Consider the following 268,423-nt stretch of genomic DNA (forward strand, 5'->3'; position numbering starts at 1 on the left):
TTAAGGTGAGGCCTTTGAATGATACTGAAACTTCTGTGATTGTTTCAGCTCTGGTTTAGTGGAGTCTTGGTAGGGAGTTCTTGGGGATGTGGCAAGTTGAGTAGGTCGGGTAGGCAGAGTCTGGGCATTATGAGGGGTTAAGGAGGAGGATCACTGTGGGCAGGGTAGTGATTAGATAGTGGTGCCCCAGGATGGCTGTAGGGTGTCAGTAGGTTGGATAGCTCATGAAGGTGGTGTCTGGAATGCTCTTCCAGGAGCTGGACAGCAAGGGATTCAATTTCACGGATGAGATGAATGTAGGACGGATTACACAATAGCAGTATCTTGCAGAGGGAGTAGAGGTGGTTCTGGAATGCCTGTGCTATGGAGATGTGTTTTTGTAGTACGAGGTTTGTAAGGGACAGAGACTGACATAATCTGAAAAGTTGAAGATCATTGTGGAAGGAAGGATGGGAACCAGAAAAAGAAATTTTTTTGGTAAGGTTGTTTGTGATGATTCTGTGGTTTAAGGAAAAGAATGTGGAACTGGGTTTTGCCAAGGAAAGAGATTCTTTTCTGAGCTGGTGTAGAGAAATGGAGAAGCGATCCATATGGCAGGGGGTGGGTTGAGGAAACAGGAAATGGTGTAGGAAATGAGCATACAAAGGTGTTAGGTGTTTCTGGTGATGTTTTGATAAAAGAAAACATGCAGATATATGCGAAAATAAGCACATATAAATGAAAATACATTACAAAAACGAAAACATATAAAATACTCACAACAAAATATGTAAAAACATACAAAAATGTGGGAAAAAAAGGATGGAATGGATGTGGTTTGAGAATATGTGCGCGTTGGGATAAGGGGAGAGAGAGGGGATTGGATAGGTTGAGGCTCTCAAGTTCATACGGCACAGGTAGATGTGGAAGATGATGCACGAAAATACACAAGGATGAGGGAGGAAATGGGGTGAATAGGAATAATTATAATAATCAGTGATAACAATTTGGGACATGGGAAACTGCACCAGCAATCCACATGGTCATCACAACCATGTGTTGTGTGTGGTTCAGACCATTGATGAAGTGTGGCTCAGATGTCAGAGCAGGTGCAGTTTGGAAAGAGATGAAAAAACACATGAAAGAAGAGAATGGACAGACAATGGTAGAGTAATGCTTTACAGAATAGTAACAAAGGAAAGCATCTCAGGGTTGTTTTATAGAAGAAAAGCTGTTAGACAAAATCAAACAATGGGAGATCCAGATTGGAATATCAACAATTATGAAACAGGTAGACTGCTGCTCACCATGTAGATGACACAGTGAGTTCCAGACAGACTCAACAAGGAGACTAATACACACTGGGATTTCAGCCAAAGCCTTCACACACACACACACTTATACATTCACACTTCACGCACATACAACTGCTATCTTTGACTCAGCTGGCCAGACTGCACCAATAGTGTTGAACAAAAACAATAATCTGGAGCGAACCAGGGAAAGGGGTCAGATAGCACAGTATAGGTTGGGGAGAGGCGGGGGAGGGGGGGGGGGGGGAAGAGCTCTGCCTGGTGGAGCATGTCAGGAGGCTGTCTGGGAGGTTCAGAAAGTGGGAGAGGAGGAGGAGGAGGGGGGGGGGGGGGGGACTGGTGGATGCATTGGGAGGAGAGATGGGCACACAATGAGGGTGAGAAGATGTCAATTGTGAGGAAGTGACAGATAATCAAAGATTGAGGATAGGATAGTTTTGGGAGCGGAAATCGTATTGTAAGGGTAACTTCCATGTGTGCAGTTCAGAAAAGCTGGTGGTGGAGGAGAGGATATAGATGGCATGGGTTGGGAAGTAGCCATTGAAATAAAGTATGTCATGTTCAGCTACATTTTGTCACAGGGTGGTCCACTTTGCTGTTGGCCACAGTTTGTCATTGGCCATTCATCCTTGTGGACAGCTGTCTGGTAGTCATATGAATGTAAAAAAAACTGCGCAATAATTGCAGCAGAGATGGTATATGATAGGTCTGCTTTCACAAGCACCCAGGGTTCTGATGGGATAGGGTAAGCCTGTGACAGGACTGGGACAGTAAGTGGTGGGTGTGTGGATTGGGCAGGTCTTGCAGCTGGGTTTTCCACAGAGTTATGAACCCTGTGGCAAAGGGCTGGGACTGGGAGTGTCACAGGGTTGTACTTTGGTGTTATTGAGGTTGGTGGGTGACGGAACACCACTTTAGCAGAGGTGGGAAGGACCTTGTATAGGCTGTCTCTCATTTCAGGTCATGATGATATACAATCAAAGCCTTAGCAAAAATGTGGTTCAGTTTTTCCAGTCCAGGGTGGTACTGGTTGATGGAGAAAGTGCTCCTTTGTAGCTGGTTGTTGGGGTGGTGGGAGGACTGAGAATGGTTCGCAGCATGAAAAATCTTTTTGCAGGCTAGTTCCGCAGGATAGTGTCTATCTGTGAAGATCTTTGTGAGTCCTTCAGTATACAGGGCAAGGGAGTTCTTGTTACTGCAAATATGCCATCTCCAAGTGACCAGGCTGAATGGAGGGAATTTTTTTGGTGCAAAGAGATGGCAGTTGTCAGAATGCAGCTACTATTGATGGGTTTAGTGTGGACAGAGGTGTGGAAAGAGCCATCAGACAGGAGGATGTCAACGTCCAAGAAGGTAGCATGCTTGGTTGAAGACAACCAGGTGAAGCAGGTGGGAGAAAGAGTGTTCAGGTGGTGAAGAAGGAATGGGGATGGGTGTCTTAGTCTTGAGTCCAGATCATGCAGATATCGTCAATCAACATGAGCCAGACCAGTGGTTTGGGGTTTTGGAAGGCTAGAAAGGTTTCATGTAAATGGCCTATGAAAAGGTTGGTGTAAGAGCCTGGTATGAGGGTATCCATATCTGTGCCATGGACTTTTTTGTATAGAACCCCTTCTAAGGAGAAATAGTTGTGTGTTAGGATAATGTTAATAAGATGTAAGGAATGAGGTAGTGGGTTTGGAGTCTGAAGGACATTGAGAGAGATAGTGTTAAATAGTGGCAAGACAATGGGTATGAGAGATGTTGGTGTATGGGGGGTCGGGGGGGGGGGGGGGGGGGGAGGTCAATAGTGATGAGCAGAGAACCAGTAGGGCAAAGGGGTGGGGATGTTGGGTGGACAGTGAATGAAGGAAGTAGCTGGTATCTATGATGTGGGATGGTAGATGTTGGCTCTGGCTGAAGGGACTGTTGGCAAAGAAGTGTTTCCATTGCAGGGATTGTGAGAAGGAGTGTAGGTCTTTGACGGGTCAGATATTGTTAAATTTGGGAGTAGTGCAGGAGATGATGCCTTTGGACAGAACTGAAACTTCTGTGGGCCTGAGAATTGTGGCAAAAAGATTAACAACATTTTCCATGACTGTTTTGGCTGTGGGTGTAGTGTTTTGTTAATAGGGAGTTTTGGGGGATGTGGCAAGTTTCATGCAGGATGTATTTTGTCACTTGAGTCAGAATTATTGTCCTTCAGTTGTTGAAACCAGTCTGTACACACTGTTTCCAGCACAGCATGTTTTCCATACACTTCCACTAGCAAATGATGACTTTCCATATCAGATTTCTTGAGATGAAAGCAGAAGTGTGACACCTCCCACAAATGCTGTTTTGGGGACCCAAACCTGACATGTTCAAGGCACTAAATAAGTATACTCCTTTCGGTCCATTCGAAAGGTACACACAGATCTGAAAACCTAATGTTTCTATAGTTAAATAGGTCTCATGTCACAGTTTGCTGTACTGCGCTAGTACACCTACTGCCCTCTCTTCATCAACAGTGAGAATTAATTGAAGCTTCTATTATATAAACACCTTCACAAGACAGTATAAACAGTAGTAAAGTGTGTGATGTAAGATAACCTAAGCAGTTACAAGTTCTGACATACCATGAAGTACAATTCTGCGAAAAAAATTAGTACCGTTGGAAATATGACGTTGGTTTTGATCCAATAACTTTGTATCCCACCTAGCAGATAGTAGATGTACTGATATTGAATCAACACTGTCCACTAACAGATAGAATAGTGGCATAGCTACCCGAGTGCCATCTGTTTCTACCCTTCAATAGGAAATGCTCATAGCCAGAAGGCTCAGTGTGGTGGAAGCATGTGAAATGAGCAGGCGGCCATGGCATCGAGATGCAATCGTGCTTCCTACAGCCAGTTGATCAAGTTTGAAAGGGGTCAAATCATGGCCTTCTGAGAGGCAGGATGGTCCTTTTGGAGAACTGCCGTGCAAGTCGTTGCACAGCTGATTCAGCTGTGCAACGATGCTGGTATCAGTGGTAATGTGAACATTCTCATACCCATAGACAGACACCCACTGGGGTCATTCTATTGTAAGAGGAGCTGTGGTGGATCATACATCTACCACAGCACAGATAAGAGGACTTGTGAGTGCAGATGTGTCAACATAAACTGTTGCGGACTGGTTATTAGCAGTGGGACCATGGGCATGCACGCCTCTGCCTATCTTCCACTCGAGTCACAGCATCGACATGCATGATTCGAGTGATGCCATCAGAATATCTGTCACTCAAAGGATGAAATGGCATGCCATGGTGTTCAGTTGTTAGACCCATTCTTTTGCTGCTGTTGCAGTAGGAAGGTGATCAGTTGTTCTGACAAGATAATGCCATCAGAATATCAGTTGGAGGACGAAATGGCATACCATGGTGTTCAGTCATTAGACCCATTCTTTTGCCATTCTTGCTGTAGGAAGGTGATCAGTTGTTCTGACAAGATAATGCTTGCCCACACACTCCTCATGAAACTGAAAATGCTCTGCAAGACGTGCAGCAACTTCCCTGTCCACAATGTCCGGACTTGTCTCCAGTTGAGGACATGTGAGATATGATGGTATGAGAAGTGACTTATGCTACTTGTTGGCCAACCGTTCTGACAAAACTATGTGAACCATTTGAGCAGGCATGGAATAACGTATCCCATGACAGTATACACCATCTGTGCGATCAAATGGACTGGATGCCAGACGCAGCACCTTTATTGCCACTTGTGGAGGCTACACCACATGTTAATATGGGTGTTTCAGCATGGGTCGATACCTGGTAATTCAGAACTGCTTCTGATATTGATCTATAAATGTAATCATTTCATGTGATACATGTGCACTGTTGCAACAATAAATCTTGAGAGAATTGTAAACCTCTAAAAGGGTGTTTTTTTTTTTTTTTTTTAAACCCAGCTGTGTATATTGATACAAGGTATCTTGTATAAACTTAGAGGACTGGGCAAACTATGTCCCATTTAAAAACAATTTCGACACCAGATAGCACTGTATTACATTCACAGAGCTAAAGATGGGTCACCTTGTAAATCTTTGTCACATTGCTATACTGTAAATTTCAAAAGTTGCATTATATGTTACAATTAATAAGCACTTCTGGATACATAACAGACAATTATGAAGGCAAATATGAAACAACTCAAATTCTGTTGTAATATAATACCCATAGGTCCCATCCGCGAAGTATGTGTTACCATGGAAAAAAATAAATAAAATAATTTTTGTATTCATTGCAAAATGTGGCCTGAGTATATTTACTCACTGTAATTGATCTTAGCAAAGTAACTACTCTTTGTTTTACACTCCCATTTCTGACCACTTCCATAGTGATCATCCTGCTGCAGTGTGTATTGAAATAGAGTGGCACAACTGAAACCTTATCCTCCTCGTAGTTGTTGGTTCATGATATATTCCCAGCCGACCTCTGTCACCAGGTTGGCACATGTGCAGTAAGAAAAACCATAATTGCTCTAAATTGTAGCATGTAACATGGCAGTGTGTAACTTAACTATGTCAGTGTGTGAGAAACAGATTCAAATTAGAAGAGTTCATCCAAACACCAAACATAAAGCACCCTTTGCTTCAGCATGACAATGCCGTACCATGCATGAGCATGGGAACATCTTCCATATAGTCTTGAATTGCCCCATCCAATTTTCATCTGTTTACAAAACTTAAAGAACACCTTCGAGGACTTCACTTTGATAGTGGTGAAGTGATGCAAGCAGAGGTGGGATACTGGCTCCATCAACACAGTTAAATGACACAGTGGTTAGCGCACTGGATTCGCATTTGGGAGGATGACAATTCAATCTGCATCTGCCATCCTTATGTAGCGTTTCCATGATTTCTCTAAATAGGTTAAGGCAAATGCTGAGATGGTTCCGTTGAAAGGATGCAGCCGCTTTCTTTCTCCATCTTTCCATAATCCGAGCTTGTTCTCTTTTCACCTTGTTGTCAACAGGATGTTAAACACTAGTCACCTCCTCCTCTTTCTCCTCCTCCTTAAACATTCAACACTGTTGGTATCAAACAAACTGCTCTCTCATTGGGAGAAATGCATTCATCACCAAGGTAACTATGTTGAGAAATAAACATATTGACGTGAAGAATAAAGGTGTGGAATGTTAATAAACACCGGCCGGAGTGGCCGAGCAGTTCTAGGCGCTACAGTCTGGAACCGCGCGACCGCTACGGTCGCAGGTTCGAATCCGGCCTCGGACATGGATGTGTGTGTGCTGTCCGTAGGTTAGTTAGGTTTAAGTAGTTCTAAGTTCTAGGGGACTGATGACCTCAGAAGTTAAGTCCCATAGTGCTCAGAGCCATTTTTTTGTTAATAAACTTCGTTTTATTTACAAATCTTTAAGAGTTTTCACATAAAAAATTCTGCATATTTCATATTTCTTACTTTGGTAAACCCTCGAACTTGCCTTGAAATTAAAAACTTTATTTGTGTTTATATTATCCTCTTACCAGATTAATAAAATGCATTTTAGTTATTCTTTTTGTGAATGTGTGCGTATGCCTGTGCGTGTGCGTGTGCATGTGTGTGTGTGCATGTGCACACAGTGTTGTGCTAAAAGTTTCTAACTGAATTTCTCAGTTCAGTCCCAAAAAAGTATCTACGATAGTTTGTTCACCATTAATTAATTTCTTATGAAAGGAACTTCATAATTTTTGGGTACCTACTTTTTCTTTTTAACAGATTGAACTGAAATATTACATACTTAATTGTGCCCTTTGCAGGACGGTAGATCTAAACTTTCTCATAAATATTCTTTTTTCCAATAATGAAAAGGGAAAACTGTAATAAATGCCTCACTTCAATTCAAAATGTAGGTTAACAAAACTCGAGAAGAAAAACCTGATATGTGGGAACTATTAATGCTTTTGAATAAAAGCCAGACATGGAGTTAACATACATATTTCTTAATGTAAGCTTCTTTGTTGGGCTGGGGATTGAATTGCACAACAAAGTCTCTTTACCCTGTTGGAGGTGCTCCCTTCTTTTTTATAAGCGACTCACTGAAATTAAATTTTTTGATGTCTTATTAGAATTATGATCAGTTAACTATCCCATAAAAGTGGGCAACTTTGTGACACTTTTAGCACTATAACCTTATACAAATATGTACTGTGACATTTAATTTTTACATAAATGGAAATTTGTAGCCTTTATCCTTCTATTTTGATAGAAATAAAATTTTTATGTGCCGAGAGTTATTCAAAATATGCAATATTAATTGTCACAGGGTTAACTCCAAGCGGAGTACAACATTGTAACATGAAGTGTAAGACAGGGAAAGTAGAGTTAAATTCCTCTGGCACACAATTGTAACTTTGTAACAGATCAGCCTAGTTTTGTGAGTTTTGTTTTACCCATGTATGGAAAAACATTTGTTACAATGTTTGCCTATTTTGTGAGGTTTATTTTTCTACTTTTCTTGAAATCCAAATAATTGTAGCTTTTTCTCACTGAAACAAAATAAGAATGAAAGAAAGTGAATGGCAAAATCTTGACGCACTTATTTATAGAAATATTCAGTGGAACCGTATGGAGGGGGGGGGGGGGGGGGACCTCACAATGGGTAACTCAGTATCCTCTAAGCAAGAGAAGTAGTTCAAACTGTGGAGGGGCACTTACTCACAAGTTCAGTGGCATGAGAAAAAACAGTCATGATAAATGTGAAATAAAACTTTGCCTTTTTTACTAAACCATTTTCAAATCTCTAATTTCATTAATGAGACTTGTTTTCTACAAATTCAGTTGTTACACTTTTTTTCTGCACATGTGTGTGCTGTCACAAAGTTACCTCTATGTTATTTGAAAATATCTTTTTTGCATTCCAAAGGCTAGAGAAAGCTTCGTAAAATTCAACTCTTATGCAGAATGATCTTCATGTATAACTTTATATATACGTATAATCATTTTGCAGTAGTTAGTCCACTCTTCAAAGTGATAGGCAGTAGTAGAAAGTTTCAATAAAGCTACAATCATATTTTTCTACTTACCAACAAAATTGAATCATGACTTGCTTGTGTAATGCACATTCTTGCAGCCTCCATTATGAAAGGCTGGACTGTGCAAGAACACATTGCAGGAGAGCTATATATTGAATGCTGACCCAAACTACAGTATTTAATATTTAAGAGCTGGAGAGTGCTGTTGTTACAAAGCAATACATCAGTCACAAAGTTGCCCACTTTTACAGAATTTAATTTTGATAATTTTGGTTCAAATGGCTCTGAGCACTATGGGACTTAACATCTTACGTCATCAGTCCCCTAGAACTTAGAACTACTTAAACCTAACTAACCTAAGGACATCACACACATCCATGCCCGAGCCAGGATTCGAACCTGCAACTGTAGCAGTCCCGCGGTTCCGGACTGCAGCACCTAGAACCGCACGGCCACCGCGGCCAGCTGATAATTTTATTTTTGTGATTTAAGAGAAAGAACTATTGTGGCATGTATACTTCCTTCTATCCTTTTGTGAACTGTTGAACTATGGTGGTAAGTATACTTCCCACTGCCATTTTGTCAGCAGTTATGTATTTCCATCACAAATTAAAAAATAAGAACTGGCATTTTTTATGTGAAAACTGTTCTAACTAGGAACACAAGGAAATACATGGTCATAAAAGTGATAAATTTTATTGGGTCGCATAGTGACATCAATAAAAATACATTGAAAATTGTTTGTACATCTTGAACTCATTTAACAACTGGGGATCCAGAGGCCCGTACATGTCCTTATAAAAATGCAATCCATGTCAGGTGTCACTGGTGTAGAGCCATGCATGCAGAACAGACTTGCTGAAGGCGGTCAGTGACCAGTCTGCCCATGTCGGCCATCTCATTTAGTTGCATGCACATGATTTGAGTGTCAGAACAGTCTACAAATGACTGTAGAGACATCTGTAGCAGTCTCCGGGTCTTGGGGACAGCAACCAAAGGTATGATAAGTTCCCGATCTGCCTGGACCAGTGCATATGGATGAAAGTGGGGGTATGGATTAAAATGGGGGTAACCATTGTTCATGACTGGCAATGGGGGCTGGGAACCATCTGTGCATCAGTCCACTATAAGGAGTACCTGCACAGACATCTACAATCGAGGATTAAAGAGGAGAGCCTCTGTCGATGGAGACCCAGCTTCTGTCCCTACTGGCATGCTCAGTACTGTGGGAGGCACCAGCATAGTCCACAGGAAGCAAAGCAGCCAGTTATGTAGGCACCACCAGGCCAAATGGACCCCAATGAAGAATGAGATATTACTCCCACAGCCTGAAGGGAGCCTGCACCCATCCTGGAATGCAACTGGTTCTGGTGGCATGCCACAAGTCATTCTGTGGTGCAAACCATGAAGACACAATGACTAAATTGACTGTGGACAATGGCTGGAATCCAGTCAGGGTGATGTCCGAAAGCCCTCTCTCAGACTGGCATGCTGGATGTGAACATCAACAAAACTGGCAGGACTCTTGGTCCCAATTGGCATCATTCTGTAAGGGCTTAAAAAATGTTAAGAACCCCATCAACCAGGAAATGCGTGTACTTACACATCTGTGTCTTAAATGTCCACCTTGACATTGCCATTATGTATACAAAGGCCCTTGAAAGTTTGCACCAGAAACTGAGTACCAAAATCTGCCACAAGCTGAGTACTGAAACCTGAAATGAGGGTGCAACACAATCTTTTTGGAGATTATCTTCAACAGGGCTTTGATAGTCACATCTGCTGTTGATGTTGCAGATGGGCTGTGAATGACACAATTGTAACACGCAATAAGGCATCTGGACCATGTATATTCTCAAATTTATGATCTTAACCTTTTTTCAATCTTATCTGAAATGTTTTAAACTCCAACTGTAAAATAGTATATGATGTGCTTACAAAATTAACCACTGTGATTAAAAAAACAAATTTCATAAAATTACTGTACTACAGAAAGATACATTTTTATTTATGTGAATGTATGATATCATAATTGTTCTATTGCGATGTTGAGTAAATTTCATGTTCTGTAAGTTACTTTCGATTTAATGTTCTGTGTTTCAATCTTTGTATGGCTACATTATGACTGAAGTACTTTGGAACAAAGTTAACAGGGCACCAGTGGGTTTTATGTTGTCTGGCAGGAAGTAAGGAAGGAGAAATACAAAGTTTTCCGGAGTTGCGTACAAAGGGAATGTATTTCACTGAGTGAACATTGTAAATTGATGGCAACAAGGCATCTAGGACTATAAAAAATTAAAGTTACGTATGGATCAGTTTTGTCATCTACACTCCTGGAAATAGAAAAAAGAACACATTGACACCGGTGTGTCAGACCCACCATACTTGCTCCGGACACTGCGAGAGGGCTGTACAAGCAACGATCACACGCACGGCACAGCGGACACACCAGGAACCGCGGTGTTGGCCGTCGAATGGCGCTAGCTGCGCAGCATTTGTGCACCGCCGCCGTCAGTGTCAGCCAGTTTGCCGTGGCATACGGAGCTCCATCGCAGTCTTTAACATTGGTAGCATGCCGCGACAGCGTGGACGTGAACCGTATGTGCAGTTGACAGACTTTGAGCGAGGGCGTATAGTGGGCATGCGGGAGGCCGGGTGGACGTACCGCCGAATTGCTCAACACATGGGGCGTGAGGTCTCCACAGTACATCGATGTTGTCGCCAGTGGTCGGCGGAAGGTGCACGTGCCCGTCGACCTGGGACCGGACCGCAGCGACGCACGGATGCACGCCAAGACCATAGGATCCTACGCAGTGCCGTAGGGGACCGCACCACCACTTCCCAGCAAATTAGGGACACTGTTGCTCCTGGGGTATCGGCGAGGACCATTCGCAACCGTCTCCATGAAGCTGGGCTACGGTCCCGCACACCGTTAGGCCGTCTTCCGCTCAGGCCCCAACATCGTGCAGCCCGCCTCCAGTGGTGTCGCGACAGGCGTGAATGGAGGGACGAATGGAGACGTGTCGTCTTCAGCGATGAGAGTCGCTTCTGCCTTGGTGCCAATGACGGTCGTATGCGTGTTTGGCGCCGTGCAGGTGAGCGCCACAATCAGGACTGCATACGACCGAGGCACACAGGGCCAACACCCGGCATCATGGTGTGGGGAGCGATCTCCTACACTGGGCGTACACCACTGGTGATCGTCGAGGGGACACTGAATAGTGCACGGTACATCCAAACCATCATCGAACCCATCGTTCTACCATTCCTAGACCGGCAAGGGAACTTGCTGTTCCAACAGGACAATGCACGTCCGCATGTATCCCGTGCCACCCAACGTGCTCTAGAAGGTGTAAGTCAACTACCGTGGCCAGCAAGATCTCCAGATCTGTCCCCCATTGAGCATGTTTGGGACTGGATGAAGCGTCGTCTCACGCGGTCTGCACGTCCAGCACGAACGCTGGTCCAACTGAGGCGCCAGGTGGAAATGGCATGGCAAGCCGTTCCACAGGACTACATCCAGCATCTCTACGATCGTCTCCATGGGAGAATAGCAGCCTGCATTGCTGCGAAAGGTGGATATACACTGTACTAGTGCCGACATTGTGCATGCTCTGTTGCCGGTGTCTTTGTGCCTGTGGTTCTGTCAGTGTGATCATGTGATGTATCTGACCCCAGGAATGTGTCAATAATGTTTCCCCTCCCTGGGACAATGAATTTACGGTGTTCTTATTTCAATTTCCAGGAGTGTATATTACTCAGTAAACATGTCAACCTGTGAGGTTTACGGACCCACAAGAGAACCTGGCTTCCAGACAGAAGAATTTCAAGCAATGGATTGAAGGAGATCCTTAAAAAAACAAGATGAGTATATTTTCATGAAAACTACCACTAGACCCAGCCAACAATATTTAATTACTCCATGAGCAGTTATTATAATTAACAGTCTTCCAATTGTGCATAACAAAGGAGGTCATTAAAATGGCCAATGAAATTGAGAAATCTGTGAGTGAGTGTGGGTCTGATGGTGTAAGTCATGTAAGCAATTCTAGCATACAAAACAAAGAAGTAGGATTGGTTCCAGGAAGTGAACTCAATTCATTCTTAAAGACATTAAGCTAGAAATTTATTGGGGAAATAAAATCTGTTTCAGTGATGAATTTGAAGAGATAAAATCTGAAACTGGCAAGAATGGTGAGGAGCTGGTGAATAAAATCAGTAGGTCTTCTATGTGTAATAAGATTGATCAGCTGGAAAATGAATTTTCAAAAGTAGAAAATAAGCTTGAAAACTTTGTTAAAAGTGTTAAAGAAGTCAGAAAAGACATTATAAGAGAAAATGGAAGCTGTGCAAAATAATCTTGTTTTGAAAATTCGGGAACAAGAATTAAAATTCACAGCACCAGAAAGACATGCAGAGGCAGAAATCAAATCAATCAAAGTAGGCATTTCTGATTATTAGAAGGGTATCAGCAATTATAAAAGGGAACTAGAAGGGGAAATGAATGTACTGAGGGAAATAAGTGTAGCATCAGTGAATGAAAATGGGATATGGCTATCAGTCAAAACTATTTAGTGGGGAAAATAATGATCATGCAGTTGAATTTTTGGCTGCAAGCAACGGTAACTTTCTGGCAGATGTGGTTAAAATAAAATTTGTTAAGAGACAGCTGGCTGGGGAACTCGAACATGGGCAAACCAAAATGATGACAAATTTTAAGATTTTAAAACCTCTTGAACTTTGTGCTTGAGTAAATACTTAGGTTAGACAAAACAACTAAGATTGCAAAATGATTTTTTGAATGGACCTAGTTAAAAGTGTGGAAACCAAAGCATGAGAGAGTTTTGTGTTAGAGAATTAAATAAATTGAATCACCTTGATAGATCATTAGCTGTGTTTATAGAAATTTCAATACTAAAGAGGAGGTTACCAGAGCATTTGCAATTGGATTTGATTCATTGTGCAACACATTCTGTGGAGGAATTGTTAAATTTTACAGAACACATGTATTAGCCCTTGTGTTGTAGACCTGAGTATATGGAACAGAGGGAGTGTGGAAGGCATCGGGAAAGGGTAAACAGTAATAATTATGCGGAATATGGCAATAACAATGGGTGGAGAGAGGAGAGAAGTGCTCCAAGTAATCAGGATAGAGTTTGGAGAAGCAGGCTACAAGGAGGCAACATAAATTGGGGGGAAAAAGAAACAGTTTTGATCAGAGAAGGAGTGATAGGCAGGGTGTCAGAATAGAAGTGACACTCGCATATTGACAGAATAGGCAGAAAAAACTGTTTGATGCCTCACTTAGGTTTGGCTGAACAGGGCCAGATAAGGAAATGCTAGGATGAAGAATAAAAATAGTGAGAAAAGTAGGGAAATTGGAAATAATCATATGGATACTTTCATAGATAATGAAACCTTTTGGTGAGGATTCAACAATTACAGGAATGGAAATAACAGGAGAAAGTGGAATAAAATTAACATTAACTATGAGCAGTATGATTTTAACATTGACAAAATGGTTAACAGGGAAGAGACGTCGGAGGCAAATGATGATGAGGGTAATATTGGATTGTGTGCAGCAAAGTTTGTTGAATATCAGAAACATATCTTATAGTTTCATTAAGGGTAGAAACAGAAGTGGAAATGGAACCAAGGGGCAGGGTTGACTGTAGCAGTGGATGAGATAAGGTAGAAGGTGAGAGGTAATGGTACTAGCAAATAGTGTGGACAATTTTGTAGAAAGTGAGGAGAGACTTGTTCAATGTGATGTAGAGAGTTATGTGAGTGACGTCTGTAGTAATGTGGCATATGCTGGTGTGTCAATTATTGATAATATTGATGTGTCTGTGACTTCAGGTTATGATGAATATTGTAGCTGTAATGCATTAAATGTGAATATGGAAATTATGGAAATGTTCTATGGTGTAGAGAACATTGGTATAAAAAGTTGTCCTGGGCTCTGGCTCTGAGCACTATGGGACTCAACTGCTGAGGTCAGTTGTCCTGGGGATAAAATTGAAATATACATTTCCTGAAATGGTGAGCATGCAGGTCTGAATAATGCCATTTGTAGTTGGTTACAAAACGAGGAGTTAAGTAGAAAAGAGAATGTTATAAATGCTATTTAGTATCTGTTTGAAGGGGATACTGGTGTAGATTTTGGAGAGAAGCTTAAAAATATATGTATTATGCTGGAAGATAGCAGAAATGAAATACAGGGTGATTTATTAGAGGAATCAGAATTGAACAGAGCTAAGTTGTGGTGATGTGCAGCCAATAGCTGTTATCAATGTCATTGGAATTACAAGTGTGGCATTATTAGATTATGGCTCAAGTTTGTCTGCAATTTATGAATCTTTCTGGCAATAAATCAGATGTTTATAAGTCGGAGGGCTACCAATCACAGAGGTTAAAATTAAGATGGCAACTGGGATGCGTAGTAAGCCCATTAGGAAAGAAGTATCATTGGAATTAAGGCTTTTGATTATTATTTTAGTATAAGTTGCTTTGTGATACAGGGTTTTGCCATGAGTACATTTTTGGACATTTATTACTTGTACAAATGTGATTGCAGAATTTTTGTAGTGAACAGAATGGTAGAATTTTATCCTGGAGGGAAACAGGAAGAAGATAAAAGTTAAAGGAGAGTTGAAAGGGGAAGAGACAATGACTCATTTGCAAAGGATAGATGAGATTAGCAATGAAATGAGAACTGGACAACAAATTTGTGATAGAGTCAATGGAATGGGTTGTTTAAATGAGGAACAGGGGATGCAGCTAAAAGGTTTGTCATGTAAATACAAGCATGTATTCTCTGACAGACCAGTAGAAGTTATGGACTTTAATTATGTTTTGAGGGTAGTCATAAGAGTTCGACCTTACCATATGCAATAGCTGATAGGGAAACAGTGAGGGCCTGAATACAGTTGATGTGGAATTGCGGAATAGCAGAGGTGGGGAGAAGTGAGTATTGCATTCCAGTAGCAGTGGTGAAAAAGAGAGATGGTTCTATAAGAATACTATTGGGTGCAAGAAAGCTAAATAAAATAACAGTTTAAGAAAATGATCACCGAGAGAATATGATTAAGCTGTTGCAGAACTTTTGTAATTTTAACATTGTATCCAAGGTTTTGGCAGGTGCAGTTGGCTGAGGAGAGCAGAAAGTACATGGCTTTCATAATTGAAGGGAGGACTTACACATTTAAAGTTGTGTCATTTGTGTTATCAATATCTGAAGCATTTTTTGTGAGTCTTAAGTCATGTACTTGGTAATGGAACTATGAGGAGGTTGACAGTGTACATAGATGACATTTTGATCACTATTAGCACTTGGAAAGAGCCCAATCAGTTGCTGGAGGATGTATTCAAGGCTGTATATAAAGGGGGAATGTCACTCAACCCTCAATCGGGCGCGCCTATGTATGAAGTACGCCAACCAAAAATAAAATGATTTTGCATGGTTTCATTGTTGTTTCACAACTGCAAACCCATACCTATTCCTTCATTATTGCTTCAGGTAACACAGCAATAAATGGTGTTGTCATATGTCCAAGTGAGCAGCAGTAATATAAAATACAAAGTGAGCTAAGGCGAGAAAAATTTACGATCCATTCAAAAAAATGACTCCCATTACAAACTAGCAACATAATCCCACATTGAGGCAGTTGTCTATGAGATGATTAGTGATCAAATAAACAGCTGACTGGGATCTGATGCAACTGCACTGCTTAATGCTTCAAGTGGGTTGTTACTGTCTCTTTTAACACCTGTCCTTGGCAACAGAGTGTAATAGTGAACATTTATTTCATTATTGTTTAATAAAACAGTATTTTAGCTCATATTATATATGTTTATTTTCTTCTTGTTTAAATAAAGTAAGATTAAACTGTGAATTTGATCATACATGACTTACCTCGGTAACATAAGGAAAGCTATTCTATTCATGTGTACAAAGTGTGCCGCACGTCCACTCACGTTATGAAAAATGGCGCATCCACTCAAGGGTTAAATTGAGTAAATGTGAATTTGTTCAGCGTTATTATTTTGAGGTCATCAGCTGACTCCTGAGGGTATTTTACCGCGTAAAGAGAAATTCAAGGCTATTGCAGACTGCAAAGTGCCAACAAATAGAAAACAACTGAAATAATTTATAGGAAAAACCTGCCATTTCTTGGTTATTCATTTTGCCAACAAAAAGTGAATCATGTTTGTAGGGATGTATTGAAAAATATTATTCACATATATTCCTGAAAACACCTTTGAAATTATGGAACAGTCATACAAAGAAATATGCATAATGTACAAATGTATAAGTACAGTATCCAAACTAAGACACACAATCTTGTTCAGTTTCTATACACTGGACACAGCTGTTTCTTGCGTCTACAACATGATTTTGTAAATGTCTCTATGGCCATGTCTCTTCGTAGCTCTATAGATGGTTGTCGTTTTCACCTAGAGCATGCCATAACCATCATGTGAGATAATCACAGTCGACACAGGATGTTCCAGGTAATGTTTGGACACCATAATCACTGGGAGTCATAGATCTGCAAGTTTATAGGCAAAATTTTGTAGTAATTTGTTTGTTTTGATAGATGGCTTGGCTGGCGATTGGTGCACATGACTGCCAGTATGCTGATGGACTCTGATGAATCGTATGCCTCATACAACTAGTGCACTCCTTTTTGGGCAAATTAATAAGTATAATCATTTGTAATTTTAACAGTGGAGTGTGCTCTTGGTGCTTTTTTGTGAAACTGTAACAGGCAAAATTGACACAGAGTAGAGGTATGTGATGAAATGAGTAGTTTGGCCTATCTGTTGGGTGCTGTATGGTGGTGAGTGATGGAAAGCTGGTTTGTTGTTGTGTATGGCTGGGCTAGCTGAAATGTAAATGGTTGACAGAGATGCAGCTTGAATGAAATGGCTGAGGACTGGCTTGTTTGCAAACAGGGTATGGCACTGGGGAAAAGCCAGGTCTAATGTGCCTGGCGACAAAGGAGGTGAACCCCAAGGTGGCCTGGCAACTGAGTGTGCTACATTAAAAGTACTCTATATTTACTAAAAGAGCCAATTCTGCATACATGTTTCTGGGATCAGTGGAAGTCCTAGAACACAACAGAACTATTATCATATTTATACATCATCTTGTTTAAATGTTTGTTTATTATATTAATATGTAAGACACACCAATGAATTGGCTCTGACCTCAGTTCATGATGAGCGAGCTTGTTGTGTAATATCCATGAAAGTAAACCCTAAAAGAAATTATTTGTAATTTTAATTAAGCTACAATAAAATGGAGAATTCTGCACATGAACAATGTTATTTAGCTTCAGCATGTTAACATTTCTGTTTAAACTATGATACAATAATTTATGTAAATGTGATTTGTTATGTAGATAAGATTTACAAAATATACCTTGAGTCATGTATTGCCACAACTGCAGTTAGAATACAGACATGTTTTTGACTGGCTTCTGTGATTTCCTTTCTGAACAAAAGTTAAGCAATAAATTAAAAGGATAAAGCATATACATCTAGTTATGCAATAAGGCATACATTTAGTTATGCGATAATGTGTAAATACAACAATGTAGGAAAAGACAGATTGCTACTTACTGTAAAGAAGACATGTCAAATTGTAGACAGAAAAAATTAAAGGACATTCACATATAGCTTTCAGCCACAGCCTTTGTCAGTAAAGCGCGCACACACACACACACACACACACACACACACACACACACACACACACACACAGGCACACCTCATGCACACATGACCACCATCTCCAGCATTTCGGGCAGGAATATCCTATCTGGAGTTACCATTGTTTGAAGGTGTAAACACATGTAGACTTAAGAATACATTTATTGAATTTTCATAACAAATACAAAACAGTGGAAAGTGTATTTTTGATAAGGTGGGCCAGGGAAAGTAATAGACTTGACTCCAGTACTTGGTCATGTGACCAAGCTATGGAATAGGCAAGCAGAGGAACCTCATAGATTTTTGTTACAGTTGTTTGTGAAGTGAAGATGGTCCTTTCATCATTGGAAGAGTGTAGGCTTTTGTCAGGAAGACTGGGTGCTCAGTGAGCCACAAGTGATAAACTATATGAGATAGTGGTGGTATGCATTTTATGCAGTTAGAGTTGACCATACTGGGACATTGTTAGAGTTGACCATACTGTGACATTAAAATACATATTGAGCAACAGCACTAATATCATTGTTGGAGTTAATCTGATCTTTAACATTTTTTAATTTAACTTTGAGGACAATGGAAAGAGTTGAAATTGTGTTCGGTGTGCTAAGAACTCAGATTTGTTAGTGTTCAGAACTTTTTGTTTTATGCTCTGCTCACTTTGCTGTGCTCTATAGACTTATTCAGTTAAGCATCTGCTGAAAGTCCATTAATAATGTATAGCCACCTTTTCATACATGTCTATCTTTGATTCTTTGCTTGCAAGTAAATTTACAAGCTTAATTTAGACCAGTGCATTAGGCTATCTCATTATCCTTCGTGGTATTATACCTCATTTTGTTTGTTAGCAATTCTGATTTATGTGTGAAAACATATGTTTAATTCTAAAAATTTCACTAGCTAATATGCTAAGCCAAATCAATGCTTAATTCTTAATTATTTTGGCCAAAAGGCAGCAGTACTCTGTTGACCATTAGATTTAAGTGTGCCATAAATATTGTAGATCATGTGCTTGAACAGTCACTACAGATTGCTACTGATAGGACCACAATGAACACACAGTTGGTTTCCATATCAGAAAGTAGGCTGTGAGCTCAGAGGGTTAACAGAGGAACAAGCATACAGAAGAAACTCCCAAATATGTGAGTGCCTTCATCAGCAGGTGTTCATCAGGGACAAGGGAACCATCACAAGTGCCCCAGTCAAGTGTCATAGGACTGCTCTTGTTCTCTATATACATAATTGATGTGGCGGACAGGGTGAGTATGTAACATGCAATAAGCCATCTGGGCCATGTATATTCTCAAATTTACGACCTTACCCTTTTTTCAGTCTTATTTGAAATTTTTTAAACTTCAACTATACATAGTGTATGTTGAGCTAACACAATTAACCCCTGTGATTAAAAAAGAAATTTCATAAAATTACTGTACCACAAAAAGATATATTTTTTATGTGAATATATGTTATCATAATTTGTTCTATTGTGCGGGTGAATGAATTTCATTTTTTGTAAATTATTTTTGATTTAATGTTCTAAGTTCTATGTTTTGATCTTAGTAAGAATATGTCTTTACTGATGTACTTTGGAACAGTGTTAACTGGGTGTGATTTTGCTTGCATGTTGTATGTGTGGCAGGAAGGAAGGAAGGAAGGAGAAATGTAAAGTTTTCCGGAGTTGCATATAAATGGAATCTATTTCACTGAGTGAACATTGTAAGTTTATGGCAGCAAGGCATCTAGGACTATTAAATACGAAAATTACGTAAGAATCAGTTTTGTTGTCTATGTTATTCTACAAACACATCAACAGAGCTTCTGGACCTACAAGAGAACCTGGCTTCCAGACGAGAAATTCAAGCAACGGATTTAAGGAGATCCTCATGAAACAAGACGAGTATTTTTTCTTTAAAACTGTCACTACACCCGGCCAACAATACTTTAACTCCATGAACAAAGATTACAATTAACAGTCATCCAATGTGCTTAACAAAGGAGGTTGTTAAAAGTAGCAACTTGTGGCTTTTTGCTGATGATGGTGTGGTGCATGGGGTGTCATTGTTGAGAGACTGTAGGAGGATACAAGATGACTTACATAAATTCTCTAGTTTGTTTGATGAATGGCAGCTTGCTCTAACTGTAGAAAAATGTAAGTTATTGCGTATAAGTACGAAAAACAATCCCTAATTTTCAAAATCAGCTTTAGCAGTGTTCTGCTTGATACAGTACATCGGTTAAATATCTGTGTACAACACTGGAAAGTGATACAAAATGGAACAAGCACTTAAGGATGGTAATACATTGTCGCTGGATGAATAAACTACTACTACTACTAATACTAATACTAATAATAATAATAATAATAATAATAAAGAAAGTGTACGGTTGACTTCTGCTTCTTGGGAAAATTTTTGGAAAGTGTGGTTCGTATGTAAAGTTGGCTCCATATGGAACACTAGAGTGATCCATTCTCGAGTAATGCTTGGACTAAAGGAAGACATCACAACATTTCATAGGCAAGCTACCATATATTCACCAGAAGGATCAATCAACACACAGGTATTATGGAGATGCTTCATGAATTCAAATGGGAATCGCTGGAGCAAAGACACTGTTCTTTTGCAAAACACTATTAAGAAAATGTAGAGAACTGGCATTTGAAGTTGTCTGTGGAACGATTCTACTACTGTCAATGCACATTTTGCATAAAGATGACCAAGATAAGAGAAATTATGGCTTGTAAGAGACATATGGACAGTCATTTTTCTCTCTATTTGCAAGTGGAAGGTACCTTTGCAACACATCACATGGTAACTTGCTGGTTATGTATGCAGAGCAGATGTAAATCGGTTCTGAATTATCTAAGTAGACATGTCTCCTATCATCCAAATTGTTTTTGGATTGTAAGTATCACAGCTTTTGTACCCTTATCATTTACATTATGTCAATGAAATTTTGGGTTGTGTGATCTATGATTGCAAGTTTTCTTTGGATATAAGACCAGATCTCAGATTTGGTTCCACAGCTGAACATGTGAGTTAATGTATCAATGAGGCCATGTATGTCATGTGGAAATTATGTCGAATGTTGTATAATTTTTTTTGTTGGTTGCTGTTTTCTTGCTGGGGGTAATGTCCCCCATGGCTTTAACACTGGATGATAGAACATTGGTGTGCAAATTCCTCCAGATAGTATTCCAGTTTATCAAAGTTAGATTTCCTCTAGATGATTTTCCTTGCTTTCCTTCATTGAAAAAATCATAGATATCTGTTTATTTGTTAACAATGAAAACAATCAATATTTGACAGAATAATTTAATTGGATAGCTAAAAAATCTGCTCACCAAGTGGCGGCAGACGACACACATAAAAGAAGTTGTAATTAGGCAAACTTTCATAGCCAGTGGCTCCTTCTTCATGCAGAAGGGGAAGGAAAACAGGTGAGAAAAAAGGATTGGTGAGGTCTAGGAAAAGGGGAAGATTTCGGGAACGTTACTCGGAACCGCGGCTCAGGGAAGACTCACCACACGAGAAGAGAAGGAGAGACTCTTCTGATTATCTATGCATAACATGCAATATTGACCTCAATTTAGTAGGTTCATTTTTACGATTATATGATGTATGTACATTGCTCCCTAGTTTAAGTTATTCCTTAATTTATCTGTAACTTTAATGTAACTTCCTGTACGGTTTGGTATTGTTATGTTATTAAATACTACCACTGTCAATAAGACTTGCACCACCTCCTTTTTGTTATCTATTTCATACTGTCACCATTGTTGTCTGTACGCAGGGGCCTGAAGATGGCATAGTAAATAGCCAAAACTGATAGCTAAATAAAATAACAGTTGGGAAATTAGACAGTTCAAAAGATGTTTGATTTAACATACTGCTGCAAATCAATTACTTCAGAACAGCTCTGAGTCAGACACCCTGTAGCGTTCATTCCACCGACCCCAAACCACCACCATTTGCAACTTCCATAGTGTCAAGCAAGAGCTTACTGGAGGGCAGGGTGGAGATTTGTTGTGTTTTCTTATGAGAGCTCATTCTGTCTCAGTGCCCATGATGGCTGTGTGTTGGTAAGGAGGAGTCCAGTTGAGGGCCTACAATCAACCCATTTGCGTGCTAAGCATACTGGACCTACAGCTGGAGTTATGGTCTGGTGTGAAATTTCGTATGACTGCAGGATTACTCTCATCATTATCCCATGTAACCTGACTGCAAAACTGTACATCGGTCTGGTGAAACGACCCGTTGTGGTGCCATTCAGGACCAGCATTCCAGGGGGTGTTTTCCAAAAGGATAACACAAGCTCACATACTGCTGTTGTAACCCGACATGGTGTACAGTGTGTCGACATGTTTCCTTGATCTGCTCGATCAACAGATCTATCTCCAATCAACCACATATGTGACATCATTGGATGGCAACATCAGCATCATCGGCAACCAGCATTAACCGTCCCTGTATTAACTGACCAAGTACAACAGGCATGGAACTCCATCCCACAAACTGACATCTGGCACCTATACAACACAAGGCATGCATGTTTGCATTCAACATTCTTGAGGTTACACCAGTTATTAATGAACCAGCATTTCACATTTGCAATGGCTTACCTTGTGCTTACATTGACCTGTGATATTGCAATATTACTCACTTAGTTATGTTGCCTAGACAAATGTAATCAATTGCACTACTCTTCATTAATTATTTTTTATTGTTGTGATTTTTTTCTGTCTGTGTATTGATCCTGCAAAGATCAAATTCTGACAGACAGATCTAGGAAAGTTTTGTGTAATAATCAGTACTACTATTGTCGACATACCCTGTTTACTGTTCAAGCTTCTATGGAAAGAAGACAATTTGAGTCAAGGAAATGCGAGGAGCAATGAAAGAATAGCATAGCTACCCGTGTACAGGAGTTGTGAGAATGGGAATAATGTTTACTTTTTTCTCAGTCATTACTGCCAATCCACAGATCCACTCACCTCACACTGATCAGCAGCTATGCTATAAATAAGACACCCATCTTAAATGATCATACTGTCAATGAGATGTTAAACTCTAATCTTGTTTCCTTCCTTAAATAAGACATGAATATAACAAGAACTCAGTGAAGCAGATTATAAATACATTCTTGTTTAAACACACTCATTACATTAGTTATAACTCACATAACACAACAAAATTTCACAGTGCTTCAAAAGAGCTGTTCATGTTGACAGCAATTGAAAGCAGAAGATAGTCAACACAAAATGTTGTGATTTATGTAGTCCTCCTTCTGTAATAGTACCTGCTGCACCATTCATCATTCACATGTGTCTTTGTTTGCTTCTAAAGTGAATCAGTTTTCATCATGTGCTATCACAGTGAAAATGAAGATGTCAAAACTTCATGAAGCAATAAGCCTGCTGTTCTTGAATTTACACTGCAAATAAGTTTTATTACGCTCTTTTGTATTACAAAAACTTTATCTCGGTTTGTGGAATTAACCAAAAATATGATACCATATGATGTAATAGAGAAAATTATTCTTTCATCTTCATTGTCACCCATTCCAAGAAAATGTGGTGTAGTTGTGCAGTTGAAATTTATTGCAACTAAATCTCCCTCAAAATCATGGTCAGATGTTGGTCATCTCCCTTAAAACCATGATCAAATGATGCTCACCGTAGGCGGCACTCCTCCAGGATTTTTCCCATGCCTTGATGTGATCAGTTGCATACAGCAAAATTGACTGCATGAAAGTGTTGAAGCAGATTCCTGTGGCACCTAAGCACATTCACAAAATTGCCATGATCAAGCCCTTTGGGCTCTTTGAGAGTACATTTATGATATTCAGTCCTCAGAATGCAGCCCATACCTGGTTTGCATACTTCAATGGCATCCTGGTGATTCGACATCACCTGGACTCCACCACCACCACCACCACCACCACCACCTGATGATCATATATCAGCATAGTAGAGAAGTGAGTATCATCACTAACCCTTTGAAATGCATATTCAGGGTAACTATAATTTCGTTTCTTAGGCATTTGATCACCCAGAGCAGATCTGTGTCACTCCTGGAGAAGGTGCAGGCAATCATAAATATGCTGGCCCCCACAGGCGCATAAAAACCTATGCTGCCATTTTGTCATGCTAAACTATTTTTGTGAAATGGCTGGATTGATGGAGATGAATACAGAAAATAAATAAATATGCAATGGTGGGGGTGAACTCAGAAAATAAATACATATCCAGTGACATGAAATGATATCAGTGGAAATCATTTAGATATGAACAACATTCATCATCATCATAAGTTGTGCTCATTGATAAGCATTGTGACCCCATGAACCAAGCATTTCCATCCTGGATGGTTGCCTGCTTCTCTTAGTGCTTGCTGAAGAGGTAGACTGGTGATCTTCTCGATCTGATCTATCCATCTGCTCATTGCTGTTCCTCTTGGTCTTGTGCCCTCGACCTTTTGTTGCAAGATTATTTTCTCTAGATTTTCTCCATCTCTTCTTACAATATGGCAAAGAACTGGAGAAATTTTTTGGTGACTCAAGAAGAAAGGCGTCTGGAGATACTGAGTTGTTCAATAATGGATTCATTTGTTCCTCTTTCAGTCAATTTTTATGTGTAGCATCCTATAATGACAAGTGAAAATTTGGTCTGGATCGGGATTTGAAATTTGATTTCCTGCTTATCTCTGACAGTGACAATGAAAGTTTTACTTGGATGTGGAGATATACTCATATAGCCTAATTGTTTAGGTCATTGCTCATAAGATACAGAAAATCTTCATTTGAGTCTGTCTGGCACAAATTTTCAATTGTCACTTTAGATTCATCAAATATTTTAGTGTGTTCTCAAATGAATACAACTTCTTTTAAATGACAGAATTTTATTCATAGCTATTAGATCTATTCAAATGAAAAAATGCTGAAGAGAGAATCTTTTTCATTGCATTTGTATGTCTTTTTAATCTTTTTAATATCCTTTTCACTGAGTCCATCCCGTTGACCAATTACAGCGTCTTCCTCCTGTTAACAAGTAAAAGAGCTTTACATATTTTCAGTTAAATGAAAATAAATACAGTACATAGTATGTGAAAAATGATCATATAAATTTTAATATAATATTTTATAAGTGGTAATAATATTTACTTATGTAAAGCAGTAGTTAAATTTGCTAGTCATTTTTGTCTCATGTTTTTTGTACAGGAAATATGACAACAGTCTTTAGCTTCAGTTGTACAAGAGCAGCTCTAACAAATGATTGTGGTTCAAATGTTTGTAGAGATATCACTGGATCAGGAGTAGGCCTGCTTATCACAAATTTAGAGATTAGTTTCACCATTTTTTAATTAGTAGTGTGAAGATATTGAACAGTTAAATTTTGAGAACTGAACAAGTAGCTTAGGTGATTGAGACTGTGTAGAAGCATTTCTTTTGGGAATATTGTTTTGCACAACTAAAGTATTTCCCAGAAAAGGTTTCTCATTTATTTTGAAATAAGAAAAATAATTCAAAACAAAAGTAGGGGATGTTAATTCAGTTAACAGCTGGGTTTTCTTTCATACAGTCTATTAAATACATAATAATCAGCCAGCAGATATATGAAGGTCCAAAAATTTTTTTGAGATTTGTTACTCAAAGCATAGATAAGTGGTATATGATTAAGCAAAATTATTGAAAAGTTATAATGTTAACAAATCTATGCTATCCAGAAATTTGATCTCAGTTTTGTAATTAATCAATAATTTTGTAATTAATAAAATTTGTTCTGAAATATTAAAATTATTGATTCCAAAGATGCAATACGTGTTTGTAACTAAGATCTTAATTGAAAATTACTGTAATTAAAAGTTCCGGGCGTCTAGAAGTTTCTGGCATGGTTAGCAAAATTACATATACATGAAAACTGTATGATCAGTAGTCATTTCAAAGATTAGGCCATGTGACACATTCAGAACTGCAGTTGTTTCATATGAACCTTTGTAAAAATAAACTTTGTAAAAGACTGCACTCTGTGACATGAAAATTCAAGTGCATTTTGTATGAAATGTTTTTCAGGAAAAATAAAAATAAATAAAAAACACGAAACAGGAGATATTGTGCTTCAATCAAATGTGCAACAGACTCACCCTGTTGGGAGATGATGCCATTAATTGACTCCAGATTGCATGAACAGCTAAGTAAACACATTTAATAATACAAATCCTCCTTCATAATTGAATTTATAAATTAACAAATTAGTATTGTGTTTATAGTACTAGAAGTACACTTCAGTGATTGAGGTAAGTAAAATGAACATTGGAATTGTGTGAGTTCATTACAAACATGTTGCGTGTTTGATATGCAATATTTTAATATCACTGCTTATTTGAGAAGGAAGTTATGTGGAGTAAATTTTGAAGATATGTCTAAAAACCTAAATAAAATGTAAATGTAAATAAAAGGGGGGGGGGGGGGGGGTGGAACGGAAAGAAGAAAGATAAGTATACAAAAAAAGAACTTGTTTGTTTTGACTTTGTTTTACTTGATAAAAACTGTTAAAAAGGGTTCTTAAATGACAATCACAGATGAGAAGTAAAACACATGGATAATGAGGCAGTAGGGGGATCAACGGAGGTGGACCAAACTGTGGTTAATGTAGGAAAAGAAAGGTGAACAGTTGTAAAATTTCAGAGCAGAAAACAGTGAACAGTTACAGAGTATCAGAGCAAAAAACAATTATATACTATCAAAGCTCAAATTCAGTCTGCAGATTAATAGTAAACAGCTCTTTTTTTGAGATATCAGTCTTCTGATTGGTTTAATGGAGCTCACCATGAATTTCTCTCCTGTGCCAACCATTTCATCTCAGAGTAGCAACTGCAACCTACATCCTTAATTATTTGGTGGATGTATTCCAATCTGTCTCTTCCTGTACAGTTTTTATCCTCTACAGCTCCTTCTAGTACCATGGAAGCTATACCTAATGTCTTAGCAGATGACCTATAATCCCATCCTTTCTTCTTGTCAGTGTTTTCCAAATATTCCTTTCCTTTTGTCACTGATTCTAAAGAGATTCTCCTCATTTATTACTTTGACAGTCCACCTAATTTCCAACATTAACCTGTAACACCACATGTAAAATGTTTCAATTCTCTTCCGTTATGAATTTCCCATAGTTCATGTTACAGTACCGTACAATGCTGTGCTTCACACATACATTTTAAGAAATTTCTTCCTGAAATTAAGGCCTATATTTGTTACTAGTATCCTTTTCTTGGCCAGGAATACCCTTTTTGATGGTGCTACTCTGCTTTTTATGTCTTCCTTACTCCATCCATCTTGAGTTATTTTGCTGCCTAGGTAGCAGAATTCTGTAACTTCACCTGCTTTGTGATCCCCTATTTTGACGTTAAATTTCCCGCTGTTCTCATTTCTGCTAGTTCTTATTACTTTTGTCTTTCTTCAGTTAGCTCTCAATCCATATTCTGTAGTCATTAGACTGTTCATTCCACTCAACAAGACTCTGTAATTCTTCTTCATTTTGACTGAGGATAGCAGTGTCATCAGCAAATCTTATCATTGATATCCTTTCACCCTGGACTTCAATCCCACTCTTCAACTTTTTTTTCATTTCCGTCACCGCTTCTTTGATGTATAGATTGAACAGTACGAGGTGAATCACTACATCCCTGTCTTTCTCTCTTTTTTATCCAAGCACTTGGTTCTTGTTCATTCAGTAAACAGTTACAGGTACGTAATGCTTATGTTGAGACTGACCTAAAGGACATGGGTTCCAGAATGTGTGTAACTGAGAGCAAAACAGCTAGTTTATAAGATGAGTTTGTGAAGGAAACAAATAAGAATGAGAAGAACTTTGGTGAACTTTGAAATGTGATCAGATATGAACATGATAAGGTGAGGTAGAATTGTGTAATGTGAAAGTAGCTGTGCATATCAAAATGTGCACATTTACTAATGATACAGAGAGAAAATCCATTTGGACTCAAAATTTAATGATGATTAAAATAATGTGACTAGTGATGTTTACTTGCAAAAATATTATTTCAGTATTAGAAGGTGAATTAGCTAATGTAGAAAAGAATTTAGTACAAATTCATGAATGTATAGTAGCAAGAAACTTATTAACTAACAGTGGTGTTATTTGATTACTTGAAACCTCTATGCTTTACAAAGACAACTTTGTAGCAAACATGACACTGTCTTCAAATCTCATGAAGAAGATTCTTTAAGAGGAAGTGTTGTCTTGGATAAATCAAAATTCAAGTTAAGTGATGAATTTTTTTGAATTTGATGAAGTTTTCTAAGTAAATTTTGGTCTGAGTCAGAACGAGCCAGAATAAACAATGAGTTTCCAAATAGACCAAGCCAAAGATAAGGGCTGGGAGTACAAAGGAATTTTGTAAACATCGGTTAAAATTTTTAATACACTTGAATAAGCTTTCTCTTGAACTTACCAAAGTTGACGCTTAGAAAGAAGATTGCCTGACAGATTTCCATCAAAACTACTATGTGATCCAGAAGATACAAAATATCAGTTTGTAAAATATGTTAACAAACTAGACAGGGTTGTTTAGCTGCCAAAATGTAAACATTACGTTATAAGTCAGATGGAGGCTATCACTAATTTCATAAATGTCATATAATTAGCAGTTTGTGTTCAGCAGTCATTAAGTTGAATATCTTGTACACAATCACTATCTAGCTATCAAAATGTACACTCCATACCTGAATTAAGTAAATAACTGTGTTAATGTGCCAGCAGAGAGCTTTCTGGTAAGCTGTTTATATGTATAACTTACTAATGTCACAGACCATGTCAGTATATAAAATTACAATGTAAAAGTAATAACAGATAAAATAAAATGTTTATGAACAAAAAAAAAGACAAGCTATAAGTTTAAATAAAAGCAATCAACAATATGACACAGGAATCAGCTTAATATTTCAAGGAACTCCTCTACCGAACAGAGGGAGTGGCCCATGAGGAAACTCTTCAGTTTTGATTTGAAAGCACATAGATTAGTGCTAAGATTTTGGAATTCTTGTGGTAACTTTTTGGAAATGGATGCAGCGGCATACCACACATCTTTCTGCACAAGTGTCAAGTAAGTGTAAACCAATTGCAGATTGGATTTCTGTCTAGTATTAACTGAGTGAAAGCTGTTAATTCTTGGGAACAAACTGATATTGTTAACAATAAATGACAGTAAAGAATACATATATTGAGAGGCTAATGTCAGAATCCCCAGACTAATGAACCACTGATCTCTGAGGCACTCTCCATTTGACTGCGCGCCACTCAGACCCCACATCATAGCCATTCTCAGCACTGTGCATAATGACCTTTTGCTGCCTATTGTTAAAGTAAGAGGTGTACCAGTTGTGAGCTACTCCCCATATTCAATAATGGTCCAACTTCTGGAGCAATATTTTGTGATCAACACAATGAAACACCTTAGTTAAATAAAAAAAGACACCTAGTGTTTGAAACCTTTCGTTTAATCCATCCAGTACCTCACAGAGAAAAGAGAATATAGCATTATCAGTTGTTAAACCACTTCTACTACCGAACTGTACATTTAATAGCAAATTATGTGAAATAAAATGATCAATTGTCCGAACATACAAAGCCTTTTCATAACTTTAGCAAATGGCAATGGCATAAAAATAGGTCTAAAATTGGCTACATTATCCCTTTCTCCCTTTTATAAAGTGGCTTTACTACTGATTACTTTAATCATTCAGGAAACTGATCATTCTTGAAGGAAAAAATTTCAAATATGGGTAAAACAGGGCTAACATGTCCAGCACAGTACTTTAACATTCTACTAGGCACTCCACCATATCCATGAGAGTCCGTAGTCTTCAGTGATTTAATTATTGACTCAATCTCCCCCTTTACAGTATCACAAAGGAGTATTTCAGACATCAATCTTGAAAAGGCATTTTCCAATAAAGTTATACAGTTCCCTGTAGGAAGTAAGTTTTTATGTAATTCACCAGCAATGCCCAGAAGGTGATTATTAAATACTGAACATGCATCTGACTTATCAGTAACAGAAATATTTTTACTATGCACTGACTTTATATCATCAACCTTACTTTTTCATGACTGTGCATATGATTTATTTTTATCCTGTCAATTAGCTATTCTGTTTGTGTACCACATACTCTTTTCCTTCCTAATAACATTTTAAAGCACCTTACAATGCTGTTTATAATGGGCTACTGGAGCTCGATTATGGCTACTTCTAACATTTTGATATAATTCCCACTTTCTTCTACATGATATCCTAGTCAGCCACCCAGACTGCATTTTACTACTAGTACCCTGTTTAGAACAATGTAATGGAAAGCAACTTCCAAAGAGCATGAGAAATGTGTTATGGAAAGCATTACATTTGTCATCTACGTTATCAGCACTATAAACATCCTGTCATTCTTGTTCCTTAATGAGGTTTAAAAAAACTCTCTATTGCCATTTTATTAGCTTTTCTACATAGTTTGTGATTATATAAACATTTGTTTGAGTACAAAAAGCTTTTAGTGTTAAAATTTGTGCCTCATGGTCTGAAAGGCGATTCAACCTTTTACTAACAGGATTCCCATCTAGTGATGAAGAATGAATAAAAATATTGTCTATGACTATGCTACTGTTCTCCTGCACCCTTGTTGGAAGAAACACAGTCTGCATCAGATCATATGAATTTAGGAGATCTTCCAACATCCTCTTTCTTGCACAATCGCACACAAAATTAATATTGACGTCACCACATATAACTAATTTATGGTACTTCCTAGAAAGTGAACCAAGAACCCTCTCTAGCTTGAGAAGAAATGCTCTGAAGTCAGAGTTAGGGGACTTATAAACAACAACAAATAGAAGTTCAGCTTCCCTAGTTTCAACTGCCCCTGCTCAACGTTCAAATACCTGTTCAGTGCAGTTGTGTGATACATCTACATAGTCAAATGGGATACTGTTGTTTAGGTACGTGGCCACTCCCCAAAGAACTCCTTGAAAGGAAGCCAGCTAATCAATATCCTTGTAAAGGAAGCTTCTGAATTGTCAAATTATTTAAGTGGTGCTCTGATACACCAATAATGTCAGAGTCAGCATCTGCAAGCAGTTCACTAACTTTATCTCTAATACCTCTTATTTTCTGATGAAATATGCTAATTTCTTCACTACTTGGAAACCTGACCACCTTTGAATGTGATTCCTTTGTTAGAGGGACTTCCTTTAAGCAGGGGTTCCTATCAGCTGACTTCAATTTAAAAAAGGTGCAGCTCTAACACCAAGGAATTTTTCCATGATGATCCCACCACCACCCACTACACTGTCACCTAAGCTTTTCCAGCCTCCCCTTCCCATACTACGGTGCAGGCCATGCTTAATGAAACCCCATCTATTGATAGACTCAACTGGCACCACTGCAATGTGAGCCATGCCTTCCACCATCAGTGCCTTCTCCAGCCCCACGTTAACATACCTAACAGCAGCATTAGGCTGAGGTTGATCATGGTACTGAAACAGTTGCATGAAGTGCATATTAGTGCCACCAGTTTGAGTAGCTATCTTTACCAGGTCACCACGTACATCATACTCCCCATCCCTATCAAGACTCTTATAAAGATATGTTTATTTTTAACACAGCACTTTTTATGAAAAAATTATAAATGTTTTCAGCCTACAGTGACCATCTTTAGGTGCTACAATAGGAAAAATAAAATGCTTACATTAAGATCTTAAAACAATTAAAAATATTTTCACCAGGACTACTTGAGAGATAATTGAAGTACCGTTAAAATAAATATTGATCATACCTGTGGGCAGCATTTGGTGAACACATGGTCATGTGATGTCAAACTAAATGTAATGTTAAAATATAGAGAACTATATAAATAAAACCAAGGGCACTTCTCTTTTTCTACTCTTAGTGCTACATGCATGTGTACTCTGTAAGACAATATTTACTTGTAGAAAACATAAAATACAACAAATATTACAATCATGTTTCAGTCACTTATTCTAAAATATAAAAACAGAATACAGGTCATTAAATCAGGAAAACCATATCTAAAATACAGTAAAGACTTAACTATAAAAGAAAGAGAGGAACAATCCTTATAGGACAAATTTCCAGTGGCCGGTGGCACTGTACCTCTGGCAGCTAGATGTTGTGGCAGCTGTTACCACAGCCACGACTGCAACATAGCAATTGTAGACGGCACAGCCAACAGGCCGACATTTGCCTCTGTGTGCCTCCATGTAGAAGAACCATTAGGCCAAAGCTTGACAATGGTGTGGTGCCCATGGGCACATGCCTCGGAGAGAGAGCAGTGCCAGCTAGTAGCTGATACTCCACAGATGTCTACATCATTCTTCAATGTAATGAGCCACGGTCCACATGGGTCAAACTCAATGCACATTCCCCACCATCGCGTCCACAAACAGGGCAGTTCCCACTTGTTCACTACATTTCTCATGCCTGCGAATTAAACAGTATCCGCAAGACAAGAGAAAATTTGCATGCCTGGCCAGTCACATATCCATTGTACTTCTGCGGCCACAAGACTGCACTGCATGCTCAATCACTGAGGAGTGTGTACCCTCTAGGATCAATGGTCAAGCTGTCCACTGCAGTAATTCGATCACCCTCACAGTCATTTTGAGTGTGAATATTATGAGTTCTTCAGTGTGTATACATTGCTGTTAAACAAATAAGTTGTTGCATTAATTACTGTCACCTGTGTCTACAGCTTGGACTTCATGTGCAGTAAGCCAGCTCACAGTATGACAGTTTTTAAAGCAGCAAGAACCACTCATTGCATGCTTCGCTGGTGACCTTGACATGATCGTTGGTAGAAAAAGACTCATGATGATGGACTTGATCAGTGTTAGTGACCGAGAATCACAACTGGACTAACTTTTGAATGTTTCTGTGCTCAGTAGCCTCACACAGGCAACATTTGGGCCTTGCACATTTATTCCTTTTGTATGTATTTTTCTTGTGTGTGTGTCTTCGTACTTTTTGTGTGTCCTCTTTTGCATGAGAACTTAGTGCAATAAGACAGTGGTAACTATGGATTATCTCCAAAGGCAACTAGAGGAGCAGTTGGCATGTAATTGTTTCCTGGAAAGCAAGGTGCAGGAGGCATGGCCCATGCACACAGACTCCGCCCACCCAGGGCCAACCCATGAAAATTCATGCTCCCAAAACAGTGTCACACTGCCATCCTCCACTGCCGCTGGAGCAGCAACCTGCCCAGATGTGTGGTGGTCAGACTGCTCTCCTTTCAGCCCCCCAACCCATTCATGCGGCTCAGCCAAGTGGAGGCAGTTTTCCTGAATAATAATATGACATGCACTCTCACAAAATTTGAACACATCCTGAGCCATCTGGACCAGAATTACACATCTCAAGTATGGGGCATAGGAAGCACCCCAATGATGTATTCCTCCTACAAGTGGCTTAAGGAATGATACAGTGGATTTCTGCATCCAAGGAGCAGCAAGTACAGCAACTACCACGCCAAGAAGAATGTGGTGACTGGAGGCCTTTGCGGATCTAGCATCACCTGTGGAGCCTCACAGAGTCAGATATGGTTCTGGATTTGCCATTGTGTGCTATCTGAGCATACAGTCTCCCCACTCAGGTGCAAGCAGTCACAGTTGTGCAGACTGACATGCAGCTGGACACCTGAGGGGATATGGTGGGCAGGGTGCACGATATGATGGCAATGGCTACAAGCACGGCATCTGCAGCTGTTAACAAACCCTTACCCCCACCAAACACCTTCGCTCTGTCGCAACACATGCCTCCCACAGCCCTAGCAATGGACACTGATCTGCAGCACCTTATGCAGAATTTGGCCACACAGGTGGCAGTGCACTGTACACAGATTGACAGGTTTGCACCCTCACAGCAAGAGAGCTGCAGGCATCGCAGTGGCAGCAGGCAAAGCGACAGGTGGCACAGCTTACACTACTAGCAAAGCACCAGCAGCGGCAGCTGCTGCTCTCACAGTACCCCACTGATGACAGAGCAGGCTCCAAGTGGCATCTGCTGGTATCATGCCCGCTTCAGAAATGACGTGGCCAAGTGCTATGCCCTTTGCTCCCACCTGAACACCAGCTGCTATCAGACCTAGATGCATCCAACTTCAGTACTATACAAAGAATCTGTGGCTGAATGGGGTGGGGACATGAGGTACCTTGTAGACACTGGGTCTGATTTATCAGTTTTTTGTGGATCCATGCTAAGAGATTGCAGGAAGGCTGAAAAACTGTCTCATGGTGACAAATGATTCTGCCATAAAAATGTATGGCACCCAACATTGGAATGTGGATGTTGCACTGCGCCACACATTCATGTGTAGGTTGACCTTGGCCAATGTAAATGAGCTGATCCTGGGTGCAGATTTCCTTGAACACTACAAGTTGCTGGTGTATATTACAAATGCCCAGTTGATTGACTCTACGACAAGTCTGAAGATAGGAGGGCAGCAACAGCAGGCCACCTTCCATATCATTAAATCTGTGGCATGCCCCAGACCACTCACATATGTTCTGAACAACTTTCCAAAGCTAACTTGCCCAACTGGGGCGCTGCAGGACATCAAGCACTCGACGCTCCACCATATTGTTACCTCCCCTGGTCCTCCCATCTCATGCTGCCCATGTCAACGTTGTACCCGAGAGGCTTGCGAAAGAAAAGGCAGAGTTCAAGGTAATGTTGTGATAAGGTGTCGTCCGACCATTGAGCAGCCCATGGTCTTCCATCTTGCATTTGGTGCCTAAAAAGGACAATTCATGGCACCCATGTGAGGTTACCACGTGCTAAACTCAAGGACAGTGCCAGACAGGTGTGACTATATTAACAAAACTGACTGCGCAAAGACATACATGCAGATCCCCATGTCACCTGAGGGTAGAAAAACAACAATTACCAACCCTTTTGGAATCTTTGAGAGCATTTTTATGACATTTGGCCTTAGGAATGCTGCCCAAACTTGGCAGAATTTCCTGGATAGTGTCTTGTGAGATTTAACAACCTGCTTCACATACCCTTACGACATCCAAGAGTTCTCAAAGAAAGAGGTGCTTCCCTTTTCATCCATTACGTGTCACCTCTTCTAAGCTTGTGGGCAGTGACATAAACATCAAGCAGCCCAAAGTTCAGCACCAACAGCCATCAGAAATATGCACCATAAGTAAACCTTCTTTTTTCTGTTATTGTAAAGACCTTAACTCTGTTTTAAATGTGGTTTTACTGATTTAAGTACCTGTACTCTCATTTTCATATTTTTTTGTAGTTTATGAATAACTGACTGAAATATGATCATAATTTTCTCATATTTTATGGATTGTACAAGTAAATATTGTGTTATAGAGGACACAAGCATATAGCATAAAAAGTACGAAATGGGAAATATGCTTGGTTTTATCTATATAATTCGCAATATTTCAATATTGCATTTAGTTTGACAGCACATGACAGTGTGTTGCCCAAATGCTGACCATAGGTATGATCTACATGTATTTTAATAGTAATTTAGTTAACTCCCAAGTAGACCCGTTGAAAAAATTTTTAATTGTTTTAAGACCTTAACTTAACCATTTTATTTTTCCTTAGTAGTACCTTAAGAGGCTACTGTGGACAGTAATTGTGTCATAAAAACTGTGTCAGAAAAAGTGGCTCTATGAAAAATAACATAAATTACAAGAAGTTATCATATTCTCTTTGAACAGTGTGGCCTTTGTTTCCAAAGATTGACTGTTACATTTTTTATAACATTTTAACCACATTTGTTTTGTAGAATTGTGGAACATGTTCTAGACTTATGCATTGTGTCATCTCTGGAGAAAGAATCTCATCTACAGAAACCAACTTGAATTTCAATGTTTGTCCATGATATCCAGAGTGCTAGAGACAAAGGTACCCAGGTTGATGCCATGTTCCTTGACTTGATGTCATCTACATCAGTTATTGATGTTAGAATAGAACCCTTTTTTATTAATTCTTGATTTGTCTTTTATTTAGTATTTCTATTTGTTTTGTTAATTCACAATTCTAGCCAATGCATAGACTGTTTGACTGCACGATCACAGCTACACATTATTATTTGTAATGAGTTAGCTGCTGGGCATTAAAGCAGACATTTGCAGCTTGGCCTTATGACATTATTGAGTGATTCACTTTAAACAGAGCAGTGCACAGTCCAGTTACCTAATGTGTGATCACATAAGGTAAAGTTACAGTTGGATTGTTTGTATGGAATGTTGCTTAGAGTAAATATTACTCAGCAAAATATCCATCAGGTAAAGTTGCATGTCTGTGCAATCATCTCATTTCATACACTTACATGTTGCTACACTCAGGTATTTGTATGAGTTGGCTGATTCTAACTGGACAGACTGATAACACAGTCATAAGATACCAAATTTTTTTCAGTTTGTGAAGTGCACAGTTTTACATTTCTGAACATTTAAAGCAAGTTGTCATTGTCTGCACCACTTTGAAATGTTATCAAGATCTGGCTGAATATTTATGCAGCTTCTTTCATTATATAAACTCCATCATTTATGCAAATATCTGAGTCTATTATTAAAATTGCCCACAAGGTCATTAACACAAAGCATGAACAGCTAGGATTCCAACACACTTCACTGGGGAACAGGTGGAGTCACTTCTACACTGTTGATGTTTCCCCATCTGAGATAACTTGCTATGTACTCCCTACCAGAAAATCCTCAATCCAGTCAGAAATATAGCTTGATTCTCCATACAATTGTACTTCTGCTACTAAATGCAGATATAGTATTGATTCAAATGCTTTTCAGAAATTGACAAGAACTGCATGTACCTCACTGTCTTGATCAAAAGCTTCCAGTATATCATGTGAGAAAAATGTGAGCTTCTGTTCCACATGATTTACATTTTCAGAATCCATGCTGGTTGGAATGGAGGAGGTCATTCTGTTCAAGATATCGCATAATGTTTGAGGTCAGAATAGGTTCTAAGATTCTACAATATACTGAGGTCTAGGATATTGCATGGTAGGTTTGTGGATCACTTGTGCAATCCTTTTTGCACACAGGTGTGACCTGTGCTTTCTTCCAACTACTGGCTGCTGTTTTTTGATTGAGGAATCTACAATACATGATATTTAAAAGAGAAGCAAACTCAGCCACAAATTCAGTGTGGAATCTGACAGCAGTTTCTCTGGACCCTGGAGATTTTTTTTTTTCAATTTCAATGATTTCCCCTGATTCTCAATGCCAGTGACACTAATATCTGCTTCACTTGTCTTTTTAGTGGTACAAGAATTAAACTGGGGCAATACCTCTGAGTTCCAAAGTATTGACCGATGATTACCGTATGACTGGGGAACTTATGCACTATGGAACTGAGGTTCTCTCTAAGGTTTTCAGTTACACCAAGAGGTGAGTCTAGTGGTTGATAGAAGGATCCAGTTACAATTTTATGCCCTCCCGTGACACAGACACAAGCGATAATCAACATCAGTCTTGCTGTAGCCATGGGTGTGTATGTTTGGGTGTCTGTGTGGTTGTGTATGTGAATGTATATACTTCTACTAGAGAAAAAGAAAGAACTCAAAAGCTAGTATAAATAGTTTTCTAATGCAAGTTTCTATGTCCCACACATCAGTCAGCTATAGGTGAGTCGTTGCCTCTCCTTTATTTTGCATATTATTCTATTCAGGAATTTCCACGGCAGTATACTATTGAAATTGTGAGAGTATACACTGAAAGCAGAGTCAGGAAACATAGTGCTTCCTCTAAGACAAAAATAAATAAATGAAAACACATACATTCAGTTGCAGACAGGCACAATTAAAATACTTACATAAAGCTTTCGGCCACAGCCTTCATCAGCTAAAGAGAAACACACACCATTCATACATACAATCAAGCACAACTCATGTCACATGACCACCTACTCCAGCATCTTGAGCCAGAACTATCACGTGGGATGCAAGCAGCAATCTGGAGAGGGTGGGAAGGGAGAGGGATACTAATGTAAGGATGGGGAGAAAGATGAATGCTGTCTGGTGGAGCATTACTCTTCTCAGTGTCTGTTCTTTCTCTACTTTCCTGTGTTTATTCACTGCCTACCAAACCGCATCTACTTCCAAGTCATATTGTATCAACGATTGTCCACACACAACACAGACTTCATGACTGTGCAGATTGTAGATGCAGCATCTGACCCTCCAGATTCTTTCCTCCAATAGTTATAATTATATTTATTCCTATTGATTCCACCTCCTTCCTCATCCTGGTGTGTTTTATCATTTTATTTTCCACACCTGTCCATGCCACATGAACTTTCCCTCCTGGACCGAAGCAATTGCCCCACCCTCTCTCTTCGCTTATTGCAAAACACATGTACACACACACACACACACACACACACACACACACACACACACACACACCTATACCTCATTGTACCTTTTCTTCTATTTTTTTAACATATTTGTGCAAATTTGTACACAGTTTCGGGTTTGCTTATGTTTACATATTTGTGCATATTTTTACATATCTGTGCATACTTTTGTGTATCTGTACATGTTTCTGTGTATCTCTATGGATATTTTATGCATTTTTATGTGATTTTTTTCCTTATCCAGCTCCTCTCCCAACCATCAACATCTATTTTGCACATTTTTGCATGATTCCTGATTCTGTTCACCATCCTGCCACAATGAACCCCTGCTCCATCTTTCTGCATCAATTCAGAAAAGTATCTCTTTCCCTGGCTAAAACCTAGTCCCACACCCTGTTTTTCAAATGATGCCTAAACCATGGAGTGCCATAGACTCCTTCCTCTGGATCCCTACTCTCCTTTCACAATGACCTACACCTTTTCAGATTCTGCCAATCCCTGGCCCTCACGAACCAGGTACTGAAAAAAACACATCTCCATGGCTGAGGCATCCCAGAATATTCTCTGCTTTCTCTGCAAAATACTACTACTGTGCAATCCCCACTCCAAATGCACCTCACTGAAATCTAATCCCTTGCTCTCCAGCAACTGGAGGGGCATTTCAGACACTACCTCCATAAGTTATCCAACCTGCTGACATCCTTCTGCCGCCTCAGGGCACCACTATCTCCTATTGCACCCACAGTGTTCCTCCTCGTCGACCTCTCATAGTAGCTAAACCCTGCCTAGTTGACCTTTCCAACTTGCCACATGCTTCTAAACTCCCAACCAACTGTCCACCAAATCCAGAGCCAGAACATTCCTGTAAAGTTTCAGTCTATCCAAAGGCTCCACCTTTACCCTTATGCCCAAATTTAATCATGCTGGACTTGTGAAAGACGTATTCCCCTTCTGATCCCTACAATGTAAGCACTTCTTTGCTGTCAATCCCTCCAACGAAAAACCACCCTAATTCAAACATTGAACCATCTCTTCCAGTTCATACCACCATTCAATCATGATCCTTCCTCCCTCCCACCTAACCACCCACTGGTCACCTTCCACAAATTCCTTAACTTCACCTTAGCCTCACCATCCTACTCCAGGTCCCTTCCACAGAATACCAACCTTTCAGTAGAAGAAAGAAGAGCTCTACACAGCCTCAAAACAAATCCCGACCTAATCATCCCTACCTGCAAGCAAAGGTTCCACCACTGCTATTATGAATCGCAGTGACTACCTGGCAGAAGGCCTCCACCAATTGTCTGACTCCTCTAGCTATAAACCCTGTCAGAGTGATCCCATCCCAGAAGTTCAACACAACATCCAATCCCTGCTTAAAGCCATAGGCTCTTCCCAGAACCTCTCTCCTAAATCCATTTCTTCCCTCATCCCTATGACACCCCACACACCCACCTACACACTCCCCAAAATCCACAAACCCAACAGTCTTGGATGCTCCATTGTGGCTGGTTACTGTGCCCCGACTGAAAGAATTTCAGCAATCATTGACCAACACCTCCAATCAACTGCCCGTAATCTAGCCTCCCACATCAAAAACACCAACCACTTCCTACACCAACTCTTCACCATCCCCTCCCCTTTATCTCCTGAATCCCTATTCGACACTGTTGACTCCACTTCCCTATACACCAACATCCCTCATGCCCATGGTCTTACTGTTGTTGAACACCACCTTTCCTGATGTCCTTCAGATTCCAAACCCACTACCTGTTCCTAATACACCTTACTAACTTTATCCTAATTCACAAATACTTTTCCTCTGAAGGGAAGGTATACAAACAAATCCACAGGACAGCCATGGGCACTCACATGGCACCCTCCTATGCCAGTCTGTTTATGGGTCATGAAGAGAAGACCTTCGAGCCTCCTAAAATGCCAAAACTCTAGTCTGATTCAGGTTCACAGATGATATCTTCATGATCTGCACTTGGGACCAAGACAATCTACCTTCATTTCTTCACAACCTCAACACTTGCTCTGCCATCTGCTTCACGTAGTCCTCCTCAACCCAGTGTGCCAACTTCCTAGACGTTGACTCCTTCTCTCTGATGACTCTACCCACACCTCTGTCCACATTAAACCCAACAATCACTAAGAGCACCTGCATTTCAACAGCTGTCATCCCTTTTCTGCATTTCAACAGCTGTCATCCTTTTTTCATCAAAAAATCCCTCACATACAGCATAGCCGCCCATACATGATGTATCTGCAGTTACAAGAATTGCCTTGCTCAGTATGCTGAGGGTCTCATCAAGGCCTTCACAGACAGGCACTATCTGCCAGACCTAGTCAGCAAACAGATCTCTTGTGCCATTTCTCCTCACACCCCCAATACTCCCACTACTGCCAAGAACCAGCCACAAAGGAGTGTCTGCTTCATCACCCTGTACCACCCTGGGCTGTATAATGAATCATCATCCTCTAACATTACCTTTTTTTATATAAAAATAACCGATGCCATGTATACTATCAATTGTTGCATAGGTTAAAATTATCTCAGCTGTTTCACAAAAGGAATTCATATGATTTTGTATACGATGTATTATATTTCAGGCTTAAGTGTACAAAAAAGAAATTAATGTGTTACAATACATATGTACTAACAGTGAAAATTACTGTTCTTTTAAGAATAACTGAAATCACAAAATTTCTGGCATACTTAAAATTCATATTATTAATTGTGCAATCTAATGCTAATTATTAAATTTGTTTCTGGATTTATTTATGAAATAATGATATAATTTAGTAAAGATTCTTCTCCTGTTGAGAAAGTTTGTAAAATCTATTGCTTTGTAAAGTCTTTGGAAATTGTGAGTTCCACAGAATGTAAGTAGTAGTTGACATGCCTCAGATGGACATAGACATTTTAAGTTTGTCACCAACAATGAAATTATTGGTTTCTTTCTTTTTTTTTTTTTTTTTTTTTAATGTGGGAATTATAAAGTTGGTGTGATTTGGAAGAATGGGATAAAATAAAAAGATATTTGTTGCAACAGGCAAATCTTCATCTGTTATTTAGTGCAACAAGAGCCCACAACATTAAATCAAAATTTTCAGCAGCAAGAATGTACTCCTAGACACGACGAAACTTTGAGCCATCAACAACAACAATGAGATAATAAAGATAAGTAAAAAGCTATTCATTTGTATATCTTACACTTCCCAAAAATTTCAAAATTTGTGCAAAGACAGATAATTCTAATAGTGATGTGTGGGAGGGTAAGATTACAAATGGAACATTTGATTCACATCCTTCTACAGGGTTTTGATTACCCATCATCATGCCCTGAAATGAGGAACATCCTAACTCAGACACTTCCCTCCTAAAGTGGTGTTCTGTCACCCACCCAACTTCCCCCCCATCCTAGTCCATCCCTATGCCACTCCCAAGCCCAACCCCTTGCCACAAGGTTCATATCCCTCTGGAAGACCCAGGTGGAAAACCTGCCCAAGCCACCTATGCAGCACTTCTTATTCCAGTCCTGCCACAGGTTTATCCCACCCCCTCAGGAGCTAGGCTGCCTGTGAAACCAGCTACGTCATTTACCAGCCCTGCTGCAATCATTGCACAGCTATTTATAAATTGGTATGACTACCAACCAGCTGCCTACGAGGATGAACGGCCACTGCCAAATTGTGACAAAGAGCACAGTAGACCACCCTGTGGCACAACATGCAGCTGAATAATAACACACTCGATTTCAATGGCTGCTTCCCTACCTGGGTTATCTGGATCCTTCCCTCCACCACCTGCTTTTCTGAACTGCACACATGGGAGTTATCCTTACAATGCATTCTCTGCTTCTGTAATTGTCCTGGCCTTGACCAATGGTAAAATACTGTCCCTACACCCTCCACCCGACAGTTCCCACACTCTCTTTCCTCATTCTCATCTCCCACCCTGTTTATTTGCAGCCCTCTGTCAATGCACCCACAGTCTTTCTCCACTGCTCTCCTTTTCCACTCCTACCTACCTGCCTCACAACCTCGTAATGATGTGCTTGTTGGTATTCTAGTCCCTGCTCATTCCACCAGACAGCATTCGTCTCCCTCCCCGCCCGTACATTACTGTTCCTTTCCCTTCCCCACACCTTTCAGATTGCTGCTTGCATCCCATGTGATAGTGCATTCTGGCCTGAGATGCTGGAGTTGGCAGTCAAGTCTGCATGAGGTGTGCTTGCTTGTGTGTATGAATGGTGTGTGTTTCTCTTTTGCTGGTGAACGCCTTGGCCTAAAGCTTTATGGAAGTCTCTTTTAATTATGCCTGTCTGCAACTGAATGGGTCTTTTTTGTGGTAAGTAGCAATCTGTCTCCTCGTACGTTGTTGACATACCTACCTGGAATCTCCATTGTTTGATTTGAGTAAATAAAAAAAGGACATACCAAGGAGGTATTATCCAAATGTGATGGAAATCGATAGATGTGATGTACATGTACAGACAAATAACAATTGGGCAATTTATTCAAGAGAAAGAGTTTCGCAAACTGAGCAAGTCAATAATCTATTAGTCCATCTCTGGTCCTTATACAAGTCATTATTTGGCGTGGCATTGATTGAGAGAATTATTGAATGTCCTCCTGAGAGATATATAATTTTGTACTATTGGCACATTACATCATCAGAATCCTAAGATGGTTGGAGGTCCCTGCCCATAATGTTCCAAATGTTTCAGTTGGGGAGAGATCCGGTGACCTTGGTGACCCAAGTAGGGTTTGACAAGTATGAAGACAAGCACTTGAAACTCTGGCCATTTGCAGGTGGGCATCATCTTGCTGAAATGTAAGCCCAGAATGGCTTGTCATCTACAGCAACAAAACAGGGCACCCATTGGCACATCATTGTGCTGTTAAGGCGCTGCAGATGGCAACCAGAGGGACTCTTCTGTGAAATGAAATGGACCCTCAACCATTACTCCAGGTTGCTGGGTCATATGGTGGGCGACAGTCAGGTTGGTAACCCACCACTAGCTGGGGCATCTCCAGACATGTATTTGGCCTGGAATCTCATTTTCTGGAGTAGAACAGTCTTCAGTGATGAGTCCAAATTCAAATTGAGCCTCAATGGCCAGAATAGATGTGCCTGGAGATGCTCAAGACAGCAGTGGGACACCAATCTGACTATTGCCTGCCATAAGACTAACAACCAGGAGTTATAGTTTGGGCTGTCATTTCATTTCATAGGAGGACCCCTTTGGTTGTTATCCATGGCATTTTACTGCGCATTGCTGAGTTGACATTATTCTAAGCCTTGTTTTGTTTCTTGGGCTTACATTTCAGCAAGATAATGCCTGCCCACACATGGCACGTGTTTCTGCTGTTTATCTTCAAGTTCACCAAGCCCTGATTGTCCAGTACAGTAGCCAGACCTCTCCATAGTTGAGAATGTTTCGAATGTTATTGGCAGGATCCCCAAATCAGCTTGGGATTTTGACAATCCAACAAGTCAATTGGACATTATTTGGCACCATATCTGTCACAAGGATATCGAACAACTCCAACAATCAGTGTCAAGCTGAATACCTGCTTGCATTGGGGCCAGAAGTAGGTCAACTTGTTATTGATGTGGTCAATTTGTGAAGCTCTTTCTCTTGAATAAATCACCCACTTTTTCTGAAATTGTAATCATTTGTACATCACATCTATCATTCCTTTCCCATTTGGATAATTTCTTCACGGTACATCTTTTTTCTCTTTTGTCTTACAGTGCACGTCTAAAAAAATAAAAGTGGTGAGAAAAACTAGTGAAATTAGAGCTGATATGGATGTTTATCATATGTTGTTCTTGCCACACAGCATTTGCAAATGGAACAGGAAAAGAGGGAAATGATAGTAATACCAAAGGTACTCTCTCCCACACACCCTAAGATGGTTTGTGTTGTATAGATGTAGATGCAGTCACAAATAATATGGAATAGGGGTCACTTATGACCTTAGAAATATGTTTCAGAAGGATTTGTCTCCTTTTATACTAAATCAGACTACATTTTTAGCAAATTAATGTTTCCACTTTTGTAGTTATTCAAATACCAGTGTGTGTGACATTTAAATTAAATTAAATATGATGAATATGTGCAAAGTATTATATGAATGTTAATTTGGTATACTTACTAAAGGTACTATTGTAGGTTCTCCATTTTTTGAAAATGCTTTTTTGCTGTAGTGCATAATGCTTCCATAGTCATAACCAATTCCATAATCTGTTACAAGTGTCTCATTATATTTCCGAAAGTTGCCTTCTTTGCCTGTTGAAATAAGCCAGTGCAGATTTTACATTATAATATGCAATGCATACTGGAATTAACATTAATACTTCATTTTTACTTATGCATTGAAAGTCTTACCCAGTAGTGTAAATATCTGCAATAATAAAAATACTTATTGATATTTTGATTACAATAAGTATTAGTTTAATAACAGTAATATTTTCTGATTACTTATGTTATGTACCAATGTCCCAGGTATGGTAACACATATATGCAGAGACTTTTCAGTCTGGAAGTTCTGTGCTGACAGGACCCCCCCCCCCCCCCCCCCCCCCCCCCCCCTCTCTCTCTCTCTCTCTCTCTCTCTCTCTCTCTCTCCCTCCCTCCCTCCCTCCCTCCCTCCCTCCCTCCCTCCCCCTCCCCCCTCTCTGTGGCATGTGTGTGTGTACTTAAACCAAAAAGCGCAATGTCTCTCTTCTATTGGGGATAGAGAGAAAGAGAAAAAGAGAGAGGGGGGGGGGGGGGGGGGGGGGAGGTGTGAACAATCATGGACATCATGACAATGTATGGTACTTGATTAAACTGAAATTAAAATAATGCTGTCCTTGCAGACATACTGTTAACAATTTTAAAAATGTCTTGTATATTATATTACTCTGAACCCTCTGTATTAAAACACTGTATTCATCAAGCATATTTCCTTTCTTCATAGTCTGAATACTTTTATGGATCTAATCCATTATTACTTACATAGTGTAAATGCCCTTATTATTAATGTCTGTATTTATGATTAATCTGTTGAGCTATTTGAATATTATCTCTGTTGTTTATTACTGTGCTTTTTGCCACCTGAATGGATGAAATTTGGTGTCTGCCTAACATAAGTTTTTCTGTTTTATTTTCTTCATACTCACTTTATTCAGTTGTTTCTAATATTACGTTTTCATTGAACCTTCTACATCTTCATGAAAACATTTCTGAATAGTTTTGTGTAGTTTAGCATATTCTGTCATGATATAATATTTACCTGGCAATTAGATACCCGTCTTCTGTCTCATGTTTATGGATACTAATCTCTGACATTATTGATTAAACAATGGAAAATCGAGGACGGAATAATGACAATGTTATGAAAAGGATAGACTGCTACTGACCATATAGAGGAAGTGATGCGTTGCAGACAGGCACAACAAAAGTACTGCAATCACATGGGCTTTTGGCTAAAAGGCCTTCTTTTAAAGTGGAAAACACACACACATTCACACAAGGGGACAACTCCCAAATTACCACTGTCCCTGGTTGCTGAGGATTGGTTGCATACAGCTACTGTACCTCTTGTGAGAAGCAATCTGTGGGTGGTAGGGGATGGGAGGGGGCTGGGTCAGGGAGAAGGATGGATAGCAGGGCAGGGGTGGTGGAAGATGTAGTGCTGCTTGGGTGGGGATGGAGGGACATGGTGAGAATAGGGCAAGCCCGCCAGGTGCAGTCAGGAGGTTTGAGGAGGGTGGACGGGGGGGGGGGGGGGGGGGGGGTTGAAGGGGAGTCGAAAAGGAAAGAAGTAGAGGAGGGGGAAAAAGACTATTGGGTGTGTTGGTGGAATAGAACGCAGTATAGTGCTGGAGTGGGAACAGGGTAGGAGATAGGTGGGTGATAGGGTAAGGACTAGTGAATGCTGAGACCAGGGGGTTATGGGAACATAGGATATATTGCATGGGGTATTTACACCTGCACAATTCAGAAAACCTTGTACTGGTAGGAAGGATAAAGATGATGCAAGCTGTGAAGCAGTAATTGAATTGAAACATGTTGTGTTGGGCAGCATGTCAGCAACTGAGTAGTCCAGCTGTTTCTTGGCCATTCATGTGGACAGACAACTTACTGGTTGGCATCCCATGTAGGAAGCAGCACAGTGATTGCAGCTTAGCTTGTAAATAAGATGACTGCTTTCAGAGGCAGCCTTGCGTTTGATGCAACAGGTGATGCCTGTGACTGTAGTGGAGTAGGTGGTGGTAGGAGGTTGTATGGGACAGGTCTTGAATTTATATCTTCTGCAGGGATATGAGCCATGAGGCAAGGGATTGGGAGCAATGCTGGAGTAGGGATGGACAAGGATTGTGTAGGTTTGATGAGTGGCAGAAAACTACTGTTGGGAGGGTGAGAAGGATAGTAGGTAGGAATTCTTCTTTTCGGGGCACAACAAGAGGTAGTCAAAACCCTGGCAACGAATATGATTCCATTACCCCAGTCCTGGGTGGTACTGGATCATGATGGGAGTGCTCCTTTGTGGTTGGATGGTGGGAATGTGAGATGTGGTAGCCGACTGGAGAGACAAGGCATGGAATATCTGTTTCCTTACACTGTAGGGAGGGTAATTTCAGACTGTGAAGGTCTCAGTCTCAACATCAAGGATGTGGCTTTCAGGTTGAGGAGGACCAGGTGAGGAAAATGTAGGAGAAGGTGTTGAGCTTATGGAGGTGCATATCAATGAATCTGATCCAGATGAATGGTCTGGGACTCTGGATCATTAGGAAGCATTCCTCTAGATGGCCCATGAATAGAGTGGCATAGGATGGTGGTATGTGGGTGCCCATTGCTGTATCATGAATTTATTTGTAAGTGATGCCTTCAAAGGAGAAGTAATTGGGAGGGAGGATATAGTTAGTCATGGTGACGAGGAATGAGGTTGTAGGTTTGGAGCCAGTTGAGAATTGGGGAAGATAGTGTTCAATAGCACAGCAAGACCAAGGGCATTAGTGATGTTAATGTAGAGGGAGGTGGTATCAACTGTGATGAGCATATGCCACTGTGGTAAAGGAACAGGAGCTGTGGAGAGTCAGTGTAGGAAATAGTTGGTGTCTTCTACATATAGAAGAGCAGGTTACACATAAAAGACTGAAGGTGTTGGTTCATTAGAGCAGAGATTCTCTCAGTGGGGCACAGAGATTCTCTCAGTGGGGGTGCAGTAACTGGCCATAATGGATCACCCCTGTCTTTCACCCATCTATTCAAGCCTCCCTGCAAACAACACCTAGCAGCCCTATCCTGCTCCACCACATCTCAACAGGTTCTCACAGGCACCACTACTTCTTTCCCCACCCCTATCCTGCCATCTCTCCCCTTCCCCACCCCAGCCTCCTTCTTACCTCCACCACCCAAAAACTGTTTCTTCCATCATATGCCATTACTGTATGCAGTCCAGCCTGAGTGGTTAGAGATGGTGATCATGTGCGTGTGAGCTGTGCTTGTGTGAAAATAGTGAAAACATGTTTCTACTTTAAAAGAAAGACTTTTGGCCAAAATCTCAAATACATATCAATGTTTTTGTTGGGCCTGTCTCCTACTCAGTGTCTCCACTATATGGTGAATGACAGTCTATTCTTTTCACAACATTATTATTAGATTTCAGCCAATACTTTTGATTTAATGTTTGTCATATCTGCACATTGACTTACTCATTCCTTTGCTGCAAATGTATTCTTTTTCATGTCTCCATTTTAAGCTTTGACATTTTTTGATTTCTACTGAGCAGTTTCTTTTATTTCATTGCTTTTGCATTTTAGGTACAGTCACTAATCCAATGCACTAATTAATTTTCTTCCTATCTGTAGCCCAGTTTATATAATCTTCCATGTGTCCCTATCTTCTGAAGCTACCTCTCTTTATCTTGATTTGTGACTGATGCATTCAACTACTGACATTTTCTTTATGTATTTGCTTTCTTTTACTTAGCATGTTGACATGCAATTTTTTTAGGATTTCTCTCTCCATTCATACAATAAAAAAAATAAACAAAATAAAAAACCCTCACAGCGTGTTATGCAGAAAACATGAAGCACTTGAAGTATCTCCAAATAAACTGTAATTTCAACTATCCAAGGTAAAGCTTCATATGACTGTGACCCTCATGCAAAGTTATAAGATATTATGGCATGTGCTTCACACTTTAAAATAGAAACTTCATTTTCATGAAAGTTAGAGAAGATATACTGAAGTCAGTGTCTGTGAGCTTACCTTTATTAGAAATCTACAGCTAATTATTGACACCACACCTAATTTTATTTATTGTTGCTATTTACTCACTCTATTTCAAAACTGGCATTTTCATATGTGTAGTTCAACTACTTTGATGTAAAATGCCAGAAATACTTTATTTTTCTTCTATTTTAGAAAATAGTTTCAAATTTCGTTTAAGTTCCCTTGTATATAAGTGGACTTACAACGCACTATTTTCAGAAATAACTATCTAATACTTGAGACTTGTGCAATACACTTGAACCATTTATTCATAAATTATGATTCCTTGACTTTTCCTACATCCATTGTATGTAATGGATAAAAATTGAACAATAAACGATTATGTCAAAAGTCATTATTTGAAAAATTCAACTGTTATCAAATAAATTGTAGCATTAATGTGAGGTAAAATTTGGGTAGAATATTGACCCCCTTTAAATTCTGAAATAATATCTGAAACTGCAAATCTGATCTGTAAAGCCAGACATCTTCACATATCATCATTTATTCCGTCTCCTCTTCTTGCTTTATTTCCCTAAAAGAAATAAATTTTCAGTCTGATAATTCTCCTTCTGTATTATTTCATATTTTTCTCACTGTATAAAGTCACTTATTCCAAATATTCATACGACTTATTGTTAATTAATTTCATTTCATTGATTCACAATGCTTCATTACTGGGGATAGTATTATTACACACTGTTTCACATTTTAAGTCAGAAATTTATTTCACTTTAATGCCTTTAAAAATTTGTAGTTTGGTTGATATCTGTATGAACTATTGATTGGTTTGGAACTGATTAATGGTGTTTTTCAAGTATAAATTGAACAACAGTGAGTAAAACCTGTCTCTCACCTATCACTGATCCAAGTGGGACACAAAGAAATGTGTAACAGCACAAAGATGCTATTAGCTTTTGAACTGAAATTCCTTTTTCTAGTTTATGTACACATTCTCAGAAACAACCATACAGACATCATACACAAACAGTGTCGCTGTGACCTTAGGTGGATGTGTTTTGCTCTCTCTCTCTCTCTCTCTCTCTCTCTCTCTCTCGTGTGTGTGTTTGTGTGTGTGTGTGCGCGCGCGCGCGCTTAAGAAAGAAAGTGATTAGCTTGTAAGGCAGAAATGTTTCTGTTCTATGGTGTTTCCATATGAAAGATTATTTTGTACAGTTACTGAGATACTGTGAGTTCTGTTCGTAGGTTTATTATTTCCATTCTGGAGTATCCATTATTCTGATAGTATTATACATAGAGACAGATTAGATTAGATTAGTACTTGTTCCATAGATCATGAATACGACACTTCGTAATGATGTGGAGCATGTCAGGTTAATAAAAGGTGTCTATACAAGATATTACATTAGACAAATTATTACAAGACACTAATTTTGTGTGTGTGTGTGTGTGTGTGTGTGTGTGTGTGTGTGTGTGTGTGTGTGTGTGTGTGTGTGGAGGTTGGTAAATTACCCACTTACTATATCCAAAAATTCATCTAATGAGTAGAAGGAGTTGCCATTAAGAAATTCTTGTAATTTCCTTTTAAATGCTATATGGCTATCTGTCAGACTTTTGATGCTATTAGGTAAGTGACCAAAGACTTTTGTGGCAGCATAATTTACCCCCTTCTGAGCCAAAGTTAGATTTAACCTTGAGTAGTGAAGATCATCCTTTCTCCTAGTGTTGTAGCCATGTGCACTGCTATTACTTTTGAATTCATTCTAATTGTTAATAACAAATTTCGTAAGTGAATATATATATTTTGAGGCTACAGTGAAGATTTCTAGCTCTTTAAGTAAGTGTCTGCAGGGTGATCTTGGATGAGCTCCAGCAATTATTCTGATTACACTCTTTTGTGCAATGAACACTCTTTTACTCAATGATGAGTTACCCCAGAATATGATGCCATATGAAAGCAGAGAATGAAAATAGGCGTGGTAAGCTAATTTACTCAGATGTATATCGCCAAAATTTACAAGGACCCTAATAGCAAAGTAGCTGAACTCAAACGTTTCAGCAGATCCTCAGTGTGTTTTTTCCAGTTCAACCCCTCATCAATGCATACACCTAGAAATTTTGAATATTCTACCTTAGCTACTGATTTCTGATCGAAGTCTATATTTATTAATGGGGTCATTCCATTTACTGTGTGGAACTGTATATACTGTGTTTTGTCAAAGTTTAATGAGAGCCCATTTGCAGAGAACCACTTAATGATTTTCTGAAAAACATTGTTTACAATTTCATCAGTTAATTCTCGTCTGTCGGGTGTGATAGCTATACTTGTATCATCGGCAAAAAGTACCAGCTTTGCATCTTCGTGAATATAGAATGGCAAGTCATTAATATATATTAAGAACAGCAGAGGACCCAAGACCGAACCTTGCGGCACCTCATTCTTGATTGTTCCCCAGTTTGAGAAATCACCAGTTTTTCGCATATTATGTGAGCTGTTTATTTCAACTTTCTGCACTCTTCCAGTTAGGTATGATTTAAACCATCTGAGCACTGTCCCATTCATACCACAGTACTTGAGCTTATCTAGAAGTATTCCATGATTTACACAATCAAAAGCCTTTGATAAATCACAAAAAATCCCAACGGGTGACTTCTAGTTACTCAGAGCATTTAATATTTCATTAGTGAATGTATATATAGCATTTTCTGTTGAAGAACCCTTCTGGAAACCAAACTGACATTTTATTAAAACTTAAATTTACAAAGGTGTGAAGTTACTCTACAATACATTACTTTTTCAAGAATTTTGGATAAGGCAGTCAGAAGAGAGATTGAGCGGTAGTTGTTGACATCAGATGTATCCCCTTTTTTATACAGTGGTATAACAATGGCATACTTCAGTCTATCTGGGAAAATACCCTGCTTCAGAGAGCTATTACATATGTGGCTAAGAATCCCACTTATTTCTTGGGAACAAGCTTTTATTGTCCTGCTGGAAATGCCATCAATCCCATGTGAGCTTTTATTCTTGAGAGATTTTATTAACATCCTCATTTCAGATGGAGACGTGGGTGGAATTTCAATTGTATCAAATGGTGTGGGTAAGGCCTCTTCCATTAACTGCCTTGCTTCTTCTAATGAACATTTAGATCCTATTTTCTCTACATCATTTCAAAAATTATTATTCAGAATGTTTTCGACTTCCGGCTTGTTGTTTATCGAGTTTCCATTCGCTTTGATGGTGATGCCGTCATCCTGTACTCTTGGTTGTCCTGCCTCCCTTGTAATAATATTCCAAATTGTTTTGATTTTGTTATCAGAGGTATTAATCTCAGACATGATGCACATGCTTCTGGACTTTTTAATAACATTTCTTAATGTAGCACAGTAGTTTTTATAATATTTTGCTGTTTCTGGGTCATTACTCTTTCTTGTTGTTAGATACAGTTCCCTTTTGTGGTTACAAGATATTTTTATTCCTTTAGTAAGCCAAGGTTTTTTGCATAGTTTCTTATAATTAGATCTAACTACTTTCTTGGGGAAACAGTTTTTAAATTCTCTTACCAGTATATCATGAAATAAGTTATATTTTAAATTAGCATCGGGTTCCTTGTACACCTCATCCCAGTCTAACTGCTGAAGATTATCTCTGAAATTTCTAATTGTTGAGTCATTAATTGAATGCACAACTTTGGAGGGTAGCTTTGAATTACTGAATGGAACTATGTCATATACTGTAACTAGCTGAACATCATGATCAGAAAGCCCATTCTCAACAGGACAAGAATTTATGTTTTTAAACCTATCTCGGTCTATAAAAGTGTTATCTATCAATGTGCTGCTGTCCTTTACTACCAGAGTTGGAAAATTAATGACAGATGTCAAATTGAAAGAACCGAGCAAGGCTTCCAGGTCGTTCTTCCTATTACAGTCTTTCAATGAATCAACAATGAAGTCCCCACAAATAATAATTTGCTTTCCCCTATCTAACAGATAGCACAACAAGGCATCCAAGCTTTCCAGGAATAAATGAAAGTTTCCTGAATGGGACCCATATACTGTTACAATTATAAAAGAGCCCTCCTTCAGTTTAAGTTGACAGGCACATGCTTCTATATGTTGCTCTAGACAAAACTTTTTTGTATCTAAGCTTTCTACACTGTGATAACTTTTGACATATGTGGTAACTCCTCCTCCCACCTTATTCTCTCTACTCATTATGTGCAGCTAGTTTATAAACACAGATATTTACCTTTTCCATATCAGACACAATGTGATACTCAGACAGGCATAGTATATCTATTACATTATTAGATTCAATGTCATCTAAACAAACCAGGAGCTCATCTACTTTATTCTTCAATCCCAGAATATTTTGGTAAAAAATGGTAACATTATTTTTTACTTTACTTTTCTGAGAATCTACTTTTTTCTTTAATCCACCAATATTTTGGTTAAATATGGTAACATTATTATTTACTTTCCTGTTGTGAGAATTTTGTGAGTTTTGGATCTCTTTAGCACCTGCCTGCTTGAACTTCTCATTGGACACTGATATTAGCCTAAAAAAGAGGTACATCCATGAGTACTAATGTCCCCCCTTATGGATTTCACTAACAACCCTGCCAGTTTACCCTTCCCTTTCCTATTGAGATGTAGGCCATTTTGTGAAATCCCCCCTATCAATAGCCTCGACAGGAACCAATCCAATGTCTGACAGAGTGGCCGCCCTACACAACTGATCCAACTCCATATTTACCCTTGTGACAGAGCGGTTCAACTGGGGCTGATCATGCCGCACGAAAGCAGGCACCAGCCCAACATTGGTGTGGGTCATTGCTGAGGCTATTTTCACCAGGTCATACTCAATGTTGTAGCCCTGATCCCAATCAATACTGTTTCCCACTCCACCCACTACCGTCACATGATCCTGCTTTGTGAATCCCTTGCACAAGGAACCTATATCCTCTACCACCTGGCTAAGACCTGCACTTGGCTTGAAAAAGTTTGTGACATTGCCCCCACTGTACAATCTCTGATATTTGCAATGTAATAGGTCAACTACTTTAGAGTATCTGACTATGCTATTCGTGAATTGAGGGATATGGGTCAATAAAAAATACTGATTGTGATTTTTAGCAGTGGTACAAACTTAGTTTTAACAGTAGCTCTTTCCCCCGTGGACATATTGTGCTGTCACTGTATTCTATAGCTTGAACAAGAAAAGCATGTGTCTGGTGATGAGGGCAACATCCTGATCCGGGCAAAATCCTGATCCGTTCTGCTTTGGAAGGAAACTGATAAACAAACTCATATCATGCAAAATGATCTTTAAAAGGTCTTACAAAGATCTTTTACTCTACTCAGCACTTATGAAAAATAGAATACTACATTTGAGAGATGTATGTTACTTGAAGTAATTCCCAAATACATCACTGTCCTCCCAGGCCCACTTCCTGTGGCAGTGAGTACAGTCCAGCAGGATAATTTTGTGAAACATGAGATTACAACTACTCCTTCAGTTCTTATTGTCACTAAGCAATGGTCTTGCTAGCAGAAATTTGACCTGTGTTTTATAATTTTACTGAAATATCTGCAGAAAATTCATTATCTTAATTTCCATATAATGTTTTACCTGGAAACCTGTTTAAAGCAGTTCATACACATGATTTTTAAAATTCATGTGTGAGATAATGTAATGAAGCATTATATTTTATTTTGAATTAGTTTCTTTGTTATACCTTAAATATATGTCCATGAAAAAATTGCTCACCTTCTTTGATATTTTCCCAAAGTATCTTGACATAATCATCACGGTTATGAGCACTCTGTTGGTGGTAGAATCCTAGAGCATGCAAAAACTCATGAATAACAATCCCATGATGTACACATCCAGGAGTCTGTAGATTAAGTACCTGGCCACCATTTTTTCTTCCCACGTATGACCAGCAGCCTGTGTTGTTCCCTTGTACCATGACAAAGTCTTCGTCACCCTTTCTGTATGGTCGAATTGATACACAGGTCTTTTTCTTATAATCTTTGATGGCTTTGTGAATGATTTCAACTTCTTCTTCAGCTGAGTCAAAAAGTTAATTATCTGTTTTCATTCAGTTAATAATTTGTTTAATAATTTAACATACACATGAAAAAAAAGTTTTGCATCACCTCAGTCCCGAGAGTTCCAGAACCAGTACAGAAAATTGGGACAGAGATCCAACATAAACATCATTTCCAACCTTTTTATTGCTCATGAAAACCACACATTGCATGTTGTACCACCATACAGCAAGAACTTCAGAGATGGTGGTCCAGATTGCTGTACACACTGGTCCTCTAATACCCAGTAGCACATCCTCTTGCGTTGATGCATGCCTATATTCATTGTGGCATACTACCAAAAGTTCATCAAGGCACTGTTGGTCCAGATTTTCCCACTCCTCAACAGCAATTCAGCATAGATCTATCAGAACAGTTGGTGGGTCACATCGTCCATAAACAGCCCTTTTCAATCTATCCCAGGCATGTGCGATAGGGTTCATGTCTGGAGAACATGCTGGCCACTCTAGTCGAGCGATGTTGTTATCCTGGAGGAAGTCATTCACAAGATGTGCATTTCATGATGGGGGACACAAATTGTCATCCATAAAGATGAATGCCTCACCAATATGCTGCCGATACGGTAGCACTATCAGTCGGAGGAAGGCATTCACATATCATACAGCCATTACGGTGCCTTCAATGACCACCAGAGGCATACGTCGACCCCACATAATGTCACCCCAAAATATCAGGGAACCTCCACCTTGCTGCACTTGTTGGACAGTATGTCTAAGGCATTCAGCCTGACTTGGTTGCCTCCAAACACGTCTTTGATGATTGTCTGGTTGAAAGCATATGTGACACTCATCAGTGAAGAGAACATGATGCCAATCCTGAGCTGTCCATTCGACATGTTGTTGAGCCTATCTGTACTGTGGTGCAGGGTGTCATGATTGCAAAGAAGGACCTCGTCATGGATGATGGGAGTGAAGTTGCGCGTCAGGTAGCCTATTGCACACAGTTTGAGTCGTAACACGATGTCCAACGGCTCCATGAAAAGCATTAGTCAACTGGTGGTGTTTCTCCGAGCCATAATCCGTAGGTAGCAGTCATCCACTACAGTAGTAGCCCTTGGGCGGCCTGAGCGAGGCATGTCATCGACAGTCCTGTCTCTCTGTATCTCTTGCATGTCCGAACAACATCGCTTTGGTTCACTCCGAAATGGCTGGACACTTCCCTTGTTGAGAGCCCTTCCTGGCACAAAGTAAAATGCAGACATGATTGAACCATGGTATTGACTGTCTAGGCATTGTTAAACTGCAGACAACACAAGCTGTGTACCTCCTTCCTGGTGGAATGCCTGGAACTGATCGGCTGTTGGACCCCCTCCATCTAATAGGTGCTACTCATGCATGGTTGTTTACATCTTTGGGCACGTTTAGCGACATCTCTGAACATTCAAAGGGACTGTGTCTGTGATACAATATCCACAGTCAACGTCTATCTTCAGGAGTTCTGGGAACCGGGGTGATGCAAAACTTTTTTTGATGTGTGTACTAATTCCTAAAAATTCAACTGATGCTTTGTCACAGATACTCCTAGTGTAGCATATTTCTTATTGTCTATGAATTAAATACGATTTATGAAAGTAATATGCCACAAATAATAACTAGAAAAACTTGTATTGCACTGCAATCCAGAAAAAAATATTGAAAGTGCATGCTTCATATACTTTTAGTACAAATTTGTTGTTGGAATACTGTGCATAGAAGACATAAATCTGTTCAGTTGATCTATTTTGCTTAATAATGTGGGTGTCTGTATTTCAAGAACTTTTTTTTTAATTTGCTACCAAACAATATGTGGCTACTGCGTTATGTGTCAAAATTTCTCTCTCTCTCTCTCTCTCTCTCTCTCTCTCTCTCTCTCTCTCTCTCCCTCTCACTAACAAACTTCTCAGTTGAACAAACTTCTCAGTTGCTTGATTTATGTTTAATATAAACAATTTCTCCAAAACATGTTGTTTTATGTTGATGCCTATAAAAATTTAATTGATAATTGATGTGTTTCATACAGAATTGAGAACTGAAAATTAGAATTAAGAATTGAAAATTGCTGTAAAGCCGTGTGGCATGTTGTAGCAGATTATAAAGAAGCTTCTGTTGTTACAGATGTAGACAACCACTTTCTTTGAAAAACAGTAAGTTAATCAAGGAAACACTAAGGTGCCAGTAGGAGATAAACAGTAGCTATTTAATATGATTAACAAAGCAAAACTTTTACTAGTTGACTTTTAATTGACATAAACACAAATAGTATTGCAAGTAAGCAGCACAGTGATAATTTATTGTTAATAGGATCATCAGAAGAAAATTTCACTCAAGAAAATCAAAGCAATTTTGAGGCAAAATTGGCGTCCCCAACCTATCATTTATATGTTTCTAAAGACGAACTACCTGCATTGGTACCAAAAGCAAGGATAATGTGTATGATTTCATATGTGTCTATCAGTAGTACTAATATTTGGCCTCCTGAAGGTAGGTCTGTCCTAATGACCAACATTTCTGCCTCAGAATTGTTTTATACAGTTAACAAATTATGTTTTTTAAGTTTCTTGCCTTTTTTTAAGATTTACCTTTACTCATTCCACATACCTGAAGGTTATTCATCTTGACGAAATTTATGGACAATAATGAATGAATGAATGAAGATTTTGGCACTGAGATGATAACTAATCAAGTACTCCCTGAAACTGAAGAATTCAGAATGCAGGCAAGACGGTTAAGAATTGAGAGAAGTGTAGGAAGGAGAAGAATACCCAGATGATTGGAAATTGTGAAATGCTTGGAAAAGAAGTGGTAGAAAAGACCAAAACAATAAAATACAATAAATAGCACCTCAGGCTGAATAAAATGGAAAAGGAGTAAAAATTAATGAAGGAAATGAGAAGTGACATAGAAAGCAAGCAGAGCAATTGAGGTTGAAAAGAACATGAGCTATGACTGCATTATGACATTCTACATCTGCATCTACATGTATACTCTGCAAACCATTGTGAAGTGTATGGCAAAGGGTACATCCTATTGACAGCAAAGCAGCACTCTTCTGGCACAATATGAGAAATGCTGAAAGCAAGGGAATTGTTGCATTGTACACTGAAAATTATCATCCCAATAAAGCAGTGGCTACACGCACTACAAATTTATTTCACGATAATGCTGTGTTGCATTTTTGCCAAGTGTTGAAGCATCGGCAGAAACAAATGACGATAGATAGCTTCCTAGGAAAAAAGAATTAGTTATGTATCATGAATAATAAAGTACATAATAATGTATAACATAAAACTTTTAGTACTTATCCTGCATGGGGTGCATTATCAAATCTTTCATTAATTTATATGGGATAAATGGTTTCACTTAATGAGTGTCTCGTGTTACAAGTAAGATTCTGGAACAAATTATGCTCGCTATGCAAGGTTCCACATACTCAACAAACCACTGTAAAGTGCATGTCAGAGAATTCTTCCCCTTGTACCATCTAACGGGATTTCTTATTCCATTCACATATGGAATGTGGTAAGAGTGGGTGCTTAAATGCCTCTTCATGCTGTAACTAGTCTAATCTCATTTTCTTAGTTCATATTGGAATTATATGTAGGGGACAGTAGTGTGTTCATAGATTCATAATATCATATAAGTTCTTGGAAATTTGTAAGTGGGCTTTCATGGGCCAGTTGTGTGTATCTACAAGGATCTGCCTGCTCAGGATTTTTAATATTTCCATGACATTCTCCTATGGGTCCAGCAAACTGCCTTACTTTGTATACATTCAGTATCACCTGCTTGTCCTATGTGGTATGGGTCCCACACACTTAACCGGTATTATAGCCTGGGTCACACAATGTTCTGTAAGCAACCTGTTCGTAGACTCATTGGACTTTCCCAATATCCTACCAATGAACTAAAGTCTGCCATCTGCTTTTCATACATGTGATCATTTGACTTCATGTTTCCATAAATTGTTACACACTGGTATCTGTATGACTTGATGGACAGATCTTGGCTGTAATAGTGATAAGGTATGAACTTCTTGTTGTAAGAAACTTCAAAGTAACATTTCAATAACATCTCATAAGTAAGTTGTTTCACATACACTGATTCCAATTCAGATAAGTGATTGTTTTCAAATATTTCTAGGGTATCATCATCTCTATAAAACCATACATTCTATCCAAAATTTTATTCTTAAAAGTATGTCAATGAGTACTTCTTGCAAACTCAGCGCACTTAACATGAGTTGCCATTGACTTACCACTGACTGCTTGCAGGGCCAGTTAATGATACAGTGCTGTGAAACCTCTCAAAAATACAAATTGAATTGTCAGTTTATAAAGCTAAGATCTGCATTACCAATTTTTAAAATAATGAAGTATAACCACTTCAAAGCTATATGAGACAGGTAAAAAGGTATATGGGAGAGGCAAACTACCCTCAGAGTTCAAGAAGAATGTAAGAATTCCAACTCCCAAAAAAGCAGCTGTTGACAGGTGTGAAAATTACTGAACTGTCAATTTAATAACACAAATTCTTTACAGAGGAATAGAAAAACTTGTAGAAGCTGACCTTGGGGAAGAACAGTTTGGATTCTGGAGAAATGTAGAAACACACGAGGCAATACTGACAATACAACTTATCTTAGAACATGTGTTAAGGAAAGGCAAATCTTTGTTTATAGCGTTTGCAGACTTAGAGAAAGCTTTTGACAATGTTGACTGGAATAGCTGATGACATTGCAATTCTGTCAGAGATGTCAAAGAACTTGGAAGAGCAGCTGAATGAAATGGACAGTCTCTTGAAAGGAGTATATAAGATGAACATCTACAAGAGCAAAACAAGGGTAATGGAATGCAGTCGAATTAAATCAGGCAATGCTGAAGGAATTAGATTAGAAAATGAAACACTAAAAGTAATAGATGAATTGTGCTATTTGGGGAGCAAAATAACTGATGATGGCTGAAGTAGAGAGGATGTAAAACATAGACTGCAGACTACTGCAAACACTAGTCTACAGCTGTGGTCTAATGAATTTGTGACTAGTGGTGGTTTAACAAACATGTACACTTACAGATTATGTTGTTTTACGATATTTGAATGTCTGTGCTTGCACTGTGTAACATCATGAGTGTATTTAACAGTATTGACGACGACATACAAATGTGTCAGCTTACATTACATTGACATGACTTAAAGCCATAATATCACTTGATAATGGCCTAATGCCAAAATTGCAACAGTGTAATAAAAACTTATAATAGTCACTGGTGGAAAGATGATGTCCTTCAAAAAATTCTTTATGACTGTGAATCTCAGCTACAAAAAGTTTATTATGATTCAGCCTGTTTATGTGACTTGTTGTATATACCTGTTCTTGTACTTAAATATACATCTGTATTGAAATATAAAGTGGGAGTGTTCAATTTCAGGGTAGTAACCCATCTCATTCCCACATTTATTTTACATACAGTACCTCTATTTCTCATCAACTGCCCCTCACCAATGTTTGCAACTGAGTTCTTCAATTGTCTTTCACTGATACTGTAGTCATAGGATATTAATTTCTTTACATTTTGTAATGTTCACAATTTTACTTGTATGAACGTGCAAGTTGCCTGTCTTTTTACCACTTCGAAATCTTATCAAGATCTGAATATTTCTGAAGTCTTCTCAGACAATACTTCGTGGTAGATAACTGCATCATTTGCAAAAGTCTGGTATTACTACTATTATTATCTACCAGGTCAATCACTAATAATGTGAGCAGCAAGGATCCCAACAAACATCCCTTGAGTATGCCTGAAGCTACTTCTACAACTGTTGATGATCGTCCATCCAGGTTAACATGCTGCATCCTGTCTACCAAGAAATCCTCAGTCCTTTCACAAATTTTGTTTTATACCATACTCCATATGATTGTATTTTCATTAATAAATATTGGCGTAGTTCTGAACCAGATTCTTTTTAGAAGTTGAGAGGTACTTCATCTGTTTGATTTCCTAACTTTCAAATGCCACATGAGAAAAGTGCAAATTCAGTTTCACATGACTGATATTTTGGAAACCATGCTGATTAATATGGATGAGATCATTCTGTTAGAGATATCTCATTATATTTGATCTCAGAATATATTCTATGATTTTACAGCAGTTCAATGTCAACAATATTGGATAGACATTTTGTGGACCACTTCTGCTACCCTTATTGATGCAACCTGTTCTTTCTTTCTACTACTGGATACAGTTTCTTGTTAAAGGGGGCTATGGTATATTATGGTTAAAAGAGCAGCCACAAATTCTGCATAGAATCTGATAAGGACTCCATTGGCTCCTGAGACTTTGCTAAATTTTACAAATTTCCACTGTTTCCTAAGGCCACTGATAATATCTGCATTACTTATATTGACAATGGTGTGGGCCTAGAACTGGGGCAGTATTTGTAGCCACTAAGTCACTGTATACAAGAGGGGAAAGAGAAATACCATCAAACTTCTGGTCAGTTTCACTTTTACAAGCATTCCCAAGAGTTTTACAAAAACTAATATATATCATTAATCATCTGGGTATAAATTATATACTGTTGAAAGGACAGTTTGGGCTTTCTAAAGAGTGTTGATATTGAGAAGGCTACTTACATAAATAGGTTGGACAAGAAGAGCATAGAAGCTTTTGAAATGTGGTGCTACAGAAGAATGCTGAAGATTAGATGGGTAGATCACATAACTAATGAGGAGGTATTGAATAGGATTGGGGAGAAGAGAAGTTTGTGGCACAACTTGACCAGAAGAAGGGATCGGTTGGTAGGACATGTTCTAAGGCATCAAGGGATCACCAATTTAGTATTGGAGGGCAGCGTGGAGGGTAAAAATCGTAGAGGGAGACCAAGAGATGAATACACTAAGCAGATTCAGAAGGATGTAGGTTGCAGTAGGTACTGGGAGATGAAGAAGCTTGCACAGGATAGAGTAGCATGGAGAGCTGCATCAAACCAGTCTCAGGACTGAAGACCACAACAACAACTTACATATTTAGTGAGAGTGCATGAAATTACTATAAGTTATGAGCTACCAGTTATTTCTGTGATCTGAGAAAGGCATCTGACTGTCATTCACAACACCCTTATAAGTAAATTAAAATATTACAAAGTTGCAGGAAATTTTGTGAAATGATTCTCATCAGGAAATAAATGATGTGAATAGGAAAGAGATCTAAGCTATGAATCTTCATCGGAACTGGAATTAATTATGTCTGATGTGCCATGATGTTCTATCTTAGATTCCTTTTCTTGAGTGTATCAATGACCTCTCAACAGTAGCATTAATGAATGATAAGATTGTTTTGTTTGTAGGTGATACAAATATTTTGATAAATAGCTTATCAAATGCAGTTTTAGAAATAGCAATTGATGAAACTTTTATGGACATTAATAAAAGGTTTCAAGCCACTTAACTGTCACTAAACGTTGCAAAAACTTACTATAAACAATTTGAAAGCTGACAGAGGTTTCTAATATGAAGAGAAGCAGATAGAAGAGATTGAAACTGTTACAGTTTTGGATTGATGTATTTGTAAATTCATTTGGGAGAATCTTACAATAGAAATGCTGAGATTGCTGAGCAAATCTTTGTTTGCAATGCAAATATTGACAGACATAACTGATGTAGAAAGAAAAAAGTTGATACGCTTGGCTTACTTTCTTTTCATAATGTCATACTGTATCATATTTCAGGATAGCTCATAAAACAAGGCTAAAGTTTTTTGACCCAAAAGCATGTAATACAAATTATTGAAAGTAATGGATTTAAAAAAAATCTACTCACTGAGCAGCAACAGGAGAATACACATGTAAATGTACTGGAATTTGCAACCTTTCAGAGCTCATGGCTCTGCTTTCTGGTAGAATCATTGAAGGGGAAAGAAGAGGGATGAAGGAAAAAGTCTGGTGAGGTTTAGGAAGTATGGAGAGTTCAGAAAAGCCACCTAGAACCTCATGTAAGGAGCCACCTAGAACCTCATGTAAGGAGAGACTTTCTGGATGGGATGCGAAGGAAAGACTGATTGTTGGAGCCTTGACTGAATGAGATTTGAAAACCTGAGAGCTTAAAGGTGGAAGATAGGGTAGTATGCAAGATCGATTATGGACAAAATATCATGCATGAGTTAACAAGAATGGGAAGCTAAGTGCATTGTATTTGGTAAGGTGGGGGAGGGGGGGGGGAGGGAAAAAGAGACCGGTCAGAAAATAAAAGATATAGAATATTAAAAGGGAGTGTAGAAGTTACTGAGAAGAAATGCTGAGACCATAAAAATTAATGCAAATTCAGACCAGGCAGGTGGTAAGAACCAAGGATGTGTAGTAACACTACTTCCCATCTTCAGAGTTCTGAGAAACTGGTGTGTGAGGGAAGAATCCAGTTGGTAAGTGTGGTGAAACAGGCACCTAGGTGCACTGTTTTGCCAGTTCCAGTGATGGTGTAGTTGGTGGTAGGAGGATGCGTAGTGCAAGTCTCGCAGTGGGGACAGTCACAGGGATAGAAGCCATTTGATGGGGAAAAGGGTGCACAATTGTCTGACAAGGATATTGCAGAGACTGGGAGGGTGACAAAGGGCTATTCTAGGTGTGGTGGGCAAAATATCAGACAGAACAGACCTCATTTAATGGCATGATCTTAGGAAGTCAAAGCGATGTCAAAGTAGCTGGTTAATACATTCTAGACCAGGATAATACTGAGTGACAAGAGGTGTACTCCTAAGTTGTTTTTTGGAGGGATCAGTAGTATCAGAACTGAATGGGGTGGCATGGGAAATCTGCTTTTGAACTAGGCTGGTGGGGTAATTCATCTAATGAAGGCTGATGTGAGACTGGTGGTATATTGATATAAGGAGTCCACATGTGAACAAATACATTTGCTTGAATACCAAGGCTGTATGGAAGGGAACGTTTGACATGGAAAGGATGGCAAATGGCACAATGTAAGTACTGTTGTTTGTTAGTAGGTATCATGTAAACAGACATATGTAGCAGACCCGTGGTGAGGATGAGGTGAGGTCAACATCCTGGTTCCCATGACTGTGCCTATGGCCTCTTTGTATGTCTGCCCTCAAAGGTATAGTTGTTGTTGGTAAGAATGGAGTTACTTAAGGTGAGCAGGATGGACATCATAGGTTTGGAATCAGGTGGATGCTGGTTGAGGAAATATTCAGCAGCAGACAGACCATGCACATAGAGGCTGTTGGTACAGAGCATCAATGGTGACAAGCAAAGTACAAGGTGGGAGTGGAACAGACACAGATTTCAAACAATCTACAAAATGGCTGGTATCTTTAATATAGAAAGGAAGTAATTGTAGTACAGGTTGAAAGTGTTGATCAACTAAGGCAGATATATATCCAGTGGGTGCTCTGAAGCCAGCAACTAAGATCCACAAACCCAACCACCCTGGCTGTCCCACAACAGCTGGCTTTGAAGCACCCACCAAATGAATATCAGCCATACTTGAGCAACACCTGCAACCTACATTACAAAGACATCCCTCCTATATTAAAGACACCAACCATTTCATAGATTGACTTAAGTCTGTGCCCATCCCACTCCCACTGCACACTTTGCTTGTCACTGTTGATGACACCTTCCTGTATACCTACATCACTATGTACATGGTCCATCTGCTACTGAACATTTCCTCAATAAGTGTCCCCCTGATTCCTGACCTATGTCATCTTTCCTGCTCTTTTTAATCAACTTTATACTTACCAACATCTACTTTATCTTTGAAGGCCAGACATACAAACAGATCAGGGGCACAGCCATGGGAACCAGGATGGCTCCTTCCTATGCCAACCTCTTCATAGGTCACCTGGAGGGGACTTTCCTGGGATCCACAAGCCTTGTTTTGTTTAGATACATAGATGACACTTTTGCCACATGGATTCATGGTGAGTCTGACCTGTTAAAATTCTTGTAATCTCTAAATACATTCTTCCAATTAAATGTAATTTGTCCCATTATGAATCCTGTGCCACTTTCCTTGATGTTGACCTCATCCTCAGTGAGGATCATCTATATACTCCTGTTAACACAAAAGCTACTAACAAACAATAGTGTTTACTTGTTAACAGGTGCCATGCTTTCCATGTCAAATGTTCCCTCCCATACACCCTTGGCACATAAGGCAAATGTATTTGTTCATATGTGGACTCTTTACTGGTATACACCATCAGTCTCATCTCAGCCTTCGCTGGATGTAACTACCCCACTATGTAGTTCAGATTTCCTGGGCCATCACATCCAATCCTGGTACTGCAGATTTTTCCCCCCAAAAAATAAAAAATAAATAAAAAAATAAACTAAACCAGCCTGGGTCTACACCTCTTGTCAGTATTATCCTGTTCTTGAATGTATTAGGCAGCTATTTTGACAAGGCTATGGCTTCCTAAAATCATGCTATGAAATAAGGTCCATTCTGTCTGACATTTTACCCACCTAATACAGAATAGCTTTTTATTGGCCTTCTGATTCAGCTATATTCTTGTCAGACCCTGTGCTGCTACTACAACCATTTCCATACCCATTGGCTCCTACCCCTGTGACTGTCCCCTCTGTAAGATTTGCCCTATGCAACCTTCTACCATCACCAGTACCATCACTGTAACTGGAAAAACTTATACATACTATCAAGGGAGATCCACCTGTGAAACAACACGTCATGTACCAGCTGTTACATAAATATTGTTTGGCATTTTACATTGGCATGACTACCACCAAGCTATCAGTTAGAATGAATGGGCGTAGATAGGGGCTGTATATTTGCAACCCATCATATCCTATTGCAAAGTGTGCTCTGTAACATGATAGTGACAGAGCCTGTTTCACCACATATGCAATTCTGGATTCTTCCTCCACACACCAGTTTCTCAGAAGTCCGCAGTTGGGAAGTGGTTTTACATTTCTTATCACCCACCTGGCTTTAATGTACATTCATTTTTATAGTCTCAGCATTTCATGTCAGTAATTATTCCTTTCTCTACTGCCTATTAGTTTTCTATATCTTTTATTTTCTGACCTGTCAAATTTGCCCCGACCCCCTCTTCTACCACACACAGTGCATCTACATTTACATTCTTATTAACTCCTGCGTGATGTTACTATGAACTAGCCAACACCACATAACACGAATGCTGTGTAATACCTGATTGGTCAGCTTCATTGCAGTAACGCAATTCATTGTAAGTAAACATTGCAAATTGAGAAAATCTTTTCGTTAAAGTAGATTGTAGAAGTACTGAACAAATGTTTTTTTAAAAAATTTCCTCCCCCCTTCCCCTCCCCAATGTCAATAGCAGCGTCAGCTGGATAAGACAGTTATCAAAAATGAGTAAATTTTGTTGCTTGTGTACTATCCCATATCTGAACATAATTCTCTACCCAATATTTTAAACAGCATCAATTAAGATGCATTAATTCTACAGTATATTCCATGCTGTTGTGGCACAAAAACATGGCACACGTTCTGTACCTGTTGCAGAAGATGCCACACAGCTGACATCATCACCAGCATTCTAGCTGCTACCAACATTATGCTTGTTTCACAGTAGCCATCAGGTGTTGGCTGTCCAGTTTGCTGAATCAGCATTGCAGTAACCAGCACTATGTAACACCACTACTAACAACAGCAGAACAACCCATCACAAATGGACTGGTCATATGTACCCAGCCAACCAGAAAATAATTGTTTGGTATCCACTGGGCAGCCACTCATTGACCACCTCTAATATGTCAAGGGCCATGAGACATAGGAGTCCAAGGATTGGTGCCACTTGTGCTGCCCCTACTCACAAACGGTCAAGCTCTGTAGTGTGGCAGCTATAATGCTGTGTGGCCTTGAGCAGTGGCTCTGACAGTGAGGATGCCACTTCCACTACAAGTCGTGCCTGACGCAGAGCTGCATAAGATGCCATCAGCCTAGTATAGTAACCTGGGCCACATCCAGTTGCTGTACTGTTGCTTCCAATTACACTCACTGGCAACATTATGAATATCATGTCCCATTTTGACTACAAGAGTTCAACACAATTGCTGGGATTCAAGCTGAGTTGCTGCAGCCTTCATTTCCAGCATCTCATCTCTGAGATCATGGCAGACGTCAACACAGACAGTTAACCTTTAGTTTGGCTTACTCTCCTCCATATTCCCCTACTGATATGATAATCATGATACCAAAATGGACACTTTTGATCCTACACACTGAGTGAAGGGGAAGCTGTCACCCAATAGCGAAGTCAGTATCTTGTAATGTCTGCTATCAATGATTCTTCAGTTGGCTGGAAAGAGCATCAGCAGGCCATCAAATGGGTTTGGCCACTGATGTCAAGCTGAAGACAAGTTCTGGGTGCTGGGTGGGTGCAAGACACTTTGCATCAAGCTGTGCTAAAGTCTTTACCTCACCTGCCCTGTACTTTCATGACCTGGCTGTTTGCTGGACTTCAATTACATTTGGGAAAGCTGTTGTATATATTACTTGTGAGCTGATTGTTCCTGGTCTATCATCATTATTCTCGTGGTGCATTCTACAACCTGGTCCAGACTGGAATTGTTAACTATCGAGTGATTACAATGTATCTATATTTTCTGTGAAAGAGAATGCTGCACTTTAGCTGGTGTGGCACCCAAGAACACTCTTGATAGCTACAGGAATGTGTTGTTTCTGTGTCCAATTTTATCAGATTTTTGCTTCGTGCTTGAACTCAGAGTTTTATCACTCCCAACAAAAAAAAGGTTACGTTGTCTGTGACACAGTTAATCCATTAACATAATCAATGTGCCACATGTTACAGTAACAGAAAATGAGCATTTTATTGGTACACTGAATACTCCAGGATATATGTTCCACTCTTTTCACAAAATCATTGTACAAGAATTAAGTTATAATGATAGAAATCACAAAATGCAGGCTCGTAACTTGTTATTGACACAAAATCATCAAAATGTTCTGTGTTGAGTGTCGTGGGCAGACAAAGATATCTTTCTCTGGAAATCAAGGCGAATAAGAGGAACTATCACTACAATGAAACACACCTTTGTGCATATACGTGATCTTTTGTTTAGGAAAATGACTGATCAATGTTAATTACTTGGCATTTGTAGAGCCAGTATTGCCCATCTCTGGATGCTGTGTTTGTGTTTTTGTGTTTTTCTTTTGGAACCTATGCTTTCAGAGTCATTGGAAAACATGTATAAACCTGTGAATGAACATTAGTTATCAGCTGATAATTATGCTCCCATGGTGTGGGAAGGTGTTCTCAACCTGTGAATGAACATGAGTTATCAACAAATCATTATGCTTCCATAATGTGGGAAGGTGTACTCATTTTTAACTCCTGTGCAGCCTGGTAGGTGGGTGTGATGTGTATGTCTAGCCACTTAATCCTTCAAACCAAAAGCCACAGGCTTTTTCTTCTGGGCCCATTTAGAATCTCAGTTGTCCTACAATTAAATGTGTTCTGAAAATGTAGATGCAGTTGAAGCACATGTTCGTACTTGATAGATTTATTTTCGAGCATATGGTAGACCACTACTATATTAAGTCAAGGTATATCCTGACTCTATTTCCCTCTCTATTCACTTTATTGACATTTCACAATCATAGCCACATCAATAACCTATTTGATGATTCAGGTGGAGTTATGTGACAGCATGATCTATGACAGTGGTCGTCATGTGGCCAAAACAAGTATTCATGCGACCTGTGGTTCTCAGATGTTTTTTATAATAATATGCATCTAGCAGCTAACAGCTAACTCCGAAACAGTGAACTATAGTTAAGACCTTCTTGAAGGTGTAGTTTTACTGCCCAGTAAAAAATAAAAATACTTACAGAGACAGTAATATTTTAAGAAATGCTTAATTTTAATTGATGTTGGTGTACTGGACCATGAACTAAGTAAAGTTGGCCACTTACCACTGGAGTGTAGGAATAAGTAGTGCAGCCACTGTGGGGTTAGAGGATGTGTGAAAGGGGGAATGTTTTATTGTTTGTCTTCCTATTCTGCCATCTCACAGCAGTGGCAGATACATATTGTGGGTGGGCACCCCCCCCCCCCCCCCCCCCCCCCTCCTCCCCTTGCGGGGCTACCTGCATTGCCACCTGCGCTGCCCACACAAGTCAGCCCCTGTTCATTTGTTTCTGTCGTTAGTCGACTCAACTGAATTGAGTTATCGAGTAGTTTTACTTTCCTATGTAGCACATGCATCCATATCATCATATTTTATATGTTTCTGTCTGGCATATAGATAGCTAACACATATCTATGAGAAAAGTCACAGCCATTCTAGTGATCTCGATACTTTCTTAAACTTTGCATGTGACTTGATTATTTTTTATTACAGTAAAAGTAAGGGTAGCTCAAGATATCTTAAGCGCCCCCTCCTTGAGGTTTTTCTGTATCCGCCACTGTCTCACAGGCATAAATGATGTGAACCAATCATTTGCTATGGCATAAATTTTGACGTGGGAGCAACATGGATTCATTAATGCACACTACAGAGAAGGTTATCTTCAAATGTAGTATGTATTTGTGGCAAGGAACATTAAATTAATTAAGGCTGTTATAATACAACATGATGAGTAGAGGAAAACTGTCAATAGTTAATCATTTAACCATCTGCTGACACAGACAACACAACAATACTTCATCAGGCAGTTGCGGTGTCACAATTATGGTTTTGCTGAGGGTGCCAGCAACCTGAAACTCAGAACAGTTGACATGAAGTGCACTGAATGGCGTTGACTTTTAATGATCAGTACTTGGGGCTGGCAGCCAACTTAACATGCCTTCACTATACCTAATGTATCAGGGGCTTATAACATACTAATTTATGTAGGTTATCGATTAATAACAAGACATATGTACATTGTAGCCCAAGATACTGCCACACAATAACTGTATTAGTTCTTGACCAAAAACTTTGACAACCACTGATCTATGGGAATTTGGATGTGAGAAATAGTAGAGGTGCTGCCTTCCAATAAGTGAATACTTGCCCTCACTAGCCATAGACTGTAGACACTGTAGACTGTGCAGGTTGACTGTATGACCTTTACTCTGTTCTCAGATTATCAAATTGAAATCATTTTTTATATACACAAAACAAATTATTCTAGTTTCAGAAGTGATTACATGTGGTATTCACTGCACAATAATTGTAAAAGTATTTCATTATCTAGGTAGCATAGCAAATGAGAAGTTTAACTTAAAAATTTGAAGAAAGATTGACCTTTCCAAGCAAAGGCTTACTGAATAGTAGCTCCATTCCACCCAGAAAATTATTTTTATTACATGTTTTAGAATTTGATATTGAAACACTAAATTTAATAAACCTGTAAAACAAGCTATGGAAAATCTTGGATTGTACAGTAACAATTTAAAATAGGATAGATTGTTACTCATCACATAGAGGAGGCATTGTGCAGCAGACAGATACACTGAAGAAAGACCATTATCAAACTTAGAAAAGTCAGTTCTGTAATTGTAATACTGGTTTAAAGCTTATGAAAAATGTTAGCCATTTTATTCCAAATCAGAGCTTTCATATTTACTTATATAGCTTAGAAGAGTTGGAAACTTTTTTTTGCTTACAGAAGTCTTCTTCAACTATATAATATGGAAGAACTCCACCGGGCCAGTATTTATCTTCATCCAGAATAATATTTTTTATGTTATTGTCTTCAGCCATCATTATGTCACCTTCAAATAGGCCACTCATCTCCCAGACATTTACTTCATCATTTGGTGACCATGATGAAACTTTTGTTGCTGGAAAGGAGAGCTGATGGTTAATGTCTCATCACATTAATAAAGCATTATTCAGTTTGCTTCAGCAAATACATTCTCAAACTATCTCTTACATGCAATGGGAGACACTCTACAATGTTGACAAAGGTATGAGATCTACAGATTTGAACAATGATAGCATAAACTATGTCTCACCATGAAAGAATGCTTGTTGGAAGAAGTGTTACTGAAGTTCAAAGGGACTTGTGCAGTGTTGTTATGAACATAGTTTATAACAAAAATTTCTAATTTGTTGTAACCAGACTCAAGTAAATCTGAGAGCAGGGTCATGAATGAAGTACAGTGCTTAGGACTGAAAGCACATTTAATATGTATGCTAACATACAGCCAAACAGCAGTAGGACAAATAGGGAATCTAACTTCTCAAATCAGCAACTTAGAATCAGCTACAAAATCCAACAGTGAATATTTAGAAACAAATGTGAAAAATGAAATAACAGCCATCAATGACTGTCTGAAAACAGAAATTTCAGAGTTAAAAAATCAGTTAGCAGAAAGTATGCAAAATGTGAATTCCATATTAGGAGCCAAGAACTAACATATAATTTTTTAGAAAATGAGTTGGTCAAAATAAGTTCAAATCAAACAGTAGAGGGAAAGGTTAACAATTTCAGTTCTAAAACAGTGGGAAAAATAATTTAGTTAGATTCAAAAGTAAATGAAGTACATGACACTGTAACAAATGAAGTAAATTTATTAGAGAAAAAGGTTAATGAAATTCAGGAAAATTTAGTAACAAAAGATCTATTTATGAATAGTGGCACTATTTTATCTAATGTATCTGTGAAGTGCTTTCTTTGTAATAATTTACATCCTGTTGATTTCTCGCAGCATTCTTTGTACTGGATATGTCAGATAACTTAAAGATTGAATTTTTTGAGAAGTTTCTTGAAGGAGAGGTGCTGTCTTGGGCTAGTCAGCCTTTTGAACTGTGGGAAATCTTTAATGATTTTAAGAAAATTTTTTGAATAAGTTTTAATCTGAGCCTGAACAAGGTAGAATCAAGAGTGAATTCTTAAATGGACCCATTTTCAGAGGTATGAATGACAAATGAAGTATTTTTCTGGGAACCAGTTAAAGAAATTAGTACACTTAGAGAAACCCTTTGATGAAATGACTCAAACACATGCATTTAAAAGAAGGTTGCAGAAAAAATACAGTGGGATCTAATTCATGGACCAGTTTCTTAAGTATGTAGACATTAGATAGGGTTAGGCAAAGAAATCTTTCACACAGCTCTGGTGATGAGAATCATCACAATGGGGGTTGTAATTCAGGCTGCAACAGGGAGAATTTTGGAGGAAGGGATAATGGGAACTTTGTGGAATGAAAATCAGGATGACAGGGTAAGAGGATATAATGGTAATGAGAGAATGGTGGCTAGAAAAGAAATAATGATTACAGAAATGGAAAAAGCAATGGGGGACACAAAATGCAAACAGATTGAAGACAGGATAACAGTGGAATCCACCTGGAAAACTCACTATCACCCCAGTGAGAGTCCACAGTTTTTGGGTGAACAGATCAAATTATAATAGGACCTTTAATGTTTACTTTAAATCAAATAAGCAGAATAATTGTGTTAAACAGAGTCAGATCAAACATAGTGAGCATCAGATAAATCACATGAGTTTTGATAAAAAGTTTTGGGATACTGTATGGAACAGTAATCCATTACAAAATAAGTGTGTTGAAAAACAAGTAGAAAATCCAATTTGGGTGTGGAGGCTACAAGCAATTTTTACAACTGTGCTGAAAGTGAGGTACATAATAATTACGAGGAAAGTATGCTTTCTTTTGTTAGATTTGCTGGTTCTATATGATTTATACCTTTTCTTTCAACTAAGTTTGTGAGATATGTTGTTCTGCATGGGGGGATCTTTTGGAAAAGAGGATGACAATGATTTGTTTAATATTGGTACTGTGTCACAGGAAGTTGTAATGATGCAAAGGGGGGGTGGGGGGGGGGGGCAGCACAAGGTGAAAATAATGATGTTGAAGGCGACTTACATGAAGGTGACAATGTTAAAAATATCATTTTAGAGGAGAAAAGAGTTCAGGATTCTGAGGGTGAGTACAGAATATTTATTCAATTCAATTCAATTTTTATTATCACATAACATGCCTTATACAATCGAAGATTGTGACATAGGTGACTTGTCAGTTTTACACTACATATAATAATACTAAAAATAGACAATAAACTAGTAATATATATGGTGTAACATCTTCAAAGAGGTATTTTAATTACAATTATAATGCATTGTTGCCATTCACGAAATCTTCTACACTGTAGTAACATTTATCTTTCAGATATTTTTCCAGGTCTCTTTTGGTACCTTTTACATTTGGGTCGTCCATATCTTTCCATATTTTTTTTACAAATTTCATGCCCATATAGTATGGGTTTTTTTCATATGATTTTAAACGGTGGGTAGGTAACATATAGCTCATTCTATATCTAGTATAATACTGATGCAAGAAAAAGTTGCCCTCAAAAAGATGTGGGTTTCTTTTCGTGAAAGTGAGAGTTTCGTAGATGTATATGCTTGGAATGCTCATTAGATCTAGTTTTACAAATAAAGGTTTACAATGTTGCTTTGGTTTTGCTCCCACCATTGCTCAGATGATTCTTTTTCGTAGTCTAAAAGGTCTAAGTAAATTTGTTTTTTCAGACCCCCAGAAAATTATACTATACCTAATGACTGAAACAAAATATGCATTATATACAGTTTTTCTTGCAGCTAAATTAGTAATACTGTACAAGATATTCATAATATATACAAGGCTATTCAGTCGACCCAGTATGTTGGCCACATGGTGACTCCATAACAGGTTTTTATTGACTAATACGCCAAGGAATTTGACACTGTCTGCAGTCTCTAATTTTTTGTCCATATACCTTATTTCACTTATAGACTGTGCAGATTGTTTTGTGGTGAAATGAACAATTTCTGTTTTTGTAAAATTTAATGTCAAGTTATTGTTTTTGACCCATGCCTCCACTTCCCCAAGGGTTAGTTCAATATTATGAATTAGGTCTACCTCATTTTTACAATAGACTACAGCTGTTGAGTCATCTGCATAGAGGATAGTATCAGACTGCACCTGACATGGCATATCATTAATATAATACAGTAAAAGTAGTGGCCCTAGTATTGAACCTTGTGGAACACCTAATTGAGTGTGTTTCCAGCCAGAGAGAAATTTCTTGCCAACTAAGAGATTTGCCTTAAAAACCATAGCCTGCCAATTTTTGGAGAAGCAGGTCATGATTTACTGTGTCAAAGGCTTTGGACAGGTCACAAAAGATGCCTGACACACGCATTCTATCATCAAGACATCTGCTGACTTTTGTGACTAATTCATTTATTGCATGGATTGTGCTGCAGCCTTTTCTGAAACCATATTGATTGCCTAAGATAATGCTGTTAGATGAATTGTAATTTTCAATCTGATCACATGCAGCTCTTTCAAATATTTTTGAGAAAATTGGTAATAGTGAGATTGGCCTATAGTTGCCCAATTCATCTTGTTTGCCTTTTTTATGTATCGGCCAAACTTCTGCATATTTTAATCAATCTGGGAAACATCCCTCATCAAAAGAGTGGTTGATTATGAAAGAGAGTGGATATGCAATACTGTGATGGACTATTTTTATTATTTCAGTGGGGACCTCATCCCACCCCACAGAGTTTGAATTTTTTAGGGACATTATGATTTTGATGACATCTGAGATGGAAACATGAGAAAACTTAAAACATGGGCAATTGCTGTCTGTCGTATTGGGCTTTGTTTTTGGTGGTGAACAGTCATCAAATGCATTACAGTTTCTGAAAAAGTCATTGAATGATTCACAAATGGCACTGGGTTCTGTAACAGCTCTACCATTTATCACTATTTTAGAAGGGCATTTTCTCTCTGCCTCACTGCCAACTTCGCTTCTTATAACAGACCAAGCAGCTTTTGATTTGTTTTTTGCATTTGAAATGAAGTTATTATTCACAGTACGTTTTGCTAGTTTAACTATTTTGTCAAATGTTTTTTGTATGTGCTTACATACTTAAGAAATTGAGGGCTTCGATTTACTTTTGCCTCCATATGCAGTTTCCTCTTAGTAGCACTAGACACTCTAATTCAGAGCTTATATGGTACCCAGGCGTGCGATATATGCTGATAATTAGTGTGTTATACTCTTTAAGTTCTATACAACAACTTTCAAATGTACCTTCTTCATTCAGATGGCTAAAATTCTGTCTGATATCATAGTCTACTGTAGAATGAACTAGTATGCAAGAGCCTCCATACCCATTGGTCCTGGTAGCCAGTTTATAACCTGTAAGTTTATTCAGGAGACTGATATTTTCAGATTTTAGCCAATGTTCATTAAGGCATATTACTTTCACAGATTGTTTCACACTTTCTAGCAAAATTTCTATATCATAAAGCTTCCTGATCATTCCTTCAGACAGACCTCTGATGTTTAAGTGCATAATGAAATTACTACTGCATATATTATTAGGTAGAGGGTCTTTAAAACTAATTTGACTATAAAGTAATGGAACGTCCACCTGAGTGTTGACTGCTTGTTCTGGATTCATTGTATTGGGCCAAATTCGGAAAGAATTGTCCCCTTTCATCAGTTTCCCTGTGTGTGAGCATTTGGATGATGAGTAGGTACAGTTTTCTTGACAATAATTTCAATCTCTGCTGTATCTTCTGAGGCTGGTTCTGGCACTGTCTCATCTTCTGGACATGATGTTCCTGTTTGAGCTGGTGCTGTGGCTGTGACTGTGTGTGATTTTGAAATTGTTTTCCTGTTTTTCCATTTCCTTGGTCGAAACTGGTTGCATGGCAATTGGTTTTCTTGCAACATCGTCATCTTTTTTTATTAATTTATTGAAATAAATGACATTGAAGCTAAGTGATGATAATGTTTTTATTAGTGAATTCCATGAAAATAAAGAGAGTATTGTAAGTTGTATCTGAAAATCGGTTGTTGGCAAGCCGTGCTGTTCAATGCATAGTCACTGAAGAATGTTGTCGTAGAAATAGAGACATGTTGCGCCCTTTGAAATGTGTCAGTTTTGAACGTGAACAGGAGATTTCTATAATGTTTTTATAGGATCAGTTTGGAAATTATGATGACAGAGAATTATTTTGGAACCAATGAGCAAAGATTAGTAGAGCCTTATACCCAAGCAGGTGGAAGAAAGTGAAAACGTAACTGGGTGAAGAATGTACAGCTAATAGTGTTTTGTTTTGTGTTCAGGCAATGCCTAAAATTCATACCAGTAATGCAGATTCTGCCACTCTTGATAATTTAATGAAAACTGAAAGGGATGGTATTGAAGGATATTTTAAAGATGCTGAAAATGATTTGTTATATGAAGTTTCTAAATGGAGGGAAGATGAAGGAGAATTCGGTTGTCCTAACATTAAAGTCAAAATAGATCAGTGGGAACATGAATGTTTAATAGATACAAGAAGACATATTTGTGGGATTTCAGAGAAATTTGAGGATAAAATCAGGAATGGGAAAGACTTTGTGGAAATGCCAATAATTAGAGTGAAAATAAGAGGAGTTACTGGGAGAAAAATAAATTAGTAAAAAATCAAGAGGAGAATGTTGCAATTGGTGTAGGTAAATACAGCGCTCCTAGTTTTAAGAAGAATTTACAGGAAGAAAATTACAGAAAATAAAAACAGGAATGTAATAAATATTCAAGGTGTAGAAATTTAAGAAAGAATAAAGAACATTCATTGAAAATTAAGGTATGTTTTTTACAGAATTTCTGATTTTTTAAATTATAACTTTTCAGAAAACAAGCAAAACTTTTCTCAGATTTTGAAAATCATACTGCCTTAATTAAAAATTGAAAACCTGTTACTTGTAACCTAAACATATTAATATTTTGAGCTGTTTGCCTATTACATAGTGAACTCCTAAATTGAATACACCGTTTTGAACTAGACTGTGTAATGATTCAAGAATTTCCGTGTAAATTCTAGAACCACTCAGCCTTTTACCATCTTGAGCACACAATATTCTGGATATGAGTGTGGGATGGTAGAATCCTACCTACTGCACATCACATATTTGTGTGTGCAGGTTTAAAATCAGTCGCAGGAAGAAAGGAGAGTGACGGTCGAACGACACCGGCCAGTACCTGTCAGGCAATCCAATGTTTTAGTGAGTGTGTAAGGAAGAACCATGGAGTTTATATACAGCTTTGTGCATTTTACATCATTGACTATTGTTATTAAAATAAGAATAATTGAAAAAGTGCTCTTGTGGACTCTTGACACAACCTTGTTAGAGGCAAAACCAGTCTTATGATTCATGTTAAGAAAGGTCATGGTATCCAAGCCAACTTTCTTTTAACTGTAACTCAACTTGTTTCTAATGTCCGACCGTACGAGAGACTTGCAGGAAGTTACATATTCATGTGGAAAGTGAGATTTTTATTGTGTATGGAGGTCAAATACATAATTAGTTGACGAAAAGTAAAGTTTGTATGTCTACTTATTTCATAAGTAGAAAGAGTCTAAAAATTCCTGTACATACCATTATTTGGTGGAGAAGAAGTGAAGAGGATTTCCAGCAGCTGGATATTCAGTAAAGAAGAGTGGCTGAAAATTCCAAGTAAGTCACCTCGTAAAGAAGTGGAAGGGGGTTTGGGGGAATAAGCTGATATAATCCAGATCCACATTCACACTTTAAGTCATCAGAACATTAGAACATGATGACCAGTGTGAAAGGACCAACAAAAAAGCAATTTTAAGTCAAAAATGAGAGAAGAAGCTGTTACATTTTGCAATAGCAACCAAACATAAAACGACAAGGAAATTACTCTGATAAATTGGAATATGTTCAGGTATCCAATGAAGCAAAATTTAAATGGAAAAACGGAGAAGAAATGAAAAATTCACAATGATGAAAATAGTAAAGAAGATTTCAATATATTTGTCTAAGAAGAAGTACGCATAGAACGCTTCAACCAGGAAAATCCAGCGCGGGGAATATACAACTCTCACATTCATCATGGGGACGCAGATGCAGAAACCAACATACACCCAATGCCACCAACACCAGTTGCTGTTCATGGGTGCTGACATTTCCCCACTTCCACTCACCTGCACAACGCAAATTCTACGTCGGGTGTTCGTGAAACAAAAGTTGATTACTTTAGTACGAAGTGGTACAAGATACCGTTGAGTGAACGTTTATTGTGTAATTACCATATTTAAAGTTAGTTTTAAATGCTTACAAGAGATAAGGCATATAAAAGTATAGAAAATATACAACAGGTTGGGGAAACTCAAGACCCCGCTATGGCCATGAAAATTGGCAAAGAAGTGCCTGACCGGGCAGAGATGATAAATTTAATCAAAGCTGAGAGTCTTAAGTTAAACTCATTAAGTTCTCAATTAAATACCCAGAGTGAAGCTTTAAATGCACAGAGTGCGACTCTAAGTAAAGAACTAGACTTAGTAAATTCTCAATTAAATGCTCAGAGTGAAACTCTAAATATTCAAACGACAAATTTAGGTTTGTTAAATGCCAAAGTCAACTATCAAAGCAAAGAATTTAGTAATCTATGTGAAGGCATGGGTGCTCTGAAGACTGAGTTCGATGCTATAAGTAATAAAGTAAAGAATTTAAAAGTAGATTCAAAGAACAAGATGGCAAATTCTTTGACCACTCATATAAATCGTATGTTTACTAACCTTAGTCAGAAACAGAATGATACTTTTCAAGATTTATCGAAAATGTTAGAACTTGACATTGAGAACAAATGAAATAATGTAGAATCAGAACTTATTGAAAAGTTAGGATCTTTTGAAAATGTGTACAATATTAAATATAATGATGTATGACAGTGAATGAATCCTTTGATAGAGTGTGTAGATAAGCATAATGAAATAGAGCCAATCATTCAATCACAAATTACAGGTGTCAATATACGGGTAGATAATGTAGAAAGGAATTTCAAAGAGAAAATAGCTAACTCCGATATTATAAATGTGATTAGTTTGGAGGAACAATTAGGAGAAATTATAGATCAATAGGTTACTGAGAGAATAACATCCAGGAATGTGTCAACTATTCCTTCTTCGGAACTTAATGATAACCAGGAAGGGTATGGACAACCTGTGGAGAGAAATTAAGCTTATCCAAGACAAAGTAGAAAAAAGGGTAACTTCACCTAATGTTGTGTTCACTGGTGAAGCGGTGAGTGATTTTCAGTCAGGAGCTAATTCAGGGTTATATGGATAGTTCCCTAAATTTAAGTCAGATGGAGATGTACATCCGACCCATTTCTTAAAAAGATCTAACCAAGCTTTGCCAAAAAATTGAGAAGATTCCATGGAGATTGAATTTGCTGTGGGGTACCTTCTAGGGGAACAGTAAATAATGAAAATTTTTCCTCTTGGGAAGACTTTCAAATGAAATTTAAAGAGAAGTACTGGTTTGCCAGTGCTCAAGAAAAGTTAATATCAGATCTGTGGGAACCAAAATATTATAACAATACTTGCTGTCTATAAGGAAATATTTTGATTGGCATTTAACATAAGCAAAAAATAAATAAAAAGGGGGGTGGAGGAAGTACAATGTAAAGGATGTAAAATTGTATAGCCCCCAGGGACGTTAACATTCTGAGTTAATGGGGCGGAGTAACGACTGTAGGATTCCAAGTTGTTTTTGGTGTTTCTTCCAAAATAGTTTTTTTTGCACTGAATTCCTTTAAAATCTTAAACTATTCTGTCATCCATCCCCCAGGGATGTTAACATTCCAAGTTAACGGGTGGAATAACGACCGTCGGATCCAGAGTTGTTTTTGGTGTTTTTTCCAAATAGTTTCCTGCACCGAATTCCTTTAAAATCTAGAACTATTTTGTAATCTCATTGCTTAGAAAACTGGATATGGCTATGAAATAGAGAACAATGTAAGAGAATTACAGAAAAAATGATATCTAGATGAAATAAACTAAATAGAATATTATATTTGTGGAAAATATAATAAGATGTGACTAGCTGAACAACTGTACCATAGTGTATAGATTTTTAATTTTGTATAGAGTATTTTATACCTTTTATGAGATGTGATGTAGATAGGAGGGTTTGTATAAATTTTGAAAGGGGTGGGTATTGTAGCTAAAAGCATGATTTACAAGAACAGTTAAATCATGACTAACACAAAACACACATCACACCTTTCAAACAACGCTCACAAACAAGTGTGCCTGATTTTTCATCATTTGCATTTCCATAGGGTTGGTAGGATTTCCTTTGGGAACATCAAAGGGTGAAAGTGGGACAAGTACGTTCTGTAGGGGATGATTTAACACCAGACCTCCTCTGGCATCTCACACAAGTACCTGAGGGGTAGGGATCCAAGGGAAGGGGGTGGGGGGGGGGGGGGAGGGTTTCCTGTCTTTGGGGCTATCTTCTTTCTCTTCTTCGATCCTAGCATCCATATCTATTCTTTCCTTTCTTACTTCTCATTTGAGGTTCCTGTCTATTTTTTCCCTCTTTACATATTCACAAACTTCTATCGCTGAAGTCCTTCCTTATTTCCATGGTTACTAAAAACCTAAATTTTATCTTTAGATAAGAATGAAATGATAATTAAATCAAGACCCTAAGCTGTCAACAGGCACTGATATACATCAATGGGGACAGTTAAAAATGTATGCCCTGACCAGGTCTCGAACCTGGGATTTCCTGCTTACATGGCAGACGCTCTTATCTATCTGAGCCACCGAAGACACAGAGGATAGTGCGACTGCAGGGATTTATCCCTTGCATGCTCCCCGTGTGACCCACATTCCCAACATATGTTTTTTATGGTTGTAGTTATTTCTTTGTTGCTTTTCAGATTTGTTTAATATGATTTTTGCACACATGTCATTTTACTTTTCCATATACAGGGTGTTTCAGAAGTGATGGTCAATATTCAGGGATATGACAGGAATGATCATTCGAAACAAAGAAGTTAAGTAAATGTGGGCTGTAAAATGCATACCTTAAGAGCTATGAGCAATTCTTGATCTTCAGTACTGTGAAACAAATCTCTTCTACTGCAATATCTTTGCTTTTCATTTGCTTGGAAGTGGTAGTATGGACCAAAACCAGAAAAATGCCCAGTAAACATGTGCTCTACAATGCTTACCTTAAGAGCTATGAACACTTGTTCAGCTCTGCTACTTTGAAACATAACTCTTCTAATGAGCAAGTGCTCATAACTTTTAAGGTATGTGTCTTAGAGCACATGTTTTCTGGACGTGTTTTCTTGTTTGGTCCAACACTTCCCAAAAGATAGAAATCAAAGAGCTTGCAGTAGAAGAGATTTGTTTCACAGTATTGAAGATCAAGGTATGCATTTTAGAGCCCAAGTTTCCTTGAATTTGTAACGAAGCAAGCTGGGAGATTTTTACTTCCCCTCTTGTTTTGCCATCTGCCTCTTTAAATTCGTTTTTTCACTTTTAACTAATTACCATTAACATACTGTGCATGGATATAATCTGCAGTTTCGTAGAAGAGAAAGGTTGGCCCTCAGTTTTAAATAGTATAGCACCAGATCTAGTTTTGTTCTTAGTTTTGTCTATGTCATCAATTTTCTAATTTACTTTGACTGTTCATAGTTAATATTTTTTGTTATATGGTAAAATTAGAAGTAATTGTTACGTAACTTAAATTCTGTGGTTGACTTACAAACAAATATAAATTCTGTACTAATTATAAACATTTGGAAGATGAAACACTGGCATTCTTTAAGTATTTATTTGGCTTTATTCGAAAACATGTTAGCAAACCCAGCCCTAAATTAATTCCAAAGTAATTACCAGGTTTGTCAAATGTATTGTTTGCATAACTATATCTTTTAATTTCATGATTTAAACAAATAATTCGCCCTAACTCTTGTAGTAGAAGAAACTGTTAAAAAGACGGAATTTTTTTATGTATTCAGTTAATTTGATAAGCTAAGTTTTAATTGTAATTTCTGTAAATTAAACCTCAAACAATGTGTAGTTTCAGTGCCAATTAGTGTGATGATATATAAGGGGCCGATTTTTGGTCCTGAGACAGGCAGTCCATGGCCGAGTTTCAGACAAGAAACCTGTGTTGGTTAGAACAACAACAATGCATCAACTTAACTGTGAAATAATTGTTACACTAATAGGCCATGTGTTAAAGCAATGACGGTGTCTGTTCAATTTATTTGAAAGAATGCAAAATGTGTGGTTATGTTTTTACTGCTTGTAGGTGTTCAACAGTAAACTATTGTAGCAGTATGTGGATGTTTGCCTGCCAACTATTAATGAGGCTTATCGAAAGTTAAACAATAGTGCACTGGCCAATAACTGTGTCTTATTGGGGTGTTGTGAACAGTGAAAGTAGGGAACTGTGAAATGCAAATGTACACCTGTTGTCATTTAAAGTAGTCAGTGTTTAAACTTCCACCCCACCCCCAACCCCCACCCCCTAATTTTCAGCCAGTGTAGCAAACGTCGACACCAAGGACAATCAATGAGGATATAAAGCAAGCGAACATCACAAATGGAGCCCTTGTGGGTGAGGAATATTGCATGTGGGCACAATAAACTAGGACTCATGAACTTTGAACAGTGCTGCAACAGCCAATCAACTCTTGGGTTTCATGGCCACAGTATGACAGTAGCTGATCAGCGAACAGGTTCTATGGAAGCAGCTACTGAGTAGAGGAGCAGCCAATCATGCGCAGGTGGAGACAGCTGACCGGGATAAACAAGAGCTGAGAGAATTACAACTTGCAGCAGACGTGCAGACTACAAACTGAGATTACAACTGCAGCAGGGCAGCAGAGCAGCAGGAGATGAGTGAATGAGAATAAGGTAATTTCATAGCAGGAGCTGATTGATATTAAGTGATACATAATGATTGGCCATAAAATAAGACATTGTGATGGGAGACAAGGGACAACAGGAGACTGGTTCTGTAGATGATGGTGGTTATAAATCAGACATGAATGTAACTTTGAATGATGGGCCAAAAGTCTAATTGTAGATAAAATGATTAAAGCATCATCTACATTATGTGGTAATGTGAGTGAAATGGACGAAAACAGTACTGAAGTTGGTGAGATCGTTAAGGTTAAGGAGTAGGAATATAGTAGCAGAAGTCAGCAAGGGCAAAAGTTTATGGCAGACAAAAAAGTGAAAGCGATGTTAAGGCAAATAATGAATAGTCTGAGTGGTATGTGTATGAAAGAAGACATTAGTAGGGTGGAAAATAGTATGAAAGAAGACTTTAGTAAGGTGGAGAAGAAAAGTGATAGCATTAGAACTGACATGGCTAGCTTAAAGGCTGAACTGAAGAAAGAAATTAAAAAGGAGATTCAGGAAATCAGCTCTAATCTTTCAGAATTAAATAACAATGTTTAGGCATAGCTAAAGATTGTGACAAAATGATAAAGAAAGTAGAACATAATAATAATGAGAAATTAATATTAATTAGTAGTAAATGTGAAGAAGAGAGAAAGAAGCTTTGTGATGACTATAGTAGGAGAGTAGAGGCTTCTGAAGAACAGTGTAAACATGAAGTCAAAGTGGCCAGGAAATTTTGTGCTCCAAACAGGGTTAAACTTAGAACCAAATCGTTCAAATTAAAAGTGATTTTGAAACTGAGGTAGAAACCATGCATGCAGTAGTGATAGAGGAAAAACTGGTAAAATAAAATAAAAATGTAGATTCAAAATTGGCTGAAATAGAGAAAAAGATGGAAGAGATACAAAATCTAAAGCATACAGTATGTAGTGTTCCAAACAGCCCTTAATTTATTAGTTGTAAGAAGTTTAATAATTTTGAATCATATGGGAAACTGCATCCATTGGATTTCATTAAGGAATTTAATGATTTGCCTTGAAACATGGAATGACAAAGAGAAAATGTCATGTGTGAGAGGTTTTTTGAAATGGGCAGCTCAGGTAGCTGATAGCTGTACTTCGTGGCAAAGCTTTGAGAAAGCATTTTTAGATGCCTAGTGGTCCAAAGAGAAGCAGCAGAGAATTTTGAGTGAATTTTTGGGAGGAGAGAGATTTGACTCTAGGAAAGGTACTGTGAAAGGTTTCTGTCAGCTTTGGATAAACAAACTCAAATATTTGGACAAAGAGCTTCATAGTGAATCAATAATTATAGGTTTAGAAACTAAATTGCCTCAGAAAGTTGTACCTGCCCCTAGGGGTAATATTAGTGATTTCTTGAATTATGTTGATAAAATGAAGAGGGTGAAGTCTTCAGTGGCAGATCGTAGGACAAACTTTGATAACAATAATCAATCAGAGAGAGAATTTCAGGTAAATACGATGAGCAGGACTAATTACAATAGAAATTCAAGGAATGGTTGGGTGGAGGATAGCCAGAATGGGCACGGAATAATTCTAGTGAGATGTTGAATGATGGTGTGGGTAGCAATATTTGTCCCATAAAAGGAGAAGAGGAACTTACTATAATTTGCATTGAACCAGAAGCAAGACCTACAAGGAAGTAGGGGGTTCAACATTCTGTGTTGGATTCATTATGTGGTGATAATGCTTACCCCAGCTGTCTGTCTCATTTTTCATGTTTCCTGAGGCAGTCAAACTGTTCTCCTATTCTATCTGTAGTTTATAAGTGAATCACAAACATTCTGTCTTTGAATTTTATGTGATTTTGTAAGGCAGGATACTTTAGTATAGGAATATTTTAGAAAATGTTTCTTCCATGTTATCTATTTATATTATGTTGTGTTAGTATATATGGTAGTCAGCTTGAAACAATCCAAACATCTGCAATGGAACTATGGTGTTCCGTGACAGACTATGCCTGTCCTGTTTGGTATAATTTAACTCATACCAAACAGGAGGATGTAGCTCTCAATGAAACCTGCAGAATTATAACAGGTTGCTTGAAATCCCCTCCAGTCGAATGGCTTTCCCACATTGCAGGAATAGCACCACCACCTATTCAAAGAGAGATAGCTGCAAACAAGGAAAGAAAGGCAGTGGAACAGGAAATTACCCATCCTCTGTATGGGCATGAACCACATAGGCAATGACTGAAGTCAAGGAACAGTTTCCTTAGGACATCAAAGGAACTTAGAACCACTGCTGAAAAAGCTAGGTTACAACTATGGAAGGCTACGATGTACCTTCCCCCTGATTGGAAAAGAGTTGTTGAAGCTTTACCTCCAGGCCATGATGGGGAATGGGCGACCTGGAAGTCCCTGAATAGACTGAGATCCGGAGTTAGAAGATCAAATGTTAACTTGGCAAGATACACTGGTCCAAATTATATTTGGTGTGACTGTGGAGAAGAACAGACAGTTCAGCACATGCTTCCTCAACAGTCAACAGAAAATGCATGGGAAGTGGCCAAGTTTTAGTCTAAAGTTATTTAAACACAAATGTGTAAAATGTATGTACATTGTAGTGTTTTGAGAATTTCGGTGTAAATTCTAGAACCACTCGGCCTTCTACCGTCTCGAACACACAATATTTTAGATGTGAGAGAGAGAGAGAGAGAGAGAGATGATAGAATCCTACCTATTGTGTGTCTCATGTTTATGTGTGCAGGTTTGAAGTATGTCATGAGAAGACTGTAAACACAGCGGTCGAATGGCACTGACAAGTACTTGTCGGTTGATCCATGGAAGTCATAGCGAGAGAGCAAGGAAGATCTGTGGAACTTCTAGGTTATTCTGTGTTAATCATATCAGTGACCATTGTTATAAATAACATGAACATTTCAGATTCGGAATTCAGAAAAAACTCTTATCTTGGTCTTGCTGGAGGCAAGACACATGGTTCCAATTTTGTGAGAAGAGGAATGGTTATTAAACCAACTCTCTCGTAAATGTTATTTAAGTGAACACAAGGAAACTTATTGTTTCGAGTCAACTACATTGTTAATTGATTAGTATGTTGACAGTAAACTTTGTATATGTGATCATCAGATTACGGAAATAAGAAAATATTTTTTTTGCCACACACATCATAAAACGTTAGAACGTGGGGACCGGTGTGAAAGGACCAAAGGAAAAAAGGAAATTTGAGATGAAAGCTATTAATTGTTGCCATTGCAACCGAGTATAACAAGACAAAAGAACCATTTCATGGAATTGGATTTTGCTTAAGTATCCAATGGAGAAAATTTGTAAGTGTAAATAAGGGAGAAGAACTGAAACAGCCACAATGAGAAAAACCAGAGAGGAGAACTCGACATATTAGACTAAGAAGAGATACCCCTAGAACAATAAGACTAAGATGATCTGTTGTGGGGAGTATACAGTTCTCACATATCATGGGTACACAGCTGCAGAAACCAACAACCGATGCCACCGGCATCAGTTGCTGTTCACCAGTGCTAATCACACATCCACTCATTGACACAGCCCTGATTCTATGCTGGATGAGCATAAAACAGAACTTTATTGTTTTAATACAACATGGTGAAAACCATTGGATGAACATTTTTAGTGTAGTTATTATACTTAAATTTAATTTTTAGATGCTCACAAGGGCTAAAGCTGATAAAACCATGGAAAATACACAGTTAGTTGGAGAAAATTCAGAACCAGTCATGGCAATGAGAACTGGTAAAGAAGGGCCAGACTGGTCTGAGTTAGTAAATCTAATCAAAACTTTAAATGCTAAGTTAGATGACCAGAGTCAGCAGTCAAATGCTCAGAATGAAACTCTAAGAAAAGAAATAGGTTTGATACATTCTGGTTTAAATGCTCAGAGTGAAGTTCTAAATAACCAGAGTGAAACCTTGAATAGTCAAGCAACAAATCTAGGTTTGTTAAATGCCAAAGTGAACTCACAGAGCAAAGAATTTGGTATTCTCTGCAAAGGCGTGCATGGATACTGAAGACTGAATTTGACACCTTAAATAGTAAAGTAGAGGATTTGAAATTAGACTTTAAGAAATAATTAACCAATTCATTGGATATTCATGTAAATCAACTGTTCACTGACTTTAGTCAGAAACAGAATGATCAATTACAAGATTTAGCAAAAAAGTTGTAATTTGATATTGAGGAAAAATAAAATACTGTAGAATCAGAAATCAATGAAAAGCTAGGATCATTTGAAAATGTATGTAATGTTAAGTTTGATGCAGTAAAGCAGGGATTCAATATTTTAAAAAAGAGCATCGATAAGCATAGCGAATTAATGCCTGTCATCTAGTCGCAAATTACAGGCGTAAGTACGTGAGTTGATAATGTAGAAAGAAGGTTCCAAGAGAAGATAGCAAGCTCTGATTTCATAAATGTAAGTAGTCTGGAGGGCAGGTAGAGGAAATTATAGATTGGAAAGTCACTGAGAGAATAACATCTGGGAATGCATCGCTTATAGCTTCTTTCAAATTTACTGGTACCAGAAAGAGCATAGACGAACTCTGGAGAGAAGTCAGACTTATCCAGGAACAAGTAGAAAAACAAATAACTTCACCTCATGTTGTGTTACCTAGTGAAGTGGTGCTTTTTGCATTGGAGAGACTTTAAAACTAAATTTAACAAGAAGTACTGGTCTGCACTTGCTCAAGTGAAGTTAGTATCAGATCCATGGGATCTGGGTGGAGTCATCTATCCCCGAGGAACGTTAACATTCTGAGTTAACGGGCAAAGGATGACCGTCGGATCCCGAGTTCTTTTCGGTGTTTCTTCCAAAATAGTTTTCCTCCGCCAAATTCCTTTAAAATCTTAAACTATTTTGTCATTTATTCCTACAATCTTAAACTATCCTGTAATCTTAAATCTTAGGAAACTGAATATGACAGTCAAATAAAAAACAATCCTAGAAAATCACAGGTAAGAAGTGATATTTAAATAAAGTGAACTGAATAGAATATTATGTTCATAGAAAATATAATACTATGTGACTAGATGAACAACTAATATATTATAGTGTATAATTTTCTTATTTTTATAGAATATTTTATATCTTTTGTGAGATGTGATATAGGCAAGAGGGTTTATATCAGTTTTGAAAGGGGTGGGTATTGTGGATAACAGCATGATTTACGAGAACACATAAATCATGAATAACATAAAACACACACCACACTTTTCAAACAGCCCTCGCAAACAAGTGTGCCTGATTCTTCATCACTTGCTGTTTCTATAGGGTAGCTAAGATTTCCTTCAAGGTCCTCAAGGGTGAAGGTGGGAATGTCCGTTCTGTAGGAGACGACTTAACACCAAACCTCCTCCAGCGTCTCACTCAAGTACCTGCAAGGTAGGGATCCTGTGGAAGGGGGTTGGGAAGGGTTTCATGTCTTTGGGGCTATCTTCTTTCTCTTCTTCAATCTGAGCAAGCATTTCTATTTATTTCCTTCCTTACTTCTCATCTGAGGCACCTACTTCTATCACAGAGGTTCTTCCTAGTTTTTTATGAATAGTAGGATAGTGAGACTTGAATTATAGATAAACATAGTATATACTAAGGGTATAGAAGTTGAGAAGTACAGTAGGTCTCTAGGGTTAAATGATATATTAAGAAGTGAATGTGAAGTGTACAGTAATTTGTAGCTTTACCAGAAAATACTTAATTATTGTATACATAGAAACGTATACTAGCGTAATGAACTGTAAGGCCTACTCAGAAAGAATATGGGGGGCATACCTGGCATTTACTAAGTATAAAGGGCAGGCGTACCTACATGGAGATAGGATGACCTGTGGCCTAAAAATTGGGCATATTCTATAAAGGGCGTACCTACCAAAATGAAAAGAGGAAGTGCTCTCATAAGGTCAACCCACACGCAAGGTATAGGTACTGATCTTAGGGGAAAGGGACAGTATCGTGACAGAAGTCACGCATTTTATAGGATTAATTTTGGAAAGTATGAATTCTATTCAAAACTAGCATTATTATGTTTCATATAAATAAATGAGTGTCAAAAGAACACTTTCATTTCTCCCAGTGTTCCTCCAAACTACAAGCTACAAACTAGTACAAACAATGAGAACAGAAAATAGAATACTCAAGTATCATGAACACCTGAAGTTTATGATTGGAAATAAAGAAAAAGTCTCACGATTCCTAAATACTAGTCAAGCTTACTAAATTATGAGCAAATGCTCATGTCTAAACAAAGTAGAGTAAGAAAACAGTAGAAAGCCTGTTTAAGAGAGTACAAAGAATCGGAGTTAAAAAAAAATGTGTATAAAAATGTAGAAGAAAATTATATGGTTATGAAATGTAAAATCTTGTCATGTGTGATATTATGTACATAATGATTTTGTATAAAATATCATGTGTTCAATCTGGGGGGGGGGGGGGGGGGGGGGGAGAATGTAGTGTTTCAAGAATTTTGGCATAAATTCTAGAACCACTTGGCCTTCTACCGTATCGAACACACAGTATTTTAGATGTGAGAGTGGGATGATAGAATCCTACCTACTGTGCGTCGCATGTTTGTGTGTGCAGGTTGAAGTTTGTCGTGAGAACACTGTAGACATGGTGGTCGAAAAGCACTGACAAGTACTTGTCGGTCATCAATGGAAGTTGTAGTGAAAGAGCAAGGAAGAACTATGGAACTTGTAGGTTATTCTGTGTTAATCATATCAGTGACCATTGTTATAAATAACATGAACATTTGAGACTCTGAACTGTGAAAAATCTCTTATCTTGGACTTGCTGGAGGCGAGACACATTTTATGATATGTTTGTAGTAGAGACCAAGGTTGTTAAGCCAACTCTTTTCTAAATGGACTTAAATCTGTTTCTAATGTGACACGATATAAGTTACTTACGAGAAGTTAAATGTTTATGTGTGAAGTGTGAATTTTGTTCTTATGAAGCTCAAATATACCATTAGTCACTGGAAAGTGTCTTCGAGTACTAAATTATTTAACAAGTGGTGAGAGAGTCTTTAAGATTCCTGTAACTAGCATCAGTCTTACGGGAAGAAATTTATAGAGAGTCCCAGAAGCCGGCTATCTAGAGAAGAAGATCGGCTGTATACACCAAGTAAGTTGACTCGTATATGAGAAGTTGGAAGGTTTGAAGTCCAGCTCTACGTTGTCTCTGGAGTAGGGATATTTTTTAGAATGCACTCCACTAGCTAACGAGGTAAGAAATGTAAGTAAAATAATGGAGATGACAGACATGATTAATGCAAAAGATAAATGTATACAAAAAAATGAGGAGTAAGTGTGTTTGAGGTTCTAAATTTTGGACTAGGCAACATTGGGCACTGTGTATATTGTGAAATTCGTGTAACTGAAACAGGGAATGAGAGCTAACAGAAAGAGCAATATTATAGAGAGGTACGAGTCATATAATGCTACATCATTGGATCTATATGTTACCGGTATCTGAAAACTTCTATTTGTGTTCTGAGGAATTATGAGCTTAAGTGGTAATACTGGAGATGAAGCAAAGTAATTTTGCTGATTAACTGATAACTGTGGTGCTAGACTGATCTGAATATTCTGACAGGTCAACTATTTGGTAACATTTTATGATTTTGTGAGGATTTAACTTTCTCTTAGATTGAGAGTAGTGCACAGAGTTGAGTAGAGAAGCAGGGCAATGATTTGGTACGACTTCCATCCCCTTAATTTTGATCTTGAGTAGTAATAAGTTATGTGATGATGTCCTCTATACTTTTTTGTAAAGTAATCCATTAGTAAATCTATGCTACTGAATATCTTGAAATTTTGCTGTTTTGCAAATGGGAAAGAGACCCAGATCTTTCCAAGTTCAGCAAGTTTCAGACAGTTATGACTTAGAATAATGTTTGTAGTGTAATGTGTACTTGATTTTAAAACTTTTTCTAGTCACCACCTTTCATACTACAGTCAGTTTTAGTGCTGATTATTGTGAGATTATGAAAACTGTGTAATGTATCTATTTATGAAGTAATGACTATCATTCTTAGTGTAAAACATGTTTTCCTTATATTTAGAAGTAAAGGTGAGTATACTAAAGTAGGACCTTTTGTCTAATTTTTTCATGTACTGTGGTGGAGGAGAACCTCCTTCAAGGGAACTGACAGCATTGCATTTTCCTTTCTAACTGCCACTTGGACCTGTTGAACGTATGGACAACTTGATGAGAAAATGTGTAAAAGCTCATTAAAAGTGTGAAAGCACTGTGAAAAATACTAAACATTGAGCAAGTGAAATTTTCCGTCTGAAAAAGTGAACTGCAATGTGCAGTGTAATTTAACTTTTTGCAACCCATGAAGATTTATTTTTCTTAAGCAAGATAGGATTTGTATAAAATGATACATATCAGAATGTGATCCTTGTTTACCCAAAAAGGACGTCACTTATGATGAAGATGGCTAAGTTTTATTAAAAGTATAACTTGTGGATAATTTGTACCATTGTACAATACACTGTATGTAAATATGTTGTATTGGGATTTTTGTTTGGCCAGTTCATATAAGTAGATATGTACAGTAGCTTTGATAAGATTTTCATATGTAATATTTTTTTTGGTATGTAGATTGTTAAACCCGATGTCTGGGGCCACTTGAAGTCATTGAATTTTTTCACAATCTATCTGGTCAGTCCAGTGAGGAGGTGATGTGATGAAGCAAGGTGGGATATTTTTACTTCCCCTCTTGTTTTGCCATCCGCCTCCCTAAATTCGTTTTTTCACTTTTAACTAATTACCATTAACATACATCAGTATAATCTGCAGTTTCGTAATAGAGAAAGGTTGGCCCTCAGTTTTAAAGAGTATAGCACCAGATCTAGTTTTGTGCTTAGTTTTGTGTATGTCATCAATTTTTTAATTTATTTTGACGGTTCGTAGTTAATATCTTTTGTTATAGGGTAAAATCATAGGGTAAAAACATTTACACATGGTCTCATCAAATTTGTATTCGCAGGTACTTGACAATGGTGATAAATGCCAAAACAGTCTGTCATTAATAAAGACTAATTATTATAAGCAGCTATTCTGGTATACCTGTTTAATAATAATGACAGTTATATGACATATATTATACTGCTGACTGTAAAGAAGAAAAAATAAATCTTTATTGCTCCTGCAGATGGTAGGCAACACTGCTCTATCACCCATGTGTAGTGACTTCTGTGTTGATGTACTGTTAATATCCTTTTCAAGGAGTGGGTAAGACAGAAGAAATTGGGAACCACAAACTGTCTTTGTGGAAAGAAAAAATATGTTAAGTGGTACATGAAAATATTTTAGAAGGCTACTTAACATTTCAGTGCACAGTGTATATATTACTTATCAAGCCATTGAGAAAATAAAGGAAGATACACTATAAATTTCTAGCTGTGTCTCATAGCAAAACTGCTGGAAATTCAGAAGAGATTGCAGTGTAGGAGTTTGTGTTGAATATTGCTTCAAAGTATGCAACACAGGATATTTATTTTAAGTGAGCTTATATGTTTTATACTGTTTTATACATAATAAAACTATATTGCCAACAGTGCTTCAAGATTTCTTTAATTCCTTATAAATAATTCTTGCATCAGATCAGTTTAAATAAAAATTTATATTCCTGTACCAGCCAACCACATAACCTCCAGCCCACAGACTAGATGTGAGTGTGAAATGGTTAAAATCTTTTACATTGAAGAAATGTCAGCAGGCACCATTTGTGCTCAAATGAACTATGATTTGCAGCCAATTTCACAAGGCCCATTCGATAGCTGACACAAGAGCATCTCCCACATCTCAAATGAGATGTTAGGCAAACATACCAAGTGCATGCTGGCTTTCCTTCCTATCCTCTCTACTGTTTCTCTCTGGGACTCCATATTGTTCCTAATGTTCAAGCTCACAATGTCTAACATACCCATTCTCTGTGCTTATCTGAAATTGATAGGAAAGTCACTGACAAACCTGAACCCAAATGAGCTCAGACGTACTGTCAAGACTGAGTAGCATATTGTAGCACTTACTCTATGCTGAATAAGAGTAAACCAGCAGGACTGTGTGCATGTGAAAACTCAGCAACATTGGGACTTCTGGGAGGTTACAGAGGCTGCAGAGGTGCCCAAATGCCTCTGCAGCTTAGGGCAGCAACCTAAAGCCTGTTGGCCACGGCCAAAACAACAATACCTGTGTTTGGACAATGGCAACACCATGTCCCAAGATTCGTTCCCATCCATTTTTACTATTTAAAACTATAAAGTATTGTAGAAAGATGTGATAACAGAGGCTGCCAGAGACTATTTAAAAAACAAGAAATCGATTGCAGCAACAGAGATCAAACTACAGTCTGTTGCACTTAAGGTGTTAAGGTGTCATAGATCTACACTACTTACATTACAATATATGAGTCAAGTTACTTTTTCTTGTCAATCACATCTTATATATCCCATTGGAAACCACCCAGCCATGATGCACATGTAAAAGCTACTCTAAATTAATTCTGGATACAACATCACCGCACTATTTTCAGGAAACACTGTCTTATATGTCTACTTTTGCTTAATTATGACATAGACAAAGTTAGGGAGTCTATGATTTATTCTATCCTCACTTATTTACAGGTATTATCACAACTTTTTCATTAATCTTGGGGCACACCATTATTTGCACAGAAGTAGAAATTTTTGGTAAGGCACATTGCTCCACTGCCTGACTTTTGGAAACACTCAACTTATCCTTGCCACTCCTGCTGCCTTCTTTGCACTTACCGGTACCACATTTATTGGAATGTACACTTGCCTGTTATTATGTGTGAGCTCATGTATATCAATGATATTCTTCTCTTTTCCCTTAATTTCTTCTTCACGCATTTTCCCACCCATCCCCCATATTTTACTACATTTAAGGTTAATAGTTCTGCTTTTCTATATGTCTTCATATTAATCTGTTTACTATTTAAATGCTTGCTATTGTCCTCTGCAGTCCTTTCTGTCTTACTGATTTCGTACATTCAAAAAAATCTTATTCTTTTGCCTTCTAACTTCCCGTTCTATTCTCCTTGTTGATCTAATGTAATAAAATAACTCTGAAGTTTTAGAGATTACTTTTTGTGGTACAAGTTTAGCTTCATATTTGTACAAGCTTAGCTTCATATTTCTATATAATCTGTATACATTCTGAGCCAGAGTGTTAACATCTTTGCTTGCATTCATCCAGCTCACATTTGCATTTTGGTAATCTGTGACTATTATTTCATATTTTCTTTCTGCTTGCACGCAACTATCTCAAGGTCACTTATGCTTTCAACAATGTGCATTATTTTATTACATGTTGCTAAAATTGATCATAGAACCCCCCCCCCCCCCAAAAAAAAAGAATAAAAAATCCCATCTCCCAACCCCATCCCAGTTTAATTTATTTGCTGAAAACTGATCCTCTCTACCAGGTGTAGAAGTTTGAAAATGGAATTTGGTTGCAATAATTTGCAAGTCTGTCGTCTGAAACTGGAAAACAATATTTTATTCAAAATAATCTCTATTGCTATTTATTCTTTTCTTCCATATCTCTAACAAGCTATGAATGCCACACCAAACAAACAATTCTTTTTTTTAAGTGAACTGGTCAACGAGTCATTTTCATTCATTTTCATACAAATTGAAGCATTGTTCAGCAAGAGCGTGTCCCAGGGATGCAAATAGATGATAATCGGACAGAGCCAAGCCTGGAGAATAAGCCACATACCCTAGTATTTCCCAAATGAATGCGACCCGTTTTGCTGTGTGTGATGAGGTGTTATCATGGAGCAATATGACACTGTGTTGCCTTTTTCCGTATTCCAGTCATTTTTTATGTAATGCTTGATTTAAATTGATCATTTTCTGTTGGTAGCTATCAATATTAACAATTTCACCAGATTTTAGTAAGCTCATAATAAATGACACCCTTCTGATCCCACCAAAAACGGAGCATTGTCTTCTTTCCAAAGTGATTTGATCTTCCGGTGGATGTCGATGGTTTGCTTGGATTCACCCATGATTTACGAGGCTTATGATTTTCAAAATATATAAATTTTTCCTTACCTATCACTATTCAATGGAGAAATGACTTTCTTTTGTATCTGGCAAGCAGCATTTCACAAGTGGTCTTTTGATTTGCTTGCTGTCTTTCATTCAGTTCATGCAGGACCCATTTTCCCACTTTCTGCAGCTCACCCCTAGCTTTCAACTGAAGAGAAACAGCTTCCTGCATAACATTTAATTGTTACTTGTGTTCCTGTTGAGTTTGAGTGTCATCTTCATCCAAGAAGGCCTCCAATTCATTGTCTTCGAACTTTTTCAGTGGTTTCCCATGCTCATTGTTTCTCACGTCAATGTCACCGCTTTTGAATTTTTTTAACACTCAAAACACTGTGTTTTCCCAAGAGCATGTTCACCAAAAGCTTTGACAAGCATTCGATGTGATTCTGCAGCAGTTTTCTTCAAATGATAACAGAAAACCAATGCTGTCCACAAATCGTAGTTTGTAGACACAAAATGCGACGTTGACATTCGTTGTGATCCATTACAGGAAACAGATGGCACTGCAGATGCGGTCTCATGAGCCCTACACTGATGGCTAGCACAATCTGTAGGGAAATTCCAGCTTCATACTTCTACACCTGGTGTGTCCAAACTTTTCCTTTCCAATGGTCTCCAAGTAATTTTGGTTCCTCCACAAGTACAGAGTGATTACTATTAAAGCTGAACTTTCAAAACACTGTAGAAATAACACCACTCATCAGAATGATGTCAAATTGCAATGGAATATTATCTGAGAAGGGGGAAATGTATGGCAGAAGAAAAAAAATAGTGTGAAAAGTGACCAGTAGATGGCGCTGTATGTGTCAGAATATGCAAATGAAAACACCTGTCATGCACAAGACCCACTGAAGTTGGTATAAAGATGCTAGGTACATGGCTTTTCCTCCTTTCATGTATGCGATGTTCAACATGGCTGTCTGTATGCAGGATTGCGCTCTGCTTGTAAAGCTGTATTACAAGAATGATTACTGTGCACACATGATTACTGTGATTATTTCACTCTGCAGAAGTTCCAGACACTGAAGGGTTTGAAAAAAGGCATTGGTCTGATGGCTGCCGTGGGTCTGGAGAAAATGATGTGGAAATTCGAAAAGATAAGTTCTTTTGGTGTGCAACCTGGTGGAGGGAGGGTCACAGCAATGCAGGAGGAGTTGAGTGGTGGTGTTCAAATGTGTTGTGCATGGAGAATTGCCTGATCATTGGACATACTCATGAGCACGGTGTGTAAAATCCTACAAAACCATTCTTTGCTATTTGTCCAAAATTACCCATGAGCACAAGTTGCTTCCTTTTGACCTGCCAGCAAGAGAGACCTTTGCTTTAGAGTTTTTTGCTCACATGAAAGTGGATAATGATTCGCCATGAAAGATTTTGTGAACTTCCACGTACAGGATATGTCAATACACAGAATTGTCGAATACGGGCAATGGAAAATCCACACACAAATCAACCAGTACCACTTCATGATGAAAAGATCATTGTGTGTGTGAGTTTTCAGCATCATTTATCATAGGGCCATATTTTTTAGAAGAGACTGGTGCTTCAGGTCCTGTTATCTGTACCATCACTAGTAAGTGCTATGAGTGTGTTTTGCACAACAACCTCATTTCAGCTTTCCGACAGTGTGGATGGGATCATTTTCATGCAAGATGGCGCACCTCTGCACATTGCAAATCCAGTTAAGCAGCTGCTGAAGCACCATTTTGGAAATGCTAGAATTATCAGCCGCCATTTCCCTACAGCTAGGCCATCCTGATCACTTGATCTTAATCCATGTGACTTCTGGCAGTGGAGCTATCTAAAAGACGTTGTGTTCAGTAGTCCGATTGCAAACTTAGCTGCATTGAAGGCATGCATTGTGCAACACATTCTGAACGTGACCCTGGAAACACTTTTGTGGAACATGCTGTTTCTCAATTTCAAGTTTTTACAGGAAACAGTGGACAGCATATTGAACATGTTTTGCACCAGTCCCATGGAAATTAATAATACAATTTGATTTTAATTGATGCTTTTTATGCAGTTTTTGGCCCTGAGACAAATAAAACCCAATGTGACTGATGCTTTTCATGTGGTTTTTGGCCTCAGGACAATTACAAACTGATTTTTCCATCTGATGTGATATGAACTTGCGTGGTGGAAGGGCTTACATAACTAACATTATCACACCTGTACACCCATGCGCATTGAGTAGTGCAATTTGTTTGACATCAAACATACACCTTAGACATTGTTGTATGATTCATTTGTCATTTGTAGTCGACCACCATTAAATTATGATGCTTACAGCGCTATCTATTGCTACATTTTGTAACTAATTATTTTTCTTCTGCTATACATTTTGCTCCTTTTCTGATAATATTCTGTTGCAATTTGACATCATTCTAACCAGTGGTGTTATTTCTATAGTGGTTTGAAAATTTAACATTAATTATAATCACCCTGTATTTCATGCCTATTATTCATGTCAACCACAATCCAACAATGTTAACTATGCCTTCATCATATTTTTCTTTTTGCATTCTGTATATTCTTATTATGTCCACCTCTTTCTCACAAAAATGCTTACATCTAACATCTTAGGTATTACTTTGTCAAAGTCAGACAATGATTGAAAAAAATCTGAAACCTATCATTTCATAAAAGAAACATCTCTTAAAGGTGACAGCTTGCAATTATGTCTGTTAATAACAGGCAAAGAATTGCTACAATAACTATGCAATTAACAGTAGCGCAATGTAGAGGGTGGCCAGAAATAGTCTGAAAAGCTTGTAATGGTGTTGCATTGTAGGCTGTGCTGAGAAATAATTGTTAAGAATTGTGCCATTTCCAATTCAATTAATATTGAAGCCAAGTTAGCCAGTCAAGCCATTGTGAACATAAATTCAAGAAACCCACCAGACACAATTAGTGTCAGTTGCTCTCATACTCTAGATGATAGCACACAAGACTGCTCAACCTTTGGTTTGGGTTTGATCCTTGCTACCATACCAAGTCCAGTTTATGTGTCACTCACTTGTTCAGTTTTAGGAAGCATAATCTACTTTCAATGCACAAGCAAGCTTTTCAGACTGTTTCTGACCACTCAGTATAGTGTAAACAGGAGTCACATAAACATGTCCACATAATCGAGCATTTTATAGTGCTTGCTTCTTGGACAAAATGAGATGCAACAACCCCAGACTGAATCCACTGTATGGATTAATGACATTAGGGTGCTGGCAGTAGCTTTAAAATGCCTTTGGGAGTAACAATCCCATCACAATAATAGCCTATATCTGGATATAGGTGGGTCTCCATGAACATTGTACAACTGTACCAGTCCTGACCAAGCACTGGCTGCATTATATGAGGGCAAGTCAATTATTATCCGCAAAGCAGTTACAAAATTTTATTGTAATCAAATACAAAAGAACATCATTTTTCGACATAGTCTCCTTGCGTTTCAACACATTTGGTCCATTGTTGTACAAGCTTCCTGATGGCCTCATAAAAGAAGGTTCTCAGCTGAGTTGCGAGCCAGGAATGCACCGCTTCTTTCACTGCTTCATCTGAGGCAAATCAACAGTCCCTTAATGCCTGTTTGAGTGGACCAAACAAGTGATAGTCAGAAGAGCCAAGATCGGGACTATATGGAGGATAATCCAGTACTTCAAATTTGAGTTTCTGGAGCATTTCAGCCGTGTGGGCAGCAGTATGCAGACGGGCATTATCGTGCAACAACACAACACCTTTTGACAGCAATCCTCAGTGTTTGCTTCGAATTGCAGGCTTTAACCTGGCAGTAAGCATCTCACCGTAACATACACTGTTTATTGTTGTGCCCCTTTCGCCATAATGTTCTAGTACTGGACCTTGTGTGTCCCGAAACACTGTAAGCATCAGTTTTCCTGTGGACGGTTGGGTCTTGAACTTTTTCTTGCATGGCAAATTTGGATGTTTCCATTCCATACTCTGCCGTTTACTCTCTGGCTCATAATGATGGACCATGTTTCGTCACCAGTAATGATCCTGTCTAAGAAGTTGTCCCCTTCATTACCATAGTGATCCAAATGTTTTTTGCAGATGTCCAAGCATGTTTGTTTATGCAACTGTGCGAGTTGTTTTGGGACCCATCTTGCACAAACTTTATGAAACTTAAGTCTGTTGTGAATGATTTTGTAGGCAGAACCATGACTAATTTGCAGACAATGTGCCACTTCATCAGTAGTTAACTGTCTGTCTAAGAGAATCATTTCACGTGAACGCTCAATGGTCTCTTCATTTGTGGCAGTAAATGGTCATCTGGCTACTTCATCATACGTCACACTTGTGTGACCATTTTGGAATTTTTCAATCCATTTGTAGACACTCTGTTGTGGCAAAAGTCTTCAATGAATTTTGGCCCCTGATATGCCTTCCAACAACAGAAAACAGATCACTGAATGTTGCTCTTCTTTGGTGCAAATAGACAGTGGAGCAGCTATGATTAACAGCACGGTAGTGATAATGAAACTAACCTGGCAGCTTGAAAACTGCAAAGATATAACAACAAATAAACAAAGCATGTGTAGTCAATGTAAAACAACAGTACTACCAAAATAAACAGAAATATAACTAAATAGCAGATAATAATTGACTTACCCTCATGTATTCATTAATCTCATAATTCAGTACTGACATTTTCCGATCTATTAATATGAAGCAGTTTAATTATATTCCATGACTTCTTCAGAAAAGATATGGTGCCCCACTAAGTACGTAAATAATGTTCCAGTTGGTCTGTGAATACGTTGCATATAATTTTGGCTTTAATTGAGTGCCAAATTGCAATCCAAAATTGACTGACCATTGTTTGTGATATTTAACATTATTATTTTGATATTGAGTCTACATCACATCTTGCACAATAAATTACAAATTCATAATACTGTCAAATGGAATCCAGAATCAAGTATGAATCATGAGAACAGGGTTTTCAACAAGAAGTAACACTTCATTCTGAAAGTACGGGTGCAGAGCACGCACAAAAGTGCAGGTGATCATCCTGCCTCACCAAATAGTGTTCCTAATGGATGAAATGATTTGAGTACCATCATAAGTTGCATTAGGAAGTCTTCTTTATTTATTGATGGTGACAGTTTTCACTTTGCTTCCATTCTCAAATCATTGTAGGGAACAGAATTACAGCAGTTGTAATAATAGTAATACCAGACAGCATGGGGACAATAATTCATGTCACAACATGATAGTGTTCCTCTTGGATATTCGTTAGTTACAAGCTACTACAGAAAAAGTATTACACATGGTGGGGTCTCAGTATATGTCAAAAGTAACCTTGAATTGCATTACTCAGTTATAGACCTTAGTAGAATATGCCTTGAAGCTACAAGAGAAGTAGCTGGTGTGGTAATGCACAAACAGAAAACTGTAATTGTCTCAATCTATCGAATCCCAGGCTCTGATGAGATAGTATTTATAGAAAAAATTAATACCTTAATATTGCTGTTGTCAAAATATAAACAGCATAGAATTGTAATTGTAGGTGATATTAACATAGATATAAGGGCAAAGAGAAAAATGTAATTCATATGATTAACACTCTGAAGTCATTAAACTATTACTGTCTCAATGAAAAACCCACTAAACTGAACGCATGCCTTGATAGCATAATTAGTAATGTACAAAGAGACTGCATACAATGTGATGTAATAGAATTAGGAATATCAGATCACACAGGGCTATGGCTTCAAATAGAAAGGTCAGCCTTCAGTTCTACAGAGAGAGAAGTGACATATAGAATTCTAGGCGAATCCAATGTAAACAAAACGATAAACCAGTGAAAAGAAATGGATTGGACTCATGTAATGGATAACAAGAAAACGATTAATAAATGTTTTTCCATTTTCCTGACAGAGATCAAGCATATAGTAGAAATGACATGCCCCTTGGTAACCAAAAGGTACCAGAGTAATATTACTTATAAGCAACAAAATACTAACAAGTGGTACACCCCACAACTTAACAAACTCAGAATACTACTGATGATTATGAAAGACAAATCTCATAACAGTGATAGGGACAAGGAAAATTACACTAAAATGAGAAACCTTTACAGATTAGAAATAAAAAATGCTAATGCTGTGCAAATGATGAATATATTTTAAATTCTAAAAAAAATGTAAAGCTGCCTGGACTGTCATTAAAAGGGAAATTAATAATACCAATAAAGAAAGGAGTATCCCTATTGACTGCAATATTCTCAATGAATATTTTGTAAATAGCGTCACCACCCCGCCCATCAATTCTGCCTCTGATGCAGAAGCATTGCTCACTTGTGCAAAGCAGACAAGAAGTGAGAAGTTCACTTGGACCTGAATCACATTAAATGATATTCATAAGTCAATAAACAAATTAAGTAATTCCAAAACAGAAGACTATTATGGACTCAGTAATCTCATCATTAAATGTATAGCAAAAGAAATTGAAATACCACTTCTCTCACTATCAAACAGAGTACTTGATGAAGGAATATTCCCCGACTGTCTTAAGCTCACAGTTACATTGCCTGTGTATAAAAAAGGTGAAAGAAACCTCCCAAATACCTACAGACCCATTTCAATAGTACCAATCATATCCAAGTTAGTAGAAAATTGTGTGCATAAGCAGATATACAGGTATTCTGAAACCAACAAAATTTTAAATGAACGACAGCTTGGCTTCAGGTCACACCTATCAACTGTAAAAGCAGTAGTAGCTTTGGTGAGCAATGTTTATGAAGGGTATGAAAAAAGGGTATCAATGTCTGGAACACTTATTGACCTAAGTAAAGCATTTGACTCGGTGTCACATGACATACTTATCAAAAAGTTAAAATACTATGGCATTAAAGATGATACACTCCACCTATTCAAATCTTATCTAAGCAATAGGTTACAACTTGTATATGCAAATAAGCAGAGGTCAGAAATACTCCCTATAGAAAGAGGAATACCCTAAGGCTCTGTTCTTGGACCTTTTCTGTTCATTGTCTATGTTAATGATTTCTCGAATTACATACCGTATAAGAACATACTATATGATGATGATATGACATTAATAAGTACAGGAGATAACTTACAGAGTGTACTGGACAAAAATAGAGAAATGATGCAAATGGCTAATTACTGGTGTCAGGCTAACCAGCTGTGCATAAATCAAACAAACACAGGAGAAATAATATTTAATCTCAAAGTAACTAAAAATGAAAACAAAACAGTGGAATTACTTGGACTAATCATAGACCAAAAGCTCTCATGGGAAGGACACACCACTTATCTATGTTGTAAACTAGCACGAGTACTTTTCTTATTGTATAAATTAAGAAACAGTGTGAGCAAGCAATTGCTACTCCACTCATACTATGCTTTTTGCCATTCCCAACTGCAATATGGAATATTGCTTTGGGGTAACTCCCCAGGGGCTGAATGTATTTTCAGATAGCAGAAGAAAGCAATCAGGTGCATGGAAGGGTTAGCATCCAGAGAGTCCTGCAGAAATTATTTTAAATCTCTTGGCATAATGACAGTGCCAAGCATGTACATATATAACTGTTTAATATATCCCAGAACATGAGATGTGATGTGCATGCACACAGTACAAGAAACAGTCACCTGCTGGACTTGCCTTCCAAAAGACTTGCTATATTCCATAATAACTATAAGTACTTAAGCATAAAATTTTTCAATAAGTTAACATGCTCAGCTCGTACAGTACCACTAAATAAATATAAGAAAACATTGCAAACCTGGCTAAAAAACAATGAATTGTATACAACTGAAGAATTCTTAGAAACTAATCATCAAAATATATGTTTTACCTAAGTTGTAAAGAAAATGTTTTGATATTATATAAGCTAGTTATTTACTGTGATTCTTTTCTTATGTGTGTATTTTATTACCGTATAAAACATTGTTTTACATAATGCTGAAGAAAAGGTCTTTAGTTCCTTTTCTCCCCTTTCTGTAACTATTTGAATATCGTACTGAAACTAAAACCCTCTGTAAACTTTGACGAAGCCAACTGTATGAAAAATACTGAAAGGCTAATAAAAATATTCTATTCTATTCTATTCAGATAAGGTTGCATACCATCTTTATAAGTGACTGAATAAGATATGTATGTGTGCTTGAAACAACCATAGCAAATAATCCAAATGATAATACAGATACTATAGTGTACAGTAGACAAGATACAGTGAGCTGTCAAAAGAGAACTAATACCAGAGCCCACTAGTAACTTCCAAGTGCCAGTGCCAGAGAATGCCAGTAGCAGTGTGAGCATAGGACAAAATGTTTATTATTTACTAAACAGTTCTAATACTGCAATATCATCATCACAAATAATGTACTGATAATTTAGACATATTTCAACCCATGTTGGTGGCAACCAACTCAAGCTCACTGAAAACAGTAACAGCATAAAATACAGCACCACGTATAGCGTACTTTGCATGTTCATCTCTGGCATGCTGGAGATATGTAAACAGTGCTCCTGGTAGTATTTATATAGAAAATTATAATATTTGATGTCCCAGGACCTTCCAGAAAACATAAATGTTAACTCATAAATAATTTAAGGAGGTAGAAGTTGAACTTGTTATTCACATACAGCCAGCCAGCAATCAATTATAGCCTGTACACAACAGCATACATTGTATACCATGCAGACATTGCATATCCTAATTGCAAAATAGCAGCCCACTGTTTCAGAGCTCCTAAGGAGTTCACAATGGAAATATGCTGATGTATTGTCCTCCACTTAGCAAATGTTTCTTTTTCTACATGGTGATCAAACTGGCAAGGCAGGCAGTTGTATCTTTGTTGTCAAGAACCTTGGATGTTGTCAAATGGTTGCAAAATATGTCCAGGATGTACAGCTCTACTTCTTAGTGTTGGTCTCCATTGTAGAGATTCGTGCCAATGATTGCACTAACAATGTTATCTCCTCCTGCCTGGTTTGAATAGTCATTGCTATTGTTTCCAGGTATCTGGGTCTTACAGTAGCAGTCATCACAAAGGCTTGTAGCTCCTTTCTTATATTACCATATTAGCAATGTGAGGTGGTGATTGTCTTCCATGACTACCATCAATACGACTCCCAAGAGTCTGTCAATTATCTTTCAGCACACTCTTATACACTGACTCAATATGCTGCACCACTAGATGATGCCCTGAATTGCATTGACGTTCTTAAAAAGCAGCACTTGATAGACATCCTCTGCCACATCCCTTACTAGGTATGAAATGTTTTCAGCTTCCATCATATTCAGGTATGTTATGCGATGTATCCATTGGTATCTTACAACATAGGCCATAGGGGGAACATACTAACTGTATTTAGGTTCTTGCCCTTGAGGGTGACAATTTTTGTGGAGCCTTGTTGGACCCATGGAGATTCAGTGGTCTCTCCATAAAACTATGTCACAGAGGGTCTTAATCTGAATACTAGTTATCAGATGAGGGTTGTCAACAAGAACTAACACTCGAAAGTGAATGCATGTTTATTGAGCATACACAACATTTCAGATGGAGCTGAGCCATCTGCCTCACCAGAAAGTGCTCCTAATTACACACATCTGAAATGTTCTAATAAATTACAATATCGGATAAGTAAGTAATGAAAGACACATTTACATAGTTAAACTATCATATGTTGTCAGAAATTTTGTTAGGTTGCTACTAGTTTTGTTCATATGCTCGTACATAGCCTTCTGGCATGGTAAAAAAAAAAAAAAAAAAAAATGTTATAGCATTTTGCTCTCTAATGAATTACAAATTGTGGCCACCATATTAAGTTCAATAAGTTAGCATCAGTGTTGTTATTACATGCTACTGAAACACTTTTGCTGTCTGGACACACCTCTCTCTCTCTCTCTCTCTCTCTCTCTCTCTCTCTCACACACACACACACACACACACACACACACACACACACACCTTGGTTTACCTGATGATTTGTAAGCATCAGTCTAATAAAAGCTTTATGTCTTTACATACACCAGTATGTTTGAAACAACAGATGACATGTTTCAGTATTATGAGAAGGAAAGTTGCTACTCAACATATACTGGAGATGCTGAGTTGCAGGTGGGCACAACAAAAAAAAAGGAATGATTGCATGGCACTGCTGGCCAGGAGGCCCCAACCGGGCAAGTTCGGCCACCGATTGTGAGGCTTATTGCAGTTGACACCACATTGGGCAACTCGCACATCAGTGATGAAAATGAAATGATGATGAAGACAACACAACACCCAGTCCACAAGCAGAGAAAATCTCCAACCTGGTCGGGAATCGAACCCACGTCTGTCGCTTGGGAGGCCAGCACGTTACCATCCAGCTAAGCAGGTGGACACTACAAAAAGAATCTCACAATTAAAGCTTTCAGTCATTGGCCTTTGTCAACAGTACACACAATGTGTTTAGGTGACATGTCCTCTTTGATCCATGGTCCAGTCTCAACGACCCCAAGCTGCAATTATAATTGAAGATATTGTTGTGTCAACACAGGAACACATAGGAGGCATCTATGGAGAAGCTCCATGTTCAACAATGTGTGCTGAATGGTGTAATCTGAAACAGTTTTACCTACACCAGCACCGCACTCTATAGTTCAATCCGCCATTGATAGCTGCCTGTACTACTTTACAGATTGGACACAACTCCAGTCTCTTCATTCTGTGATGAGATGAGGATATCCACCACCTTGTTGACTACTTGTAGTTGTAGTTCCACTATCCAACCACTTTCCGTACTTGCTCATTACAGTAGCATGCAATAGCTTCACCATTTTGAAGATGCTCATCCGTAGGTACTAGGTCACAACATACTGTCGTATCTCAAAGTTGCTTATATCATTGAAGTTTCCAATGTGTGTCCTTGATTATCACCAGAATGATTCCACGTACATTTCCACTTCACGTACAGACTTTCCTTACCACAACACATTACACTATTCTACCAGGTGGCATTCAGTCTTACAGTGTGTGGTAGTCACAATGTTTTAGCTCACTAGTGACAACATTCCATTGGAACTACTGACGGCCTTGGGAGAGCCGGTCCTGACAAAACTCTACCATCTGGTGAGCAAGATGTATGAAACAGGCGAAATACCCTCAGACTTCAAGAAGAATATAATAATTCCAATCCCAAAGAAAGCAGGTGTTGACAGATGTGAAAATTACCGAACTATCAGTTTAATAAGTCACAGCTGCAAAATACTAACACAAATTCTTTACAGACAAATGGAAAAACTAGTAGAAGCCAACCTCGGGGAAGATCAGTTTGGATTCCGTAGAAACACTGGAACACGTGAGGCAATACTGACCTTACGACTTATCTTAGAAGAAAGATTAAGGAAAGGCAAACCTATGTTTCTAGCATTTGTAGACTTAGAGAAAGCTTTTGACAATGTTGACTGGAATACTCTCTTTCAAATTCTAAAGGTGGCAGGGGTAAAATACACGGAGCGAAAGGCTATTTACAATTTGTACAGAAACCAGATGGCAGTTATAAGAGTCGAGGGACATGAAAGGGAAGCAGTGGTTGGGAAGGGAGTAAGACAGGGTTGTAGCCTCTCCCTGATGTTGTTCAATCTGTATATTGAGCAAGCAGTAAAGGAAATAAAAGAAAAATTCGGAGTAGGTATTAAAATTCATGGAGAAGAAATAAAAACTTTGAGGTTCGCCGATGACATTGTAATTCTATCAGAGACAGCAAAGGACTTGGAAGAGCAGTTGAATGGAATGGACAGTGTCTTGAAATGAGGATATAAGATGAACACCAACAAAAGCAAAACAAGGATAATGGAATGTAGTCGAATTAAGTCGGGTGATGCTGAGGGAATTAGATTAGGAAATGAGACACTTAAAGTAGTAAAGGAGTTTTGCTATTTGGGGAGCAAAATAACTGATGATGGTCAAAGTAGAGAGGATATAAAATGTAGACTGGCAATGGCAAGGAAAGCGTTTCTGAAGAAGAGAAATTTGTTAATATCGAGTATAGATTTAAGTGTTAGGAAGTCATTTCTGAAAGTATTTGTATGGAGTGTAGCCATGTATGGAAGTGAAACATGGACGATAAATAGTTTGGACAAGAAGAGAATAGAGGCTTTCGAAATGTGGTGCTACAGAAGAATGCTGAAGATTAGATGGGTAGATCGCACAACTAATGAGGAAGTATTGAATAGGACTGGGGAGAAGAGAAGTTTGTGGCACAACTTGACCAGAAGAAGGGATCGGTTGCTAGGACATGTTCTGAGGCATCAAGGGATCACCAATTTAGTATTGGAGGGCAGCGTGGAGGGTAAAAATCGTAGAGGGGCAGCACCCTTTTCAGTAGTTACAGGGGCAACAGTCTGGATGATTGACTGACCTGGCCTTGTAACACTAACCAAAACGGCCGTGCTGTGCTGGTACTGCGAACGGCTGAAAGTAAGGGGGAAACTACAGCTGTAATTTTTCCCGAGGGCATGCAGCTTTACTGTATGGTTAAATGATGATGGCATCCTCTTGGATAAAATATTCCGGAGGTAAAATAGTCTCCCATTCGAATCTCCCGGCAGGGACTACTCAGGAGGACGTCGTTATCAGGAGAAAGAAATCTGGCATTCTACAGGTCAGTGTGTGGAATGTCAGATCCCTTAATCGAGCAGGTAGGTTAGAAAATTTAAAAAGGGAAATGGATAGGTTAAAGTTAGATATAGTAGGAATTAGTGAAGTTCGCTGGCAGGAGGAACAAGACTTTTGGTCAGCGAATACAGGGTTATAAATACAAAATCAAATAGGGGTAATGCCGGAGTCAGTTTAATAATGAATAACAAAATCGGAGTGCGGGTAAGCTACTACAAACAGCATAGTGAACGCATTATTGTGGCCAAGATAGACACGAAGCCCACGCCTACTACAGTAGTACAAGTTTATATGCCAACTAGCTCTGCAGATGATGAAGTAATTGAATAAATGTATGATAAAATAAAAGAAATTATTCAGATAGTGAAGGGAGACGAAAATTTAATAGTCATGGGTGACTGGAATTCGGTAGTAGGAAAAGGGAGAGAAGGAAACATAGTAGGTGAATATGGATTGGGGGTAAGAAGTGAAAGAGGAAGCCACCTGGTAGAATTTTGCACAGAGCACAACTTAATCACAGCTAACACTTGGTTCAAGAATCATAAAAGAAGGTTGCATACATGGAAGAAGCCTGGGGATACTGACAGGGTTCAGATAGATTATATAATGGTAAGACAGAGATTTAGGAACCAGGTTTTAAATTGTAAGACATTTACAGGGGCAGATGTGGACTCTGACCACAATCTATTGGTTATGAACTGTAGATTAAAACTGAAGAAACTGCAAAAAGGTGGGAATTTAAGGAGATGGGCCCCGGGTAAACTGACTAAACCAGAGGTTGTACAGAGTTTCACGGAGAGTATAAGGGAAGAATTGACAGGAATGGGGGAAAGAAATACAGTAGAAGTAGAATGGGTAGCTTTGAGAGATGAAGTAGTGAAGGCAGCAGAGGATCAAGTAGATAAAAAGACGAGGGCTGGTAGAAATCCTTGGGTAACAGAAGAAATATTGAATTTAATTGATGAAAGGAGAAAATATAAAAACATAGTAAATGAAGCAGGCAAAAAGTTTCCTGTTTTATATGTCAGAGGAATACAATGTTATGAATCCAATTAGAAGTTGTGAAATACTGTCCTATCCTACCCTTGCAGCATGGAGGTGGGGTACTGTTTGCCATTGGATATTCATGGGCCATTGAGAATGTTATAAATCACAATCGCATACCCATTTCCATTCCTCTGATTATGGTGCCATCTGTTGTGACTTGAAGAAAATGCTTCTGACAATATATGTATATATTTTGCTGGAGAGTCATAATCTGCAATAAAAAATGGGGTTCCCACTGAAGATTTCAAAGTTGTCCCGCACCACTCGTGGACAGGTTGGGCTGGGTTGGGGGAAGGAGGGGTCAAGTGAGGTATTTTTGGATTCCCCTCCCCCCCCCCCCCCCTCATTCAAGACAAACAAATTGGAATTATAACTTGTTTTGATCCAATGTGTAGTTTTTGGGATATTTCAATGTCTTCAGTTAAATTGAACACCCGGTATATAAATAATTCCCTATAGAGTTACCAGGTATGGAGAAAAAATACTATTTGCTCTTGAGAGCACCATAGTGATCACAGGAAAAACTCAACACAGTTAACAGAAAAATCCAATGAAACTTTCAGAGGCACCTGAACTGGTCATTACAGATCACAGTAACTTTAAATATGAAAAAAGACAAACTGTGTAATCTTCTGATTAAATAAAAAACTCAGTGATACTACATTGAATGTAAACAACGATGTACTAGATTATGTAACTGATACTGATTTCTTGTGGATGATTATAGACAGTCAACTGCAATGGGGGGAACATATGAGAATTTTGGAAAAGAGGCTATCTACACCATATTATGCCCTGTGAATCCTTGAAGCAGTATGCAATATTTCATGCCTCATAGTAATCTACTTTGATAAATGCATTCAATCTTCAGTTATGGGATAATGTTTTGGGGAATGAATTCTGGGAATATACAGACTATTTTCAAGACACAGAAAAGAGCTGTCTAAATAGCAATGAATGGTAGTAATTGGGCACAATGTAAAGAATTATTCAAAAAGTTAGAAATTGGGACAGTTCCATAGTTATGTTGAATACGTTTATCACAGCATAATTCATAGAAGAAAAAAATCTTCATCTTTACTTCACAGACTTCACAGTACTTGACCATGGAACTGAATCCAGACACTGCATGCAAACAGAAGACACAAGTCAAAAACTGAAAATAGTATATTATACCATGGAAGGAAAATGTACAATGGGCTGCCACAAGAAGTAAACAATGTAAATGATCCCCACATCTTTAGCAAAAGGCTAAAAAATATTTACCAAATAATAGCTGCTATACTGTAAATGAATACTTAAAATAACTATTGATAGTAACTTAATGTTCATGAATGCCGTACTATATAACAATTTACAATAGGGTTAGAAAAGTAGGACTAAGTATAGGAGCTACAAATACTATAAGGAGCATGTTTATTTTAATGAGAAATATTGTACAAATATTTAAAGACACTCATACAATGCATATTGTTCAACAGGTGAATCAGTCAGTCAATCTGTCGATTACAAATGATTTGTCAAACACCAAGGGGTCTGTGCATGGGTAAAGCTGGTATTAGATGTGGAGCAATATTTAATAGCAAATAAATCAAGATCGATTGTAATTGGGTTTTTGGCTGTCAAAACTGCTGATTTTACTTGGAAGATTGGCATTAAGGTCACAGAGAGTAGGTGCCATTCAAAAAGTCACCCTTTAGATTGTCACCACCTACAATGAAAATATTAAGGAAATAGGTAGAAAAGATGTTTGAACAAGTAGCAATTTGACTATCAAAATCTCCTTATGCTTCTTCAGTGTTCGTAGTTCCTAATCCTAGAGATAAGCACTACCTGATAGTGGATTGCTATTAATTAAATAATAAGGTCAGTGCCATTGCTGGATTTGCTTTTATGCTTCAAATGATATAAGGGAGTGCAGATCTTCACCATCTTAGATCTCAATCAGGCCTATATTCAGATACCCTTGGAGGAAGGTTTGAAGCCCGTTACAGTGTGCATAACAAATTGGAACATATTTGAATTTAATCATTTCCCCTATGAATTAGCTACAGCTGCCACTGTTCTCTTGGTGCTGATGGATGCCATGTTTTCTGGTACAAAGTTTAGGTATGTGTGCCATTATCCTGACAATGTAGAGGGTTGTAGTAACTCGCTTCAGGAGCACATACAGCATCTGCAGGTGGTTTATAGCAATCACAAAAGGCAGTCCCTACGGTTAATCCACAAAATGTTTTGTTTGCTTGTTCCTCTATCAAGTTTCTAGGGCACATATTTGCATGCGAAGAAATTTGTACTGACCCAGACAGAGTGGAAACCAGTAATCATTTTCCACTTCCACAGAACATGGAACAATCTGCCATATTTGCAGGCATGGTCAATTTTTTTTAGGGAGCTCAACAGCTGCTTTGCTGAGAAGGCAGCTCCACTTAAAGTGTTGCAGAGAAAGAGGTGTAAATTTCTTTGGGGGCCTTCACAAGGAGCCTTATTTTTTACTCTGAGGGCACCACTGAAGTCAGCTCTGGTGTTAGCCCTACCAGATTTCAATGTGTCATTCATTCTTCAGATGAATTTGTCTGCTCTGGGTGTAGGAGTCATTTTATTAGAGGAGCAGGAAAGGAGTAAGCAGGTGATTGCTTATGCCTCTAGAGGATTAAGTGAACTAGAAAAAAGGTACTCAGTTTATGGATTGGGAGCCATGGAAATTCTAACTAGCTTGGAAAATTTTTGATACTATCTGGAATTCGAAAGTTCATCCTACAGACCAACAATAAAGCACTCAGTTGTGTATTAGCCAGACCACACTAGAATGTTTGTATTGCCAGGTGGATGACGGGAATTTTAACTTTTAAGTTCAATATAACATAAAGTTTTCAGAACATGTGCTCACATATGGGCTGAGTAATTACGTTTGATTGCACTGACAATAACTGAAAAGAGATGATCAGTTAATAGACGCTCATGCTTCAGCTCTGTCAGTGACTTTGATTCTCATTCAGGTACTTCATGTATTTCAAAACATTAGAGAGTTCAGAGATTAGTATGAACACATTCGCGAAATTAATGAGAGGCTTTGGAAAGTGAAACAATAAAACCCCATGTTTTGAGAGAGAAAGCACTACTTTGTAAGTGACATAGGTGAAGTGAATTTAAGATAATGGTTCCTAAGTTCCTAAGGAATTATTTCTGTTGCTGTTCCAGTATTTTCATGATTCACTTGTGGGGGGGGGGGGGGGGGGGGGCAATTTAAGATTGTATAACACATATGAAAAGATACAGAGTATCTAGTTGTAATGTGTACACAGTCAGTAAAGCATCACAGAATAATAAGATAGGATAGGACTCAAAGCCAGCTGAGAGGGTCTTTCAAATGATGTATGTTGATGTCAGAGGGCTGTCGCCTGAGTCATAGACAGGGAACTTATATATTTTGCTTTGTGTGAAGGCATTCACACATGCGATTTCAGTCTTTCTCAGTGTATTCCACTGATGAATTCTTCTCGAGTTATTAGCCAAGTAGTGGCGTCATCTTGTCGCAATGTTTCAATGAGTTTCGTACGAATATGATGGGTACGAAACTCATTGAAATGTTGTGACAAGACGACGCCACCACTCAGCTGATAAACCGAGAAGAATTCATCAGCATTCAAACATTTTGTCTGGTTATTACCCACCATGATGGTGACTGAATAAGTGGTCATCCAGAATTTTACCACTGGGCTTCTGCAGACTTTAGTGATTGATAGTATGACCCCATTTACTGCCAATAGTTTTAAACAATTTTGCCTTGGGATGGGAATCCAGCATGTAACAACAACTTATTATCCCAAACCATCTCATGCAGAATGCATTAATAGAAATCTTAGATCTGCCCTCATAGCCTATCATTGCAGTGATCAAATGGATGGGACCATTTGCTTCCATGCTTAACTAATGTCATTTACAATGGCATACCATGAAATCCGTCAGCCCACATCCACTAATTTCCTGCTAGGCTACCATACTGAAACTGCATTGTGTAATTTATGGTCCATTGATGACCTCTTGCCTGAAAAGTTAAATGCTCAGTAGGTGGTTACACAATGAAGGTTGGCTGAATGGAATATTAAAGAGGTCCATACAAAGGAAGCCACACAGTACACTGTGGGGTGGTGCCCAAATAATTAATGAATTGCAGTTTTCAAGGTGTTAGTAGAGCCTCTGAAAAGGTGACAAAGAAATTGGTACTCAAATTTAAGGACATGATTTAGATTAAAAGAGTTCTCATCCCACTAAATGTTTTGATAAGGGATCCACAAACGAGCAAAGAAATCAAGGCTCACCTTTCTCAGATTAGGCTTGGTTCTCTGGGATAATTTGGCTCTTTCAAGAGGTTGCCAAATTGAGGTGGGAAGTATGTGCCAAGTGTGGTTCTGTCTTGCCTGGGTTTGTAGGTTGGCACTGCTTCCAGGGGTTTTTCACAGCCTACCATGTGGCTGTCTGGTTGAGTAAAATTTTATCTGCTGGTATGCATGGCAGTAAGAGGAAACAGTGAGTGGAGCAAGCAGGCTTCATGGTGCTGGTCGGAGGCAGAAGGATGGCCACAAGCTGAGAATATGGCTCATTTGTGTGAGGTTGCACATACAGCAAGTAGACTTGAGTCACTGGAACCTTTTATAGTTTGTCTTAGTTCCTTCTATGTCTGTAAACTGGTGTTTGTTAAATCACCATTGCCTGACAGCTGTCTGCAAACACTGTATTGCTAGACTGTCTTTATAACTCATGACATTAAGGTGGCTGCCAATTTATTGTGGTTACTGTGTGTCCCCCCCAAGAACCATGGACCTTGCCGTTGGTGGGGAGGCTTGGGTGCCTCAGCGCTACAGATAGCCGTACCGTAGGTGCAACCATAATGGAGGGATATCTGTTGAGAGGCCAGACAAACATGTGGTTCCCGAAGAGGGGCAGCACCCTTTTCAGTAGTTGCAAGGGCAACAGTCTGGATGATTGACTGACATGGCCTTGTAACACTAACCAAAATGGCCTTGCTGTGCTGCTACTGCGAACGGCTGAAAGCAAGGGGAAGCTACAGCTGTAATTTTTCCTGAGGGCATGCACCTTTACTGTATGGTTAAATGATGATGGCGTCCTCTTGGGTAAAATATTCCGGAGGTAAAATAGTCTCCCATTCGGATCTCCGGGCGGACGTTGTTATCAGGAGAAAGAAAACTGGCGTTCTACGTGTCGGAGTGTTTAATGTCAGATCTCTAAATCGGGCAGGTAGGTTAGAAAATTTAAAAAGGGGAATGGATAGGTTAAAGTTAGATATAGTGGGAATTAGTGAAGTTCGGTGGCAGGAGGAATGAAACTTCTGGTCAGGTGAATACAGGGTTATAAATACAAAATCAAATAGGGGTAATGCAGGAATAGCTTTAAAAATGAATAGGAAAATAGGAATGCGGGTAAGCTACTACAAACAGCATAGTGAACACAATATTGTAACCAAGATAGATATGAAGCCCGTGCCTACCATAGTAGTACAAGTTTCAATGCCAACTAGCTCAGAAGATGACGAAGATATTGATGAAATGTATGATGAAATAAAAGAAATTATTCAGATAGTGAAGGGAGGCGAAAATTTAATAGTCATGGGTGACTGGAATTCGATAGTAGGAAAAGGGAGAGTAGGTGAATATGGATTGGGGGGAAGAAATAAAAGAAGAAGCCGCCTGGTAGAATTTTGCACAGAGCACAACTTAATCATAGCCAACACTTGGTTCAAGAATCATGAAAGAATGTTGTGTACATGGAAGAACCCTGGAGATACTAGAAGATATCAGGTAGATTATATAATGGTAAGACAGAGATTCAGGAATCAGGGTTTAAACTTTAAGACATTTTCAGACATTTCAAATTCTAAAGGTGGCAGGGTTAAAATTCAGGGAGCGAAAGGCTATTTACAATTTGTACAGAAACCAGATGGCAGTTATAAGAGTCGAGGGACATGAAAGGGAAGCAGTGGTTGGGCAGGGAGTAAGACAGGGTTGTAGCCTCTCTCCGATGTTATTCAATCTGTATATTGAGCAAGCAGTAAAGGAAACAAAAGAACAATTCGGAGTAGGTATCAAAATCCATGGAGAAGAAATAAAAACTTTGAGGTTCGCTGTTGACATAGTAGTTCTGTCAGAGACAGCAAAGGACTTGGAAGAGCAGTTGAATGGAATGGACAGTGTCTTGAAAGGAAGATATAAGATGAACATCAACAAAAGCAAAATGAGGATAATGGAATGTAGTCGAATTAAGTCGGGTGATGCTGAGGGAATTAGATTGGCAAATGAGACACTTAAAGTAGTAAAGGAGTTTTGCTATTTGGGGAGCATAATAACTGATGATGGTTGACATAGAGAGGATATAAAATGTAGACCGGCACTGGCAAGAAAAGCATTTGTCAAGAAGAGAAATTTGTTAACATCGAGTATAGATTTAAGTGTCAGGAAGTCGTTTCTGAAAGTATTTGTATGGAGTGTAGCCATGTATGGAAGTGAAACATGGATGATAACTAGTTTGGACAAGAAGAGAATATAATCTTTCTAAATTTGGTGCTACAGAAGAATGCTGAAGATTAGATGGGTAGATCACATCACTAATGAGGAGGTATTGAATAGAATTGGGGAGAAGAGAAGTTTGTGGCACAACTTGACTAGAGGAAGGGCTCGGTTGGTAGGACATGTTCTGAGGCATCAAGGGATCACCAATTTAGTATTGGAGGGCAGTTTGGAGGGTGAAAATCACAGAGGGGGACCAAGAGATGAATACACTAAGCAGATTCAGAAGGATGTAGGCTGCTGTAGGTACTGCGAGATGAAGAAGCTTGCACAGGATAGAGTAGCATGGAGAGCTGCACCAAGCCAGTCTCAGGACTGAAGACCACAACAACAACATCAATAATAATAATAATAATTAAACAATTCACCATAATGAAAAGTATAGATTTAAACAATATAATAAAAAGGATAGATTGCTACTCACTGTAAAGATGACACGTTGAGTTGCAGAGAAGCACAATGAAAAGACTGTTATTTAAGCATATATATAGCAGTCTTTCCATTGTGTCTGCAACTCAACATGTCATCTTTACAATTATAAGCATCTTATCCTTTTCGTAATATTGTTGATAGTCCAACATGGACCTTCCATTTTTTGATAATACTTAAAAAAATATTATAGGACTTTGCTACTGTTGGCTGCATCATTATATAATATTTTCTGAATTTGTTCACTACTAACGTACTGTCATTGCATACATCACATTATACATTGTATATATGATGTAAGTATGACTGGAAAAGGAACCTGTGACCAATGAAAGGCATGTGTACTAAAATTACTGTTCACCTTACAATCAGTGTAGCATAATAAATTTGGGCATTGAACTAAAACTGGTTTTCTTTTCTTTTCTGTAGGCAGAGTGTGCTTTACATTAACCACAAAGTCATATATACAAAGCATCTGTGCCCTGTAATTATAATAAATTGATTTGGTGGCGGAACAATCATCCTCAAGAACAGAACAATAGATGTTATTGGTAACCATAATTGTATTTTCAAATTAGAATCATGGTTTCTACTTTTTCTTTTCTACCTTCAATTTATGTTTTTGTGTCATCTGTAGGAGTCTGGACTGTAAGTTTGGTGCTACTGGCAGCCTTCAAATATGACCAGATTTTCTTTTCATTTCATATAGCCCCTTCAACAACATAACATTCTTCTGTGATAGGCATTGATGGCTTCATGCATTACCCTTTCAATAGCCAAACACCTTTCATTTAACATTTCTCTATCTATAGACTTACGCTTCATTTTGCACATAATGTGCAGTAATAACTGTATCTTCATCAGCTAGATTCAGAAAATGTGTACCATGAGTGACCATTCCCATTATGAAATGCTATAGTAGGTAAATATTTATTTTTTATTTGTCCTGTAGATCATACATTTTGTACAGAAAAGCACATCATGATATAGGACAAGTCAATTTGAAAATTATGTTAAGACGGTGTATGATGAGAGATGATGGTAGTAGTACATAACTCACATAGCAGAATACATACAGGGTGTTTCAAAAATGACCGGTATATTTGAAACGGCAATAAAAACTAAACAAGCAGCGATAGAAATACACCGTTTGTTGCAATATGCTTGGGACAACAGTACATTTTCAGGCAGACAAACTTTCGAAATTACAGTAGTTACAATTTTCAACAACAGATGGCGCTGCAGTCTGGGAAACACTATAGTATGATATTTTCCACATATCCACCATGCGTAGCAATAATATGGGGTAGTCTCTGAATGAAATTACCCGAAACCTTTGACAATGTGTCTGGCGGAATGGCTTCACATGCAGATGAGATGTACTGCTTCAGCTGTTCAATTGTTTCTGGATTCTGGCGGTACACCTGGTCTTTCAAGTGTCCCCACAGAAAGAAGTCACAGGGGTTCATGTCTGGCGAATAGGGAGGCCAATCCACGCCGCCTCCTGTATGTTTCGGATAGCCCAAAGCAATCACACGATCATCGAAATATTCATTCAGGAAATTAAAGACGTCGGCCGTGCGATGTGGCCGGGCACCATCTTGCATAAACCACGAGGTGTTCGCAGTGTCGTCTCAGGCAGTTTGTACCGCCACAAATTCACGAAGAATGTCCAGATAGCGTGATGCAGTAATCGTTTCGGATCTGAAAAATGGGCCAATGATTCCTTTGGAAGAAATGGCGGCCCAGACCAGTACTTTTTGAGGATGCAGGGACGATGGGACTGCAATATGGGGCTTTTCGGTTCCCCATATGCGCCAGTTCTGTTTATTGACGAAGCCGTCCAGGTAAAAATAAGCTTCGTCAGTAAACCAAATGCTGCCCACATGCATATCGCCGTCATCAATCCTGTGCACTATATCGTTAACGAATGTCTCTCGTGCAGCAATGGTAGCGGCGCTGAGGGGTTGCCACGTTTGAATTTTGTATGGATAGAGGTGTAAACTCTGGCGCATTAGACGATACGTGGACGTTGGCGTCATTTGGACCGCAGCTGCAACACGGCGAACGGAAACCCGAGGCCGCTGTTGGATCACCTGCTGCACTAGCTGCACGTTGCCCTCTGTGGTTGCCGTACGCGGTCGCCCTACCTTTCCAGCACGTTCATCCGTCACGTTCCCAGTCCGTTGAAATTTTTCAAACAGATCCTTTATTGTATCGCTTTTCGGTCCTTTGGTTACATTAAACCTCCGTTGTAAACTTCGTCTTGTTGCAACAACACTGTGTTCTAGGCGGTGGGATTCCAACACCAGAAAAATCCTCTGTTCTAAGGAATAAGCCATGTTGTCTACAGCACACTTGCACGTTGTGAACAGCACACGCTTACAGCAGAAAGACGACGTACAGAATGGCGCACCCACAGACTGCGTTGTCTTCTATATCTTTCACATCACTTGCAGCACCATCTGTTGTTGAAAATTGTAACTACTGTAATTTCGAAAGTTTGTCTGCCTGAAAATGTACTGTTGTCCCAAGCATATTGCAACAAACGGTGTATTTCTATCGCTGCTTGTTTAGTTTTTATTGCCGTTTCAAATATACCGGTCATTTTTGAAACACCCTGTATATGGTATATAGACAAAATACAAAAAAGGTGGTGTGTGATGAGAGATGACAATTTACAAAGTGTTTGTCAACTAATGTTTTAGACTTGAACTGCAGTTCCTCTAAATTCTCCCGCCCTGAGTTAAATGTTTCCAACTCCTCTTAGAGATATGGCACTACTTACCCTCTGCCTAATTTACTGGCAAATGCAGCATGTGCACTAATTTTAGTGATCAAATAAGAAAGTTAAATGTTTATATAAGCCGTCTTCAACTAACAATTAACATTCTAATGAGTGATATGAAAAAACTTACATCTGAAAAGTGTGGGCCATCACGAAAATCATGTACACTTTCACATGATAGCTAAACTGTTCCAAATATAAACTGTTCCAAATATGAATATGAAAAAACTAACATCTAAAAAGTGTAAACTGTTATTGCTACAAGAACCGCATATATTTATGGATGATAGTCAAACTCTTTCAAATAAGTGTAGTGCAATTAATACTGTTACAAGTGACAGTGATAAAGATGAAAGTGTGAAGTGTGATTGCAATGAAGTTCGTAAGCAAAGCAGCAGTGGAGCAAATAAAACAACAATGAGACACAGTGACAGCAGCACCAAGAATCAGTCGCTCAGTCACAAAAAAGGTACAATGTTCTTTTACTAACAGCCAACCACAGCAGAAACCTGGTGAGTATTTTACAAGACAATAACAAAGACTTCCAAGCAATGGGAACAGAAAAACTGGGTACAAGTATGAAAAATGTTACTGATGTCGACCTGCGGGAAAAAATGAAACATGAAAATGAATATGTTGTGTGCATAGCTGGTGCCAACAATGTCACAAAAAACAAGGCACAAAATTGCCTGGAAAAGTTCTTAGAAGCCACCAAATCTTGAAACACAATAGTTGCAATGCTACCTCACAGGCATGACGTTGTGGCATCAATAGGTCATATCGACCACGATTACCTCCATCTTTGGACTCCGATTGTTCTGCCAAGCCTCCATGTTAGTTTTGAGTTCCGTATCGCAAGCTGTGTACACACATATGACTTACTGCGAAATATATCTCTATGTGAAATTTAATGGGAATAGTTATTGCATTCAACCAATAATCGTATCCCGTTCCCATAACCTAATACAATTCGTGTGTCAACAAGGAGATACAAAATATGAACATCAAAAACAAACAGATGTGTGCTTCATTTGGAAAATGTAGAATAGTGGATGTAAGCAAAATGGACGAATACCTACATACCAAATTGTAACTATTTCTAAATTTCAAAGGAAAGAAACTTTTATGTGAAAAAATAAGCAAAATTATAGCAGAGAAAAAGGACTTAAACAAAATTATCAATTACAGAGGTGATAGAGATTCTGTTTTTAGAGTGAAGCATAGAAATTTAACCCTTATATACCAATATGTTCAGTATATAATGAATACAACAGAGCACTTGGACATATACCTAAATGAATGAAAACCACATTTCTTCATAGTGTGTCAATTAGGTTGCAAGGAAGTGGAAGCACATGGATACAGGCTAAGAAATTATGAACTCATAAACTTGTATTGTAGAGTAACACATAAAGGCTGAGGTGTAGGCATTTATAGCAGAAATAAGATAGCATGTGGAAAGTCAAGTGAAGAAATGGTACTTAAGGTTGTAGCAATAAATTTAAAACTACGGAACAAAAGCCTGATTGTAGCAGCTCTGCTACATCACCTTGAAATAACAGTGAAGAATTTTTCATCTGGAGGACTTGCTGGAGAAGACATCAGCATATAAAAAAGTGCTGTTCGTTGGAGACATCAACACAGACTCTTTAAATAATAGCAATAATTATTTTTGTTATGTTAATTTACTTCAGTGTTATAACTACTAGCACATAAACACAGAACCTACAAGAATTACTGCAGAAACAGAGCTTGCATTGACCACATTCTCACAAATATAACAAAGGAAAACATAATCATAACCCCTCTAGAAAACAACGTATCTGATCACAGAGCCCTTATTATGGAAATTGATGTAGGAAATGTAGGTATAACTAAAAGTGGTACATTTACGTGTAAAAGAAAATTTAATTATAATACACTTACGAGGGCATTAAGCAATGAAAACTGTGAGCCAGTTTACAATGCAACAAATGCAAATGATAAATAGGAAAATTTCTATTAACTATTCAATAAAATTTAAATGAAACATGTCCTTTAGTAAAACAAGTAAATAAAGCTATTAATCACAAATCTGAGAATTTCCCTGCAGAAATCATTGAAGTGAGAGAGAACATGAAAGACTGTTACATACTCTTTAGAGATACTAAATTACAATATTATTTAACAAAATGCAAACTGCCCAGAAAAAAATACAGAGATTTCTTGACTAACCTTAAAACTCATAAAAATGCCCATCACATAGCAACTCAACCTGTGTTAGTAAAAGAGCCTAGAAAATAATGTATAAAGAAGCGAGAAACAGCAGTCTCATAAACACATCAGCATAACATTAAAAGACAATGACAATGTAACAAATGACACAAAAGAAATGTGTAAGAAATTCATACAGATGTTTAACTCAGTTGGCACAAATGAAACACAAGACTGGGCACCCAATTTAAATGTTACAAAAAGCAGCCAATCTTTTTTCATCCATGGCATTACTGAGAAGGGTCTCCTTGCAATCATTTCAAAACCTCAAACTAAATTGTCTCGTGGTTGGGATGACATTTCACCTATGCTGCTAGAGGAATGCAGAGGAGAATCAGTGAAGCCTCTGACACATCTAATAAATATCTCCCTCTACAATGGAGATTTCCCTGATCTTTTGAGGACCACTGAAATCCTATTGGTTTATAAGAAGGGAATAAAAACAGACATGAAAAACTATAGGCCAATATGATTAACTTCAGAGATTGGTCAATTTTAGAGAAAGTAATATTAAATCAATCTGAGGCATATTTCATAAAACATAATGTATTTAACAATATGCACATTTTTAGAAAAGGAAGATCTACTGTAACAGCAGTAGCAATTTTTATACATGAAATATTAAAGAAACTAGATGAGATAAGACGCCTTTCTGGATATGAGGAAAGCTTTTGATACTGTAAATCATACAATTTTATTGCATAAATTAGAAGCATATGGGATGCAACTACTTATCTCCTATTTGAAAGACAGGAAACAATGTGTCAAGCTAACTTATAAAAGCAATGAACAGTTAGTAAAAACCAAATTAACCCACAGGATACTTCAATATAGTGTGCCCCAAGGAAGTATACTGGGGCCTTTTCTGTTTCTTGTGTATGCAAATGATTTAATCAAACTGCAAAAAAGCAAGGTTGGAGGCTATGCTGGTGACACGTCTTTTGTCAGCTGGGGCATGACATGCAAACTACTACAAACAGTAGTGAAATCAATTATACTTTTCTGTGAAGTTATCTTACTGCAAATAAAACAATGAGAACAATCCATTTTTGACAAAATAATTTAGTTGGGTGAATAAAAAATTGGCAGTCCTCAACAATCAGTCTTTCCTTCTCATCCTGTCCAGTAAGTCTCCCCTGACCCAATTCAATTCAATTCAATTCAATTTTTATTATCACATAACATGCCTTATACAATCAAAGATTGTGACATAGGTGACTTGTCAGTTTTTACACTATATATAACAATACTAAAAATACAATAAACTAATAATATACATGGTGTAACATCTTCAAAGAGGTATTTTAATTACAATTACAATGCATTGTTACCATTCATGAAATCTTCTACACTATAGTAACATTTATCTTTCAGATATTTTTCCAGGTCTCTTTTGGTGCCTTTTACATTTGGGTCATCCATATCTTTCCATATTTTATTTACCAATTTCATGCCCATATAGTATGGGGTTTTTTCATATGATTTTAAACGGTGGGTAGGTAACATGTAGCTCATTCTATGTCTTGTATCATATTGATGCAAGAAGAAGTTGCCCTCAAAAAGTTGTGGGTTTCTTTTCGTGAAAGTGAGAGTTTCATAGATGTATATGCTTGGAATGCTCATTAAATCCAGTTTTACAAATAAAGGTTTGCAGTGTTGCTTTGGTTTTGCTCCCACCATTGCCCGGATGACTCTCTTTTGTAGTCTAAAAGCTCTAAGTAAATTTGTTTTTTCAGACCCCCAGAAAATTATATTATACCTAATGACTGAAACAAAATATGCATTATATACAGTTTTTCTTACAGCTAAATCAGTAATACTATACAAGATATTCATAATATATACAAGGCTATTCAGTCGACCCAGTATGTTGTCCACATGGCGACTCCATAACAGGTTTTTATTGACTAACACGCCAAGGAATTTGACACTCCCTGCAGTCTCTAATTTTTTGTCCATATACCTTATTTCACTTATAGACTGTGCAGATTGTTTTGTGGTAAAATGCACAATTTTTGTTTTTGTAAAGTTTAATGTCAAGTTATTGTTTTTGACCCATGCCTCCACTTCCCCAAGTGTTTGTTCAATATGACGAATTAGGTCTACCTCATTTTTACAACAGACTACAGCTGTTGAGTCATCTGCATAGAGGATAGTATCAGACTGGACCTGACATGGCATATCATTAATATAATATAGAAAAAGCAGTGGCCCTAATATTGAGCCTTGTGGAACACTTAATTGAGTGTTTTTCCAGCCAGAGAGAAATTTCTTGCCGTTGATGTTAATAAGTACTCTTTGTTTTCTGTTTGCCAAGTATGATGACATCCAGCTAAGAGATTTGCCTTGAAAACCATAGCGTGCCAATTTTTGGAGAAGCAGGTCATGATTTACTGTGTCGAAGGCTTTGGACAGGTCACAAAAGATGCCTGACACACACATTCTATCATCAAGACATCTGCTGACTTTTGTGACTAATTCATTTATTGCATGGATTGTGCTGCGGCCTTTTCTGAAACCATATTGATTGCCTAAGATAATGCTGTTAGATGAATTGTGATTTTCAATCTGATCACATGCAGCTCTTTCAAATATTTTTGAGAAAATTGGTAACAGTGAGATTGGCCTATAGTTGCCCAATTCATTTTGTTTGCCTTTTTTGTGTATGGGCCAAACTTCTGCATATTTTAATCGATCTGGGAAACATCCCTCATCAAATGATTGGTTGACTATGAAAGAGAGTGGATATGCAATACTATGACGGACTATTTTTATTATTTCAGTGGGGACCTCATCCCACCCCGCAGATTTTGAATTTTTTAGGAAGATTATGATTTTGATGACATCTGAGATGGAAACATGAGAAAACTTAAAACATGTGCAATTGCTATCTGTCATATTGGGCTTTGTATTTGGTGGTGAACAGTCACCAAATTTGTTACAGTTTATGAAAAAGTCATTGAATGATTCACAAATGGCACTGGGTTCTGTAACAGCTCTACCATTTATCACTATTTTAGAAGGGCATTTTCTCTCTGCCTCACTGCTAACTTCACTTCTTATAACAGACCAAACAGCTTTTGATTTGTTTTTTGCATTTGAAATGAAGTCGTTATTTGCAGTACGTTTTGCTAGTTTAACTATTTTGTCAAATGTTTTTTTGTATGTGCTTACATACTTAAGAAATTGAGGGCTTTGATTTACTTTTGCCTCCATATGCAGTTTCCTCTTAGTAGCACTAGACACTCTAATTCCTTTTGTTACCCAGGATCTACTTTTTTGGGACCTGGTCCTCACTGTTACAAAAGGGAAGCATTCATTGAATATACCCAAGAATTCAGTTAAAAAGTTATTGTAATTGTCACTTGTGGAAGTGTGTTTGCTGACTGTCCACTTGGTTTGGCTTAGTTATTTGCAAAATACTTCCACATTTTCTTGACTGAAATTCCTACATCTTTTTGTTGTGCAGACTGAATTTTGCTTCGGTAGTGATACAAATAGTGCTTTATGGTCTGATACTCCTAAATCTAGAAGAAACTTTTCTTTTACATAATAATTATAACTACTTACAATATTGTCAATACATGTTGCAGAGCTTGCTGTAATTCTTGTATACTGATCGAAATTGAGATTTAGCCCATTTGTGGCTACCAGGTTCTTTAAGTGTGAAGAAAATTTGTCATCAGTCCTTACATCTATGTTGAAGTCAGCACATATAACCAATTTCTTGTACAGTTTCTCACATTTTAATTTATGTAGCAATGTATCAAACTTATCTAAAAATACAGAGCTTATATGGTACCCAGGTGTGCGATATATGCTGATAATTAGTGTGTTATACTCTTTAAGTTCTATACAACAACTTTCAAATGTGCCTTCTTCATTCAGATGGCTAAAATTCTGTCTGATATCATAGTCTACCGTGGAATGAACTAATATGCAAGAGCCTCCATACCCATTGGTCCTACAAAAGCTGGTAGCCAGTTTATAACCTGTAAGTTTATTCAGGAGACTGATATTTTCAGATTTTAGCCAATGTTCATTAAGGCATATTACTTTCACAGATTGTTTCACACTTTCTAGCAAAATTTCTATATCATAAAGCTTCCTGATCATTCCTTCAGACAGACCCATGGTTCTGGGTGACTTTCCTGAAATTTACCCCTTTTCCTAGACCTCTCCAGTCCTTTTCCTTCACCGCTCTTCCTTCCCCTTTAACCATTCTGCATGTAGAAAGAGCCATTGGCTCCAAAAGATTGTTTATTACAACCTTCTTTTATGTGTGTGTTCTGTCACTGCTTACTGCAAATAAGCTACTCATAAATAAAGAGAAGATAGTGACAGTGCAATTTATGCTTAGCTGTAGTCAGAATATAAACTGGTCTCTACCTACACCTCCATTGGCCGTTAGCTACACAAACAAACACGAATTTCTGGGCATAATTGTTGACAAACACCTGTCATGGAAAGAACATGTAGACCATATTTGTAAGAAAATCAGTGCAAATGTCTATCTACTGAAAAGTATCTCAGCCTCCCTGGACCATGATAGCTTGAGACAGATATATTTCGGAGTGATACATCCGATCTTCAGTATGGTATCAAAGTATAGGGTGGGACATCAACTGTCTATACAGACTGGTTCTTCAGACTACAAAAAAAGGTAATAGGAGTGGTAGCCAAGGTAAACAGGAGACTTGTAGAGAAATCTTCAGAAAATATAAAATACTAACCATCTACTCAAGGTATATCCTGCAGGCAATAAGTTAATGGCTGTGAAACAACATCCAGAATATAATTAACAAACAGTAATGTACGGAGGTACGGTACATGGGGATGAAAAAATTTTCACAGAACTGCAAGTAAAAGAGGGCTGCAGACCATAGTATACAAACAATAGGAACCATTTTTTGTAACAGAATTCCATCTGACTTCAGGAGAGCTAATTTAAACACCTCAAAGAATAAACTTAAGCATTAATTAATAGAAAAAAGCTGTTATTCAGTAGAAGATTTCAAGCTGTAATCTCCCGTTGTAAAACATTGTGTATAGCATCGGATTTATTTTTGAAATTGTCTCTGTAAAACAGTGTATACAGCGTAGGTTTGTTTTTGCAACAACAAAATGATAATTTCTAACCTTCTCTATTTGTATCAATGGGTGCACTTACTAAGTTGACTAAGCCTTTGTATATGTGAACTAAAATCTATGACAATGTCCAAAAACTGATTGTTATATGGACAGTAAATAACAAATAAACAAATTTATTGACCATGCACATTTGTCTATCTGTTTGATTGACCTTTGTACTTTGGTAATCACTGTTACTACAACTGATGAACTGTGATGATAATAAATCATCTTCAACAATAAAGCAATATAATAAAATCATATGAAATGACACATGCAGAATCTTTACTGGTACTGGTAATTTATAGTAATAATGTGAAACGTGTATACAAAACAGAATTGTGTAGAAGAAAGATAATTCATTCTCAAAAATATTCCCACAACACTTTAAATCTATTATATCCTATGAAGATGGTTATGGATAAATTTAAAGAAAGCTCACTCATTCATGAGGTTCAAAATAGTGTGTGTCAGATTTATTTAGTTCAGACAACTAGCTGTTATGAATAAACTGTAACTACACTACAAAAAAACAATGTAAAAACAGGAACTCTATCTGTAAGAAAAAAATCAGTCATAATTTCTATGCTCAAAGCATAATAAACTCATAAAATAAAGCAATGACAATGTGAACTATAATCAAACGGAAGTAAAATGAAATGGTAATGCATATGAGGCCCACATATGAAACAGCTCTAGCAGAGATGAAGAAGTGCCAACAAAGTGACTATTTATTATCTCTCACTGTAAATGTCGATGTCACTGCTCTGAGCAGCATGCAACAGTAATGTCTTTGACACCAGTTTCAGTTTGTTATGTACGTCTGACTTGAGTGTGATGTTGTATTGAAACTTCCTGACAGATTAAAACTGTGTGCCGGACCAAGACTCGAACTCGGGACCTTTGCCTTTCGCGGGCAAGTGCTCTACCAACTGAGCTACCCAAGCATGACTCACGCCCGTCCTCACAGCTTTACTTCTGCCAGTACCTCGTCTCCTACCCTCCACTGTAGAGTGAAAATTTCATTCTAGAAACATCCCCCAGGCTGTGGCTAAGCCATGTCTCCACCATATCCTTTCTTTCAGGAGTGCTAGTTCTGCAAGGTTCGCAGGAGAGCTTCTGTAAAGTTTGGAAGGTAGGAGACGAGGTACTGGCAGAAGTAAAGCTGTGAGGATGGGGCGTGAGTCATGCTTGGGTAGCTCAGTTGGTAGAGCATTTGTCCCGATTTCGAGTCTCGGTCCGGGACACAGTTTTAATCTGCCAGGAAGTTTCATATCAGTGCACCCTCCGCTGTAGAGTGAAAATTTCATTCTTGATGTTGTACTGTCTACTCTGTTAGTAATGTATGGAATTGTCTACTCAGTACCAGTGTACATTATTCCATATACACACATACCAGCACTGCTTTCCTACAAAGATGACATATAATATTACCAAATTCAATTAGTTTCCCTTGAATTTGGTAGAATGCATAAGAACAAAAAAAAGCAGATCCATTAAATTACTAAGAAGGACACTTACACCCAAACCAATAAAAATCTGTTTCAAGAATAGAAGCCCAGAAGGATTTTAAAATTTTCTCACATTCCCTCAGTTCAGTTACTCTTCAGTTCATAAAACTATATCTCAGAAAGTAATGAAAGCATGTGGTCATTTGATTATCATAAGCTTCCTTGAGTTGCCTTTGCAGTCAAAGTTGTGTAAAGTAAAATGTTTTAAGTTTCTTTATAACATTATAACATACCGATTTTCTTCATCTCATCTGCATCAGAGAATTGTCCCTTATGAGCAGGTTCTGGTGGTTTAACTCTATTAGCTATCACTGATGTTACTGCCACTGTTAGTAAGAAGATTGTTATTGACGGCATCCTGCTGGAAAGCAAGACAAGTTTTTCATTCTTTTTTGAAGATCTTCAGCGCCAAGTTATCTTGAAATCATTTAGATATATTGATCAAAAGAAAGATTAAGAAATCTAGGAAGAAACAACAGCAGTATGAATTAGGACGGAGTGACACTCGCCACATAGAGGACTTGTTGAACAGCAGACAGGCACATTTAAAAGTAGACTGTAGGATATACTAAGCTATTGGATTAAGTCCTTCATCAGATGTAGACACTCACAAGCCCATTGACTCACACAAATGGCCACTATCATCTTCAGGCCTGAGGCTCTGAATGGCAGAGAGTTACATTTAATAATAATAGTCTGCTGTTAATATTCCTATCTAATGTTGAACATATCTTCTATGTTGTGAGTAGAAATCTGCCCTAGTTTTCACATTACTATTTAATTTCAGATTTTCCACTGTTTGAAAAGAAAGACAGAAATGTTCATACTTCCCCTTTGTGAGATATTCATGGTGATATACATACAGGGTTTCTCAAAACTCGAAAGTAACACTTCAAGATTCGTCATTTACCAAGAAGAAAAATAGCCTAGTAAACATTGGCTCTAAAATGCATACCTTAAGACCTATGAGCACCTCTTCATGTTCAATATTGTGAAACTAATCTCTTCTACTGCATTTATTGGTGACATTGGTTTTACAGGAATTAGGTTTCAGTATAAGGCATGTTTCTGTGCCTAACATTTCACCCCTGTTGCTTGAGACATCCTCAGAGACCATGAAGACATTATTGTACAAAGTATTATGCACAGAAATATGACTTAAGAATGTGGTAGGAGTGTGGAGTATTCTCTGCCATATGTGCCACAGTAGTTTGCAGAGTGTTGATCTAAAAGGCCTGATGTTTGTAAAGCTAATGTGTCAAGTAATGTAGACATTGTAGAATATTAAAAATCTTCATCCATACATTAGACTTCACAAATAAAAGTAAATAAACAATGGTGAACATTCAGAGATGTAGAAGAGATGGATAAATAGTTAACACATGGAAATATTTGTCAATGATTATTATTTTTGGCACTGTTAACTGCAAAATGTTATTATTTTTCTACTCTGTCAGTGTTTAGAATGGCTTTAAATAAACATAATACAACTTGTATGAAAGTCACTACTCTGAATAAAGATGCCATTTACCCAGTTGTAGTAAGTAATCATTGTCCTATCACAACTTATTTAGTATGGTATTTACAAGAGCACAGTGATAACGGTCTCAGGATTACTGCTTTCTACATGCTACAAACATGGGAGCCTTTATACAATGAGCAGTATTACTTGTTATGCCATGTTCAGTACTAATATATAGAAAATTTATAGAAGGAATTGCTACTACATGAACATGTGTGTGTACTAATATATAGAGAATTTATAGAAGGAATTGCTACTACATGAAATGTGTGTGAATTAACATCTCAAAACCTGGCCCTCTATTTACCACTGACAGCTACCCACAATGTTTTGAATGTAAGTAGCTTACAGGTAAGCTTTCAAAAGCATAACCAATGCTCATTTTACTTCATGCCATTATGTATACTTTGTCCTGGCGTCACAAAATTCAGTTTTTTTCTGTAAATTACATGTGACATAAATAATATGCTTTCATATTATCTTTTGATGATATGCCACTATTTGGCACCCAGCAGTGTAGAATGTCATTTTTATTCCTAATACAAATACTTTAGTTTATTTACCAGGAAGTTAATTTTGCTACAAGATCTGATTTGATTTTTTATTGGTCCAGTTTTATCATACAGCACAAATTGTACAGTTGATATTGGACAGGTCAAAGATAATAATACATAGTATTAGCAAAATAGTAGGCAAATTAAAAATAGGTACCTATTACAATTAATTTTGTTATGTATTCAGAAATTCTCTGACAGAATAGAAATAGTGCTTTATTAGAAATGCCATTACTGATTGCAAATAAATACCTGTAAATCTCATCCATGTCACTGAGAACGAAAAAATCAAGGAATCAAATATAAGTTGTGAACAATGAGATGCTTCTTGTCTACTGGGACTTATGGTAATAGAAGCCTCATGATATTTATAGTTTTGCCATTCCGTAAAATTATGCATTTATCTCTTGCCTCCTGCCTGTTGGTAGAATTCTAAATAATGTTTATGCTTTATTTTTGTGTGCTTTGTTCATGATGCATTTATCTAAAAATATGACTTTTCTGCAGGGAGAGAAAGTGAAGATAATGTTATCAATGGGTTCATACTGGAATGCACAAGTAGCAGCAGATACACTGGTGTTACAAATGAGGTTATCAATTTTGTCATGGTTTCAGTTGGTAATGTTCACTGAACTGCTGTGTGAAGAAGTTCCCATAGTGTTTTTTCATCTGTTGTCGTTATCACAGCATGTAATGAAACTTCTCTGATATGTATTTTTATTAACTTTAGTTCTTCATTAATATTTAAAATAATTACAAATGTTAATGTTGGTTTTGCTGAAAAGGAGACGCATTTACAATCTATGTTTTTGATCAACCTATGCCACCTCCTAATTCCATAGTTCTATAATTGGTAATAGTACATCCTTAGAAAGCTTTTTGTCATGTAGTCTTCTATGACACATAAGGTAACTACTCCTTCTTCCTTCCCATCTAACATAAACCAAGATATTGGGAGTCCATAAAAATTAAAAAGAAAATTAAAAACATACCTAATTAACCGCTCCTGCAGTAAGTTATCTGATTATCTAGATTCAAAGGTTGAAAAATTCCTATTTGCTGTATGACAAATAGTAATCTTCATTGTAAAACAACATGTCTAGTAATAGTGTGTTGTAAGCAGGCCTATGTTGTTACAGATGTAGGCAATTTGAATTTGAATTTATTCACCTTCAAACATTTTACATGTTATTGGTGTAGTTACTTACACATCATGCTACGATACATAAAGCGCATAAAAATTTCATGATATCTACATCACTGACACATTGTTACATACAATGTGAAAATTATATATGTCAGAAACTTTTAACCAGTAATTATCACAGTAATCAGAATTTTATGTCACATACATCTGATTCCTCACACTCTTTTATGGAGTAGTATCCTTCCTTCTTAAACCACTCTGCTAGAACATTCATAAATGTATTATAGGGAACATAATGGGCAGCTTTTAGGAATCTATTAAAAAATCTGGGCCTATATGTTTGTGGCTGTTGTGAAACTTAGCCACACTACTGTGGGGTATATATATTGATTGTCCCACCGAGCGAGGTGGCGCAGTGGTTAGCACACTGGACTCGCATTCGGGAGGACGACGGTTCAATCCCGTCTCCAGCCATCCTGATTTAGGTTTTCCGTGATTTCCCTAAATCGTTTCAGGCAAATGCCGGGATGGTTCCTTTCAAAGGGCACGGCCGATTTCCTTCCCCATCCTTCCCTAACCCGAGCTAGCGCTCCATCTCTAATGACCTCGTTGTCGACGGGACGCTAAACAACACTAACCTAACCTAACCTATTGATTGTCCAGTTCTTGTGTTGTGATCATGTACAGACACCTTAAGGTTAAAATTATTTAAATTCTCTTTAACAGCAAGAAGGCAACTGTACATATAGAGACTTGGGACTATCAAAATATTGAACTCTTTGAAATGATTTTTACAGGATTCTCTTGAAGTCAGTGCTACTATACATCTGATAGTCTTTTTGTCCCTTGAATACAGTTTTTGAGCTGGGTTAATTACCCTGTAGAAGAGTTCCACAGGTAAGGTGTGAGTGGAAAAATGAAAATATGCATGTACTAGTAGGGTTTTGCTTACATTATTCCCTAGTTTGTACAACAGAGAAACCAGGTGATAAAGTTTGGAGCACATTTTTTTCTGTATTACTCACCCAGCTGAGATTGTGATCTATGTGAAAACCTAAGAGTTTGATTATTTTTTATGTTCATTAGAGACACTTAAATTGAAAACTATATCTTCAATTTTATTGTTGTTAATTTGTAAATAATTTTCCTGGAACCAATTAGTGCATCGGTTCATTGCCACATTTATATTACGTTGCAGCTCCTCTGCATCATCAACTTCTGACATTATAGTTGTATCATCTGTGTACAGTAATGCCTGACAAGGCAAAAATGAGGGTAAGTCATTTACATATTTAAAAAGAACAGGAATGGAACCAGTACTGGGCCCTGTGGAACACCTTTTGTAACAGGTAGTGACTCTGATCTTTGGCTGTTTATAGTTACCATCTGCTTTTTGTTGTTCACGTATAATGCAGTAAGGTGAAGAGCATGCTCTCCAACTCTGTAGCCTGGAAGGTTTTTTATAAGTATTCTATGGGAGACAGTGTCAAAAACTTTCCTCACATCTAGAAGAGTTGCACAGGTTGTTTTCTTAGTCTCAGGAGATACGTATATTTTTCTGGTGATAGTCTCAACTGCTTTGACAGTGGAAAGATTAGGTCTGAAACCATATTGTGAGAAGCTAAGCAGATTATTTTGCCTGAAGTGCTGGTTCACCCAGTTGTGCATACAATATTCTATAATTTTTGATATGATTGGCATGGGTGAGATTGGATGATAGTTATTAGGAGATGCTTTATCACCTTTCTTATGGACAGATATTACAATAGTAATTTTTAGGCAATCTGGGAAGATTCCTTCACTTAGCATTTGGTTGATGATTTTGGTTAGTAATAGCAGTAGAACTTCTTTCTTTATATTTTTGACTGGATAATTTGAAAGTCCTTAGGAGTCTTCAGCTTTTGAATTGCTAAGTTTTGCAATTGCTTTGCTAACCTGACTGTAGTATACATGTCCAGCAGAATTTGTCAAGATGCTTACTATAGAGAGCTAGAAGCAAAACTGCAACTTTATTTGCATCTTCAGTGAGATTTTTAGTTGAGCCAGAAGTGTTAAAGTGTGCATTTAAGGTGTTTGGTTGAATTGGAATGATGTGTTTATTTTCAGAGCTTATCTCTGTTTCGATAACTTTCCATGCTGCTTTACACTTATTTATTGAACTGAGTATCATTTTCTGTGTATACTTCGTAAGGTGATATATGTTTTTATTTCCATTAACTGTGCATCATGATCAGATAGCCCATTAACAACTGGGTACACATTAATTGTTTCTGCCTGAGCACCGTCTATGAAAATGTTATCGATAAGTGACCTACTACCCTGCTGCACACGAGTTGGAAAATTTAATACAGATACTAGATTGAAACAACCAAGCAAAGCTTCTAGCTCATTTTTCCTATCCGTATCTTTTAAGAAATCTACACTAAAATCACCACAAACCACTAACTGCTTCTTTTTTGTCTGACAGTTAGCTCAATAACGCCTCTAGATTTTTCATGAATAGCTGAAAGTTACCTTGAGGGGATCCGTAGATTGTTACAATTACTATAGAAGTATAGTGCAGTAGCAACTCACAAGCACATGCTTCAAGGATCTGATCTGCACAAAAACTATTTGTTTCAATATTTTTGACTTTGTGTCCAGTTTTTATATGAGTAGCAATTCCTCCTTTTTCCAAGTTGACTCTACATGAATAAGATGCTTATCTGTAATCCCTTAAATTTAACTTCTCCATCCCTGTGGTTACATAGTGTTCAGAGAGACACAAAACATCTATACCTTCAGTATTTACCCCGTTTTGTAGGCATACAAGAAGCTCATATATCTTATTTTTCAATCCTCTAATGTTCTGATGAAACACATGAATTTTATTTCTTTGGATACTGCTACAGATATTATGGCACTGTTCTGTTTTAATCTCTTTAAATACTCTCTGTTTGTAACCTGACTCTAACCTAAATAACATGTCCCTCTGACTCCAGTAATCACAGGTATTTTGTCTTGTGTGCATGTGGCCCCCCCTTACATTTTCTAGAAGAAGATCAACTAATCTATCCTTCCCCCTCCTATTCAGGTGCAAGCCATGACTAGTGTAACATGACATCCCAATTACATCAACAGGCACAGCACAGATATGAGATTTAGTTTCTGCCAACAGTAACCACCCCCCCCCCACCCCCACCCCCCACCCCACCCCCCCACCCACACACACACACACACCCAGCTCTCTGTTAACATGGTTGACAGCCGTATTAACCCAGGGCTGGTCATGGTGCTGCAAAACATCCACAAACCCCACACGAGTGTGAGCTGTTGCTGCTCCTAATACATCCAGGCCACAACTAATACTATAGTTTGAATTGCTAGCCAGGCTGTTTCCCACTCCTCCACTCCTCCTATGATAAGAACATGGTCCTCACCATCAAAAGCTTTGCATAAGGCTCCTAGGTTTTCTGTAACCTGGCTAAGCTTAGCACTAGGTTTCACAATGCTTGTGACCTGGTACTCGACACCTAGCCTATCCTGTAGTAGTTTGAAGAAAACCGAGTACGTGAGATCAGAGAGACATGAAATAGGAACCATCACGATTAATAGTGAAGATCTAACATGTGTGAGTTAGTTTAAGTACCTTGGTTCCACGATCACCATTGACGGCCGACTCACCGAAGAAGTCAACACCAGAACTCAGGCAGCCTGGATGAAGTGGCGAACAACAACCTGCGACCGCAGGATGAAAGATAATTTAAAATCAAAAATCTATCACACTGTCATCTGACCAGTCGCCTTGTATGGTTGTCAGTGCTGGCCAACTACAGTTGATACAGAACACTGCCTAAGTGTAATGGAAACGAAGGTGCTAAGGTGGACATCGGGCCTCACTCACAGCATTAGGAAATAATTTGGTGTTGCACCGATCCAAGACAAGATGCATGAGAGTCATCTTCAATGGTTTTGGCATGTTGTACATGTTGTATTCTCTATTGCCAAGGTGGGTTGCACACTTGAAGTCGTCGGCAGTAGACCATCAGTACGACCTAAGCAACGTTGGGCTGATACAAAAGATATTAAATGCATGAACATCCACCCAGATGCAGCCCGTGATAGAGTGAAATGGAGACAACAGACCCACTTAGTGGACCCCACAGGCACGTGGGACAAACGCTGAAGGAAAAGAAGGAGAAGAATATATCTAATAGGTGCTGAACATGTTTGGTTTTATACCTAATATCTATATCACCAAATATCATAACTCTGCAGTTTTCATATTTAAAGAGCATTATTATCAATTTTTAAGGATTTTCTGTGAATAATTCTGTGTTGTTACTGGGAGAGTGGTACACTGATATAGCTATTTTTCTTGACTTGGTATCCTTATAGCTGAGACTTCAAAAACTACTTCTATTCATAGAAAACTTTCATCTATCACTTCATATTCTAAATTATTTGTTTCTTTGATAAAGACTGAAACACTACCATGCTTAAGATTTGTTCTACAATAACATGTTACTAATTGGTATTGATAAGGTGCACTTAATTCAAGTTCACTATGAATTAACCAGTGTTCATTTACTAGCAAAACATCACAATTTAATTTGTCCAATCAGTATTCCAGATCTTTGAGTTCATTTTTTTAGAGATATGCTAGAAGAATACATTTTTTCATTGTTGCCTGGCTAGGTGGACACACAAAATTCTTGATTATTGTCACCTGACTGCCCCTGGTGAAATGCATCAATTTCTCGGAAAATTAACATTATGTCAAGTACATATTAACCTAACAGTGAGAGGCAAAATGATTTATTAATCAAACTGAGTAACCAGCAGTGCTTTTCAAAGTTCTAGCTAGCTTGTTAATTTACTAACTTACATTTAGCTACATAAGAACAAATTGTTGTTGTTGTTTTGATCTTCAGTCCAGAGACTGGTTTGATGCAGCTCTCCATGCTACTCTATGCTGTGCAAGCTTCTTCATCTCCAAGTAACTACTGCAATCTACCTCCTTCTGAATCTGCGTAGTGTATTCATCTCTTGGTCTCCCTCTAAGACTTTTACCCTCCATGCTACTCTCCAGTCCTAAATTGGAGGTCCCTTGATGCCTCAGAACATGCTCTACCAACTGATCCCTTCTTCTAGTCAAGTTGTGTCACAAATTCCTCCTCTCACCAATTCTGTTCATTAATTATGTGATCTACCCATCTAATCTTCAGCACTCTTCTGTAGCACCACATTTCAAGAGCTTCTATTCTCTTCTTGTCTAAACTATTTATTGTCCATATTTCACTTCCATACATGGTTACACTCCATACAGATACTTTCAGAAAAGACTTCCTGATACTTAAATCTATATTTGATGTTAACAAATTTCTCTTCTTCAGAAATGCTTTTCTTGCCATTACCAGTCTACATTTTATATCCTCTCTACTTCAACCATCATCAGTTATTTTGCTCCCCAAATACCAAAACTCATTTACTACCTTAAGCATCTCATTTCCTAATCTAATCCCCTCAGCATCAAATGATTCTTGTTTTACTTATGTTGATGTTCATCTTATATTCTCCTTTCAAGACACTGTCCATTCTGTTTAACTGCTCTTCCAGGTCCTTTGCTGTTTCTGACAGAAGTACAATGTCATCGCCAAACCTCAAAGTTTTTATTTCTTCTCCATGGATTTTAATTCCTACTCCAATTTTTTCTTTTCTTTCTTTTACTGCTTGATCAATATACTGATTGATTAACATCGGGGATAGGCTACAACCCTGTCTCACTTCTTTCCCAACCACTGAGTTTGTCAATATATGTCAGTACTGATCTTGGCTTAAACTATATTGTGCATGGTGTCAGAGATTCAAGTGTTGAAAGTGTATTTGAAGTAGCTGTCATGCTACCTCACTAAAGCTCAGGACTGATTCTACATACCGTTCTTGTGATAGTGATGCTGAACAATTTATAGAGTGCTTAAAAAAAATCCAGTTTTAAAGCTAAATACAAAAAAATTAATTTTAAAGTCTGATACAAGAAATAAAACATCCACTAATGTTAATTTGCTTAATATGTTAAAATCTCATAATATCTTCTGCATCAGTTACAACTGCACAAGGCATCTTGGTTATTTTATTACAAGTGTATAAGGGTGGTCAGAAACAAACCAAAAAGCTTGTAATGGTGTTGCATGGGAATTTGTGCTGAGAAATAATTGTGAAAAAAATTGATATGTTGCACAATTTTTGAGTTATTTAGCATCAAAGTTACCTAATCAGGTCATTATGTATGCAACTTCAAGCACTTGCATGCACTAAAATGCAGTAATGTCAGACATCTGTTATCTGTGAGCTACCATTTGTTCAAATGCTTGTTATCAATTAAAATATACCTTTTTAGAAAGTGAAAAATTTAAGCTAGGTGAGCAAAAGCTGTGTTTGTTTGGTTTGAGAAAACCAATGAAGAACAAGTTTGATGACACTTTCCCTTGCTGGTTGCTTGAATTTTTACACATAATGACCTGATAGCCCTGAAATGGTACAGTGTATCAAACTTTTTTCTTAACAGTTATTTTCTAGCACAACGTCCCCTGCAACACCCTTACAAGCTTTTCAGACTGTTTCTGACCACCCTGCATAAAAGTGAGCTCAAACTAGGACTATGATGTGTAACATTGACTGTCTGTCAGACAACAAAGCTGTATGGATAAAGCCAACAATTTATCGGATTCTGGATACGGATCATAATATACGTAACAAACAGTTCCCAAGTTTTCCATATACACACATATTTTACCATAAAGACTGATACACATGAACACTGCATGAAGTACAAAGGCAGACTGGATTAAACATGGTGGTTCATCAGAGCAGTTAATATTCCAAAGATTGTAATTTGTGTGGTCGATGTGGCCTATCAATGCCACACAGCCCCCCCCCTCCCCCCTCCCCCCTCCAGTACGGAGTACGGCCTATGAGACTTGAGGGGTGGTCATGTGGGTGTCAGCGTTGGCGTGAGTGGTGTGAGGTGGCAGGCGCACTACCAGAAGCTCCATCTCTGTAGGGTCAGCGTGCGAAGGTGCAGAGGGCGGCCACTGGTCCAACTCATAATCCGAAAACCAGTGGGGGGTGGGGGCGTGTATGATGCGTCAGCTATCTCAGAAGTAGCGGTATGGAAGAGGAGGTGGCGTGTGAGCATGCCTTCCCCAAATGCAGACTGAGCCGTCCAAAGAAATGAAAGCTCAAACATGTGATGGGTCGCACTGTTGCTGGAGGGACATGCTGTGCACTATCTTGACGTTGAGTTCCTCAGTGAGGGTTGGGTCTGTGCTGTCGGTGAGCAGTACAGGCACACGATTATCTAACACCATAATCGAAACGTCGTCGACGCGGTCAGGTGGTACGTTGCAGCGCAAAATGAAGGATGGGGCATCCGCATCTCTAGTACCTGAAATGTCTTCAAAACCTGGGAATGGGGATGATGATGACACGCCTGAGGAACCCACAAACTGCGGTGGTGAATCATTGGATGGAGAAAACCCAACCATAGGTTGAATGGACTCGTTAGCAGCTTTATCAAAAGAACATGTGTTCAGGCAGTCCGACTGGGATGGCAGAGGAGTGTCAGAGTCCACAAAGGCAGGCTTGAGCCCGTGTAGAGAAACGGTTTGCGGGCGATCTTATATCATAAAGTCAAACGTCGTCTCATCCCTCTGGAGTACTTCAAAGGGGCCGAGGTAAGGGGGTTGTAAGTGATGTCTGACAGAGTCGTCCCTGAACATGACCTGTGAGCAAGAGCTGAGTGTGGTCGGCATATAAGTATCAGGTGGGGAATGGCTGACAGGTGGCGCTAGCCATGTGTTTCTAAAGTGTGAACGCATCCATCACATAAAGTCTGGGAAGGTGGGGGAATTCCTGGGATCTTGGAGAAGAATTAGTTCCCCAGGTAAAAGTGGGTTTTTGCCGAAAACAAATTCAGTATTGTCCCGTGTAAATCTGGTTTAAATGTAGAATGTAGGCCCAGCAACGCCCTAAGGAAGTGCCTCGGACCAGAGACAGTCGTGGCACCTGAGTGTAGTGCAGTGCCATCGTTCCACCAACCCATTGCTTTGCAGGTGGTAAGCTGTCCTATGGATATTTTTAATAGTGCAAAGATTACAGAGAAACATAAAAAGTGCAGATTCAAACTGTCAATCCTGGTCGGTTGTGATGATGGATGGACAGCCGAACCTAGTGTTCCAAGAAGAAATGAATCCTTTGGCCACAGTTTCTTCTGTGATGTTGGGTAAGGGGACGACTTCCACCCAACAAGACATTCGGTCTATTGTGGACAGGATATACCTGTGGCCCTCTGACAGAGGCAGGGGACCGATAAGGTTGATATGTACATGACGGAAATGTCCCATAGGGATGTCAAACTTGCCAAGTGGTGAAGGTTTTGACGTCCTATTTTGTTTCATTGTCAGGAAATGCAGCTGAATGCCCATGTTTGACAGTTCCGTTTCACGTCTTTCCACACAAAATGCTCGGTGACGAGGTGAGTGGTGGCTCGGATGCCAGGGTGGGCGAGATTATGCAAGGCATCGTGGGCAGGAGCAAAGGCCACAGAATGCCTGTAGAAGAGTCGCACCACACTTCATCCGAAATGCCAGGGAATTTAGTCTTGGTAAACATGAGCAAAGACTGCGGGTCAGTGAGCAGCACCTGAGTGTCCTCTTCCGAAGCCTGTAGAGCAGCGAGGTCGGATAAATTGATGATACTTGAAGCGGCATTGAGCCGTGAGAAGAAATCAGCGGGGATGTTCTCTGTGCCTTTGATGTGGCGTACATCCGTAGTAAATTGAGAGACCAGGTCGAAGTGGCAGATCCTCTGGCAGGTTGCAGAAAGCATCCGCCAGTGGTTTGTGATCAGTAAGAATGAAGAAAGGACGGCCCTCGATGTCAGTGCAGAAATGTTCGACGGCCTCATACACCACCAGAAGTTCTCTATCAAAAGCAGAATATTTCTTCTGTACCATAGACAGTTTTTTGGAGAAGAAATGAAGTAGCAAAACTATGTCGCCTTGCTCTATTGTAATACTGCCCTGACCGCGATGTCGCTGGTATCTGTATTGATGGACAAATCGGCAGACGGATCAGGGTGGGCGAGTACGACTGCATGAGCTAAAGCTGTTTTAAGAGCCCTGAAAGCCTCTAGCATGGGTTCAGTCCAGTGGACTGGTTTAACGTCCGAAGTTTGTTTGCCGGAGAGTGAGTCCGTCAGTGGGGCCTGCACGGTGGCAGCAGTAGATGACGGTGGTAGTAATTTATGGTGCCTAGGAAACGTTGAGTTCTTTGTACATAGCAGGGGTGGCAATGACATGATAGCCTGCATGCGGGATTTGGGAGGCTGTATTCTGTCTGCGGAGACAGTGTAACCCAGAAATGTCACAGAAGAATGACACAATTGGAATTTTTCTTTTTTGACCTCGACACCATTGGATGCCAAAGTCTGGAGGACCTGGGATAAATGATCTTCGTGGTCTTCAGTCAATTTGCTGAAAATGAGTATGTCATCCAGGTACGTGAAGCAGAACTCAAATCGTCGTAAGATTGAGTCAATGAAACGTTGCCACGTTTGTGCTGCATTCTTTAAAATGAACGGCATGAAGTTGTACTGGAACAAATCAAGCAGTGTGATGATTGCAGTCTTTGGAACATCTTCCAGCACTATGGGAATCTGCTGATAAGCATGTTTGCAGTCAATCGCACAGAAGATTGTGTCGCCCGAAAACATATAAGTGAAATCGTTTATGTTTGGCATGGGGTAATTGTCCATGACAGTGTGAGCATTTAAACATCTGTAATCACCACACATTCGAAAAGAACCGTCATGTTTGGTGACAAGGTGAAATGATGAAGACCAATTGCTGTCCGATGGCTGTAGAATGACTGCCTCCAGAAGTTCGTTAATTTGCTGCCGGGCTGCGCACAACTTAATGGGGTTGAGGCGTCTAACCTTGTGTCTTATAGGAGGGCTGGAAGTGGTAATTACCTTGTCTGTCATTCTGTCAGTGACAGAAGAGACTGAGAACTGCACACGAGGCTGAGTAACGTTCTGATGTGGAGTTTTGGGATGAGTGGGGCGTGATGAGGCGTAGTTGTTAGCGTGAGTGGGAAAAGGCAGCACGAAAGTCACATGCGTATTATGCAAGTGCGGCATGCTCTTGTTTGTAGAGGTCAGCTGCGAGCGCAGCATGGAGTGGAATGGGGCGCGCAGCAACTGTCTTTTGTTAACTTCGCCTTGAGTAAACAGCATGGGCAAGAGAGGCGCTGGCATCGCACGAGGGACAGCGATGGCCGCCGAGTTGCTTTGCTGGCGTGCGGGAGAGGGGGAATGTTTATCAACAAGTCGGGCGGCTGCCTGCACAGTGGGCATGGTCGTGCTGCGCAAGCGACTGTTATTAGAGACACGAGGCATTGCACGTAGTGGGCGCTTGGGCGGTGCGGAGGCCACTGAACACACATTGTCACATGCAATGACTGTTTTTGAACTAACCTGATGAGTGTTCGAACTGATGCTTGGCAATGGAGTTCGATCCGGTTAAGGAACTGCAGACTGCAGTTTCAACAGCAAGGTGCAGTCCGCAGCGAGCTTATTATAATTGTGAGCAATGTGCTGTTTCAGCTCGTCGTTCTCCCAGGAGTGGTGCACTGCTGAGTCGTATTCTGAAAGTAGGTTAGTGACACAGGTCACAATCTTCTCCGCGAGGGTGGAACACTCGTGAACTAAATCACATGTTGCGGCAGAAACGGAACGAGGAGTATGGGTGCCAGAGCAGAGTATCTGAATGTTAGATGGGTGGTGTAACACTGAACACTGGACTACGTTTGGTAAGAGCTTGTAATGGGACAAAAAATCCATACCAAGAATTGGTTCATCAATGTCGGCGATGTAGAAGGTCCACGGAAAACACAGAGAAGGGGATAGGTGCACCATCACTTTCACAGAACCAACAGTTTGTAGCATTGATACGTTGACAGCTTGTAGGAGGAACTTCGTCAGTGAAAACTCAGTAAGAGCCAACGATCGAGGTATGATAGACACATCAGCGCCAGTGTCAATTGGGTAGACAAACTGCGATCAAATATCTGTCATGTATAAACGACCGCTCGGCCGAGGGGACGAGTGGATGAAGTGCAATGTTACGGGATGCCTGTGATGTTCCCCGCAGGATTCGGTGTCACTTAGTTCCTGCGGTCAGCATTTGGGTGTTGACAAGGTAACCTGCACTTCTTGGCCTCAGCCCCAAAAATCTTGTGGTATCAACAGTATGGATGAGCCAGATGTGGCGGTGGCGGTGACTGTGATAGTGGGGGAGGCTTGTCCTCGTTGATCTGTTCTGGGATGTAAACTGGTACATATGGAGTGTGGGCGAGTCTTGAGTGCTCAGAAAGAGGAGAGAGCAAACGAGTACTGCCTAGTGGCGTAGAAGGCGTGGAAGCGGAATGGGCCCTGCCCCTGGCTGCAGACGGCCGGTAAATAGGAGGTGTAGTGTCACACAGTGATGGAGGATGAGATGGGCGTTTCTGGCGTAGGAGCGCATACACCTGATCTGCGATGCGTAGGCAAGAACCGATGGACTTGAAAGAGTGCGGCAGTAGGTGTATCTGTAGGTCGGTAGGTAACTTGGCAGTCCATACCGCCCACAGAGTGACATCTGGCATTGTGTGTTCACTCACGAGTAACCTGAGTCACGCCAAAGTTGTGACGGGGTGCCATCCTCCAGGTGCTCCTTGTACAGAATCTTGATTATCAATTCCTGTGGTGAGCAGGCAAGTCAGTCCAATATCATTTTCTTGGCGAACTCGTACTCCAGTGGTGGTGGAGGCGAAAGTAGATCACAAATTAAATCCAAGTGGTTGTGAAGGTGTATGACCAGACATAGGAACTTCAACCATGAAACTGGATTGTCCTCGTATAGGGGAGGTAGCTTGGGTAGGTGGCCTGGAGGTGGAGACAAAGGTGGCTTCGGCATGTCTTGGAAGGCCTGCGGTCCTGCTGCACAAGAGTTCATGCTGGAATTCGGCATCACTGGAGCGAAAATGTTACTAGCACACACGTTCGGAACAACGGCTGGTTCTAATGTCTCTGAAGATGCCCAAAAACACGACGCGGCAGGCACGGTCAGTACCGTGGGAGCAAACGGGCAAGCGGTGTGTAATGAGGGCCTTTAAACTGGACTGGAAATTGCAGGAATAGCACTGACATTGTCCAACTCGGAAATGACATGAAGGGCCAGCGTGGCAGACACTGACAGTACTGCAGAAGGTGCGAGCGGTTGTATGATCGGAATCAAGGCTCCCTGTGGGTGAGGGTGTGTGTGTGTGTGTGGGGGGGGTTGGCCTGGAGCTTAAAGTGGCAACAACGAGAGTTTTCCATGCAGACTGGCCATGCACCCTTCAGGGTAGGACCATAAAACACTGGTCGCACTGTTGTACTACAACATTGCTGGGTGAAGAGGCTGTGTTGGGTGCACTCGTACCCATGTGGTTGCGATAATGGAACGCCGATGCGTTGGTTTGTTTTGGCAAACTGGATGCATAAAAATGTCTGTTACTGATTTGTGAGGAAAGCGAGGCTGGCGTAGCTTGGTAATAGTTGACTGTGTATGTGTTTTACACAAATGGTGGCACCGCACACAGCACTACTGTAACTGACATCATAGCACGTAGAGGATCAAAGCACGTGTGCGAATTTTGATCCCTTTGAACTTTGTACGAGTGATCGATCGTCACACTATGTAGTAGATTGTCCACTTCACTTTTCACTTGTTGTTGTGTGTAATCTGGCAAAACAAAGCCTGAGTCCATTGTTTGAGGTAACTGCGTAACACTCGGTCATTGTGGAGTTGCTAAAGTAGAGGTTATCCTCGTCAAAGATCGTAGATTATTGTCCGTTATCTGCGAAATAACCAACAGTGGAGGGTTGTGTTGTCCTGGTTGTAAGAGCTGGGCCTCCAAATCTTCATAAAGAATGTTCGATGATGTAGCCATGGCATCGGATGTGAAACTTGTTGATTCTATACGACCAGTGCGGAAGAAATAGAACTTTTTGCCTGGGGTCACCAATATGGGATTCTGGATACGGATCATAATATACATAATAAACAGTTCCCAAGTTTTCTATATTCACATATATTTCACCATAAAGACCGATACACATTGTGGCGTAGAGCGCCATAAATATCGATATTTGTTCTGTGCATAAGTGTGCTATCTTTGAGGAGAGGGCTTTGGGCAGGATGTTGGACGCTAACGGCAGTTAGCCTTCGGACTTGTATCTGTGTAGAAGTTAAGTGTGAATAAATCTGTATCTGAGTGAATTCTTGTTGTTTACCTACAACTATTCAATATTCCCTCACTGGTGACCCCGTTTTTGTGTAATACGCGTCCGAGTTACCGCCCGAAGGTTATTTACGCGCCTACCTCGTCGGGTTTCTCTGCGATCGCGAGAGCCTTTGTTCAGCTCCAGACAATGGCCTCTCAGCTTTCACCGCCACCCGGATTCCAGCAACATCACTCCAGCACTCCTGCCGTCATAGTGGACATGCCGCAAGAATCTTCGGAATCCTTCAGCCAGAACATGCAGTGGAATTCATCGAGTGCTGCCAGTTTCTTCCAACCGCCAACGGCCGTGGACTCTGGCTTTGTTAGCCTGGACCTTCCCACGTGTTCTCCACAGAGTGTTGGTCGGAACATTCCTACTCCTGTATCGAACACACAATTCAATACAGTTCGTGGCGTCGAGCGAGGTTTTGCTACTTTGGAAAATCCAGTAGTAAATTCAAACTCGAATCAGTTCCCGCCACGTGTGTATCCTTCCGCGCCGGCTAGTCAACAGGTGTTCAATGCTCGCCAAACAGCAAATATCACACCGAGTGTGCATCCTAGTGGACGTGTGTGGGATCCTTGTGTTGCTTCTAATCAAGTCAACAATTCTGTGCTGGACAGTAATTACTCCGACATCTGCAACCAGCCCCACCACTCATGGTCGAGTGAATACTGTGTGCAGAACGGTCACTCACCAGCGTACTTAAGCACTTGTGGCTTCTCTCCGAGCTACCACGTCAATGAGAATGCACATTTTGACTACGATCGTCACACCGTTCGAGCGTCCGTCGCTTCTCAGCCGCCCCCCGGCGTCAAGTGAATTTCGCGATTCCCACATTACGGGACGCCAATAATTCGGACTCGCAATCTTCTGTATGCTCTACTTCCGTCTGAAGTAATAGGCGCAGCTCCACAGTGACTGCAGTGCCGAATCTTCCAAACTTACCAGACTTCAAACCCGCTCACCCAGAGTTCTGGTTTAACCTGGATGAGCAAACATTCAATGTCTGTGCTTTGGACAACGACGCGCGCTTCGCCTGCCTCATAAACCATCTTCACGACCGCGTCGATTTAATTTACGATCTGGTCAAAGCACCCCCCCTAGCAGGGAAGTATGCTGCAGCGAAACAGACGATACTGGAGCGCGTCTCTAAAACCAGGAGAGAAAATGTGCGACAGCTCATCTACGAAGAGCGGCTCGGTGACAGGTCTCCGTCCCAGCTGTGGCGGTGCATCCATTTTCTCGTCGATGAGCAAGTTATGCCTGATGACACGCTCGCAGATATCTGGACAAAAAAGCTGCCTTTGCCTGTCCAGACTGCAATCTCTGCATATGAAGATAGGCCAGTAAATGAACGTTTACGCGCCACCGACAGAGCATACTCCGCCAGGCAACGTGAGCTCCGTGCACTGCATTCTGGACGTGACCACACTAGGGATGCTTTCTGACGCCACGCCCTTATCTGGTGCTGCTAATAACAAGTTTGTTAAACTAGCCACCCTGCCTGCACCTTCAACTCCCCGCAACAACAGTGCATCGGCCTCTGTGGAAGACTCTGGGGTACATACTCCATCACCTAGCAACTACCACAGGAGCACAGGCCCACCCAACCTTACTGTTTCTTCCACGCAAGATTCGGGGAGCAAGCTCACATATGCCAGTCACCGTGTTCTTACCCAAACTCCAACCACAGGTAGGCTACGGTGCCACCTCCGGCGATGTAAACAACGGGCACCATCCAATGTTGCATTCAGTTTCGGACAACAACAGTAAGTGTGGTCGAGTCTATGTTCGCGATTTACAATCAGGTGTACGTTTTCTGGTAGTCACTGGTGCAGACATCTCTTTGCTGCTGGTTCGCCTAGCAACAAATAAAGTGCAACCACACAAAACAGTACTTCATGCAGTGAACTTGTCTACCCTACAGTGTTCGGGTTCTACTCCGTATACAGTAAAACTTTCGCCCGAGTGCAAGCTGGAGTGGATGTTTTTAGTGTCAACAATTGAAGAACCTATTCTCGGAATTCATTACCTCAAGCACTATCAGTTGTCACTAGATTTTGCGCAAAATACTGTGTTTTACCCCCCACTAAACAAACATATTCCTTTCACTCCGCCGAGTGACAGTTTGGCTAACACCAAACATGTGTGCTGTGCTAAGAAGTGTTTAAACCAATCCTTGGAGCTGCAATCTTGGACAAACAAGTGGCTAGTGGAGTGCGCCAAGTCTTTGAAGTTGCGGATGGAATGTATGGAAATGCTGCTGCATCTCCGCAACATACACCACGAGTTGGCCTCCACACAATGTCTCACGACACTACAAGCAGACGACTCGTCGGCTACAGACAAGGTCAGTCCATGCCAATCTGGTGTTCCCGTGCCCGCGCCCATTAACGACAATGTTGTGAACTCTGTAAACTGTGTCAGCACCCCCTTTTGTAATGATAGGGTATGCCCGAGTGCTCATGCTCCTCGCATTCCGAATGGACAATTAACTGGCCAAGCTCGTGGCAATGAACTACGGCCATCTGCTGTTTGGCCACGCCCACTCATGCCTTCAGCACGGCACGGCCCACTACCAAGAACCAGTGTACCAACCTCGCCCATGTTAACATGTGTACGGCCTTTACACAGCCTACGAGCGGGTGGCACACCTGTACTTCCGTGCCCTCAGCGCCACAGCTTGGCCCGTCTGCCACTGCCTGCTCCACTTCACGGACGTCTGACTGTCGTGCCACGCCACGTATTGCGGTAGTCACTAATGGCACAGTTCATCAGTTACGTCTAACCGATGGGCTGCCCATATCGCAACGCCCACGCCGCTTCAAGCCGGAATTTATGAAAATTGCAAAAGAACAATTGGACGATCTGTTACAAAAGGGAATATACCGAGCGAGGTGGCGCAGTGGTTAGCACACTGGACTCGCATTCGGGAGGACGACGGTTCAATCCCGTCTCCGGCCATCCTGATTTAGGTTTTCCGTGATTTCCCTAAATCGTTTCAGGCAAATGCCGGGATGGTTCCTTTGAAAGGGCACGGCCGATTTCCTTCCCAATCCTTCCCTACCCCGAGCTTGCGCTCCGTCTCTAATGACCTCGTTGTCGACGGGACGTTAAACACTAACCACCACCTCCACAAAAGGGAATAATTGAACCTTCTTCCAGTTGCTGGGCTAGTCCTATTCTGTTTGACCAAAAGAAAGACGGTACTTGGCGTATGGTCAGAGACTATAGGCGTTTAAATGCCCGCACCATCATTGATAAATACCTGGTCCCACACATTGTGGACTTCAATCATGCGCTCGCAGGTGCAAAGTACATCTCTGTTTTGGACTGTAAGCACGCATTTTATCAGATTCCTATGGCTCCGGAGGATATTGAAAAGACTGCCATAACCACTCCCTTTGGGCTCTTCCAATACAAATTTATGCCGTTTTGGTTGAAAAACGCCCCCCAAACGTGGCAGCGTTTCATCAATCAAACTTTATCCCATCTAGACTTTTGTTTCGTATACATGGACGACATATTGGTTTTTGCTTCTACTTTGGAACAGAGTGAGGAGCGTGTTCAAGTCGTGATAGATATTTTAGCAGCCGCTGGTATTGAACTGAACAATAAAAAGACTCAATTGCACCAGTCACCTGTCACATTCCTAAGTTATGTTGTGTCATCGGACGGTCTGACACCACCACAGGACAAGATCAAGCCTGTTCTCGAGATGCTACGTTCTCAGCCCTATAGGGAATTACACAGGTTCATCGGAACAGTTAATTATTACCGTAAACATTTGTCAGCCGCTTCTGCAGTGCAGGCTCCTCTCACAGATGCTCTCGCTGGCCCACAAACTTCTGGCACCTGCCAGGTACCATGGACATCAGACATGGACAAGGCATTTAATGAACTCAAACAGCTCTTGGCCTCCACTGTCACTATTGCTCACCCACGGGCGGACGCCACAATGTTTATCACTACTGACGCTAGTGACAATGCTATCAGTGCAGTACTGAATCAGACATACAATGATGTTACGACCCCCCTGCAGTTTTTCTCAAAAAAGCTAAATAACGCGCAGAAGAAATACTCAGCATTCGACAGAGAATTACTTGCAGTTTACGAGGCCATAAGACACATCAGAACCGATGTTGAGGGACGAGATTTCTATGTGCTCACTGATCACAAGCCGTTGGTTCCTGCCATAAAAAATCCTGCGGCTGATCCGCCCCCACGACGCTTTCGTCACATCGATTACATCTTGCAATTTACAAATGACATTCGCTACATCCGAGGAGCAGACAATGTGGTCGCTGATTTTCTCTCGTGTGTTGGTGCTGTCACAACCTTAATTGACTTAATGGACCTACCTCGGTTCCAATCGGCAGACCCCGATACCATGCAGTTAATTTCAGACCACAGCTCCTCTCTCCAACCGGTACGCTCTACTTTCCCTGGCATATCTGACTTAGTGTGGTGTGATGAATCGACTGGTACGTTGCGGCCATTCATTCCTAAGCCCCTTCAACGCCAGGTCTTTGACAAACTACACACATTAGCACACCTCGGTGGCAAAGCTTCCACCCGTCTGGTAGCTGAACGGTTTGTCTGGAGAGACATGCACCGTGGCTGTCAGTCTTGGGCAAGGGCATGCATGGTGTGTCAACAGAACAAAGTTTCCAGGCACACTCCTCCACCCCTTGGGTGTTTTGCCCAACCGCCAGGCCGGGTTCACCATGTTCATGTCGACCTCGTAGGCCCTTTGCCCCCCTCCGAGGGTTTCCGTTACTTGTTTACAGCTATTGACAGGATGACTCGGTGGGCTGAGGCTGTGCCTATTCTGAACATTACCTCTGAGACAGTAAGTCGAGCATTCTTAGATTCGTGGATCTCTAGATTTGGCTCACCTGTTTACCTCACCACTGACCAGGGGCAACAATTCGAGTCTTCAGTTTTCTCTGACTTATGTAAAATGTGTGGTATTGTCAAAATTCATACTTCTGCATACCACCCCCAAAGCAATGGGCTTGTCGAGCGATGGCATCGCACCTTAAAGTCTGCCCTGCATTGCCATGACTCACTATGGACAGAGGCACTGCCCTTCGTGCTTCTTGGCCTTTGTGCGACTTTCAAGGAAGACCTCAAGGGTTCCGTAGCAGAGTTTGTGTATGGCCAACCTCTGGTTTTGCCTGGAGAATTAGTCACTCCCACCCCACTTCCATGGCCCTCTGAACTCCCTTCACTTCTCGAGCGGGTGCGCTTGCACTGCAGCAAAATTCAGCCGCCACCTCCGGCTGCTCATACACCTCCGCGCGTGTACGTACCGCGCACGATAGACTCTTGTGAGTACGTGTTTCTCAGAGACGACTCAGTCAAAGCCCCGCTTCAGTCGCCCTACACAGGTCCTTACAAGGTCGTCAAATGCTCTGAGAATAACATGGATCTCCTCATAAAAGACTCTGTAACCACGGTCTCACTCAACCGAGTGAAACCAGCTTTCATTGAGCCTTAGGTGAACCTCCCTGATTCTGCCCCTATTTCTCCCACTCCTGCTTCAAGCGGCCATCCATCTTCCCACACCATGCATTCGGGTATTGATTCTCCACAGCGTGCTTCTCTGCCAACCACTGCTCCTTCTCCGCGTTCATCTAATTCGAGTCGCCAATCTTTTCGGGGCTTCACTCCTCACAGCCCTCGCAGTCGAACTGCCAACCACTCGGATTCTACCATTGTGTTACCATCTTTGTGTGACAGCTCTTTGTCACGCCGTTCAATCCACGCTGGCTCCTCTTTGCCTTCGGTCACGCTCCCTCGTCTGTCAGCTGATCGCCCGAGGTTGTCTCCTGCGCAGTCCAGTGCACCTGCCACCCCCCTCTTAAGAGCAGATGCTTCCCCCTGCCATGGCTTTCCCACACCTCCCTGCCTCCCTACCATTGCTCATACAGGTGCCATCCAAGAATTCACAACACATGTGCACCCTGATGACACACATAAATTATCTGTTGTCGTAGATGGCGATACGGTGTGTGTGGTACTCGCGTGTGACAATATTGAGGGAGGAAGTGCAGAATCTTGTGTGGTGCGCCGCTTTAAATTGAGCAGAAGTTCTGCGTGTGGCAATTTGTGTGCCTTTGTTAGGCCTTCTGGCAAGGTGATTCTCTGCCTGCCGGCTGACGAAGTGCTACACCTCCACTCCAGGACGGGACGTCGTCTTCAGCCGCCGGCGTTGCTTGCTGACTTCACCGTCGACGTACCGGGTTTCACCCCCCGGTCTCCTACCAGTCGACCGCTTCTGCCTGACGCAGAAGAACTATGCGTTACCTTCCTAACTTCTCACCCCCCCCCCCCCCCCCCCATTCACAGGTTCACAGGGACGTACTCCATACTGTGCGGGGGGGGGGGGGGGGGGGTATGTGGTGTAGAGCGCCATAAATATCAATATTTGTTCGGTGTATAAGTGTGCTATCTTTGAGGAGAGGGCTTTGGGCAGGATGTTGGACACTAACGGCAGTTAGCCTTCGGACTTGTATCTGTGTAGAAGCTAAGTGTGAATAAATCTGTATCTGAGTGAATTCTAGTTGTTTACCTACAACTATTCAATATTCCCTCAACATGAACACTGCATGAAGTACAAAGGCAGACTGGATTAAACATGGCAGCTCATCAGAGCAGTTACTATTCCAAAGATTGTAATTTGTGTGGTCAACTTGACCTATCAACACCACAAATTAAAGATCCAGAGGAAGATTATCAACAAATTCCTCCAGCAAATTAGTTAGCACTCAGAAATTTTCTTCAGTGGTTATAAAACACCATAAAACTAAAGTAAGGAGATGTGGGTACAAAAACCTAAATCTGTGGTTCACATCTCATTTCCAGAAGCAATTTTTTAGTTATGATCTGTTATGATAGGGTTAAACTTAGTAATGTAGATACAGAAGCTTATAATAGACTGAAAAGACAATACAGATCAGAAATGAGATCAGCCAAATTTAGGAAAAATGACTACATTAAAAGCTATCATAATAAATGTTGTGCAAAAGCTGGAAATGGTATTAATATTCTTGTGGATGAATTCAATCTCTTTTTTTGTTATTATTGCAAATGCCAGTTCCCCTAATTCTGCAAGCCATGAGTTCAAAACTAACTCTAACTCTGCTTATGCTAATCAGTTTCTGCAAAACTTCGCAAACACAGTGACAATTTGTTCCTAGAAAGAAGCAGAAGTACATCATGTCATTAAACTAATGAAAAAATTGAGCTGCTCCCAGTCTGAAAATATTTATGGCCTGTCAAACTCTGTAATTAAAAATAAAAGGAGTTAATATCACATCCTCTGTGCACATTAATAAGTAGCATCTTTGTCAGCGGTCATTTTCCATGAAAAACAGTGACTGTTCCCCAACACCAAAAAGTGACAAATCCTTTACTAACAATTATTGACAAATGTGCCAAATGTGCACTATCTTGCCAAGGTTGGATTGCTTCCTCAGGTTTTGTTGCTGCCTACCATGGCGTAACTCACTGGCTGAGTAAATGTTTATCAGCTGGCCCACATGGCAGGAGAAAGAGAGCTGTTAGTGGAGTGAGCTTCATGGTGCTGGTCATTTGAAGGCTGAGTGGAGGTGTAGCATTTCGACAGCAGGCAGGCGGAGAATCACCTTGCCAAAAGGCCTAACAAAGGCACGCAAATTGCTACATGCAGCACTTCTGCTCAATTTAAAGCGGCGTACCACACAAGTTTCTGCACTTCCTCCCTCAACATTGTCACATGTGAATACCACACACACCATATCGCCATCTACGACAACAGATAATTTATGTAAGTCATCAAGGTGTACATGTGTTGTGAATTCTTGGGTGGCACCTGTACGAGCAATGGTAGGGAGGCAGGGAGGTGTGGGAAAGCCTTGGCAGGGGGAAGCATCTGCGAAGAGGGGGGTGGAAGGTGCACTGGACTGCGCAGGCGACAACCTCAGGCGATCAGCTGATGGACGAGGGAGCATGACCGAAGGCAACGAGGAGCCAGCGTGGATTGAACGGGATGACAAAGAGCTGTCACACAAAGATGGTAACACAATGGTAGAATCCGAGTGGTTGGCTGTTCGACTGCAAGGGCTGTGAGGAGTGAAACCTTGAAAAGACTGGCCACTCGAATTAGATGAACGTGGAGAAGAAGCAGTGCTCGGCAGAGAAGTACGCTGTGGAGAATCAATACCCGAATGTATGGTATGAGAAGATGGATGGCCGCTTGAAGCAGGAGTGGGAGAAATAGGAGCAGAATCAGGGAGGTTCACTTGAGGCTCAATGAAGCTGGTTTCACTCGGTTGAGTGAGACCGTGGTTACAGAGTCTTTTATGAGGAGATCCATGTCATTCTTGGAGCATTTGATGACCTTTTAAGGACCTGTGTGGGGTGACTGAGGAGGAGGAGGAACTTAGTGTTTAACGTCCTGTCGACAACGAGGTCATTAGAGACGGAGCGCAAGCTCGGGTGAGGGAAGGATGGGGAAGGAAATCGGCCGTGCCCTTTCAAAGGAACCATCCCGGCATTTGCCTGAAGCGATTTAGGGAAATCACAGAAAACCTAAATCAGGATGGCCGGAGACGGGATTGAACCATCGTCCTCCCGAATGCGAGTCCAGTGTGCTAATCACTGCGCCACCACGCTCGGTAGGGCGACTGAAGCGGGGCTTTGATTGAGTCGTCTCTGAGAAATACGTACTCACAAGAGTCTAGCGTGTGCAGTACGTACACGTGCAGAGGTGTATGAGTAGCCGGTGGTGGTGGCTGAATGTTGCTGCAGTGCAAGCGCACTCGCTTGAGAAGTGAAGAGAGTTCAGAGGGCCTTGGAAGTGGGGTGGGAGTGACTAATTCTCCAGGCAAAACCAGAGGTTGGCCAAACACAAACTCTGCTATGGAACCCTTGAGGTCTTCCTTGAAAGTCGCACAAAGGCCAAGAAGCATGAAGGGCAGTTCCTCTGTCCATAGTGAGTCATGGCAGTGCAAGGCAGACTTTAAGGTGCGATGCCATCACTCGATAAGCCCATTGCTTTGTGGGTGGCATGCAGAAGTATGAATTTTGACAATACCACACATTTTACATAAGTCAGAGAAAACTGAAGACTCGAATTGTTGTCCCAGGTTAGTGGTGAGGTAAACAGGTGAGCCAAATCTAGAGATCCATGAATCTAAGAATGCTCGACTTACTGTCTTAGAGGTGATGCTTGGAATAGGCACAGCCTCAGCCCACCGAGTCATCCTGTCAATAGCTGTAAACAAGTAATGGAAACCCTTGTGGTTGGGAGGGGGGGGGGGGGGGGTTGGCAAAAGGCCTACGAGGGCCACATGAACATGGTGAAACCGGCCTGGGGGTTGGGCAAAACAACCAAGGGGTGGGGAAATTTGCCTGGAAACTTTGTTCTATTGACACAACAACGCATGCCCTGACCCAAGACTGACAGTCGCGGCGCATGTCTCTCCAGACAAACCGTTCAGCTACCAGACGGGTGGAAGCTTTGCCACCGAGGTGTGCTAATGTGTGTAATTTGTCAAAGACCTGGCATTGAACGGGCTTAGGAATGAATGGCCACAACATAGCAGTCAATTCATCACACCACACTAAGTCAGATATGCCAGGGAAAGTAGAGCATACTGGTTGGAGAGAGGAGCTGTGGTCCGAAATCAACTGCATGGTATCGGGGTCTGCCGATTGCAACCTGAGAGAAAATCAGCAACCACATTGTCCGCTCCCCGGATGTAGCGAATGTCATTTGTAAATTGCAAGATGTAATTGATGTGATGGAAGTGTCATGGGGGCAGATCAGCCGCAGGATTTTTTATGGCAGGAACCAATGGCTTGTGATCAGTGAGCACATAGAAATCTCGTCTCTCAACATCAGTTCTAAAGTGTCTTATGGCCTCGTAAACTGCAAGTAATTCTGTGTCGAATGCTGAGTATTTCTTCTGTGCGTTGTTTAGCTTTTTTGAGAAAAACTGCAGGGGGGTCGTCTCAGTACTGCGCCGACAGCATTGTCACGAGCATCAGTAGTGATAAACATTGTGGTGTCCGCACGTGGGTGAGCAATAGTGGCAGCGGAGGCCAACAGCTGTTTGAGTTCGTTAAATGCCTTGTCCATATCTGGTGTCCATGGGACCTGGCGGGTGCCAGAAGTTTGTGGGCCAGTGAGAGCATCTGTGAGAGGAGCCTGCACCGCAGAAGCAGCTGGCAAATGTTTACAGTAATAATTAACTGTTCCGATGAACCTGCGTAATTCCCTATAGGTCTGGGGGCATGGCATCTCAAGAACAGGCTTGATCTTGTGCTGCAGTGGTGTCAGACCGTCCGACGACACAACATAACTTAGGAATGACTGGTGCAATTGAGTCTTTTTATTGTTCAATTGAATACCAGCGGCTGCTAAAATATCTGTCACGAGTTGGACACGCTCCTCACTCTGTTCCAAAGTAGAAGCAAAAACCAATATGTCGTCCACGTATACAAAACAAAAGTCTAGATGGGATAAAGTTTGATTGATGATACGCTGCCATGTTTGGGGGGCGTTTTTCAACCCAAACGGCATAAATTTGTATTGAAACAGCCCGAAGGGAGTGGTTATGGCAGTCTTTTCAATATCCTCCGGAGCCATAGGAAACTGATAAAATGCGTGCTTACAGTCCAAAACAGAGAAGTACTTTGCAGCTGCGAGCGCATGATTGAAGTCCACAATGTGTGGGACCAGGTATTTACCAATGATGGTGCGGGCATTTAAACGCCTATAGTCTCCGACCATACGCCAAGTACCGTCTTTCTTTTGGTCGAACAGGATAGGACTAACCCAGCAACTGGAAGAAGGTTCAATTATTCCCATTTGTAATAGATCATCTAATTGTTCTTTTGCAATTTTCATAAATTCTGGCTTCAGGCGGTGTGGGCGTTGCGATATGGGTGGCCCATCGGTTAGGTGTAACCGATGAACTGTGCCATTAGTGACTACTGCAATACGTGGTACGGCACGACAGTCAGACGTCCGTGAGCGGAGCAGGCGGTGGCGGACGGGCAAAGCTGTGGCGCTGAGGGCACGGAAGTACAGGTGTGCCAACCGCTCGTAGGCTGTGTAAAGGCCGCACGCATGTTAACATGGGTGAGGTACAGTGGTTCTTGGTAGCTGGCTGTGCCTCTACGAGCGCTGTAGGCATGAGTGGGCGTGGCCAAACAGCAGATGGCCGTAGTTCATTGCCACAAGCTTGGGAAGTTAATTGTCCATTCGGAACGCAAGGAACATGAGCACTCGGGCATACACTGTCATTACAAGAGGGGGTGCTGACACAGTTTACAGAGTTCACAACATTGTCGTTAATGGGCGCGGGCACAGGAACACCAGATTGGCATGGACTGACCTTGTCTGTAGCCGACAAGTCGTCTGCTTGTAGTGTCGTGAGACATTGTGTGGAGGCCAATTCGTGGTGTATGTTGCGGAGATGCAGCAGCATTTCCATACATTCCATCCGCAACTTCAAAGACTTGGTGCACTCCACTAGCCACTTGTTTGTCCAAGATTGCAGCTCCAAGGATTGGTTTAAACACTTCTTAGCACAGCACACATGTTTGGTGTTAGCCAAACTGTCACTCGGCGGAGTGAAAGGAATATGTTTGTTTAGTGGGGGGTAAAACACAGTATTTTGCGCAAAATCTAGTGACAACTGATAGTGCTTGAGGTAATGAATTCCGAGAATAGGTTCTTCAATTGTTGACACTAAAAACATCCACTCCAGCTTGCACTCGGGCGAAAGTTTTACTGTATACGGAGTAGAACCCGAACACTGTAGGGTAGACAAGTTCACTGCATGAAGTACTGTTTTGTGTGGTTGCACTTTATTTGTTGCTAGGCGAACCGGCAGCAAAGAGATGTCTGCACCAGTGACTACCAGAAAACGTACACCTGATTGTAAATCGCGAACATAGACTCGATCACACTTACTGTTGTTGTCCGAAACTGAATGCAACATTGGATGGTGCCTGTTGTTTACATCGCAGGAGGTGGCACCGCAGCCTACCTGTGGTTGGAGTTTGGGTAAGAACACAATGACTGGCATTTGCGAGCTTGCTCCCCAAATCTTGCGTGGAAGAAACAGTAAGGTTGGGCGGGCCTGTGCTCCTGTGGGTAGTTGCTAGGTGACGGAGTATGTGACCCAGAGTATTCCAGAGGCTGATGCGCTGTCGTTGCAGGGAGTTGAAGGTGCAGGCAGGGCGGCTAGTTTAACAAACTTGTTATTAGCAGCACCAGACAAGGGCATGGTGTCAGAAAGCTTCTTAGTGCGGTCCCATCCAGAATGCAGTGCACGGAGCTCATGTTGCCTGGCGGAGTATGCTCTGTCGGTGGCGCGTAAACGTTCATTTACTGGCCTATCTTCATACGCAGAGATTGCAGACTGGACAGGCAAAGGCAGCTTTTCTGTCCAGATTTCTGTGAGCGTGTCATCAGGCATAACTTGCTCACCAACGAGAAGACAGATGCACCGCCACAGCTGGGACGGAGATCTGTCGCCGAGACGCTCTTCGTAGATGAGCTGTCGCACATTTTCTCTCCTGGATTTTGAGACGCGCTCCAGTATCATCTGCTTCGCCACAGCATACTTCCGTGCTAGGGGGGGTGCTTTGACCAGATCATAAATTAAATCAACGCGGTCATGAAGATGGTTCATGTGGCAGGTGAACCGTACGTCATCATCCAAAGCACAGACATTGAATCTTTGCTCAACCAAGTTACACCAGAACTCCGGGTGAGCGGGTTTGAAGTCTGGTAGTTTCGGCAGATTTGGCACTGCAGTCACTGTGGAGGTGTGCCTATTTCTTTGGACAGAAGTAGAGCATGCAGAAGATAGCGAGTCCGCATTATTGACGTCTCATAATGCGAGTATCGTGAAATTAACTTGACGCCGGGGGGGCGGCTGAGAAGTGACGGATGCTCGAACAGTGTGAGGATTGTAGTCAAAATGTGCATTCTCATTGACGTGGTAGCTCAGAGAGAAGCCACAAGTACTTAAGTACGCCGGTGAATGTCCGCACACTGTATTCACTCGACTGTGAGTGGTGGGGCTGGTTGTAGATGTCCGGCTAATTACTGTCCAGCACAGAATTGTTGACTTGATTAGAAGCAACACAAGGATCCCACACATGTCCCCTAGGATGCACACTCGGTGTGATATTTGCTGTTTGGCAAGCATTGAGCACCTGTTGAGTAGGCGGCACGGAAGGATACACACGTGGCGGGAACTGATTCGAGTTTGAATTTACTACTGGATTTTCCAAAGTAGCAAAACTTCGCTTGAAGCCATGAACTGTATTGAATTGTGCATTTTACACAGGAATAGGAATGTTCCAAACAATACTCTGTGGAGAACATGTGGAAAGGTCTAGGCTAACAAAGCCAGCGTCCGCGACCGTTGGCAGTTGGAAGAAACTGGCGGCACTCGATGAATTCCACTGCATGTTCAAGCTGAAGGATTCCGAAGAGTCTTGTGGCATGTCCACTACGATGGCAGAAGTGCTGAAGAGATGTTGCTGAAATCCGGGTGGCGGTGAGTGCTGAAAGGCCATTGTCTGAAGCTGAACAAAGGCCCTCACGATCACGAAGAAACCTGATGCGGTAGGTGCGTAAATAACATTCGGGCGGTAACTCGGACATGTATTACACAAAAAACGGGGTCACCAGTGAGGGAATAGGATATAGTTGTAGGTAAACAACTAGAATTCTCTCAGATACAGATTTATTAGCACTTCGCTTCTACACAGATACAAGTCTGGAGGCTAACTGCCGTTAGCGGCCAACATCCTCCCAAAGCCCTCTTCTCAAAGATAGCACACTTATACACTGAACAAATATCGATATTTATGGCACTCTACGCCACAGAATGTATGGAAAACACTGACAAGAAAAAGGGACATGGTGACATGACATCTATTAAGACATCACAGAATAACTTACATGGGACAGGAGAAAGCTGTAGAGGATAAAAATTGTAGAGGAAGACAGAGATTGGAATACATCCAACAAATAACTGAGGACATATGTTGAAAATGCCACTCTGAGATGAAGAGGTTGGCACAGGAGAGAAATTTTGTGGTGGGCTACAAACAAACACGAGACAGCAAATGTTGGACAAAAACGTCTGGAAACACAGACTAAAAGCAAAGATGTTCAAATCAGCAATACAAATGAACTACAAAACTTCATGAATGAATACTTGATTGGCACTGCTAAGAAATTAAAGGAAAAATTCCCCAAAAACACATGTTCTACATCTCCAGGAACAGCCACCATGCTCAATGGTGCTCTTTCAAACAACAGAGAAAGAGATGGCACAGGAAGCACACCAATTAAACAGTAGCAAATCCACAGGGTTAAATGAGATTGTTCTTAAAAATGTATAAACAACATAAAATCCCATTAAAAATAATCATTAATGAATCTTTCAGACCTGACTGCCTTCCTATGTACCAGAAATAAGCAAAAGTAGCACCAATACTTAAAAATGGTGATGCAGAAAACATAGAAAACCACAGACCTATTTCTTTGTTACCTTTCATTTCAAAAACGCTAGAAAAATAGACTAATGAAGTACATAAATAAATACAAACCCTCTGCAATGAGCAATTCAGTTTCAGGCCCACAAGAGGTACACAGTCAGCTATTGTGCAGTTTGCTGAAGTTGTACATGAAGCACTAGACAAGGGCGAGAATGCAACAGGCATTTTTTGGATCTATCAAAAACATTTGACACAGATGACCATAGAATTTTATTACACAAATTAGAATTATTAGGGATAAGGGGTATGGCAAAGAATTGGTTTAAGTCATATTTGTAAAACCGGGTGCAAAGACTTGAAATTGTACATGTTTCTAAAATACTAGTAGTAAAACATTTATCAGATCTGAAGTATATTAATGTAGGCACTTCCCAGAAAAGTGTACTGGGCCCAGTCCTCTTTCTTACATACAGGGTGTCCATTTTAACTGTGGACATCGAAATATCTCGAAAACTATACATCAGACCAAAGAAAAGTTATAATTCAAATTTGTTTGTCTTGGAGTGGGACATCCAATGGCTGTGTGTGGGTGGTGAGGACAATTTGAAATCTTCAATGGAAACCACCATTTTCTTATTGCAGATTACGATTCTACAGCAAGATCTACATACATTTTGTCTGAAACATTTTCTTCGTTTTGCCATAGATGGTGTTATAACTGGAGCAATAGGAATGGGTACACAGTCATAATTTACAACATGCTACTCAATGGGCCTTGAATATCAGGGGACCCCACCCTCATACTGTGAGGGTAGGACAGGTCAGTATTTAATAACTTCTAATTGCAAATCCCATTCACAACCTTGTATTCCTCCAATGTATCATACAAGAACTACTCAATGTGCCACCATGGCTATGTAGCGAACTACGATGTACATTACAGGCAGTACACTTTGATGGAGCTCACGGAGTGTGCATACATACAACAGATAGCAGCTCTGAATGTTACAATACTTGTGCAATGTTTATTGCCTGCACACTTACCTATCATTGGAGAACAGATGTGGAAATGGACAATAAATGAAAAAATTGAAATCATACTGATATGCCAAGAATCTAAGACAAATGTTGAGGCTGCTGTTGCCTTTCATGCCAAGCATTTTCCAGAGAAAGCTTACTCTTGTTCATTCTTTTACAAATTTATAAATGCCTTTATGTCTGGTGGCAGCGTTCAGACTGGCAAAAGGAAATGAAGCGTAAGTGCGACAGGAGAAGCTAATTAAACAGTGTACTAATGGCAGTGCACCCCAGTCCACTGATAAGTGCCCAACAATTACACCATGATTCTGGCATGTCCATAGATAGTATTGTCACAATACTGGATAATCGTAAGTATCATCCATACCACGTGTCACTGTGTCAAGAACTTCATGGTGCTGAGTTCCATAACCGAGTAGTGTTTTGTAAATAGGGACATCAACAAATGCAAACGATCCCCATGTTCTTCGCAAACATATTATTTTTTGATGAGTCCATATACACAAACTATGGTAGCATTAACCGGTGTAACATGCATTGCTGGACAGTAGACAACTCCCCTGTAGTTACAGCAAGTTGACCATCAGTGTCCTGGGTCAGTTACCATGTGGTGTCCCATCATGGGAAACGAACTGATTGGTTCACATTTTATCAATAGCACATTGAATGGATGCAAATAACACACGTTTTTCTAACAGGAACTGTCAGTACTATTGCAGGACTTTTCCCTGAATGTTCGACAATGTATGTGGTTTCAGCATGATGATTGCCCAGCACATTACACAATTGAAGCATGGGAGGTATTAGACTGTGTTTACAGTGATCGGGTGATCAGCAGGCCCCATTAATTGACCCACAAGTTCATCAGTTTTGACACAGCCGGATTTCTTTCTGTGGGGATATTTAAAAGACAGGTGTACCAGTAAGTGATAAAAGGACTTGAAGACATGGTTGACTGCATCAGAAATGCCTGTGCTGACATTCCTGTAGATATGCTTCTGTCCTGTGCATGGTCATTTGAAAAGTGGATCACTAATTGCACTGAAGTTGGTGGTACTACATTTGAAGACTTACTCTAATTGGTAAAGTAGAGTAGCATTTGCCTCGAGCCACAGCCACAGTGGTGTATTGGATAGTTTCCTGTTTTATATGTCAGAGGAATACAGTGTTGTGAATCCAATTAGAAGTTGTGAAATACTGTCCTATCTTACCCTTGCAGCATGGAGGTGGGGTACTGCTTGCCATTGGATATTCATGGGCCATTGAGAATCACAATTGCATACCCATTTCCATTCCTCTGATTACGGTGCCATCTGTTGTGACTTGAAGAAAATGCTTCTGACAATATATGTCTAGATTTTGCTGTAGAGTCATAATCTGCAATAAAAAATGGGGTTCCCACTGAAGATTTCAAAGTCGTCCCACACCACTCGTGGACAGGTTGGGCTGGGGTGGGGGAAGGAGGGATCAAGTGAGATATTGTTGGATTGACCCCCCCCCCCCCCCCTCCTCTTTCAAGACAAACAAATTGGAATTATAACTTTTTTTGATCCAATGTGTAGTTTTGGGACATTTCAATGTCTTCAGTTAAAATGAACACCTGGTATATAAATAATTCCCTATAGAGTCACCAGGTATGGAGAAAAAATACTATTTGCTCTTGAGAGCACCATAGTGATCACAGGCAAAAACTCAACACAGTTAACAGAAAATTCCAATGAAACTTTCAGAGGCACCTGGACTGGTCATTACACATCACAGTAACTTTAAATATGAAAAAAGACAAACTGTGTAATCTTCTGACTAAATAAAAACCTCAATGATACTACATTGAATGTAAACAACGATGTACTAGATTATGTAACTGATACTGATCAACTCCTGTTGATTGTAGACAGTCAACTGCAATGGGGAGAACATGTGAGAATTTTGGAAAAGAGGCTATCTTCACCATATTATGCCCTGCGAATCCTTGAAGCATTATGCAATATTTCATGCCTCTTGGTAATCTACTTTGATAAATCCATTCAATCTTCAGTTATGGGATAATGTTTTGGGGAATGAATTCTGGGAATATACAGACTATTTTCAAGACACAGAAAAGAGCTGTCTAAATATCAATGAATGGTAGTAATTGGGCACAATGTAAAGAATTATTCAAAAAGTTAGAAATTCGGACAGTTCCATAGTTATGTTGAATACATTTATCACAGCATACTTGACTTCACATTACTTGACCATGGAACTGAATCCAGACACTGTTTGCATGCAAACAGAAGACACAAGTCAAAAACTGAAAATAGTATATTATACCATGGAAGGAAAATGTACAATGGGCTGCCACAAGAAGTAAACAATGTAAATGATCCCCACATCTTTAGCAAAAGGCTAAAAAATATTTACCAAATAATAGCTGCTATACTGTAAATGAATACTTAAAATAACTATTGATAGTAACTTAATGTTCATGAATGCCGTACTATATAACAATTTACAATAGGGTTAGAAAAGTAGGACTAAGTATAGGAGGTACAAATACTATAAGGAGCATGTTTATTTTAATGAGAAATATTGTACAAACATTTAACGAAACTCATACAATGCATATTGTTCAACAAGTGAATCAGTCAGTCAATCTGTCGATTACAAATGATTTGTCAAACACCAAGGGGTCTGTGTATGGGTAAAGCTGGCATTAGATGTGGAGCAATATTTAATAGCAAATAAATCAAAATTGATTGTAATTGGGTTTTTGGCTGTCATAACTGCTGATTTTACTTGGAAGATTGGCATTAAGGTCACAGAGAGTAGGTGCCCATCAGGAAGTCACCCTATAGATTGTCACCACCTACAATGAAAATATTAAGGAAATAGATAGAAAAGATGATTGAACAAATAGCAATTTGACTATCAAAATCTCCTTATGCTGCTTCAGTGTTCGTAGTTCCTAATCCTAGAGATGAGCACTACCTGATAGTGGATTGCTATTAATTAAATAATGAGGTCAGCGCCATTGTCAGATTTGCTTTTGTGCTTCAAATGATATAAGGGAGAGCAGGTCTTCACCATCTTAGATCTCAATCAGGCCTATATTCATATACCCTTGGAGGAAGGTTTAAAGCCCATTACAGTGTGCATAACAAATTGGAACACATTTGAAATTAATCATGTCCCCTATGAATCAGCTACAGCTGCCACTGTTCTCTTGGTGCTGATGGATGCCATGATTTCTGGTACAAAGTTTAGGTATGTGTGCCATTATCCTGACAATGTAGAGGCAGAGTATCTAGTTGTAATGTGTACACACTCAGTAAAGCAGCACAGAATAATAAGATAGAATAGGCCTCAACGCCAGCTGAGAGGGCCTTTCAAATGATATATGTTGATGTCAGAGGGCTGTTGCGTGAGTCATAGACAGGGAACTTATATATTTTGATTTGTGTGAAAGCATTCACACATGTGATTTCAGTCTTTCTCAGTGTATTCCACTGATGAATTCTTCTCGAGTTATTAGCCAAGTAGTGGCGTCATCTTGTCGCAATGTTTCAATGAGTTTCATACGAATATGATGGGTACGAAACTCATTGAAATGTTGTGACAAGACGACGCCACCACTCAGCTGATAAACCGAGAAGAATTCATCAGCATTCACACATTTTGTCTGATTATTACCCACCATGGTGGTGACTGAATAAGTGGTCATTCAGAATTTTGTTACCACTTGGGTTCTGCAGACTTTAGTGATCGATAGTATGACCCTATTTACTGCCAATAGTTTTAAACAATTTTGCCTTGGGATGGGAATCCAGCATGTAACAACAACTTATTATTCCAAACCATCTCATGCAGAATGCTTTAATAGAAATCTTAGATTTGCCCTCATAGCCTATCATTGCTGTGATCAAATGGATGGGACCATTTGCTTCCATGCTTAACTAATGTCATTTACCATGGCATACCATGAAATCCGTCAGCCCACATCCACTAATTTCCTGCTGGGCTGCCATACTGAAACTGCGTTGTGTAATTTATGGTCCATTGATGACCTCTTGCCTGAAAAGTTAAATGTTCAGTAGGTGGTTACACAATGAAGGTTGGCTGAATGGAATATTAAAGAGGTCCATACAAAGGAAGCCATGCAGTACAATGTGGGGTGGTGGAAAAATAATTAATGAATTGCAGTTTTCAAGGTGTTAGTAGACCCTCTGAAAAGGTGACAAAGAAATTGGTACCCAAATTTAAGGACATGATTTAGATTAAAAGAGTTCTCATCCCACTAAATGTTTTGATAAGGGATCCACAAACCAGCAAAGAAATCAAGGCTCACCTTTCTCAGATTAGGCTTGGTTCTCTGGGATAATCTGGCTCTTTTCAAGAGGTTGACAAATTGAGGTGGGAAGTATGTGCCAAGTGTGGTTCTATCTGGGTTTGTAGGTTGGCACTGCTTCCAGGGGTTTTTCACAGCCTAACATGTGGCTGTCTGGTTGAGTAAAATTTTATCTGCTGGTATGCATGGCAGTAAGAGGAAACAGTGAGTGGAGCAAGCAGGCTCCATGTTGCTGGTCGAAGGCAGAAGGGATGGCCACAAGCTGAGAGTATGGCTCATTTGTGTGAGGTTGCACATACAGCAAGTAGACTTGAGTCACCGGAACCTTTTATAGTTTGTCTTTGTTCCGTCTATGTCTGTAAACTGGTGTTTGTTAAATCACCATTGCCTGACAGCTGTCTGCAAACACTGTATTGCTAGACTGTCTTTATAACTCATGACATTAAGGTGGCTGCCAATTTATTGTGGTTACTGTGTGTCCCTCCCAAGAACCATGGACCTTGCCGTTGGTGGGGAGGCTCGCGTGCCTCAGCAATACAGATAGCCGTACCATAGGTGCAACCACAATGGAGGGGTATCGGTTGAGAGGCCAGACAAACATGTGGTTCCTGAAGAGGGGCAGCACCCTTTTCAGTAGTTGCAGGGGCAACAGTCTGGATGATTGACTGACCTGGCCTTGTAACACTAACCAAAACGGCCTTGCTGTGCTGCTACTGCGAACGGCTGAATGCAAGGGGAAGCTACAGCTGTAATTTTTCCCAAGGGCATGCAGCTTTATTGTATGGTTAAATGATGATGGCGTACTCTAAGGAAAAATATTCTGGAGGTAAAATAGTCCTCCATTTGGATCTCCAGGCAGGGACTACTCAGAGGCCGTCGTTATCATCAGAAAGAAATCTGGCATTCTACAGGTCAGAGTGTGGAATGTCAGATCCCTTAATCGAGAAGGTAGGTTAGAAAATTTAAAAAGGGAAATGGATAGGTTAAAGTTAGATATAGTAGGAATTAGCGAAGTTTGGTGGCAGGAGGAACAAGACTTTTGGTCAGCAAATATAGGGTTATAAATACAAAATCAAATAGGGGTAATGCCGGAGTCGGTTTAATAATGAATAACAAAATAGGAGTGCAGGTAAGCTACTACAAACAGCATAGTGAACGCATTATTGTTGCCAAGAATGCCAACTAGCTCTGCAGATGACGAAGAAATTAAAGAAATGTATGATGAAATAAAAGAAATTATTCAGATAGTGAAGGGAGGCGAAAATTTAATAGTCATGGGTGACTGGAATTCGGTAGTAGGAAAAGGTAGAGAAGGAAACGTAGTAGGTGAATATGGATTGGGGCTACGAAATGAAAGAGGAAGCCGCCTGGTAGAATTTTGCACAGAGCATAACTTAATCATAGCTAACACTTGGTTCAAGAATCATAAAAGAAGGTTGTATACATGGAAGAAGCCTGGAGATACTGACAGGTTTCAGACAGATTATATAATGGTAAGATAGAGATTTAGGAACCAGGTTTTAAATTGTAAGACATTTCCAGGGGCAGATGCGGACTCTGACCACAATCTATTGGTTATGAACTGTAAATTAAAACTGAAGAAACTGCAAAAAGGTGGGAATTTAAGGAGATGGGACCCAGATAAACTGACTAAATCAGAGATTGTACAGAGTTTCAGGGAGACCATAAGGGAACAATTGACAGGAATGGGGGAAAGAAATACAGCAGAAGGAGAATGGGTAGCTTTGAGAGATGAAGTAGTGAAGGCAGCAGAGGATCAAGTAGGTAAATAGATGAGGGCTAGTAGAAATCCTTGGGTAACAGAAGAAATATTGAATTTAATTGATGAAAGGAGAAAATATAAAAACGCAGTAAATGAAGCTCGCAAAAAGGAATACAAACGTCTCAAAAATGAGATCGACAGGAAGTGCAAAATGGCTAAGCAGGGATGGCTAGATGACAAATGTATGGATGTAGAGGCTTATCTCACTTGGGGTAAGATAGATACTACCTACAGGAAAATTAAAGAGGCCTTTGGAGAAAAGAGAGCCACTTGTATGAATATCAAGAGCTCAGACGGAAACCCAGTTCTAAGCAAAGAAGGGAAAGCAGAAAGGTGGAAGGAGCATATAGAGGGTCTATACAAGGGTGACGTATTTGAGGATAATGTTATGGAAATGGAAGAGGATGTAGATGAAGATGAAATGGGAGATACGATACTGCATGAAGAGCTTGACAGAGCACTGAAAGAACTGAGTCGAAACAAGGCCCTGGGAGTAGACAACATTCCATTAGAACTACTGACGGCCTTGGGATAGCCAGTCCTGACAAAACTCTACCATCTGGTGAGCAAGATGTATGTTGTTGCTGTTGTCTTCAGTCCTGAGACTGATTTGATGAAGCTCTCCATGCTACCTTATCCTGTGCAAGCTTCTTCATCTCCCAGTACTTATTGCAACCTACATCCTTCTGAATCTGCTTAGTGTATTCATGTCTTGGTCTCCCTCTAGGATTTTTACCCTCCACACTGCCCTCCAATGCTAAATTTGTGATCATTTTATGCCTCAGAACATGTCCTACCAACCGGTCCCTTCTTCTTGTCAAGTTGTCCCACAAACTTCTCTTCTCCCCAGTTCTATTCAATACCTCCTCATCTGGCATCACCTGCTTTCTTTGCGATTGGAATTGTTGTAGTCTTCTTGAAGTCTGAGGGTATTTTGCCTGTCTCATACATCTTCCTACCCCCATGAACCATGGACCTTGCCATTGGTGGGGAGGCTTGCGTGCCTCAGCGATACAGATGGCCGTACTGTAAGTGCAACCACAACGGAGGGTAATCGGTTGAGAGGCCAGACAAACATGTGGTTCCTGAAGGGGGGCAGCACCCTTTTCAGTAGTTGCAGGGGCAACAGTCTGGATGATTGACTGATCTGGCCTTGCAACACTAACTAAAATGGCCTTGCTGTGCTGGTACCGCAAACGGCTGAAAGCAAGGGGAAACTACAGCTGTAATTTTTCCCGAGGGCATGCAGCTTTACTGTATGGTTAAATGATGATGGCGTCCTCTTGGGTAAATTATTCTGGAGGTAAAATAGTCCCCCATTCGGATCTCTGGGCGGGGACTACTCAGGAGGACGACGTTATCAAGGAGAAAGAAAACTGGCGTTCTACGGATCGGAGTGTGGAATGTCAGATCCCTTAATCGGGCAGGTAGGTTAGAAAATTTAAAAAGGGAAATGGATAGGTAGAAGTTAGATATAGTGGGAATTAGTGAAGTTTGGTGGCAGGAGGAACAAGACTTTTGGTCAGGTGAATACAGGGTTATAAATACAAAATCAAATAGGGGTAATGCAGGAGTAGGTTTAATAATGAATAAAAAAAATTGGAGTGCATGTAAACTACTACCAACAGTGTAGTGAACGCATTATTGTGGCCAAGATAGACACGAAGGCCATGCCTACTACAGTAGTACAAGTTTATATGCCAACTAGCTCTACAGATGATGAAGAGATTGATGAAATGTATGATGAGATAAAAGAAATTATTGAGGTAGTCAAGGGAGAGGAAAATAAACTAACTAAACCAGAGGTTGTACAGAGTTTCAGGGAGACCATAAGGGAACAATTGACAGGAATGGGGGAAAGAAATACTGTAGAAGAAGAATGGGTAGCTCTGAGGGATGAAGTAGTGAAGGCAGCAGAGGATCAAGTAGGTAAAAAGACGAGGGCTAGTAGAAATCCTTGGGTAACAGAAGAAATATTGAATTTAATTGATGAAAGGAGAAAATATAAAAACGCTGTAAATGAAGCTCGCAAAAAGGAATACAAACGTCTCAAAAATGAGATCGACAGGAAGTGCAAAATGGCTAAGCAGGGATGGCTAGATGACAAATGTATAGATGTAGAGGCTTATCTCACTAGGGGTAAGATAAATACTACCTACAGGAAAATTAAAGAGACCTTTGGAGAAAAGAGAGCCACTTGTATGAAAATCAAGAGCTCAGATGGAAACCCAGTTCTAAGGAAAGAAGGGAAAGCAGAAAGGTGGAAGGAGTATATAGAGGGTCTATACAAGGGCGATTTACTTGAGGAAATATTATGGAAATGGAAGAGGATGTAGAAGAAGATGAAATGGGAGATACGATACTGCGTGAAGAGTTTGACAGAGCACTGAAAGAACTGAGTCGAAACAAGGCCCCGGGAGTAGACAACAATCCATTGGAACTACTGACGGCCTTGGGAAAGCCAGTCGTGACAAAACTCTACCATCTGGTGAGCAAGATGTATGAGACAGTTGAAATACCCTCAGACTTCGAGAAGAATATAATAATTCCAATCCCAAAGAAAGCAGGTGTTGGCAGATGTGAAAATTACCGAACTATCAGTTTAATAAGCCACGGCTGCAAAATACTAACGCGTATTCTTTACAGACGAATGGAAAAACTGGTAGAAGCCGACCTCGGCGAAGATCAGTTTGGATTCTGCAGAAATGTTGGAACACGTGAGGCAATACTTACCCTACGACTTATCTTTGAAAATAGATTAAGGAAAGGCAAACCTACATTTCTAGCATTTGTAGACTTAGAGAAAGCTTTTGACAATGCTGACTGGAATACTCTCTTTCAAATTCTGAAGGTGGCAGGGGTAAAATACACGGAGCGAAAGGCTATTTACAATTTGTACAGAAACCAGATGGCAGTTATAAGAGTCGAGGGACATAAAAGGGAAGCAGTGGTTGGGAAGTGAGTGAGACAGGGTTATAGCCTCTCCCTGATGTTATTCAATCTGCATATTGAGCAAGCAGTGAAGGAAACAAAAGAAATATTCGGAGTAGGTATTAAAATCCATGGAGAAGAAATAAAGATTTTCAGGTTCGCCGATGACATTGTAATTCTGTCAGAGACAGCAAAGGACTTGGAAGAGCAGTTGAACGGAATGGATAGTGTCTTGAAAGGAGGATATAAGATGAACATCAACAAAAGCAAAATGAGGATAATGGAATGTAGTCGAATTAAGTCGGGCGATGCTGAGGGAATTAGATTAGGAAATGAGACACTTTAAGTAGTAAAGGAGTTTTGCTATTTGGGGATGAAAATAACTGATGATGGTCGAAGTAGAGAGGATATAAAATGTAGACTGGCAATGGCAAGGAAAACGTTTCTGAAGAAGAGAAATTTGTTAACATCGAGTATAGATGTAAGTGTCAGGAAGTCGTTTCTGAAAGTATTTGTATGGAGCGTAGCCATGTATGGAAGTGAAACATGGACGATAACTAGTTTGGACAAGAAGGGAATAGAAGCTTTCAAAATGTGGTGCTACACAAGAATGCTGAAGATTAGATGGGTAGATCACCTAACTAATGAAGAGGTATTGTATAGGATTGGGGAGAAGAGAATTTTGTGGCACAACTTGACTATAAGAAGGGATCGGTAGGTAGGACATGTTCTGAGGCATCAAGGGATCACCAGTTTAGTATCGGAGGGCAGCGTGTAGGCTAAAAATCGTAGAGGGAGACCAAGAGAGGAATACACTAAGCAGATTCAGAAGCATGTAGGTTGCAGTAGGTACTGGGAGATGAAAAAGCTTGCACAGGATAGAGTAGCATGAAGAGCTGCATCAAACCAGTCTCAGGACTGAAGACCACAACAAGAACACTGTGTGTGTGACACAGATCTTGCACTGATTGTGTTCATTTAGTTGGGCAATCCATTATGTGTGTGTTTCTTGTACATTGTGATAAATGGTGCTGTAAAACTGGTCAAGGGCACTAGCAACAGCATGTGTTACTAATGAAATAACCCAAGCCTATTGTCATTGTGTCTTGTTCCAAGTAATGAACTGTTTCAGTTAGTCTGTGGTATTTCCTCCTATCTTGTTTGTCCAGGGGTGGACTGATGTTTAAGTATCGAAGTACAAGTTAATGGAAGGATGCAGCAGCAGAGGCTCACATACCACACAAGGGAATGTCTTAATGCTGTAGTATTTATGGTAGACATTTTATGATGTTCACTCATACTTTTCTGAAGTTGTTTTGCACCAATTTGTCTTCCTACCATGGTAGTTTTTAATCATGACTTTAAAATAATTTAAATATTAATTATAGTCTTCAGTAAACAACTGATTGTTGCGCTAAATGTGTTCTTGTTTATAGTATCTATGTTAAATACTTGACCATTAAGCTCAGCATATCTCAAAAGTTGCTTCCACTAACTTTTTTGTTTGTGTTTGTGGTTATTTTATTCTTATACTATATTCATTTAAATTTTGTTGTATTGAGCATGTAATTACAAATTCAGTTAACACAACTGTTGTGACAGTGCCACGACATTCAAAAGTGCCGCTACGTTAGTACGCAAACACGGCGATAGAGGCGCTCCGCAGCTCGGCCGAGCGCGGGAGCGCCACCTGGCTATGAACGGCGCCGGCCGCATGTCACGGCACGGCAGTCGAATGACAGATATGGAGTTAGTAACATGTAACCCGCTAGTGTTTCTACTTTTGCACATCCACGCAATTTATTAGTGATTAAAGGTTATAACACTTTTTGGGGACAAGGTCGGATATTTTTTTTCCTGCGTTGTGGAATTGTGTGTTCATGTCGGGGCAGACATGGAACAGCTTATGCAAGCACTTATTGAACAACAAACACAGCTGACGACTGCTATTCAGGCGTTGTCGACGTTGCTTACTCATCGTCTGTCTTCCTCTTCTCCGCCTCCGTTCCCTCCTTATGACGAGGCCGCTGAAGACTGGGAGGATTATGAGAAGCGTTTGCGGCAACACTTCTTGGCTTTCAGCGTTGTCGACGCTCCTATGTGTAAGTCGTTATTTCTCTCTTGGATTTCCCCACGGATCTATCAGCTGCTATCTCAGTTAGCCCCTCCGCGGGAACCTGCCTCTCTGTCCTTCCAAGAAATGTGTGACTTATTGTCTAACTATTACCGAAAAAACACCCATGTCATTGCCGCCCGCGTGGCGTTCTACCGGTGTCGTAAACAGCCCCATCAATCTTACCGGGCTTGGGCGGCGGAACTACACGGTCTGAGTCAGAAATGTCAGTTTGTCACGGACACTCATCATGAGTCTTACGCTGATTCAATGGTTAGGGACGCTATTTTACGGCTTGCTCCTGATAAAGAAGTTCGGCAACGTGCCTTACAATTGCCAAACCCGTCGTTGTCGGAAGTTCTCAGCATCGCTCAATCGTTTGAAGTGTCTCACGCTGCTGGTGCGCAAATAGACGCGTGGTGTGATGTAGGCGCTGTACAAACCACTCTCGACGCGGACAATTTGCCTGTTTCACAGGGAAACGACGATGTGGCGGCAGTGCACTCGCGTCAACAACATCGCGTTGGGCCGCCACGCTCGCAGCGAAAACAGCAACCACAGAAGCAGGTTCGTTCTGCCCTTCCTTCTTGTCCACGTTGTTTCGTACAGCATGACAGAGCCGCGTGTCCAAAACGTTGGGCCACGTGTAATTCATGTAGGAAAAAAGGCCACATTGCTTCTGTGTGTCAGTCCCCTAAAGTTCCTGTCGACGAGGACGAGGCATCGGACATGGATGTTAACTGTGTGCTTTCTCAAACGAATAAGTTGTTTGTTACTGTTCGTGTTCTGGATAAAGACATTCGCATGCAAGTGGACACTGGCTCTGCAGTAACTCTCATTAATTCTCGCACGTATTTGGAGTTGGGCTCCCCTCCCTTGTCTCCAGTTACGCGAAATCTACGAACGTATAATAAGCAGAAAATTCCTATCGTTGGCCAGTTTGATGCTTCCACTGCCTACAAGTCTGTTGTGAGGCCCCTCACGTTTTATGTGCTGGATCATGCGGGCACTGAAAACCTGTTCGGTTATGATGCTTTCCAGTTGTTCGGGTTCTCCATTGATGATGATGTGCACCTCATATCTTATGACATTCAATATCAACTACTAGATGGCTTGTGTTCTGAATTCTCGTCTGTGTTCTCTGCTGGTCTGGGTCGTGCCAAGGATTTTGAAGCCCACATTACTCTTAAAACTACGGCTCGCCCTAAGTTTTTCCGGGCACGCCCTATTCCGATGGCGTTGCGTGCACCTGTCAAAGCTGAGATAGACAGGTTAACAGCTTCGGGGATTCTCCTTCCTGTTACCTCCAGCGAATGGGCATCGCCCATCGTGGTGGTTTCTAAACCAAATGGGAGTCTGCGATTGTGTGGTGATTTTAAAGCCACTGTTAACGCTCAAAGCCTCATTGACACTTATCCTCTTCCCCGTCCTGAGGAGTTATTTACCAAGCTCGCTGGGGGCCAGTTCTTTTCCAAACTTGACTTATCGGAGGCGTACCATCAGTTGCCGTTGGATGCATCTTCCAAGGAATTTCTCGTCATCAACACTCCTTGTGGGTTGTATCAGTACCAGCGGTTACCATTTGGCGTCGCTAGCGCGCCGGCCATTTTTCAGCGGTTTTTGGAACAGCTCACGGCTTCCGTTCCTGGCTGCATCAACTACCTGGATGACATTGTTGTCACGGGGGCCTCCACTGAGGAGCACCTTCGCAATTTGCGTTCCCTGTTTCGGGTTCTGCATTCAGCTGGGTTGAAGTGCAATCTGGACAAGTCACAGTTCTTCCAACCCTCCATTGTGTATCTTGGTTTCCACTTGTCCCGTGAGGGTATACGTCCTCTACGACAGCACGTTGCGGCCATTACCGCTCTACCCCAGCAGTCTACGGTCAAAGAACTTCAGGCGTTTCTAGGCAAGGTTGCCTATTATCACAAATTCATTCCCTCCGCAGCGGCGGTGGCTCATCCTCTGCATCAGCTGTTACGCAAAAACGTTCCTTTCTGTTGGTCCGCCGAGTATGAGAAGGCTTTTGTCCGCCTGAAGGCTCATTTGCAGTCGGCGCCTTGTCTTGCCACATTCCGTCCGGGTCAGCACTTGGTTCTGGCGACTGACGCGTCACAGTATGGCCTAGGGGCTGTTCTCGCCCATCGGTATGAGGATGGGTCGGAACGACCCATCGCCTACGCTTCCAAGACCCTCAACGGTGCCCAACGGCGTTACTCTCAAATAGAAAAGGAGGCGCTCGCTATCATTTATGCTCTAAAAAAGTTCAGCCCCTCAGCGTCGCTTCCGGATAAGGCAGCTCACCGCCTGCAACGTTGGGCCTTATACTTGTCTCGTTTTCACTATGAGATTCACTATCGCCCCACGGCCCAGCACGCCAACGCTGACGCGTTGTTGCGTTTGCCGATGGGCCCCGACCCGGTTTTCGATCGAGATGAACTACTCTGTTTCCACATTGATGAGGAAGAACGTCGTGCGGTCGAGGGTTTTCCACTTACAGGTTTGCAGGTCGCGTCGGCTACTGCGCGGGACCCAGTCCTACGTCAGGTGATCGGTTTTGTTCAGCGGGGTTGGCCGGACAGGACCAAGGGCCGGGCGTCGGATCCCCTTCGCAACTACCATGCCTTGCGCCTTCGTCTGTCTGTTCGTGAGGGTGTTGTTCTTCTGGCCACGGATGGCGCATCCCCACGGGTTGTTGTTCTCAAACTCTTGCATGAGGGCCATTGGGGGATTTCTCAGACTAAGTCCCTGGCCCGCAGGCACGTTTATTGGCCCGGTATTGATTCGGACATCGCCCACATGGTCGCTGTGTGTGATCGGTGTGTTCAACAACTGGCTGCGCCTCGTACTCTGCCCTCTCCGTGGCCTGATCTGGCGCAGCCGTGGGAACGGGTGCACGCTGACTTTGCCGGCCCCTTCCTCGGCACTTATTGGCTACTGTTGATTGACGCCTTCTCGAAGTTTCCGTTTGTTGTTCGATGTCTGTCGCCCACCACTGCAGCGACGACGCTGGCTTTGTCCAAAATCTTTGCGCTAGCAGGTCTTCCATCCACGATTGTCACGGACAATGGCCCTCAGTTCACTTCGCAGGCTTTCCGTGATTTTTGTAATGGACAAGGGATTCATCATGTTACAGCACCTCCATTCCATCCGCAATCAAATGGGGAGGTCGAGCGCCTTGTCCGCACTTTCAAAAGCCAAATGAAAAAATTCCTTAGTGATTTTTCCACAGATGACGCTCTGTTGCAATTTCTGAGTTCTTATCGCTTCACGCCTCTGGGTGATCGCAGCCCTGCTGAACTCTTGCATGGCCGCCAACCGCGCACTCTACTGCACCTGCTTCACCCTGTCAGGCCTTGTACTGTGTCCCCTAGTGCGGGAAAATACCCGGTGGGCGCCGACGTGTGGGCACGGGGGTATGGATCTCGTTCTAAATGGATTCCAGGGGTGGTCCAGGCTCTTTGCGGCCGCCAGCTTTGTGAAATACGTACGGATGACGGCATGGTTGTTCGCCATTACAACCAGATGCGCCCACGAGTGGTGACCACGCCGGTACCACAGCCCCTTCTTTCGTCTCCACCAGCCCGAGAAGCCAGTCCTGTCGCTGCTGCCGATCTTCCGGGCGTGTTGCTGCCGCCGCCGTTGCTACCGCTTCCGAGTACGCCGGAACCAGCCCCAGTCGCTACGCCGCCTTCTCCGGGACCCATCTCGCTGGAGCACACCCCCAGGTCCACGACACCTATGGATGCTGCTCTGGCGTTTTCACCCATCATCTCGTCCAGGAGGCATGTTTCACGCGCAAGCTTCCGTCCTGGACATTTTCGACCATACTCTCGTGTTTCTCCGCGGGATCTTCTCGGGGCCTCCCAAGAGGCCATGGATGTCTCCGCACTGTCCGTGTCTCCAAGGAAGTGAGTGTTTTTTTTTTCAAGGGGGGAAAAGTGTTGTGACAGTGCCACGACATTCAAAAGTGCCGCTACGTTAGTACGCGAACACGGCGATAGAGGCGCTCCGCAGCTCGGGAGCGCCACCTGGCTATGAACGGCGCCGGCCGCATGTCACAGCACGGCAGTCGAATGACAGATACGGAGTTAGTAACATGTAACCCGCTAGTGTTTCTACTTTTGTACATCCATGCAATTTATTAGTGATTAAAGGTTATAACAACAACAGGTTATTATTATCAAGTAAATCTATGTCTCTATAGAGCTCTTTGTTGAAGTTGTTGATAAATCTATAAATATTTTACTGATAACCCAAAGACGAGCAACTGAATCCACCCTTTTATCCTAAAGGACCCATTTATCCTAAAGGCTCTACAACATTTCTCTAATTCCCATATTTTCCAACAAATAATTCAATGTTCCATGGCACAGCAAATAAGCAACTGTTTCTAGAAAGCATACCTAGCAGTTTTCCACCAGAATATCAGAGGCATGTGTAATAACCTGAAGGAACTCACAATCAATGTGGATGACCAAGAAAGCACAGATCATGCCCATGTACTGTGTATCATTGAGCCCCATGTCTGATTTTGTAATACTTTGTAACAGTGTGATGGCATCATCCTTCAGAAAACAGAGGAGAAAAAAATGAGGTGTTGCTGTTTTCATTAAGAACTGTTTGAAATGTAATGCAACTGATATACACAATTTTTGTCTAGAGCAACAACTGGAAGCTTGCACCAGCAGATTGCCTGTAAATAATCCAAACTTATTATTTCTACCAATGTATAGGCCACCTTCATGGAACCTTGGCCTATTTTGAAACAGCTAGACTTGCTCCTGTTGCACCATTTAAATGTAGAAAAGCTGTCATAGTGTCTACATTTACATCTTTATACTCTGCAAACCACCATAAAGTGCATGGCAGAGGCTATGTCCCATTATATGAGTTATTACAGTTTCTTCCCATTCCATTCACCTATGGAGTGTGGGAAGCCTCTGTGCATACTGTAATTATTCTAATCTTATGCTCATGATACCTATAAGATCAATACATAGGGGGTTGTAGTGCATTCCTAGAGTCATCATTTAAAGATGGTTCTTGAAGCTTTGTTGGCAGACTTTCTCTTGAAAGTTTTTGTTCATCTTCAAGAGTCTGTCAGTTCAGTTTCTTCATCTCTTGACACTTGCCCATGGATCATACAAATCTGTGTCCATTTGTGCTACCCTTCTCTGTATACTTTCAATACCCCTGTTAGTTCTAAGCAATCTTCTTTGTAGACTGATTGCACTTGCCCAGTATTCTACCAATAAACCAAAGTCTACTGCCTGCTTTACTCATGAGTGAGTTTATGTGATCATTCCATTTTTATCCCCACAAAGTTCTGCACCCAGATATTTGTATGATTTGGCCAATTCCAACAGTGACTCATTATGCCATAGTCATAGGATACTATATTTTTTGTTATGTGAAGTACACAAGTTTACACTTTTTAATTTTAAAGCAAGTTGCCAGGAGAGCTTCTGTGAAGTTTGTAAGGTAGGAGACGAGGTACTGGCGGAATTAAAGCTGTGAGGATGGGGCGTGAGTTGTGCTTGGGTAGCTCAGTTGGTAGAGCACTTGCCCGAGAAAGGCAAAAGTCCCGAGTTCAAGTCTCGGTCTGGCACACAGTTTTAATCTGCCAGGAAGTTTCATATCAGCGCACACTCTGCCGTAGAGTGAAAATTACATTCTACAAGTTGCCACACTTTGCACTATTTTGAAATCTTTGGATACTTATGTAGCTTCTTTCATGCAGTTCTTCATTATAGATAACTGCATCATCTACAGAAAGCCTGAGATTATTATTAATATTATCTGCAAGATCATTGGTATACAACACGAACAGCAGTGGTCCCAACACATTTCCCCTGGGCACACCTGAAGTTATTTCTATATCTGCTGTTTGACTCTCCAACCAAGACATCTTGCTGCATCCTCCCTACCAAAAAGTCCCTAATCCAGTCACAAATACTCCATATGATCATACTTTTGATAATAAGTGTACATAGGGCACTGAGTCAAACGCTTTCAGGAAATGAAGAAAACTGTATCTAGCTGACTGCCTTGATCCAAAACTTTCACTATGTCATATAAGTAAAGTGCAATTTGGGTTTCACATAATAAAAATTTTAGAATCTATGCTGGTTGGCATGGAGGATGTCATTCTATTCAAGATACCTCATTATGTCTGAGCTCAGAGTATATTCTAAGATTCTAGAATCTCAAGATCAATGTCAACGATATTGGATGGTAGTTTTGTGGATCACTTTTACTACCCTTCTTGTGCATGGGCATGATTTGTGCTTTTTTCCAAGAACTGGGCATGGTTGTTTGCACAAAGGATCTATGATACATTATGATTAGCACATTGGTTAACACAGCTACAAATTCAGTATAGAATCTGATAGAGATTCCATGGTCCCTGGAGCTTTGTTGAATTTTAATGATTTCAGCTGTTTCTCAGTATCATTGACACTAATATTTATTTTGCTCATCTTTTCAGTGGTACAAGGATCAAATGGGGGCAATTCTCCAGTTTTTTTTTTTTGTTTGTTTTATTTATTTATTTTTTAAAGGAAGCATTTGAAAATGATGTTAAGCAATTCAGCTTTTGCTTTGCTACCCTTAATTTCAGTTCCTCTCTCATTAACTAGGGACTAGACACTAACCTTGGTGCCACTAACAGTCTTTACACACAACCAGAATTTCTTTGGGCTTTATGAAAGATCATTTGACAATATTCTGCTATGGTAGTCATTGAAGGCTTCATGCATTACTCTCTTGACAGCCAAACACAATTCATTCAGCCTCTCTCTGTCTGTAGCCTTATACTTTGTTTTACACATACAACACAGTAATTTCTATTTCTTTAGAGTCATTGTATACCATATTGGGTACCTCCCATTATAAACTTTCCTACTGGGTACATAGTGGGTGGTCAATCATTCTTTTAAACTTGAGCCGTAGGCCCTCTACATGCTCCTGCTCTGTGCTGAAAGTTTCAAGTTTATCACTGAGATACAACACTACTGATTTTTTATCTGGTTTACTGAACATATATGTCTTTTTGCTTTAGTTGTCCTTTGCACTTTGGCATTCACTGTTGCCACAAGTGTGTTATGGTCACTGATACCAGTTTCAATGTAGACATCCTCAAAGAGGTCAGGTCTGTGTATTGCCACTAGATCCAATATATTTCCATCATAAGTGGGATTCTGAACTATCTGTTCTAGGTAGTTTTCAGAGTATGCATTTAGTAATGTTTCACAGGATGTCTTATCATGCCCACCATAACAAAACTGTAACTTTCCCAACTGATTTGTTGGATGATTCATATCTCCACCAATGATTACATTATGATTGAGGAATTTATGTACAAGTGAAATGAGATTTTCTGTAAAGTTCTCGATTACATCAGGAGATGAGTCTGATGGTTGAAAGTGGCATCCAATTATCATTTTATGCCCACCCCTGATACTGAGTCTTGCCCAAACAGTCTCATGTGCACCTTCAATTTCTAACTCGGTGGATTTGAGTTTCTTGTCCACTGCAACAAATACACCACATCTATATCCCATTTGCCTATCCTTTCAACACGTACTTAAATTTTCCCCAAAAATCTCACTGCTGTCAATTTCAGGTTTCAACCAGCTTTCTGTATCTAGTATTATGTGAGCTGTACTGCTTTTCAGGAGTGCTTCAAACTCTGGCACTTCGCTGCGAATGCTTTAATAATCTCACCTATGGGAGGCATTTCTTTCAACCTTACACTGATACTTCTGGGTTTGATGTGTAGTGCACACCTAGCCTATTTAGAGGGACCCTACAGTTCTCAGCTCTATGATACCAGTCCGTGAAATTCCAACCTAGCTTGTCATAGAACCTTTGAAGTCTCTGGTTCAATCCTTACATCCAGAACCAAAGGGCCACAAACAGTTCTGGGGACAATGCTGCAGATTGTGAGCTTTGTTGAAACTCCATGCACAGGGCTGGTCTCCTCAACCTTCTCTGCCAGTCACAGGAATGACCCAAGAACGATCTCAGAGCCCAGATGAGAGGCATCATTTGTTCCAACCTGCGCCACAGTCTGCAGCTGGTTGCACCTTGTTCCCTCAATGGCTGCCGGAATAGCCTCTTCAACATGTTGATTGAGGCCTGCAGGCATACACACTGAGTGCACTTGATCCCTAAGGGATACTATAATTCACCATACATCTGAACTGCCAACAATTAACAAACCCTTACGCTTTTGTGTTTGCCTCCTCTTGACACTGGACAAAACAGTTGCCCCAAATCAGATGAAGTGATTCTGACCAACTCAGTTTCAGTTCCAATGAAAGACAGCACCTCAAACGTGTTGGTTTGGGAGTTGGTTAGGGGGACTGGTACAACACCCTGAGTCCTCCATGGTCTCTGTCCACCCTGTACAGCATGCCGCTGTGTCAAAAAAAATTCTGGAAAGCCTACCCAAATAAACCATCACAAAAAGTATTGTAAAATATTAAACAATGCCATAAAACTATCAAAAAGTTCATATTTTACATCTAAAATAGACCAATCTGGTAATAAAAATCAAGACAGTCTGACCAATCTGGTAATAAAAATCAAGACAGTCTGACCAATCTGGTAATAAAAATCAAGACAGTCTGGGACATAATAAGGATTGAGACAAGTGACAACTGTGCCAGTAAAACCAAAGACATGTTCTTAAATGTTAGTAATGAACATTTAAGTGTCCAAGAAATAATTGCAGAAAGCTTCAGTGACCATTTTAAGTGCTGCTGATTGAACAAGCTGCAATGGCTCTTTAGAAAGTCGCCTGGAAATAGCGAAACACCGTTTTCCTAATCCTATAAGTGAAATAACTGGAAAAGGAGTAAAGGAAAAAAGAAGCCATTGCCTCTTTAAAATGCAAAGGTCCATAACAAGTAGATAATATTTCCAGCAAACTGCTCAAGTCAGTTATTGAAAGTTTGGGTCCATATACTCTTATTTCTGTGGGAAATGAGATACTGGCAGTGTGGTAGCAGAATGGTGACACAGCATAGAGATAAGATTTCCACACTATTTAACAGTAAGCACAATATACATAACTCATACAATCACTATGAAAGCACAGAGCATGCTAACTCCCACTGCCCAATGGCGCAACGATCCTCCTTCTACTGAGTCAGATCTGTTATGTCACCACAGAGACAATGTGATTCAGGGAGTGGCCCTACAATGTCAGTGTGTACATGCTGGAACCGCCTTTTTCGAATCAGAAATTTAGCAAAGGGGGGCTGTGCATTGTGGCCAGTTTTTGCCTGCTGGCATGAAGTGAAACTCCTGGTCCACATGGCACAATCCTTTGTAATGTTAGGCCAGACAAACCACTCCATGACGAGATGTACAGCAGGGCACATGCTCGGATGTGCAAGATTGTGGAGAAGGTCAAAAATTGTCCTGCAACATGGCTCTGGGATGACTGGTCAGATCCATTCATTTGAAACATCACACCAAACTTGTTTGGTCACACTGTGTACTGTGTGCTGCTGCAATTTTAGTCTGGTGTCTGGTTTGTTAAATAAGCTGTGGAGATCAGCATTAGTCACTTGTGCATCTGTGATCCTATTGAAGTCCAACTGGGTGGAGGTAGCTGTGATACAGGAAAGATAGTCCACCACAATATAATCAGCACCTTTAATGTATTGCACACCAATAGTGAACTGTGCTATGAAATCAAAATGGCACAATCTCCTGGGTGCAGAATCTGCCAGCAGGTTGCGGAATGCATCTACCAATGGGTGATGGTCTTTAGATATGGTAAGGTTTCCCCCTCAACATCAGCTTGAAAGTGATGAACTGTTTCATATATGGCTAGTAGTTTACAATCAAATGTGGACCATTTTTTCTGACTGTTGATAAGTTTGCATGAGAGAAACCTGAGCAGCTGAGTGATTCCACCGATGGCTTGTAGTAAAACAGCCCCAATTGCATGATTGCTAGCATCAGATAAAATAATTATATGTGTAGTTAGCAATGGGTATACGAGGGTCATGGTGTGTAACAGGTGTTCTTTTATTTTGTCAAAGACCGTCTGCATTTGTGGTGTCCAGTTGAGGGATTGTTTACCAGATGTATTCTTGCTGTGCAGTGCTTGGGTGAGTGGCAGCAAAGTCTCAACTGTGTGTGGCAATTGGTTCCTGTAGAAATTTATGTCTCCCAAAACCCTATGCAGCTCTTGGTACTTGTTGGGATGTGGGAGAAGGCATATCTGTTCAGTTTTCTCAGACATAGGATGCACCCCCTACATATAGATGTGGTGTCCAACAAAGGTCACACAGGATTGCTGAAGTTGGAACTTATCATTTAGCATGACCCCATGAGAGGCCAGCTTATCAAGGATGATACACAGGTTGTTGTCATGGTCTTGCTTGTTTTGCAAAAAGATTATGACATCATATAGGTAGGTGGAACAAAAAGGAAACTGAATAATACTCTATCAATAAATCTTTTCCATGTCTGTGCCCCATTTTTTAGTCTGTATGGGATGTAGAGGAACACAAAGAGACCTGTAAGGATGAGCCAGACAGTAGGGGATTTTACTTCAGTATATTAGCGTTTAAAAGGTAACTTTATTTTTCTTGTTATGGCCAAACATCGGCCGGCAGTGTCAGCTGCCTGTAATTTTTCCATCCCATGGTCCAGCAACAGTCAGCACCACGGTAGGCAATCTCGATCACGCGCCTGCTTTTTGTGCTGTCAAAGTAACACCATCTCTGCAATGCTGGCCAGACCACACTCTGGAAAATTCCATTGCTGCCCCTGCGGGTTTCTCGGTCCTGACCAATCAGGGCGGAGGAAGCCGTGTGGCATGTTGGATGTACCTGGCTGCCTGCCACCAGGGCTCTCTCTCTTGGATGTGCGCCCTGTAGCAGTGAACATCTCCTGCTTTTCCCAGTGCTGCAGCACTGTGGACCTAGTTTTGCAGCCGGCATGCCACTCGAACTTGCCTGAATGGCAGACGCCAACTTTCGTTAGCTTCACGAACTATGTTTCGCCAAACTCTACACTTAGGCTCACCCTCGTCTCCCTAGGCCTGACTATGTGACCCCTTTTTAACATGCTTTCACCAATAAATGGCATTTGTCTAAATATTATCCTGATGATTTAATTACGCCCACCGCCTTCCCATCCTCCCATCTTGTACATACCATATGGGGTGATTATCAATTTTTGATATGTCTTTGGCTGTCATCAGAATTTGCAGGTATGCTGTTTTGCAATCAACGATTTCCCAAGACATGGAAAAAATCATGCAAGTTCAGGATTGGGTAGCTGTCAATGATTGTACAGATGTTGATGTAGCAGTAGTCACATAGGCACCAAGTACCATTCTTCTTAGGAACTAGTTTAATTGGGGAGGCCCAAGCATTGTCTGATGGCCTGATTATTCCAGCTCATAAAAGCTCATCCACTGCACCTTTAGCCACTTTAAGTTTGTGAGGAGCTAGTCGACGGGGGTGGTGATAGACAGGGGGGGGGGGGGGGGGGGAACCTGGTGTGGTTAGAATGTGGAGGACTGTATTGTCCCACACAGCACAGATAGCATGCGGTCTGATGGGGAAATGAGGAACAAGTCTAGGAGACAGGGCACTACATGATTCACCATTGCTATTAACGTCACATACCATTGTCTCAGGAGTGCACACAAGAGGGGGGGGGGGGGGGGGCTGTGATTCTTCACTAATCTGAGAAGCATCCATGGAAGTGATCAGTGTCAAAATGAAGACGGTTGTCGAGATACTGTTGAGCTGCATGTAGTGATGCGGAGGCTTCCGCAATTCGTCTTCGTAGTTGTTCATTGTTGAGGTACATGAGCTCATTATCATGACGGAACGATGAGCACTGAGTTACCTTTAAGCATAGCTGGTTGAAAAGTGCTTCACTTTGTAGCTTCAGTTCAAATGATGCGTCAAGGGGCGGCAGTGCGACCAAGAGCATTACAGTGCCAGCAAGTAGTGTATCGCTGAGCACACCAATGATCCGCTGTTGCTAACCCCATGTTAATAGGAGGATGCGATTAAAATCCAGCAGCAGTTGGTAGTGCTGGAGGACATTGGCTCCCAGGACAAGTGCAACTGTCTCTGCCATTAGGAATGTCCAGGATATTTGCGTACCTGTGCCAAGGCGTGCATGAAATGTGCAGTTCCAGCAACTGTGATTAGTGTCAACAGCCATGCAGTGGCGACAGCAACAGTTTAGCAGGAGCTAGATTAGGTAGTATAGCGCTCACATCAGCCCCAGTATCAACGAGGAAATATGTTTGTAGGTGCCTGTCTTAGACGAATAGTCGGGAACCGTCTGCCCACCATAACACTGCATCAGTGCTGTTTTGTTGTGGTGTGAGCAGTGGCGTCTTGTTAATGAAGAGCAGCCTAGTGGTACCTACATCATATCACCATTCTATTTTGGGTAGGTGCAGGGTTGTCTGCAATGCTGTGTGTCCCATCGAAATCTGGTGTGAAACGAGCACTAGCATTGCTTTGTGTTGGATGTGGAAGCATGCGATGCACTTGGTCAGTGCTGCTTTTGTTTATATATATATTTGGGGCAGTAGATAGTGGAGAAGGGGGGGGCAACAACCTTGGCTGTCACAGTAAGTGATTGTTGTCTACCGGAGCTGTGAAAGGTGCTCAGGATGGTAGAGGCCAGTGGCACAGCCTGGTTTGGGTCAATCCAGCCATCATCAGGTGGTCCACAGCTGGATGGAATGTGAGGGCATCTCGGGTGGGATCATGCAAAATCAGTTTTGGTGCAATCATAACGGGTGTCAACTGCAGCATAGAGCTACTGATTACTGATTAGAATGTGGTGTTGTCATATTGCCTGTATTCTGTCAGCAAGTCGAAGTTTAAACTCCAGCAGTGCCTCCTCATGCACTAGCATCACTGTCTGGATGTTCTCTGGCAGTTTTAGGAGCCAAAGTTTCCATAGTGCATGATCAGGCAGGAGTGTTGGGTGAATTATAACTCGCAGGGGGTGTCAGAGTGCAGACAGACTGCTGTTGTCTAAAGCAGTCTCGTCGATGACGAGGCGTAGCTGCTGCTCAGACATGCATGTTAGTCATTGTAGCAATATTATCTTGACCGTTTTGTATTTGTCAGAAGCCAGAATGTCCAAAAGCACGTCGCTAATAAGGTCCACACTGTCTCTGAGGTTGTTGAGAAGGGTGGTGAACTTCTCATCACCCCCACTGATGCCACTGGCTGACATCACTCACAGGGGGCAAACCAGATCATGGGTGAATTCACATGGAACAATGGTAGTTTTGGAAAGAGGTGGATGGCATGATGGTCACCAGTGGTTGGTAAGGCATCATCCTCAGGTGGGCATGGCGTGGTGCAAAGGCACGGGAGTGTCGTTGTGCGAAATGAGCAGGAAATGTGGCTGGATGCAGGGAGGTGCATGATGGGATGAGTCATGTCACAGTGCGGATGACATCAATGCCACATGGTGATGTGCGAAGAACTTGGATGTGTGTCTGAACAATAGCTGCATGTGTGAGTAAAGTTCTGGGACAACGTGGCAGGTACAGGTTTCTCATGTCAGATGTCTGAGATGGCAGAATATGTATGTGGGTGTGCACATGGTGGAGTCCTGGCGCTGTAAAGAAGGAAGGGGTGAGCCACTTATTATTCAGTGGCATAGTTTGTGTCTCATGGAGTTCATGTGGGTGTGCAGTTATTTGCGATGTGGCTGATAAGGTTTGATGTTACTCAAACCAGCAAGCAGCAGTATCTGACCTCACTGAGTCGAGGCTGTGAAAACTGTGTTCTTGGAGTCAATAGTTGGTTTTGGTGCTGGGTGCAGGTGATACAGATGTGAAGCAATGTACTGGACCGGAAGCAGTGGTGAAGCCCAACTGGAACTGGGATATGAGTGATTTCATAGTCTGTGTCATGGAACTCACATTTAGTCGCAACTCTCAGAACCAGATGTGGAAAATGCACAGGTACTGAAATGTGATGTAAACCTTGATCCCATATTCTGTTGTCAGATGAATGATGAAATAGAATGATGGAGTGATATGGCATGGGCCTTTGTTGTTCAACATTAACGGAACTGTGGGAGGCATCTTTATGGTTCAAGTCAAGAATGTAAGTGTCATGTTGTCCACAATCACTAGCACTGGAACACGTGATGTTTTTTCTGTGCAGAAGTCAAAGGCACTTAGATTAACATTTTTTACAGAGGCGGACGGCCAGTGTTTATTATGATTCTCCGCTGCACTTTTGACTTGGTGTCAAATCTAGAATGTTTATTGTGAAGTCACTTGGTAGGTTCGACACTTGTCATGCCACAGTTCACTGCTTGGCATCGGTGGCAATGTGAGATTGATGCGAAGATGTGGCTGACAATGAAGACAATGTTGCTACATCACTTGGAACTATAATATCTTGCAAGTTTTGGGGGATATATAGTGATTCTGCACACAGGATGTTTGTGGAATTCACGAGCACTTGTTGAGAGATGTTGTCAACATTGCTGAAGAAACAGTGAGCTTGTACCATTTGTAACAGCAGTATTCTCGATGGCATAACCAATGCAACAGATTTTTGACTTAACAGCAAAATTGCAGCAAGACACAGACATTGAGAGTCACCCCTGTGGGAAATGGGATACCAGTGATGTGACAGCAGAATAGTGACACAGTGTAGGGATACAACTTCCACATTATTTATTGATAAGCACAATATGCATAACTCATGTAATCAATATGAGCATTCAGAGTATACTAACTCCCACTGCCTTATGGGGCAGTAATCCTTCTTTTACTGAATGAGAGATGTTACGCTGCCACATTTCCATGAAGCAGATTGTGTTCTGGGTCACAATGAAGCTTTTTAGAGGAAACCTCTCCACAAGAATGCACACATATCAAAAGTCACAAACTGTCTTCTCATATTTCTCCTGACCACATTCTTGCAAGACTTTGAGAAATAACTATAGTTGAGAAATGTGTACCTACACAAAAACTTTGACATCAATAGTGAAAGGTGGTATGGATGTGAAAAAGATATGTTCTCAATGAAGGTGTGTCTTATTCGATGATCTATTTATTGAAATACCTAGCTAACAAAATAAAACCAGTTAGGTTGTTTTGTGCTCTTTTTAAAAATTTAATCTGTGTGAATCAAAATATACTTTTTAATCTTGCTTGCCACTATGCCATCAGAAGGGCAGCAAGAAATTGACTCAAATCCTACATTCAAGACAGGAAGCAGAAGGAAGTTTTGAATTAAATCAGCAAAGTGGTTTGGGGGTAGAGTCCAAATGGGGCACTTTACTCCATGGAATTCTCTATGGATCTATGTTTGGTCCACTGTTGTTTGTCATATATTATGTAAATGACTTCCCATTGTCATAGAAAACATGTTAAGTTCACAGTGTTTACCGGCATTAATAGCATTGTGATAAACAACAAATATTGCATCTATCAAGATGCTGCTGCCAACAAATTACTCTCAGAACTCCTAACCTGGTTCAAAGTAATCTCACTGTCAATAAACCGGAGGAAAACTAATTATAGCTACCAGTTCATCTCTAGTCACAAAATACCATAGGAGATAACTATTGTACATGACAGTCAGCAATTACAAAGAGTATATTGCACCAAATTCTTAAGCCTCTTCAATAAGCAGGGTTAGATGGGAACATCATGTCCCTGTAACTTACCTTATCTGGTTAATCTCTTTGATGGTCTCATAAGTTGTTGTCTTAAATCAATCTCCTACTGTTCTTGGGTTTTATTGAAATCCATAAAAGAACATGAACTTCACCTGCAAAACATAGTTTTCAATTTCTTGATGGTGATTTTAGAACAATTCTGACTTTATAATAGTCATCTTTTTAAATAGTGAAACACCTCAGTATTGAAACCAGATTGGTAACCTACAGTCATCAGCAAGAAGTCTCAACCTCACTGGTGGCAGACTAAATCACAGAGACATGGATATGATGCAATATTGATGATATTCAGCCCAGTTTGCAATCATGTGATTGTTGCCACTTGTTTTGGGACACATTACCCAATTTTCAAGTGCTAACAACAATGAAACCAGATAAAAGAGTCCTCCTTATACCAGCCGACCTATAAGGAATACAGACGTCCTGAGTTATAACCTACTTTAAAAATTTTTTATGCTATTAGTCCTCATGACAACTTAAGAACAACCTTCATATGTGCATTGTCAACTCAAACCATAAAATATGAAACATCACAAGCCAGTGCATTCATAATTCCCAAGGTACATTGAAAATTGAAAGCTGCTGCCATCATTCACCAATGACCATACACTATGTGATCAAAAGTATCTGGACACCTGGCTGAAAGTGACTTACAAGTTCGTGGCACCCTCCATCAGTAATGCTGGAATTCAATATGGTGTAGGCCCACCCTTAGCCTTGATGACAGCTTCCACTCTCGCAGGCATACGTTCAATCAGGTGCTGGGAGGTTTCTTGGGGAATAACAGCCCGTTCTTCACAGAGTGCTGCAATGAGAATAGGTATTGACATCGGTCGGTGAGGCCTGGCATGAAGTCGGTGTTCCAAAACATCCCAAAGGTGTTCTGCAGGATTCAGGTCACAACCCTCTGCAGGCCAGTCCCTCTTTAAATGGTGTACTTTCCTTTCTGGGAAAGAATCTATTATCTCATCAAAATTCATCAATTGTTTTGCTACAAGAAAAAATAAAATGTCACTGTCTAATACTGAAAAAGCTGTTGATACAAATAGTACCCAAGAATGGTGTGGTTTCTCAATCTGATTACGTGTATTTCATCACTGTCTGCTAGATAAAATGAAATAGTCCTGTCTAATATTGCAGCAATTGCAACACATGCCAAATAAACAAGACTGTTTTGGCACAAATATTCATTTTTGCACATGACAGAATATATTTTTCATGAAGTACCAATATCAAATGGCTATTAGACCTAATACAAGCAGAAATCTTTATATTCAGAAATAGTATTACATTTCATTCATATGCTACAGCTTCTCAATCATGAGATCGAAAAGTAGTAATAAGAAATCTTTACATAAATTTGGAATCACCATATTCTTTCACAATTTGTGTACTGTCCCTGTTTCTTCTCCTTCCTTGTTGTAACAAACAATCTTGTCATCACTAATTCTGTCACTATTCCTGCCAGTGTCAAAACTTATTCTCTGGTTAACTTCACTAACCCTGCCACAATCAACAGTTTAGTTATCGCGCATTTATTCTCCAGTTAGGCGTTATTACGTGTTTGTACAACGCATTTTCCTCGCTACTCCCAGAACAGAACATAGGCGGCTGCTATCGGTGACTGTGGCCCTTACTAGTATAGCGGTCTGGCCAAAAATTTTCTGTCAAAATTTCATTTTCTTGGATACACCAAGAAGTTAATACGTAATCTTTTTTACCTGTTCTTCCTGTTAGTCGTTTATTTCCACACTGGTAGTCTGAATCTATGGATTTTGCTGGTAATTATAACAATGTTGATCATTCGCAAACCCAGTCAACCACATAAACAAACAACGACTGGCATTCACCCATTCGGCTTTATTCCACTCAGTTCATATACCCCGTCCCCTTCTGCCTGCAGGAAGTTTATTTCTAAATGCGATGGGGATTCCCCTGGCAGAGAAATGACGTACATTGTGTGAGCTTTCAAAAATCAACTTATGATTCATTCAGAAATAAACTTAAAATATGTTCAAAAACCAACAGGTATGCATTTCAAAATCATATGAGTAATCGATAGATCAACGTGTACTGGATACTAGGCGCTTAGTGAAACAGAATTTGCCCCTCCCCCGGGAAATAGCCGCCTATGGCAGATACCCTGGTTTGCCGCCAGTGAATGTGGCAGCTTGCACACACCAGTAAAATTTTTCCGGGTAGCATATGACTGCTTGCTGCTACTGCTTATACAGCTAACAGAGCTAACAGCCATACTTCTGTAGCCAGAAGTGGGAGAATGTACTACACATGCGTGGCTCAACTGCTCATGTGCATGAGCCCGCTCGCAAATACTCATGTGAATCAAATGTAAACAGTTATGATGTAACGCTCATTGGAGGCAATTTGTTGTTATGAAGCACTGCATAATCCTCCTAATCCTTTGACACATTTTGCTGATGACAAATGCTTGTATGAGCACTGTGTTTAGTTGTGGTATATGGCGCATTTCCTTTGCAACTTAAGTTTTATTTTTTATTTTTTTTTCCTCTCATTCTTGTTATATTGCTGCAGTATTTTTCTGCAGTAGTGGGATACAGTAGTATCCTTTATTAGAGTATTGATTCTTACCAGTGAAAATTACAAAAATTTAACTGAAAACTAAAACAAATAAAATTCCTGGAAGTCTAAAAAATTCCCAGGTTTCTCCAGTTTTTCTCCCGGATGAAAAAATTCCCGGGTTTTTCCCAGATCTACCAGTTGTCCCAGGTTGTATACACCCTGATTTATGACTATCCAGGGCACTGTCAGGGTACAGTTTAATGAATTGTACAACAATATGAGTGGGTTAGTTCTCAGAATGAGAGAGGCAATAGTTAAGACACATGAAAAGAAATTACTAGATTTGGTAACAGAGAAAGGTGATGTTATGAATGGAGCAGATGCATTGATGTGAACAATAAAACATTTTATCCAAGAGTTAAAAACTATACTAGCATAGAATTCTGCAATGAGGAAATAGCTCTTCTACGTAAAGGTTTAAAATACAATGCTCCACCAACAGCAACAACAAAAAACATCCATAAACTAGTAGCAGAAACCAAAACTATTGGTGATAGTTTAAAAATATTGAGGGATCACAGTCTTATTTAGCATAAAAGATAAATAAAATAATTCAAAAGGAATTATCAGTTGGAGGGAGAGCAGAGAATTGAAGGTATTAAAACAGGTAAATTGGAAACTGGAAGAAAATGATATGTTGGTGTTGAATGGGGGGACAGTCATTATTAGAAAAATGATGACTACGTGGATCAAGTAAATAGTTTCTTCATAGAAAATGAAATAGTAGAAGCTAAATATGACTTTACTAGCAGAATTCAAGCAGGGCTTAAGAAAGGTGTAAAAGAAATTCAGTTTTTGCGTACCAAAAAAGAAATAACGGCTTTACAGTAATGAATCCTGAGGCACCATATTTGGATGGTGGGATAAAGACCCATAAAGACAGGGAACCGATACAGCCTACGGTGAATGGGTAAAGAGGACCTGGAGCAACATTAATCAAACAATTAAGGGTGAAATGCTTTGGAAATGGTATATTTATAGTGAAACCTTTTCAGTTAAACGTAGTAAGGAAGTAGCACCATTGATACAATGACAGTGTAAGGTTGGCCTCATTAGATGCATCTAATATGTATACATCTGGGCTAGTGAAGAGAACGTTAGATATTGTGTGAGCATGGTAAAATATCCAATGTGGAAGTTGGTCAATTTATAAGATTATTAAAGTTGGTTTTGTTGTTCAGTTATTTTAAATTTATTTTAAGTTTTATGTGCAGGATAAAGGTTTAGAAATGGGGTGTGCATTAGCAGAGCAGATGGCAGATAGCTTCTTGAATATGTATGATACAGCTTTTTTAAAGACAGATGTTAAGTATGGTTACAAAATACTGATGTGCAGAAGATATGTTAATGATATTTTCATTGTATATCAGGAGTCCAAGGAGAAATACTGTAAATGAGTTGGAGAATGGCTTCAATAAGGACATGGTTCTTACAGTGGAAAATGAGCAACATGGAGTTTTAAATTATCTGGACTTGAGCATTGAGAATAAGAACAACAAGCTCAAGATAGGAATCTTTAGGAAACATACACTCAGAAGGGTGGATACTGATAAGTCCTCATGCCCCCCAAATAAACATTAATTAGCAATTTTAAAAATTGCACTGCTCAAGGCTAATGAGAAAACAAGAATGAGGATATGAAAAACCTTAGAGAAATAGTAGTATAAAACGGATTTTGACACATGTTTGATAGGTTAGTCGGATGTAGCAGTTAGCCATGGCAACCAGCAAAATGACAAAAATCCAGAAAAATATAGAGTCATGCCCTATGGGGACCATTTGAAATAAATTATCCAGATGGTGTAACAAGAAAGGGGCTGGAATTACTTTCAAGGTGGACAACAAATTAGAACTGAGGCTGATGCATAAGATCAACACAGATGAGAACTGGATAAGGAAATCGGGAGTCTATAAAATAAAATGTCAGGATTGTGAGGTGAGATACACTCCTGGAAATTGAAATAAGAACACCGTGAATTCATTGTCCCAGGAAGGGGAAACTTTATTGACACATTCCTGGGGTCAGATACATCACATGCTCACACTGACAGAACCACAGGCACATAGACACAGGCAACAGAGCATGCACAATGTCGGCACTAGTACAGTGTATATCCACCTTTCGCAGCAATGCAGGCTGCTATTCTCCCATGGAGACGATCGTAGAGATGCTGGATGTAGTCCTGTGGAACGGCTTGCCATGCCATTTCCACCTGGCGCCTCAGTTGGACCAGCGTTCGTGCTGGACGTGCAGACCGCGTGAGACGACGCTTCATCCAGTCCCAAACATGCTCAATGGGGGACAGATCCGGAGATCTTGCTGGCCAGGGTAGTTGACTTACACCTTCTAGAGCACGTTGGGTGGCACGGGATACATGCGGACGTGCATTGTCCTGTTGGAACAGCAAGTTCCCTTGCCGGTCTAGGAATGGTAGAACGATGGGTTTGATGACGGTTTGGATGTACCGTGCACTATTCAGTGTCCCCTCGACGATCACCAGTGGTGTACGGCCAGTGTAGGAGATCGCTCCCTACACCATGATGCCGGGTGTTGGCCCTGTGTGCCTCAGTCGTATGCAGTCCTGATTGTGGCGCTCACCTGCACGGCGCCAAACACGCATACGACCATCATTGGCACCAAGGCAGAAGCGACTCTCATCGCTGAAGACGACACGTCTCCATTCGTCCCTCCATTCACGCCTGTCGCGACACCACTGGAGGCGGGCTGCACGATGTTGGGGCGTAGCCCAGCTTCATGGAGACGGTTGCGAATGGTCCTCGCCGATACCCCAGGAGCAACAGTGTCCCTAATTTGCTGGGAAGTGGCGGTGCGGTCCCCTACGGCACTGCGTAGGATCCTACGGTCTTGGCGTGCATCCGTGCCGTCGCTGCGGTCCGGTCCCAGGTCGACGGGCGCGTGCACCTTCCACCGACCACTGGCGACAACATCGATGTACTGTGGAGACCTCACGCCCCACGTGTTGAGCAATTCGGCGGTACGTCCACCCGGCCTCCCGCATGCCCACTATACGCCCTCGCTCAAAGTCCGTCAACTGCACATACGGTTCACGTCCACGCTGTCGCGGCATGCTACCAGTGTTAAAGACTGCGATGGAGCTCCGTATGCCACGGCAAACTGGCTGACACTGACGGCGGCGGTGCACAAACGCTGCGCAGCTAGCGCCATTCGACGGCCAACACCGCGGTTCCTGGTGTGTCCGCTGTGCCATGCGTGTGATCATTGCTTGTACAGCCCTCTCGCAGTGTCCGGAGCAAGTATGGTGGGTCTGACACACCGGTGTCAATGTGTTCTTTTTTCCATTTCCAGGAGTGTATGTGGGGCAGTTAGGATAAAATTTTAAAGTTAGATTTAAAGAGCACAATAATAGAGAAAATGGCTCATCAGTTGTAGCAAAGCATTTAAAGAATCAGCAGTATTTGTTAGGGGATATGACGGAAAGCATGAGAGTGTTGCATGTTGAGGAAAAATGGTGTTTGCTACAAAATTTAGAGGAGGTAAAGATGTATTGTGGCTTGAAAGAGAAGTGCACTGGCTTTTTTAATAAGAGGATGGACGTGTCTAAAAGGCATATCTGCACACACTTTAGGGATACCCTCCTTAGGAAGCAGCCACTTGTATATTTTACCTAGTCACATAGGATTTATGCATGCTATTTCCATTTAGATTGCAGTGTCGAGATAGTTTTAAGTTAGAATGGGCTGGGAACAGACAGGCATTTCTCAAAGATTTTATGACGGACAATAGTATCATTGGTACTGAGCCTTAGGCTATAGGAAATATCATTGTTGGCTGTAAATAAATATCATTGTTGGTAGGTGACTTTCAGTTTGCAACGTATCTTGGGAACTGTGGATTGTTTTAGCTGGTTTTCTTGTTTTTAACACTTGAAAGTGGGATAAAGCTTTCCCAAAACATGTTGTGGCAATAATCATATGATCGACAACTGGGCTGAATATCCTCAATATTGCTTGATTAACAGTTGCATGTTGGTTTCATATCAGTTATCATGGATATTGATGCAGATACTTCTCCTACACAAACACACTAATTTATAATAATCTTCAAGTAATTTGTGATATAGGTAAATTGTATATTGCCTGAGAGGGGAACTGTTGGGGGGGGGGGGGGGGAATTTCATTGGTTGATTGGTTTTTAGGAATTCAGTTGATGTGGGATGCTTCTTGGGAATAGACCACACATTCTGTATGAGGGTATTTTACAAAAATGGTGATTCAGCAACTATAGCACAAAGGACATTTTGCACTGATAATGGATTGCATAAAGTAAATGACACTCCAAGTGTTCTCCTTATCTGGAAATGGACCGAATGTTTGAGGAGACTGGTTCAACACTGGCCAAACTGAAATCTGGGCGAACAAGGTAATCAAGAATAGATGAATCTGTGGACAGTATAAAACAGTCTGTTTGTGACAATCCTAACCTTCCCATTTGTAAGCATGCAAGTTCTTTAAATTCGCATTAATCACCACTGCACCGAATTCTGCAAAAAGGCCTTAAACTGCACCCTCACAAAATCCAGCTGGTGCAAGAATTAAAGCTTCAGTATGCCAAACACAGGATGCAGTTCATAAACGTTGTGACTGAGTCCCCTTCATCTAACAACATCTTGTTTTCTAATGAGGCTCATTTTCACCTGAATGGTAATATCAGTAAGAAAAATTGCTACTGTTGGAGTGCAACAAATCCTAAACAAAAGCATTAGAAAGCCCTTCATTTGCAAAAAGTTATTGCACGGGCTTCGATGTTGGCTCAAAGGATAATTTGCATGTGCTTTTTCGAGGACGAGAGTGGTTATAACCAGAGAACATGGTTTCCATAAGATGGAGCCAAAGAATGCATATCCAATACATCTACACTGCGAGTTCTTCAAATTTTCCCTTGCAAATTGATCTCCAGTAAGGTGACATAAATTGGCCAACATGCAGTCCAGATTTGAGCCACATGCATTTACTTTTTTTTAAATTTTCGATTTCTAATTTTTTATTTACACACATCATAACAAGTTTTGCATCACCTCAGTTCCGAAATTGGAATAGAGATCAACATAAACATCATTTCCACCCTTTTTATTTCTCATGAAACCATACAGCGAGACCTTCAGAGGTGGTAGTCCAGATTTCTGTACACACTGGTACCTGTAATTCCTAGTAGCATGTCCTCTAGCATTGATGCATGCCTATATTCATCATGGCATACTATCCACAAGTTCATCAAGGCACTGTTGGTCCAGATTGTCCTACTCCTCATTGGCAATTCACCGCAGATCCCTCAGAGTGGTTGGTGGGACGCATCGTCCATAAACAGCACTTTTCAATCTATCCCAGGCATGTTCAAAAGGGTTCATGTCTGGAGAACACGCTGACCACTCTAGCCAAGCAAGATGTGCACGATAGGGGCACGAATTGTCATCCATGAAGACGAATGCCTCTACAATATGTTGCCGATATGGTTGCACTATTAGTCAGAGGATGGCATTCATTTATTGTACAGCCATTACACTGCCTTCCATGACCACAAACGGCGCATGTCAGCCCCATGTAACGCCACCCCAAAACAGCAGGGAACCTCCATCTTTGGCTGCACTCACTGGACAGTGTGTCTACAGCATTCAGCATGACAGGGTTGCATCGAAACACGTCTCCGACGATTGCCTGGTTGAAAGCATATGCGATGCTGATTGGTGAAGAGAATGTAATGCCAATCCTGAGCAGTCCATTCGGCATGTTTTTGGGCCCATCTATACCGCGCTTCATGATGTCATGGCTGCAAACATCAACCTCACCATGGACATCAGGAGCGAAGTTGCGCATCATGCAGCCTCTTGTGCACAGTTTGAGTCATAACACGTCCCGTGGCTGCACCAAGAGCATTATTCAACATGGTGGCATTGCTGTCAGGGTTCCTCCATATGTAGCGGTCATCCACTGCAGTAGTAGCCCTTGGATGGCCTGAGCGAGGCATGTCATCGACAGTTCCTGTCTCTCTGTATCTCCTCCAAGTCCGAACAACATCACTTTGGTTCGCTCCGAGATGCCTGGACACTTCCCTTCCTGGCACAAAGTAACAAAGCGGGTGCAATTGAACCACATTATTGACTGTCTAGGCATGGTTGAATTACAGACAACACGGGCCGTGTACCTCCTTCCTGGTGGAATGACTGGAACTGATTGGATGTTGGACCCCCTCCATCTAATAGGCGCTGCTCATGCGTGATTGTTTACATCTTTGGGCGGATTTAGTGACATCTCTGAACCGTCAAAAGGACTGTGTCTGTGATACAGTATCCACAGTCAATGTCTATCTTCAGAAGTTCTGGGAACTGGGGTGATGCAAAACTTTCTTTTGATGTGTGTATTTATTTATTCATTTATTTATTTTTTGTGGGGATATGTCAAATCTATAGTGAAAGTCAATAATCTTCTTCTTGGGAGCAATTGAAAGAAAATATCTGTAATGAAGTGGCAGCCATCCCAGTGTCCACATGCTGGGCTATCATACAAAATTTTCATCAGGTTACCTTCCATTGGGAAAGCTGTTGCACTCAGCGACTGTTATATTGACATGTAAATGAAAGATTTCTGCGATCAGTTGTCCTTTTTAAATTTTATTGGCAGATCTAGATTTCAGCTAGAAGCTAGCCATTCTCAGCCTGACCAACGGAAATTACATGCATTGATCTTAAATAATACTGCATTGAGAATGGCTAGCTTCTAGCTGAAATCTAGATCTGCCAATAAAATTTAAAAAGGATGACTGATCGCTGAAATCTTTAATTTACATTCAAAACTTTGTTTGTCATTTTATAGATACTATTTCTGTTTCTACAAGGATTCACAGAGCCTCCAAAAATGGCTCAAATGAAATTTCCTAGATCAAATAATTTGCACACTATCTATTCTCCAAGTGAAAGTGGGAATTTTTGAAATCAGCAAATCAGGGCTACAAATCTGTGCTACAGAATTTTGAAAATAACCATTGCTTAAGATTTGGACACTCTGGAACACGAGATCTTTGATTACGAATAATTTCTGAAACAGGAAGGTTTGGGAAAAGTAAGATGTTTATAAACTAAGCTGTATCACTTTAGCCAGAAACATCTATTTGCTCACTGAGAGTTTTAACTTCATGTGTTCCTCACCAATCTTAAATTTTGGATAAAGGAGACTTTTCACCAAAAAGCAAAAGCTTTGAGTCATCAACAGGTACACATGAAAGAGAGAGAAATTTCTACTTTCTCAAGAGAAAAAACAAACACAGACAGGAAGCACATTCACACGTACACACATGCACACACACACTTGCACACATGCACACTTGTGCCCCTACATAGTTCCAGCCGGGTATCAGAATTTTCCTACTATATTTAAATTATGGATATTTCATTATAAGAATTGCTTCTGGTCAAACTAACTTCATCATTAGCAATTGCAAAGTTCACAGTGAGTAAGAAAACCTTATGAAATCCTGCATGAGTAAGAAAGTGTCTATTTGTGTAATTATAAGACAGGTATGATTCATAAAATAGATCAAATGACAAAAAAAAGAACATATGCTGGTGTCTGAAGGTTGCTTCATCACAGGTTGTACATTTGTAATGCTTTTGTCTACTTCACAGTCTGCAGCCCCATAGCCTTCTCCCCTCATTCACTAACAACTGTAAAGCATCCTCATTGGCAATATCTTGTGTCTCCAAATTTGCCTCTGTCTCAACTTGACTCATTTTCACAACTCAGAAAAACAAAGAGAAATAATAAAACTAATACATATAGAGTGTACTATCAACATATTTCTTCCATCTAATCATAAGCCACCTGGACTGTCCATACTGTGTTGCTGCATGCCCTAAACGATTACATGTAAAGAAATTTGCTGCCATCAATTGAGCACAAGTGGCACAATGTCCAACCAATTTACACTACTGGCCATTAAAGTTACTCACCAAGAAGAAATGCAGATGATAAACGGGTATTCATTGGACAAATATATTATACTAGAACTGACATGTGATTACATTTTCACTCAATTTGGAAGCATAGATCCTGAGAAATCAGTACCCAGAACAACCACCTCTGGCCGTAATAATGGCTTTGATATGCCTGGGCATTGAGTCAAACAAAGCTTGGATGGCGTGTACAGGTATAGCTGCCCATGCAGCTTCAACACGATACCACACTTCATCAAGGGTAGTGACTGGCGTATTGTGACAAGCCAGTTGCTCAGCCACCATTGACCAGACATTTTCAATTGGTGAGAGATCTGGAGAATGTGCTGCCCAGGGCTGCAGTTGAACATTTTCTGTATCCAGAAAGGCCCATACATGCGGTCGTGCATTAGTCTGCTGAAATGTAGGGTTTTGCAGGGATCAAATGAAGGGTAGGGCCATGGGTCGTAACACATCTGAAATGTAACGTTCACTGTTCAAAGTGCCATCAATGCGAGCAAGAGGTGACCAAGACGTGTAACCAATGACACCCCATACCATCACGCTGGGTGATACGCCAGTATGGTGAAGATGAATACACTCTTCCAATGTGCGTCCACCACAATGTCGCCAAACACAGATGCGACCATCATGATGCTGTAAACAGAATCTGGATTCATCCGAAAAAATGGCGTTTTGCCATTCGTGTAGCGAGGTTCATTGTTGAGTACACCATCGCAGGCGCTCCTGTCTGTGATGCAGCGTCAAGGATAACCACAACCATGGTCTCCAAGCTGATAGCCCATGCTGCTGCAAATCTCGTCGAACTGTTTGTGCAGATGGTTTTGTCTTGCAAACGTCCCCATCTGTTGACTCAGGGATTGAGACGTGGCTGCACGATCTGTTACAGCCATGTGGATAAGATGCCTGTCATCTCGACTGCTAGTGATACGAGGCCGTTGGGATCCAGCACGGCGTTCCGTATTACCCTCCTGAACTCACCGATTCTATATTCTGCTAACAGTAATTGGATCTCGACCAACGAGAAAGCAATGTCGCGATACGATAAACCACAATCGTGATAGGCTACAATCCGACCTTCATCAAAGTCGGAAATGTGATGGTACCCCTTTCTCCTCCTTACGTGAGGTATTACTACAACGTTTCACCAGGCAACGCTTGTCAATTGCTGTTTGTGTATGAGAAATCGGTTGGAAACTTTCCTCATGTCAGCATCTAACCCTGTTGTCATAGGAAGGGATTCACCCTGGTGTGGTGTCAGTGTGACTGTAGCATATGTGCCTTCACATGTTACACATTGAACTATGCATTTTTATGCTTTTACTGTTTTTATGATGTATATCACTCTGAGGAATGCAGTGGTTTTCTTGACATGTAAAAGAAAAATATCAAAGGGAAAATGGAAATAAATAGAATTTGTATAGTTTTCATCTTCAGTTACTGTTAGTTATACAAGGCTATAAAATGTTTGCGATGATAAACTCTATTTTTAGTAAAATTTGAAATACTTCTTTGTTTTGTCAATATTCCCATTCTATTTCCCAATGCCACAAAAAATATAGATATCGTTGATGTCACAAACTTCTGCAGCAACAAACGAGAAAAAAAAACAACATAAGATTGGATTTTAATGTGGAGGGCAAAGGTTCGAAACTGTGATTGGAGCCACTATACTGCCAAATCACTTGGACTAAAGACATATGCATGACATGATCAAAACTTTGTCATTTTCTTGAGAACTACTGATTGTTGGCACTTAAAACAAAATAGGTGTCCTCTATTTTCACCCTCCTTTCACCAAGCCAAGTTTCGATTGTGTCAGAGGGTGGACTATGGCAGGATCATCATGTTAGCCCCACACTTTCCGATAAAATTGCAGAGTGTTAGTTGGGCATTATATGGAGACTTGAAGCGCTGCATTTTTCCAGTTCAGTAGTACGAACTTGGAACTTAGGTGAAATTAATCCGACTGCTACAGAGAGGATGTTGGTATAGAACTGATGACTTGTTTGTCCTTGCTTCACGGGCCAGGGCGAGAGTGGTTAGCATTACATAAACTACACTGATGAGCCAAAGAAACTTGTACATTTGCCTAATATTGTGTAGGGCCCCCATGAGCATGCAGAAGTGCCGCAACATGAGCTGGCATGGACTTAACTAATGTTAGAAGTAGTGCTGGAGGGAACTGACTCCATGAACACGCAGGGCTGTCCAAGAGTACGATGGGATGGAGATCTCTTCTGAACAGCACATTGCAAGGCATCCCAGATATGCTCAATAATGTTCAAGTCTGGGGATTTTGGTGGCCAGCAGAAGTGTTTAAATTCAGAAGTGTGTTCCTGAAGCCACTCTGTAGCAATTCTGGATGTATGGGGTATCACATTGTCCTGCTGGAGTTGCCCAAGTCCGTCGGAATGCACAACGGACATTAATGGATGCAGGTGATCAGACAGGATGCTTATGTATGTGTCATCTGTCAGAATCATATCTAGATGTATCAGGCGTCCCATATCATTCTAACTGCACACACCCCATATCATTACAGAGCATCCACTAGCTTGAACAGTCCCCTGCTGACTTGTAGGGTCCATCGATTCATGATGTTGTCTCCACCTACTCGATACAATTTGAAACGAGACTTGTCCGACCAGGTGACATGTTTCAAGTCATCAACAGTCCAATGTCAGTGTTGATGGGCCCAGGTGAGGCGTAAAACTTTGTGTCATGCAGTCATGAAGGGTACATGAGTGGGCCTTCAGGTCTGAAAGCCCATATCGATGATGTTTTGTTGAACAGTTCACATGCTGACACTTGTTGATGGCCTAGCATTGAAATGTGCAGTAACTTGTGGAACGGTTGCTCTTCTGTCACGTTGAACAACTCTCTTCAGTCGTCATTGGTTCCATTCTTGCAGGATCCTTATCCTGCCGCTGCGATGTCAGAGATTTGATGTTTTACTGGGTTCCTGATATTCACGGTACATTCGTGAAATGGTCGTATGCGAAAATTCCCACTTCATCGCTACCTTGGAGATGCTGCGTCCCATTGCTCATGTGCCGACTATAAAACCACGTTGAAACTCACTTAAATCTTGATAACATGCGAGTGTCGCAACAGTAACCGATCTAACAACTGCGCCAGACACTATTGACTTGTATAGGCATTGCCGACCACAGCGCCGTACTCTGCCTGTTTACTTACCTCTTTATTGGGATACGTGTGCTTATACCAGTTTCTTTGACACTTCAGTGTATTTCGTATCAAGGTGAAGGGAGTTGATGTGGATCCAATTACAAATTTTTCCGATATTGGTGTAACTGCTTCACATAATAAGACAGCATGCTGCGTACATGGAGGTCAGTGATGAAGGTAAAAATACCTCCATGGCTGCATTCCACCAGGACTACGAAGACGTAGTATCAGGCTTCGAAGAAGCTCCATTCGGACCTTGAATTACCAACGTAAGGGTCTTAAATGAGTCAAAAAGATCTTCAGTGACACGTATTTGAATGACATTATAATTAGCGTTGTCCACTGAGTCAGATTCGACTGCATGTTCCATAATATTTACCATAGCAGTAAGTTTTAATAATTACACTTCGGTGGTTTTCATGTCGAGATTGTGATAGCCAAGGCCCTAGAGGCATCCTTAGTGTGAAGCAACCACGAAATAAACGAGGAGCAAAATGCTCCACCTATGAGGTAATACATAGTAATTCCAGTTCACAGTCAGCTAGAGTAAGCACTTCTTGTTAATTTGGATCCTCGCTGTCTTAAGTTGCCTGAAAATTGAAAAGCTCATTTATCAGCCGCTTTTCTCTTTTATTAACAAAGCATCACCGGCAGTTATATTGTAATCGTTACGAGCTAACGATACGTTTCGTCTCTTTGGTTATTATTATTTATTTATTTTTTCATAATTTCCCGCATCTCGAAAGTTTTTTGGTCGACACCCAAATGTCCCGCTTTTCGTGATTCCGCTTGGCTAAAGTATTTAATTCTATCTGATCTTTGAACTGGAATTAACTGTGCACTTATATCTGATAGGAAGCGCCACTAGTAGAACTTGTTTCCAAACTTTATTAATTACTGTTTGGATACTACGTTCCACATGACTTCTAGCACTTAATTTACTCATTAACTCGAAAGGCGTCGTAGAGAACAATACAACAAACAAAGCAATAAGCTACTTTCCTGTGTTAAAAATATGGTTCTGGTTGTTGTTATTCGGAGTGATTATAAGATTTAAAAGTGTGTTACAGGAGTGTTACCCATAGTTACTGGGTTTATATGTACTTTTTATTCAAATAATTTAGCCATTTAGTGATGGAAAACGCATTTACAACTTTTAACTAATAACAGAAAGGAATTTTGTGAATGCTGATAGTGGAAACACTCATTTAGAGTGGCGATATGTACAAGTCGGACCTCCTTTTCCCTGCCCCCTACAACATTATTAAATCTTCTCAATACTTAGGAATTGTGGAACTTTTAGAAATGGGTCCGTATGTTATATCTAGAGTGTCGACTATCATTCATGAAATATGACCCAAAACACAATAAAATTACTCTTGATAAATGTTAGTGCTGATTTCCGATATACAAGTTACTCAACATACACTCCTGGAAATGGAAAAAAGAACACATTGACACCGGTGTGTCAGACCCACCATACTTGCTCCGGACACTGCGAGAGGGCTGTACAAGCAATGATCACACGCACGGCACAGCGGACACACCAGGAACCGCGGTGTTGGCCGTCGAATGGCGCTAGCTGCGCAGCATTTGTGCACCGCCGCCGTCAGTGTCAGCCAGTTTGCCGTGGCATACGGAGCTCCATCGCAGTCTTTAACACTGGAAGCATGCCGCGACAGCATGGACGTGAACCGTATGTGCAGTTGACGGACTTTGAGTGAGGGCGTATAGTGGGCATGCGGGAGGCCGGGTGGACGTACCGCCGAATTGCTCAACACGTGGGGCGTGAGGCCTCCACAGTACATCGATGTTGTCGCCAGTGGTCGGCGGAATGTGCACGTGCCCGTCGACCTGGGACCGGACCGCAGCGATGCACGGATGCACGCCAAGACCGTAGGATCCTATGCAGTGCCGTAGGGGATCGCACCGCCACTTCCCAGCTAATTAGGGACACTGTTGCTCCTGGGGTATCGACGAGGACCATTCGCAACCGTCTCCATGAAGCTGGGCTACGGTCCCGCACACCGTCAGGCCGTCTTCCGATCACGCCCCAACATCGTGCAGCCTGCCTCCAGTGGTGTCGCGACAGACGTGAATGGAGGGACGAATGGAAACGTGTCGTCTTCAGCGATGAGAGTCGTTTCTGCCTTGGTGCCAATGATGGTCGTATGCGTGTTTGGCGGCGTGCAGGTGAGTGCCACAATCAGGACTGCATACGACCGAGGCATGCAGGGCCAATACCCGGCGTCATGGTGTGGGGAGCGATCTCCTACACTGGCCGTACACCACTGGTGATCGTCGAGGGGACACTCAATAGTGCACGGTACATCCAAACCGTCATCGAACCCATCGTTCTACCATTCCTAGACCGGCAAGGGAACTTGCTGTTCCAACAGGACAATGCACGTCCGCATGTATCCCGTGCCACCCAACGTGCTCTAGAAGGTGTAAGTCAACTACCATGGCCAGCAAGATCTCCGGATCTGTCCCCCATTGAGCATGTTTGGGACTGGATGAAGCGTCGTCTCACGCGATCTGCACGTACAGCACGAACGCTGGTCCAACTGAGGCGCCAGGTGGAAATGGCATGGCAAGCCGTTCCACAGGACTACATCCAGCATCTCTACGATCGTCTCCATGGGAGAATAGCAGCCTGCATTGCTGCGAAAGGTGGATATACACTGTACTAGTGCCAACATTGTGCATGCTCTGTTGCCTGTGTCTATGGGCCTGTGGTTCTGTCAGTGTGATTATGTGATGTATCTGACCCCAGGAATGTGTCAATAAAGTTTCCCCTTCCTGGGACAATGAATTCACGGTGTTCTTATTTCAATTTCCAGGAGTGTAGGTACGGCCAGAAGCATGGGCTCTGTGGTACAACAAATTGGGGCATGTAACTACGTATGCGAATAACGCAGATTCGGATCCTAGAAGGACTATAATTTTTAAAAGTTTTACTCGGAATATGAAAATAATGTTAGCAAGAACTCATTGTAACCGTTGTTTCGATGGTAGGCTGTATTGTATATAGCTTCACGTTAACCTTCGTTTCAGAAATGGACAACTGAGGATAAATGCGTCTACTTTGCTCGCAAACAATTACCTTTTTTGGGAAGCATTGCTAGTGTTGAAGATATCACCATACTCCTGGAGTATAACAAAGTGTAGGGCGATGAGGTTTTTTATGCGGGGAGATATAAGGTATGCACAACATGCAGGTAACACAACCCAGCTAGCACTCAAGCTTATTTCAAGGTGGATATTCAGTTTAGGTTCAGTTGAAAATTCAAGATTGAAAAATCAACCTGTTACACAGCTTATTTCAAGGTGGATATTGAGTTTAGGTTCAGTTGAAAATTCAAGACTGAAAAATCAACCTGTTACACAGTTTACATCAAGCTGTAAAAATTTAGCTTGAATTAAAATAATTTTCCCAAGTTTGAAATAAACTGTAATTTCCCTGGAAGGCTGTACAGCAGATGCGCGCGCAGCATAGCTTCCATAGACGTCCATGGGAAGCGCCACAAGCGTTTATAAGCCTTGCAGTTGCACTGACTCTGCTAGGTTTACGGCCATTTTATTTTTGTGACGTGCGTTAATGATTGTTGACTGTTGTGAAGTTTGTTTTATACTGGAAAATAGTTCGGAAAGTGTGTGGCGTCCCCAGCCTTACTGCTACACCGGGTCTGAAGAGGATATATAGTGTATTACAGGTACGCTGGTGCATTTTTTCTCTAGTGGTACGTTAATATTACAAACGTTAAATATTATTACGTAACGTAAAGAAATATCATATTCTTTTACGTAGAAAAATTGAACCTGGATGAAAGTGAAATGGATTACCAGCTAAGAAAACATATTACAAGTTTTTCAGCAAAAAGAGGTAATTTTAAACTAGCTCTCTAGTACGTGGCATCAATAAATTAAAACTTAATGTTATTTTACCTTTATAAAATCTCGCCTTTTTATATATATCGCCCTATTACATTTGTTTACTTGTAAATACTCGCATGTGTCACACCAAGAATAAATAATCGTGAAGTGTGAAAAGTTTCTTTGCTAATACAAATAGTAATGACATGGTGAACGGGAAAAGTGCATCAAGAACCAGTCACTACATAAGTGTCAGTCTTTTTTTATTTACGTAGCTTTGACTGGTCTTCAATTGCTCTTAATTTTGTTGTTCCCTAGGTGAAATAATACTGCAAGGCCTACTGGTACTTCTTACTTTTATTGTTATTTGTAATGTGGCTGAAATCTAATAAAAGACAATATTAAAATATGACAAGAAGAACATTTTTTGTTATTTTACATTTCAGTTCCACTGAACTGGTAATTTCTTAAATTCATTTCGATTTCATCTTTTATTCAGTTTTACTCACTAAAATATAATTGTGGATAGAATAAAATGTCAACATTTTTCTGAACGGTAGTTTCCTTATAAGCTTACAGTATGAGGTGTATATGATTTCAAGTAATTGCTTCTTTATAATTCAGATTAAATGGCCCTGAAACTGTTAGAAATAGTGATGTGTGGCTTCTTCATGAAGTCATCGCAAAATTACCCAAATGTCATCTTTACTTTCAAAATTTCAAACAAAAAGTTATTTCAAATTACTTTAAAAACTCTTTGGAATGAAGTCACCAGAAGCAGCTGCTTACTCAGTGACGTTTATACTAGTTAATGATTCTTACTACATCAGTGAGTTTGAAGTTATTTTGCTAATCTGGGGCATAAATTATATTTAGGTTCGTCAGTTTCAACTTTTTACATTTTTTATGTTTAGGTATGGCTAACATTTTCTTTTACCTGTTACGGGATCATTATATCAGCAGAAGTCAGCGATATTTGATCCCACTCTGGTGTGTGCTGAGGCCGGAGGGGCTTCAGAATAATTAAATTTTAAAATAAAACAATTTGAAACACTTTGAAAATAAAATTTTTTAAACATACATGTCTTGATAATTTTTTTCACACCATTTCCATTCTGACATTTATTTAATTAATTAGGTTCAATAAATTCAGCTTAATAATTATGTAGCTTAAAACAAGCTGTAAATACCAGGCTGTATTCCAGGTGTGTAGATACAGCTGGAGCCAAACTTGATAAGTCAAGCTTGAAATATAGCTTGAATTCTGGCAACTTTGATGTTTGTTTCAAGCTTGAATCCAACTAACAGGCCTGAATATTCCAGCTTTGATCAAGCTTATATACTTGAACTTTACATTTGGAAACAAGTTTGAAACCGGCTTACTGTGCTATCTGGGAAACATAAGGGCTCAGCTGTTTGTGATTGTAAACTAATGTCAGTGTGTGAAGCAGACTTAACTTTGTATTATGTTAGACGATGACACTTGAAAAACTTATACAAGAAGGAACGTAACTGGACAGGACGACAATTAAAAAAAAGTTTCTAATAAAGGAAAAAGTGCGCGGTCACATTGACTAGAAAATATCTTTTTGAGCATGACTTGTGCTGCCTGGGTTACCTCTGTTTTCCTTTATCTGTTGTGTTATAACTAGACCACGGATTTTTAGGTCGTAATAAAGTGTGTTTTAGGCACCTAAAATAGGCTCCTTCAGTAATTCATTTAGGCTATATAAAACTTAAAATAGGCTCTAATAAAAATGATGCATAGAAATACAGTGTTGACAGTATGAACATCTTATTATTCATTAAAACAAGGAGAATGAATATTTACACAGTTACAGAGCACAGCAATCTACAACATTAATGTTGAACATAACTTCAAATATTTTTGAGTTCCTGCAAGATAAAGATCTCCGTACAAAAGATGTGGCAATGGTTTAATTAATACATTCATAGTTTCACATATTCTGACCATAGTTGGCTTCACAATAAATAACCAAAATGTTTTCTAGGTTTTCTAGTGAAAAACTGTCGCGCTTGTCAGTCAGAATCAATTTATACGCTGAAAAAGAAAGTTCTACATCAACAGATGTGGCAGGGGCGTACTTCATTTTCGGCACATGTTGGACAGGAATGCTGCAGTCAGGAGTGCTAGATTTTCCACTAAGTATATCGGCAGCAGCACACAACTCCTTCAGGCCAATGTTCTTCTTCAAAACCGTTTGCATTTTTGCCCATACTTTTTCCCCTACTTCACCTGGCGCTTCATTAATTTTCATTTCGACTTCTTCTAGCAAAGAAATATTGTCGTAGATAGGTCTCCCTAAGCCTTCTAATTGTGAAATTATTCTGGCCATAAATGTGTAGTGGGCCCTAATGTAACATAAGTCCCGTTTTAAAGAAGAATCTTTGAGTAACTCCATTGCTGCAGTTACGGATGCAGCATCCTCTGGTATATTTTCAACCACCGCCTGGACAGCTGAGAGATGCGTACTATAGTATTCTGCTGCTACCAGCCACGTACCCCAGCGGGTGACAACAGGCTCTGGCGGCAATAGGACATCTGGAAGCTGTTCTTTGAACGCCTGTATTCTTGATGGTGTCTTAACAAAAATTTTCTTCGCCATAGATATTACTTTATTTAATTTTGGAAATTGTAGCCTTACTTGCTCTGCTATGCGGTTGATCCCATGCACTACACAACTTATGTGCAGCATCTGTTGGTAGAATACTTTTAATAGTTGAAACGCTGCCATCATATATGCAGCAGCAACAGTGGCGACCAGAAGCACCTTATTCTCATCCACTCTGTTTGGGTATGACACCTTTAAGCCCATTATTCACAAACTGTGCTGTTGTTTGTTGGTTAGTTTTTGCAAGCTGTTTTGAGTAAATCAAATGAGCCCTGGATGGAGCATCTGGATCTAGCTTGCCAATAATCAGGTTTGCAATGTAACGGTGAAGACTGTCAGTAGTTTCATCCACAGAAATCCATATACAATATTCTCCAACATCTTCTCGGATTCTGTACAATGCAGCATTGTAAGCTAAATCCACATAATTGTTACGTAACGTTGACTCTGCAGAAATAGACTGATGGCAGTACTTCTCAAGAAAACCTCTGAAAATAGGGCTTTCTCGTTTCCAAAAGGGGATGTTTGCTGCCGCAAGTGCATGACACAAATCACTGCAGAACTTGTTTTTTTTCGGAGGATTCACCAGATTTATTGGTTAAAAGAGTTTGCTTCAATTTTGACTTTCGTTCAACATTAGCTTTATGTGTGATTCCATCTGCATGCTGAGTTAAGTGAGATTTCTTAACACTCGAAACCTAATACGAAAGAAAAGGGAAGTGCAGTTTAGAATCGCATATAAAGAGTATTTCGTATTACTAAAGGATAGCGATACAAAAGAATCCTAAGTGATAGGAAAATAAGAAATCTAAGAAAAACATCAACTAACCTCCTTGTTGTATGCTTGGCAGAAAATAATTTTCCCATCTGTTGTATAATGCGGAAAATCTTGCAGCCACTGCCTAATATGAGTAGACTTTGAACTAGCTGTTTTCGGCATGGCGTAGTATTGTCACACGGAAACTAGAATTTATTTTGCACTTAGAACGTCACTAACACTTATTAACACGTCGGTCGCTACACAATGTACTGATTTGTTTTCGCTGGGAAAAAGTGAACGATGACCTGTTTTTTTTTTTTTTTCCTTCATTGTACTGCTGTGCATCGGAGTGGTAGGGGAAGTACCGTACTCGTTGCTGAACATATGGCCCCTTCTGGACAAGCGAGTGGAATCTACCGGTGCCTCAGATGGAAACATCTGACTACTGGCAAATTATTTTTCGAACCGGAAAATTCACGTATAATACCTTTCACGAAACAGAGTAGTTTGATAGGATTGCCTGTAGATAGCAGCGAGAAAATGCACGAAGGGCAGTAATTTAGCTATAGAGGGCGTCTACGGTTAACATTGTGATTTTTTTAATCCGTGCTCAGCTTAAGGCCTATGAAACCGTTTCTTTGCGAAAATACACAGCTGGCCAGAATCCTACAAACGAATTATTTTCAAACATAACTTTTAGTACTTCCACGTTCGATTCTAATGTGTAACTCAAATCTTTGACCGGCTCCCATCGCTCACCGAAGTTAAGCACTGTCGCGCTCGGCGCGTACTTGGATGGATAACCATTCAATTGTGCCGAGTGCTGTTGGTAGTAAGGCAAGCAAAGGAATTGTAAACAGTCTCTAACGACCTTCGCCTTCGACGAGACGTAAAGCCCTAAGTTTACTTCCTTTTTCTAATCTTTGAAAACACAAGAACTCTATGTCAGATTAACGAAATAGGTACTTTTTAGGATTTTGATGCTGAACTAGGAAAAATTTGGCCTCAACGCCGAAATACGCAATTTTAGGTTCAATAGAACTAACGGTATTCAGTTTAGTTAGTCATGAAACGCGTAAGTACCAACTTATATGCAAATTGGAGCTTAGGAAAAAAAAATAGGATCTATTTTTTACATATGAATAATAATGCACCTATAAAGAGTATTTGGTATTAACAGGGATAGCGATATAAAAATTAAAAAAAGACCGAAGTGTTAGGCAAATAAGAAGCATGAGCGCATATCAAATAGTGACCTTGCTGCACGCTGGGCAGAAAATATTTTTTTTCATCTGTCGTATAGTGTGGAAAAACTTGGAGCCACTGTTTTATATGATGAAATAGGAACTTTTTAGGATATTAAAGCCGAAATAGGCAAAAATAGGCACTAACGCCGAAATAGGCTTTTTTGGGTCCTATAGAATTAACGCTATTAAGTGTAAATAGTCATAAAACGCATTAGTACAATTTTTTATGCAAATAGGAAGTCAGGAACAAAATAGGTTTTTACCTAAAATCCGCGGTCTATTTATAACTATTGTCATGCCCTTTTAAACTCTTTGACTTGCTTATGCAATTGGAGCAGTCTACCCCTTTTTCGCATTGCACTTATTTACATGTTTCTCTCATGTTAAGGACGGACTTATGACCCAGTAGTTTCGTCCCGTTAAACACATAATCACCATCTTCAATATGACGTGTGTGAATAGCTATTGCAAATGTAAGAGCATGTAAACGCGAAGGTAAACATAGTAATACTCTGTTTATAACTGGTGTGCAGAAGTTTGTAATTGTGATTTGGTTTTCATGTGAAAGTACTATCGATTTATTTTATAAATACTAAGGTAAAATATTGTTTCATGCTTGATTCGAACTTGGGATGCCACCTTTTCACATTCAACAGTCCACCGCTCTGCCAACCGAGCTACCAACTGTGTACAAAGAAGAGTGTATAACGATAATTTTTCTTAGAGTTTAATTTCGTCGACTGACGCTATCCTTCTTTGTAACAATGGGAAAATATATTTCGGAGGTAAATTAATGTTAACTTTAGAGTGCAAGACTTTTTAATGAAGTAAGGGAACTTGGCTAGCGAGATGGTGACATTATACCGGAACAGTGCAACCAATTTTTATGAGCTTGCCATTCTATGAAACACTCAAAAACAATTTTTCAAGATTTTTTTATCGATGTTTTTGTACAGTGTGGCACTACATACAATTTGTAATCCATTTTCCGAAACCTAAATTAACAAAAAAGTCCTCACTGTGAATTAGCTTTATGATAGTAGGAGCAACGAACTAGCCTGTTATGTGACAGTCATCACACGACTCGAATGGAGCGTTTTAGCGGAATTTCAATTTATTTGAATTTCATTTCTGTCCTTATAAAAGAATACTGAAATTCAATAAAAAAGAAGCATGTAACGAGCATAAAATGACATAATTAACAGTTTAAGACGATCTGCAGAAAACAGTCAAATACCTTATTACATAAAACTAGGTTAAGATTAACAACAAAGATTATCCTTTTGTGCCCTGTGTTTCCGGTCCAGAGATACTTTACATAGTTGCTACTTGCTTTCATCGCCACAGTGTTAATATTTTGCAGTGTTGGCAGTACCGGTCCAGCCGGCCAATGTGACCGAGTGGTTCTAGGCGCTTCAGTTCAGAACCGCATGACTGCTACGGTTGCAGGTTCGAATCCTGCCTTGGGCGTAGATGTGTGTGATGTCATTAGATTAGTTAGGTTTAAGTAGTTCTAAGTCTAGGGGACTGATGAGCTCAGATGTTAAGTCCCACAGTGCTTAGAGCCATTTGAACCATTAGTGCCGGTTCATGTTGTATTTTGGATTGGTTGTCGTAGTGGCAGGTTGTGGGTATACATTGTGAGTGTTCTCCAGTTTTTAGATTCAGATAAATTTGATGATGTGAAATTAATAGCATCTGCTGTATAACAGTTACGCTTATGAACAAATTTATACAACTACAACCACTGCCAATAATAACAATAATAATGCTGATAGTAATAATAGTAATAGGCCTGTTGTTGTTGTGGTCTTCAGTCCTGAGACTGGTTTGATGCAGCTCTCTATGCTACTCTATCCTGTGCAAGCTTCTTCATCTCCCAGTACCTACTGCAGCCTACATCCTTCTGAATCTGCTTAGTGTATTAATCTCTTGGTCTCCCTCTACGATTTTTACCCTCCACACTGCCCTCCAATACTAAATTGGTGATCCCTTGATGCCTCAGAACATGTCCTACCAACCGAGCCCTTCCTCTAGTCAAGTTGTGCCACAAACTTCTCTTCTCCCCAATTCTATTCAATACCTCCTCATTAGTGATGTGATCTACCCATCTAATCTTCAGCATTCTTCTGTAGCACCAAATTTAGAAAGATTATATTCTCTTCTTGTCCAAACTAGTTATCATCCATGTTTCACTTCCATACATGGCTACACTCCATACAAATACTTTCAGAAACGACTTCCTGACACTTAAATCTATACTCGATGTTAACAAATTTCTCTTCTTCATTAACGCTTTCCTTGCCATTGCCAGTCTACATTTTATATCCTCTCTACTTCGACCATCATCAGTTATTTTGCTCCCCAAATAGCAAAACTCCTTTACTACTTTAAGTGTCTCATTTCCTAATCTAATTCCCTCAGCATCACCTGACTTAATTCGACTACATTCCATTATCCTCGTTTTGCTTTTGTTGATGTTCATCTTATATCCTCCTTTCAAGACACTATTCATTCCGTTCAACTGCTCTTCCAAGTCCTTTGCTGTCTCTGGCCTAACAATAACAATAACAATAATAATAATAATAATAATAATAATAATATGCATTACTTGCCTGACAAAAGAAAGAATCTTTTTTTGTGGAATTTTGTACATATTTAAGTACAGTTTAGGTCAAGAACGAAATAATGTGAACGTTTACGCTACTATCCATTTCGTATTTTTGTGCAACACGGAGTTATCGTGAGTTTTTATTTTTTCGGGCAAATGTACAAGTGCCCTAATACCTAGATAACTATAAGGGCCTAAACCAAACCATCATCGATCCCACATTCAAGTGAATGTCATGGAAATTGACACAGCTTTTCGTGAGTATTCATACTCGTGTATACACTGTGGGCCTACAGTGCAGACAAATCTGACTCACCATAAGATCAACAGATTTTTGAAGTATGAATAACTCCTACAATTTCACAATCGTTGGTGATGTGCTTTAGGCCCAAATGGTTCTCAGCACCTCACTCAGGTCACTGTATGATAAAATCAAAACTTAATGTGCTGTAACTTATTCATATACCCAAAAAATGGGTTTTGTGGTCAGTATAACATATACTACTGTCCAATCTAATTTAACTGCATAGTTTTTGAATTGGCATGTCCGAGGAATGTGCTATTGCCGAGCTGGGTTTATGTCAATTGCACAGGGTTAAAAGTCTGCTGCAGTGTGCTACCACCTGGTGGCATTGTCGTGAATTTGTATTTGAGTAGTAGCGACCAGCTGTGCACTCCATGAACTGTGCACATTGTTCATCAGATTCATATGTATTCGATCCGTAAGGCCTTTGCGTCACACCAGTTGCACATGCGCAAAAGCAAGTTAAAACGTGCACGACTGCCAATTAATTGTGAACAAAATATACCAGCATTTGTACATATATATACAATAAGATAATCTTTTAATTCATTCTATAAGTTTACTGAAACTGTAAACAAAACTGTGCTTGAGCACAGCAAGAGAAGATGGTTCTCTCTGTTAACCACATTGGAAAGTATTATAGAGATATTTCCTGCTTTAAACTCCTGTTTCATTTCCCTTGGTAAGTGTCCTGCTATTTTTAATCAATTCTCTGAAAAACCTCTGTCTATTGTTCTTGTACATTTTCTTGTTAGCCAACTAAAATCTTTCTCCACAACAATAAATGTACTGAGAAGCAAAAAATCACAGTAGTGAAAGTGTATCAAGAAATAAACTTGAATTATTGGGCAAACTATACCGTAGAAAGTCTGACAGGTTTCTCTCTTTTGTACATGAGCAGCTAAGCAAGCTGGAAGAAGAGGGTGAAATTGCTGTTGAGGAATTTCATAGTTATATTGACATATTTTATGACTCTCATATCCAGTATATTAATGAAAGGTGTTTATCATTTCTCACGCCTTGAAAAGCATTTGATTCGGTGATCACTGGAAACGAGCAGTACATTGAAAGGATATTTAGGATTGTTGTACTATTGTTAGAAGTGTTGTACCAATTTCTTCTGTTGATGAAGATGAACTCTTCAATGAATTTTCATGTGTGCAGAACTTGAAAAAAAATTGAAAAAGGAGACAATGAAGGTATTAGTGCAATGTGATGTAAAATGTTTACCTTTTCTATAGTAAAAATGTTACCATAAAACATTATTCATTTGGTGGCGCTTTGTCTGGCGATTCCTGAGTCAAATGCTGCCATGAATCATGTGCTTTACTTAGTAAATGAAAGTTGAAACATTTATGGCCTTGCTCATTGTCAAAACACACTTTAATTGTGTGTCATGTACAGATTATTATGACACAATATCGAAAGAAAATGCACTTACTGATAAAATACATAAAAGTGAAATGTACAGTACAGTAACAAATGACAGAGTAATTGTTAGAAGTTACTTGGATCATCTGAGTGTATGATGTAAAATGAATCTATGTACATTAAAATTTGTCAATACAATTTGAGTCCTGAGTTGTTCCTTATTTGTCCCAGAACTAGTTCTAAAATATATGGAATGCTCCCTGTTTTAATAAAAATGAAATGGACAACCTAACATAGGAGAATTTCATTTGTGAGCATTAGGGGGCAGACGACCATGATTGACAGTTCACACTCTTCAGATGAACGGCGTGTTTGTCGCTGTTAGTAGTAGTTTATCCTGTAGTGAAGCAGAAGTGGATAGTTCCTGTGAATTATTATGGGTGGAGGTTACACTCAACAACCGAGCTAGGTTAATAATTGGCTCCTTTTACCGACCTTCCGACTCAGCAGCATTAGTGGCAGAACAACTGAGAGAAAATATGGAATACATTTCACATAAATTTTCTCAGCATGTTATAGTCTTAGGTGGAGATTTCAATTTACCAGATACAGACTGGGACACTCAGGTGTTTAGGATGGGTGGTAGGGACAGAGCATCGAGTGACATTATACTGAGTGCACTATCCGAAAATTACCTCGAGGAATTAAACAGAGAACCGATTCTTGGAGATAACATCTTGGACCTACTGATAACAAAAAGACCCGAACTTTTCGACTGTGTAAGCGCAGAACAGGGAATCAATGATCATAAGGCCGTTGCAGCATCCCTGAACATGGAAGTAAATAGGAATATAAAAAAAGGGAGTAAGGTTTATCTGTTTAGCAAGAGTAATAGAAGGCAGATTTCAGATTACCTAACAGATCAAAACGAAAATTTCTGTTCCGACACTGACAATGTTGAGTGTTTATGGAAAAAGTTCAAGGCAATCGTAAAATGAGTTTTAGACAGGTACGTGCAGAGTAAAACTGTGAGGGACGGGAAAAACCCACCGTGGTTCAACAACAAAGTTAGGGAACTATTGCGAAAGCAAAGAGAGCTTCACTGCAAGTTTAAACGCAGCCAAAACCTCTCAGACAAGTAGAAGCTAAACGATGTCAAAGTTAGCGTAAGAAGGACTATGCGTGAAGCGTTCAGTGAATTCGAAAGTAAAATTCTATGTACCGACTTGACAGAAAATCCTAGGAAGTTCTAGTCTTACGTTAAATCAGTAAGTGGCTCGAAACAGCATATCCAGACACTCTGGGATGATGATGGCATTGAAACAGAGAATGACACTCATAAAGCTGAAATACTAGACACCTTTTTCCAAAGCTCGTTCACAGAGGAAGACAGCACTGCAGTTCCTTCTCTAAATCCTCGCACAAACGAAAAAATGGCTGACATCGAAATAAGTGTCCGAGGAATAGAAAAGTAACTGAAATCACTCAGCAGAGGAAAGTCCACTGGACCTGACGGGATTCCAATTCGATTCTACACAGAGTACGTGAAAGAACTTGTCCCCCTTCTAACAGCCGTGTACCGAAAGTCTCTAGAAGAATGGAAGGTTCCAAAAGATTGGAAAAGAGCACAGGTAGTCCCAGTCTTCAAGAAGGGTCGTCGAGCAAATGCGCAAAACTATAGATCTATATCTCTGACATAGATTTGTTGTAGAATTTTAAAACATGTTTTTTGCTCGCGTATCATGTCATTTCTGGAAACCCAGAATCTACTCTGTAGGAATCAACATGGATTCCGGAAACAGCGATCGTGTGAGACCCAACTCGCTTCATTTGTTCATGAGACCCAGAAAATATTAGATACAGGCTCCCAGGTAGACGCCATTTTCTTTGACTTCCGGAAGGCGTTCGATACAGTTCCGTACTGTCGCCTGATAAACAGAGTAACAGCCTACGGAATGTCAGACCAGCTGTGTGGCTGGGTTGGAGAGTTTTTAGCAAACAGAACACAGCATGTTGTTCTCAATGGAGAGACGCCTACAGACCTTAAAGTAACCTCTGGCGTGCCACAGGAGATTGTTATGGGACCATAGCTTTTCACAATATATATATAAAAGGCCTAGTAGATAGTGTCGGAAGTTCCATGCGGCTTTTTGCGGATGATGCTGTAGTATACAGAGAAGTTGCAGCATTAGAAAATTGCAGCGAAATGCAGGGAGATCTGCAGCGGATAGGCACTTGGTGCAGGGAGTGGCAACTGACCCTTAACATAGTCAAATGTAATGTATTGCGAATACATAGAAGGAAGGATCCTTTATTGTATGATTATATGATAGCGGAACAAACACTGGTAGCAGTTACTTCTGCAATATATCTGGGAGTATACGTGCGGAACGATTTGAAGTGGAATGATCATATAAAATTAATTGTTGGTAAGGAAGGAGGGTGCCAGGTTGGGATTCATTGGGAGAGTCCTTAGAAAATGTAGTCCATCAACAAAGGAGGTGGCTTACAAAACACTCGTTCGACCTATACTTGAGTATTGCTCATCAGTGTGGGATCCGTACCAGGTCGGGTTGATGGGGGAGATAGAGAAGATCCAAGGAAGAGCGGCGCGTTTCGTCACAGGGTTATTTGGTAAGCGTGATAGCATTACGGACATGTTTAGCAAACTCAAGTGGCAGACTCTGCAAGAGAGGCGCTCTGCATCGCGGTGTAGCTTACTGTCCAGCTTTCGAGAGGGTGCGTTTCTGGATGGGGTATCGAATATATTGCTTCTCCCTACTTATACCTCCCGAGGAGATCACGAATGTAAAATTAGAGAGATTCGAGTGCACACGGAGGCTTTCCGGCAGTCGTTCTTCCCGCGAACCATACGCGACTGGAATAGGAAAGGGAGGTAATGACAGTGGCACGTAAAGTGCCCTCCGCCACACACCGTTGGGTGGCTTGCGGAGTATAAATGTAGATGTAGATGTAGATGTGAATGACAATCTGCACTCTAAGATGAGTGGCAGTTCCCACTCTAAGACATTCTGAAGAATTATGATGGATACTTTAGAAAGGTCGAGACGACGCAAAAACGGCCGTTCAAAACTTTCTATGAAGATTTATTACACCCTGGAAAAATAAATCGGCATATGAAAACCATGATATGCTTTCGAAAAACAGATTTTTCCATCTTATGTGGCATCTAGTATGAGACCAAACGCAAATACCAACAATAGGAAGTCATCTGAATATTGTTGAAACTACAGCAGTAATCCTGGAGGACATTATAACATTAGTTCATGATGTGGACACATATCACCCTTCAGACATGTTCTTAGGTAAAGTTGAAAGTGATATCCAGAGTCACTGAAATTATTTCTTACAGTGGTCATTTGCCCAAAACAGACAGGAGACCATTCGAAGTTAAAAACTACAGTTAATTGCCTTCATATTCTTTTATTTCAGCTGCAAAGCCAACATCCTTCGTTTCTAATATACAGCTTGGTCTTGAGAATATGATACATAAAAAATGTGGATCAAGAGGTCTTGTGGATGTGCTATCACGTTTTGAATTAACCCCTGAATGATATAACAGAAAGAAACCGTGTGGTGTTTCGAGGAAAAGAGAATAACCACAACACCTAAAAAACGTTTCAAAAGGCCTGTAGAAACACATGGCAGCAACTAAGATATAAATGGTACCCTATACCTGGATCAGAATAACAAAGTGACAGCGAAGCACAGTTGTGCGTTGATGGGGTTGATGTTAGATCGCCGGTGTGCGCACGCACTATGGCTGTGGCAAGGAATGCTGTGTGGCTTCTTACTGGACTGGTTTCTCAGGCCGCCTTTTAATGTGCACTACTGAGTTTGCGTTACAGAAGCTTGATATCCTCGTATCTTAAGAAACGAACTCCTGTCTGCAAAATGATACTCTGTTCCTATTATTTGTATCTCTCAACAAAAGTGATAGGAAGCACACTGTCTTTTACAGTAATCAGAAGGAATCATGCACAGTTGTCATATTCAATACGAAGCGGTGTTAAAATGGATCTGCATGCTTCGTGTAAATACAGTAACTAAGAACATGAAAATAATTTAAACTTCTTGAACACTTACCAGTCACTGTACTGAGTATGTAATGTGTCATACTTGTGCAGAGGGGTGTTCATTAATAATGAGATGAGGTTTACTGCGCAAATGCAGTACACAGCATTCAGTCAAAAAAAAAAAAAAAAATAAAGACGAACTATGGCAAAGGGTAAAGCCACTTAGTTCAGAATCACTTTTTTCCTCGGCACTGTCGTTATCTGAGGACTGGTCAATGGAAGAGTCATTGGAATTGCCAGAGTCACACTGTAATTATATTTTCAAGATTTTCTACACTCACTTCATTTTTCCATGCTTTCTTAACAACTGCTTCTGTGTTGTATACAACATTCCTCTACTTTCCTGGCGTTATTTGTGCCACTGTTTCCTCTAACAGACTTTGAATTTCTGCCCCATGAAGCTTTTCTTATTTGTTGCCACGCAATGTATAATCTGCGTTCAAATCATTTCGATGGCGTTGAAGTGGTAGTGGTATTGCGTAAGCCTATGAACCCCGTGGCCATGCTCTTTGGCTACGTCATCCACAACATACTGTTGAAACTTTAGCTTACTTTTTTCTACAGTTTCTATGAGCTACGCTTTACGTATATCGTCCCGAATTTTCCCATTCTGACATTTCAACTATTCAACAATGTCGAGTTTTTCGTGGCAATCGCTGGGACGTGGCCATGCTCTCTGGCTACATCATCCACAACATACTGTTGAAACTTTAGCTTACTTTTTTCTACAGTTTCTATGAGCTACGCTTTACGTATATCGTCCCGAATTTTCCCATTCTGACATTTCAACTATTCGACAATGTCGAGTTTTTCGTGGCAATCGCTGGGACGTTATCGTTAATAACTGAATGGTATGGGGCATTTACCCATTATAATGACAGACGACCAATATAATCTTTCAAAAATTTGCCCCTTGAACCACTTCAGAAAATTACCGTGGTTCACCTCCTCGTGGAAGTCGCTTGTTTTCCTCGATTTGTTAACAAGGTACGAAACCAGATGCAGTTCTGTCATGCAAGACAATAAATCTTGCGGCCTTTCTTTCATTCTGACGGAATAACCGGAGTTTATACATGCTCCTCGAGGCACACAATGATTCAAACGACACTTCAACAATATATCTAAAAAATCGACAACGCCACGCTACTATCTACCTCATTCCATTTCAATTTTGCGTCCAATAATTTCACTTTATTTTATTTTTTGCGCCGACAACCCAGGGCTCTAACACCCGTTAACAACAATGTCTGCTGCCACTGAATAACACTGCTTCGCGAAGAGTAATCCACGGCCTGTTTATAATTGATGTTCTTTTCTCCCCTAAAATCCATGTATGTGACAACAAACAGCATCTTGTGGGAAACAGTCCAAGGTCGTTATTCGTGGTTCTGTCCTCGTCTTCTTACCAGGTGTCCGCTGTTTGTATGAATCCCTTCTTGCTTAGTATTTCTGTTAACGAATTTTGACGACAGAATTTTTGAGTATATTCAAAGCGTCTGCATTTATTGCGACTACCTTCGTTAGAGGCAATATAATTTCACCATTCTCTCTCTCCTTCTCGATACAGTCCCAATCTGAGCACACAAACTCATGTTTCTCACCACGCAGAACATGAGCAAATCCTTGAACATTCCGTTTAGCAGCAGCATTTTCTTGCACAGTTCCACTACAAGCTTCCATATTCTGTAGCGCAAAATAAACTCAGAGAAAACAAAGCACACAACGAAACAGACCACAACTGTTCACGTTACTTGCCGAGAGCATCGTTTCCACTGGCTAAAGTGGCCGCAATTTACAGTAGCAGAGAGATTTGACAATGGTGAACAGAATAGGAGGCGCAGCCAAATGCACTCTCTTGATTGGCTGTTGCAATGGTAGCAGCCCTTTAACACCCAGACATCAATCGCTTTGTTATTCTGATCCAGGTACAACATAGCCGATGGCTACAAACAAACGAGTTGGACAAGGGCGCTTGCAGCATTTCACCCACACTTTTTAACATTTATTTCCATGACGCAGTTAAGAAATGGGAGGAGATTTTTAAATGGGGAATTAAGATTAACAGGTGCTCCCACTTGAGCTGCTTTTCAATGCAGACGACGCCACACTACTGGCATAGAATGGACTTTTTTTTTTTTACTTCGTTTCGTTGATGTGAATGACGATCTTCGTTTTTTTGCGGAGGAGTTTGCATGTTGTAGATTTAGTTTTTTATTTTTGTTGTTGTACACAATTTGTCTATTTTGTTGTCTTTCATTGTTGTATTACATTGTTTTGCGTTACGTATGGTTTTGTCAGCTGCTGTACGGAATACAAATTTTGCAGCTGTTGCTCTTTTTGCCTTTCCCAGCACTTGTATCACTATGATTTTTTCGAGTCTATACTAACACTACTAAAGGCGGAAAGACCGACACACATAAAATTTGTATCCCGTACTTCAACTGACGTATACAGGTCAACTGAAATACGGCTTACTAGTGCTAGCTAGACGAAAAAAGCGATATATGTAACACTGATGTGATTTATCTATATAAGTCAACTGAAGAGCAGGATACAAATGTTACGTATCGCGCTGTTTTTCGCCTTCGGTAGCTGTACAGCCCGCGTCACCTCGGATGGCGCCAAAGCGCATAGTGGCTGAAGTGGAAAGGCAGGGTGGGGGGGGGGGGGGGGAGGATGTGAACTGCGCATGTGCGGCAGCAGAGAGTGCTGCGAATAACAGTCAGGCTCGTTTGCAAATGGTACATTACATTATACGTTAAAATCTATGAGGGGGATAATAAATACTAAAACCAATTTCGATTTTATTTTTATTTATTTATTTATTTCGAGTTCTGTAGATCTATATGAGAATATATCTCTGGATACAGAACGGGTCAAAATTTTACTAATTATTGTCGTGAGAGAAATATTAATTCACGTCATTAATTCTCGCCCATTACTCCACAGATATACTCTGCACGACGTCGGGAGGCGAGAACAACTGACACAACTTTGTGAAAACGTGAAGTACAATTTTTCTCAAAACGACATTCAAACTGCTTGAAATAAATATAAAAAAATTTAATACACAATAAAATTAACTTCAAGCAAAAACCGAAATCATTATATTTGCTTGACAACTGCTTCTGCTCAATAGAATTTTTAAAAATGTGTAACGTGTGTGTGTGTGTGTGTGTGTGTGTAATCACTGCGTGTAAAAAAGAATTAGTGGTAGAAGACTAATGAAAAAGACTGTCGTGAAAATGGTCAGTAAGTTGTCATATTTTTCGTTGTTAATGGGCATTATGAGTGTAAACTAACATGTTCGATATTACAGTGAGAGACCGCATTTATAATCCATTGAACAAGCAAACAATTAACCGTCATCTGCGAATAACTCCAGGGAATCTTATCGATAACATCGAAAACCACCAATATCTCGACAAGTAACAGTTACTGTCATTTAAGGGCTTTATCCAGTTCGCGCCTTGAATACGGCAGAGGTTTAAAGCATGGTGGAGAAGCTGAACTTTTCCTTGGGCAGTATGTTTAACATTATAGTCTGCATAATTAAAAGGATTCAAAGCCCTAATCAAGAAGGCGAGGAAGTTCTCCTTATTGTGTACGCAACTGATATCTTGACAAACACATTTTTTAAACCACATGTCTTTAAAACTAAGAAATATTATTACTTTGTTCCAAAGTCTCCATTGTACTACCACCGTCACTTCTATTTGAATCTGTTTCTGAACAATCTGATTTTAAATTTACGATGATAGGTTCAAGGCTTATATCCATCATCACTTCCCTGTCAAATTCTTCTTTCTGAAGCTTTTCAGTAGGTCACACAGTCTGTGCCCACACTACAGGTGGGATGTTGTATGCTGCCTCATTGTCTATTGCCTCATGCACAAGCGATTCACTGTATGTTACCTTGAATTTTTTCTTCTCCTACATAGCCTTAAAACCCTTTGCCCAAATTAATTCCATGGGGCTACAGTGACAGTGACACGCGGATAAACGCAAAACTGTGTTATCCCATTCACGTGCAAGGAAGTCAAGTTTGTACATTCTGTTGCATGACTTATACAGTATAAATTAACGAGCTGCAGGAGATCAATACAAGACTGATTTATATGGTGCTTGATATTTTTATTTTTAAGCTGGAGAAAAATTCCGCTTTTCTGGTGTTTGTACTCGATTTTTTCTCTATAAGATTTGAATTATAACTGGCAATGACCGACTTTGAAGCAAGGTATGACAAGAAATGTGAATCACATCACGAAACTGACAGCGTTCATTGCTGAATGGTAATCACTGCTGTTTTTCTTGCGTGTAAATACAAGTTTATTCTCAGAAATAAAACCAGAAGAAGAGTCAGCATGCAGAATAATTATCTGAGAACCATCACTCATTTTCCAACAGATCTTCTTGGAATGTTTCATCAAGGTAATACACTGTTGAACTACCTCCTTCTCTTGTATCGTGAATCTTTATATGGGATATAGTTCATGCTGCACCTAGGTCACTTCTTTGAACTAAAAACTCTCTTCTTAACGTATCCAGAACCTACGGACTCTAAAACTCCTTACCATGGCGAAGTGCTTACCATTGAAGCCTGCATAATTGTAACACGTTTTTGTTATGTCAAGCATTCATCATCCACATGGAGCACTTTAAAACATCGTTGTTGAAACTAACCATTTGTGTTACAGGTTCCTTGCGATTTCGATGCTTTCCAGGCGACACGAAACGAACTGTTTCAACGGTTCCTACAACTCTGACACTTACCTTTACAGTTCTCTTGGCCGACGCAACATGGTTCTGGAGTCCATTCTTGTGTTTTCCAATGTCAACAGTAGGAGACCTGCTTTTAAATTCACGTTTGGAAAAGTTATAAGTGCGGTATATAATGCGCCTCGCCTCGTTGTGGGGCACTTAATATTTATTGTCGTTGCCTGACTTTTTTATGTTTGTGTTGTTGTTGTTGTTGTGGTCTTCAGTCCTGAGACTGGTTTGATGCAGCTCTCCAATTTTGTATCCCCTCTTGATTGGCTTTTGGGGCATATATTGTTTGAATGCAATTCGTCCTTTGTACTTCACCATGCATTCATCTATAGCATGCTCCTTAGTAGGTGCATAGAATTCTTTTAAGTTTACCAGTATCTGATTGGTTAGTGGAAGGATTTTACATAATTTAACATAATTTCTGCTCTCCCTTGAAGGCATAACAGCATTGTCATTAATGTCAATATGTGTCAAAATCCAGCTGAACCTTTTTACCAACTTATGTGAGGAAATGTACTCATCTCGAAGTTCCTTATGGGATGACCAGCAATCACGATAATAACAAGGTTTCTTGATTTCCATTAGAATGTTTATAGCCAAAAATACTTTTAGTTTTGCTTTAGAAAGAGGCCTGAAATTGCCACCTTTCTGTGTTGCGTACAGGTTAGACTAGAAAACTATGTGTTCTAACATAGTGTCACAAAACAGACAAAAAAAATCTACTGGTTGCATACCTTCACTGTCATTATTAAGTTTTCCTCGTACACCAGCATCCTCTGAAAAAATTTGCGGCAAAGTTCATTGCACTGACGTCCTTTCTCCATGAAAAATTGGCAATGGAAGACAGTGGCAAATCGTCAGTAGTGCTGAAACTGCCATCACTGTCATTGTCAAAATGGTCCTCACTCTCACTTTCCGAAATAATTTGAGATAAAACAGGTGTTTGCATTCGTATATCCAGATCACTACCTTCAGCTAGCACATCACTTTCACTGTCACTGCTAGTGTCAATCTGTGAGTCGGGATCTGAAGGAATATCTGCGAAAAGGCACTCCAGAATTTCCTCATCCTTCAGTCTGTGAGAATACATCACGTGAAACTGGAAAAAAAATTCGTCATACCTATTAATCCTGCTGTTACAGGAGCAGTGGTTTCAAATGGAACCACCACAACATTCACGGAAATAAATGCATTATTTTGGTTATTATTGTAGTACATACAGTATTAATGTAAACAGAACAGTATTCTGCATTTAATACATGCGTAAAAGTTACCTAAGACAGAAGAATACAGTCACAATTTGAGAACAAAGACGTTCGCGCACAGCGTACAAAAATGGCTATCCAACACGCCTCACTACTTGCTAATATTTACAGATTTTGAAGCAGTTCCAGTGACAGCCGGTAGAGGGCAGCACGTATCTCGCTCTCTAGCTGTAACACTCTGCTAGCCGCTCGGAAAGGGAATGAGTATCATTGGCCGCCAGTGCCTATTGGAGGGGATGCGCAGAACAGCTGAAAATTGGGCCGCTTTCTTACATGGCGCGAACAATAGTATCCTATTCTTCAGTTGACCTACACAGGTCAATTGAAGTACAGAATATGCATGTTATAAATATCGTTATATCCCATTCGCTAATACTAGTATTCTATTCTTCAGTTGACCTATATAGCTCAGCTAAAGAATGGGATATAAATTTGACTGCTGTTGGTTTTCTTGTCGTCGCTAGCAAGACTGATTCGCTGTTGCAATGGCAGCAGCCCTATAAACACCTAGGCTTCAATCGCGTTGTTATTCTGTTCCAGGTACAACACAGCCGATAGCTACAAACAAACGAGTCGGACAAGGATGCATTCAGCATTTCACCCACACTTTTCAACATTTATTGCGATGACGCAGTTAGGAGATGGGAGGATATTTTTAGATGGGGAATGAAGACAAACAGGTACTCCCACTTAAACCGTCTTTTCAATGCAGACGACGCCATACTGCTGGCATTGAAAGAAGATGACCTACAAAGGGGATAACATTTATTGGGAGATTTGTGAAAGGGCATTTGGTGATTTCACAAAAGAAAAAATCAGTGGTTTTTAAATGAAAACATCCACGGACTGTGAATAACGATAGAGCAGCTCAAATATTTTAACCTTTCAGGCTCTGACACATGATTTATGAATATAACGAGTACACAGAGAAGAAATTAGTAAAGTTTGGAATCGCGTACGAGCAAGAGAGACTAGGTTGACCTAGTTAGGTCAACTGAAGTACAGGATACAAACTTTATTTGTGACATCTTCTTCCGCATTCGCGTAGTTGAAGTAACGTACGTCGATTTCCTTGTTTTCGTTAGCAGTAGTATCCTATTCTTCAGTTGACCTATATAGGTCTGGATCCTTTACAGAGAGACGACTGGAGACAAAGGTACCGACAAATGTTTCTTTTCATATTAGCAAAATAACTCTCCTCTGTGTATGTACAATCGAGAAAGGGATCTGTTCATACATTCATTCATGGGATACAAATATTGTGTATGTAGATCTTTCCAGCTTCGGTAGTAATACCATCTACGTAAGAACAGACTATTAGTGGTAGCAGAGGCGAAAGAAACAACACCTGTAAAATTTGTATCCTGTACTTCAGTTGACCTATATAGTTCAACTGAACAATAGGATACTAATGCTAACGAAACTGAGAAATCGACGTACGTTAAATTTGTATCCCGTACTGCAGTTAACATATAAAGTCGTGATACAACTCATATATACAAGTGAGGTATTCTATGCTACCGCTACTGCTATCCCTTTTTTTCCTCTTTTTTTTTACAGAAGTACTAGGACTCAAACAAGCAAATCCTTAACATTATGGTCGAAATATTACTGGTCGTGATACATGTCTACCAATTTTTTTCTCTCCTACATTCCTTTGTTTATGAACACTCCCCTCAGTTGTTAAATCTGTAAAATCTGTGTAGCAAATCATCTCTGGCAAATTCTGACGTCATTGGTCAAAGCCGACGGGTTGTATCCCGTTCTTCAGTAGTCCCGGATGAAATGATGAGGACAACACAACACCCAGTCCAGGAGTGGAGAAAATCTCAAACCCGGCCGGGAATCGAACCCGGGCCCGGTGCATGGTAGGCAAGCGCGTTACCACTCGGCTAAGCAGGGGTGTACGACATACGAATAATACATTGCTTACACGTTCGATTCCAGTGGCACCACAAATTCCTACTCGCAGCCGAGGAAAGAAACGGGAAAAATCGCATTCATGTGAGCAACCGAAATCTGGAAGTGCAGAGATGCAGCCACGGAACAGTGTGGGCTCGAATTGCACCGGAGCATGCGCCTGGAAGATTAGGGCGTCGCAATGTGCTGATAGAAAGTCCTGGGTAAGCGTGTAACGCTAAGAAACTTATAGTTGCAGCCAGTTACTTGAGTTCATGGTAACTGTTGATAGACAATAACATTCTACAGAACATAAAAAACTTTACGGAAATTAGAGCCAGAGAACTTCTCCAGGATGACAGATGGATACTTGATATTGCCCAATAGAAGCTGCCATAGCCGTAATGTATCCCTCTGAAACGTCTGGTCTCAAGGGTGAGGCCCGACATTTTTTCTCGCACTATGGGAAGAAATAAGCTCATAGAAGTCATGTGAATTTTAAGATTTTTGACGATAAGCACACTCGTGCCGAAAGACTCCAAGATCGAAGGCTTCGCAGCAGTTACCCCAGGCTGGAACTCATTTGCGGCTAAAGGTATCCAGAACTATAAGCCAGGTGCATTTATAACCGTAGATGAGGAACTGTATCCATCCAAAGCTCGGTGTCGCTATATACAATAAATGAGTAATAAACCAGATAAATTTGGTTTGAAATTCTGGCTTGCAGCAGATACCAGTAGTAAGTGGTTGGTGAACGGATTTCCTTACATTGGTAAACAAAGTGAAAGACCATTTAATATACCTGTTGCATAGCATGTTGTTACACAAGTCACGCAACCTTACACTTCGAAAGGAAGAAATGTGCCATGTGACAATTTCTTCACAAATAGACATCTTGCAGAGCAACTGTAGCGGAAGGACACAACCATGGTGGGTACAATGAAGAAAACCTGAAGAGAAGTTTCCACATCAGCGAAGTCTGCTACCGGATCTTTGTATGATACTTTTTTATGCAAATCTGGTGACAACAATTACTTCCTGTCAGGGGAATACCAAGAAAAATATTCTTCTATTGAGCACAATGCCCCAGTCCACTGCAGTGGACGAATAAACACAGAAGAAACTCCCTGAAACTGCGAGCTTCTACAATTCTACAAAATTTGGGGTTGACATCTGGACCAGTTGCCTCATCTGAACACTGTCAAGTTTGGCTGGCGTAGATGACCTATGCAACTGTTTTTCAACGTCCTATGTTTTGCTGAAATCAACGTTTGGATCCTTTCCAGAGAGACGACTGGAGACAAAGTTAGCCGAAGAATGTTTCTTTTCAAATTGGCAGAACAACTCTCCTCTGTGTATGTACAATCGAGGGAGGGACCTGTTCATACATTCATTCCGATCACTGAAATACGTAATGTACCAGTATGGTAGACCTGCCAGATAAGAGGATGCAAAAGTTCGAACAAAATTAAAAATCTGTGTGTGCAGTGCCAGAAATTTGTATGTGGTCCGTGTGCTGGAAGTGTGTGCAAAGCGTTTCGATAAATATGGTGACTGTGATTGGCAGCCCCGGATCTGTGATACGTAGGTTGAGACAAAATAGCGGCAACACTGCTGTGGAATCTGCAATGGAATCTACTGTTGTCGCTGATAGCACACGTTATCGACATACCAGCCTTACCTCCGAGCAAATGGACTCGACCGTCCCATGTCACCGGCGTGTGCACAATCGAGAGAGCGAGCGTTGTGAGCGAGCGGTTCTACGTAACGGTGTCACTATGTTTTTGAAACAGGAACAACCGAGTTGGATCAAGTCTGAATGTGCCAGAGGTCGTACAGCATGTCAGTGTCATCGAGGTCTTTACAAGAGGCGTGCATGGAATCGGCATTGCCGTACAGAGCAGTGGCACGTTAGGTAAAAGCCTTCAACGAAGGTCGGCAAACTGTGGCAGACATGCATCGGGCAGGTCGTCCTAGCGTCTCTGAAGAAGAAGTGCATGTTGTTGCCGCGTTAGTGGACAGTGATCGACGCCATACGATTCGTGAGCTCGCCCACGAAACTGGATTAGCGTATACGACTGTGCTTCGCATCCTCAGGGAACGCCTTGGCATGTGAAAAATTGCATCACGATGGGTTCCGATTGACTTGGCGGAAATGCAGAAATGGATGCGTTACGACTCCGCTCAGACACACTTGGAGCGCTATGAGCGCGAAGGAGATTGTACGAGTCGCAACTGAAACGTCAGGTCGTCGTCTAATACTGAAAAAGCTGTTATTACGAATACGTACCTCCAAAAACTGGTGTGGTTTCTCGATTTGATTACCTGTATTTTGTCCTTTCTAATATTGTAGCAATTGTAACATATGCCAACAAAGCGAGAATGTTTTATCGCAAATTGTCATTTTCATGTACTTCATTTACATAAATAACAGGACAGAACATGATTTGCGAAGTGCCAACATCATATACCTATTAGGCCTAATACAAGCAAATAGTTTTGTGTTAGGAAATAGTTTCACATTTCATTCATACGTTCCAGTTTCTGAAGAACGAGATCGAAAATTAGTAGTACGAAACTTTTATGTAAATTTGAAATCGTCATATTCTTTCATATATTCTGTGTGATGTGATGTTTCTTCTCTTTCTTCATTCTAATAGACAATCTTGTCGTCATTACTTCTGTAACTATTCCTTCCATTGTCAAAACTTATTCTCTGGTTAACGTCACTAACCCTGCCAGAATCACAGGTTCAGTTATCCCGTATCTATTCTCCTGTTAAGCGTTATTATGTGTTCATACAACACGTTTTCCACACTATTCCGAGAATAGAACTTGATGCGGCTGCTAACCAGGGAGTGTACAACTGGTAGTGCAGCGATCTGGCAAAGACTTTCTGTCAAAATTTCATTTTCTTGGATACACCGAGAAGTTAGTATATTATCTTTCTTACCTCTTAGTACTGTTAGTCGTTTATTTTCACACTGTTAGTCTGAATCTATGGATTTCGCTAATAATTACAACCACGCTGATCATTCACACACGCAATCAACCACGTAAACAAACAGCGATTAGAATTCAACCGTTCGGGTTCATTCAGCTGGGATCGTAGAGCACCCTCCTCTTTTATCTGCAGGAAAGTTTTTTTATTTCTAGGTGCGATCGGAATTCCTCTGGCATAGACAGCCTGTGCACTATGCACGCATTCAAAAATCAGTTTACGATTCGTTCAGAAATCTATGTAGAATGTGTTTAGAAACGTTCAAAAACATATGAATGATTGAAAGATCAACGTGCGCTGGATGCCATGTGCTTTGTGAAACAAGATTTTTTTTCTTCAAGAACATGAATCTGGCGCCACCTTAAATTGCTGCCCGGGGCTGATATCCCGATCCCCTCCCCCTATTCCTACATACGGGACTGCGGATTGGAAAGATGCCACAGAGTGAAAAAAAATGTTATTTTCTCGTTATTGTTACAGTAATTTGTATCCATTTTTCTTTATTTTTGTACTAAATATATGGTTATGACATGTTTGGGGCTTTAACTGAGTACACGCCATACAGACAGAAAAATATTCTATTATAATACGTGTATTTGCATTTGTAAGTTTACATTCATTTTGTAATTACAATGTATTCTTAACTTCGTTATTTTTAATTTAATTAAATATATTTTCTACAGAAACTTTTAAGCATAACGTATTTAAAATATAAGCATAACGCACTGCTGACCTATAGAGACAACGTACTGAAGTAACTGAGGAAGTAAAACTGAAAACAAAGAAGAAAAACTTCACCAGTCAAAATGACTGATAGCGGTCCATCTAGGTATTTCGCTGATGCCGGCCATCCTAGTGTTAAACTAAGTGTGTGTGTGTGTGTGTGTGTGTGTATGTGTGTATGAAGCAAATCGTTTAAACGCCATTATTTAATTTAATTAATATTTACTGTGGCGCATCTTCAAAAAAATGGTTCAAATGGCTCTGAGCACAATGGGACTTAACTTCTGAGGTCATCAGTCTCCTAGAACTCAGAACTACTTAAACCTAACTAACCAAAGGACATCACACACACCCATGCCAGAGGCAGGAATCGAACCTGCGACTGTAGCGGTCGCGTGGTTCCAGACTGTAGTGCCTAGAACCGCTCGGCCATTCAGGCCGGCGCTCATCTTCCGGATCAAAATTTGTGACATCGTCAAGGTATGATATTGCTAACCAGATTTAATAATTCCTGAAGCAGTTTGTGAAGTGTCCCACAGGAAAGTGCGCCAGTAAGGCTGGTGCAGTTTACAGTCCATGGTGCAATGAAAAAATGTAATTGTTTAAATATCCCATGCTAGTTCCTGTGTCATCTGTAAAGCAATCTACAGCTCTCTCTCTCTCTCTCTCTCTCTCTCTCTCCCTCTGTGTGTACATTTAGTTCCAATCATTTTTAAAGTGTATTTCGTGTCAGCCTGTTACGACAGCAGTTTTGTGACAGCGTCAATTTGTGTGTTTGCGAAATAGCTACTGCCTCTGTCTTATATCTCACACATTACGAAAATGTAATTGGAGATTACTTATTTATTAACTTCAGAAGTATTTCTGGATCGATCCCCAGTGAGGTATTTGTTTTGGAAGGAAGGCGTCTCTCGCGTGCGCTGGTATCCGACTGGTCGGTTCATGCGTACAGATCACTTGGGATGGCAGAGGACGCTGACGGAATGTGCACCTTTAGCGCAGTTCTTCACGGAGCTGTTGAGCAGCCGACAGCGGTGGCACGTTTCCAAGTGCCTCCGGCGCGCCCCGACTCCGGGCAGCCGTGCGCGTGGTGAGACGCAAGTGAGTTTTTCAGATATGTGTGAGCCATGTACGACAGTGTAGTTACATGTTCATTTATGCGATCGAAATGAAAAAGCGCCGCATATGTTTAAATAATCCACACATTGTAATCAATTCCCTGACAAATTCCTTAAAGAGAAAATATTTCATACACCACCTTGTATCCCATAAATTGTGTTAATCAACAATATTCAAAAAATGTCTAAATTTTTTAAATAAAATTCCATACACTGCGATCAATTTCCACGAATCAATATTTCCAGTAGTCAGGGGCAAGGAAAACTGAAGGATATCGATTTAATTAATCAGTGGTAAGGGGGAAGCTATTCTAATAATCTGAAGCAGCTCGTGAATACCGAAAGTGTCACAGTTGAGCCATTTGCCGCCAATTTTTTCAATCAGTTTAATTAATTAATGAAATAATTTGATATCAGAAGTGGTGCTAGGTTCCTGAGGGGGGGGGGGGGGGGGAGTGTGAGGTGAGGGGAGGGGGAGATTGAGGGCGGGGGGGGGGGGTAGAGGTGACAAGGAAAACCACTTAATCGATCAGTAGGTTGAGGACAGATTATCCCCAGTGGGTGATGATCTTCTTAGCAAAACAATAGGTTAAGGACCTGTCACTCAAAAGAGAACAATAGGTTTACCCCTGAATGTAAACTTGGCATTGATGTAGGCAACCTGCACTGACAAACTGTCCTGTTGATCTGTTTGTTTAGATGTGACATTTCTGTTCACTTACATTAAGGTTTACTGGAACACTTCGCGTTTACATTAGTAGTAAATTACCCGATAAGTGTTATGTTTAACATTGCCTGGCCATTCAATCTGTGAAGTGGATGTTATGAGTTTACTTCATGGGCACTACTGAATACAGGGCTGCACTCAAGCACCACACTTGATAAATAGCTGAGTTAGCCAACTATTGCTGCCGTTTATGGTCACATCGCTGTATTGTGCTCCATAGCTATCAGCATATGACACATTACAATAGTGTGTGACTTATTTAACAGTGCTGAAAGGTAGGTATACTATCACTATGATTACGAAAAATTACCAAAGATCCCCATTTTTCATGTTGGTGTAGAGAATATATTCAAAATTCTGTCTCGACATTTGAAGAATACCTAGATTTGATGTTTAGGCACTCAATGAACGCCATAGGAAATATTGCAGCATCAAAGTGGAAAATCTGTTGTGTATCTAGCTTCATCTCATAGTATTTAGAAAGAATAATATTTAGAAAGAAATCAAAATAATGCCATAATCATTGTAAAATGTTTAGAAAAAAGTTAAATATGTTCCTTCTAAGTATGGTCTTCTAAAACAAACTATTATTTCATTTACTGTTTCAGTTGCTTTCTCACTCTTTGGTGCATATTGATGCCACTGAACATTGGTTTCCACTGAGAGGAAGTATTACTACCATACTCACATTTTAGAAGTTTATTTCTAATCCTTTATTGAATACCAACACTGTAGAGCTCGTATCAATCCTCAAGGTGAGTAAGACTAGACATTCATAATTCTATCATTTCTGTGAGCCACAGAAGGGGATCTGCTATGCTTTCTGCTATAATTTGGCATTATATCAAAAACTATATCTTCTTCTTTGATAGTAAAGCTTTTTTACGATGTCTTATTCCAGGAGACATCAACTCCATTTCCCCAATGTGTGTAGCCTCATCTACCTACAGAGAAAAATCTTCATTTTCACTGACTTTATTACAATCGATTCACAGCTTATATACTCAAACAAATCGATCTGTATTCTGGAAATGTGATCTTCAAGAATGTTATCTTCTGTATCAAACTGGAAATGAGGGATAGCTTCAAAATTCATGGCGCAAAATATTATTATTTTTGGAAGAGATCTGAAGTTTTTAGAGCTTGTCACAAATAGTACAAAAATTTGAGTTAATTTTCACTAATATTTGTAATGTTCAGCTCTACAGACTCAGCAAATGCTTGGACATTAACAGCAGCTTTTTAATGACAATATGATTTTTGAATGAGGCCTGCAAATTTTCGACATTAATCATACCTCATTTTTTCATGGGTATTAAACATGCCAAGAAAATTAATTCCAAGAATAAACATATCGAAAAATAACAAATTTGCAAATACTAGTGGAGAAATGTAGTTCTTGATGACAGAAGTTCGAAAGCTAAATTATTTCATAGATAATGCAACAAATGACAAAATACAAAAGCCTTGAAAAATTATATTTTGTTATTGTTACAGTCGACTGATAGTTCTGCTTCTCTCAGAAATTTGATTAATTGAGTATTGTGTTTTAGTGAATTTTAATGAACTATGTTGGTATCAGTATCTATAAGTATAAAGTTTGATTATAGTTTCATTAATAATGTAGTTGCAGGAATAACTATGGGAGGGGAGGGCTCAAGTTTCCACCCTCTCTCCACATTAAGGACGACACTGTTGTAAACTGGAAACATGTAAGGTTTGTCTATAAAGTTCGGGTTGGTAATGCATATCACAAATGGCAAGAAACTTTATGTATATTCAGATGAAAATTTATAAATTAGCTGATTTAAGGTCCAATGTAATCTATGCCTCTCATCTGGACAATCTATTTATTTAGGAAATTTGGTGACACTGTGTTTGTGTGTGGTACGCTTACAAAATATAGAGTGAGAATTTCACCTGAAGATGTAATCAGGTCTCCAAATTGAATCCTTATTTTTCGATTAAGAGACATACCTTTATAAATAAAATTATATGATGGGTTGAAAGTTCTGAGAGAAGTAAGTATGTAAGTTCTTTTCATAATTAGGTTGAAATCATGCTGAAGAGGAACTAGTTATGTTGATATATTTGTTTCATCTATAGATATTCTATGTTGAGGTGGATACTGTTAAACTATGCTGATGTTGCAGTTAATTTTTAGGTAAATGTGAGTTAAAGTACTGATCCTGAAGTACTTTGGATTATTATGAGATGATATTGTGATCAAATGTTAGGCTTCTTCATGGATTACTGTAATGTCATAGGGCTCTCTGCGTATTATAAATAAGGATGTTGATGCTGTATTTAGTAAGATTATGAGTTATTGTCAACAGTGTAGAGTAGAATGTGATACTGAAGTAAAGGTATAATACACATTAAATATAAGGGACTGTATTCAGTGGAATGTGATACTGCAGTAAAGGTTAGAGAATAATACACATTAAATATAAGGGACTGTATTCATTGAGTCTTGTTTCATTTATCACAGAGACGTAAAAATACACTCCTGGAAATTGAAATAAGAACACCGTGAATTCATTGTCCCAGGAAGGGGAAACTTTATTGACACATTCCTGGGGTCAGATACATCACATGATCACACTGACAGAACCACAGGCACGTAGACACAGGCAACAGAGCATGCACAATGTCGGCACTAGTACAGTGTATATCCACCTTTCGCAGCGATGCAGGCTGCTATTCTCCCATGGAGACGATCGTAGAGATGCTGGATGTAGTCCTGTGGAACGGCTTGCCATGCCATTTCCACCTGGCGCCTCAGTTGGACCAGCATTCGTGCTGGACGTGCAGACCGCGTGAGACGACGCTTCATCCAGTCCCAAACATGCTCAATGGGGGACAGATCCGGAGATCTTGCTGGCCAGGGTAGTTGACTTACACCTTCTAGAGCACGTTGGGTGGCACGGGATACATGCGGACGTGCATTGTCCTGTTGGAACAGCAAGTTCCCTTGCCGGTCTAGGAATGGTAGAACGATGGGTTTGATGACGGTTTGGATGTACCGTGCACTATTCAGTGTCCCCTCGACGATCACCAGTGGTGTACGGCCAGTGTAGGAGATCGCTCCCTACACCATGATGCCGGGTGTTGGCCCTGTGTGCCTCGGTCGTATGCAGTCCTGATTGTGGCGCTCACCTGCACGGCGCCAAACACGCATACGACCATCATTGGCACCAAGGCAGAAGCGACTCTCATCGCTGAAGACGACACGTCTCCATTCGTCCCTCCATTCACGCCTGTCGCGATACCACTGGAGGCGGGCTGCACGATGTTGGGCCGTGAGCGGAAGACGGCCTAACGGTGTGCGGGACCGTAGCCCAGCTTCATGGAGACGGTTGCGAATGGTCCTCGCCGATACACCAGGAGCAACAGTGTCCCTAATTTGCTGGGAAGTGGCGGTGCAGTCCCCTACGGCACTGCGTAGGATCCTACGGTCTTGGCGTGCATCCGTGCGTCGCTGCAGTCCGGTCCCAGGTCGACGGGCACGTGCACCTTCCGCCGACCACTGGCGACAACATCGATGTACTGTGGAGACCTCACGCCCCACGTGTTGAGCAATTCGGCGGTACGTCCACCCGGCCTCCCGCATGCCCACTATACGCCCTCGCTCAAAGTCCGTCAACTGCACATACGGTTCACATCCACGCTGTCCCGGCATGCTACCAATGTTAAAGACTGCGATGGAGCTCCGTATGCCACGCAAACTGGCTGACACTGACGGCAGCGGTGCACAAATGCTGCGCAGCTGGCGCCATTCGACGGCCAACACCGCGGTTCCTGGTGTGTCCGCTGTGCCGTGCGTGTGATCATTGCTTGTACAGCCCTCTCGCAGTGTCCGGAGCAAGTATGGTGGGTCTGACACACCGGTGTCAATGTGTTCTTTTTTCCATTTCCAGGAGTGTAGTTTGTGAGAGCAACTGATATTACAGTCAGTGAAATAATGAAATGTCTTGTGGTATCCATGTAAGCATTACTTTTGTGATGAGAAACAGTTGCAATACAACATTTAAATTGACATCTAAATAAAAATGGTAAGTATATAGGATAATAATGGTGATTAAACGATGTTGCTACCTATAATTGGAAAACAGATGAAAACAGTGTGGAAACAACTGCTGATAGCAGAAATGTTAACTCTAATGGAAAATTAAGTAAAGGGATAAGAGACTTTGGCTGCTGTGAAATAAATTAAATGATGTCATTATACATCTGTTAATTAACGTTTTTATGGCTTGTTATGGCTCAAAACTGAAGAAGATTCTTGTTTTTAAAACATAAATAGCAGTTGTGAGGTCATGTACTTGAGTTTTTTGTAACTTGCTTTTATATTATGAATAATTTACACCTACCTGTCTTTCCTAGAACTAGTCTTACATACACATTTTGTTGAAATCATTTTATTACAAATCTCATTGCTGTGATAATTTGAGATTTGTCAGATTTAATATCATGATGATGACTGATGATATTCCATATGTTTGATGCTAATGGCTACTTCTATATTACTTTACCTGCATGTTTAGATGTAATAACTTTTACACATATTACAGATATCAATGACAATGTATTTCACATTTTCAATCTGTATGATTGTTTGTATCATAATTTGGCAGTAAACTAAGGTTAATCAATCTTGAAAATATGCTACATTTATATATGAATGTACAACTGTTATTAACTTTTACATTTAGATGTGTACCACAGTTCATTTTACTATGTGTGGATATAGTTTTCAAGCTTGCAATATTCAGAGACTGTATTTATCAGAAAAGCTATTGTAAAACCATTTTGCTGCTCTTGAAAGATTCATAATTTTGAATTTATGATTGATAATCATGTAATAAATGAAATATCTTAAAAGGACTATGATTTCTCTTCAGTATTTTAAGTGAAAGATCATGTAAATTTATTTTAGAAACATGAAAATATCTGTGTAACAGTATCTTGAAACCTTCATTTTACTGACTGATTAATGTATTTATATATTTAGATCTATCTATCCTAGCACAAGAGATGTTAGATCCCAGATTTTTTTTAATTTATGTGTTAAGAGATCCAGATTCAGTACTAATGTATGGTCTAATAAACTCTTAGATTGTTCAGTACACACTGAAAGAGGAAATGTCTCAGAACAGAAAGGGGGTCAAAAAGCAGATTGTGTTCTGATTCACAGTTATGGAATGAAAAGAGTCTGTCAGGAATGGAAACAAAATCAGGAAAGTACAACAAAATGAAGGTCTATAATTTTAAAAAATATAATTTGTTCATTATTCAATTATAGATAAATTTTGCTGAGAACACAGCCACTGATACGTTACTAGGTATGCTTTAACAACTGAAGACTCATGATTGTTCGATTTGGCCAATATCTACTATTTCACATAATTTATCCACTTCTTCTACTCAGTATTTTCAAATAAACAGGAACTGACTCATAATAAGTTATGTGCAGAATTGTGAGTGATAAGTATAATGTAGCTGCCAATGTAGTGTAATCTTGGAGAATACAATACACACAACTAATATAGCACACAGTACACATGCATATACCACTTTCATGAATTATCTTTGTGTTTAAGTTTTCCAACAATATTTTTCAATTTTGATTAAAGCTTTGCAATTTTCTTTCATTTACACTCATTATTCTATAAATGTCGATCAATAATAAGCATATGAAAAGCAATGTATTGTTAATGAGATATGACTCATGTTGTTCCAAAAGGAGACATCAGTTCCACAACAAACTAATTTAATGAAAGTATGAAAACATTAATTAATTTTGAATTTATGATTGATAATCACGTAATAAATGAAATAACTTAAAAGGACTATGATTTCTCTTCAGAAATTTTATCCTAAAATTATGCTTGAAGTTGCAATGTACTCGTCGCATTGTTGCGATCTCATCTGCATGGTTTTTGTGTATTGTGTTTGTCGCATCTTAACATAATTTCATTGAAAATATAATTTTAATCCTTCATTTCAGCAAGCTAAGCTGCCTTTGTATTGTTTCCATCCTTAAGCTGAGTATGCACACCTTGGCTTCAGGCAAAACCCCTCATTCACCACTTAGTCATCAGCCTACCTGCATTCCTCAATCAGTTTCTGAGCTGCTTCGAGCTGTGAAAACAGTCGCTACTGCCTCTTGCTCCATGAGCTTCTCATAATGAGCTGAGATGAATAGTTCTGGCGATTTTGTAGTATAGTCCAAAGTTTCTGTTAAGTTACATCATAACTAACTTTTATTATGTGAAAATATAGGTTGTGATAAATATAGAACTCTCTACATAAAGCATTAACCAGATGTAGATAAAGAGATTCCACTCGATCTTAGACTGATGACAGTAGCAAATAATTAAACAGAATTATGTCACTACTTACCAGTGCACATGTCTGGCACACAGACCTCAAGATCACAAAAAAGTGGATCAATCGTTATGTTAAACAAAATCTATACTGCCAATGTTTCTTATGTAAGTTATTTAAAAAAATCATGGTTTTATGTAAGTTTGCTTTCAAACTTGATATTTTTCTTTAGGGGTATGAGACATTATTATTTTTTCCTGGAAAACTATAGTCTCATTATTTGTTTAGAGTTTCTGCACACAGGACTCAGAAATGCAGAATTTAAAAAAAAATACCTTTTACGAACTTTCTAAAACACTCTAATTTTTATGTATTTCAATGAAACTTAGAGTAAAATATGGAAAATTTTATTTCCAAAAGAAAAAAAACCATTGATCTGGAAGATTGTAAATAGCAGTTATCCAAAGAGTATATATCCATATGCAATTTCGTTTTCATAGGCTAAAACAAGCGAAAAATGACAAATATTTGTATCTAAAAATCATCATGTCTACACCACAGCAGAACAAATTTTAATTGTTACTTCTAAGTACTGTTATCATAGCAATGGGAGGATTAATTTACTCAAGCTTAAAATTTGCAGAAGCAAATATTGTACTCAGTTGTGAATATGTCACAAGGAGAGTCCGCCTGGTACTTAGATAACAGGAAAGGTGGGAAATATAGGTCGGGGTTATGTATATGACGTTCAGTGTATATGTGGCTGGACGAATGAAGCAGAGAGAGTAATATACACTGCTGAGACAAAACACACTGTCCATCACGAAACTGGAAGCCATATAGGGGCGTTGTGGTCAAATTACATGGTAAGGAAAGTATAGAAACACGGATAGACGAAGGGGGTCGCGTTCTAGCGACGATACGAACTGCAAATGAGAAAATTCACTGACATAAGCGACATGTACAAAATGCAGAGTCTCATGGCTCAACACCTCAAACGACTATCTGGGTACAGGTGAGGGTGATAGACTTCGTGTGTTACTATCATGAACATCATGAATCTGAGTGAAGAATGTTCAAACCACGAGTGAACAAAAGGGTTTTGGACGTTCACGTCTCATCACAGAACGTGGAGGCTGGAAGCTTTGTTGCGCTTTGAAGTGGGACAACAGGCGATCTGTGAACGATATGACAACAGAGCACATTAATTATGTAGACACAAGTATTTCAAACCACACCATTCAAGGAAAGTTCATGAACACGAGTCTTCACAGCAGACAATCCCTATACGTTCCCTTGTTGAGCCAACGGCATCGTCAATTACGACTACAGTGGGCATGGAGTCACTGAGATTTAATCGTGGATCAGTGAAAATGTGTGGCCGAATGAATAACATGTCTTGTTACATCAGGCTGTGTCCAAATAGGCTATCATCCAGGTGAACGATTTCTGGAAAGAGGCACCCCGCAATGCTATGGGACAGTATTTTTCTATGGAGCTTCCATAGGATCTCTGGTAGTAATCGAAAACTTCATGACAGCTGTGGAATACGTGAACAGTATTGTGGACCATTTCATACTTTATGCCTTCCCCAACAGTGATTCCGTCTTACAGCAGGATAACTGTTCGAATCACAAGGCCAGAATACGGCTACAGAGCTTTGAGGAACATTTATCCACTCACACTGGTATCTTGGATACCACATTCACCTGATCTGAACCCAATGGAAGACGTCAGGGGCGCTATCAGGTGCTGGTTCCTTGCTCACGCATCACCTGCCCGTTATTTATAGGAATTCCTTGACCTGTATGTAGAAATTTGGTAATCCATACTTCCCGAGAGCTACCAAGGACTTGACGAATCCATATCAAGCGTTCCAAAGGTGGACTAGAACAATACTAAGCAGGCGGATATAATGCTTTGGCTCTTAGAACCATTGGGAAGTACATACAGCCGGTAACTTCATTGTGGGGCAAATAACTACACGTGATATTTTTTATTGACATGGTATAACTGCCGTCGTTTGAGCAGAAGCACTATGTGAGAGAATGGTATATAATCCTAAATTCCGCTCTGGAAGGTTGTCTGAAGATTAGGTTTCATGTATACTTCAAGAGGGACAAAAATAGTACATCCTTTTGGATGCTAATTCACTCAAGATTTGTTGTTGCAACAGTGCATACGGTGTACTCGAAATTTACAGATCAATAGCAGAAACGCTTCTGATGTACCAGGTATCGACCCATGCAGAAACTCCTATGTTAGTATGTGGTATAGCCTCCATGGCCAACAGTGTTGGCGCTGACATCAAGTCGATCGTACAGAAAGCGAATATTTTCCTGGGACACCTGTTCCCGTTACCTCCTACACATGCTCGGTTAGAGACAAGTCTGGAGATTGTGCTGGCCAGGAAAGTTGCTGCACGTTGAGTTTCATGGGCGGTGTGTGGGCGAGCATTATCCTTTCGGAACAATACATCACTTTCCTGTTGCAAGAACAGCGAAGGAAAGGCTCTAACAGAATTCTGCACATAATGAGCGCTGGTCAGCTTCCCTTCCAGAAACACCATAGGTGAACGAGAGTTGCAGCTTTTTGCACCACAGGCTTAAGGCGTGGGATGCGGAAAGTTTATCTTGAACGAATGTACTCTAGGAAAGAGTGCTCAGCAGCTCTACATCGTACGGGCAAACGACTATCATTTGCGTGCCGAAGAATTTTCTTTCATCACTGGAGACCACAGCGCGCCATTCTATCTTCTGAGTGTTCCTCTGATGACACCAGCTGGCGGTGGGCACATCGATGTTGTGGCTTGAGGGGGGAATATGGGCCAGAGGTGTGCACGCCCAAATCCCAATGCTAATAATCGGTTCGCAACAGTTCATGTTCACATGTCTGGGTTCACAAGCCTTCTGACTTGTGCTATATTAGCCGCACAACCTACCACTGGTGCTCCTACAATATGACGATCCTGCCGGACGTCTGTGGTGTCTGGACTTCCAGAACCTCTTCTACAGATGTGAGAATGTTTACATGATCACTGAAAACAGCATCGTTGCACAACCGACGCAGCACGTTCAGTTTGTGTAACAAATCTCCGAAAGGACCATCCCATCACTCGGAAGCCCAAAGTTTGAACACTTTCAAACTCGCTCAGTTGGCTGTGGGAAGCTCAAGTGTGTCTCCGCGGCATGGCTGCCTGCTTGAACCACAATGAGCCTTCGGGTTGTGAGCAGTGCCTATCACTAGGCGCTGAGTATATACTGGTGGCGCTCTGCTAGCTATGCCACTATGCTATCTGTTGGCGAACGACGTTGAAACCATTGTCAGTACATCTACTATCCCTCAAGTGGCATACTTTGTTATCGAATCAAAATCGACGTCTTCTTTCCAGGTGCGCTAATTTTCTTTTTCCGCCAGTGTATATAGCAAGTCGGTGGAGAGTGGTTTAGCTCCTCTAAACTCCACGATGTAATTCTGTTGTAATGGCAGGCTAAACAGGTACAATAACCCCATCCTTCCCCCATCCCCATTCCCCCCTCCCCCACCCTTCTCTTGGCCCAAGGACCCCATTTATTTTGCAATCCAAAGATGGCTGAGACTTAAATGAGTTGATTTGGGAAACTAACATCTATCCTTTGCCAGCCCTTCGGTGGATTCATTGCCGTACTTACTTGGTAACTTTCATCTCTGTTGACGAGATTTTCATGATGTTTGGAGTGCCCGTGGGATCCCCACTGGTTTCAGGGATTGCAAACATCTGCGTGGAACACTTTGATGAGGTGGCTCTTCAAATCGCTGTCCAGAAATCCATGTTCTTCTTCCGCTGTATCGACGAAACTTTTGGGATATGGTAACATGGCAAACAAGCACTGGACGAGTTTCTCGACCACCTTAAGAGCATTCATCATAACATTGCTTTCACTATGGAAATAGAGGGCAATGATTTTCTCCCTTTCCTACACACATTGGTAAGGAAGAAGTCAGATGGTACGGTAGGACATTCAGTATACAGGGAGAGGGCCCATACAGACCTACACCTGCATGCTTCGAGCTGCCACCATCCAGCGCAATGGCAGACAGTGTTGAACCACCCTGGACGCACGTCATCTACGATCAAGAAAGCCTCCCGGACGAAATACATCACACGGAGGAACTAATCCACAAAAATAGATACAGTGAAGCGCAGAATAGTAGGGCATTCAAGAAGACAGATGATGCTGACAACCAGGAAGAAGAAGAGGAAGACAAGAGACTCGCTTTCCTTCTGTACTGGGACCGCTCTCAGCTGCGAGAGTATTCGAAAAATCCAACATAGAAACCCGTCTTTCAACCATCGGCGAAGACGAAAGAATGCCTAGGCTCTGCGCAAGATCCGCTAAAAAATGAACGTGCCGGGAATATACAGCGTCGACTGTGAATGTGGCCAACAATACATTGGACAAACGCAGCACTGTATTTCGAAACGCAGCGAGAAGCAGATCAGACATATGCGCCTGGGACAGACGGCTAAATCAGCAGACAACAATGTGCTTTGCCGAGCAACAAACTGTTGGGCATAAGGGAACTCACTGAAATATGGGTTAACGACAATCTTGTCAGCAGAGACGAAGGATAACGACTAAGCAAGGCATAAAATTCGGCATGAGCGACAATACTACAAGAGCTTCTCAAGAACCGTCCAACTTGCAAGAAGCGGCCAGAATGCCCACACAGAGCTACGAACGGAGCCTCACCTCCCTCCCCGCCCGCCGGGGTGGCAGTACATGGTGTCCCATAGACAAGTGGAGGATGGCACTCCATTAGTATAAATAGCGCTGCATCCACATATCTCAACACTTCGCCAGAAGATGACGAGTATGACACTCGTCGAAACGTCACTGTGTTTTAACACTGCCGCCTTGCTGGAAAACCGAGAGCTTTCCAGCAACATTAAGCTGGGTTTACTCTAGCAAGTCGCTTGCAGAAGTTTTTGCTGCAATTTATTGCGAGCCGCTTGCAGCTGTGTTTACACAGCAGCGCAAGAATTAAGCAAGATTCTTCCGCAAGTTCTGTGGCAAGAAACTTGCGTCAACAACTTCTTGATACTGTTTACATATGCTTTCAGTACCACTACGAGTGTCAGCCGAAGTATAACATCACAAGTAGGCGGGTGAGATATGCTGCAGCTCTTGTAAATTTTAATGAAAAACGTGAAAAAGAAAGAGAAGTATTTGGGTTAGAGAGTGGATAATGAAAAGATCGCAAAATGGCGCCTATAATAACCTTTTGCAAGAACTGGGTATCGAGAGCATGGATACTTTTGAAAATTTTTTCAGAATGTCCTCAAATGATCTGGAGTATTTGTTTATGTTAATAGCGCCCGTCATATCAAAACGAGACACAACCTCCCGTACTGTTATTTCAGCAAAGGACCGTTTGCTAGTCGCTCTATGATTTATAGCTACAGGGGAGAGCTACGAATAAAATAGGCATTGCTTTTATTTATGTGAAACATAAGTTTGAATTTTGAAATCTTTTCGTTGTAGGAGACTCATACAAGTCCATAATGTACCTGTTTCATATTCCCGTCAGCACGATGCCTCTGATCGTACCTGACGTATGTAGAGCCATTTCTGACGTCTTGATAAGAGAAAATTATTTGAAGGTATGTGAAAACATAACAATGAAATTAAATTTTTATTGAAATAAACTGCATTTTACAGAATGATATGCTTATAAAAATGTTTTTTTTCTAATGCTCATAAAATAGAAAGTGACAAGATAATTAAATAGAACATGTAATAATTACACATCTTCTTTCTCCAGACTCCTAAAACCTCAAGTGAGTGGATGCAGGTGGCAAAGGGGTTGTGTCTTGAAATTATGCTACTTTCCCTGTACTTCTTTCACAGATGTGTCGAATATCGACGAGATTCCGTTTAATGCGCTCATCTTGTTCACTCTATCCTTAAAGTTCCGGTTATGCACGTTCCATATTTCGGGGTAGCTCTCCACGGCTTCAGTAAAATGTTCTGTATCCTGCTTCATCCATTCCCGTTTCTCCTCCATTTCTGAAATTTGTTTGCATATAATACATAAGATGATTGCATAAAATTAAGCCATCACTTTAAGTGAAATGTTAAATATAAGAGTTATGCAGACGACATACTTACTATAACTTGCACTACCTACCTGCAGGAAATAGAAATAAATCCTAAAAGCTGCAAGTTACTTGCAGATACTTCTTGCGTGGTGTTCACACTGGAAGCGGAAAACGTGCAGCAAGTCACTTCCGCAATAAATTGCTACGATCGCAAGTCGACTTGGCGATATGTTTACACTCGCAGATCGCGCGGCAAGTTCCTCCGCGCAAGTAAATTGCTGCAATAACTTGCTAGTGTAAACCGAGCTTTACCCACCGAGAGTGTTTACATTCGAATAAATTGGATATATCTCCTACTACGTTTTGGAGCTGCCTTACACAGAAATATTCATAAAATGTGGCACTCGGACACGTATGTTAAAATAAGACCATAGAAGTAATTTTATGTTTTTTTTTCCTAGCAGAACTATAAACTTCATTGTTTTGTGAGAGCAAATTAATAGAGTACTTACAAACGGCTCAGTCGTACTTCTGTTGTTCTTCGAGAATGCCTTCCTGCCGTAATGCATAATGCTATCATAGTCATATTTTACTGCATAATTTGTTACCTCTTCGGGTGTCTGCTTCCAAAAAATTTTTTCTTTACCTGGAAAGAGTTGATGTGCACTTCATAACAAATTCAGATATAGTTGATGTCATTTATTACTCTACCACTTCCTATACCACGTGGCTGCCATCACTAAGTATTGTTAGCTGATTAAACTTATAGAGGGTAGAAAATAGAACAAATAGAGTAAGCTGAAAGGAGATTGTCTATGTAAAAACTGGACCCAGACAGTCGCATGTCGTCCATTCTCGTATGGGGAAGACTCGCTGTTTTCAATAATCACCGGACTTTACTAAAGTGCGCGTCATATATCTTGGCGGCCGAGTTCAGGTTCGTTCTGCGCATCTGACGTCACAAAACACAGTCAGCCAATGAACAGAGAACGACGTTGCCAGATCTCGACAGCAGTGCAGAGCACAGACGAGTAGAGGTGGGCCAAACGGTTATTCTGGAGTAACCGTTATCACAGTTCCAGTTATTCTCTGATAGCCGTTATTGTTAACGGTTATTAATAACTGTCAAGTTATTTTTTGCTAGCGAATACCGAATACTCCGAGAGTTAAATAACGACATAGTTGGAATCCATCAGTTTAGTTATCAGTACAACTGCGAGTAGTGTGAAATGTCAGGAATGTCATATGAATCGTGTCATAACGTTAGCTTATTAACTCCGGGTACATTTTAGTTGATGTTAGAACGATTATTAGTGTTTCATATTATATGTTTGTAGGTTATCGGTCGCTATTAGAAATATTATCTTCGCAGCTGCATCAGAAAGTACGCGGAACTTCGCCACAGCACTGTTTAAGTAAAATGTTAACAACGTGCGTTTTTAAGTATGAAGTAATATGTAAACTGAGTACTGTAGGTTAAATTCGAAGCTTAATTTCTTGTGCTGCTCACATAATAGAATAAAGTGTACAGCCTTGTAATACAACAAAAAATCTACGTAATGTGATAGATTCGTTTACTCCTGTGATGTAAAAGATAGTCCTATTATGGAAAGTGTGAGTATGCTAATCCAAGTTTTATGTGAGATTTGGAAACTGCTCGATTTCTCCAGCTACAGCACGTTTATAACATATGAAGATGTAATTTAACAATCCAAGAGAGTCCTGTCACACTGGCGCCACTGTAATTTTTCCTCCTCATATCTTTTCTTTTCTACGTAATTCTGTAGCTCTCAATTCGTTCGAGCAATCAATCATTCATGATAGGAAATCCAGTCATAGCTCAGTCACTCAAAATGATTCTGAAATTTTACTTGTTAGAATGAAATCAGGCGATGATTCTTCTTCTCTGCAGGCTCGTGCTTTGCGGCAGTCTGCTAATCTGTACAAATAAAATGCCTCGTAATTTTGTGAGAGTTGTATAATCAGTCGGGAAACCTCATATCAAGCGGATATTTGGCTTTGATGAAGTTTAACCTTCCGAAGAAGTAATGGAGCTCTTGGATTATTAAATGCAGGTTCGTATCCAGTCTTTCGGAAGTTCCCTTCTGATTAACAACTACGCAATATATCGATAAATATCATTAATTCTCAAATTTAAAAGACACACCCTTTATTTGAAGAAGCCATCTATATATATTTCCTTGTAATCTTACAGTTTCGTCTCAGTTATCTTCTTTGATAAATCTCAATAATCAGATTACAGTTCATCCAAACCAAGCTCAGGCTAATCGGCACGAAGACAATCCCGGAAGCTCCCTTTCTTTTTTTTCTAACAACCACCAGAGAGAGTACTACAAAGAATACTTATGCGCTCATGGCATAGCTATTGTATGAACTACTTTTCGCATGGATTCTGCGAGTATGAAGATAGAAAATTAGTAAACGTCATTCAAGGGTAGAATTGTATCTGAATAATTCATCGAATATAAAGAGATATTACAAAGACATGCAGATCGAAAAGGTTGACAGTGTTACATTTTTGGGACTACAACTCGATATTAAATTCATTTGGAAAGGGCATACCACATTTTTTCACTCTATTATTTCATAATGCAGCATATTCTGTGGTAACTCATCAAACGTAGCAAAAGTTTTTTTGCATGTAAAAGCGTGTAATAAAAATCGTTTGTGGTATAAATTCAAGAACATCATGTATGAACCTGTTCAAGGAACTTTGTATTCTAACCACTGCTTCCTAGTATATTTATTCCTTAATGAAATTTGTTGCAAGTATTTCCAATCAATAGCTCAATACATAATATCTGTAGTAGAAATAGGAACAGCAATCTACATAAAGACCTAAAATCACTTACCTTGGTCCAAAAGGGGTCCAATATTCAGGAACATGGATTTTCAATAAACTGCCAGAGTGAGCAACCATTAAAAACTTGGTTTCAGATAAAGCTAAGTTTACAGTGTGTTTGAAAGACTTTTTGATACAGAAGTGTCTGATTCCACCCGTCATCAATATGCCGGAAATGGCTATTTTAAGTGTGTCCATGACGTCACTACACACACACACACACACATGTCAACAAACACGAAGATACATATAAATAATACAATAACATCAACCACCAAAAATACAATCAAACCAACGGGACAACTGCGGGAAGTTTGGGGTTTTAGGGTGGGGACAAGCTAGTAAAACAAACACAAGTAAAAGAAACACACTATGATCCCAAAACACAAAATGAAGAACAAAAAGGAAAAAAAAATTCAGCATTCTGCTACACCAACAAAAATCTGCAGGAATCAGACACTTCCCTTGAACACTATAGGTCAACCATAGGTGACCATACCAAAACACCAACACTAAAAGCACGAAAATTGGAATCAGACATTTCCCTTGACCTACATAGGTAAACCCCAGATGACGATATCAAAACATCAACACATACTACTATGAAAATGGGAATCGGTCATTTCCGGTTACCTATATAGGTCCACCACAGCTACTGATGCCAAAAAACCAAAACCTACAACTGCGAAAAATAAATCCACAATCCCAAAAGTCCACAAATCAATCATCCCTACGTAAATCAAATCACATTCAATACTCCATAAATACGCAGAACATCACAGCTAGAAAAAAAAAATTAATTACCACCAGCAAATTCCGGCACTGCAAACTAGATCGGCCAGCCCCCCCCCCCCCCCCCCACACACAGACACACACGCAAAAACCAACTCATAAACACCGTGCCGTAATGACATTCACACACCACAACACGTTTTTACGTCGAAGCAAACGGGTGGAGTCGGACGCTTCCACTGACCCCTCCTTCTACTCTGTAGATGAATATCGTAACAGAGACTGATAGACCAGCTTAGGTAAAAATTCTGCTATATTTCAGTTTTGACTGCACTTGGTTGCAACAGTGTATGATAAATTTATTAAAAGTACGTAACTGTGTTTTATTCTGACAGTGTATCAATTCTGTAAATATTAGCAGTTACTGTAATATATTCACATATTTTGACAATCTCCTGACAAATGATGAGGATAATAATTATTATATTCAACTGTATTGTGTTATTCTTCCTGACATGTTATTTGTCATTCGCGATGGCCAGCGGCTATTTCCGAAGAAGTACGTAAATATTTGTTCGCTCCAGTAACTATCGTCTCTGAAATATCATAGGGGTCTAGGACTGGAGTCACTGTGTCAGGAACACAACCACACAGTTATTCCGTTACCAACTTCCAGGTTACCTGTAATGGTAGCCCGATAACTGCCAGAGAGCTAGAACTGTGAGCCAATAACGATAACTGCCAGAGGAAAATACCGATCTCTGACAGTTATTTCCATAGTCGCTCGAATTCCTTATGGTACCTCTCTTTATACTACCCGTCCAAGCTAAATTGACATATGAGGCGGTGGCTTAAGGGAACGACCGTACTTGTTAATGCCTGTACTGCAGCTCCTATCAGCCACCGCTCGGACATTAACTTTATTTAATTGTTTGTGCTAAAAGTAACGAAGACGCACTATATAGTACACAGTTCTTATCAACAGATGGCGCGCAGTCTCACAGTTATTCCCGTGGCCTATAGAACGCCTTTCAAATGGTCTACCCTCTCCCTAGTTCCTAGCCAGATCTCCGATGAGTTGACAAGAAAGCGTAGTACGATCTTCGGTCAACAGATGGCGCGAGGCACTGTTGACATTAGACAGTTATTGAAATAACTGCCTGTATCAGAGGAACGGTTATCGCAGTAACCGTTACTTCTCAGTAACCGGTTATTTCTATCAGTTACGTTATATTTTGCCACCTCTACGGACGAGTGTCTTCAGTTTTAGAAACGTTCAGTCATAAATAAAGTAATAGAACAAAAGCAATGTCTTGATAGCAGACTTTCTTTTACAGAAAGTTTGGAAAAAGCATTCTTTATACCAATTGCTTCATGTTCTATTAATTAATTAAACCAAACAAGCAATAAGACTCCTAATTCAGGCGATAGCAAGGAAAGGTGTTTGTTTCAATCTCACGAACTGCTTTTTCGCAATAAAGAACAGCGGGAATTGTTTATTTCCTATTGTACTTCGACGAAGCGTGAGTAATTCATAGTCATACCAACAGTGTTTATAAGTAGTTGCGTGAGATGTTCGAATCCTTATGGAGTCACGCTGTTGAAAGAGCTGAAGTAGCGGAACGGTTAAGGTGTTGGGCTGCCAAGCGAAAGGTTGTGACTTCAAACCTTGTGCGGTTTTTATTTAAAAACAATATTGGAGTGCCTTACTTCACGAATTTTATTCGTTTGAATGAAATTTCTAGTGCTTTGCCTCTTCATTAACTTTTTCGCTGCTGCAGACACGTGCTCCCCGCATTCCGCGCTGTGCGCGATTTTGTCATCACTGCACTTCTCGCCTGTGCAGGTGCAGACACATGGTGTCCCCACTGCTTTGACACACTTATCATTCGATTTCACAAAAACTATTTGGCCAAAAAATTTGATTTTTACACGTCTTCTTGCCTGATACCTTCCCCCCACAAATGACTTAATTTTGTTTTGATGTGCAGCATTAAATGTAGTAAACCATTGCACGAAATTTTGAAGAGTTTGCAGAGGTAAATGTCCATAGCGTATACTTTCCGTGTGGTCGATTTTAGTTGCCACAATGTTGAGAATGAAATGTGGAAAAGATACCTAAATTTCATATAATATTTACTGTATAACAATATCTCATTTAATTCAAGTACCACATAGGTGTCGTATGTAATATTGAGAAATATTCCGTCTTTCGCGACTGTAATAAAAGTTTTAACTACACACGGCGCGTTTGGCTTTATTTTAAAGCACTTCCATCGGTGAAAGGTATGGCACATATGTTATTCATGTTCTATTTCTTGTTTTTGTTCCACAGTCGCAGTTTTACCAATGGTATTGAAATACAGTGGCGGTCAAAATAATAGAGCCACCTGGCAAAGGTTTGGAATAAAGTGCACATTTATTACTAGACATGTTTGAACTATGATGGAAACCATTACAACCGAGTCACATTGTACTATAGTCAGTTATATCGATAACACAACACAAAATAATCAGTAATAATCAATAATATTCAAAAGAATACCAGACCACAGGGTCAAAAAAATAGAGCCAATTGAAACAAATATATTGTACTTGATCTCAGTCTTATGAAACGTACAGGAACAGTCTTTTTTGCATAGGACTGCATTAGTACTTCGTGGGGTAACCCTTATTTTTGAGGATTGCCCTGCACCTCTTACCCATAGAGTCTACTAAACGCCTGCATTCGTCACTACTGATCGCATACCAGGCTCTCTGGATTTCTTCCCACAGTTTTTCTGAAGATGTAGCTTTTGAGCGGTCAATTCTCTTGTCTAAGATCTCCCATAAGTTCTCAATGGGTGATGCGTCAGGGGACTGAGGTGGCCACTCTAATACTTCGATATTGTGCTCTTGAACAAACTGCCTTATGATCCTTGCAGTATGCTTTGGATCGTTATCGTGCTGAAATTTCCATTTCAGCGGCATTTCCTCTTCAGCATAAGGCAGCATCACATTTGCCAAGATGTCTTTGTACATTTCTGCGTTCATTATGCCGTTGATACGGTGTATTGGACCAATGCCGTACCACGAAAAACATCCCCATACCATAACACTTCCGCCACCGTATTTCACAGTTTTTAAAGTGTACTTGGGATTAAATTCCTGGTTTGGTGGGCGGCGCACATAGACTTTTCCGTCTGAGGCAAACCTATTAAACTTGGATTCATCGGACCAAAGGATGTTCCTCCACCAAGTATTAGGTTTTTGTTCATTTCTCCGGGCAAAGGCTAACCTTTTCCGAACATTAGCTTGTGAAACATGTGGCTTCTTTCTTGCAATGCGCCCATTCAATTTTGCAGATCTCAGTCGTCTTTGAATCGTTGAGGTTGATGGTTGAACATCATGTTCGTCGCTAAACAAAATGGCTTTCAGTCGTGGTGTTGACAAAAATCTTTCTTCACTTCCCTAGTGATGAGTCTGTCTACGCGAGGAGTAGTTACACGAGGTCGCCCCCTGTTCTCCACCTGCGACTTTGTTTGTTTTGACCGTCTCATGGCGTTCTGGACTCGTTTTCGCGAAACGTGCAAGACATTGGCTATTTTATTCATGGACATCCCACTTTTGAACATCCGGAACATTACTATACGCTCATCTTCACTGGTATGCTTTGCTCTGCCCATCTAGACGAATGTAAACAAAACCACACGTCAATTTACATACAAAACAACTGCATAAAAATCAATTTAAAGGCACATGTGTAAAGCGGCTCTATTATTTTGACCCATAAGATTCTTACCTTTATGCCTCTTTTCACACGTCTAGCTCAAACGCTTCCTTTCGGACGACTAAAGATAGCAGCAACGTCTTCCCTGATGTTGTCTACAAGGGACTGACAACACGGCACTCGTGGCGATTTCGCGAACTAATAGATATCCTAGTTCTTAATCTCGTCAATAGAGGTGGCTCTATTATTTCGACCGCCACTGTATATCCCTCTTCTGCAACTGTAATACGCGACTTATTTAGACCAGACCCGTTTCTCTCTTTTGAAGCATCATAAGAGGACAGTATTTTGTGTCCTCCATTGCCAAGTCACCTTTCGTAGTTTTGTGCTGCGGTAGCACAATATTCAACGTTTGTGTTGGCTCATCAGTGTTTTAGCAAATAAATGCTGTTTGTGTGTGCCACACACAAAATTATATTTGACATAGCTCTGAGCACTTCACTGACAGACGGTATATTCAAGTCCTAATGTTTTTGTAAGTCCACAGTTTTGTTTAATGTATTTTGTCTACTTCCTTTTGACTGATTGAAGTGCTTTAAAATAAAGCCAAACGTGCCCAGTGTAAGTAAAACTTTTGTTACAGTCGCGAAAGGTGGAATATTTCTCAATATTACATACGACACTTATGTGGTACTTAAATTAAATGAAATATATAGTTATCTTGTCCACATTTCATTCTCAACATTGTGGAAACTGAAATCGACCATACGGAAAGTATACTCTATAGACTTTTACCTCTGCAAACTCTTCAAAATTTCGTGCAAAGGTTTACTATATTTAATGCTGCATAATAACTGCGTTGAACATCGAAACAAAATTAAGTCATTTATGGGGGGAAGGTATCAGTCAAGAAGATAGGTAAAAATCTAATTTTTGAGCCAAATAGTTTTTGTGGAATCGAATGATAAAGAGTGTCAAAGCAGTCGGAACACAATGTGTCTGCACAGGCGAGCAGTGCAGCGACAAAATCGCGCACAGCGCGGAATGCAGGGAGCACGTCTTTGTAGCAGCGAAAGGGTTAATGCGGCCGTGGTGGCTTTACTTCATGAACTGCGCGCTCCCCCCTACACGTAAGCTTGCGAACTATGCTATTCTATGGCGCTGCTTCTATTGGCGCGTGCGTCGTGCGCAACTGGCAACGCAGCAATCACCAGCGTCTGGGCGGGCATGCGCGAGCCGCCAAGATAAAAGAATTGAACTATAGTCTAATTACATGAAAGAAATGAAGGTATTAGCCCAGAGTTAGCAGTTTTAAGAAGGAAACCGTTCAGATTACCCATGAAATTGTCGCTATCCTTTTAGCATAAATTGCGTGGCCTCACATCAGAAATAGCTTCAAACTTGGGAAAGAGTGTTGTTGTTTTATCCGAGAATTTCCGTCTGACATCGGCTCCTTCTAAATCTGATCCCGATGCTAATGAAATTTGTACCTAGTAAGAGAAGGGGCATTCGACAGACAACATAAGACACGATAAACTCTAGGAAAGAGAGCGCTATTTAAATTTCTTTGGATAATAGCAACACATTAGTTCTTTGAAAATCTTCGCAACCAATGTTTTGGTAGCTTAGAACGCAATAATTATTACAGTATCATCAAAATCGACAATAACTTTTTCTTGGAACTCCGTGTTTGCATAGAAAAATAACAATATTACAAACTGAGTCCGCCTTGATGCAAAACACCTTTTTAATTGTTTACTTATTTATTTTCTCACAGCCAGCCGGTGTGGCCGAGCGGTTCTAGGCACTTCAGTCTGGAACCGCGCGACCGCTACGGTTGCAGGTTCGAATCCTGCCTCGGGCATGGATTGTGTGTGAGATGTCCTTATGTTAGTTAGGTTTAAGTAGTTCTAAGTTCTAGGGGACTGATGACCTCAGATGTTGAGTCCCATAGTGCTCAGAGACATTTGACCCATTTGAACCATATTTTCTCACACTAGTTTCGGCAACAAATATCACCATCATCAGTGTGTCTTTTAAATCTAAAACACGCAGAAAACAGCACAGTTATACAAACACAGTAACACATTATTACACTTTTACTGTTTCGTTTTTTGAAATATAGTTTTCTATGGATACTTTTATACTGCCGTATTTATTGTATGTTATGGCATGTTTTTAAGAACTATTCTCGCTGTTTGTGACATATATTCTCTGCTTTTTTCAGTTGCCGTTTTTGTCAGCGTTCATCATGTCATCTGCAACTGTGTGAGTGGCTGTTATTACACAAATACGAAAAGGTGAACTCAGTATGTCAGCAATATACACTTGGGGTTGCGGTAGTGTTGTGGAATCCAGTTTTGATGTGGACTGGGCTGTTAATTAGTTATTCGTGTACTCACGTTCGTTGAACGGCATGTAGCTGATGCTGTACACAGAAAAACAAAACTTCCGCACTTTGTTTATGATCAAGAACATTACGGCATCTTGCTGTTCGCGTGTGTCGGGAGAGATTTATCGCATGTTGCTTGAAGGCTATGAAAACTGTAGCGGGAATTACGACGACTCCTGTTCCTTATTTGTATCTCTGTGTGATGGGGAAGTGGTTCTTTTGCGTTCGTGTGCTTTCTGTTCTGTGTCCTAGGTCAGTTTTATCAGAGCGGTAAAGAGTGTGTTGTTGCAAAGTGTTCTGTTTTCGTTTATTACAGTTTTCCCTTCCCCTATAGCCATTTGTATGTAGTACTGGATATCAGCATAATATTACATTAACCCCATGATAAGAATAAAGGACAATCGGAGGTTGCAGCACACGAGGGGACTGTTATGGGGCACAGTTCGAGAATTCACTTTATGCTACCGGTAATGTTAAGTAGGTTGCACAAATAATTAGTCTACAAAACATAGCCAAAATGTTTATAACATTCCACACAATATAATGTTCTGAAAGTTGAGTTCTTCAACAGACCATGGCAATGGATCGTCGATACAAAATTTACACATCTTCTGAATATTTCATAGATGATACCAGTACGTGAAAACGAACTTCAAATTATTTAAGAATAATTCTAATTAAAAATTGATGCCCTGGCCTGAATGGAGTTACACGATTAATATAAGCGTTTCAAGTGTATGTGTGTTGTGGAATAGTGGTAGATATACGGTGTGTGCTCTACTGCAACATGTCAAGATCTTGAGTTTTCACTTACAGCTTATGAACAGTCACTGTTAACTTGGTTAATGGAAATGAGGAATACCATTGTGTCCCTCGATCCTTAGGTATAACATATTCAAAGCCAGAGACAGAGCTCAGTTGTGTGAATTACTGTTGGCAGTAGCTGTAGATCCAACATCAATCTGATCTGAACGTGTGCCTGAGAGTGGCACATAGATTGTATAGGAAAACTTAGGTTACACAGAATTCCCATTTCACATCACACGATTATGATAATGGAAACCTTCTGTAGTTACAGTGGCATAGTTCTTTGATTTTTCTAAATACAGTTCTTATTGTAAAATAATGCTCAATGCAGTATGGATTCTACGTTTTGCATGAAAAATTCCAAATGCGTCGATGCAATCGGCAGCACTCTCTTGTTGTGGAACACAGAATGAGACTGTAATGTATACTGATATGCTATTCAACAGCCATTCCCGTTTTCAAGAAATTACAGTAAATCTCATGTTTCCTGAATTCTGTAGAAAAGATACTGCTGTGGTCGCGGTATTTCAACGTCCAACTTAGAAATCCAGTGGAAACGTCTGATGGAAGCCTTAGAAAAACGACTGTGTATACTCTGGAAATCTTGATGCAACGGCGACTTGTGACAGGAGTCGGTAGACTCGCCCCGGCACCAGTAGTTCTCAGCCTGTTGAGCTGGAGTGCGATCTGCGGTGCTGGAGTGCATCAATCATACATGATTCTATGCAGTAGCTAGAGCTTTCACACGTCATCGCCATTATCCGTCTGGCTCCACTCTCGAGGCATAGCGCTCATATTCCTTCCACCAGATTGATGTGGTGGCCTCTGCTGTGTCGCTGGGCGATGTTACAGTGACCTGCTATCGTTGGTACTGCACTCTGTTGTGAAAGCAGTTTAGTTTTTCATCCTGGTATTTCATGTACAAGTAAATGATTGACCAACATTCTCGTAGAAAATATCACACTTTCCCGCCATATGTATTTATCACGTTTTGATGAGTATAATTCGACTTGTGAATAAGTATAGGCGTATTTAATTCACAAATGTTGCTATTACATGAGTAGTATATATAAGTTCATGTATTTGACGGCTCTGTGGTCACTCGACGGACCCTTGTGTGTATGAATGTATCAACACAACCATCCTACCACTCGCACCGAATTTCCAGCACTTACAAGCACTCTGCGAAAAGGACTAAAGACGCCAATAACAGCTGACGACGTTAAACAAACACTCAATAAAAAGCAAAACATTACACCTATTCTCCATACAATAACCTACCATCACCCAAGGAATGGCCCAGAGTCTGTCGCAAAACCTTCTCCATCTTCTGCAATAGCGTCCTCTGCAAAGGTTATTATCCAGAGCAGTGGAAAACGTCTGAAGTCCTCCGCTTCCTGAGACCTGATGAACCACACCATAATAGACCTCATCATATCGACCTATGAGCCTCGTGTAAGTTTTCAGTAAAATCTTTGAAACCATACTTACCTAAAGAAACTATCAGCACCTTGCAACCCCCCTACCCATTCCCAATCTCAATGTGGCTTTCGTCCCAACTATTCCATCAACGGCCAATATATTTACCTTACCCTCCTAGTCTCCCATCAACTGAATAAATGGAATGGAAGTACGCCATATTTGTCTCCCTTGAAATCCAAAAAGCCGTCTTCCAGGTATTGTATGCTAGACTGCTCTTCAAGCTACAAATTTATGCTCTCCCAGTTAACCGTGTCTGCCTTATAGCATCCTCCCTTCACCCCTGTTCCACATATGTCACAATCAACCACACCTGCTCCTGCATTTTTCACCCTGCTGCTGGTGTGCCTCAAGTCTCAGTCCTTCCACTGCTCCTTTACATCATGTACATTGCAGACATTTTCAAACTGCCCCCCCCCCTCCCCCATGTAGTTCCTGTAATTCACTGATGACACCCACCCACCCACCCAGCCCTTCAACTCTCTCATGCCTCCCTCCAACACCACCTGAATCTCCTGGTCGAGTGGTGTAAGACTTGGAAACTTCAAGTAATTCCATAGAAAAGTTAAGCCACGATCTTTGTTCGCACCACTCGATGTTCCTGTCGTCCAGATTTCCATCTCTTCATTTACAACCAGCCCAACCTAGGACTAATAAAGTAAAGTATTTAGATCCAACTCATAAAAGAAAACGAACATGGAATGCACGTCTCCTTGCTATCCAACACAAAGCCCAAGGCTGAGTCAAAATACTCAAACTGCTGACAGGCCACACTTGGGGTCCTACCACTATCTTCACCTATAAATCCTCATCCACCCCGTCCAAACCTACGCAATCGTCGCCTGGAGCTCTGCCTCGCCAAAACCCTATAAGTCCCTCGAAATCCTGGAAAGACATGCATTCCACGCCACCTTCGACATTCGCCTACTTTCTCCAACTCGCATCTTGTACCAAACCATCTACTTTCCATACCTTCTTCTCCTCCTAAAGCACTTCGGATCTGATACATTACTCACAAAACCCAGTCCTAGCGCCCAATTTCCCATCCACTAATAACGAATCCAGGTATCTTTGGCTGAAGAGTAGTTTTTATACACTGAAATAATAAATTTACTGTCGGTAAATAGCTACGTCCCATGAAACTTGCTGGCAGATTAAAACTGTGTGCCCGACCGAGACTCGAACTCGGGACCTTTGCCTTCGCGGGCAAGTGCTCTACCAACTGAGCTACCGAAGCACGACTGACGCCCGGTACTCACAGCTTTACTTCTGCCAGTACCTCGTCTCCTACCTTCCAAACTTTACAGAAGCTCTCCTGCGAACCTGCAGAACTAGCACTCCTGAAACAAAGGATATTGCGGAGACATGGCTTAGCCACAGCCTGGGGGATGTTTCTAGCTACATCCCATTCCACACACAGTTCTTTTTTTTTAGGTAACCGAATCAGTAGTATGCATGTGATGTCCCTCACTGACTAGAGCTATCACTAACAAATGGTCGGCTGACTCCCAACTGCTGGTCTCTTACGTCTTAGGCGACACAATGACCCTGATGGTTGACAAATCTGTCCAACCTTCTGGAAGCATCAGTGGTGCACAGTCGCGGATTTCTCGTCCGCGGAAAGGGAGCTCTCCATGGAAAGATATTTGTCTAAATAAAAACACAAGTGTTCGTACTAAACGGTGTACAGTTTTCACTTTAACGTAGGGGGATAAGTCGAGTGGGGCTGGTCTTGAAGGTCTGTTTCTCCTGGTGTTTGTTTAAATAAACATGCATGTGAAGAAACTCAGAATTTGGAGAAGCAGAGATCATACACCTCTGAGTAAATAGTAGCTGGGGAGAATATGTCAAGTTGGTCGTCAGACAGGCCTGGGCCTGCACAAATATCTTTTGTCTCAGACATCATAATGTCAATATTCAGAAACAACTTGGGTATTGATGTCATAGAACCTGCCCCAGCATACAAACTCTGGGCCAGGCCAGGTGAAGCTGGATTCTGATGTGTGTGATGTCCTTAGGTTAGTTAGGTTTAAGTAGTTCTAAGTTCTAGGGGACTGATGACCTCAGATGTTGAGTCCCTTAGTGCTCAGAGCCTTTTGAGAAAGTTGGTAATTTCCTTTAATGATGTCCAGCCCAAATCCTGTATTATTTCTGTGACACTCTCTCCCATATTTCGCGATAATATAGAACGTGCTGCCTTTCTTTGAACTTTTTCGATGTACTCCGTCAGTCCTATCTGGTAAGGATCCCACACTGTGCAGCAGTATTCTAAAAGAGGACGGACAAGTGTAGTGTAGGCACTCTCCGTAGTAGGTCTGTTACATTTTCTAAGTGTCCTGCCAATAAAACGCAGTCTTTGGTTAGCCTTCCTCACAACATTTTATATGTGTTCCTTCCAATTTAAGTTGTTCTTAATTGTAATACCTAGACATTTAGTCGAATTTAGATTAGACTGATTTATCGGGTAACTGAAGTTTAACGAGTTCCTTTTAGCACTCATGTGGATGACCTCACACTTTTCGTTATTTAGGGTCAACTGCCACTTTTCGCACCATTCAAGTATCTTTTCTATATCGTTTTGCAGTTTGTTTTGATCTTCTGATGCCTTTAGTAGTCGATAAACGACAGTGTCATCTGCAAACAACCGAATACGGCTGCTCAGATTGTCTCCCAAATCGTTTATATAGATAAGGAACGGCAAATGGACTATAACACTACCTTGGAGAACGCCAGAAATCACTTCTGTTTTACTCGATGACTTTCCGTCAATTACTACGAACTGTGACCTCTCTGACAGGAAATCACAAATCCAGTCACATAACTGAGACGATTTTCCATAAGCACGAAAATTCACTACGAGCCGCTTGTGTGCTACAGTGACAAAAACCTTCCTTAAAGCCAGAAACACGGAATCGATCTGAAACCCCTTGTCAATAGCACTCAACACTTCATGTGAATAAAGAGCTAGTTGTGTTTCAGGGGAACGATGTTTTCTAAATCCATGTTGACTATGTGTCAATAGACTATTTTCTTCGAGGTAATTCATAATATTCGAACACAATATATGTTCCAAAATCCTGCTGCATATCGACGTTAACGATATGGGCCCGTAATTTAGTGGATTACACTAAATTTCTTGAATATTGGTGTGACCTGTGCAACTTTCCAGTCTTTGGGTACAGATACATTGATGGTGTGTCGATGCTTTCAACAGTGGTCCGCTGAAAATTGCCACACCTGTACCCAGATTCTGGACGCCTGCGTAGTACACATCCATGTAAATATCGACGCATTATGTGGGTAGCAGTGGCCTACTGAACATCATATGGGACGAAATCTGGGCACATGTTGCGTTTACTGTGTCATCAGGGAACATTGGGAACCTTGTGCTTGCAGCAGGACTAGGATCACATGTGCTTCTGGTCAAGCTACTATAACACCATGACACTGCAAAGCATGGTTACTCTGGTGTCACAAAAGAGTTGACTGGAGAGTGGAATGGTGCTCTGTTGCCTCCAGTCATAAGAGCAGTTTCTGTCTGTACACGACTGATCGACGTAACTGTCTATAGTGGATACTTGGTGGGCTGACTATTCCAGAATCATCTAGAACGAAATCTGAGCACATGTTACATTCTCTGTGTCATCAGGGATCATTGGCCAAGCTGCTAGTATAACCACAACATCGCCAAGGTTGGCTACTTTAGTGTCACGAAAGAGTTGACTGGAGAGTGGAATGGTGCTCTGTTGTCTAGTCATGAGAGTAGTTTCTGTCTGCACACGACTGATGGAGATAACCATGTAGGGTGGATACTTAGTGAGCTGACTACTCCAAATGGGTATTTGCCCACCACACACAGGTCCCTTCCCAGTGTTCATGGTGGAAAAATATTCAAATGTGTGGGAATTTCTAAGGGACCAAACTGGTCAGGTCATCGGTCCCTGGACTTAAACATTACTTAGAGTAACTTAAACTAACTTATGCTAAGAACAACACACACACCCAACCCCGAGGGAGGACTCGAACCTCCGACGGGAGGAGTCATACTGGTGCCTCAAACCGCGCAGCCACTCCGTGAGGTGTTCATGGTGTGCCCATTCTCAAACATCGCGCACCTTGTTATTTACCGTAATTAGTCACACATTATGGTGCCAAAAGGCACGAACAGCTTCTGTACAGAAAGTGAAACTGTGGACTACAGGCACTCTGCTTAGCTTCCACCTGACTGAAACAATCAAATGGCAATGGGCATGTCAGTCCAAAACCAGTAACCACTGCAGCAAAAACTGTATATTAATTCAATTGAGACAGTCGAAATAAAAATTATCCAATTTCCTTTCTAATTTTAATGTAACAACATATTCATCGAGGTGCAATACCTCGACATTTTATTACATCAAACTATATCAACAACGACGTGTTTTTGATGGATCCAGCGCCGGTTTAAAGCCGGGTTCACACACGCAACGAAAGTATTGCAACAAGTCAAGTCATTCTGGAGTGGCGCTGTGAGCTACCGTTCACACAGGACGCCACAAAGTCTTCGTAATTGCGCAGTTTGCAAAATGGCGTCACCTATCTCAGCTGATTAAACGGCTGTACATACTACTAAATAAGATGTTTTGGAAACATAAGCAATGTAAAATATTACTTACCAAAGTGTTTATCGTCTCTCTTGTCTCGACTACATGTTTTAAGAACCGGTCTGCAGCTTCAAACCAAGCAAGGCTGGGTTTATAAATACCGTCTGTAGACGCACCACTTTTAAGTGATTTCAGTACTTTTTTATGTTAATTCATGTAAGCATTTCGAATGCTTCGAATTTTTAATTTTGTTGTAGCTACACCAATTCCAGGCTCATATTCACGCATACTCTTTACTATTTCAATTAATGCAGCATCTCTCAAATTTCTGTCTTTGTATGAGTCGCTTTTGTGCTTCCAAAGGCATTCTCATTCTTGATACACCTCCAAGAATCTCATAATTGTCGCTGTTGACCACTTTTTCGACATATTAATAGCAAACGCACAAACAAAAGCACTATCTGCGAACGAATAGGCACTAGAAATGTTTGAATCCAGCCGCGAGGTAGCAATCGAATGACGTTATTCGATTGTGGAGACGGCAAAATGGCGCAACAGAGTAGAACCAAGTTCAACTTTTTGTGGCGTGGCAAAAGCTGCGGTTCTTAAATGGCGCCACCGAAAACTAGGAGTTCACACGTGCAACTACAAAGCAACTGCAGTTCACCATTAGCAGTGGCGATACTTTTGTTGCCTGTGTGAACCCGGCTTAAGGCCCAAGCGACACAAACGGTCGCTTGGGGCGCCAAGCTGTGAGGGGCGCTCTAGGTTGTCCCTGGTAAAAAATTTGTGCACAGAGAATATCACAGTCAGTGTAGTAAACAATCCATTTCCACGCTCACTAGGTTTAGGTTTATTTTTTAGAGGTCTTAACAAGGAACGGCAGCTAATGTAGGTGTGGGGGAAGGAAAGGGGGTGGGACGCTAAGTTATAAGTCGCTTGTGTGGGAATAAGTTCTCTGATCGGCCCTGGATACACGTTTAAAGCTTCGATGCCGCTGAAAAAGGGAACTGAAAATGTGATAAATAAACTGGAGCACGAAACGTCACCTGAGTACTTAGCCGTCATGAGGTATATCACCTTTTAGAACCCTGGTGCAGGTCACCTTGAACGTATTTGAGATCTAAGACGTTTCTTAATGGCGTAACGACTGTTGATGAATTCATAAATGGTATCATTTTTTTTCTTACAAACCTTTAAAAGAACTAATCCTGTTACATTTGTTATGTTTACCATTTCTTCTAATCTGCGAGGTAATCTTACTTAAGAGACAGCTCAAAAATATTTTTTTTTCTGGTTTGTACCTTGACTGGAGGAGTTTACAACGTATTACAAATATACATGACAGCGATGCCCACAAACTTTCGTTGATACACACGTATCTCTTTATTTGCTGCTATGTGCAGCAGCCGTTAGTACACCATGTATAAAAACAGGCAGTAATTCCTGCACGGCTGTATCTCTTTTCCCTCAAGATGTGCTCGATATTCTTGTTGATTAATGGACGCCAGTACACAATGAATTTTATTTTTTCTAACCACCGTGCTTTTTCAATACTTACGGTGCTGCATATTCTCCCGCTTGTTGCTTGCGTTTCAAACTGGATACACAGAGCTGTCTTGTCGAAGGCCATACAATATAAGAGAAACTTTTAACTCGTATGGTTCATTATTCCCACAGATGAAAAATATCAGGTGAAATATGTTAAGTAATTTCTTGTAAACAGTGTGTTCTGCGGTGGGTCTGAAGACATTGTGTGTGTAAAAACGTGCAACGATCTGTGTCTACAACTTTTACTGTTTCTGACGAAAAGGCAGAAGCCTTACAACCAAGACGTCTTGCAGTCCTCAATAAACACCAGTCATTTTCAAGAAAATGTTACGTCTTTCTCTTTTAGAAAACAGGAAGACTCTTTCGTCTTTAATTTGTAGGATGTTTTGGTTTTGTTTGTATCCGGAAGGTAACATATCTCGTACGAGATACGATATGTAATTTCCATGGGTCTAAATAGCCTTTGAGTTAGTAATACTTTGTTTTAATTGGCATTTTTGCTGTCTCAGTTGTGGACAACAATGATCTTTTTCTCAGCGCATTCATTTCATCCTTCTTAAATCTCACGCTGTGTAGAAAAACGTTATGTAATAGTTGGCCGCAGTTACCGCAGCATTTGGAAATAATCTGTCGAAATTGTGGAAAAATAGGTAGCTATGGACGACATGTGTGAGATAATACATTCAAACTCACAGATGACGAGCGAATATGACGCAGGTAGGCCTATGAAGTATTTTCTTCATTTTGCTTTGACTGTTGTTATTCCTTTATATGAAAGTGTCATTCATATGATAAAAAAGTGCAGAGTTTAAATCGCGGTACTGGCATGATGCGAAATATACGCACTGATTTCTGGGATACATGCTTCTCATGAGAGAATGTGAATTTTCGACTTACGTGTTGCTTAGATTTCTCGTTTACGTCTTTTGAATATAAATGCAGCAATAGGCCTATCATATTCTTAGATGTTGTAGGCTACTGTCGGACGGCCACCGATAAAAGGTTAAAGGGTGACATTTGCGACCTGAAATATTGCAGCTAAACAACAGGTTAAATGAATGTAATTCAGAATTGTTGTTTTTGACAGTTTCAGGTTGTTACACATTTAAATATTAAAAAAATCATTCTACTGCTGGCAATATGGCTAATGTCTAAACGGTATTATAATAAATTTAAAAAACTAATAGGATGCCTAGAGCAAGGGAATTGTTTAACGATAAGATATCGGGATTACATTAAAAAATTCAACTCGCTTACTGTTAAACTCACAATTAAATGCTGTGAAATACTGGTCACACAAGAAGTTCGTATGACGAACAAATGTACGATACGTTTCCCAAGTCACTATCCGTCAATAGGACAGCAGATTGTCTTAGCTAAGTACATATTCGACTCCGTTATTTTACAGGAGAAGCAGTATTGTAAACTAATTGTGCCTCATTTTTGAATGGTGAATAGCGCTGAATTTGTTCCGAGTGTAACAGTATAATTTAAGCACTTTCAGTTTCACGTCCTCGAGAAATGTGAACAGTTATTGGTTCATCTTTGTTATAATTTACCCAAAAGAAATATTGTTGGGGACAACTATGTTTTCATTCCTGACACCTTGCAGCAGTTGGTCGTTCTCAACTTTGAATTCTCTTGTAATAATCATGGAATAAATAGTTCTGATAATCTTGTGTTTTCTGACACTGCGGTCTGTGTGAATTTTATTCATAACTAAGCAAGCTTTACATTCTCTTAGGGGACTGATTGGAGTCAGTATCCAATATATATAAACGTATCGTACTTCCACATATCTACACCATAGGCCATTCCGTGTTGCTACAGGAAGATAATGTTGGGGAACGCGGAGCGAATGCGAATGCGTAAAATAATTAGAAACAATTCCTCTACCTCACGACTCTGTTGTTTAAGTTTCTTTTACAAAGGTTCAAGGACTGAGAAAATGTTTATAGTAAATAGTGTAGTTTTACTAAATATATCATTTTAATGAACGTACAAGGGTTAGAATTTTATTTGTGACAATTATTTACTTATAACTTGTTAAAAATACATAGATGTTTCAGAGTTTTATTGTCTTTGCACGTAGTCACTACAACTGTGTATAACCTGTTGTCCAGAAACATGCAGCACGTAGGATACTCTTTGCAGCGCTAGTTGTGTCGATGGTTTTAGAGGAGCGGTCTACTGGCCTCGTATCTCCTTGTCAATTCCGAAGGGAATGCCATGAAGTGCTTCCTTCAGTAAAGAATCAAGTTGAAGTCACAATGGCTTAAGTCCGGGAGTGTGTTGAGTGGTTCCCAGCCCCATCGATAGAAAATCAGACTCAACTTATGCCATATAAGCCAGAAGGAAGGTTGATTAGGTTTAAACGTCCAGTCGACATCGAAGTTATTAGAGATGGAGCACAAGCTCGAACTGTATCAAGGATGAGGAAGGAAATCGGCAGTGCCCTTTCAGAGGAACCAACCCGGCATTGACCAGGATCAATTTAGGGACATCACTGAAAACCTAAATCTGGACGACTGGACGCAGATTTGAACCATCGTCGTCCTGTATGTGAGTCCTGTGATCTAAAAACTGCGCGCCACCTCGCTCAGTATGCTCCCGAGCTTTGTCTCACAAAATGATGAGCGGGTCTTGTAGAAAGTGCCGCCATTTATTTCTATAAGCTGGTCGCAGGCTGTGTTGCAAAAATGAATACCTTAGAGAAAGAACTGGCGACACTTTCTGTAGGTTCCACCCTCATTTTGCAGAACAATGCGCAAGCGCACACGGTGCAAAAATGTTGATTGATTTGGTCGATCGATGGGACTGGAAAGTACTGCACCACCCACGACACACTACGAATTTAAACCTCTGTGACTTCCACTCGTCTCTCAGATTGAAGGAAGTACTTCATGGCATTCGCTTCAGAACTATTATAGACGTTTGTCGGACAATATACCGCGCCATAAATGTTGCTGTTAAGAGTATCCTACCTTTGGCTGGCAGAAATACCTTTATTGATTTGGAGGTTCAGATCCCTAGTTCCCCCCACAGTAGTATTCTTGGTAATGTGCACCCTTGTGACGTTTCCAACATCGCATTACTACTACAAAGGAGAAGTCGCGATATCTTCCTGGTTACAAGTACCAGGCCAATGATAACATACACACACTCCCAAATGGCCTACATTTCTAGTATCCTACGTTCCTTGGTACTCGATGTTGTCGATGGTAGACATGTGTTCTATCCACTTCGCCGTCTTAACAGTGAGTGGTGCAGTACAAAGAGTGCACTTCCTCTAAACGCGTGTGTCGCATTTCAGTGAGTTTCTAACTTCAGCTTTTGGATGAGATTAACCTGTTTAATGCAATAAGTTCATCTTTGCAACTAGAGTAACATGTATAATGCAATAAGTTCAGTATTGTGATGGCCATAAAGATGAAGTGGATGAGAGAGAAACTGTTAACTCTGCTGAATTTCGTAGGCAAAAAAGGAACGTTCTGAACGAAGTCCAACTCAGTTAATTCAGACTCAAGTAACATTACAGTGGATACAGCAAATTGCAGCAGTAAATGGGAGGTCGGGAGATGTGTGAACAAGGTTCATATAGATGATTTCTGTGAAGAATAGCTATTCAAATACTCTTGCGTGCCACCCGGCACTTTCCAAGAGAAATCTTCGTTACCAAAACTGATCCTATGTTGCTCACAGGAATTGGCTCTTTGCTGCATACACGACTCTTGGTTCAAATGGCTCTGAGCACTATGGGACTTAAGATCTGAGGTCATCAGTCCCTTAGAACTACTTAAACCTAACTAACCTAAGGACATCACACAGATCCATGCCCGAGGCAGGATTAGAACCTGCGACCATAGCGGTCGCGCGGTTCCAGACTGAAGCGCCTAGAACCGCTCAGCCACACAGGCTGTCTACACGACTCTGGAAATTCAGTGTCACAGGATGGCAAGTTAAATGATTGAAATTGTCTTCTCTCCTATGGTTCCACGTTGAAGCTGGCGACTTAGTTTTGCAAAAGTATCTTCAAAATGGTGCTAAGAATGCATAATACATTAGCGCTGGTATTCAAAACCAGATAATAAAAATATGTTGTGATATTGTAAGAGTGTGTATTGCCCATGGAATGAACAATTCTAAGTGTTTCGCCATTCTTGCTGACGAAACGACAGGTATTGCAAGTACTGAGCGAAGAACTGAGTGTGCTCGATATGTAAGAGGGCGTGCTGGAAAGTAATGCCACCGAATTTATAATGTGCAAACTCTTAAGGTTTTTTTAAATAAAACAAACGTTATTAACATTATACATCTTTCTGTTTCATGTCTGCATATTAATTTCTCAATAGTGATCCTGATAACGAATACATTTCTCCCAATGAGAGACCAGTTTGTTGATACCGTCACTGTGGAATATTTGACTTTGTTGACAAAGCCACAATTCACCTCTTCTTCCACCATTTTATCACAAAGTGAAGTCCTCAAAGCTGTTGTTTAAGTTCTGGAAGCAGTTGAGTTGTATGGAAGGTGATCGCTGGCTGTGCACGCGAGGCATCGGACTGTTGCAGATGTCGCAGCACTGTCATGCTAAAGGAGGTGCTTGTATTCGAAACTCGATTACAGCACTGTGTTTCTTGCAGACATAGCTATACTACACACCGCCATGTCAACCCTGACATTCAAAGCCCTCTAGCGGCAGATGACTGTAAATCTGTAGACATGAAGAATGAAGACATAGAACGTTAATGATGTTTGTTTTATTTAAAAAGATTTACCCTTCTGCATACCAAGCTGGGTACTGCAGGACCCCAACTAACTATTTTGTATTTTTAGCTGTTTCAAATAATTTATATTTTCAAACCATGTAGCATTGTCAAACTGTCCCCACTAAGCACTACCATCGTTGAATTTTTTAAGTAAATTTATATTTGTAATAAATAGTAATTTAAATGTTTATTTGTGTCCTTGGTATCCCACTTGGGATTCTTTTTGACAAGAAAACACATATGTATAGATACACATTGTAGGAAGTTATGTTGGTGCAAGTGTGAAATGAATTTTTTTTAAATTTTAATGCAATGTTGTATGTAATAATGTTAAATCAAATACTTTTCTCTGTTAGTCACTTACTTCAGTTCTGTTGCTATAGCCCGTTGTGTTTTAGAGCGAACATGTCGAAAAAGCTAAGGTTACAGAAGAAATATGATATATGCAATGAACAAGATCTAGGAGAGGTATTGCAAATAACAGAATTGGAACTAGGAAATAGTGATGTGGAGTCTGTGTTTTCAGAAACATAAGACCATGTGGAAGAAATGGTCATGGCTGAAGGTGCTATTGAGAGAAGTGACAGTGAAGAAGTTATTGATAATATTCAAATGCACATTAAGTTGTGGACAGATTTGTAAAATACACAAAACAAAAAGCAGACACAATTTATGATTTATGGAATGTGACTCATCGTTCTAACAAATGTAAGTGGATCCCAGCAAGTAAATCAGTTATGTTTGGTTTTCTAGAGCACCTTGTAACTATGGGATCACTAAAAGCTACAAGAGAACCACTTTCAATGTTATTATCCACAAACGAAAATAAGTTTCCTGAACTTCTTTCTTACATCAGATTTGATGACATGACTACTACATAGGAATGGAGACAAATGGACAAATTTTGTGCATTTAGGGAAATACTTACAAATTTTCTACAGCAGTGCTGTGTACGCTATTACCCAAGTAGGCATTTGATAATGGATGAGCAATTGGCAGCTTTGCGTGAGAAATGGCCATTTATGGTTTACGTGAAGTTCAAACGGACGAGATACAGCATAAATAGTTGTGTCCTCTGCCTTGTTGAATCTTCATATGCTTTCAACTTCAAGGTTCACGCAGTGCAAGAAGGATCCATGGAAGAGAATCAAAATGCTGGAGTTATAACGGGCCTTAACATCTCCTTTAGGAACTGGATGTGGCATTGCATTGGTGTTACGAGTGTTTCTCCTGAAACAAGGACTAACTTCGACTGGTACTCTTAAGTAACAAGCCCGGAATCCCATCTGAACTTCAATCAATGCAAGCGAAACCACAGTTTTCCTTTATGTTTTGATTCAATGAAATTCCATCATACACACCTAAAAAGAACAAGGCAGAGTTATGAAGATAATGATGGTGGTGGTGGTGGGTAGTGTTTAACGTCCCGTCGACAACGAGGTCATTAGAGACGGAGCGCAAGCTCGGGTTAAGGAAGGATTGGGAAGGAAATCGGCCGTGCCCTTTCAAAGGAACCATCCCAGCATTTGCCTGAAACGATTTAGGGGAATCACGGAAAACCTAAATCAGGATGGCCGGAGACGGGATTGATAATGATGGCAATTGTGGCACAGGGAAAGAGGACTTCAAACTCAATACTTTTCTACACTGCAATAAAACCCAAAGGTTCTGTTGATATGTGAGATAAATGAGTGTTCATGCAATAAGGCTGACAAGCCTTGGCCATTTGTGCTATTCTTGAACATTATTGATACATTAGTCATGCTTACGTTATTTGGAAGACAAAAAATCCTGTCTGAAAGCCTCTCGCACATGACAGAAGGAGAAAATTTTCGTTAGATTTAGGACAAGAACTTATAAAGCCCCACATGAAGCAAAGAATACAGAAACTGAATTGAATGTCCGCGAACACGAGAACAACAACGGAAGAATTATTGTTTGGTGAAGATGCAAGCCCAGTGACACCGCAATCAAGCTCAACGCAACGCTGCAAGTGACTGCCATGTTGGACGTTGCGAACTGTGACCTGGGAAAAAGACCGTAAGTGTAAAACTATGACAAGTGCTATTCTTTTGTCTGTAGTGAACCTATATTTATGGAAACGTAAAAACGTGTGCATTTACCAACACAGGCTAAATTTTGAAAAAAAAAACAACATATATAGGCCTATACATTTTTGCCTGGTACCCTCCTTGGTATACCGTGTTATTTTTTTAGCTTGGGGTGCAGAATGTTAAGAGTTTTCACATAAAAAATTCGAAGGCATTACTATTCCGCACGCCCTCGTAGATGCAGAATTACATATTATTTGTTAAGACTTCCTGGTGTTCATAACTGCTGCAGACTTAGTAGAGTATGGTCTGGCGAACTTAATATTATCCAGCTTGAAACAAATCGGTCCCAGTTGCGAACTATTGATTTAGCAGGGGGTACGACGGAGGAGCGGCAAAGAGCTGTCATTTTCACGACGTCAAAGCTTCATTGTGAAAGAATAGCCAGTGGCTGTTTATAACATACATTGCGGTGCCCACGCTTTAAACGTTGTCTTCGCTGCTTCTAGTTCTGTGCATACTATCAGGAATTGCATATGGACAGCACAGTCCATGGATTTCCTCTATACATAATGACGTTATGGAACAGTCTTTCAAAGATTTCTTACTGGTGACCACACACTCAACACTTTTGGAGATGTGGGCTACTTGGCGGATTGATGAACATGAGGCAATTCTGCGCTTTAAAGAAATAATTTTAATCATACTGCATTAACTACAACAGTTAACATCGTGTGCTAATAAAGAAACTGTTCAGAAAGCAAGCCAACTGATATGTGTAGTCACTTATAGCAATCATTTCTCTTGTCCTATTGGAAAAATCTCCTTCTTCATCATTTCTATTTTTTGAACGCTTCAGAGTGTTAACTGTGATGTTGTTGCAGCATTGGAGTATGTTAGCAGTGTATCTAATGTCTTATAGAAATAGTATCA

General features: G+C 40.1%; 1 protein-coding gene across 1 annotated transcript; it reads right to left on the bottom strand.

Moving 5' to 3' along the window:
• Positions 1–24,880: 24,880 nt before the first annotated feature.
• LOC124625528 (zinc metalloproteinase nas-14-like) lies at positions 24,881–129,412 on the bottom strand. Its single transcript, XM_047149178.1, has 6 exons — positions 129,286–129,412; positions 127,191–127,318; positions 70,382–70,558; positions 54,428–54,730; positions 44,585–44,718; positions 24,881–25,022 (listed from the first exon to the last, which is right to left on the bottom strand). The coding sequence occupies exons 1-6, from the start codon at positions 129,300–129,302 to the stop codon at positions 24,903–24,905; spliced, it is 879 nt and encodes a 292-aa protein (XP_047005134.1). The 5' UTR covers positions 129,303–129,412; the 3' UTR covers positions 24,881–24,902.
• Between the last annotated feature and the right edge of the window lie 139,011 nt (positions 129,413–268,423).

Source organism: Schistocerca americana, chromosome 1, assembly GCF_021461395.2.
Source record: "Schistocerca americana isolate TAMUIC-IGC-003095 chromosome 1, iqSchAmer2.1, whole genome shotgun sequence".
NCBI classification, from domain to species: Eukaryota; Metazoa; Arthropoda; class Insecta; order Orthoptera; family Acrididae; genus Schistocerca; species Schistocerca americana.

Coding starts and splice junctions, on each gene's coding strand:
- LOC124625528 (XM_047149178.1), bottom strand. Junction 44,719..54,427: donor TTGGGAAAATATCAAAGAAG/GTGAGCAATTTT, acceptor TTATTTCAACAG/GCAAAGAAGGCAACTTTCGG. Junction 25,023..44,584: donor AACCTACAATAGTACCTTTA/GTAAGTATACCA, acceptor ACTTGTTAACAG/GAGGAAGACGCTGTAATTGG.